General features: G+C 35.5%; 1 long non-coding RNA gene and 1 pseudogene across 1 annotated transcript; both read right to left on the minus strand.

Annotated features, from left to right (window-relative positions):
* Positions 1-28,410: 28,410 nt before the first annotated feature.
* On the minus strand, positions 28,411-160,162 carry LOC120889126 (uncharacterized). The gene is made up of 3 exons (XR_013424590.1): positions 160,120-160,162; positions 30,535-30,641; positions 28,411-28,524 (listed from the first exon to the last, which is right to left on the minus strand). It is a non-coding gene; the product is annotated as an uncharacterized LOC120889126 (long non-coding RNA).
* On the minus strand, positions 138,451-139,656 carry LOC144365860 (U5 small nuclear ribonucleoprotein 40 kDa protein pseudogene; annotated as a pseudogene).
* Positions 160,163-287,594: the final 127,432 nt, after the last annotated feature.

Here is a 287,594-nt window from a genome sequence, read left to right on the forward strand (position 1 = left end):
AGCACAGTAAGAAAAACACCACAGAATTTCACTTACATGTGAATCTGAAAGGTCTAACTCATAGAAGCACAGAGTAGAGTGGTAGAGACCAAGTGTTGAGACTTGAAGGGAGGTATAAGGAGGGAGATGTTGGTCAAAGGATCCAAAATTTCAGGTACACAGGGGGAATAAATTCAAGAGATCTATTGTATAACATATTGACTACGGCTGATAACAATATGTGGCATACTGCAAAATTGCTAAGAGATTAGATGTGAAGAGTTCTCACCACACACATACACACACACAAAAAAAATGATAAATATGTTAGGTAATGCCTATGTTAATTCTAGCCATTTAAGAATGTGTACATATTTCAAAATATCATGTTGTTCACCACAAACATATAATTTTTGTCAATTAAAAATATGTAATAGAAATATATATATATACATATATATAATATTTGTAGTATTTAAGAGGATAAATTTAAATACACCATCCAGATGTATTAATATATCCAACTTAAAAAGTCATGTGAAAAACAAAACAAACATAAACTCTAGGAAAGAAAAATATGAATATTAAAGCAGAAATACATCATGTGACAATCCAAAGATGGTAGACTTAATAAACTCAAGGTAAGAATCTTGAAGGAAAAGTTGGAAAATTTTATAAATCAAATTTTAAAACTATGGAGAAAACAAGTTAGAAATGGGAAAAGAATGAGCAATGAAATATGAGAAATCACTATGAATATGTTTATGTAGATGGATGTGAATATCTCAAAAATATGAAAGATTTTCTACACAAAGATTTACTACACAAAGCATGCATAACCATAGTATAAGTTAAAAGTTCTATAAATTATATAAGGCATAAAAAAGATTTTCTTTAATTCATTTTTATGTTTATGTTACTCAGTCTTCTTTTCTTTTGGCCTATAATGAAACCTGAAATTCCAGGGCTAGTTGTTCAATATTAAAGTGAGTGAGGCTGGTCCTTGCCTGTGGTCATGGACCAAATAGCTGGTTAAGTAGTCTTGGAAGTCTATGAGAACAAAACTGGGCCCAAATAAAACATTATGTAGCTTACAAAAAGTAATAGAGTTGAGAGTTTGGTTGGCAAAACTCATAAGATGGTCAAGGAGAAATCAAGCATGGGTAGGGTGAGAGCTATTCATGGCTCAAACCAATGCACAATGAGAGATCATTCCAAGTTAAAAGGTATTATTATTTATTTTAATTAAAGGAAGACCTTCAAACTAGTGGATAAGAAGTAGATTTGTCCACCAAAGATATTTTAAGGAATAATTAAATATTTATAAAAAATATAGGTTATTTGTTCATCTTGAAAGCAGCACAGTACTTCCAGATGGCTTGAGTGTGTGTGTGTGTGTGTGTGTGTGTGTGTGAAGGAACACATGTGTATGCATATACAAGAATTACAAAAACATTTAAAAGAACATCTGTCAATTTTTAAGCATTAAATTATCCAAAACAATTAAGAAAGCAAAAGATCTATATGCTTACTATATACAGTTTTGTGTCTGAATTCCTATAATCAATAAGGATTTATCAGTTTTTACTGATTGCTAGGCATTAGAAGCACAAAGAAAAACAAAAACAGATTAAGGCTGTGCCTTCCCCGAATTTATAATCTAGTGGGGGTGGGAATTAGGAGAAAGAATAGGATTAGATATAAATTAAAGAATAAAGTTAAAAATATGATCAGTGATTTCCAGGGAGGTAAATAGTGCTACAATAGCATAAAATGCAGAGATTTGACCTAACTTCTGGATTAGGGAAACACTTTTCTGGGCAAGCAGTGACTGAGCTGCTAGCTGAAGGATGAATGAGAAATATGTTGGTGAACAGGGGTGATTTCTAAGAGTGCGCTGAGCCTTTAACCCTTGCTTTCATCATGACCAACTCTCTTTCTCTTTGTGTATTTATTTGTTTGGGTTTTTTTTCTGAAGAATTTATTGGTCATATTTACATCTATTATAATCATGGACTGAGCCTCAGAGCTCATCTTTGTTCCAGAGGGTGAGGATCAGGGGATGCCTAGGTCTTTCTGTCTCCGTGGAGATACCTAGATGCAGAGATTATTCACCTTTTCGCTTAGGATTTTGGGCCTCCCCACCTCATAGATCCCTGACTTATGGGTTGCCTTCTCAGCTTAAGGTGCAAATATTATGGTTGGGTATGGACAGGTAAGGCAAAGGTCATTTCTAGTAGGCAGTAGCTGACTCAGTCCATTTTCTCTCCCCTGGTCCTTCTCTTTCTTCCTCCACAAATCCCATAGTGGACAAGACCTGACTTTGTAGACATTTATACCATAGACCAAAACCTTTAACTTTTATGCCATAGCCAACCCTTTCTTCCCTCAGAGCCTGGATGCCGAGTACCTTCAGTGTATTGCACTGTGGCAGCTTTCCTTCCTGTTTCTATGAACAAGTAGCATTTTTTTTTTTTTTTTTGGTGAGCAAAAGGAAGGGAGAGCATGATAGGTCTGAAGCACTAACATATTAAACCAGGAATTGAATTATTTGAAAAACAGAAGCAATAGGATTCATATATTTATCTGTGATATTTTTTACAAATTAAATGATGGAAACTAGGTAGGAAAAGGGAGTCTATTTAGAGTGTGGAGCTCAAGAGTCAGTGTATGAAACCGTGAATCTGGAGAAGCAGGTAGGATAAGGAATAATTATAACTAATATACTAATATATTAGTTTTACCATAAGAACAATAGGGAAACAGAGGTATGTAAGACTGGGGTAAGGAATGGGAAGAGGAAACAATCAGATTTTTATATTGAAAACAATCATCTGATTCAGTGTACAAAATGAATGATCAGTTAGGAAGGAACTGATCTACACAGAAAATTTGTAGTGTAAATGAAAGTTGCTGTCGTAAATGTAGAGAAAATTGGATAGAAGCCAAAAAAAAAAAAAAAAAAAAAGAATGCCGAAATTGACAATAGATTGGAAAATTGAGACTCATGTTTGATATTAGCCATGTGCATTGTGAAAAGTACTCCATTTGCTGCTGTTGAATAACAAATGCCTCAAAAATTTAAATAACATAAATGATCTTTTTATTTTGCTCATAGATTTTATATGTCGATAATTCAGATAGAGCATGGCAGATATGGCTTTTTATTGCCCTACAATGTCTGGGTCTTCTGCTTGGATGACTTGGAACCTGGAGATATCTCAATAGTTCAGGGGTAGAATCCCTGGGACATGTCTTAACTCAACATATCTGATGCCCAGATGGAACCTCATTTGAGGCTTTCAGCCTGAGAAATTACCTACTAGCCTTATGAAGTGCCTTTGCGCCCTCATAACATGATAGCCTCAAGGAAGCCAGACTTCTTATAAGTTTACATGCAGCTAAAAAGAGAATCTTTTTAGCAAACAAAATGGAAACTTAAACACCTTTACTCTAGAAAATTATTATGTAGACTCATTTCTGCTATATTTCCTTGGTTACAAGTAAATCATGAATCCATCCAAATTAAGGAGAAGGAACATAAATCTATCTCATCATAGTGGGGAGACTGGGAAAATAATATGTCTTCATAAATTATTTACATTCATCCCCATGCAAAATGCTTTCAACAGCTTCCAGGACCTCTGATGAGTATTTTCTTGCTGTGGCAACAGTCTAACTCCTCTAAATCAGGCCTAGTTTCACAAGCGGCGCCTCAAGTGCAGTTCTTTGGGTACAGTTCCTTAGACACAGTTTCTCTCAGTTGAAGATCCATGAAGAAAAGTCACAAGTCATCTATTTCCTGTATTAGCGCTCTCCAGAGAAATAGAACCAATAGGGTATGTGTATGTGTGTGTTAAAAGATGTGTAAAAATTGGCTCATGATTATAGAGGATGACAAGTACCAAGGTCTGCAGTTAGCAAGCTCTAGTTCCATTACCAATGACATAGTTCCAGTTCAAGTCCAAAGGCCACGAGAATCAAGAAAACCATGTAGTTCTAGTCCCATGGCCAGCAAGCCTGAGACTCAGGAAGACCTGATATTTCAGTTCAAGTCTGAGGGTAAGGAAAAAAAAGGTCCCAGCTCAAAGGTAATCAGAGAGAATTCTTTCTCTCTTGTTCTCTGGAAGTCCACCTTTTGTTCAATTGATTGAATGAGGCCCACCCAATCTACTTTACTTTGTCTACCAATTTAAATGTTAACCTTATCCAAAACACCAGCACAGAAACATTCAGCACAATGTTTAACCAAATAACTGAACACCCTGTGGCCCAAACTGACACACAATTAGCCATCATCCCCCAGCACCGAACAATGACGAGATAAGCATAGGATACCTGCAACAAACATTCCTAATCAAAAGAAGTTCGAGGCAGCCACTGGTCCCTAGCACTTGAAATATATCAAGGAACATGCTTACATTCCTTTGATTAGGACTTAGTCCTATTCTCTAGGAATTTTTGTCTTGACTATCTTCTAGGCTCTTAGCTCTGCCCTCTGAGTCATCTCTCCTTCTCCATAAAATGTGACCTATATTTGCATTTGTGTAATATTTTCTACCTTTCTTTTGTCCATAGTAGTTTTAGGAGTTCCAAAGGCCTCTTAATTTTGTATTGTCTCTGTCTCTTTTAGTTCAATCTGATAATAAATTTCTTTAATTTTTTAAAAAATTTGATGGGTTTTATCCTTAAAAATCTATTTTCCCTTCTATTAGATAAAAATATGTTCAACGTGTATCTTCAAGACAGTCTTTCTCTATTTTGGGCTCCCTGAGCTGGAGATGTAAGTTTATGAGACTTCAATGTAATAGAAGTTGTGCATGTGGTTTAAGTCTGGTTAATGTGAAGAAATAAAGTGGATTCAAAGAGTGCTTATGACCAAACTTGTGCTGTTACACACACACACACAACCAAGACAAACAAACAAAATAACTAACAAAATTAAAAAGTGAACACAAATTGGGTTACTTGTATTTATTAATGAATATGATAGACCAACACTCAATAATATTAATAAATAAAATGTTCTTAAAAACAAAAATAGAGAAAATGTCTAATTGTTATAAACTGAATGTATGTGTCCCTCCAAAATTCATATTTTGAAATCCTACTCCTCAATGTGATGGGAATTAGGAGAGACATTTGAGAGGTGATTAGATCATTAGGGTGAAGCCCTTATAAACAGGATTTGTACTTTTTAAAAGGAGCCTCAGAGAGTTCCCTCATGATTTCTTTCTGCCATATGAAAATACAGTGAGAAGTCAAAGGTCTACAACCTGACAACAGTCCTCACCAGAACTCATGTATGCTATGACCCTGATCTTGAACATCCATCCTCTATAGCAGTAAGAAACAGATTCCTATTTTTTATAAGCCATCTGATCTATGGTACTTTGGTACTGTGTTATAGCAGCCTGAACTCTCTTTTATTGTATCCCATAATAAGCTATAATGACATGTCAATTTTAAAAAGGAATTGTCAATTTTTAAAAAGCTAATTGCTATTGAAATGACTTCAACACTTCAAAAGTGAAGTATTGAACTCCAAGCACAAAGAATGAGGCTAATTTGGTACATACCTAGCCTCCTGGGGTTATATTTGAAAGTGCAGGGCAATATTCCGGCAATATATATATGGCAAGCATTTAGAAAGTTATTTACCTAGTAATTCCATTCCTAGAAAATAAATTTAGAAAACCATAAAAGTCACAAACACTTGCTACCTCCAAAAATAGATGTATTGTTAAGTAAATTATGAGACATACATAAAATTGGGAATTTAAAAAGCTAATAAGAGTTATTTGTGCTTTAATGGAATAAAAACAAGATCACAATAATGAAAAGCAAGTAAAACACCATTCTAATTTAGTTATATACAAACTAAAATTCACAAGGAAATATATCAAAATATTAACACCATTTATCTCCATGTGATGCAATTGTGGGTGATTTTTATTATTTTATTTTTTTAGTTTGTTTTTCATTTTCCCACAGTAGGTATGCATTATTTTAATAAACAGAAAACAATAAAAATGAGCTTAAATGATGCCATACTAAAAGACTTTTTCTTTGAGCAACTGCACAAGAAAAGACTAAGTACTTAGTAGTAAAGCCCCTAAGGAGAAAGTGGACATCTCAGCCCAGATGTTAGGATAAAAATGCAATATGGGAAACATGAAAAAACAAAAAAAGACTCAGACTGAATCAAAACAGAGACAATTCCCTGAGGTGGATGGTTTTCTAAAAATCTGGCACAGAAACCATTTATTCATAATAGATCTTGCCCAGAAACATTAAAAGAAAAACAATTGAAGACAAAGAATGGGCTTGGGATGGGAGGATGGGGAAGGACAGGTTGGAGCCTGCTGCCTGACACCCTTTATCCAGACTGTCTACTTCCCCACACACAGGGTCCCTAGGGCAGGTTCTGAGGAGCCATTAGGTCTAAATAACACAGTCTTAAAATCAAGAAAATTATCTAAGACTAAGGTCAGAATCCACACTACAAGCTTCAGCATTTATTACACAGAAAAGTATAAGAAAATGTATACAGTTCTCATAATATAGGTTGATTCATTAATTCTTTTTTTAAATTTTTTATTTTAAGACAGGATCTCAATCAGTTGCTAAGACTGATTTCAAACTTGCAGTTGTCCTGCCTCAGTCTCCCAAGTTGCTGGGATTACAGATATATGCCATCATGCCCAGCTTGGTTCATTAATTCTTCACAAATACATTCATCCTATTAAAACCTTAAAGTGTATCACTGTAGGTATTAATATCTATAGGTGCTTGGCCTGGGAGGATGCTATCTGATCTGTTGAATTACCCAAAGTAAGAAAAACAAAAACAAATTTGAGTCAATCTACAAAGAACTGTAGGATTAAGGTGCAGAATCCGTTTGGGCAAGATCACTCATGGCTGTGCTGAACACAAAAGGGAGAAGAATTCCCCATGTGCTAGGGTCACACTGAACTGGACAGGGATGTACAGTGGTAACTGTAACAAAAAGAGCAGCCTGACCCCAGCAACTCTGAATCAAAGCTGTTAGCAGGGCTCTGCAGAAAACTGAAGCATTTGGAAAAGTCTAACTTACTGAATCTGTTAACACTTGTCAGAGGTTTCACAGTTGGTCTTTTTTCACTAGGGTACCAATGGCTGCAGTAGAGATAAATATGGGCATCTCTTCTGACTGATGGGAAACAATAGCACAAAAGCATATTGTAGAACTCTGTTGCTCAATCTATAACCATCAGTCACATGTGGCTATTAAGCTCTTAAAACTGAAACATACTATTAGTGTAAAGTGCACACCAGATTTCAAAGATTTAGTGAGGAAAAAACATAAAATATCTCATTGACTTTTCATAGTAATTATCAGTATATTTTTAATATTGAAATTAAATATATTACTTAGTTATTTTCAACTATTTGGCATATCTTTTTATATGACTAATAGAAAATTGAAATTACATATGTGGATGCATTTAGGGTTGCCATTAAATGGGCTACTATTTAGGGCTGTTCTACTGGGTAGCACTGTTAATGGAACAAACAAAATTGAGGCAGCTGTAGGTTTTCAGGACTTGTTTGAAATTTTTTGTGGAAATAAGTAAGGATTTCTTGTTTATGAATGAAGAGAATGAAACAGCTCTGACCTTTTGAGTTATTGATGTAGCAATTGGAGTTTAAGTTTCTTTGTGGAAGCAGGAAATGACAGTTAAATTCCATAATAAATGAGAGAGATGTACACCAACCCAAAAATGCACCCAGAATGAGCCTTTGTTGGCTTGTACAATGAGTAGAAACTGTGTTGAGTTCTTTAATCAATCTGATTCTGTTTTGTTGCCAACATGGAAAGGAAAAAAATTATCTAAACAGATTTCAAATAATGAAATTGGGTACTAACTATCAAGATGAGGTTAGAAATGTAAAAAATGAGAGTTGGTCTCAACATGTATCCAAGGATATGTCTTCTTTTATTTGTCTCAATACCAATGCAGAATACTTTTCTCCAAAATTGAAGATTAATCATCTGAAGCCCACTAATTCTAACATGCTGTTAAGTTATATATTTCCCCAAGAGCATACTCATTCATCATTTAAATTATTTTGAGAGTCTGAGTAACATGATAGTAGATTTTAAAATGGAGCTTACACTACACAGTTCTGCACTTTCAAGAACATTAACATTTTCATTCATTTATTTAACAGATATTTATTGAACAATTACTATGCTCCAGGCATTCTACCAAGCATTAAGGGATGTAATGGGAATCAAATTTAGAATAAGCTCTCTACTAGAAATTATAGTCTATTGTAGAAGGCAAGTATTTACCAAATCATCATATGTGAAAGTTCTAAGGAGTAAGGAGCAGGAACATTCAAAGCTCAAGTGGAAGGATTATTTGTAGATAGAAGGACACCCAGCTCCTCTGAAAGTAATAGGAGCAATACCCTGTGTCCAATTAGTTGCAAAACCAATTTGTTTGAGATAAAGTGTGTGAAAAAAGAGTAAATCTAGTTAGAATGTTTAATATGTTATCTTATAACTCATTATCCAGGCATGGCTAGGTACCCAAAGTGAGATTTAAAATTAGATAATGGCTAAGAATTTAGGGATAGACTCCACCATTAGGGCTAAATATTGCAGCTAGTCAGCAACAGGCTCAGCCAATAACAGAAGGAGTTACTTGGCAGCATAGGCAATGCTTGTCGTCACCATTTAGGAAATTCATGATGTACAAAGACTGGGCTTCTGTACTGGCTGAGACCGTTCAGCAGATCTAAATAGCTGGATACCACTGCACAAACTTGAAATATACATCAAGGCAGATTTCTGATGCCCGATGTGCAAAATATTGTGAAATTGGCTGGGTGGGAAGAGAAGACAGATGAGACTTAAGATAGAAACTTAAGTTTAGGAGTGCTGTTATCAGTAAGAAGTGGGGAAAATCTTGACTTGAAGAAGAATGTAGAAGCCCAGTGTCAGTACTGTTCAGAATCTGGGTTAGTTGAGCAAATGCAACCATGTTATGGCACCATGACCAAGGTCATTTTGTTAAAGAACAGTGCTTACCACCAAGAAGTAGAGATAGAAAATACCTAGGTTTTTGTTTGCCTTTTGTGTTTGCTTTTGATTTTTTTAATTTGTTTTGTTTTTGTTTTTGCTTTAAGTCAATATTTTACACAATTGATTTTATATGCTTTGAAAAAAGCCACCTTAGGTTCAAATATTCCCCTGGGTAGATATATTTTATACTATGTGAAGTTGGGTGAGGGACTCATCCAAGAATACATTCTCAGAGGAAACTTCCCAGCGATTTTCACATGCACCCATCCTTATAAAAGTACACTTGCTCTAGAGACTGAATAGGGAGAATGACTAATGATCATTCCTCCTTAGCAACTTGAAAAGGCCCCTGGGCTCAACCCCAGCACTGGAATGAAAACACAAATAAAAGAAACTTGGGAAAGTTGTGGCAGAGGGACTGAGGAGGAAGAAGAGATACAAATGATGATTATGAGCAAGTTCATAAGAAGGAAGTGGTGCGCTAAATAGATTATGAAAAGGAATCCTGATCTATCCAGTAGGAGGTTCCCAAGAATGGTCAATGTCATGTGTAATAATGCATAGTCACTTAAATTAGTTTGATGTTTGTGATATATGATTATCATTTATAATATAAAATGTATGGTGCAGAGTTTATAGTTAATATCTTAATGCTTTAATGTCTGCCTTACTTATGTTCGACACATCTCAGTCTGGACCACTTGATAATATGCCTAAGACATCAAGTTTTGTCCTTCTGCCTTCCTTGTACCATCTCTCTCTAGGACCAGCCTCTTTTCAAATACTAGTTGATCCGTTTAAAGTCTACTTTTCCAACCACCTGCCTTACCAGGCTCTTACATTCCAGGCCACTACACATCTGCCCTAATCACCCCAGTGTAGATGCCAGGCAATGACAGGCAGCCCCTGTATACCATAACCTACTGAAATTAGCCAATTCTAAGTCTGCTTACTCTGTTTATGCCCATTCTTTCTGATAAAAATCTCTTGTCAACAGTTTCTTCTTCTCCTTCTGGTGATGATACATGCTGGTGTCCACCGTTCTCCCCCCCCCCATAGCATGACCTCTCATTCTTCTTTTGAGATCAATGAATATAATAAACTACGTTTTCAGTGGCAGTTATCTCTTCAACTGTTGGTCTTACCATACCTGAATAAAAATAAACCTATTAAAACAAAGTGGAGGCAGGAAGAGAGAACAAGGAAGGTGGGTATTAGCTGAATCTGAGTAAGTGGCAGAGAATCTGCATGTTTTGTCTGTGGTATTCCACCCAAAAAAGACACAATGGCTGTCTCCTTTCAAAATCAGGACACAAGTAGAGCTGGTGTGGAGGCCACTAGTTGAAGTCCAACTAATAAGCAGGACAAATACAAAATGGGGAGGTGGGGAGTCGGATAAAAAATATAAACAAATTACAATTGCCAAGCAGCTTAGCAAACACCATCTTGGAAGAGTTGCAGCATCAATCAGCAATCAATTGAGGGGTTTTCTTGAGGTTTCTCAGTTGAGAGAACTGTCTGCGAGAGGAGGTAGTCATTGTCACTTCTGCAGTATGCAGGCTTCTGTCCCTTCAAAGGAATCCTAGGAAGATCCCCTGCTCATAAACCTTGACAGATTACATAGGTGATGGTCAGCAACTCCCAGGGGAATAAAGCAAAATTTCTCCATTGTAACAAAGTAATCAATACTAGAACCTCAATGTCAAGCCTCCATTGAACAACTATCAACACCTCTTGCTTCTCCCAAATTCTTCATCCATTACTTAAGTGTGCAGGATAATTTCTTCTCAACATGGTTGTATGCATTTTTCTTCTCCCAGCTAAGGATATTGGAACACAAAAGAATTCCCCCAGTTCCTGAACCAAATAATAGGATGTCTTCAGTAGTCCTCCCAGTACTGTTCTCTAGACTTAAACTTAAGAAAAAAAAAATGCTGGAATGATAGTGGTGAGTGATTTCTGAGAAAAACCACATATGCTGCAATTCATTAATTAATTTTAGTGCTTATCACATTAACTGTTATACCATTTCCCAACCAGTAAGAAAATATTTCAATGTTTAATAAATAATGTGTCTACATTGTTGTGTATCCCTTAAGTATACGGACTGGCTAATTCTTTGCAAGAGAAACAGACTCAGCACTATAAAGAGAGCAAACTTGCATAAATCCAAGCAAAGCCTCCACCCATAACTTTTAAATAAGACATATATACATACATACTCAGGGACACAAACATGTATATAGCAAAGTGACTATTTTAAAAGTTTTCAGTGTTTCTGAATATAAAAGCCTTTTTTTTCTTTTCACAGATTTGCAGTTTCTGAATATAAAAATCTTTTTTTCTTTCCACAGATTTGCAGTTTAGCGGTCCCAAGTGCTGGAGGTTCTCCATGCCAACAGGATACTCTCCCTGCAGCATGAAAGGCTCTTTGTTACTGTGTTCTTGTGCTCGTTTTCCATTTAGAATGTTTCAGAATACCACAGTTATTCCATACTCTATTATAAATAAAATAAACACAAATGGGGCTTCAGAAAAGTGGTAGAAGCTAAAAGAGAAGATTTTTTTTTAAAATAAGGACATTATAGTATTATGGATAGAAGACCATGAATACTCTTGTATAATAAGGCATTAAGACTTCACCATAGGGACTGAGAAAGGAAGTTAAGTAGTTTATATAGGAAAGTATTTGATCATATTTACAGATTAGAAAAACCAGAAGTCAGAAGGATCAGGCAAGTGGATCAGGCAAGGCTGACTCCAAGTAGGGTGATCACAAAGTTTTTACCAAACCGGAACACTTTGAAAGCAAAAACACTGAAAAGCAGGCATAAACTGGGAGTGTCCCCAAATTTCTAAGATGTATAATCATCCTTATTTGAGGAGATTTGGGCACACAGAAACCATTTGAGACATTTCTGACATGATCTATGTTGGAGGCCAAGAAATCTGAAAGAAAGTGATATCAGTGGGGATAAAAAGAATGGTTGAATTTGAAAGAAGATGAACCCAGAAAGTTTTGATTAATGGTCACAAAGAATGAAGATAAGTGAGAGGACTTCTACCATCATCCCTGATATGTTAAAACTTTGAAGATATCTCATCTTGGGCTGGGGTTGTGGCTCAGTGGTAGAGCACTTGCCTAGCATGAATGAGGCACTGGGTTCAATCCTTAGCACCTCATAACAACAACAACAAAAAAGTAAATAGATATCCCATCTCTCCGCCCATTAATAGCACTTCAGTCTAGAACCCTGATGGACTTTGGACTGACTGAATTAGGTCACCTGCCCATATCAAAAATTAAAAAAAACAATAGGAAAAGGAAAAATGAATTTAATCCCAGATCAGCCAAAACCAGGAATGCAGCTAATCTGCCTCTGCCTGTTCTATTGAGTCGATAAAATTCATAAGAAGAAAAGCCAGGAAATAGGCATATGTAGATTTAGTCTGGCTGTACTAGCTAGCCAGAGATAGAAGACAATGCCAATTTCATTGGTGCCCACTAAAACCTGGAGTTAGTGGCAGCTTTTCACTTTCCATTCACAGCATAAGGAAGCTGGTACAGAGAAACAGAGATTATCAGGAAATCAGAAAGCAAAAGGCAATTGGGGGCTTTCAATTTCAAAGGGGCACTGTTACACTTATAAGAAACAGGAAAGAAACTGAAAATCAATGACTTATTCTTGAGTCCATCAGAAAACAGGTTATATGGCAAGCCACCACTCGCAAATCTAGCAAGACAGGAAAATCCAGAGTGAAAGGCTAGCTATATTCACATGGAAAAGAAACCTCTGGAACCATGCACTATTAGGGAGACTTAAAATGGTAATCTGGATGAACTGCTGGAAGCTGAATGTAATCTAGCTGGAGAATGATAAACTCCATAGGGAATATTAGAGAATTGCCCACACTTCCAGGGGTTCTACCTCCAGAAATCCCACTAGGCTCTTCTCTGATAAGCCAAGAGAATCTCCCTGTGGCTCTGGCTATGGGGGAGGGAAGAGCCATAGAGTGGTCTCCAAAACATAGGACAAATTCTAGGAGAAAAAAACTTCAACAGAGCCTTATCAATCGTGTGAACAGGGCACTCCCCACAACTCCTGCCTTTTCTAGCCTTCTTGTCTCATATGGAGAGGAAAAAGGTGAAGAAATACTTGTGAAAGTCTTAGTCCTTAACTCAGGGCCAGTAAAAAAGCTGAGATTTATTCAGAAGATTATTGACTACTTACCTTTCTCACATTTTACCACTATACCAAGAAGGCTTTGATAAAATAACAGTGGATTGCAATTTAAGAGCTGCCAGATGCAGAGACTGTCTAAGGAAGAGTTCCTATGGAAACCCAGAGTCAATAAGAGAGACAAAATCAAGGACACTAGAGGAATTTGAAGCCTCTAGCACTTATAACTAGAGCAAATATTAAACATGGCCCAATCCAACTTGCAGCAGATTAACATGACACCTTATACTAAAAGAGAACTTTAAAGCTAATATCCCATATATTCCACAAAAAATTATAAGGCATCCTAAAAGGCAAGTCAAAAAATTTTTGAAAAGAGAAATAAGCATCAGACCCAGATCTGGATATGATAGCAGTTTGGGGATAATCAGACAGGAAATTTAAATTAACTATGGTTACAATGTTAAAAATTTCAATTGAAAAAGTAGAAAGCATACAAAGCAACTTGGTAATGTAATAAATGTGATGGAATCTCTTAAAAAGAGATCAAAAGGAAAATGTAGAAATTAAAATCACTTCAATAGAAATGAAGATGTATGGTGGACTCATCAATACACTAGAGGAAAGAATCAATGAGCTTAAAGATAAGTTAATAGAAACTTCCCAAACTGACATAGAAAGAATAAATGAATTTAAATATATATATATATATATGTGTGTGTGTGTGTGTGTATGTGTGTATACATATATATCTCAAAGAACACAGTGGCAATGTCAAAAGATCTAACCTATACATAATTGAAACACTAGAAGTGAAAAAAAAAGAAAATGAAACAGAAGAAATTTTAGAGATCCATGAAGCTCAGAAAACACCATGAAAGTGAATTTTAAAATGTACACTTAGAAATATCATGTCCAAATCAAAGACAAAAAGAAAAATTTTGAAAGGAGAGCATGAATGGCTAGTGATAACTCTCAGGCATTAGTGTGGATGGCACCTAGGAGATGGGGAAACAGGCTAGAGAAACTTTCACCTTGAATTTGGCCCTGTATTTGTTCTTGTTTCTCTATAACCCTCTCCTTAGCATCTGTCAGCTCTCAGGCACCTCTTCATTCTACCTGGACTCCTACATCAACATTTTAGAAACCACCCTAAATTCATGTTCTCCCTTCCCTTCTGTTATCCAGCTTTAGTACTGCTCTGTACCACTTTTTAAAATAATATTACTTCTAGTCTTAATTTTTTTACAGTGTCACTGATTTTTTTCACTTTCTTGAATACTTAAACACTTTAACATAATAAGATAATGTGTTTTCCTTGTATAAAACTAAGAAAATTGAAAAGAGTATAAGAAAAAGAAAATAAATAAAATAAAAACGGTGTAAGAAAAACAAAATCACTCATAATTCTATAGTCCAGAGTTAACTACCGTTAACAAGTGATATAGCTTCCAGTGTTTTTCTCTCTCTGGACATAGCCACCCCTCTCCTATCTCTTGTTCTAACACTTGCTGTTCTATTTGTCTGGAATTTTCTCTCCCTACTTTAATGTGCTTTCCAGAACAGTGGCTAAGCACGATTATATGAACCCCAAAGAGTTAAAATCTTGGCACAAAATGCAAGGTACCTCAATAGCCCAGTGTGTTTATCTGAGTGTGTATGAGGATTAGCTATGGTGACCCAATACTCTCCATTAAACTGTAAAGGCTCAGTCCTTAGCATTGACATTGTATGTCAGGGAGCAATGGCAGAAGGAATCTAATCAGACAGATAGTTCTCTCTGTGCTTGGTGTTGGATTCAGGACAAATCTACACACTTGTTTTCTCCAGACTAAGTTCCTAGATTCTTGGATGATTCTTCTTCTTCTTCTCCTTCTTCTTCTTCTTCTTCTTCTTCTTCTTCTTCTTCTTCTTCTTCTTCTTCTTCTTCTCCTTCTCCTTCTCCTTCTCCTTCTCCTTCTCCTTCTCCTTCTCCTTCTCCTTCTCCTTCTTCTTCTTCTTTTCTTCTTCTTGTGGGTGGTGGGGGAATGGGAGTCTTAAAGAGAGATACCATTTTGTTTTACTTTCTAGAAAGAAGTGTAGCAGAATAAGTGATTGATTGGGTGAAATAGGGGCAAAGATAATCATATTATAATCATATTTGTGTCCTAAAGTTTGAAACAGTTCATGGAAGTTCCTGTTCTTTACAGACAGGAGCTGTATGTATCTGTAGGAAGCATTTCAAAAAGCCAATGATCATCTCATCAACACGTAAGCCAAATGCAGCATTGTCTTGCTTTACTCTTTTTTTTTTTATTGTTGGTCGTTCAAAACATTACATAGTTCTTAATACATCATATTTCACAGTTTGATTCAAGCGGGTTATGAACTCCCAACTTTACCCCGTATACAGATTGCTGTATCACATCAGTTACCCTTCCATTGATTGACATATTGCCTTTCTAGTGTCTGATGTATTCTGCTGTCTGTCCTATTCTCTACTATCCCCCCTCCCCTCCCCTCCCCTCTTGCTTTACTCTTAATAGCAAAACAAATGTGCTATTACTTCTCAAAGCAAACACCATCTTTTAAACTAAAGAAAATTGAGAAACTCCCTCTCTTTCATCAAATATATGTTAACTTCATTCATTCATCGGGGCTCATTTTTTTTTCCTGGGTTTGTTTTTTTTTTTTTGCATTACAAAAGACAATACATAGGCCTTCGTTAAACAAGCTCACCAAATAACACTTCAATTAAGAACAAAGCCAGTATTATGGAAAGCAAGTTATGATATGTAGTCTTGTCCAATTAACTCCAATCAATGCAATTACAAAAGATCTCTTTCACGATCCTGGTTGACAAATGTTAAAAGGTATTTATTTACCTGCCTTGCAAATGGACAATTTTCTATTCAAAGGCTACCAAAGAATGAATGAATGTTTTTAAAATCTTGTAACTGTCAATGTAGGAAGAAAAAAAAAACATAGGACATTAGAACTCTTCAATGGAACCTATTGATTTTTATTGAATTTTCAGCACTGTATTTATTGCCTTTCTGTAGGTCTTCACAGTAAAACTCATTTCACCCCTGAGGCTATCACAGTAAAAAAGATACTTCTTTCTCATGAACAAGTTCCACACAGTTAAGATTTGCATGGTGTACTCAATCATCGATTTTAAAAAATCATGTTCTTAATTATCTACAATTTTATACAAGAAAAGCAACTACTGTGATTACTCCAGGAACAAAAAAGCCTCTCCATATTCCTTCTAAACAGCAACATTGCATAAGATAAAAAGAAGAAAACATGTATTTTATTTTGAAGTTAGCATCAAAAGAGCTTGCCTGGTGGGATTATAAGAGTCCAACTGGGCTAAGAGTAGCTCAGGTTAGAAGTTCCACACTGTGGGAGGGGCTGGGAAGAACAGCAGCCCTTTCAGGAGCTGCAGAGAGGGCTGTGAGACTGAGAGGCTACTTTCATCCTTTGTCTGGGACAAATGCAGGGCCAGATCCATGCTCTTAAGTGGATGCAGAGTGAATAAAGAACATGCCTGGTATCCAAGAGCTGATTCTCCACTGAGATTCAGGATCACCCTTTTTGATTTTGGGGGTAAAGGAATCTACAAATGTTAGAGAAAGTATGTGTCTTTTTGACGTGAGCTGAATGTAGTTGGATCCTTCTTTGCTCATCTGGTCTCTAATCTCCAGTCTCTCCAATTACAAGGAGAAAAAGTAGATAAAATGAGAGAATGAAAACACCATGTAGCAATTTTCCCATATTTCTTTTTCCAATCTGAGTTGTAATAGAGGTCAAAATTGAGCTTATGTCTCAAAAGTATGGAGAAGTATGCAGAAAAAGGCTGAGCTGAAAGACACAGGGATATATGGGCTTTTGATCTTGTTCCAAGTTACCCAACCAAATACCCTTATTCAAAGTTCTGCCCTCTCTCAAACTCCTACTTCTGCATTAGACATTCCCAGACAATTCAGCCAAAGGGATCTTCTAGAATCAAACCACTTAATGCTGGTAATGCTCATTTGGCACTAAATGCTTATGTCCTCAAATGATCATTCGCACATGTTGGATTTGAAGTAACTTTAAAACATTCTAGTTGAGAATTCCAGCAGAAAATTGAAAGCACGAGTTTGTCACTCACAAGGACCCAGTGTAGAGATAAAGAGATTATAAGGTGGAAATCTTTACAGAATGGGCTGTAATTGGAACCAGAAGAAAGAATGTAAATATATAAAGGAATGTAAAGTGGGAAAAGAATTTGAAAAAAATTCTGAAGAATAACATTACTTAAGCAGTAATAATAGAAAAATTAGTGCAAGGGAATTGTAAGATGTCAGAAAGGCTGGAAAATTGTTGCTTTGGGTGTGTTTTTAGTTTCCCCAAAGAGGGGAGAGGGGGTCATGTTTGTGATTTCTGTATTTTCTAGACAGCCTATCACAATTCAATGTATAATAATAAACCCTAAATATTTATTTATTAAACAAGTTATATAAGAAGAATCATAAATATCGCTCTTATTTTTCTATTTTTATTTCTTTCTTAGCCTTATAACACCTGGACCACTTCTCTCAGAGGACAGGAAGTGGCAGCAGCCGGCCTGCTAATAAAGGACTGTCACCTCCAGGGGGCACTCCAAGAGAGGCATACTGAATAAAGGTCAAGATTAAGGATTTAGCTGGGTCATGGTGGTGAACTAAGTATTTGTTGAATTAGGAAGGGATAAGATCCTGCTTAGCATGGTTGAATCTTTGGTTCTTTGGAAATCAAACCTTTTTAAAATTCCACATGACAGCATGCAGATCCAAGCTTGACTCCCATTTGGAAATATTGTCCTAACCTGCCCCCATATCCCGAAACAAAACAAAACACTATGGTAGAATTCATGGATTTAAAATAATGGCCAGGGGCTGCCCATAGTGATCAGCATGTTTGGCTCAAGATATGGGTGGGGGGCAAGAATTTGAACAACTTTAGACTTTGAAATAGGCATAAATTTATCATTCTGCCATAGCCTCTACTACTTCTTTCATCTGATAGATGGCATCTTTTATAGATTCTTGCTACTTTTTTTTTTTTTGAGTTGGCAGATATTATTTGAATTTGTAAGTACATTTTTATACTTTCCAAATCTTCATGGTGAAGATTTGAGTGTTCAGTACCTCTTAAATTCCTGCATCCCTCATCAGAAAAACAACAGCTCTATTTCCTTTCTCTGAGATCATGTTTTGTTTCACATGGGGTAGCTTAGCAGAAAAGGCTGAGGATTTTGTGCATGTGCCATAGAAATTACCTGTCTTTTCTGACTTTTTTGCCTTTTGGTTCAGTCTCTTCCCTCATTATGCCTACCTCTGTAGAGTTGGAATTGGGGAGTGCACCTCTTAGAGAGAACAAGTCTGAATGCTTCTTTTGGATCGTGTATCTTATCATAAATAATTCAATAGAAAATACAAATAAGACTTGAAAACAAATTATCCAGTACTAGATGTTAATCAAACCTTGATTTTCTTATACTCAGAGAAAATGAAGTGTGCTGAAGTGAAAACCTTCCCCATAGTTCTATGATCGCATCCAAAGCAGGAGACTTCACATTCTGATACAAATGAACATTTCAAAGCAGGAGGGATTGGACAACCTCCATGAAGCAGGCACACTGCCATTGGGCTGGATTTCCCAGGGTACAAAAGGCTCTTCTGCTATCCTAAAAGTACAAACCTGTCAGGTCTCACCATGGGTACCGGGAAAATCAGATAGAAAAGGGTATACCAAACTTTAGACTACCTATTTGTTTCTGTTTTTGTTTTTGCGGGGGAGCTTTGTGCATATTTTGCAAACTCAGGAAACCTGGTGTTTAATTTATCCATCCAACCAAAACAGCATTAAGTGTTTACTGTGTGTTGGGATCTATATACACATAAAGGTACAAGGCAAGGTCCCTGCCTCTAAAACCTGACAGATCAGCACTACAGGCAAAGGTAGATGGATGTCCTATCTCTACTCAGATCCACAGCAATATTTAATCTTGAATCCATAAGGAAAGTACTGTGAACCCACAATATTTATAAGAGCAAGTACCAAATATTAGCGTTCCCAGGTACGAGACATTTCAGATATATTTTTTATGGTGATTTTCAGGGTCCCATGGCAAAGATTTTAAATGAACTTGATCAAAAGTCAAAAGAAGCCCTTTCACATGCTCTTGCTGAAGAACTTGGCATTGAGACTGTACCTAATTGAGAGGCTTTGTTGGCTGAAGTGTGCTGGCTTCAAGCCCAATCACAGGACCCCTTGGAACAATTAGTAAGGCCATTAGTTTGCATGCCTAATCCCAAGTGACCTTGTATGAGTCTCCCTCTTTCTTGGGATTTGCAGGTCCCATGGTTTGGTAGCATGGGAGAGTGACACATTCACTAATCCTGCTCTTTTTTCTCTCTCACCCTTATAGATTGCCACAGGCCACTGACTCCTATAAATGGAGATAGAATCTTTTTTTTTTTTTTTTTAAAAACTTGACAGTGAAGCTTACATCAGAGCATGTAAAAATTACAGGTGATGTTAACTTTGAACATCAATCTGACTATACATGTTTCTTCTTTTGGCCTTAGTAATAATTCCCCCTCCCTTTTTAAAAGAAACTTTAGTAACCAAGTGTAACTGGTTTAAATGCTACCAATTAATTTCATTTCTTTTTTCCTTGATCATTATTATTTCTTAGAATCTTATTGCACACTGGATTTGTACTTTTTTTTTTAGTATTAATAGAGTGACTAACCAATGTAGTAACTAGCTATCTTAAATACATGATGTATTATTTACTTCATTCCTCAGACATTTTCTCTATATTTTTAAAAAATATATTTTAGTTGAGTTCCTCTATATCTTTGTCTTTAAAAAGAGCAAAACAAAGAAAAAAATAAAAGAAAATAAATTCAACAAAACTTTTATAAGCAAAACCAGAAAGTAAAAGTAAAACCTGGGCAAATATAAATTATTTAAGCTCCATTTTCCATGATCATGGCCTGGCTTTGACATTTCATTTTTGCCAAACTGTTTGTTTCTGGTTCTATGGAAAATATTTTGAGAAAATAACTTGGAAGAAGCAGAGGAAACAGTTCTTTAAATAAAATAAATATATATAGTGGTATAAGATCATTAGCAGATGGCTTTTAGCAAAATTATACTTTAAAAATGATGACAGCTGAGGTTCCCAAGGATCTTTCTCTGTTTTTTTTTTTTTCTTTTTCTTTTTATTATTTGGTTTCTTTAGCTGCTCTTCATGAATCTCTATCCTGTTAGGTAGCACAAAATCAAGTCTTAACAAATAACATCTTAATTACTTATGGTTTATAGCTCCTTTCCTGCTGAAATGGTCAAGGTTTTCTAAGTTAAATTCCAAAGAATGTTCTTGAAGAGAAAGCATTCTTTCTCTGAAGCCTGACTGGGGGTTAAGAAGTTTGACATTAGGCACCAATTCCATCTAAGGACTGGTTTCCAGAACATAGAACCAGGCATGCGATAGTGACCACTCCATAGAGGTTCTCCACCATGAACTTCAGATCTTGCTGTGAATACTTCTGAGCTAGACCTATTGAAACCCTATGAAGAAAAGACCCCAAATTAGGATCAAGTGAGAAGCTGGAGTCTGTCTGAAGAGAAAACAAAACAAAAATTACCTTGAAATTGTTTAAGTAAAACTAAAATTAATAGTTTCAATGAACAATTACACATATTTTTTCAAAAATTATTTAAACATCTATTTAACCTGAAACAAATGCAGAAATGGAAAGTATTTTATTTTCCTGTAACAAATACCCAGTTTTACTATGGCCTTCAAAACCTATTAGTTGCACAATAGCTGTTACTTCACTCATGAGCCCTGAACCCTGTTCCCAAATCATAGCCCAAATGGTTCCCACACTCTCTGCCCACCTTCCCCCACCTGTAGAAGGACTAATCTTGACCAAATACGAATTATACAGATCTGTACATCATTAGAGAGACTTTGTATAACTAGACTCAAAATCCTAGTTTTGCTCTATGGCCCATATGAATTGATCTTTTGCTGTTTGTGAAACAAATGCTACATTTTAGTGTTTAAATTTGAAAAGATGTTCAAATTTGGGAGAAAACAATGAATCAAAATCAAGGAGAGAATATTTATCTTCTTTATTGTAATGTACATCGACAAAATTCACTAAATACTTACTGACTGTTTAATAAAAAAAAAAAACAAAAAAAGCTAAATAATAGCATAAGTGTTCTATCTTTTCAGGTAATTGGCTAATGTAATCAGGAAGGGTTAATATAAGACTATATAGAAAAACATGTGCTGATTTTTGTCACATATTATATCATCAGATGCTAACAGATATGGTGGAATTAGGCCATTTCTCAAATAGACAATTGATTAAAATATGTAAAAGGATTTTCTGCTTTTAATGTAATTTTTAAAAATTTTTCTTTTCTACTTATAAATATTTGTATACTACCTTTCTAAGATTTGACATATTTCACCATAAAAATAAAATACATAGACAAAACTCTGGTGCTGTACTTATTTTAAATCTAATCACTCAAAATTTCCATATAAAGATTGTGTCTTGACTTTTTCCCAGAAAGTCTAAAATGTCTATAGTCACAGATGTGTTCTCCCCTACAGACAAAAACCAGGCAGCCTGTTTCTGTGTGCCTTTTATCAGTTCTGACACATCCCAACTCCTGCTTCTTCAGAAGTACCCAGAATGTAAATGAATACTGCCCCGCCTCACTAAAATTAGTGTTCTTATCTAACAAAGGCATTGGGTTCTGTTTCACGTGCCTTCTGAGCTCACACTATATTTATTAGAAGAAAGGGCAGAGTACTGTTCCCAACACTGCTTGGTGATGGCTGCCTCCCTGTACTATTTTAAAGATTTTGACTCATTCACATTTCAAGGTAACAAAAATGGAAACCACTGCTTTGGATTTTGAGTTGTAACAAATGGCAAGTGTTGTTAAATATATCATAGATTATAAGAACCTCTGAAAGGGTAATTTTTTTTTCCCACTGAAACTGTTACAGGAAATTGGGAGAAAAATAGCAAATCCCCTCAGCCTTGAGCAAAACCTGAATAAACTTTTAATAATCATCCTGAAGCAGATATGTTTCCTTTTCTTTTACCACAATAACTCAATTATTTGTTTAGGACTTCCCATTTCTGCATCCAGACTATTATTGCCACTCTTCACTGTGAAATTTCTCTTTTACTCTCACCACCGTTTTCAAGTTCTCTGATTCATCTTGAGTCCCAACAGTGAAAACTCACCTTCCTAAATCTCTCATGCTTGAGCTTTTGGGTAGATGCTGTTCATCCAGTGACAACACAGTGATACCCAAACCTACTCCAAATTCTTCTCTACAGATGTTACGTGCATGCTGTCTAAAACAATAGACACCAGCCACATGTGCCATTTCCCATGTAGACTGTCCCAAAATTATAATGATTTGACTTAACGATAATTGGACTTTACAATTGTGCAAAAGTGATACTCATCCAGTGGAAACCTTATTTCAAATTTTGGCTTTTGATCTTTTCCCAAGTTAGCTATAATATGCTTTTGCAGTGCTGAACAACAGGTCCCAGTCAGTCATGCACAATCATGGGGTAAAATAACCCCTAATCTACAGTGCACTGTGTTGCTGATCTGTGATGTTCAGAGGCAGGTGTATTAGATGCATTTGCAACTGACATCAGTTGGAAAAAAAAAAAAAAAATATATATATATATATATATATATATATATATATATATATATGGCATTTTAACTATTTCTTTTGCCATCACCTTAGTCCAAAGCATCATGTTCGCTTGTCTGGATGACCTCATAACCTACAACCCTTCCATTGAAGTTTCCCTTATAATATTTCCAGAAAAACAATTGATTTGTAAAAATATAGATCAGATTACCTTACTCTCAAAAATATCCAGTGGTTTCTCATTAACTAATGAGAATAAAACTTAGACCCTTGATCATGATCTACAAATCCCTCCATGGTGTGTGCTCCATCTTCTCAACCTCGTCACTTTGGTTCTCCTTCTATTCCTAAAACACAGCAGTTCATCATGGGGTTCCTCTATCTTGGAGGCCTGTATCTTGTCACCTTTCACCCTGTGCCCTCAGCTCTCATCACATTGATGTACAGGCAGATCCCAAAATATACTGGAGTCCCAAGTTTACCTACAATTCCAAATAGAATACCCGGCACCAAAAGGTCATTTCAGTACATGCTATTGAATACAAGAATATAAGTTTACAACAGCTTCCAGAGCTTACAGTGTGGACATGTGAAATAGAAGGCATTGCTTGCCTTCTATCTGAAAAAGCTCTTCCTCCAAATATGTCATCATGGGTCCTTCTTAACTTCAAGTCTAAATCCCAATGTTATCTTTCAAGGAGTTTTTCCCTGGACCTAATGTTGCTACCTCATTCCTAGTTATTGGCCTTTGTCAAAAATAATTGCTATCAGAAAAGTTTCATTCATTTACTGGAAACCAAGGCCAGGCTTATACTCATACAACAATTTATAGAGGCAAAGAAGATAGAATTTCTTTCCATGGTCTATTAACTAATCTCGTTTTACTTGTGACACAGTCTCCAAGCCCACCAGCTAGTAGTAAGGAAAAATAATAGAAATTCTATGTAATATATTTCACTTTAAAATTTAATTTAATCCAAGGGTTTAAATTGCCTCTTCCGGTTTGATTTGGAATAAATATTTCATCTTTTAAATATTTCCTCAACACCTTGCTTTCCTCAAGTTGGAAGAGGAATTCATACAACACTGTAGCAACATGGAAAGGAGATTCCCCATCCTCATGCTGGTTCTGGGGTAACCCAACTATGTTCAATGTTTATTATAATCCTATTATTCTAAATTGGTCACAAGCATTGTTTAATTCAATCATTGTAACAACTCCATGAGGTAAATACTTTTATCAGTCTTATTTTATGAAGAAAATGAGGCAGACAAAGGAAATGTTATTTGTATAAAATTAAACCCCTGTAAATGGCAGGGGCAAGAATTGTGCCCAGTCAGTCTGCCCCATAACCACCACCCTATGCTGCCTGTTTTTATACTGGCTGGGATCCAGTGATCTATGGTTGGCTCGGTCCCACCCTTGGGTTTTCTGGAACTGTTTGCTGCTGACATCTGTATTTGAAGAATTGTGGTTGAGACTACTTGGCTTGGCCAGGGACAGGGCTGTCAACTCAGCATTCATATTGCAGCAGGCCTGAGGAAGCTTCAGGAGAGTAAACAACACACTGGATCAGCCTGTCTATACCAATTCACCAACTTACCTAGTAGGACTCCTCCACTTTTTGTGTGGACACTCTTCAGTGGACTCCTCCTAGAGAGCCAAGGGGGACTGGGGACAAATCCGTTGTTCTCTTTGTTTTCCTTCATGGGCATGTGTTCCATGTCTGACTCTCCTCTGCCACCCAACATGTCTTGGTCTTCTCTATCCTGTTCTGTCCATCAGCCACTGACTCAAGGACGTATTCTGCCTGCCTGCTTTGCAACTCAACTTTCACTACCATATGTCTTTGTTTTTCTGAAGAAACATTTGTCATTATCTAATTTCCAAGGGCTACACCAACAAGATCACTATTATGGAACATGATGTGTAAGTGAGAGAGATTCAAACACATTAGTTTAATACTTGTCAAATATTATTTCTATTTCACTTGATTGTCTCCCCCAGAGGAATATAGGTTTAATGACAGCAAAGATTTTAAATGACCCTGTCAGTACACCAGCTTGCTGACTTCTAAATCTCAGGAGTTTGCTTTCTTAAATCATAGGAAATGACCCTTAATAAGGCCTATGCAATACTTAGAAGAATGAGATGCATTGTAAAACATTTCATCCATCAAATATCTGTCATACTGCCAGGCCAGGTGGGGTGATAATTGTGTTTGCATGTATCAGCAAATAATAATGCTAATAGATGAAATCACTTCAAATAATTAACTTACTCATAGCTTTTTTTTTTTTTTCTTTTAAAAAATTGGCTAGAAAAACTGACGTTGTGAAGAGCCGGAAAGAATTATACGTGTAGAAAAGATTGCCATAGCACCACAAACACACACACACACGTGCACACACACAAATGTACAAATAGTCAATAACCCGAAGAGAACCCTAATTATTGGTTAAAGTAAAGAATGAAGGAGTAACCTTGCTGCGTACACTTAGGTAAAAAGAAGATAATTCAATGTATTTGATACAATTATAATTTGTTTACTGTATTCATTTCCTATGGCTGCTATTAAAAATTACCATGGTGGCATAAAACAACAGAAATGTATTTTTTTTATGGTTCTGGAGACTAGAATTTCAAAATCTAAAGGCAAGCAATACCATGTTCCCTCTAAAAGTTCACCCCTAACTTCTGGTAGCTGCCATCATATATTGGCATGTGTCTATGTCCCTCCAACCTCTGCTTTTATCTTCACATCAGCATCCCTGTGTATCAGATCTCCCTCTGCCTACTTCTTGTAAGGAGATATGTAGTAGCATTTGAATCTCACCCACGTAATCCAAGATAATCTCCAGGCCAGAAAAGGAGAGGACACAAACAAGAAGAAGAATATCTAATTTCCTGGCATGATATCCACCATGGTCAAAAGAATTGGCCTTTAGAAATTTCTGTATTTCCATGACCAGGAAAATCTCTGGCCCTCATTGTTCTAGCTCTCTCATAAGTGTGTTACTACTAAACTTTGCCTAGATTTGTTAAGTGAAGGTCACCTTTTACCATTTTTATGTTCATTTGAAATTAAGCTCTTGATGATCTTGTCCACTATAAACTGATATTTACCAAAATACGCAATGATGTAAGTACTTGCCACCTCAATTCAAATGACACATGATAAATACATAAAGAGGATATAAATAAGTTAACTCATTTTTTTTTCTGTCCTCCAATTTTTCCCACTTCCATCCCATATCCCACCTCAGTCCTCAAGTGAAATGAGCATAGGGAAAGGGGGAGAGATAGCTGTGTATGTGTGACTCTGCCATTGTAGACTCCAGAGGAAGTCTGGAACCACTCTGAAGAAAGTGAAAAGCCCAAAACTCTTCAAATGAACATGATTTAATAACAAAAGTGATTTAATCATGCTGGGTCAGTTGGACACTTTTTCTTCATTTAGATTACCTTGAATATGATATCAGCTTGATGTTTGATGTACAGAGACCACCAAATAAGTCACTTGACACATATGGTAACTCCAAAGCATCAATGACCAAAGACACCATCTACTTTAGTGCTCTCAACTTCATGATGGGTGGTATCTGCTTTGTCAATGGATGCCCCAACACCTACCTTCCCAAAGATGAGAAAGAGAAATGGAGTAGGGAGAAGGCAGCCCCTGAATAGAAAAGTATGGAATTGCATGTGCTGTTTCTGCTCTAGAAGCTGGAACCAAGTTATACAACCCTACGTAGCCACAGCAGAGGCTAGAAAAATGCATGCTATGTCCAATGGTGATTTAAGAGGTAAAATGCTATTATCATGGGTGAGGAGAGCATTATTAGCAATATTAGAGTTAGAGAACTCTCCCTTAGTTCATCCTTTCTTTTACTGTGTTAACTGCTTTTATACACAAAGCACATTAAATCCCCTCTGAGTCCTGCTCAGCATCTGGCAATCTATAAAATGAAAGACAAGTCTGTGTCTTCCTCCATATACACTAAGTTTAAAAGAGTTGAATCAGATGACAGTAAGCATCCTAAAATCTGTTACCATAAAACAGGGAGAAATGGGTATCACTAAACAGTAATCTGTCCATAGTGATTTTCAAGGGCTATTGGGTATGAAATGTAAAGATCCCCTGCCTTAGAGTAAGTTCCTTACATAGTTGGGCGGTCCAGATTCTTCTATATATGAAGAATATAGCCCACCATCCTCTATAGTCCCATGGCTTTGGTCTTTGTGAAGTTCTTTTCAATCTGTTGTTCTCAGCAGTGGCAAGATATATGATGACTGCTCACCTGTTGCAGACTGGTTTACGGAATTATCTGATTTAAAGCTGGAAACATAATAAATCCCTTGTTAACCAGCATTCCTAATAACCATTTTGTGATTGAAGTGTTTAAACCATTTTCTTACACTTAATTTATCTGGATCTGGTCAAATATCAGCTTACGTTAATGTCATTTTAAAGCCAGAAATAAAAGAGAAAACAGAGAACAAGGAGGGAAAGAGAACATTATAAAAATTAAAATGAACGTTTGAACGGAATTTGCAGAATCAAAAATATTCACCTGTGAAGGAAATGCTCTTCCTGAGTAGCTCTCCACAACTGCAAGTGTGGGCAGCAGATTTGGAGCTCATGCCAAGGCTTTTTTGGAACCCAGCCATAAATTTGCTCTTCTTCCTATCCCCTCTTAAAATTACTTAACAAACTGAGATTTTGATGTCTATGAAAAGAAGAAAAACAAATTAAAGGGTTTTAGGAGATTCTATTCACAAGCAGTTTATGAAAATGAACACAAAGACACAACAGAATTTTATTCTTATTAGAAATACCTGCAACTATATCTCACTTGGAAATTTTGGGTAAGCCTACAGCAGGGACCTAGTCTCATAGTTACTGAAAGAAAGCATAGTATCTTTATTTTAAAGTAAAAGATACATTCTTGAATTTAGTGATTTTTTTAATTGTCTTTTCAAAATCCTCCCTTTGAGAAAATATCTCCATGTTATCAATATTTAAATATAGTGCTTAGAAAAATCTGCATAAACATGTCACTTTTCCCTTTTATCAGTCTCTTCACTTTAATCTTTTCTTACTGTAATTATGGATATAATCCTAGGTCAAATGTTAGATCACAACAAAAGAAATCCAATTTCATCATTCTCACATCTTGTCTCCGTTCTCTCTGCCAAGGGATAACTTCTGCTACACAGAAAGGCAGTAAAAGCCCACAACCATGTGCAAAAATAGCCCTGCACATATACAGACACACAGAAAAGGTCCCCCGACACACAAGCACACACACAAACACAAACACCAGACTCCTACAGATGGAAATAAAACTTGAGACAAGTGAATTTCTGTGACGAATTTCCCAAACTGGACCCAAAATAGTCCTTCTACACATAAAACACCAATTTGATGCAAAAAAAAACTTACCATCTGGTTACTGTCAGTTCTGCAAGTGCATAAAAGGAGGCTCTGTTTTTATACTTTGATTTATTTTTCTTTCACCAAATAGGCTGGATTTCTTCCCCACCGTGTGTATTGTGTCTAGAAAACACATATTTAGTCCTCCTAGTGTGGAAAGTCATGACAGAACTATATCAAATCACTATCATTAGTTTCTACCTATTGCCTCGAAAATATAATAAGCAATATTCACTATTTTATGTAAAAGAATCTCAAATTCTAAAAAAGTGCAGCTCCTGAAATCATCTTCCTTATAGTCTCATGAAAATCAAAGACATAGAGACTGTACCCAGCTTCAGCATGCATTTCCACATGGAATTTGATACAGGAAAAACTAAACCAAAAATTCCAGAAGAAGTGAATTCTTGAACAGTGCCCAGGATTCACACTCAATGACCTTATTTGAAGATGTTCATGATATCAATCCTGGTCTACACTGCTAGATTTCCCAACTCCCTGAGCCCTAGCACACAAGCCCAGCACAGCTGCTTTTATTTCCCTAAAATAATGAAAATAGCAGAAACACATCTGTTTGCACGTTCCACTGTTGACAACTTACCAAAAAAATGTTCATCCAATAGTTTTTTATCCAAATAGACAGAGTCAAGTTGGGTCCAAAACACAGAAAGTCTATATGATGTTTTGGTTTTAAGTTTGTGCAAGAAGTTTCAATTTTTGCATTTTCTGTTATGCCCAGAAAGAATCTCACTGACTTCTGACAATATTCTTAGTGAAGTTCAAAGTATTTCCTGGAGTGTCAATACAGTGAGTTAAATGAAGCTCATTCTTACTTTTTATAATGCATATTTTGAGCTAGTTGTTTAATAAAAATGAATTATACAAACTATTTTAGTCTTCAAAGCAGGGTAAAAGGTACGAATGCATGTATAATGCACAGACGATATAACAGAAGATGCATACAAAGTGTTCTCTGCTACATTATTGATGCTTAGCATACTGTATTTGTTTTTTTTAGTTTTAACCCCCTTCAAAATAAACCTCAACTTGAAAAATCTAATTTTTTTAAAAAAATTGGCATAATATGTATGCTTATTTATGAGATAAAGTATTATAATTCAATGCAATATTCAAAGATTAAATCAGGATAATTTGCATTTCCAATTTCTTAAATATTATCAATTCTCTGTGTGGAAAACTTCAAACCCCACCCACCCCTCTCTTAATAACCCATGTCTGAAAAATGTTTAGTTTAATAAATTAATATTTTTCATAATCTCAGGATAACAAAGCATCCACTGTGATTTTTATCACTCATCAAACAGAGTGAGAATAAGCACAAAGCTACACAGCATGTGAAATTTTGTAAACCTCAAAGAAAAGATGTTTTCAAATGTGTCTGATCAGGATTCCCCGGGGGGTAACTACAGGAGGATGTAAGCTGAGAAGCTGTGATCAATTGGGAAGGTTTTGGGAAGAGAACAAATAAATGGAAAATTATTGGCTTCCATTGTATAGTTTGTTTCAACCACATCAAATAGATGTTGAAAATGAATAACCACATGCTGTTAATACTAGCTATCATGCTATTATCATAAACTACTAGAATCAATGTGTTTTAAATACACATCTAACTTTCCTACCTCTGCTATTAAAATTTAGTCTTGGAATTAAATCTGAATGATCTCTTTTTTTTTAAATCATTGACTTGAGTATCTTCCATCTAATAGTAGCAATTAATTTATCACTGAGATGACAAAGGACTATGTTGTTGTTGTTGTTGTTGTTTTGTTTGTTTGTTTGTTTCATATAAGAAAACCAAAGATCTTAAGGAAATTTTGTGATTATTCACAAATGTCCCAAAAATTTATACTGCAGAAGAATCTACATATACCTAAACAGACAACTGAAAAGAGTCAAGTTGATTTTCTATTAAAAGGCATTAGATTACTTTGAAGTAAGACATTGCCATGGTTTAGACTGAGATGTCCCTCAAAAGCCCATGAGTTAAAGACTTGGTCCACAGCCTCTGATGCCATTGGGAGGTGATGGAACCCTTAGGAGGTGGGGCCTAGTAGAAGCATGTTAGGTAATTGGGGAGCATGCCCTCAAAGGAAATTGTGGGACACTTACCATATTCTTTCTCATTTTGCTTCTTGGTTGCCATAAGGTAAATGGCTTCCTCCACCATGTATTCAAGCCATCTCAGGTCCAAAGACAATGGGGCCAAGCCACATGACCTGAAACCACGAGCCAAAATAAACTTTTCCTTTTTACGTGCTGATTTATCTCAGGCATTTTGTAAGAGTAATGGAAAGCTAACTTAACACAAACAACTTTACTGCCAGAAAGGCAAATCAATACAAATCGTTCTAATGCTGGTATAGACGAAGCAATGCAGAATTATTCAGCTGAGTTTCAAGTTAATGTTTTTAAAGAATAATTTCAAGAGAAGTTCTGTTTTTGTTACATACTTTAGTCTACACTCCTTTCTACCAAGTTGGCTACAATATTTGTGCAACTTAATTTCTCCAGCCCATGTGCACCCATTTGAACATGCTGAGATTCAACTTCAGTGGGACACTCATATTCTTTTGATGAGCATTTATTAACTAATAATTACTATGACTTTATAATTGTTTCCTTAAGAGGAAAAAAAAACACTAAATTACCTCTCCAAATGTGAGTATTCATACAACATAATGTGTCCTGTACCAAATGCATGAAGATGTCATTTCTACATTCCAAATGCTTAAGACCTAACTGCTGAAATTAATTAATTAATTAATCAATTCTCAACCTAAAACAGAAAGAATTATGGGGAAAAAGAGGCAGTATAAAGACCAACTTCCTCATTTGTAAAATAAATGTGTGAGACACTAGAAGTTGAATTTTTGTCTCAGTCATAGGAAAGTGGACATTTTCCAGAAAATGGACAGATTAGAAATGAGAGTAGGGAAGAAAGGCTTAAACAACATTCTCCTTTAAGTATCTAGCAAACTTCTTGCTTCCTTCTTCCTCCTCACTTTACCTTTAGACATTTCTTACCACAGAGAATGCTGTGCTCTGCATTACTGCATGTACTCTGGTTCACCCTAAGTAGAGCCCAAGACTACATTCTGCTAAGCATTATTGTCTGTGAGAGCTCATCATTTATGGGGAAGGGAGGGTGCATCAGAGGGACTCTGGGCTAAGAAACAAGGAACCTAAATGCTAATCCTAATTTCTCCATTGTTTAGGAATTCATTCTGACCAAGTCGACTGAACTGTTTAGATGAATTTACTACAAAATATGGTGCATTGAGTAGCACAGAGTTTTTTTTTTGTTGTTGTTGTTTTGTTTTGTTTCTAATTCTTAAAAGTGGGTTCAACTCCAGGACTCATTTTAACTCATTGATAAAATGAGCATAATGTTTGTATTGCCTCACAAAAATGTTCAAAATAGAGACCTTTATGACCATTACATGTGTTCTATATTATTATTGTGAGTAAACCTGCCAAATATTAATTCTAAATTTAAAATTATAAACCACAAGTACATTTTTTATTTATTCAGTCATATGGAACCCTGAAGCACAATTAAAAGGTCTTTAAGTGGCCCTATGAAATAAGAAGTGGTAAAACAAATCAGCTCAGCCAGATACTGAGAGTTCTGAAAACCTCACTCTGCCCCCTGTCCTGCTGGTTGTCTTCCAGTTCCCACTCAGACATTTTTATCTAATCAATGATTTTTCTTACTTAAATGCAGATTTAGTAACAAAGTAATAAGTAGCTATTTTATGGTTCTTGCTTCTTTGTTCAACCACATCTCAGATCATTTCCCACTCCCTGTGCTCCAGCCGTAACAGGTTCCTGTTTATACCAACCTCTCATCTTGGTGTCAGGACTTTTCCCTTTCATGTACTCCCACTGCCCCATATCTTCACAGGACCAGTCCATTCTTATGCTGCAGCAGATCTCTGCTCCAGTATTACCTTCACAAAATGCCTTCCATGAACATTTTCTCCAGGGGGAAAGTAGTATCTTCCCAATACTCTCAACTGCATCATCCTTGTAAGAAGTGGTACTTTCATAATAATTTTATTTGTTAATTGTATGCTCCAATGAAAATAGAATCATCTTTGACCTTTATCTTTTCTTCACCCCTGAACCCAGTCTATCAGTTACTCGTCTCAATCTCCAAAATATACTCATTAAATGTTCAATAATCTCCATTTCCAATATCATTAATGTACAAATGACCCTGCAATAGCCCTTCATTTGGAGAATCTGCTTTCCCATCCATCCCCATGGTTTCAGCATGATTTGTGCCCTCTGAAACTCATGCTGCAGTTTAATCCCCATCAGGATGTACTAAGAGGGTGGAAACTTTATCTACCCAGCATCTGGAGGTGCAGTTTGTGGAGATTGTAAGAATTAGAAAAGTTCATCAGGGTGAAGCCTCCATGGTTAAACAGGAGGTGACTGTATGAGAGGAAGGAGAGAGACCAGAGGACACACACACACACATGTGATTCCTGTCTCTTGTCATGTGATCCCTGAGCTGCCTCAGGGCTTTGCAAGTAAGAGTTCATCACATCACGCAGTCCCTCAATTTTGGTTCTCCAGAAACATGACCCATCCCTGCCAAAAATAAATAAATAAAATAAAATAATCCCTTTTCCTTAAAATTTAATCCATGCTGGCAGCAACAAAATTTTTTTCACCCTAGCCATAACAATCTCTCTTAAAAACTTACGTTAGATTTAGTGTGCCTACTTAAAATCCTCCAAGATTTTCCAGTACTTAGAAAGAGATCCAAACTCATTAGCATGATCTACAAAGTAAGCCACCAACCCAGCCATTTGCCCTCCCTTCTCACTCTGTCCAGCCATACATCCATGGGCCTTCCTCTGGTCCCCATAGGGCTTTCGGGGGTTGCCTGTGCTTGAACATACGTCTCTGTGGCCTTCACATGACTCATTGCTTCTCATCATCCATCTCATCTCAAATGCCACCTGTTTTGCAATGCCCTTCTAGACCTTCCTCTGCCCCCCCACCACTTTCTAACACATTACTTCTGTTATTTTATTTATAGCACTTATCACTATTTAAAATGATCTTGTTATTTTATATTTTCACATTTTCTGTCTTTCCCATGAATGTATTGTATCTTTGAGAGTAGGATATTATTTATTGTGTATCTAGTAGTCAGAGTATTACTCTATCAAAACAGTCGATATTTAATATAAATATTTGCTTAATGGATTAAACAAAGGTTCATGCCTGCCTTCCTCACAAAAGGGTAAGGAAAGGACCTTACCCTATCTTGGTGTCCTCTTGTCACAAACACATTGCTGTCTCTATCACTTATTCCAATACTTGATAAATACCCATTAGTTATTTTTTAATACATTTGTTGAATCCAAGATAAATAAATGACTCAGTCTGAAGAAGAAAATAGATGTTAAATATTAAATATTTCTAGGCTTCAAAACACTACATATTTGGAATTGGTATTGGGGTAGCAGAGATTAAAAACTCTTTTTAGTATCTTTTGGCAACCTAGTGGAAGAGAAGATGGTACAGAATTTACTTTTAAATATGTATCTGGTACAGTAAGTATGGGTTCTCATTCCAGACTAAAGTATTCAATCTCTTAGTTGTTCAGATCCTTGCCTACTGATGATGCTCAGAATCCTTTTCCAAGAAATCTCCATCTGCCCAAAGGAGCTGCCTCGCCCAAGGCAATGCTGCTCACAATCAGTAATTTTTAGGTACGGGGTATAAGGCACAATCTCCTGCTTCAACATGAGATTACTTAAAATCTCATTCTCATATACATGTTCCTCTGGCTTCCCTCTTTCCTTGAAAGGTGTCCTTCTTGCCCTTAAGTCTCTATCAGAGTCTATTCCTCTGAGAGAGCTAATTCCTAAGAATCAGTTTTCAATTCAAATTTTGGAGTTGAATAAAAGCCTAGTGACAATGAGGACCTGATGTTACGTGGAGTTTAGACAGCCACACCCACACATGAGTTCTCAGTGTACAAATGCTACAACTTCCACCAGTGATGACCTGGAGCAAGATACAAGTGGGACAGAATATGCTGATGATGGAACCATCTCAGGTGTCTGAGAGGTTCAGGAAAAGTAGTAATTATAAAGATCATGGAGTCATACATTCATTGCCAGAAGCTACTGAGACATTTGGGAAAGACAATAAAATGTTGAGGGTGATTAATTGCCAATTAAAGTGAAATCTGAAAGCCAGAGGCCTTCTTGGCAACATATAAAAAAGACTCATTCTTGTAGCCAGAGGCACAAAAAGCTGAAAATCAGGCCTAAGCTTTAAATATGCATATTTCAGAGAAGGGTGAGTCCTCAACTATGACCTATGGGGAACTAGTTGGGAAGGAATAGGGCCCTGAAAATTGGCAGAGGAACATTGGGGTCGATTGTACTTGAACATTTTTTGTTATCTCCAGATTTCTTTACGCCTTGTGTGCCTGCAGAAGAAAACTGTTATTCCTGTTCAAAGTGAATGCCTAAAAATGATGAAGTCCCTGCCTTACAACACAGCAAAGAGAAGCTGTTCCAAGGAATGAACTCTTATTTTCAAACTAAAATGGATCTGAGCAAGGCTAGACTGCTGTGAATGCCTTGGGGCACCATCCATGGCCCCATTAAAGTTCAAGGCACTCATTCCCACACCTGCTGATAGTGAAGATTCTGGTGGCTCTCAACTGAGGCCTCTAGGGAATGCCTGCACCCAATAAATGACCAAGGCAGGAGTACAAAGGCCAGCCCTGTCTCCTCAGTTCAGAACTTCTTGGAAGGGCAATCCTACTTTCAGAGACTTCTGTGGGATTGGCTGAAGATTCTCACAACTACTATTTGTATCCAGTCCTGCTTCTCTTACTCATCAAAGTGAATTACAAGGGAATTCATGGATAAGCTGTCTGCAGGGAAATTGTCATCTCTGAATCCATTTCTAAGCAAACCTGGCCCATGCCATTATTAAAGCAATGTTAATTTAAGGAATTTAGTTTTTCTTTGAGTGGTTGTGACTATCCTTTTTTTTTTTTTTTTGTCTGAGAACACCCTCATTAAGTGTTGATCTCATGTAGGAATAAACAAGATGTAGAGTAACCAATACTGAAGAGTTGACTCCCTTTCCCTTTGTGTAAGAGGTGACAGTATGATACAGCTGTGGAACATGGCTAGATAAATAGAAGGGACATAAAATAATAGACAGTCAAATAGATTGCATAGCCACTAAATTTATATCACGTGCAGTCCCACATCATCTAGCACTTCAGAGCAAAGCTGTCCCCAAATGGATAAAAATCTGCATATAAGGAAAATGATCTCTAAGACACAGGGCTGGCAGTGTAGCTCAATGGAGAGTGCTTGCCTGGCCTATGCAAGGCCCTGGACCTGATCCCCAGTAAAGCAAAACAAAACCCCAAGAAGACATAGAACATGTTATGAAATCAAATCTTCAAGTCATAAACTGTATTGAAGGAAAAATTTTCAGGATTCACTCAAAGCTTTTTTCTTTCTAAACTCTAATTCTAAAGCCTTGATTTTTCTGGTTTGGATGAGCTATGTGTTAGAGCTATTAATCAGTTGTGTATGCCTTGATGCAGAGAAGATAAATGAGACAAGAATATTGATGGAGCAGACAATCATAGAAATGGTGGGTAGATCAGTAGGCAGTTACATGGGCTGTGAGGTAGGTAGCAGGTCTGCTTTCAGGTTTAGCTCTTCTACCTCATGCAAATTATTTTACCAGATCTTCTTGTTTTTTTAACAAAACTGAGTAATTTTGCTAGGCAGAATAATGAATCTCAAAGATGTTTATTGTTAAAGATGACATCAGATAAAGCTTGCTAAATCGTTCAATTTCTACTACATACAATGTTAATTATGGAAGTCCAACGTAGTAGTGTAAGGGCATTCAGTAAGCCAACAGTTCACACTGTTCCCTTCATTGGGGCTCCAAGTCACAGAATTTGGGGTTTATAAGCATGATCCCATTTATTGAAAGCAGCTAAAGTTTGTACATTGTTCTTTCAGAAAAAAAATTCAAGTGTGATTTCTTTCTTTAATTTTAAAGAAGTGTTAAAGCTAGATTTTATTTACGTATAAAATGCTTTTAGGAAAAGCATGCCATTTCTGCAAATGCCAGGTAGATTATTTATGTAGCTGTACATAGGGAGCAAATCATGGAGTTCTCCAAGGTCAGACAGAATATTAACCTGAGAGAATCTGGGTCCTTCTTGAAGTCTACTTGATGATCTTCGTGCGCCATGATGATAACCTTCATAAAAAAGGTCTCTCGCCATATATGGCTATTACCTTCTCACACAGACACAGCTACAAAGAAGAAGAATGACTTGTATATCCGTAGCCTCACCTACAGTATATAATTATATACTTATAACAATTCAAGTAAGTAAGTGTCTATGTTGGAAAATGGATTGTAAATAAACAACAACAACAAAGGAAGCCAGTAATATGATTCTAGGATTCTAAGCCACAATGCAACACCTGGGACAGTTGATCTTGGAGACCATTCTCATTGGTGATTCCAAAACACTGCTGGAAGCAAGTGCTCAGCTTGCCTAGAGTTTTTACAACTCTATGGAGAAATGAAATAAACAAGGATAAAACAGTCATTTTTTTTCTTCAATTTAGATTTATTTCATCCAAAAGACTGATATTCTGAGATTATGTTGTTCCCACCTTAAGGTATTCAAATTTTTTCTATAATGATGAGGATAGTAGGTCGATATTTATATTTTAAAAGTGTCCTTATATGACCAAAAAAAAAAAAAAAAAAAACGTTGGAAGCAGTATGCCAAATCCTTTTTTTTTTTCTTCTTTACTGATCCATGAATACAAGTCCAAGAGCCACTACATTACTCTCACTTCTGCAGAGGAAGAAATTAAGGCCCAGAGATCTGAAATACCTTCTTCCAGTATCGTGTCAGAGACAGCACCAACCTAGAACCCAGCCAAGTTCAGTCTTTTATCAGTGGTCTTTAAAAATAACTTTCCTTATAAATAGCCTCATTACCCATCCAAAACTTTGAACTTTTTTATTTCCTAAAAAAATATTATTAAAGAAGTTCCAATGTTTATTTTGGCTTATCAGAACTGTAGTATGCATGTCTAAATTTATTTATGCTGAGCACAGAATGTAACATAAATATATTGCCTTTCTAGTTGCGGTTCACTTTAGTGTGGAGTCATCCTTTTAGAAATACATAATCCATCAGGCCATTCTGCCATAATAAATGATAGAAGCTAATCGACAGCAGGTGACAAATATTCACATCTCAGCAGGGCAAGGGATCAGAGTTTTCAGTTGGATTTCAAATGGTTCGGAAATGTTAGCAGAAGTTACAAACTTTTTAGTATCTTTTTGGCAGCCTATTGGAAGGGCATGTTGCCAAAGATAGGTCAGTGACTATGAGTAATTTTTGTTGGTGGTGGAACTAATGGTAAAGATAAGCACTTTTGTTTGGAGGTTGTGTAAACAACTCTGCCCTGAGATAAGCAATTTGCATATCTGGATAGAAAGCAAAAGACAAGCTTCCCCTGGGGCCTGACACTGTTTTTTTCAGGCCTTCAGAAGTGACAGAGTTGTTTCCTTAGCCTCTGGGAAGAATCATATTAGGTAAATGGATTCTTAAATAAAACTAAGGAATGGACTTGGAATCCCAAGGCATCCCACCCCTATTTTGTTTTATTCTCGTCTGAAAATGGAAATTCTTACAATGGTGTACATAATGTCTTTGCATACACAGCCTCTGCCTAAAGCAGGTGATGTTGATTAAAGTTACACAAAAACTTAACAACAGTGGAGAAACTGTAGCAGGTAAAAAGAGAAAACTGTATATGCTATAGGAATCCTGCAAGCCTCATTTTTTCTTCTTCTCACTCAGATTATGCACCAAAGCCCCTTGCTTGTTTTACTTCCAGAAATGGAAGGGATTTAATGTAAAAGTTGAAAATCTATGACACAAGACCACTTTTCAGATACAGTGCTAAAACTCAAACCTTCTAGCTGATTTTAAAATTAGTATTTCAATTTCTCACCATAAAAAAAATATCAGTGGGTAGTTGATTTCTTTGAATGCTTTTAGAAGCATTTTTATTGTGCTATTCTTGCTTTGGAAATTTATAATTTCTATAATTAATAAAAACTATATGGCTGGTTCTAAATACATACTTACTTTCTTTGGTGGTTTGATGGCTGGTTTTATCTGTCAACAAGGCTAGGTTAGAATACTCAGTTATTCAAACACTAATCTAGGTGTTGCTTTATTTTGTATTTTGTAGATGTGGTTGGCAACTGCAGTCAACTGACTTTAAGTAAAGAAGATTATTTTCCATAATGTGGTGGACCTGTCTTTTTCAGTTGAAAGGTCTTGAAGATAAACAGTGACATTTCCTTGAGAAAAATGCATCAGCTAAGACTGCATCAGCTTCTGTCTGACCAACAGTTTTCAACCTGCATGGCTGCCCTACAGATTGCCAGTCCCCACAACAGCATGAATTGATTCCTTTAAATAAATCTTCTTATAGACATCCTTATATATGCTTTTTACTCATTTTATTTCTTTGAAGAACCCTGACTGGTACAGCTTCCAAATGACAAAATTTTTACATAGAGAAAAAGTCATAATGTTTTCAAGATCATTACCAATGCTTATCATAAAGCAGCAATTGCTATAAACTAAAATCCTTCACCTATTATCCTATTAACAGCAAATGCTTTTTATTTCTATACCTAAAGAGCAAAAACTAAAACAATCTTCTTAACTTTGCTTTCAACAGGAGAGAAATGTTTATACTTAGTAGGGGAGAAAAAGACGAATACATTAAGCACTTAAAACTACTACTTGGGGCTGGTGTTGTGGCTCAGAGATAGAGTGTTTGCCTAGCTTGTTCAAGGCGCTGTGTTCAATCCTCTGCTCCACATAAACATAAATAAATAAAATAAAGGTATTGTGTCCAACTACAACTAAAAAGTATATATCAATAGATAGATACACTACTACTTATTAGAAATTAAAAAAAATACATATATTCAAAGAACCTCCTCCATTCTGTCCTTAGTCATTTGAAAAAAAGGTGGAAGACAAGAGGGACAGAGGCAGAGAGAAAGAAGGAGAAAGGAAGAGAGGAAGGAAAAGGGAGAGATAAGGAGACAGAGAGAGGGAAAGTGAAAGAAACTTTCACAATTTCCTAAAACTGCAACCTAATGCTACCTAATGTGGAAATTTGGGAGAGAGAAAAATGCAGGCATTTTATAAATACCTTGGGGGACAGATGGAAAGGATAAAGGCCTTTACAATAATTAGCTAGTTCGACTCTGAGATTTTGTCATAGGAAAATAAAAAAAGATCAATTATGATGGCAACTTCTCAACTAGTTCAGATTACTAAAATATAAAGATGAACAAACTGCAGTTCTTGTCTTCCGTGTGCTTAGAGAGTAACACTGTGAAACCAAATCATAAGGACAAGTTCACTCTCTTTTCTTTCTTAAAGTACACTGACAAAAAATTCCAAGTATTTGGAAAACTGGAAAAGAAATCTCTGGAATCTCTGAGCATGTTGAAGCTGTTTCCTTTGCCAAAGTCTTGTCTGAATGTCCATTTGACCTCCCAAGACATAATGGTAACCCTCCTGATAATTTTTTCATTGTACTTTGAATAAAATTAAACTACATCAAATAAGGATCGAAATTTCCAAAGGGTGCTGTATTTTCTCTTAGAGACAATTGAAATTGCTATGATTTGGGTCTGAAATATCCCCCAAAGCCCCACATGTTAAAGGCTTACCCCCCAGCTTGGCATTAGGATGGGGAGGGCATCAGAAACATCAAGAAATGGGGTGTCGTGGGAAGTCTTATGATCACTGGGGGAATGCCCTTGAAGGGAATAGTGGGATCCTACCCCTTTTTCCCCCTGCCTCCTTCTGGTTCCTGGCCATAAGGTGAACTGTTCACTGAACACTCCTCAGTTATGGTGCACTGCCTCACCACAGCCCAAAAGTAACAAGGCTAGCTGACCATGGATTGAAACCTCCAAAATTGATTCCAAAGCAACTTTTTTTTCTTATAAGTTGCTGATCTAAGGCATTTTGTTTCAGTAACAGAAAGATGACAAGTATAGACATGTTATCTGAATATTTATATTTTGCATGATACATTAGGAGAGTATGAGGAAAATTAGCAGACATGGCTTCAAGTTCATGCTCTGAGATGACTTATAATGTGACATTATCTCAGTGTTTCACATATCAGTTTCTTCAACTCTTAAGGACTGGTGCTTTGGTTATATTATCTCTAAAATTCCTTCAGTCAGAAAACCTTTGATGTTTCTTCAGATGACTAATTATAAATTTTTCAGAAAAAGAGAATAGCACAAATAAATACAATAGAAACTTTCAAAATCCAAATATAATACTAAGCTATTATTTCCAAGAGAGAAAAAAAATCAAAAATTTAGCTAGTATTGCAAATTTAATTAGTTTGCTTTTAAAGCATTCCACAATTATCATTAACTCTTCTAATTTATACCATTCATCTGGGGACTACAGAAAACAGAATCAAATTAAGGCCAGAATTCCAACAGATGAAATTTGGGCCAAGAGTGTAAAATATAGCTAGAGTGTAGGTACAGGGAAACTAGCCAGTTATCATTAGTTTTTAAAGTACACCTTGCCCATCTCTGCTAATAGATTTCAAACTCTGGGGTGGGTCCTGGACATTTGTACAAAGAAAAAAGAAAATCTCCTGAAAAAGCAGGGTGACCACAACCTTTGTAAAAGGGCACCAAGTACTACTTCTTCCTTATCTGAAAAAAATCTTAGCTATGCTTTCAAGATTGCTTTCTGGTCAGCTTTAAAAGAAAAAGTCTCCTTTCACCCCTCTGCCTACTTTGGAGCCTATGCATGTGATAAGCATCATACATTTGAAATGCAATGACATCTCTGTAAACAAACTTGTCTGGCCTCAGAAATCACTCAATGATTTTTGGAAATTGTCAGGAAAAAAATCGTCAGTTCTTAAATATCCTCCTTTAGGAAAAATAATCGTTCTCCTATATAATTCCTTTGATTTTAGTAATTAAAATTACACTTTTCTTTCACAAATATTTTTATCCTCTTGGAATAGAGCTTAAATTGCTGTTTTATGGAAAACACATGAGGCCTGATTTTTTTCCTTGAATCTGAAGCATTTCTTAAATTATCCCAAATATATTTTATTTCCTTAAAAGGCAGCTTGGGGGACAGATGGAAAAGATAAAGGCCTTTATAATAATTAGAAGTATTGGCTTCCTGTGCAGACTTTTCCTGTTCAGTTCCTATCAACGTTTCTATCAAAGAACTGCACTTTTAGGGATGGTTATATATATATATACAGAGAGAGAGAGAGAGATTTTCCAAATTTGTGTTTTTGATATTATGGTAATAGAAGTTTCATAGAAATGTTTACAGTAAAAACTAAAATGAGAAAATTCTTTTACAAAGAAGGCAATAGAATGACACAATGCACAATGAAATGTTATTATTCAATAGCAGCTCATTAAAGAAATGAAGAAAAGAAGAAGACAGAAGAGAAACAGAGAGAGAGAGAGAGAGAGAGAGAGAGAGAGAGAGAGACCCCTCATCTCAGAATATAAGTTTATTTGGAGATAGGGCTTTAAAGATGTGGCTAAGTGAAAATGAGGCCAGTAGGATGGGCCATAATCCTATCTCACTAGTATCCTTATAAGAGGAAATTTGGGAAGAGTGACACCATAGGGGCAAACAGGCAAAAGGCCATTTGAGGATGCAGCAGGAAGGCAGCCATGTGCAAGTCATAGAGAAGGGGTCTCCACAGAACTTGTGACCTTCCTGCCTCAGCCTCCTGTTTAGCTGAGATTACAGGCATGTGGCAAAATGCCAGGCTTATTTTAACTTTTAGAAACTCCAAGCTGACACAGAGAATGTGGGAGGCAAATGTTTTCCATAAAGATCCATATAGTAAATATTTTAAGTTCTGCAAACCATTGCCAATACTAAATTTTGCTGTTGTAGCAAAATTTATAGTCAAGTGACTATGACTATTTTCTAATAAAGCTTTACATGTGGACATTGTAATTTGAATTTTATAAAATTATCAGATATTTTGAAATGCTTTTCTGACTTAAGAACCTTACTAATAAGTATTAGCCTAAAAAAAAGGATAGAAGATCATGTCTCATGTAACTACTTTAAAAATTGGATAAAACATTTTATTAACACACAAAATACCCTGTCATTTAAGAAAACAAAACTTTTTTTTAAAAAAACTAAATGTTAAATAAGAGATAAATTTATGAAAAAAACAGTTTTAAAGTCAAAATATAGGCAAACGTGTCAGAGATATGAAAATTACAGTTATGGTTTTAATAATAACATTTAAGAGTATGAATTAAAAACAAAAGGTATTAAAGGTCCAAAATATGTCATTTTATGTAAGGTTGATGAAAACAACCTACCACAAATTTAAAACAACTCTGAATGTTTATAAACAAAGAACAGAGTAGCAAAATAAAACAAAAACTGAAGGGATGCAAAGAAATCAATAAGATATAAATGGTGACAGATGACCTTACAGATACCTGTGAGCATAATAAGTAAACCAAAAGATCATTAAGGATCTCAGGTTCTGAAAAAAACAATTATTAAGAGAGCAGAACGTTTCTCAAGGGTGGCTTCGATTAATGCATGCACTAAGATAGAGATGGCAAAGTTGAAATGGGGATCTGGGCATGCTATCCCCAAGCCCCTGGCATCATATGGGACAGGGGACAGAAGCTGGGGCTTACCTCACAGTGCAGGGCCAGGAAGGAGCAGGGTATGTTTTCTGCCTCATAACCTCTCCTGTAATAAACTAGGAGGGTCAGGGAGAGAACACTGGACAAATTTCTTCTGACTACAGAAATAATGAGCTATGTCATTTAAATATATGCAATTCAAAAAAGTAGCTCATGTAGGTTACATAAAATGTTTACATAAATGTTCACATAGAACATCTCCAGTCAAAAGTGCCCACACATCCCACACTTTCTCAGGAAATTCAGAAAAAGTTGTCCATAGACTCTCCTATGTCATTTTCAAAAGGATGTCTTCCACTTTCCACATGCTTCAAGGGTCCTCTTCTATTCTTCTTTCCCTGACTTAAACATACCTCGAGTGTCTTGGGTAATTAGCGCAATTAGCATGGAACAAAGAAAATATGAGGGCTAAAGTCAGACTAATTGAGGTTCGGATTCTGTTGCCCATATTCCAAACTCTCCTGAGCCTTGATATCTATGTCTATAGCAAGTTTAAATTAAATTCTATTCTATGCCTTTTATGCAGAGAAATACTATCATTTTCCAGTATGCCATATGTCAATTTATTCTCATTATATTCAATAAGCATTGTTATTGCCCATTTCCAATTGCAGGAATGAATAAGAAATTCAGTAACTCTTGGAGAATCACAGCTGGTAAGAACTGAGAGTCCAATTTTGTGAAGTTGAGAAGCAGAGCCCCTACCCCTCACTAACATGCATGATGCACACAGGGAGCTACCTGTCAGGGTTCCTTTGGATGAAGTCAGCTAAAAATAAAAGATCAGGAAGAGAAGGGCTATCCTAGAGAATTAAGGAACTTACAACTGATGGAAGGTGCAGCCACTTATTTAAAGACTGGAACAGGAATAGGAGAACTACCTAGAAGCCAAGCCACCTGTCGCTGTTTTCTCTGAAGCTGTTTGTCTAATTCTTTTCACCTTGGTCTAAGCTTGGCTGCTTTCCCAGCTTCTCCTTGCACACTGCCCACTCACACTCACCCACACCAGGGCTTCCATGTAAAGTTTCCTTGGGGACTTTGGAGGCAGTATCCTAATTTCAAATGCCTACAGGAGAAAACTAAGGCTGGAGGAGGAGGAAGGCCAGGGAAAGAGATTGTGAAAGGAAGGTTTAGAGTAGTTGAAATTAATAAATCAGACCAGATAATAAAATAGAAAGTAAGGAAAGGTCTTTAACAGTGGAACATATATATTGTGGGTGAGGGCATTTCTCATTCAAAATCATGGGGGAAAAAAAAAACTATTGAATTTTTTTTTATTTGCTGTTTACTCCCTATAAAAATAGCTTAAATTCTGCTTGAAATTATTGATACAAGAAGATCTTTTTATAATTCCTCTCCTCCTCTTTCTCTTCCTCCTTTTTATCAGTTCTTGCTCAATAGAGTTGGAAAATTACAGCCGAATGTCTCCTCTTTGAAGAATAAATGTTTCCAAGCAAACTTGTAAATTAGGATGTAAAATCTATTCAGCACAGAATTTTATGCTCTATTTTTTTTTATTGGCTTTACCTTTCCAATTCCAAGATTAAAAAGAACAAGCTGGACAACTTATTTCTGCTATAACAAATGGGCTGCATCTGCGTCTGTGTGACATTAATTTAAGAGAGACTTGTGGCCATACAGAACCTTGAAATGTGCTGTGTTATTTTAGTTCTTCTCCGTCTCCAATACCAGAAATCTAGTTTGCTTGTGCTGTTGTCTTGACATTGCTCTTTAAATTTTATTTTTGTTGTTCGTAGCAAAAAAACTTTGTCAAAGAAAAAACAAAACTTTGTTCATGACACACATCTTTTTTTTTGTAACCTAATATTTTGGTGGTTTAAGATCAGTGTTCCATAAGTGCAAATGAAGAAGCAAGTGGTGTAATGAAAATGGGCCTTGAGTCATGTTGTAAGAAACTGGATTTTAAAAAAAAGAAGAAGAAGAAGAAGAAGCTGAACTCAAGCCCTCAATAGCCATGATTTAATTTCCTGTAGAGTAAATCCATTCTCAGGCACCTGTGGATAAGTTTGTTATTAAGCACTTCACTGAGTCTCTTTTTGAACTTTACAAAGAAACAGACCCAGGGTCACAGGGTCCCAGGGCTTTGCCTTGTTCTCAGTGGGAGTGGACCATCCCCTGACATGCAGCTCTAACCCTTTAATACATGGTCATTGCCTTTCACCCTTGATCATTGGCTAGGAGTTAACCATGCGCAGAGAACAGCTTTTGTTAACTTTGGTCATACCGTACATTCCTGGTAAAAACTAAAGAAGGATTACTGGAGAAAGAAAATGGGAGAGAAATTGAATTAGCTATGTTTTGTTGTTAATGTTCTTTTAAATGTATTTTCTGTATTTCTGTGTGGAGTATATATTTCATCTGGCAAATATCACAATTTGTTTTGCTTTCAGAAGTTTGAGCTTGCTTTCTACTATTAACAGCATTTTTTTTGTCTTTTATAAACAGAGATATTCATACTAGTAAAAAATGTTCCTTTAATAATTACAGCTGGAACATAGTAGTAGTCATTCCACCACAAGAAATCTCCTGGTTGCTCTGATTCAATCTTCCTGTCACCTAGATAATGCATCGGAAGAAACCAGGGAGATGGGACTCTCTTCCAGAGCACTACAGTTAATTAATAAGGAAGCTGAGACTTCAAGTCCTGGGACTCGGGGCAAGTGCTCTTCTCATGACAGAATTTTGCCTATGTTTGGAGTAGATGATTGGTTCTTTTCTGTCTGGTACTAACCTGAGGCCTTATATAAAAGTTAACTTTTATAAGAAAGGATAACATTGATGAAGACATGAAGAAGGCTTCATAATCATTGCCTTCCATCTTATATATTCTGAACTGCTCAGGACTGATTCACGGAGTCCTAAAAAGCTTCTCTCAGATTGTCTGGAGCTGTGTGGCAGAGGGTTATCATATGAGGTGCTATAGTTTGGCTCTAAAGTATCTTCCAAAACTCATGTATAAAGGTGCTTGGTCCCTAGCTTAGTACTGTTGAGTGTGGTGGAAACTTTAGGAGATGAGGCCTCATATAATGTCTTCCAATAACTGGGAGTTGCCCTTAAAGGACATGGTAGGACCCCAATACCTCTTTTTCCTCTCTGTCTTTCCATCTTGGCCATGAGGCGAATGTTTTTGCCACATGCTGCTGCCATCATGTGCTATCTTACCACAGGCCCAAAGCAACAAGATAAACCAATCATGAACTGAAACTTCCAAAACTGTGAGCCAAAAAACATTTCCTACTTTTAAGCTGATTTATTTCAGATAGACTAACACATTGACTAAATGTGTTTTACTAAGCCCAGAACTTGTTTTTTTTTTTTTTTTTAATTTTCTCTCTCATGAAAGGGACTGTTACATCATAAATAGTACTCTATTAAAAAAAAAGTTGCTGCAGAATAATAGTAGACAATATGTCACTATGAGATTTTGCTCTGTATAGAATTTTCCATATTACATTTTTATATAGCATTGCAGAATCTAAAATGTTTACACGTTTCCTTCAGACACAGTTAAAAAAAAAATAAAGCATGAAAGAGATATGCCCTCCAATAGGAAGATACTCATTCTACTAACAATTCTAATAATTTACTAAACCTTAAAATTTGCAAACTATTGATAGTTTTTCTGACTTTTTCAAAGTATATAGAAAACTTTCAATCTCAAATTTTATTGTCTATATTTGATTGTGCTCAGAAAATTTTATAAATTTACATGTACTATGATTTTATTTCAGTACTGAGATAAGTCAGCACTGTTTCTCAGACTTTCTGTAAACCCTATAAGAAATTTGTTTTCATTCTTCATACACCCCATGCTTTTCATGACTCAGAGGTATGTACATATTTATGTAACAAAGTTTATCTTTAACATTCTTTAAGAATGCAGCAATGCAGATAAGATGCTCTTGACAGATCACTTGCCTAGCGGTGGCACCTCCCTCTACCAAGGACTAATGCCAACACCTGCCTCAGGTTTCCAAGACCAATAAACTATATTCAAGCAGTTCACATGAATTTCTCCTTTTGTTAATAAAAAATTCTTTTGGGGGCTGGGGATGTAGCTAGTTGGTAGAGTGCTTGCCTTGCATACACAAGGTCCAGGGTTCAATTCCCAGCATCACAAAAAAAAAAAAAATTTTTTTCTTTGGTCCCAACCTCCTTGAATATAATCACAATTTACCATGGCACATTTATACTCATTACAATGCTGTATATTAATCTTGGAGGAATATTTCTTGATATGATACTTAGGTTAACAGAACAAAATTTCAGTCAAGAATAATTTATAATGATCTATTACTCTATGTGGTGACCACAGTTAATAATAATACATATTTCAAAATAGATTTTGAATATTATCATTGCACACAAAAATGATAAATTAATAAAGTGGTGGGTATGTTAATTATCTTGATTGTATATAGATGAAAGTATCACATTGTATTCCATAAAATCACACAATTGTCATCTGAAAATTTAAAAATTTAAAGAACAAAGCAAATGAAAACTTAAAGAAGATTAATCATTGCTATTTTCTGAAAGCATTGGGCTCTGTTAAAGTTCAACACTGTCCTTAACAGTAATTCAATAAACTAAAGTCTACAATAAAATTTTATACTAATTATCTCCTTCAATTTTAAATTTTTCCTTTATAATTTTCATGGGATGCAAATTTTTTTAACCAAGGACAACAACATCCTTAGGAACAAAAAAAAATGATATTATATATTTTAAAATAATTGCTTTTTGCTATGTATATGTCTGCAAACTAAGTTTAGTGTAATAGTTCTCACAAGTTTTAGTCTCAAAACTCTTTTATATTCAAAAATTATTGGGCTGGGGATGTGGCTCAGTGGTAGAGTGCTCACCTAGCATGCATGAGGCACTGGGTTCGATCCTCAGCAACTCATAAAAATAAAAAAAATTGTGTCCACCTGAAACTAAAAAATAAATATCCTCTTTAAAAAAAATTATTAAGGACACTCAAGAGTTTTTATGTATATAGTTTATTTTGGTTAATAGTTGTTGCTTTGGAAATTAAAAGAATTTAAAAATACCTGCTGATTAATACATTAAAATGGCAATAAATTCATCACATGGGTAATCTCATAGTTAATATACTATTTACAGTAATATAAATAAAAATTTTATGAAAAAAATTTTCCAGAGAAAAAAATTAGGGAAAAAATATCATTTACCTTCTTTTACTATGAAACAGTTTATAATGTCTAGCTTAATATAAGATAATGGAATCTCATGTTGATTTCTGCATTCTATTTTATGTTATTTAAGCTAAATGAAGAAAATACAGCTTCACACAGTTAATGTAGTTGGAAAAAAATAAAAGTTGCCTTTTTGAATCACTATAATTATTTTTCATATTATACTCAAATTCAACAAGCTGTCACTCTTAAGAATTTGTTGCAATGGTGGAATCTGAAACCCTGTCAAAGAACTTTTCACACTCTGGAATGTTACAATCTGTTGGTCTTTCTTGCACTTTGAATGGACCCTTTACCTGTGCATGGTATTGCAATACTGTCTGTTAATCATGGAAAAATATTGAGCCATTTAGTAACACAGATCTTATAAATGCTGACGCATCTGGTTATATAATATCAAAAAATAACATTCATTAACCTCACCACTGATCACAGCAGAAACATCTTTTTTATGGAGAAGCTCTTAGATAGAAGATTTTTCAAATTTCTATTTTTATTTAAGAGCCTTAGTATGGACATGGCAGGAAATACTGTCAGTTGCTTTCCTTCCATTAAAGTCTGACTTGCTTTGTTTTTGAGAAAAATTATCCTAAACACCTAAGTGCCAACACCATCCATAATTTGTCTTCTGTCTTAGCTCCAAATAAACATGGGGATTCATGAAGAAAGGAGATGGTTCAGCTGGTGAACCACACACTACTGCTTCTCCTCCAGATAGCATTGTTACTCAGCAAGCAGCACCGGAGGTGCTTTATGCCTACTCCTATTCCTTCATACAGGATATTAAAAGGAGTGTACTTGAGGGTTAAGAAGTTTTAAAATCAAAATGTTTTTATAGTTGCATCAATAATATTCTTAAACTGGCTTCCCCTGCCTCTACTGTGAGCACATGGCAATGAAAACTACAATAATGACCACTGGGAGCCATTACATTGGGAGCCACTGCTTTGATTTATACTAAAGAGTATGTCTGTGTGTGTAAATGTCAACAGAGAAAAAGGCAAATAATGTCTTAGTATTGTTAGGAGAATAGTTTTCACCTTGAAAGGGTGTTGAGAACTCCAGGAGTCATCAGACCACATAATGAGAACTGCTAATCTAGTGTGATGACTATGTAAATCAGGAGCCAAAAAATGGCATTCTTTGGACCAAGCATAGCCTGTGGATCTATTCTGCTTGGCCTCCTCACAATATTTTTATGCTTTTAGACAGGGAATGCATTCCTCAGTTTACTACAGTTCCCACTACTTTCCTTCCCCCTTTGACTCAGCTCCTGCTTTACTTGTTGATGTTAATTTGCCTTGATAGACATTTGAGTCTGTGATGGTTGCCAACTCAATGAGAAAGTAAAATCTGAAGCATAAATCTTGGAAAGTCATTTTTTATAGGAAGTATGATTATTCATCTTGAAAAATCTAAGAAATTCATCTGGCAAATATTAAAAAATCATGAGTTACAGTAAACACGCCCAGTAATGATATCAATGAAAAAATCAATATTTTATATAACACAAATATAAGAAAGTATAAATACCTAAAATTGAATCTAATAAGTAATATTTAAGAACAATATCAATAAAATTACACAAGTTTAATGAAAACAGTATAATTGCTTAGTAATAATAATTACAATAACAAAAAGCATAATTTACCAACATTTTGTAAGTATCAGGTAGACTCTTACAGTCTTTCCTTATATTATCTCACCTCATCCTCATAGTACCTCTTTGATAACAGTGCTATTAGAATCCTATTTTATATATGAGGAAACTAAAGTACAGGGAAATTGAATGATCTGCACAAAATCACATTAAGATTTTCCTAGATGGGAAAACTCAATTTCATAAGTAAATCAGTTCTCCTGAAATTAATTTATAGATCATGGAATGCCAATAAAAATTCTACTTCAAGTTTTTTAATAAAACTTGATAAACTACTTCAATTTACAGGTAGGGAGAAAACTTTAATAGCAAAAGCATTTTTAAAAAGAATGAAAAAGGCCAAGAACCGTGGCACATGCCTGTCATCGCAGCAGCTCAGGAGACTGAGGCAGGAAGATAGTGAGTTCAAAGCCAGCCTCAGCAGTGGCGAGGCACTAAGCAACTCAGTGAGACCCTGTCTCTAAATGAAATACAAAATAGGGCTGGAGATGTGGCTCAGTGGCTGAGTGCCCCTGAGTTCAATCCCCACTACCTCCTCCCCCCCAAAAAAAAAGAATGAAAGAGGACTTTCCTTATAAGATTCAGAAAGACTCTATGAAATTAAAGTAATTAAGACTTTGTTATGCTTGAAGCAAATAAAAAGAAAGAGATGAGTGGAATGAAGGTGGCATAGAAACTAGCCTATAAATGCAAGTACTTAATGTTTAATAGATGTCAGTGCTTCAAATCAAGTCTACACAAAGATGAGGGCTATCCAATGAATAGTTTGTGACAGTAGTTTAGTCATTTAGAAATCTAAGTAAGACGTTTCATATTATATGGTAGACAAACAAAAAAAACTGAACATAAAAATCAAGACATATAATATAAACAAACAAAATATAGGAGAATTTTTTTATAACGAGATATTTAAAACCTTCCTAAACTAGGTTTTAAAAAGCCTAGAAAATATAAGGAATAAATTAACAAATGTGACCCTATGCTAAAAGAATATGTTTAAAAAAAACTTTTAGGCCTAGAATGCAGCTCAGTGGTAGAGTGCTCACTTAGCATGTGCAAGATCCTGGGTTTAATCCCCAGTACCTGCCCCTACAAACAGCAAACACGCACACACACACACACACACACACACACACACACACACACACACATACACACACAAAACTTCTATGAGATAAAACAATGTTAAAATTCAAGTTAAAACTGGGAGAAAATGCATGACTTATTTAACAGAATAATGATAATAATATCAAACTGTATAATAAGTCCTTTAAGGAAATAAATTAACAGCAACTCAAGTTTCAGAAAAATGGGCAAAAATAATATTTAAAAATTCTAAAAAAAATATTAGTGCCTGTGTTACTCAGTTGTTCATCACAGTGACCAAATACCTGAGAAAATCAACTTAAAGGAGAAACTATTTTATTTCATGATTTTAAAGACTTCCATCCATGGTCTGCTGGTTCCATTGTTCTGGGGCCTTAGGTGAGGCAGAACATCATGGCAGAAGAGCATAGCAAAGCAAAGCTGCTCACTTTGTGGAGGACAGGAGGCAGAGATGGAGAGAGGAAGGGAACAGGGATACCTTTCCAGGGTATGCCTCATTAAACTACTTCCTGCAAGCAGGTTCTACCTCCTACAGTTTTCATCACCTCCCAAAAGCCCATTTAATTATGTGCATATGAGTGAATTACTCTGATGATAAGATCCAAGCTTTCATGATGTAATCACTTCCACAAAGTCACAAAGTCTCATCTCTGAACATTAATGCACTGGAGATCAGTTCTTCAACACATGAGCCTGTGGGGGACATTACAGATCCAAACTACACTAACAGCCAAGAGACATTGGAAGTGATATTCATTCTCACAAATCATTTGGAAAATAAAGTGCATAATATTTTCTATTAGAATAACACATATTCAGAGATTGATGATATGAACAATTACTTGGAATTCACTGAAAAGTACATTTTCTCACTGTCAAATATAGTCGAAATTGGTGTAACCTCTTAAGAAGAAAAATCATTCGTATCTACCCATAGTTTCAATATACCCATAGTTTCCTTTCTGAGTTTCTCCTGTATTGGAATTCCATTACTGGAGGTCTATTTTAAAAATATTCTAGCACATGTGCTTTAGCACAAGTAGACAAAAAGATGATCAACGCTTCATTAATTGCACTAGCAAAATCAATAAGTCCTTAATGGATGATTGGTTATTTAACATAGTAAATCCAAATTACAGAATAATATATAATTAGTACCAATAAACACTAGCTTCTGACATGAAAATATCCATATACATACTATTAAGTGAAAAAAGGGGAATATTGTAGCTTCAGTAGGTTTAGAAAATGCTAGTTAGGTAAAAAAGAAAATATACAGATACAAATTTGCAGGTAACTGAAAGATGGTGGGAAAGAAGGAAATCAAAATGTTTGCAGTGGCTGGGGATGGAGAAAGGTAGATTAGTGATGGCACCCATTTTTCTCACTAAAGTTCTGCATAGTTTGAATTTTTTTCCCAGTGAGAATGTATCGAGATGTATGCAACAGATATGTATATGGATTGTATTTGAAATATTTTTATATGTACCTGAAGTTGACCTTTTTTTTTTTTTCACATCTTCCTTGAGTATCTATCTTGTGGCAAGCACAGAGTGAGGCATTGATTTAAAAATATAGTCTTCACCTTCAGGTGTCTCCCACTGTGATGAGGGAGCAAGAGAAGTTAGCACATGGAACTGTGACCTACTATACACAGAGTTTTGGTGGAGATTCATGAAGAGCTATGCTAACACAAAAGGATGGAAGGCAGAGTTGAGGGAAGGACAAATCTGTTAAGGTGAAGAAATTCACCACAGAGAAAGTAACAGTGATATGGCTCTTGAAGAAATGAGAAATTTTTCAGACAGCAAAGATAAGGTGGGCATTTTATCATTTCCTGGCAGAGAAAGCAGCACAGGCAAAGGGGTACAAAGAGGAATTATTAGTAAGAGTAGATGGGGGCGGGGTGAAGTGATCATTTTCTTCTCTGAATTATATCTGTAAGAGTCTGGGTAGTTATTAATAGGTCTGCTAAATGTCAGGCAAAATTAGAATAACAATTGAGAATTTCTATAATATCTTCAACGTCTTCTTTGATAACTTATTTTGGGAAGTCTTATTATTCAAATTTCCTGCTGCTTTTCTACAGACTGTTTCAATGGCCACTTTTCCACATTGTAAAACAACCCTGACTTCCACAATTGAAGCTCTTCTGTTGCCCCCTCTACCCACATATTTGTTCCATCACTGGTTATTCTTTTAAAGTAGCCTGCTTAGTTTTGTATTGGGTCTTGCGAAAGCTCAAATGCCTTGGGGCTTGTATACAAATGTTGAACTTCTTTTCCAAATATATGGTGATCTGACTACTTTCTTAAATAACAGTGGAAGCTGTATATATTTCTTTTTAGGAGCTAGCGAAGTATAAACTTTTTCAATCAAAGAAGCGTTAATACAAGCCCCTATCAGGAGTTGAATAGGGGAGACACCCTGTGCTATGTGGAAGGATGTGTACCTCTCATATTTCTTGCATTCCTGTTCATTCCTTCACCAGCGATATTTATCTGTTTTTCTTGCCAACACATTTTGGGCTTGGGTTTACTCATTGTGCATTTTCTGAGCCACCAGCATATGTAAAAAATGAATCACACAAATGTTCTCTTGAATAATACAATCTTTTAGCCAAAGAAAAGAAGGCCTCTGAGTTGTCATGTGAAGTTTATATGGTGAATGCCTGCAATTGCTCTAGTGACACAGCTGTCAGCCACAAGAACTGCCCGGGCAAACTGGCCTCTTGAACTTAGAGAAAGGCCATGGGTTAGAAAGAATGTATTTTTCGCTGTTTTAGAAGCTGAGAGTTCAAGATCAAGGTGTTGGTTGGGTTGATTCTGTTTTGTTTTGTTTTTTGTTTGTTTGAGGAGTGATTGATTCTTTCAGTGCATCAAGAAATCCAAGTCAGTGTTCGATTTAATAATTCCCCTTCATTGAATCAGAATTGGTGATGAGTTCCAGTGTCATATCAAGGAGGAAAGAAGGGACTTAACATATGCCAGACATTGTGGAGGGGTAGTACATACATTTATATTTACTTGCCCTTCAGAAAGTATTTAGGAATGCACTATGACTATTAGGCTTATTTTACAGGTGAACTGATTTTTACAGACATAAGCTGACTTACCTAAGAGTATATAGTATCTGTAAAGCCATTTCTGGAACCCAGTCCTCTCTGACATCCATCCAAGCTCATATTCTTACTACAGTACTAGGCAATGCAGGGAAGGAGATCACTTAACACTGAGTCTGCCACATGACAAGAACACAAATGTCAGATGTCATCACCACTCAATTAGTCAGAGATCCCCAGAGAAACAGAACCAACAGGATACAAAGAGATATAAAAAAATAAATTTATTTTGAGGCTTCAGCTCATATGATTATGGAGGCTAAGGAGTCCTGGAACTTGTCTTTTGAAAGTTGGAAACCCAGGGTAGCTGGTGGTATATATAGTTCCAGCCCAGCTGGGAATATCTAAGACTCAGGGAATCAATGGAGTAAGTCCCAATCTAAGTTTCAGGTCCTAAAAACTGAGGACTGATGGTGTAAGTCCCAGTTCCAAGGGCTCCAGAATCTGTAGCACTGATGTTGAGGAGCAGGGTAAGGTGGACCTCTGAGATCTAGGAGAAGGAAAATCTTTCCATTCTTCTACCTTTTTGTTCTCATCAGGCTCTCAAAGGATTGACAGAGGATCCTTTGCATTGGGCTTGGTGATCTTATTTAGTCACTGATCCAAATGCTAATCTCTTCTAAAAATACTCTCACAAAACACCCAGAATTAAGCTTTTCCCCAGTCATCTGGGTATGTCTTATCCTAGTCAAGTTAGTTTAATGATATTAACCCTCCCAACCACATCTACCATGTCAACCAATAGCATCATTATCATTACCATCAGCATCATCCTCAATCATCATTATCATCACATTCTACTCCAAAGGCTAAGCATTATTATTCCTACTTTACTAAACAGATAAAGAAACTTAAAGAAGAAAAATATGTGCGTGGATTTTATCAGTTTTTCTAACTATAAATCTGCTTCCACCATATCATGTCTCTCACAGAATTGTTTGCTGAAGTTTGAGGACTTCATTCTTTGGTTTTAACTCATTGTAATTTCTTCACAAATAGGATATGGGAATGTGAACTAATATAATGATTAAAAGCTGGGAACTGTGAGTCAGGGCCTCACTTCTATTCGTGTATATGGATTTCCACAAAGCATATTTTTATACTGTGTCCATTAGTCACTGAAGTTTTTTGCATGAAACTCCTAAGTGGAGGCATTCTCCTTTTCAGTAAAATTTATCCCATTTGGGGATATTTATCTTTTTCAGAAAATGTTCTTATAACCAAATTTGTGAGAAAATATGACACCATTTCTAAACAGTTTTCAAATCCTGAATCATAATTTATCATGAGAAACAGATTTATATATTCTTAACCTCAGAAGGACTATACTTCTTTAATGATCGGGTTTCCACTTGAAGGCATGTGTGTTTTCTAAACTGTGATCAAAGTCACTTATTTGTACATGATCATCTATCAATTGATTCTGAATATCAACTTGTATGGCTGAATAATACACTATGGTCGAGTGAACATAATCAAGTAAATGTTTCAGTTCCATTTAGGTCTCTCATTGCTGTACACAGTCTGGCTTTTAAAAGATGTACATCTACATCCTTCTAAATGAGTCTGACTTGTCATTTCTGACAAGAAACACAGCACATAATTTAGTACCAAAAACTAGAGCTCATTTCAGTGTATGTAGCAAGAAATTTGCATGTCTTTAAGTAACTTTTGTTTCTTTCTAAACTTTAGCAGACATGATATGCTTTTCAAATATAATAATTTTAAAGGAAAATATTAAATTTTTATCACAATGGTGTAATAATATTCACATTTTTTTTTCAGAAGTAGGAAAAGAGGAAAAAATGCATCAGGTCTCTTCCTTTATGCTCACCTCCTGGACAAGCATGCTTTACTCTGTTCATGGTCACAGAGAATGAGAAAGGTAAGCTCCATGACAGCAAGGATATGTTTAACAGTAGCAGGTTGCCACACACACACACACACACACACACACACACACACACACACTGTAATAAATAACTGCTTAAATGAGTGAATATAATTGATCTTGGAATATAAAAGTACCACCACTTTTAATTTAGAATTAAAAGCATTTATAAGAGCAGGAAAACACTAAAGTAGGAAAATGCTGATGTTCCTTTATAGCAGTGGGGAACTGAGAATTTTGATCCTGGTAAAACATGATGTTGTGCATGGATATTTTAGAAGGCTTTTGGGCTTTGGGATTTTTATACAGCTTGTGCAATGTAAATAAAATTTTAAAAATCTTTTCTCTTTCTTCCTGCTTTAGAATACTTTGATTGTTTTACTTATTGTCCTTTTTTTTTTTAAAGAAAAATACATCTACCAGAGAACACATGTCACTACCTATAGACTCCCATCTGCTATGATTGAAGACAGTTGTGATTTCTTTAAATCAGTTGCTGACCTCAGACTGCCTGGGCATGGCAGCTGAGGATTGCGGGCAAGTGCTTACCACCTAGAATGCAGTGAGTCAGCACTCGGGGTTTTCATTCCGAGCAAAGTTATTAACTCATGGAGTGACCTTAAACAGTCCTCTTGTGACTCAGTTTCTCCAAGGAACACAGTTCTCACATCACAAAGGACGTTAATATTATAAGCCTCTGCTGATTTTATGGGAATCTTTAAATCTCAGAAGGCAAAGCAGAACTTACTTTAAAATATTAATTTCTCTTTTTTTCACTACTTGAAGCCTATAATTTTATAATATCAAGAATACTGGTATTTTGAATATAATACAGATATTGAACAATGAAGATGTTATTAATAATTAAATTAAATCTAGCACCTGCTATGGTTTGGATGTGATTAGTCCCTTCCTAAACTTAAGTTTAAGTGTGGTAATGATATGGAAGGGTTGGGGGTGGATCTTTAAAAAGTGAGGCTAAGGGAGGTGAATGGGCCATGACTGCCTTCAGGAAGGGTCTAGTGCTGGTCTCTTAAAGTAGGTTATGACATCCAGGCCTAATGAGTTCCTGTGAGAGTGATCCTGGGTCTCCCCTGTTCTCTTGTTCCTGACCCCTTTTGCATGTGACTGATTCCCTTGGTTTCTCTGCCATATTGTGACAGCCAGACGGTGGTGACATGCGGTTTGGACTTTTCATCCACCAGAATTCTGAGTCAAGTAAGCCTCCTTTCTTTTTACGTTACCCAGCATCAGATCTACTGTTACAGCAGTGAAAAATAAACTAGAATAGTGCTCCATTTATATAAACTGTATATATTTGCAAGGTAAAACCATTCATTTACATCTAACAAGTGAATACTTCCTAAATCTTATGAATAAATTCGTTTTTTAATATAGTAAGTGACCAGAAGATGATCTTATAAAAATTCTCTCACATCTGTCTTTACACATTTTAAATATATCCTTTCAATTTGAATAAAAACAAAATTACACCCAAGTTCTGAAAACAATGAACTTCTGTGCCTACAGTTCATTCATTCATTCATTTACTCCCTTGGTCATCCTAGGATGTTGTCAACACTCACTATGTGCTAGAGCTTCAGATGTAGCAATGAGCAAGGTAGACACAGAATCTTCCCCAATGGAGTTCATCATCTGCGAGTAGAAGACAAATGTTTGTGAAAAGGAAAATACAATAACTGGAAGTTGTTATTAGTGTGAACAAAGAACCAAAGTAGAGGCTTTGATAACAAATAAGGGGACAGGATGTTTTAAAAAAGATGAATACAGATCATACTTGCCCAGGTTTGACTATGGCTTGTCACCTCCAAAACTCATGCTGAAGTTTAATTCCTATTGTGAGAGAATAAGAAGGTAGAAACGTAATCCTACTAAGGTATTCAGAGGTGAGATGATTAGAATTAAATAAGGTCATGGGGTTGAGCCCCCATGATGGTTTGTTTGTAAGAAAAGAGAAACCAGCAGACATACCAATATACACTCTCTATCTCTTACCATGAGAAGCCCTGAGTCACATCAGGACTCTGCCAGCAAAAGGTCATTGACAGACCTTGGATCTTCAGAACCTTGAGTCAAAATAAACTTTTTTTCTTAAAAATGCCCAATCAATGACATTGGGCTATTAGTATCAGAAAGTATAATAAAATATCCCTAAGAAGTGACAGTTCAGCAAGCCCAAAGGAGGAGAAATAGACTTTCACGAAAAGGAAATTGAATAAACAATATTTTGGCGTATGAAATCATGTGATACACCCCAGAGAGAGGCAACCAGGGAAAGGCAGCTACTGGGGGCTTACATTAAATGAAGTAATATATTTTCATGAAAGATAACAATATAATTTTCATGTATTAATATTTTATTGCTTATTTTGAAGTTCTTCAATTTTCATTCTCACTTCATAGCATCAGTCTAGGTAAGGTCCTTCTCCATTTCAGTTTTTACTTTTTCCCTCAATCCTCACTCTTGTTCACCATTGACCTCACGATACAACCACTCCCTCTGATGTACTTGATTTACATACTTAAGTATGTGGCATTATTTTATGTGTTCATGATGCATAAATTGAGTTTAAAATTTTGATTTTATCTTCTCATTCGACGCTCAGCTTTCAGCCCATCCACATTAATCAGTGCTTCCAAAACTGCATAGAATTCTCCATAAGGAGCATTTCACATATCTATTCCTTTAGCTAGCAGTAGACTCATAGGGGATTCTAATTTTATGAAAACACACACACACACACACAAACACACACACACTACTATGATGAACTTCTTCTTACACATCCATTTATGGATAATTATCTGGGAAAAAAATGCACTTCAGGGACAGTATTGCATATTCATAAGGCACATGGACACTTCCCTTCCTGGTCCTGTGAGCTTTCATCATCATTAGTGAATTTGAGCATCTCTATATGTTTGTCAGGCATTTGGACTTTCCCTTGCAGAGATTGTTTGTTCATCATCTTGAGCTTTTTGTTTCCACTGGTTTTGTTCTCTTTAATTATTGATTTGTAGAAATCCACCATATATTCTAAATAATGATCTCTTAATGGTATTTACCAATTCCAAATATCTAGTTTCTCTGTACACTTTCTGTTGTTTTTTATAGAGAAATTTAATATAACTAGCCTATTATTTTTTTCATTTTTGGATTTGAGCTTTTAAAAACTTTGTTAAGAAATATTTTTCCCACTTCTGGGAAATAAAAAGTCCCTTCTAGTTTTTTTTTTTATACTTACCTTTCACATTTAAGCATATAATTCAACTGGAGTCCTTTGTATATAGTAGAAGGTAGGGCCCAACTTTAGTTTTTTAAAAATAATTAAACTTTTTTTTTCCCAAAATCATCTACTTAAAAAAAAATCAATCCATTGTTTTTTTCTTGTTGAAATTATATGTCAGGTCCTATGTAAGTGTTTTTCTCATCTCTGTTTTACTCCATTAGTTTATTTTTCTGTTCCTTCCAATGCAATATATATGTACTTTTAAAAAAGCAATGTAACTCTATACTATTACCTAATACCAGCAAAGTAAAATCACCTCTTGACTCTTCTTCAAGAACATAGGAGAATATTTAAATCTATTAAACATACCCTCCACCAAGGGAGAAGGGAAAAAATAAGAAAACTCAGATAAGCTTCAGTATTTAAACTGACAAATAGAAAGGGGCATCCTCATTGGCTTAACCATTGATTTAGTTACTGGATAAACTTTGTGCTAACTCAAGTATGGCTCATATCTATAAAAAATAGATACATACATATATATATGCACATAAAATCAGGCCTATAAGATGTGAAGGGATTTGAGTTTAAAAATCAAAACTATATCATGGGCTATGATATTGGCTTAGTGGCAGAACACTTGCCTAGCATATGTGAGGCACTGAGTTTGATCCTCAGCACCACATAAAAATCAATCAATAAAATAAAGGTATTGTTCCATCTGCAACTAATAAAAAAATTTCTAAGTATATTATGACCATTTTGTTCATGATACCTGAAATCCAATTATTCACAGATGTATTCTTCTGGGCAAAACTACTTAGGCAAAGCCTCCTGGGAGGAGTTCTACCAATAACAAAAGTGATAGCCAAAAGAATTTATTGTTTCCAGTTGGTTATAGAAAATTCAACTTGAGTGCTAAGAGTATTTTTAGGGGTTCACATAAGAGGTAATTCTGGGAGTAGAGGATAAAGAGGGGCAACCCCTTGTTCCTTCAACTTGCTCTTTCCCAGGCTGTGTCTTTATGTGGCCAGTGTCCTCATGCAGCTGTTGACTGCCTTAATCTCTGACACAAGACTTCTATCCCCATGCATGGTGTTGTATTCCTATAGAAAAAGTGCAGGTTTTGCTATTGCAAAAAAAAGGATTTCTGTGTGTGTGTGTGTTTACGTGTGTGTGTTCAGATTTAAAACATCTAAAACTGATTGCTGTTTGATACTATTTTTTTTTTAGTAAGTTACTTGCCCAATACCTTTGTTAAAAACAAACAAAATATCTAACTCTTGATTTTTCTGCTATGATTGCCCAACAGTCCCACCCCCACATCCCTACTCCCGGCCACTGGGATTCAATTTTAGACATTCTACAATTTCTGTGGAAAACTCTAATTTAATTAAATACTTAACTGTCAACCCTGTGGTCTATATGCAACTACTGCCATTCCTTCTGGGCCACTGTTCGTCTCATCTTGCAATGTCATGGGATTCCATGAAGCAATGACTATTTTCTTTATGTACAAATTACAAGTGGGAAGAATAAGAAAATTGGCACAGGGAGAAGGAGAAGGAAAGAGGAAAATATGCAATGAATATAGGAGAGAACTAGGACACGTTGCTACTTTTATTATTCCTCAGTAAAAAACACCGTCCATAAGGTAACATTCTATTTGATGTCCTTTGTGGAGGAAGATTGGTCGAAGGTAACTTGACCTTTGTGTTTTGTTGTGTCTCCTAATCTCCTAATTTGTAAAACAAAAAGATTCTATTATTTACACATTCATAGGGGGATATGTTGAAAATAAACATAAATAAAAATAATTAGCTAGGAGAAAACCCTATTCCCCATGAGGAATATATAGCTTCTAATTCAGGGTTTCATTCTAATTACTATGTCTACTTTTCATCATTTAGACATTTTTAATAAAGCACAGAGAAACCAAGTGTTAATTCTTTCTACAATTTATCCACCTAGCAGCACCTTTTTTTCTCTCAACTTCAGATTATTGTATCCTGGAGATGTCAGCTAGTGAACATAATGTTTTTTTTTTTTTTTTTTAGATGATTCAACTTTAAGAAATCTTGAATGGTGTGCCAAATTTTCTTCTGTAGACTTTCTTATTTTTCCTAATTATTATAATAGTTTTAATCAATAAGGAAAAGAGAAAATAAAAAACTATTCTGGGCTGTGGAAGTAGCTCAGTGGTAGAGTGTTTTCCTAGCAAGTGTAAGGCCCTGGGTTCAATCCTCAACACTGGAAAAAAAAAATCCATTTTGGAAAAAATTTAGAGTATGTGTCATTATGTAGCTTCCTTTATCTTCTTGGAATCTTGCTTTATGACAAGCCAGCAAGTCAGTAAATGCTCTCTCTGCTTATAAGATTGATGTTTCATACGATCTAAATGACAGTGAGAGGCTTACTCTGTCCACTGTTTTCAAAAGTTTAAAATATTACTACACATAGAGCACTCTTCAGGTATTTTCATTAAGCTTAAAATCTTTCAATGCTTCATCACAGAGGTATAATTTGTTTCCACATTACACACTGGAAAAGATTCCTAGTGCAAAACTGGGGGAAAAAAATGCTGCTTCTACTTTTGAAGATTATGGATTCTTCAGAACTGCTCTTTTCTTCCCTGTGTTCTTTCAGTATTATTCCTAAGAGGACCTAGGTACTAGTATCCCTGAGCAAAGTTAATTATACTCTGGCTTCACTGACCCTGAATTATATTACTGTATCTGATGATTGATGGCAGAAGGTAATGCGAAAACCATTTTTAAAAGTCTACTCAATGTGATAGCATTCCCAGGTAAATTATTCCCATAATTTCCATCGGTTACACAATAAGCTCCCCAGGAATGATAGGTAACAGACAGACTTGAGAGGTGGGAATATGAGGTAAAGGGAATAGTTCTATTATCTGGGTCCCCTGTGCGGCTCCCACATGATACCTTTTAAAAATCACTTTACCTGCATCCCTAGCTGGCTTCAGTCAACAGGAATGTTACATTCCTCAGCAAAGAACCTGTTATCTGTAGTTAAACTGATGACCTGAAATTTCAGTTAAAAACAGTTAAAAAAATAAAACAAAACACAGTACCTAGGGGGGGGGGGAGGAAGGCTTTCGTGACCCTTACACAGACCAGATCCCAGAACTCAGAAACTCAGTGAAATAAGGTTGATTCCCCTTAGCCATAAAAATCTGTAAGAACAGGTTCTAATCAGAACTGGTCATCATGGTTCAGTGAGCTTGAGTTGTCCTGGACTGTCCCAGGCACAGTGGGAACTTAAAATCTGATGTCATCCTACTGCCAGCCAAAAGTCAAGAGATAAATCTGGGCAGGACTCAGTGGAAACTTCCCTGGACCCTAATAAAATTTGAGGGCAGGAGAGACATGGTATCATTTTCTTCTCTGAGAGGACTCAGTCTCTACTACGAGAGTGTCCTCTTTTCTCTCTTCCTATACCTTCTAATAAACTATGTGTGCTATGTTGAGTGCTGTTACTGGAATCCTTCTTGCATATCCACAAGAATTGTTGAGCTATGACTGCTTCAGCTCCATGACAGGCTTTGCCCCATAACACATCTATAGTGTTATTTAGTTTCTCCCCAGTGTGGAGAAGGCAAACTCCATGGGATTGAGAACCAAGAACTTTACTCAGGTAAGATTTTTGGCCTTCTTGATATCCCATACATCACCAATACTCCCCCCAAATAATTGTCAATTGAATGGTTCTTTGAAAAGCTCCTAAAATCGTAATATCAGTAAGAATGGTAACACCTGTGACTTTCTTAAAATCTGCTATGAGTGGACTAGGATTTGTCCCCTCCAACACTAATGTTAGAATTTGATGGCTGTTGTGGCAGTGCTGTCAGGTGGAGCCTTTAAAGGTCTTTAGGTTGTTAAGAAGGATGTATGTCTTTCTTGAGTGCATGGGTTAGTTCCTGTGGGAAGTATTAGTTACTTTGAGAGTAGATTGCTAGTCCTAGTAGAAAGCCTGGCTTTCCCTTGTGTGTTGACCCTTCTGCTCACATTCTCTTGCCCTTATGCTATTCACCATGGTATTTCACAACATGAGGGCTTCTCCGGAAATGGCAGACCAATTTTGGACTTGCAGCCTCCAGAACCATGATCTAAATAACCTACGTATAATCTTATCTGTAATGTTACAATTTAGCAATAGAAACAGACTAAGGTAAATGTCCTACGTTTTCTGCCTAAATTTAGTCTTATCTAAACTTTGTTTTTAGTCTCTTTAACAAGAGAACATACAGGAATTTTTTTACAGCACAATCCCACTGTACTTATCTATCAGTGATTAAACATATTGGTAAAAAAAAAAAACAATAGATGTATTCTTAGTGAACCTATTTTGGATTTAGAAGCATTATTTTCATTTCCAGTGTTCTAATTTATAGTTCATGTGTACAAACCCTAGCACACTTTTCTTTGGGGAAACTATTAAAGTATCTGTCCATATCGCTTCCCTGTCTTCCCATGAATTTTCACAAACTGAGTCATTACCAAGACTGTCATAGAATTCAGTTTGTGCTTTATTTTATGAACTCCAAATTAATTTCTTCTTTTTCTGGTATGCATTTTCTTTTTTATTATTTGTTCTTTTTATTTATACATGACAGTAGCATGTATTTTGACATAACATATATACAAGGAGTACAACTTCTCATTTTTTGTGGTTATGCATGATGTGGAGTTACACTGGTATATAAGCATAAGAAAGTTATGTCCAATTCATTCTATTGTCTTTCCCATTCCCATACGCCCTCCTTTTTCCTCACTCTGCCCTGTCCAACTAGATGAACCTCCCCTTCTCCCTCTTCATCCCTCGCCTATTGTGAGTCAGCGTCCACATTATCAGGGAGAACATTCAGCCTTTGGTGTTTGGGGATTGGCTTATTTTGCTTAGCATGATAGTCTCTAGTTCCATCCATTTCCCGGCAAATGCCATAATTTCATTCTTCTTTATGGTTAAGTAATATTTCATTGTGTATATGTACCATGTTTTCTTTATCCATTAATCTATTAAAAGTCACCTAGATTTGATCCATAGCTTAGCTATTGTGAATTAAGCTGCTATAAACATTGATATGGCTGTATCACTATAGTATGCTCATTTTAAGTCTTTTGGATATATACCAAGAAGTGGAATAACTGGGTCAAATGGTGGTTCTATTCCAAGTTTTCTGGGAATCTCCATATTGATTTCCAGAGTGGTTGCACCAATTTCCAGTTCTAGCAACAAAGTATGAGTATATCTTTTTCCCCACATCCTCACCAACAGTTATTCTTGCTTGTATTCTTGATAATTGCCATTGTGACTGGAATGAGATAAAATCTCAGTATAGTTTTGATTTGCATTTCTCTAATTGTTAGAGATGTTGAAAATGTTTCATATATTTTTTGACTGATCATATTTCTTCTATGAAGCATCAGTTCGGTTACTTTTCCTATTTATTAATTGAGTTATTTGGTTTTTTTAATGTTAATTTTGAGTTCTTTTTATATCCTGGAGATTAATGCTTTATCTGAGATATAAGTAACAAAAATTTTCTCCCATTCTGTAGGCTCTGTCTTCATGTTCTTAATTGTTTCCTTTGCTATAAAGAAGCTTTTTAGTTTGATGCCATCCCGTTTATTGATTCTTGATTTTACTCTTTTGCTTTAGGATTCTTGTTGGGGAATTCAGTTTCTAAACTGACATGATTGAGAGTTGGCCTACTTTTTTCTTCTTGTAGGCTTAGGGGCTCTGGTCTAATGCCTAGGTCCTTGATCCACTTTGAGTCAAGTTTTGTACAGGGTGAGAAATAGGGTCTAATTTCATTTTGTTACATACAGATTTTCGTTTTTTCCAGTACCATTTGTTGAAGAGGCTATCATTTCTCCAATGTATGTTTATAGAGCCTTTGTCTAATATGAGATAACTTTATTTGTGTGGGTTTGTCTCTACGTCTTCTTTTCTGTACCATTGGTCTTTGTGTCTGTTTTGGTGCTGATACCATACTGTTTTGTTATTATAACTCTTTAGTATAATTTTAAAGTATAGTATTGTGATGCCTCTAGCTTTATTTTTGCTAAAAATTGTTTTAGCTATTTTGGGCCTCTTATTTTTCCAAATGAATTTCATGAACACTTTTTCTATTTTTATAAAGAATGTCATCTGAAACTTAATAGGAATTGCATTAAATCTGGATACACTTTTGTCAGTAAGGCCATTTTGACAATATTAATTTTGCCCATCCAAGAACAGAGGGTATCTTTGCATCTTCTCAGTTCTTCTTCAATTTCTTTCTGTTCTGTATTTTTCATTGTAGAGGTCTTTCCCCTCTTTTGTTAGGTTGATTCCCAAATATTTTTTTTTTATTGTAGGCCTCTGTGAATGGGATAGTTTTTCTAATTTCTCTTTCAATTGATTTATCACTGATGTATAGGATACAATTGATTTATGGGTGTTAATTTTATATTTTGCTACTTTGGTGAATTCATTTTTAAGTTGTAGAAGCTTTCTGGTGGAGTTTTCTTGGTCTTCTAAATAAAGAATCATGTTGTGGCAAATAAGGATAGTGTGAGTTCTTCTTTTCCTATTCATATTGTTTAATGTCTTTCTCTTCTCTAATTGCTCAGATCAAGGTTTCCAGTACTATGTTGGATAGAAGTGGTGAAAAAAGACATCCCTGACTTATTCAGTTTTAGAGGGAATGTTTTCAAATTTTTCTCCATTTAGAATGATGTTGGCCTTAAGTTTAACATGTATAGCTTTTACAATGTTAAGGTATATTCCTACTATTCCTAGTTTTTTTTAGTGTTTTGGGCATGAATAGATTCTGTATTTTGTCAAATGCTTTTTCTGCATCTATTGAGTTAATCATATGATTCTTGTATTTAATGTGATTGATGTGATGAATTATGTTTATTGATTTCTGTATGCTAAACCAACGTTGCATCCCTGGGATAAACTCCACTTGATCATAGTGCACTATTTTTTAAATTTGTTTTTGTATGCAATTTCCCAGGATTTTATTAAGAATTTTCTTCCCTTGATGTGTCTTTGTCTGGTTTTGGTATCAGAGTGATACTAGCTTCATAAAATCAGTTTGAAAGGATTTCCTCCTTTTCCATTTCATGGAATAATTTGAGGAGAATTAGTGTTAGTTCTTCTTTAAAGGGATGGTAGAACTTGGTGGAGAGAGAATCTGTCTGCTCCTGGGCTTTTCTTTTTTGATATTTTTGATGATGTCTTCAATTTGGTTGTTTGCAATTGATCTGTTTAAATTTTCGATGTTCTCGTTATTCAATTTAGAAAGGTCATATGTCTCTAGAAATTTGTCAATATTTTCCAAGATTTTCTATTTTTTTAGAGTATAAATTTTCAAAATAGTTTCTGATTATCATCTGTATTTCAGTAGCGTTCATGGTGATATTTTCTTTTTCATTACTAATTTTAGTAATTTGAGTTTTCTCTCTTTCTCTCTGTTAGCTTGGCTAAGGGTTTATCAATTTTATTTTTTCAAAGAACCAACTTTTTTGTTGTCTTTTTGGATTGTTTCTTTTGTTTCAATTTCATAGATTTTAGTTCTGATTTTAATTATTTCCTGTATTCTACTGTTTGGGGTGTTGATTTGTTCTTCTTTTTCAAGAGCTTTAAGATGTAATGTTAGGTTATTTTTTTGTTGTCTTTCTATTCTTTTAATAAATAAACTCAATACAATGAACTCTTCCCTTACCACTGCCTTCATAGTGTTCTAGACATTTTGATATGTTGTATCACCATTCTTTTATTCCCTGATTTCTTCTGCTATCCATTCATCATTTAATAGTGTATTATTTAATCTCCAGGTTTTTGAGTAGCTTCTGTTTTTTGTCTTATCATTGATTTTTAATTTTATTACATTATGATCTGATACAATGCAAGGTACTATCTCTATTTTTTTGTATTTTCTAAGAGATGCTTTGTGGCCTAAGATATGTTCTATTTCAGAGAAGGATCTGTGTGCTGCTGAGAAAAAAGTGTATTTAGTCATTGATGGATAAAATATTTTATATATGTCTTTTAAGCCTAAATTATTTTTGTAATTTTTAGTTCTATAGTTTCTTTATTTAGTTTTTGTTTGGAGGTTCCTATCCAGTGGTGACAGAGATGTTAAAGTCACCCAATATTATTGTGTTGTGGTCTCTTTTATTCTTGAAGTTGAGAAGGATTTGTTTGATATGTGTATGTGCTCCATTGTTTGAGGCATAAATATTTCTGATTGTTATGACTGTTTATGATTATTGTCTTATTCCCTTAAGCAATATGAAATGTCCTTCTTTGTACCTTCCAATTAACTTTGACTTGAAGTTCACTTTATCTGATATGAAGATAGAAACTCCTGCTTGTGTATGAGTTCCATGGTTTTTCCCATCCTTTTGCCTTCAGTCTTTGCTATGAGATGATGTCTTGGAGACAGCATATTTTTAGGTCTTATTTTTTAATCCAATCTGCCATTCTACATCTTTTGATATGTTTAGGCCATTTACATTCAATGTTATTATTGAGATATGATTTTTACTTCATGTCATTTTGATTTATTTCTGATTTTTAATTTGAATTAATTTCTCTTTGACTATTTTTCTAATATAGTCCCTCCTTTTATTGGTTTTCCCTTTTATTTTTCATTTCTTCTTCATGAAATAGTTTATTGAATATGTTTTATACAGCAGGCTTTCTAGTTGTGAATTCTTTTAACTTTTGTTTATCATGAATGTTTTTATATCATTGTTAATTCTGAGCTAAATTTTGCTGGGTCTAGTATTCTTAGCTTGCATCCATTTTCTTTCGGAGGCTGATATATATTATTTTAAGAACTCCTAGCTTTGAGGGTTGGAATTGAGAAATCAGCTGAGAGTCTGGTTTTCTTTCCCTCTTTTTGTTCTTCTCTACCAGCCTTTAAAATTCTATCCTTGTTCTGTATTTGAGGCATTTCATAATAATGTGCCTTGGTATGGTTCTGTTGTAATTTTGTATATTTGGTGTCCTGTAAGCCTCCTGTATCTGATATTCCATTTCATACTTTAGGTTTGGACACTTTTCTGATAATATTTCATTAAAAAGATTATTCATTCCTTTCATTTGTATCTCTGAGCCTTTATCTATCCCAATAAATCTTAAATTAGGTCTTTTGATGTTATCCCATATTTCTTAGAAGTTCTGTTCATAGTCTTTTAACATCTTTTCTCCATGGACTTTTCTCCATGGTCTTTCTCCATGGTCTTTCTCCATGGTCTTTATTTTCAATGTACTCAAACATAATCAATAAAGTATTTCATGAAGAAGAAATGAAAAATAAAAGTGAAAACCAACAAAAGGAGGAACTACTTTAGAATAGTCAATCAAAGAGAAATTAATTCAAATTAAAAATCAGAAATAAATCAAAATGACACAAAGTAAAATTTTGTCTTCATTGCCTGAAACTCTGTCTTCCAAGTGGTGTAGTCTGCTAGTAATGCTTTCCATTGAATTTTTAATTTGATTTATTGATTCCTTCATTTTGAGGAATTCTGCTTGAGTTTTTAAAAATCTCTGTTTATTGAAGTGATCATTCACTTCTTGTATTTTCTCTCTGATAACCTCTTATATCACCCTTTATCTTGCAGATTAATTTCACTATGTACATTCTAAGCTTCTTCCCTAACATTTCTTCCACTGTGGTGGTGATGTGTTAGAGTCTGTAAACAAGTCTGGATGGCACCTGGCAAAATGCCAGAGGGAGTGGTTTGTGAAATAATGCCAGTGAGCCATTAAGTGTGGAGATTCCTTATTGGTTGACTGCTGTTTTGAGTTTATGTTAATTAGATAAGCTATGTGGAATGTATAAATACCTCTGTTGTCCTACAATAAATGGCTCCCATTCCTGCTGTATCAATCTACACAAGTTGTTCGTCACCCTCCAGCTATTTTGCTGCAGCCAGGCTGCGGCAGTGATGAATTCTGCTATTGAAGCATTTTGGTTTGTTTGGAGTAGTTTTTTTCCCTTGCTTTTTTACATTGTATATTTATTGTATACAATGTAAAAATTGTATATTTACCCATTTAACAATATAGATGTGAGACAGTTATAGTGTTCCTAAAGGATTCCACTACCTTACTCTTTTGGGGGAGACAAATAATAACAACCAATGCAAACATTATACATTATTAAATCAAATATTTCCTGCTATGATGTGTACCAAGTTGTCACATTAAACAGAAATGATATGTCCAATTATTGCCAACAATAAAAACAGTAAGTTTGCAAAATATTTTACATTTTCTAATGATGGCTAGGGAAAGAACAGAAGTGTAGAGCATAATGATTATGAGGAGGAGGAGGAGAGAGGATAGACGTTAAAAATTTAAAGGAAGAGTAAAAGAAAAACAGACGTTGGCTATTAGAGGAAAAGAAAGATTCAAGGGAAATAGATAAGTGAGGGAAAATATATATAAAGTAAAAATTTAAGAAATAAAAGAATACAAAACAAAATTAAAATATACTAATCAAATTTCATGATTGTAAAAATACTGATCCATGAAAAATAACTGTTTTCAAAAATGCTAAAAGTGAGAAGAGAAAAAAAAATTCAGAATATGTATAAATGTCCATGAATCATTAAGTTCACAATTAAACAGAGAAAAGAAAGAAAGGGGAAAAAAAGATCTTCCTTCATGACAAGTTAAAGAATTGATCCCATTGGAGTTGAAAAGATTCTCAGCTTCCCTTCTCGGCCACCAGGTGTGGCTGTCTGGAGTATGATGCTTGCTCCACTCTCAGGGAGGGGTTGTTAAAATGAGAGAGGTAATCCCATTCGTGGAACTCTGGAGTGGGGTTTTAGGCTTAGATGGGCTCCAGGCTCTTTGCTGGAGGCCTGGAGATTCCAAATAAGTACACCTCCAGGGCCTGGCAATTGACAGTCCACTCTGGAAGACTGCACACCAGGATCTCCCTTGCATTCCACTCAGATGGTGGAGGAGCCAATTCTTAATCTATCATGTGGTTTGGGGACCTCATGTTTCCTTGTTTGGGGTTTAGTCTCCAAGCTCGGTTTCTCCATTCCCCACTCTTTTGAATTCTGGCTCTCTCCCAGCCAGTCTAGCAAGCAGTCAGATTGGAGGAGGAGGAGGAGAGCTGGGTGCAGCCCGAGACCAGTTGTCTCCTGTGTAAATCCCTCTCCACATTTAATTTTCGCCTGGTCACGTAGGCACATTTTATGTCGTACAGTGTGCATTTTCCAGGCCTGTATTTCAGGCCAGACTGGGATCTGCCAGGACTTGGCTTCCTCAGCTGCCAGAACATGCGTCCTGGTGGTAAAATGATTTCTTCCTCTGTTCTCCATAAGCTGCTGGAAGTTTCTTGCCTGTACAAGGCTATTGTGCAGTGTGTCTTTCAGTTTAGTCTGGTAGTGTCTTTGATCTCTAAACTCTCTGTATCCAGACATACCTCAATCCTCCTAAAAATGCAGTTTTCTTTAATTCCCTTATCTGTTCACTGTGCTTGCAGAGGGATCACTGTGTCTGATGCCTCTGGCCCTGTTAGTGACTCTGATACTGGAGATTTCTTTCTTATTTTGTTATATCCACCCTTCTGAGTACCCAATCTGCTTTAGTGTCCAGTATTAAATTCCAGTAAATCTCCCCACCCCACCCCACCCCGGCTCCACACACACACATATTTTTTTCTGTTCACCCACCTTGCTGAGAAATTCTCTGTTCACTTTCTTGGTTTCACACCATGGAGCAGCCAGGAAAGTGTCCTGCTCTCAAATTAATTTGAACTAGGTTTTATGACCTAGTTTATATAAGGCTGTGACAGCATTTCCTTTCCTTAAATGTAGTAACATAGTGTTTCATTCACTGGACTCTAGAGTGAGGCCGTTTGGGATTAAATGTCCTAGTTGTGTGATCTTGAGACATTTAGCTTCTTTGTGCCTGAGATTTCTCTCTGGAAAACTTAAGGATGAAATGAATATAATACCAATAACATTACAACCTCCAAGTGTTACTATTAGGTGTAAATGTGATAATATATATAAATCTCTTAAAGCACCTCACATTTAATAACTAAGCAAGCATGGCCTGACTAGGGAGGCTCAGATAGACAACATTTATCCCTGAGATCCCCACCAGGTTTCCTGGGCCTTTGTGGGCCTGCATCATAGTTTATCTTCTCACCCATTTATACTTTCTTCTTCCTTTCACAAATGTTGATCCTTGACAAATGGCTTGAAATTCCAACTCCTAGGAACACCTGGAATATCAGATATTTCCAGAGAAATCCTCATGTAACATCAGATCATGAAGAAACATTTAGAACTTTCCTATAAATATGTCTCTTAATAGTCCTCATTGAGATAGTTCATGGTTGAAGTTAAGAGTTTGATTTTCATACTGCTTTTAGGCACTGTGGGTCACAAAGAGCTATAAGATAGTGCCTCCATTTTAAAAGTAAGCTACTGGGAAAGAAAGATGAAAATAACTGACCCAAATATGTGAGAGTAAAATAAGTGCTATTAGAGGTGTAGAGCAAATTGATAAAAGGGAAATCAAGCAAAAATGAAAAGCAACTCTAAATGGAACTTTAGGGAGGAAGATTAAGTCTTGAAGACTATTAAGAGATGAAAGGAGGTTTCCAGAACAGTAGGACAAACATAACAAGAAAAGACATGTGATATACAAGCAGACTTGAAGGATCATGGAAGGACCCACTCAGATACTATAGATTTGTTTAATTTTACAGAACTAAATTATTCCTCAACAGCTGCATGGAATTTGAATTTTTATAACTAAGTCAAATTTAACGTGGGCATTGACTAAATTAAATCACTTAACTTTAAAACTAAGAATCCTTTTTCAGAGTATAAAAAAAATCATGTCTTTTCTTTCTTTTTTAAAAAAATATCTCCTTAGTAATTCTATCTTTTCTTATGTTCTGATTTTAAGTCAATGGAACTTGTTCTTTCATGTCTTTTGCAGTGTTCTTTGTAATTCATGGTACTGCTTCTACTTTGTGTTTTTTTTTTTGGAGATTTTTTTCTTTTTCTTTTGGTTTTGTCACAGTTGGTTATAATTCTCATATTCTCTTTTCTAAATCTGTAAACACTGAATACCAGCAAAATGCATAAAAAAGGAAATATTTCCAAAATGATTTCAAAATCAGATTTATTTTTCTGTAGTTTGATTTATAGGTAATGTTGAAAAAAGAATCAGGAAAGGTTTCAAAATAACTCCTAATTACTAACAGGTGAAAATGTATTGGCTAAGCTGAGGCAAGGGATTCAGACAGCTGATTATTTTGGAAATTTGCATTGCACGCTTAAATCAGTGGTTATACTCCTTCTTTCTAGACTGGCCCACCCAATGCTTTCAGTGTTCACATTTACCTATATCTATTTTTCTATGGACTTTCACAGTTTTGGTTAAAAATATTATGGGACCAATCATGATCTGGCCCAAAACACTTAAGAGTTCTTAGCCTTTAAAACCATGTACTTTAAAAAGTATTGTCAATGCCTTCTTTGACAGGTATAATTTTACTTTGTAAAATCCTTGTCTTTAGTTTTTTCTCTCAGTTTCAAAGATGAAATTTTACTCTGGTCTTAAAAAGTAGAGTCAGAAGGTAGTCCTTGTTTAGAAGATGTCCATCTTTAACTTTGAGTTTCATCACCCCAAATTGACTGTGAATTGTCATAGAACACCCACAATGGAAAATTATAGGGATTACCTGATACCATAAAGGTAAGAGACAGTATGAGTATTTTGGAATAATGATATCAAAGGTATACCTGTGTATGAGCTGGATTTGCTGAAAGAGACTGGACTCTATTGTCTGAGACCAAGTAGTACAGATTTTAATACCTCCAATAGATGAGTTCAGGTTAGAGAGAGAGAGAGAAAAAAAATCAGAGCAATAATGACCACAGGAACATTATTCATGATAGGAGTACGTGAATGGTGTGGGTATATGTTTAATTCATGCAGAGATTCAAGAAGCATAAAACCCAAAGTAATTATGGTAGTCATCTGAAGAATATAAAAGATGCTCATTTTTTTCTGTTTATTATAGTAATAAATTCTGTTACATATAGGGACAGAGTCAGAATTTGGGGAGTCTTAATAATATTTGGGAGACCCTCCTATTATTGAAGAAAAATTATTTTTAAAAATTATTACTATAAAATTACTAGCCCTCTTTTGGGTATAAGAAGATATTCGTGCAAATTTGGAATCCTGACAGTTTCAGTGTCTTCATTGAAAACCCACTTGTGATACTAAACACATACTAAAGGAAACCCAATTATCCTCTTCAGCATATTAGATAGGATGAACAGCTACTAGTCATGATGGCAACATTTTTTTTAAAAAAAAGAAGCAGGGGAGAAAGGAGAGAACTGATGAGAGTTGGAGGGAATAGCTTATGTAATTTATCCACAATAGTCTTCAGAAATAAGCTTATATAGTCTCACAAGAATCAGCTGTTAAACTTTCAGGAATTTTGTGCCTCAGCTGATGCCATGTTTGTATCTTGAAATCAACCATGATGAGAATATTTATAACTTGGAAATTGGTACATGCTATGATTCAGGGCTTCTTTCTCCCAAGAAGCCAGTTGTTAATATAAGCTCACCACTGGGTTTATGGGAACTCAAACTCCATTAACTTAGTAAGTAAAAACTATGACAGAATTTAGGCCAATATAACTCTGACTCTGTTATACCAAGAGGAATCTCATTCCAGGGAAGTTTTTTTTTTTTTTTTTTTTCAGAAACTTTAAAAAAGGCAAGAAGAGAAGCACACCAGTTGTACACTTTCTTCACATCCAGGGCACATCTTCAGTGTGGGTGATTGTCATTTGGATGACATCCATCTGTTTAGTCTCAGTAGACCTTAACCTCCTTCACCAATAACTTGCAATTGTTCTCCACGTTTATGACCACATTTTGGACCTTTTCATCATCTTTAAATGTTTTGTATCTCTGAAATTTATGTTTCAAACTTTCAAGACTCTAAACATAACCTCAATTATTTACTGCTTCAAAAAAATATTTATTTTACATGTATTATATGCTAAGCAGTGATAGATGTTAAGGATAATAAAATGAATAAGAAATATGCTATGAAGCAAAAGAGAAAGACAATAAGCAAACTAACAAGATGATTTCTGGTATTGATAAGTTCCAGAGAAGAATGGGGCACTGGGTGAGGTGACATATAAAAACGTTGGGAGAGGAGTCATTACCTAGATTGGTTTGGGCATATCTCTCTGAAAATTCTTATTAGCTAGGACAAAAGAAGTAGAAAGAACCACATGAAGAATAGAGGGAAAGGCTTTGTAGGGAGGGCAGATAGCTTGTACAGTAGCCACAAATTGGAAAAATATTGACTTGTTTTAATAATATAATAGGGAGGACAGGAGTTGTGGCTCAATGCTAGAGTGCTGACCTAGCATGTACCAGGTACTGGGTTCAATCCTCGGCACCACATAAAAATAAGTAAATAAAATAAAGGCATTTTGTCTATCTACAGCTAAAAAGTTTCATTTTTTTTTTAAAGAGAGAGTGAGAGAAGAGAGAGAGAGAGAGAGAGAGAGAGAGAGAGAGAGAGAGAGAGAGAGAGAGAGAGAGAGAATTTTTAATATATATATATTTTTTTTAGTTCTCGGCGGACACAACATCTTTGTTGGTATGTGGTGCTGAGGATCGAACCCGGGCCGCACACATGCCAGGCGAGCGTGCTACGGCTTGAGCCACATCCCCAGCCCCCTAAAAAGTTTCATTTTTTAAAAAAAGGGAATATAATGGGAAAAACTTAGTGTAGATAACATAAAGAAAAGAATGTAATTTTACAAAAAAAGAACTAAGAAGAAATTAGTATGATATATTAATTGTTTTTTTGGTGGATTTTATTTCAAATACAATGAAAAGTTTTTGAAGATACTAGGCTGAGAACATAATCTGTTTTTTTAATTTTTAAAATAATTACTCTGCTTTATGCAAATTGCACTGAAGAAAGATAAGTACCATCAAGAAATTAATAAAAAGGGCTTTATGAGAGTATTAGGCAGATATAAAGGTATCTGCAACTATGGTACAGGTGGTGAAGATTCAGAGATAGGTGGATGAATTTGAGAGATAGTCTAGAAGTATAACGAAAATTTGCTCTTGGATGACATATTGAATAGGGAAGGGAATATTAGAAAAAAATACCTCTTAAAACTTTTACTTAATAGTTCGGTACATAGAGATTGATTGATTGGTTGATTTACTTTTGCAGTGCTGGAAGTCAAACACAAACAGGGCCTCGTGCCTGCTAGGCAATATTTTACCAGTGAGCTATATTCCTAGTCCAAGATATTTTATCCTGAGATGCAAAAGATTAAAAGCAGTAGTAGAGGGTTGGAGGAAAAATCAAGAGTACCATTTGGGGTATGCTAAATTTGAGTAATTCCTTTCAAATGGAGTAAAGTGTCAAGTAGACAGGTGAGCTGTTTTTGTCTATATATGGAGTTCAGTTAATCAATATTGAACTGGGTGCCAATTACTAAGGAAGGAAGGACTAAGAAAAAGTTGGATTTAAATTTTTTAATTGATATGAAATAATTGTACAACTTATAATGTGATATGGTTTCAGAGCATTAAGGCCATGGCTGCTTGGCTCCATTGCCTTTGGGCCAGTGAGGAGGTAGTACATCATGATGGGAGCATGTACCAGGGGAAGCTGCTCACCTCATGGTGGCTGAAAAGCAGAGAAAGAGAGAGAGTGGAAGGCACTGGGTCCACATATCCCCTTCAGAGGCACATCACCAGTGGCCCATCTTCCTCCCACATGGTAGCACTTTTTAAAAGTTATACGAGCTTCCAATAGCACCTCGGACTGATGACCAGGTCTTTAACACAGCACCTTTGGGGGAAACTAATCCAACCATGATGATTTCCACCTGTGCTATAGAATGTTACAAGTTATTCCTACTATCCAACTGTTCTCCTGTACCCATTAACCATTGGGAAGTGAGATTTTTAATAGGGAATAGATTGGGGTGAGGAAGGAGGCATGATGTTTGAACTATTGTCAAGTAGTAGATAGGTAAACTCATGTCTCTCTAGAAGGCTGACTCCTGAACATTGATGGAACTTTGTAGATAACAGACCCTAGTCAGTGAAGAAATTTTCAATAATTATAACTGTGGAAAGAATTTACATTATTTTAAAATTTGACGTTTAATCACTAGTAGTAAATTCTAGTAGTAAATCCCTTTCCTTAGGCACAAATACAGGAAACTGGGACACAGTCCCTACATTAATAAAAGGCAAATGGAGATCGAAATCTCTTTGCAAACCTCCCCATCTAAGATTCTGAAGTGCTTTTACAAGCAGGAATATGAAGAGAAATTAATGCTTACTCTTCACCAAGTGTGTATTAAGTATTGTTTTAAAAAGTTTTAGTGTTTAGTGTCAAATAATGTTTGTGTCCACTCTCTTGAGGTAGGCGTGATTATTTGTGTCCTACTCATGGCAAGTTTTGATGAAACTCAACTGGCAAATAAATACAGAAAGCAGATAGAAATGACAATGTTAACAGCTTTCATGCTGCTAGTTCTATGTTAGATACTGTGCATTGATTGTGAAACCAAATGTATTTCCCAATATTTCCATCAAGATCTCACTTCCAGATAATCCATCCCAAGGGGACATCTGCAAGCTGACTGCTACCAAGACATCTGTCCTCATCAGGCTCTAGAAGTGAAAGCAGACAGTGACATTCCACATGTTCTAGGGTGCTTCCCACATGGACACAGGAACAGAGCTGAACACACCTCACAAAAAAAGTAAATGCTGTTGAAGGCTCTATCCCCCACTGATCAGATGAAACAGTTCACATTTTATAGGAAAGAGTTGCTCTTTCTAGTAGCTTTCCTGACCATTACCTAGTGGGAACAAGGGAGTGATTAGAGATATTAGGATTTTTAATTTTCTTACTTTCATGTATGTTTTATTTTTGACTATATTAAACTGAACATTCATTTTAACTAAAACATCAATTTTCAGGTATCTCTAGTATTTTGTCATTCAAAACCTTCTTATGTGTTTTCTTTTGCTTAAAATGTCTGTTAATGACTCTATCTTGTTTAACTGCTACAGAGCATCAATATTTATCATTCAAAGCCCAACTGAACTATCATCTCTCCTTTAATTATCCCCTGCCTGACCCCCAAATCATAATAACTGTAGCTGCCATACAGTTTAATTATCTGTTCACTTGGCTTTCCTATTAGAAAGAAGATACTCAGCTTCTCGGGGGTCTTGATTTCTTTCATCTCATATCCTTAAGGCCACAAATAGTGCCAGTACATAGTAGCTGCTCAGTATATTTTCATGGAATCAAGCTTAATTTTTTTTCTAGCTGGAGGACAATGAGTGGGTAGACAAAGAAACCAGCCATATCAGCCATATCAATCCCATAAGGTTTTGGCCCCTGTCATATGATTGACATCTTTTATTCAGATGGCTTTTCTTTAGCTTGAATTTGGAGAATGGCGGGTATCCTAAACTTTTTTGAGAACTGGTGGATTGCCCTTGGCTCAATGAATAGTACTTGCCTCCTGAAGAAATTTTACCACTACTTTCCTTCTTAGTCTTTGTCTTTCAAACAAAACTTCTTTCAGAAACAGAGCTCTGCTCTCTGAAAATTCAGAGTTGATTAGCATTCCCCTTTGTGTGGCTGTATTTTTAACTAGAGCATTGCAGTGTGGTTGTATTTATTTTTATTCCCTAAGCTATTTTTTTTTAATTAAAAAAATCATACACAGGAATGAAGAATCACATTCTCTTCTTAACTAAGAGATGTCCCTCTTTCCTCCCCCAATAAAATTTTATTGGGCCACTTAAAACAACAATAACAAGAAAGCTTATGAAGCCATTGCAGGTCGCTTGCCTTTTCTGGTAAGACATTGTGTTTCTGAAGGGGGACTGTGATTGCCCAGTGATTAGAAGCCCAGGCTCTGAGCCAGATTACTCAGGAGGAAGTCTCACTCCACCAGCTTCTTGTTGCCTGACTGTGAGCAAGCCTTAATTCCTCAGAGCCTCATTTCCTCATGGGTAGGACAAACCCATCTCAAAGCTTTATGGTATAATTAAATATTAGGTCTTAAAAAGAGTGATTAGAAAGAGTAAGTTTACATCAGTGATGAGAAGAAAGCAGACACTATCTAAGCATTGGTTAACATTTTTAGTGCAGTTTAAAGGATAAAAATTAGACTTAAATCCTGCTGGGTAAGTTAGTGCTTTCTTTAATAAGAACCATTCTTAACTATTTGTTTTCTCCTCTGCTTAAAAAGAAAAACAGATTTAATATCGTTTGACAACTGAAACAATGCACTTATACATAACCTGCCTACTCAACAACCCAGCTTCAGTGCATTACAGCAAAGTCAACATTGCATAGCAAAAAGTAACTCAGAATTCTCCTCAAAAACCTACTCTTCTTCCATTTCCTCTTCCTTTGTCAGTCACCATTGCTCAGTTCATCACTCAGGCAAAAACCTGGGAATCATCCTTTAAAAAGTTATTTTTCAGTACTCCTCCAGCCTATGAGCACATCTTCAGAGATTACCTTCAAAATGTTCCTCTAAGATTAGGGCTGTTTCTAACTGCCTCGGGTCACCTCTTATAATCATCATCACCATCACCTCTTATAAAGCCTGGACTAGCACAATAGCCTTCTAAAGTGCTTCCTATGCAGTCTGTTCACTGGACAAGCATCCCCTGTTCACACACTTGAAGGACTTCCAACAACACTTAGGGTAACGTGCAAGCCTCCTGTGGCTGACAGGGTCACACATGAATGTGTTATGCCTTCTGCTCTGATTTTATCTCCTACCACTTGCTCACTTGGTCTATTTGATTCTGTCATACTGTTTTCTTCGCTTTTCTGGAAGCAAGCTATGTTCATGCCTGTCCTTGACTGGCTGTATTTTGTCTGTCTGAAAGGCCCTCCCCCACACTTCCAAGTCTTACTCTTTTTAGGACATTCATAAGTCCTCCCCATAGGCCCTTCCCACTCTCTACCCCCTGGTGATTTTTCTTTCTCTGTAAAAACACTTTTCACTACCTGAAGCCATATACATTTGTTTACTATTTACCATCTTTCAGGTGAGAATTTACTCTTCCTTCACACTGAGACTTTCCTGTCCTTTACATTAGTATAGTTCTTGGTGCCAGGAGAAGTACCTGATTTCACTGTCAGTAATATATACATACATGACAAACTTTACCCAATAAAATAATTGTTTAATTCATTAATATATGATACTTGATTGAATTAGTTTAGATTAAAATCATGAAAAGTGTTTTATTGACATTTATTCTATTTCCACTGAGTGAATATGTTCTCCCTATGATAAGGCTTTCCTTGATAATTTGGTTTGGCTCTGAATTATTCTGAGATAATTAATGCCTATGATGTTACATAAGAGCCTCGGATGCAATAACAAGTGGAACATTAAAATGTGTAATGTTGTATTAATACTACCCTTCATTTTAGCTTAGGACTTATATATCGTTATGTAGATTTTTTTTTTCTTTTTTACTTATCACATCTCATTATGTGTCTGGTTTGTTTAGTTTTTATTTTCTGCTTTGGATACTATCAAGACCTGTGAAGGGTCTTAGATTTTACCTTACTTACAACTTAGCCTACCATAAATTTAGGGATTAGCAGGAGACAAGAGACCTGAGTGTGACAAAAGAAAGTTTTATTGCTCACAGCAGTAGCCATAGCCAAGATATCAGTATTTTGTTGCTCTAACTCCCCAAGTCCCAATTCCCAGAGAGTAACATGACAAAGGCCAACAGAGCAGATGTAAGGAGACAAATTCTGAGTTTAGGAAACCTCTGTCTTTAGAAATGGACTGCAGCAAATCTGACCTGTCTTGCTTCAGGAAATACATTGTCCTTATTAAGCTGCACAAAAAACAAATCTGCCCTTTTGTCCAGAGAAAGATGTTACTTGTTTTCCAAAGCTGTTTGCTTTGTAACATCTTTGAAAGGACAATCAAGGGGAAAAAGAAAAAGAAAAAAAAAAAGAAAGAAAGTGCATCCGTTCTTCTTTTCATGAAAGCATGCAGAACTGTAAGAGACTCATAAAAAACTGTCTTTTCCTTTGGACTAAAAGTGTCACCCAAAAATTCATGTTAAAGTGCTAATCCTCAGTGTGATGATATTTGGAGATGAAGCCTTTGGTAAGTAACAAGGGTTAGAGTTGGTTATGAAGCTAGGGCTCTCAGGACGCAGTTAGTGCCACTCTCACCCCAGTCAAACAAAAAAGAGAGGTCATATGAGCATACAAGATGGCAGCCACCTACCAGCCCTGAAGGAAGATCTCAGAATGAAACCTACATAGCTGGCACCTTGACCTTAGATTTCCCAGTCCCTTGAAGTGTGAGAAACAAATTTCTGTAGTTTAAGTCACTTTGTAGTATTTCTTTTTTTTTTACAACAGCCCAAGTTGACAAAACATTTCACAGCATATTGTCTCTTCCTCCTTCTCATCCTCCTTTAAATAGAGAATTTTTCTTAACATAGCTAATGAAAGTATTTTGGCAGATAACTATGAGTAGAGAAAAAAGACAATACTTCAGAAATATTACATCAAGTGAAGTCAGATCTCTGTTTTAAATAATTATCCATTACTTTCTACTTGACTTAGTCATTTTTTTAAACAAATGGGTTTTCATTATAGAACAAGAAATCTAATAATAGTATAGCTTGATATAGTGACTCATGGATGCATCAGAGGTAAGAGACCCAGTCCTGTTATTCTTCTGTTCTTCCCATCTTAGTGTGTCAGTAAGACAGGGTACAGAGCAAGGACCCAAATGTACATAGCATAAGAAATGCAGCCAGATCATAGTTCAGATGTTGGCGCCATCATTTAGTGTCAAAGAATATGGGATGACTAATTACAACTTCAGAGATTAATGATTTGTCAGCGGGCACCTTTGAGATATTTCTTGTTAATGACTCTTTTGATCAGGTGGTAAGTCAATTCTTATTAAGAGAAGGTTATAGAGACCATGTTCATATATTGTAGGAAAGTTATCCTTTGTAATTTAATTGTACCCATTGCTGCAGAGAGTTTTTATTTTCATTTTTTTCTATGAACAAATACTCTTATTAGAAAATATGACCTGCTGATAGATGGAAAAGTTAAAACTCCCCATTCTTTGGTAAACATTCCTGGAGATCATTGTAATTTGAAAACTAATGCAAAATTCTAAGTTAAATATTTAGTTTGATCCAATCCCTCTTGTAGGAAATAAGTAAGATTTAATGAAGTTTCCATGGTTTTTCCAAATTCACAAGAATAGGTTTAAGTATTGTCCAGTGTACCCTCTTTATTTTATGGAGACAGAAGCCCTGTTCAGTGACACAAAGTCTAAGATCACACAGCCACTCATCAGGCTGATTCTGGAATATAGATCCCCAGTTTCTCAGGTACTCTCAAGTTTGCAGTTATCAAATGAAAATGTCAGTTGTTGATGCTACATGTGTTTATTTTAACATCTCATCATTTAGTATTAAACATTTTCTTTTACTGCTTCAGACAAAATATTTTAGACACTAAATGTGAAGTTTAAAATTTCAAAACAGGTAGAAAACTTAAAAATTAGAGATCAAGGGCTGGAATATAGTTCAGAGGTAGACAACTTGCCCAGCATGTATGAGGTCTTGGGTTCAATCCCTTTTTAAAAAATAAAAAATGGAGATAACACTAAATGATGGATTTTACTATTTGAAATCTTACCTTATTTGTCTTCAAAGCAGAAAAAAATTGAAAAATACATATATTTTTTAACTGGGCTGATTTAGGTTGTAGTCTAATGCTTGGGAATACTTAAGTTTTATTTTAAGCAATAACACTACTCTCTTACTACTGCAACCTTGATTTCATACCAGGAACCTACATCATTTTATTTTAAATAGTCACCAATGATCATCTTCCAATTGGTCTGGCATTGACCCATGGTGTGGCCACAAGTCTGTCATCCCCTAATGATATCCCAGGCTGTGCACATTCCACATGGGGACCTAACGTGGAAGGTAAAACGTGCTCCATGACACCGTGACATTGTCTGCACAAGGATGTTCATTCTTTGTGAACATTCCCACGGAGAACCTGACCTCTGTTCATCACAAACAGGAACTTTCTTTTCATTTTTTTTTTTTTTTTTTAAACCGGAAGGTAGAGTGAGAGAGGAAACAATGTTGATTTCTGGGAGAAGTGGTGTTGGAAGTCCAGTTTGCTGGCTCTCGGAACAATTATGGGAAGCCCCACAGAGCATGTCCTTTTTACTCAGAATAATGGAAAGCACTTCCACTCCTCTGCGGAAACAGCAGTTCAAAGACAGGACACAGAGTCCCTAAGCTCTGGCAGCTTTTAAATAGTGTTTCTCCCCACACACTGGTAAACTGAAACAGGACTCTCCATGTAGGTCAATTGTGTGATGTGGGTCTCATTTATATCCCACCACGCAAATGCCTTTGAAATTAAACAGACTAGAATATCTGGCCCCATATATTTATTCAATAACTATGCATTAATCACTTTCTCTGCATTGAGCTAGACACTGTAGAAATAAAGAGTAAAATTCTCTCCTCGCCTTCAAGGAATATATAGGCCACCAAAATACATGAATTGAAAACATACCATTCTGGAGAGTAATTAGGCAATATATAATCAAATTATTATAAATGAGCAATCTTTCTCTCAGTATCCAAGCCAGAGAAATTCTCACCTAACTTCTTTATGGCCCATACACTGAGATTTTTAATTCAATCCTTTACATGTGAGCAAGGATTTGGGTGCAATATAGGTTCTGTCCTCCTGGAAGTTTGGGTATGAGATGCTTTTCTACAGTTAGAAACAAAGAACTAGACATAACAAAATAGCATAAATATATTTTAAAAATAATACAATACAAATTGAAATGGAAAGGGCAGAGAATAATCTATGATACTATCATATGTGTAAGTTATAATACTTGCACACTCAGTCGTTGTGCCTGTTGACCATACAAATAAAAGCATACCTATAAATGCATTTACAAAGACAGTCTGTGGTCTACAAAGGAGCAAAGGAAACTTCTGGTAAAAAGGATTGAATAAATAAGTAAGATGAGAGTGGAATTTCTGTAGAATACTGGTACAAATTCGAGAGTGTGAATAACTCAGTCCTCAAAAAAATTCCAAAGATGGATAAGGAAAAAAAAATACAATCATAGTACAAAACACTAAAAGTGTCCTTAGAAGAAGTTTAATAAAATTAGCAGCAGGAGATCAAGGAAAATGTCCTGGAGGTGACACTAGACTGAGTCTTAGACATCGATTCTCAGTTTTTCCCACTTTTACTAGCTCATCCTTGCCTTTGAATATGAATTCAATTTTATACTAGTAAGTTAGTCCCTAGTAATTTAAACACTTCTCCCCAGTAATATTGATGATATCGTTCATTCCAAAGTAAGTGGAAGGGTTCAATTCAATTAAAAAGCAGAAATGCAAAGAGTAACTGTGCTTAGCTTTTCACCTGAATTTGCAATGTAGAAAGCACAGCACACCAGAAGCTCAATCTTCTTACCATGCTGCTTCTGTCTCATTCAGAGGCTCTGAAGTATAAATCCATGCTGGTCGTCTCATTATGATTTTGTGCCCTGGGGTCAAGGGTCAATACGTAGTTTCTTGCACTGTTTTTTATTTACTTATTTTTCATGTAAGACACAATCTTGTATTTCACTTCTAATAGTTAGGACCCTGGTTTACTCTACCATGGTCTAGCCAGTGAGCCCCACCACTTGATTCATTTGTCTCTGAAATTTTGTGCTACCAGGTTCTGCCCAGAGTCCTAAGAACTAGAATCCTGCTACGTGCCTAACATTCTATCATAGAGAGACTGAGTATTCTGTCTTGCTCCTCTGCCTCACTTACCCTATGCCTCTCCCTGTCCCCCTTGTCTTTTGACATGGTCAGTGGAGACTTTCTTTCACTTTAATGCCCTATGGCTGCTCTTTTCTGCCCCTCTGGCCTTTTCTTACTATTGTGATGCTAGGGATTGCCCCCTGCCCCAGTCTATCTAAAATTTGCTAGTGGGAGCTAGTTTTAGTGGGAAAGGCATAGTGTGATTATACCAGTGGCCCTAAAGCAGGGTCCCTAGGCTCAAAATTTAGATATCCAGGTAACTCTGCAGAGGCATAAGCAGGTTTTTAAACTTCAACGCATAGGGGATGAGGAGAGAAATATTATAAATTAGAGTTTAAGGCTTTTACAAGCATTAAAAAACCTGTTACGGCAAAGTCCTTATAGCAATATCTGACATGAGACAAGTGCTCTGGAAATGTTATCAGTGCTGCTATTATCTCCAGGTTTTACCCTCCTGGGATGCCTATCTCATTCTAACAGTCTCAGTGCTGGGCCTTGGAACCACCAGGGAGGAAAAAAATCAATGACATCTTTCTTTCCTTTAACTAGAGAAAATTGTTTTGGGGGGAAGAAATGTAGTATAATGGGAACAGTTCAGAACCTGATTCCAGATGACCCAGGTCAAAGTCACAGCTGTCTCTTCCTCACTGTGTGGTGCCAGGGAAGTTTATCTGTCTTGGCCCATTTCCCTGTTTATGGAATGGAAACAATAATGACCTCTACCACCCAGGAGAGTTGTGAGGATTCATCCAGGTGAAGCTTGTGAAAGTCCTTTTGCCAATGGTATTATGCTAATGTTTGTCATTGTTATCTATCATTTGTTTCGTGCTGCTAGAAACTATGTCTGAATACTTGCTTCAGAATCAATGAGTAGTAACCCCAGTCCAATATTTTAGAAAGAAAATTACTCTATTAAGATGGCTAATGCTCATAGTTTGAGTTTACTGGTCCAATTCATTGTGAACCTAGAGAAAAAGTAATCAGTATGTGAAGCTAAGTCCACTATTAGCATATTAACTTTTGAATGTAAAACACAAGCACCACATGTCCCACCACCAGGCATAAATTTAGAATTTTCTTCTTATTTCTCACTTAAAACTTACTTAGCTGAATCAAGAGGACAGAGTGTTAGTCAGCTTTCTCAAGCTACTACATAGAAGAGCCTGATTTTGAATCCAGGTGGTCAGCTCTAGGTCCTTGTTAAGTTGGTTCATTTGTTTTAAGAATGTGGAAACCATGACTTGACATTTATTAATATTTATTAATATTCAGGTTAAATGCTAATTAGACTTCAACCCTTTAGTTATTTGAAAACTATGCATGCAGGGTGAAATAATATATTGAGTAAAACTTTCAACACCAATGTGTTGGGTGAATATTCACTAAACTGGTGAAATAAGGTCTATTCATTTAATCTGTAATGGTTATGGGTCTAACTCTAGGTACTTCAGATTCCAGAATTATAAACTGAGGATAATAGTATCTACTTAATGGATTATTATGTAAAATTAATAATGATTTGTAAAATATTTAGAATAATTCTTAAGACATAGTAAATTGAATAAGTCCTAAATAATTTTGTCTATACATAAAAATAAACCTGAATTATATATTTATGAATATATATTTCATATATTTTCACATAAGCATTACACATGTGTGAATAAAAGGCCATGATATCACATTTCTCAAAATATCTCCCTGAAGTTCAAACATTCATAAACTTCTACATTTATTAATGCTTGCTCTCTACTGAAATTTGGTCTTTGTGGTTAGACACTAAGCTTAAATTGAATTCTCTACTACTAAAATTGTAGAAAGGAATTTAGATATTATCCTTAAGAAAACTTGAATTGGACAAAACTTACCAAGAAGATAAACTTAATAAAACTAATGATAAAACTATTTAGTGAAGTAACCATTCTCGACATGGGGTAATGTACTGAGCACTGGAATAGATTCCTATGGACTTCATATCCTTTTTATGGCACTTGGTAATCCAATAAAATGCCAACATCAAGTTCTCCCTCACCTTCTCAGTGGATTTAGTCAGCAACACTTGTCTCTTCATCTAGAATATGTGAATCAATCTTTTTTCTTCTAGTTCTTCTCCCCTAGTTCAGATGCTGAACATTTCTCACATGGATTCACTAACTACTTCATTAACATTTTCCCCCTAATCTATGCTCCATGTGTTCACAATTTATCTTGCTGATAAGCACCGATTTATTTTATTATATTTTATTATGGTAGTAGAGATTAAACTCAAGGGTGCCTAACCACTGAGCTACATCCCAACCCTTACTATGTTTTCATTTTGAGACAGGGTCTCACTAAGTTGCCAGGGCTGGCTTTGAACTTGCCATTTTCCTGCCTCAGCCTCCTGAGTTTGGGGGATTACAGGTGTGTGCCACCACACCTAACTTGATTTAATCTTTTACATGACTTTTTCACTTTAACAATTCCAGTGTTTCCCCATTGTCCCTAAATTATGGTTTAAAATTGCAGCACAGTAAAAAAGGTCAACAAGAAACCCTCTTAACTTACCATTTCCTCCTTGTCTAATGCCACTCTCCTCCTTTCATGCCCTCTTTAACCTCATACTAGATGATACCAGCAACCATCCCTTGAACAAGCTATGCAATTTTAACCCCTCCACATCTCTCACTCACATCTTTGCTTCTGCTTCTGATGTCCTATTTCTTACTCTCAGTTTAAAAGAGTCTCAGATGAAATTAAAAACTCAGTTTAAGATAACTTTCTCTCTAGTTTTCCTCTAGACCACTTTGCACATGTATTTATCATAATAATTCATACAATAATTGATTGTCTATATATTTTGTCTTCTCTGATCCTTATAATTTCTCAGAGCCAGGCATGTCATAAACATTTTGTAATCCCAAAGCTTATTCTGGCTTGGGTCACCGAAGTTTAATGTGTGTGTGCCTGTGTGTCTCTGTGAGTTTTAATATAGAAAGTGCCACTTTCAGCTCTGAAACCAATTGAATCTCTTTAGATAAGCCTCCTACTTTCCTCTTAGTTCTTCAAAAATGAGGAGATTGTGGTAAAAGGTCCTTCGTGGCTCTAAAATGTGATGATTTTATAAAAGTAAAATAAAATTACAAGCATACTGAGTACAAAAATACTCTATCAGTTAATAAATGTTCTATCTGGTTAATAAACACAAATGTTCTTAAGTAAACCAATTTTAGTATTGCAGGTCATTACCTAACCAAGTTAATGCTGAATTGTGATCTCTCCTTCATTCTTCATTATACTCTTAAAAATTTGAAACTCTACAATGAAATTTATTAACATTTGATTAAAAAAAAGAAGTGAGGAAGGCAAGGAGGGATTAAATGTGGAGAGAATGAGAGTGTAGAGGTCAATTCAAATGCTATTTTCAATATTCATTTGTAGGATGATTACAGTATTATTAGGGTGAAAGTTGCACCTAGCAGAGGGGTCCTAGTGACACTGGATTTCCACATTGTGCCAGAAGCAAATATTAATTAAATAGGTTATGAGAGAAAAGGATCCTTAAAATCCCTTGGCTTGGCAGCTATGTCCTTTCTCAAGAGACTACGGGTACAAAAGAAAGAATACATAACTTTTTTGTTTGTCTTGAACTGAAAGATAGAAAATAAATTGTGAGGAGTTATAAATAATCTCTGATAAGACTCAGTGAATTTTCCGTTGAATTTTCCAATTAAGATAGGTAAGGTTCACAACATTTATTTTCCCTTTTCTGCCAAACCACAATGAAATTTTAGAGGCATAAATTTTAAAAAAAATTTTATTTTATGATCAGATCCAAAAATTTATAAATGATAGTTCAATTTGATAACACTATTGTTTGTTATTATTGTTACCCTTAAACCAAAGATAACCTAATCTCGAGAAACAAAGCTGAATTCAGAGGTGCTTCTTTATATCCTTCTCATATTTTCAAAGTATTACACAAATTACATTGAAGAATGCTAAAGAATTGAAGATAAGGTCTTTGACCCCAAGGAAAACAAGAATAACACAGAGACAACAAGCAGATAACACGAACAAGGCCAAAATAACATATCTACAAACTTTCGCCAGAGCCAAGGATTACAAAACTGGGGACTGATCTTGTGGAGGAAAATTGGTCTGGGAGGTGCCTCTAGCAAGGTCTTGGAGGAAGTAAAGCTCAGGTCATGCAGCTGAGGAATGAGAGCCTTCCAGGCAGAACAATAGCCTTAGCAAAATACACCCAGGTGGTGCTGGACCATTTGTGTACAAAGTTGAGAATAGCATGATGAAAGTAAAGTGACTCTGTGATGTGACTTGGAAAGAGAGAGGAATGGTGAGGTTCATTTGGAAACATCCTTGGATGATATCAATATTTAGTTCAAGCAGTGAGGGAGAGCCAGAGTTAATGTAATAAACTTTTCATCCTGCACACCCATAATCAGGAATGCATTATGAGTTCCCCAGTGGATATTATTACAAATTTCAACTCCCCAGTTTAGACTTAAAAGTTCTCCAGGGATCTAAATTTCTATTCTGGCATTCAAGAACCTTCACAATAGGATTCCAACATACTGTTCTGCTCTGATGACCTACTTCTGTAATTTACCTACACAGTCATATTGAAATGGGGTAAAACTGAAGATTTTTTTTTTGTTTTTTATTTATTTATTTTGCACCAAAAAAAGTTTGCTTTTTAGCATTTCTGCTATTGCTCTGTATTTTCACTTTTACCTGAAATATCTTCCTTGCTCTTATCTCTCTTGGACTTCTCCATCATTCACAATCTAGATGCATCCACCATGGAGACTTCTCAATGTCTACAGCCCACAGTGGTTTCTGCTCTATACACTTTACTATTGTGCTTGTTTTTTGTAACACCTACATAGCATTGTCTTCTCCACAGTCCGTTCACACCAAGGCAGTAGGGTGGGTTCCAGACAGGCCCCCCAAATTGCCCCAAAACAGCATGGGAAACAGAATGGGATGGTTTACAATCTATCAGTTACTGCTCCAGAAAGAGTACAGCAACAGTCAGATAGCACCTCCATCTCTCAGTTGCTTGCTAAGTAGTGCTTACTCTCCTTCATGGTGTTTGGTCCGATGGTAACTGGCTGGTCAAGTAGCATATATCCTTTCTGTAGTGCTCTGAGTTCTGCACCCATCCTGACTCAGATAGGGGTTTCATATGTCAGGCTGCACAAGCAGTGACATCTTCAGCAATAGCTTGCTTAGTATGCTTTTCTGACCAGCATCTCAAGGAGCAATTCTACCAGCATCCATGTAAAAAAAAAGTAACTTCCTGCAGATAACACTAACTTGTCCTAGTCCCCAGGGTGCATAAGATAAAGCCAGTGCATGTCAAGACTGCCTGCCTAGGTTTGCTCTAATTGTTCCCTTCATGTCCTTAGAGTTTAGGAAACAGAAAGGAGGCATTCAGGTACATAGTGTTTTACGGTCCCCTTTTACTTTAGAGATGATACAAGCACTGAATGAAACACTCACTTATTACACTGATATTTATGTATACTATTTATGTGTATCATTGTATGTATCCTTGTAAGTAACTAATAAGAAACTGAAGGGTAGAGATTTCACTTGTAGTTTTCATTTTACAATGAAACTTTGTGCACATTAAATATTCAGAGAAAATATCTTGACTACTTAGGATATGAGAAAGCAGGACTGGTTCTATCTTTTAGTGTTGTATCCACATCTTTCTAAATTCCTAGTAACTTATAGTTTTATCCCCTCATAAACAAGTTGAATGAATAAATGATAATACAGTGAAAAGGAAGAAGTACAGGTTCTGCAATCAATCAGATCTAGATTCAAATTGAGCATTTTCTCCTACAGGTTTGGAGACAAACTTGGCATATTCTCAACCTCCCTAACCTATATTTTCCTCCACTAACAATGAGGTAATAAATACCTAATTTGCAAATTGCAACAAGATAGCACATATTCCACCAAAGTTAAAATAAAGTTTTCCATCTGAATTGTGTCCTTAATCATTGCATCTTCATCCTTCAGTGGAGAAATTCACCTCTGACTCTAGCACAACCTTTGATCATTTTCATCATTTATAATTTTTCTACATCTCTTGGAATAAATACCTTAGTCTTTCTCTATCAAACTAAGTGATCTCTTTCTTCCTTCAAGGCATGCCTATCTTCAATGAAGCAAACTATGCTATATGCATATAACTTAATGTATTAATAAAACCATTTTTGAAATCCATATTCTCTTAAGATTTTACTGCTCACAATCCACCAGGATGCTGTCACCCTCTTATTATGTCCAGGCCATTTTCTCTTCTTTTCTAAAACCCGAGCTCCCAACTCACTTTATTATTCCCCACCACCGTTGCCATCATACATTTTGGTAAACCTAGCACCCTTACAGAAACAGTCCTGACCTTCACATATCTCAGTTCTCTGACTTCCTTCCATCCTTGTTTTCCTTCACCCCGACTCAGTCACTGACTCCTTCCTTATATGTTAGACCTTGGCAAAAATTATTTTTGAGACACTAACACCAAAAAAACTCACTCTGATCAAACTTAATTTCCATTTGAATTATTTTTGGCCTCCCACAGCAACAATTATTTAATTCCACTGGTACTAAAATCTGTTGTCTACAACAGCCCTTCATGCCCTCCTCACTGCCCCCTTAACCCAAAGCATGTTTAATAATTCACCCCGAGCTTACTTCTTTGAATATGCCTTCAATTCTTTTGCTTTCTAGCCTTCTATTGTAACTCCTAACAAAACCCCAATTCAAGTTACATCATCTTATCACCTACTAGTGAGATTGAAATATGCCTAGAGAAGAATGTACAAACATGCGAAAGTGTCACTTTAATTAGTATCTCAAATCTCTTGGATACATTAAATACTTCCTAGAAATTGTACCACACTTATCTGGCCAATTGCTTTTCTACCATCCAAAATGTTTCACATAAACTCTCTAGTCAATCATCTATTACCTCTTCACTTTGCTTTTTATGTAACTACCAAAATAAAAGTAACTTAAACATCCATCTTATGTCAAATTTAAAACCCTACTGGGGCTGGGGATGTGGCTCAAGTGGCAGAGCGCTCGCCTGGCATGCGTGCGGCCCGGGTTCGATCCTCAGCACCACATACCAACAAAGATGTTGTGTCCACCGAGAACTAAAAAATAAATATTAAAATTCTCTCTCTCTCTCTCTCTCTCCTCTCTCACTCTCTCTTAAAAAAAAAAAAAAAAAAAAAAAAAAAACCCTACTGCGTCTGGGTCCATAAACATCATTTCTCCTATTATGTTATTAGACCAGTCAAACTCCTGTTATTGTACACTGTATTTCCTTCCTCTTATTTTATCAAGGATCTAATTTCAATAATAATCTCCTTTATGCTCTGAACTTTCAATTTTTAACTAATATCCCATACATTTGTCATGCCTAAATGTATTTGTACAAGTAAGTAGTTAAGCATATCCTTAAATTTCTCGCAGCTTCTGTCCCATTCCTTTGCTCTCTACTGCAAAGAAACGTTGCTCAAAGCCATTATATATGCATTCTCTTTAACTCTGTCTTCCTATTCTCTTTGATTAACTTTTTAAATCTTCAATCCTTATCAAATTAAACAATTTTTTTTCTTTTAATTTTTTTAGTTGTAGATCTACTCAATACCCTTATTTTATTCACTTATTTTTATGTGGTGCCGAGGATCGAACCCAGTGTCTCATACATGCTAGATAAGCACTCTACCACTGAGCTACAACCTCAGCCACATCACCCATGTTTTAGTTAGCCTTTGCATCACTGTGACTGATACTGCTGACAAGAACAATATAAAAGGGGAAAAAATGTATTTGGGGTGCACAGTTTCACAGGTCTCAGCCAGTTCTATTGCTTTCAGCCTAAGGTGAGGCAGAATATCATGGGGCAAGGGCCTCACAGAAGACAGTTGCTCAATTAATGTCAGAATCAAGAGGGAGAGAGAGAGAGCACACACACAGGAGTATGGAACTACAGGAAAGATACACACTTCTTCAGTGACCCACCTCCTCTAGCCTTGACCCATCTTCGTATAGTTATCACTCAGTCGGTTCACTCAAACTAGGATGGACTGATTAGGTGAAAGCTCTTATAATCAAATTATTTCACCTCTGGACATTCCCAAGGAAACACAGGAGCTCTGGGGGGACACCTCATATCTAAGCCATAACATTCTTCCTCTGGCTACTAAAAGTTCATGTCGATCTCACAATGCAAATCCATTTAGTCTAAGATTCCCATAGCCTTAACAGTTTCAACATTACCCCAAAAATCCAAGTCCAAAGTCTCAAGTGAGACTTAAGCCCTTGTAAAAATCAAAAGCAAGTTATATATATATACATACATACATACACAATATACAGTGATACAGGGTAAACATTTCTACTGCAAAAGGGAGGAGTGGAAACATAGAAAGAGATGAAGCCAAAACAAGACCAAACCCAGTCAGGCAAACTGGTCTTATAATTTTGTATACAGCATCCAGGACACATGGTGGCATGACATTATTTCCAAAGCACAAAGCAACCCTACCCCTTTGGCCTTGCCTGTTGCAGCACATGTGGGCTCTTTTATTCTGGCACTCTGTACAGCCAGAAACTTTTTTTCCTAGCAGACAATCCACACTACCGGCATCTCAATTCCCCAGGTCTCTGTGCATTCTCACTTTGATTTCACTTTCACAACTTTATGTATCACCTTCCCAGGGGCAACCCCAAGGGACTCCAATCATGGTACACTTTGCCTGACCACCCCAAAACCTTTGAAGTCTTGGTGGAAGCCTCTGTGACCCCTTAACTTCTGCATTCCTGCAGAACCAGCTCCTTGTGGATGGTGCAAAGGTCTTCTGACAGTTCATGCAGCAACTGGGCCCCCTGGTATCATGGCTATAGAGGCCTCTGAGTGCCTGCAGGGCTTATTTAACATGATGAAGCAACCTCCTAGGGCCCTCTGTCAGTAGAACACCCCCATGGTCCCTCCTAAAGGAATTGTATTCTGTACCCTATTGGCTATGGTGAGTAGAGTCTTGCAAATTCCTGAGATGTTTTCAAGACATCTTAACTATTGTCTTTGTGAAGTACTTGGCCTCTGTTTAGGGGCTGTAATCTCTTCAACAAACACACTCTTTTTGGCACCAGCTTTATAAGCATTTTTCTGACCAAACTGCAAGTTTTAAAAATCTTTGAGCTCTCTTTTCTGCTCCCAATTCTCACAATAAACCTGGCTAAAAACTGCTAGCAATATCTATGCCACTGACTGAATGCTGTGCTGCCTTGATATTTTATCTGCCAGAATTAATAGTCCATCACTTTTAAATTCAGCCTCACATAAAGTCTCAGGACATGGGCAAAATATAGTCAAGTTCTTTGCCAGAATATAACATGAGGGGCCTGTAATCCAATTCCCAATAAAGTCTTCATTTCCTAAACCTCATAAGTATAGTCTGCATTTCCATTGCTGTTCTGGTCTTCTGAGTCCCCAACAGAATTTTAATTAAACTCCACTTACAGCATTCAAAAGCTTTTCCCACTTGCATCTTTGAACTTTTCAAAATTCCTCCAGTTACCTAGTTCTAAAGGTTGCTGAACCACATGTTCAAATTTGTCTCTCTGATGATACCATTTCTTGGTACCAATTTCTGTATTATTCAGTTTTGTGTCACTGTGATCAAGATGCACAACAAGAAAAATTTTGGCTCATGGTTTTAGAGGTCTCAGTCGATAGAGAGCCAATTCCATTGTTTTGGGCTAAAGATGAGAAGGTAAGGTAGCACATCATGGCAGAAGGGCCCAGCAGAGAAAAGATGCTCAGTTCATGAGTTCATGGCATGGCAGCAGGGTCAGGAATTAGAGAGAGAGAGAGAGAGAGAGAGAGAGAGAGAGAGAGAGAGAGAGAAGGTGGAAGTGACCAGAGGGAAGGTTACCCTTTCATGGAGTTTCCCCAGTGACCCATCCCCTCCAGCCATGACCTTCCTGCCTATAGTTACCATCCAGTCAGTCCATTCGAAGTAGGATGGACTGATTAGATTAAAGCTCTCATAATACAATAATTTCACTACTGAACATTCTTCAATGAACAGGAGTTTTGGGGTAAAATATTATATCTAAATCATAACAACCAATGATGTCCACCTTGCTAAATCTAATGATCAATATTCTGTTTTCAGAACACAATAGCTCCTTACAGATTTTGATATAGTTGACTTTCCTTTTTCTTAGGCTTTTTCTTTCACTTAACTTCTGAAACACTACCTTCTTTTGGTCTGATGCTACCTCTCTTTAGTCTCTCTGCTGCTCACTTCTCCTGATCCCTTGCTGTTGCAGTGCCTCAGGAACAGTCAATCTTCCATCTACAGAAAATTCATTCAGATATCAACTATCTCAAAGTTGGCATTGACTTTTTAATCTTCAAATTCAGCCTTTGATTTATCCAACTTAGTCAATAATATCAATATTCAACCAGTTTCTTAAACTTAATAGTCATTCTATTTTTTTTTAGTTAGTTATGGACACACATTTTTATTTATTCTTTATATGATGCTGAAGATCGAACCCAGTGCCTCACAAGTTCGAGGTAAGCACTTTGCCACTGAGCTACAACCCCAGCCCTTTAATAGTCATTCTTGATTCTTCTTTTCCACCCACTCTGCCTTCAGTCCACCTGAAAGTTTTGGTAGTGTTCTATTGGAAAAAAAAAAAAAAACTGGTTTCTTTGCTTTTGCTTTTGATCTCCCATATTTTATTTTTTATACAAGTCACAATGATATGCTTAAAACATAAATGAGTTTATTCCCTGTTTTAAAGCTTTTTTTGCTGTTAGATAAAACAAAAAAGAAGAAAATCAAATTATTATTTATACTTATTGTTAACAATATCTGTAATTCTCTTCCCCAGATTTTTGAATACGTTAGTGTTTTAATCCTAGGTCTCTACTTAAATGTCACCTTCTCCTTAAATTTTCTCCAAAAATTGTCAAAAATACCCCCATCCCCTGTTTAGAATTTTTCACCTTTTTACCTGTTTTGTTTTCTTCATATCATATACCACTATTTAAAATTATATATATACCTTTAAAATTTATGCTACCAAATTAAAATATTTTTATTAGAATCCATGATTTAAATTTTTGTAAAATACAACTACTTGGAGTTATATGATAGGAACATTAAAATTATCTTCTAACTTGATAGCTTAAATTTTGAATACTATAACTATGTATCACATGATCAAAAGGGCAAACTCTGGTGTCAAATTCCTAGGTTTAAAATGCCAATTTAGGGCTTGGTAGGTAGCTTAGTGGTAGATTGTTTGCCTAACATGCACAAGGCCCTGAGTTTGATACCCTGTATTACAAAGAAACAAAAACAAATAAATGAAAGAAAGAAAAAAGAAAAATAATTCAAATGCTAATTCCTCTGCTTCCTGGCTTTGCAACTTTGGGTAGAACAGTTAACATATTTTTTGCGTACCTCCCTCATATTTAATACGGAGAGGATAATTAGTAACTATGTCATAGGCTGTTAAGAGTATTAACACCAATGAAGACATGTAAAGCTCTTACAACCATGGCTGGCACATGGAAATCACTCCATGTATGTGAGCTAAGAGTCATCTCCCAACTTCTATACTCAAGTATTTCTGCCTCCTACAAAGCTGCCTAGAGGAAAAATCATCACCACTTGACATTTTGATTGGGATAATGGAATTCACATTAAGGGGACAGACAAAAATTTCCTGCCACACATAGACCATAGACTCCTTCCTATATAAATTTGCATGCAGGCTCTTGCTTTATACTCTATAACTAGAGGTCAGTGGTATTACTTATAGTACTGATATTATAAGGATAAGCACAAATGATTAGCCAGCTGCTGACCCACACATTAAAGCAGACAATTTCAAAACCACACAGCAAATTCACAGTAGTCACACTTCATGTTAAACTACTTAAAGTCAAAATTATTCCCTTGATAATATTCAATTTTAAGCAAACAATAAGGGTTTTTTATGTGAGCATTTTTAAATGGAGATTTAGAGACTTGACACAAAATTCATCTTATTCCCTAGGGAGCAAATTAATGGATTAAATTTTTAAAGATAAAAAGCAATTAACACAAAAAGACAAGTTGTTGGAATGAGATCATACCAATCTGTCAAGCTTTTAAATAATTTGAGAAACTTGTCAAGATTTCCATGGCAAGGAATCTTGAGTTTTTTCATCAGAAAATTGTATATCCCCAGCCTTTAAAAAAAAAATATCCAACCATTAATGAAAGAGAAGTTCTAATTTTTGTTTCTTATAGCAATCAATGAATGAAACTTGCATGATTAGACGCTTTACAATAATTGCTCCCAGTTTAGATTTTCAGATTGCCTTTTTTTAACTTATTCTAATTTGTTATACATGATGGCAGAATGCAATTCATTTCATGATACACATATAGAGCACAATTTTTCAAGTCACTGATTTTACACAAAGTATTTTCACACCATTTGTGTCCTCTACAAGTACTTAGAGTAATGATGGCTAACTCATTTCACCATCATTACTACCCACTTGCCCCCTCCTTTCCCCTTCCTCCCCTTTGCCCTATCTAAAGTTCCTCCATTTCTCCTATGCCCCCCAACATTGCCTTTATGAGTCAGCCTCCTCATATGAAAGAAAACATTTGACCTTTGGTTTTTGGGAATTGGCTTGCTTCACTTAGCATTGTATTCTCCAACTTCATCTATTTACCTGCAAATGCTATGATTTTATTCTCTTTTAATGCTGAGTAATGTTCTATTGTGTATATACCAAAGTTTCTCTATCCATTCATCTACTGAAGGGCATCTAGGTTGGTTCCATAATTTAGCTATTGTGAATTGTGCTGCTATAAACATTGATATAGCTGTGTCCCTGTAGCATGCTGTTTTTAAGTCCTTTGGGTATAAACTGAGGAATGGGATAGCTGGGTCAAATGGTGGTATGAAATGAATATCAACAATCCATACAGGTATGTTCTCTTCTCAGAGCTGTTGTTTGGAAAACTCAAGAAATTCACTTTGTTTTGCCTTTTGATTAGCCAGAGTAGCCCTAAAATATTAGTTTTCATTTATGTGTCTTAGCCAGCAAGAAAGGAGAACATTTCAATTGCCTACACTGAGGTTACACAGCCTCTAAGTAAGGGGCATGGTTAGAATGACCTCAAACCAAACAGAGCTATAACCAGGTTTTAAGAGAAAAGAGAAGTGGAATATGTTGTGACCATTTCAGTCTAGAGACAAAAATAAGGAAGTGGAAATGCTCAGCAAAGAAATACCCAACACTTCTGGCAACGTAATACCTTCTCATTGCTCAATTATGTGATGAGTTTTCCCCTCGTCTCCACTGGCTCTTTTCTCCTGTCTTAAAGGGAAAAATTAAGGTGAAATAAAATGTTGAACTTTACAGATTTAACCAAAACTATGTTGGTTCGAAAATTTCATGAAATTCTAATAATGAATATGCTAACTGAAAATGTCTTGAGATGTAAAACCAAGATTTGAAACTGATAGTCAAGAATCAGAAGTGCTTTATCGTAGAAATGTTTTATAATATTATTTTACTTAGAACTGAGGGCTTGACTCACTGAAAAGAAGTGAAATTGTTGTCTCTCTGTCTATCTTTTCTTCCCTCCCCTCCCAAGTCAATGTAAATGCCAACTTTTTCCTCAGATAAAAATTCAAACCACAGTCCTAAGGGAATCTCCACACTGACCTATGATTCAGAGTACTGGTTTAGGCTACAGCACTTTATGGTCTAAGGGAGAACTTAAAGCAGCTTGATGAATACACTCAGCATCTAGAGCCTATGCTAACCCTCAAAACATAAAAGCACATTTATGACACATCCATTTTCTTTTATAACAATTAAGTAAACCACACCACTCTACAGTTGCCAAATAATTGATCTATTCTGAGGTGTTACTATCAGCTTTTTGTTCGTCTACAAATACTTATCATTGCTGAAATTTTACATTTATATATGAGATCTATAATCTTGAAGACTTCGTAGCCACTGTGCTGGTAGAGAAAAAAATGTGTACAAAGGAAATAACACACCAGGTGCAGTGATTCAGACCTGTAATCCCAGTGGTTTGTGAGAATAATGCAGGAGGATCGCAAGTTCAAAACTAACCTCAGCAATTCAGCAAGGCCCTAGGCAATTTAGTGAGAACCTGTCTCAAATTAAAAATAAAAAGAGCTGGGGATGTGGCTTAGTGTCTCAATACCTGGTGAGAGAGAGAGAGAGAGAGAGAGAGAGAGAGAGAGAGAGAGATAAAGGATGCCTACTCTTTACTAGGTAGCAGGGCTTGGAGCGAGCATCAGTAGCTGTGTTTTAATATATACATGTAATATGTTCATGTACCTATTGTGTATGTGAGTATGAAATTCAATATATATATATTGTATGTAGACATATTATACTATATATATATATATATATATATGATATTTTTTTGTCAATTTCTATTAGCAAGCTTTTACTAAGTGGTAAGCTGAATGCTGTAGGTACATTAGAGGCACCAAAGAAAGGCATGATGGGCATTTGCCCCCAGGTTAATCTCTACCAATCTCTTTGAGATTGACTGTAAAAGAAACACCAAATATAAACTGTGTGTTGTGTTGTGTTTTCATAGCCTGAATATAAGTGTATTTTCAGTAAGTGTTAGAGCTAAGCTCCTTGTTAAGAAATTCTGTAGCTATTCCGGGGCCTAAGGTACATGAAGGTAAAGATATTAATTCCTTCAAGGAATTTGATTCAAATGTGCCTTTCAATGAATACATGGAAATTTTATTTATTGATTATAAGAAAACACCATTTCAGGGAATGGCTTCTAAGACATGCATACAAACTCAGCACAATAGGTTTCCAACATATGCTTACTATCTCATGATTTCAGTTGCACATAAACTGTGAAGCTGTTAAGCCTCACTTTCATCATGTCTTGGTTCTCAGAACCAAAGTGACCTTATTTCAGGTCACTGTATATTCATCTAGCATAATTACACTTTAGATGAGAATATCTCATCTTCTAGCTTCCAGTGGGTAATAAAATTGTCTGAATCACCCAGTCTTTGGCATTAAACTTCCTTATATGAATCCACACCGCAAAATGCTGTTTGCCTGTTTTACATTATCAATCTCTGGAGACCAGCAAATACTAATACTAACAAGATCAGTCTTGTGGACTTCACTATATGAGTGTGTCCTATTCTTACTAAACATGGTCTCAAAAATAGCTCTGCTTTTCTATCAAGAGGCAACTCAAAAAGATCTCTGTGCATTCATTCTGATGCTCTCAGACCAGGCCACACAGATCTGCCTCTCATTACCTCTCTTTACTCCACCCCTAGAAAAACTGCTTAATTTGCATATTTAAGATAAATATTTGCAGTGTAAGACAACCCAGATGGATGCTGTTATTGGGCTTCAAAGGAAGATTATTATATTTTTATTAATTCACCTGCTTAGCCTTCTGCTTTAAACTGCTTTTGAAGACAAATGGGCTTAGTTTTTCCCTTAGATCTAACTAAAGGCAGCACAAATTGCAGTTCCCGTTGAGGAGGATTTAAATAGAGATGGCCCTTTACTCAGTTTTTCTTTGTGGAGTATACCACAGAAATCTTCTCAGGCAAATTTAAAACATATCTGTTTCAAACTTTGCCAAGTTGGATATTATTTTGCAATTTTAGTGCTTTTTAAAATTTCTATATAAAAGTATTTTTCTGTCTTCACTCTGTTCCTCAAAGTCTTTTTACTTTTGTCTGTCTCTTGTACCTATTTTTGGCAAAGACAGTGAAAAATGATAAGAAATTTGCAATGAATCTGCTTTTGCTTGAAAAACATGTGGCTCTTTCTATAAAAATGAATTTTTAAAAAAACCTGTTATGGGCAGAGTATATATTGTTTATAAAATATTGGAAACATCCTGAAAAGAGAATCAAATAATAGTGTCTATGTGGTGAATTTAATAACTTTGCCCACTATCCCAGCATTACCCCAAATCTGTCTCTAAAGACAACATAACACTCCATTGAAGTTATATCATTTCTTCTCCTCAAAGGATTAATGATGTCAGAGTTTTTGCTTCACTTAGTTTATTGGATCCTTTTTCTTAGATTAGTAAACGTAAATTACTCTTAAATATAGGAAACTTTTTCAACAGTCTGGTATGGTGAATATCAAAATTGGAGTCAAGGGATTTATGCTGTTGAACATCCTTACCATTGACAAAGTATGTCAATATGCCAGAGTCTAAAAAATCCAAACTCTGACAGCACAGTGAAACTTATTTTATATCAACCTCGGGAATTCTCAGTCCTGGTCCAAGAAAGTTTGCCCAGCTAAAGTCTATCAGACAGCACCTTGCTCAAGGTGGCAACAGGTGATGGCCCCTTTTGGAAGAAAGGGCCACCCAATAGCCATGTTTATTAATTCTACCTTAGAAACTCAATCAAACTATAAGAGCTCATGGAGTTTCATGTAAAATTTTCGGGAGAACATCATTCCCCATCATTGTTTAAATTAAAAACTATAAAATCAGTTGTAGTATTTTTGTGACAGTGACTTCATATTGAATGTTTCCAATACTGTGCTGAGAATTTTATGCAAACCATTTCATTTAACCAGCTCCTTAGCACTGGGAGGTTAGTGTTTGGTCCCTATCTCACTAGTTTTATAACTCTGAGAGAAAAACTCAGTAACTTGCTTTTTCACATGTTCCATCATGTTTAAGAGAGTACATAAACTCTTTCCCATATTTTCCTCACCTATACAATGGGGACAGTGATACCTCATGAAATTTAAAATCTTGTGTTTGTTAATTAGGAAACAAAAATTCAAAGATTGGAATAGGAAAGATGAAAAGAAAAGGCCAAGAGAAATTGTTGAGTTTCCCCCCCAAAAAATTATTTCAATACACCAGCCTTCAAATTAAAATGTGGGTGTAAAAAATAATATTGTCCAAAGTATTCCTTAAGAACAAGCCTTAAAATCACCTTCTAGGTTACCACCTTATAATAATATTTAATATGCATCAGCAATGGAGTTGTATTCAGCCATAAAGAAAAATGAGAATATGTTATTTCCAGGGAAATGCATGGAACTAGAGACTATTATGTTAAGCAAAGTAAAAGCAAATTCAGATGGTTAAGGGTCATTTTTTTCTCTCTCTCATATGTGGAAGCTAGAGAGGAAAAAGGGTGGGGGAGGGGAATCTCATGAAAATCAAAGGGAGATCCTTAGAGGAAAGGGAAGAGAGGATGGGAAGTAGGAGGGAGGGGGAAGGACTTGGCCAAATTATATTGCTAGATTGTGTGCATGTATGAATATGTAACAATAAATCCCATCATTGTATACAAATATAATGCACCACTAAAAAATGTGGAAATAATTTTTTTTAAATAAACATCAAGAGTCCTATTTAAAATATGCCATGTCTGTTTGGTTCAAACTTTCATAGCACTTTTCAAAACCACTATGCTACAAAAGCACATATAGGAGCAATCGAAATATGACAGGCAGAACAAAATTCTGCAAGAAGTTATTGACAGAAAAGAATGGAATATCATGAGCATTGGACTCAGCATGGCCTATTTGGTAACAGAAACTACTCAACCCATATGAGTCTCAGTTCTATGAGAAACTATTTGATGTAAGCATGCTACTCAGTGTATTTTCAAATTCTCTGAGGAATTTTCAGGTGGGATTGAAAAGAGACAATAGCCAGGCCATAATGACAGGCAGCAATAAGTATCAAAGATGAAATTTTTCAGCCTAGAAGTACAGCACATGTACTAGAAGGCAAGTCCACATGGGCTAAAATACTTGGCATGACACCTTTTAAGTGTTGGGGAGGAATGTATTTCAGTCTCTTTAGTTCTATTCATGCACATAAGTAGTAACATCTTTAATAATAATACTTCAAAATTCTTAAGAAGGATAATGAAAGTACTCTGCGTGATTTCAAACACAATATTCAAAGAAAAAAATGTACATTGTTTTCAGATTTTTAAAAATCAATGTTTAATAGTATCTTTGGCAAAGGGAAAATTGTGAACAACATGGTATGCAGCTGTGTATGGAAAAACTGAAAATGGAACTGTAATTGGATCTTAAATTAGAAGCACATCTGAGTTTTGTTAACAATTTGGGAGTGATATTAATTTGTTGGTGTTTTTTTTCTCTTTTTTTAATTCTTAATTGTGTGTTTTTGTGTTTGTGAGGAGAAGCAAGGGAGAGAAGAAGAAAGGGGAAAAAAAAGGAGGAGGGGAAATCAGGAAAGGGAGGCAGAAAATACATGACACTAAACACAGATACCACAGTTGATATGTGCACTTCATTCTGTTCACAGCTAAGCTCTTTCCTAGAAAGAGAAAAATCAATGAAGTTCTTTTAAATTCAACTAAAATGAAGCATGTTAAGGGGCTGGGGTTATGGCTCAGTGGTGGAGCGCTTGCCTAGCACAAGTGAGGCACTGGGTTCGATCCCCAGCACCACATAAAAAATAAATAAATAAAAGGTATTGTGTCCATCTACAACTAAAAAAATAAATAAATAAAAATAATAAAAAAGAAGCATGTTAAGAGAAACCCATGACTTCTGAGCTACATGAATAATCTAATGGTGTTCCTGTCCACCACTGCTGCCATAACAAGCACACAAATACAGAGCCAGTGAAAAGCACTAGAAAGTCCCCTGAGCTGAATAACCTGAAAAGTTCACTTGACTAAACTGTTCAATATGAGTACATAGAGCGAATTTATTTTTACTACTTGAATTCATAAATGCTTCTCATTTAGACTATATACAAATGCAAATATCCCAGCTTTCCATGCAAATTCACAGGCATCATAATCTGTAGCTCAAACACAAGTTAATTCCATGGCACTAACATATTCTTTGGGACAAGTTTATTTCATGCTAAATATGTGTTAGTATTCACGTGTGCCCTTTAGTCACACAAGTCAAAAAGAAAGAAATTAATAAATGCACTGACCTTTGTCGCAATTTCAGATATACTCAAATTGGTACTTAAATGTCTTCCCAAGGGCTGATGATATCCCAAGGTGATTCCTTTATGTTCTGTTTCTAAATTGGAGGATTGTGCCACAGGAAATTTCAAACATTAATCCGTACAACAACATTAATCCAGGAGATTGTCAACAAAGACAGTTCCTACCCAAGTGATTCCAAGGCAGGGTAGAGAATACAGAAGTACTCTAGGAACTGGAGTCTAGGCAACTTGATGAACTACATCTTTAGAAACACTGGCTGCTTCATGTCCAAGTTTCCTTCAGGCTATAAAATGTTTAGAACTTAAAGAACAGAAAATGGCAAAGAAAATATAGAGTATAAGTGGGCTAAGATATTTGAGCACAGGCGTATACAAAATAAGTAAGACACTCATTCTTTCATCAATACCTATGGCCAGTATAATCAATACCACACACATAACTGGGGATAAAAATAAATGAAGGAAGGTAAAAGTTTTGGAGGTAAAAGTTTATAAACAAAGAAAAGTAATATAAATTCAATCATGGAGATGTGTCCTCATACAGGAGAGAACTGAAATGTGATAAGCTCTGCCAAAGAAAGCACCCTGGATTAGAAAAGGATGAGGATAGAAAGAGACCTAGATTAAGAAAGAGAGGAAAGGGAGTAAAGATTAAAGTAGTCACTGTCAGAGAAAGAAGAAAGGAAAACAGTAAGACAACCCAGAGCAGATAGGTCCCAGAAAAACTGACTAGTTCTGAATTTTGCTCTAAGCTTATCGATTCGATATATCTAGAACATCTTCAATTTTTTTTATCTTTTTCTCTCATTGTTTTCTTTTAAAATCTCAACCACTGTCTAACTGAAATTTTATAATAAATCTATACTTCATGTTTGCTAAAGAAGCTCTATTGATAGTATGTCTAAGGGATTAAGTCATAATGTTAGCATCATTCCTATCTATAATTACTGGCTTCCAAATATTTAGATTAATTGATTAGTCTGAATTATTTGGAATCTGCTATTTTCACTTGTTTTCTCTTTGAATGCTGTAAACAGAACTCTTGGAACAGTTTTTAAACAATTGACAATCATCTCAATATACTTCATTCTTTTGTGCAAACAAACTTAAAGCAAACCTGGGCCCTGTTACACTGTGTGTGTGTGTGTGTGTGTGTGTGTGTGTGTGTGTGTGTGTGTAAAGGAAAATTGTCACATCCATGCACAGAAACCGTTTCTAATAGCCTAAAGTCCTTAATAATTTAGGAACAAAAATATTGTTTAGTTATTAAAGTTTTGGCTTCTGCTGCTATTGCAGTTTTTATCTTTTTATCCCCCAAAAGAAAAATAGCATGTAAGCTGTCTTAACCACTTTGGAAAAAGCATTTTATAAGAAAAATGAGAGGGATAAATCTTCTGATTTTCCTCTTTGTAACATGTTTAATCACTTTATAGATAATTCTTATTTATGTATATATAGTTCATATATTTTACATACTAGAACAAATATGATCATGTACATTCTGATTTTCAAATTAATACATATTTTTATTTTTCTTTATGGTTTTATTATTATTATTAAACTAATGCATTCCATCATCTCACCCATAGCGAAGCCTAGTATCATTGACCACCTGTTCTCCACAGTCATATAATCTTACCTTGACATATTGCCACATTTATACAGATACAAATATATATATATTTGATTTTTTTCATTATTGTCATATTATGGCCAACAGATTCTAATGTGTCCCATAAAGCTCCTACTTCCTGAAATTCTCATCCTCATGTATTTTTCTTACCTTGAGTGGGAGTAAGGTATGTAATTTCTTATAAATTGAGAAAGGATCTTCAGGGACTCTTGAGTATATATATGACATTGTTACCAAAGATTGTGGTATGTGTCTTACTGAAAGACTTTCTCTTGCCTGCTCTTTTTGGGAAGCAAGTGGACCATGCTGCCATAGTCCACATGGCAAGGAACTGAAGGCAGACTCCAACCAAAACTTACATCCTCAGTCCAGCAATCTGTGAGGAACTATGTGCTGCCAGCAACCAGTTGAATTCAGAAGTGGATTCTCCCCAGTCAAGTCCCAGCAGACACCAGGATTGCAGTCTTATGAGGTACTGAGGAGAGGACCCAGGTAAGCCATGTTCCAATTCCTGACTCACAGAAAAAAGAGAGTGGCATGGAGCTGTTATCACAGATTCTGCCCAAGAAGGCTCTCTGAAAGTGGTGAAAAGGCCTCAGCAGAGGGACACTGAAGTGGACCAGCAGATGTTCAGGGAATCAAGCAGATACTGCAAACCACCAGTCAAGAGAGTTGCATCAGCCCGAGGCAAGTGAACTGCAGGACAACATGTCGAGTAGTGGAAAATTATCTAAAGAACCCACAAACCATCCATTAGAAGTAAAGTCAGCTTTAAACATTTGCCAAGCCTGGAGAGTGCCAGCTCAGGGCAACTTAGTCATACAGAATCTTTTCTGATCCTTTACCTATCTGTCTTTTGTTCCATCAGTATTCCTTTGATGCTTGAAGAGTCCGAAACCATAGTCAGCCAATCATGGGAAAAGGCTGGGAACAGATAGACTTCCCTTCAGCTTCAGACCACAGCTGTGGAGAGGAGAAGCTTTGACTTTGAGTGAAGTCTTTAATTATTACGCTGACTGTTCATATTAATCACTGAACTTGGACTTTCTTAAGCCAAATGATTGAAAGGTGTTTTATTATTTAATAGTGAAGCAGAAATTATGACTTTGCCCTAGATTTTATTCAACAACAGAGTTCTAGAACTCTCCTGAATAACTTGGTAGTAGTTGAGGACAGGAAATGCTATGCATTGCGTCCTAAAAAATCATGTACTTTCAAAGTTTTTTTTTTTTTTAATTGTTGATGGACTTTATTGTCTTTATTTTTATGTGGTACTGAGAATCGAACCCAATGCCTCATGCATGCTAGGCAAGCACACTACCACTGAGCCACAACCCCAGCCCCCTTTCAAAGTTTTTATGTACTTTTATCACTTCATGGAAGTTCTCACAAGTCATTTTGTGTAACTCTCATTCATTCATAATGGTTGAGGCATCACAAAGTATTTGACGTGTTGATGGGCGCCCTATTTTCCTCCATCAGGAACAGTATTTTTTATATTAAACATGTAGAAATGAATATGTATGTACATATTTTTAAATACTGATGCTTTGTAATTATATAAAATATGCCCAGAAGTAAAATTTCTTGAGTGGTATATATACACATGGAAATAGCCACAAAGTCTGAGACACCACACTTCTTCAAATAATGAGTGTGAATGCTCACCATGCTCTACTGTGCTTTTTTCAATTTTCACCAGTCCAGGGGATACAAAATTGATAATCACTATTACCTTTTTAGAAATAGTTTTCATAAAAGTTGCTGCTTTAGTTCCTGACATTTAAGTGCAAATATACACACATAAATAAATATGTTCTATGATTTCCAAATGATTCTTTATGGATATTTTCTCTTTATAGATAAAAAGGATAAAAGACTGTTATTTCACCTCTATCAAGGCTAGTCAAGACTTTCTTGTTCTTATCTTTTTATTCTATCATTTTCTAGTGTATTAGAAGGAACTAATAGCAGTGAGTGACCAATTTCCTAGCACCCAGCACATTTAAACATCTGCACAGGTCCTATATTTATAGAATTAGGCTTTGAAAGAAAATGTTGCCCTTTTTTAAAACAATGTTTTGTATTTTTTAATTGACAAATAATATTATATTTGTTGTGTATACTATGATGTATACTTTTGAAGTATGTTTACATTGGGAGAATGATTAAATATAACTAATTAACAAATGCATTGTTTTACATGGTTATTATTTTTGTAGTAAGAACACTTAACATGTACTTCTACATTTTTCAAAACTAAAATAAAAGATGTTCTCATTAACTGTACAATAGATCTCTTGAATTTATTCCATTTAACTATAATTATGTCATTTGACCAACACCTCCTCATCTTCTTTCCCCTAACCACACCAACTTTCTGTAACTACCATTCTACTCTCTACTTTTCTAAGATCAATATTTTTAGATTCACATATGTTAGTCAGTTTTCCATTGCTGTAAAAAAATACCTAAGAAAAACAACTTAAAGGAAGAAAGATTTATGTTTTTTTAGGTTTCAGTTCATAGTCACTGGGTCCCCATCTCTTTGGGCTTATGTTAAGCCTGAACATCTAACTGAAGGGTATGGCACAGAAAAGTTGCTCACCTCACGGCCAAGAAGCAGAAAAAGTGGGAGAGAGAAAGGTCAAGGGAAAAAATAAACTTCAAAGACACTCCCCCAACCACCTACTTCCTCCAACTGAGCTCCACCTCTAGTAGCCCATTCAGGTGTGAATTCATCAATAAATTAAACCCTCGTAATAGAATCACTTCCAAAAAGCCCTACCTCCGAACATTGCTGCATTGGGCCCTAGGATTTTAAAACATGAGTCTTTGGGGGACATTTCATATCCAAACCATAATATCACAAGTGAGTGGAATCATGTGGTATTTATCTTCCCATGCCTGGATTATTTTTCTTAATGTCTTCCAGGTTCATCCATGTTGTTCCAAAAGACAGAATTCACTGTTTTATATGGCTGAATAGTATCCTATTATATATAAATATTATATTTTTATTCATTTATTCACTGATAGGCAGGTTGGTATTTTACATATATATGAGAGAAAGACTATTATGAATAGTGCTTCAATAAGCATGGTAACACAGCTATCTGTCTCTTCAACATAGTGAATGAATTTTTTTTAGATATATGCCAAGTCATGGCATTGTTTGATCACATGGTGGTTTTATTCTGAACCTTTGGAGGAGCCGCCATGCTGTTTTCCATAATGACTTGTACTAATTACATGCCCACCAACAAGTGTGCCCTTGCTGCCCATTCCTGTGAACACAGAATATCTTTTTCCTTTTGATAACAGCTATGAGTTAAGTGATATCTCATTGTGGTTTTGATTGTGTTTCCTTAATGATTAGTGATGTTGAACATTTGTTCATATACTTTTCACTATTTATATGCCTTCTTTTGAGAAATATCTAGTCCCATCTTTTGCTCATTTTTAATCAGGTTATTTTGTTTTCTTATAATTGAATCATTTGTATTTCTTATATAATTTGGATATTAATTCCTTATCCAGCATTTAGTCTACAAATATCTTCTCCCATTCTTCTGGTTGACTCTTTACCTCATTGACTGCTTCTTTTGCTGCTCAAAAGCCTTTTAGTTTAGTAAAATTGCATTTTTTTGTTTTTGCAAGTGTTGCCTTTGCTTTTGCGTTCATATCTAAAATAATAGTCATTGCCCAGATTAATGTCTTGGAGCATTTCTCCTGTTTTCTTTTAGTAGTGTCATAGTTTAAGGCCTTACATATATGTCTTTAATCTATTTTTAATTGATTTTTTTTTTTTTGCATGTGGAGAGAGTTAAGGATCTATCATCATTCTCCTACATGTGGATATCCAGGTTCCCCAGTACCATTTACTGAAGAGACTATCCTTTCTCCAATGTGTGTTCTTGGAAGATTCAGCAAAAGTCAGTTAGCTTATAAATGTGTTGATTTATTTCTGGGATTTCTATTCCATTTCATTGGTCTACATGTCTATTTTTGTACTTTACCATGCTGTTTTGGTTACTATAGCTTTTTGTATACTTTGAAGTGAGGTATTATAATCCTTCCAACTATTTTTTTTTTATCAAAACTGCTTTGGTTCTTTCATTTATTGTGAATTTCTTTTTCAGATACTTTGCTATTTGTACATCAAAATGCTACTAATTTTTATGTTGATTTTGTATTGTACAATGTTACTAAATTCATTTATTAGAGATAATGTTTTTGGCGGAGTCTTTTGGGTTTTCTATATATAAGTTTAGGTTACAAGCAAACAGAAGTAATTTAATTTCTTTATTTCCAACTAGTATAAGGCTAGACATCAGTAACAGAAGACATTTTAGGAACTTAAACAACATGTTCATGAATAATCAATGGTCCAATGAAGAAATAGAACGGGAAATTTTAAACTGTTAATCAATAGAAGAAATACATGTGTTTCTGTATTATTTACTTGTATTAATACTATTTAAACACCTATCCATATAGGCTTATTTTAAGTGTAGTATAACACCTGGAATTCAACTATTATAGTTCATTTGGTTCCACAGTTCACTCATTGTGTGATTTTGAGCATTTTTTTGACCTGAGCCTAATTTTCTAATGTGCCAAATTAAAATAATAAAATGGATGTCTCATAGGATTGTAATAAATCTTGAAATGGCATGGTTGTTAGTGTATAATTGGTATTCAACACATGTCAGTTCTGAGTAAAGTGGGAAGTTTTGTTTTCTTATTATTGTTTTGTTTTTTAACATAGACCCTTAAATTCAGAACATTATAGAAATCAAGAAACCCTTAACTAATCCAATGATCAATAGAAAATTTAGGGCAAAAACAGGTGAATCATTTAGCTTTTTAAGGACCAACTGTCTTGCGTGGAATGATTTTTTTAAATAGATAAAGTTTTCCCTAGCGTCAATTCAGATGTCACAATTATTTGAGTTTTTCATTGGAGCAGGGTACTTGGGGAGTCCTACAGCCCCAGTCATGAGCTACAGCATCCATCTGATAGTTAGCACCAGTGTAAAAGTTTTATGACGGATTCTTTTTTAAACACCCATTTCTTTTGAGCAACCACTCTCCACCTTAACAATGTAAAAAGGCACACTAAATAAGAATTATATATATATACATAAAAATAAGGTAGTATTCATTAATGAACATAAAATACTGAATTACTGGAAGAGAGACAAGTAACCCTCTGATGAACAATGTAATGTTATTCATTTGAGACATATTTGCTATGCAATGCTTACATCATAGTGACCTAGGAAAAAGTAACTGCCAAACATTTTCCCAAACACTTAAATTAAAAAAAAAAATGTAGAAAACTCTGAGGAAGGGAAATGCTGTCTTAAACCTATTGTCTTTTCCCTTCAGATCTACCCATAAATCATATTATCACCATCTTTAACTTTATAATTATTTAAAACTCTTAATATTTAATGTAAAAAAAGGGATTATAATTTCTTACAATTCTATAGTCTGTAGAAGACTTTTTCCTCACTAAATGCATTTGAGTATTGTGTGCCAAATAAATCTCATCTCCTCACAGATAATAACAGATAATACCCCTGTTATCTGGATTTTATTTCAGCTGCTTTGCTCAGCTTAATTGCAACAAATTCCAGCATCCTTTCCAATTTGATTGTCTCTATCAAATATTTTTGAATCCTAACCCAAGCCTTGGAGGGAAACCTAGCTGATTGGCCTCAATCTAATTATCAGCAGCCATCCATGAAGCACAGCATGTGTTATACAAATATTTTGACTCATCATCTACTGTGCCCTGAACTTTAAAAATGGTCCTGCTTCATGCTTGATTTGTCCTCTAAAAATATCGACCAACATAATAACTTGACAAGAGAGGAAAAGAAAAAAGTAATAATTAGATGTGTTTGGGTGGAAAGGAGTGGTACTCAGTGTTTAGAAGGTAATTTGGGGTCATTGCTATTTATAAGAAAATAGGAAGGGTCTGGAGATGTCATAATTCAACATCCAAAAAAATAAAGAAACAGGGATAAATATGGGCAAAAGCCCTAAAATGATTTCTCTCCTCTGGATGTTTTTTGTTTTCCTTTCTTAAAGCTCACTGATAGCAAAAGAAGTAATTTCAATGAGAATCAAAGATATGAAGCATATTTCTTTAACCTTACTATTGTCTATTCATGAAAAGATACAAAGTAGGCGTGAGACCTTGAGGGAACAACTTTACTTCTTTTGCTGTAGTTTTCTCAGCTGCAGAATGAGTGTTTTGACTAGGCAGTTGCCACTGTCTGTGCCTGCTGTAATTTGTAGGATGTGTATATGCGTGGCTGATTTGGCTGTCAGGAGATTTTAGGCATCCAAACAACAGATTGAATTAGTTGCAGCAATTTCTAATTCAGTGAAACCATATATATATATATATATATATATATATATATATATATAGAGAGAGAGAGAGAGAGAGAGAGAGAGAGAGAGAGTTGAGTTGACCTTTAGTTGAAAAGAAGAAGTAGAAAATGGTACAGCCTTAGAGACATGAATTAAAACAAATTCCCAAGAAAATTGAATACAGTTACATGATAATGGAGTGATGTTCAGTGTTAGAAATAAAATTTTTAAAGACCTCAGTGTTCACACAAAAGAGAGTCTATCAAAAGCAAGAGAAGATATACAATCACAAAAATCAACTTTTTGTTTTTAATGAAACAAATTTCAAGTAGAGCCAAATAGCTAGCAATATATCTCTAAGAATGGGAAGGCGGAAACTAAAGGAATTATGTAGAAAATTAGAACATAGCATGAGCTCAAAAAATCTTTGTCAAATGAGTAAATACTGGGTTTTCTATTATTTTAATGACATGGGGTTTTTGTTTTTGGCAGTGGTGTAACCAGGGTTGGGTTGCTTCTTCATTCTTAACTCCTCCCCACTCTCATGGTCCATCAATAATCAATAAATCACTTAACTAAATATACGTTTTGCATCCCTGCCACTGTACTCACCACTGCTAATTTACTGTCTGCAAGCCTAGGCTGTTTAGATGAAGGTCCATATTTTTTGCTTCATGAGGAAATATTTATGCATTTTCAGTTCCCAAAAAAAATCTCCTGACTCCGCCATGCTGTTTTCCATAATGACTTGTATTAATTACATGCCCACCAACAGTTAGACAAGTGGAAGAAGTTGGCTTAAAAAGAGGTCACTTTCACGGATTGTTTATAATTTAACAATACAATAGGGTTGTGGATGAGACAAATATTGGAATTTGATTTGGTTCAATTGAACTGTGGTTTCTCAATCAATACAAAAGACAACAATTCCTGATCAAAGAGCCCACAATCTACAATATTTTTAAATTATTTTTTAAATTTATATATGACAGCGGAATGCATTACAATTCTTACTACACCTATAGAGCACAATTTTTCATATCTCTGGTTGTATACAAAGTATATTCACACCAATTTGTGTCTTCATACTTGTACTTTGGATGATAATGTTCTTCATATTCCACAATCATTTCTAACCCCATGACCCCTCCCTTCCCTTTCCACCCCTCTGCCCTATCTAGAGTTTGTCTATTCCTCCCATGCTCTATTATTTGTGTAGAAAAACTATGAACATATAAAAAACTGAGAAAAATCGTAAATCAATTTAAGCATAATAAATGAATAACTGGCCAATAACTTTATACACACACACACACACAGAGAGAGAGAGAGAGAGAGAGAGAGAGAGAGAGAGAGAGAGACTCCTAATTGTTCTGAGTTGAGAGAAGAATAATATCTCTATGGACATAAGAAATTGCTAATATTTCTTTGAGGAGTACGGTCTTGAATTAAACCTTAATGAGTTAGTAGAATATCAGGAGGAAATGTATTTATATAAATAAATCAACACAATTAAGTATTTTAAAGTAGAATACTAAGCATAAGATCTGGACTACTTTAAATGTCGGCACATTGCAGAGGAGATAGATAAAGGATCATTGTGAAACACAAATCAGAGTTAAAATCAGATATTTGATTCTACCCCTGATTTGACAGAGAAGAACTATTTACATTAACAACTTATTCAATGGATGTAAGTCATTGGATCATTTCAGTAACTGTTAATATTTAAGTGTATATAAGGTATAACAAACCCATAGCCAATTGAGAAATTTAGCAAAAGATGAAAAGAGCTGGACATTAAGAAAAGCCCTGTGAATCAATAAAAGGAGACTTGGATGCAGTTTTCACTTTGTTACCAACTGATAATGTTGGTTTCTCGATGACCATTTTTCAACTCTTGGAATTATGTCTCATTTGTGAAAGATTGATATTAGAATAACTAACTGTTGCTTCTGTTCTAAAATCCTGACTCTTAGTAAAATCAGGTCATTATGTTTTCTGGGAAAGACTACATTAGCATTCAATACTTCAATTTGTGAAGCAAATTGGAGTATCATGTAGGGTATTGAAGCACATATTTCCTAAGACACTCCAGACTCTGATAAAAGTCACACTACTTAAAAATTTACTTATTCCTTCTCCACTGTGAGGACACCATTGAACACCATTGCCAACTAGTGAAGAGAATATGTATATTTTTAAATCAGAAAAGCATTCTATTGCTATAAAATAACAAAATACATTAGATTAAACCGTATGTGAAATTGCTAAAATTTTACTGGATTTGACCTACAAAATATCCTTTTGATATGGTTCAATGTGTTATTTAAAAAGAATGTTCAGTCAGTTGTAGTGGTGCACACATGTAATCCCAGGGGCCAAGAGGCTAAGGCAGGAGGATGTCAAATTTGAGGCTAGCCTCAGCAACTTAGCAAGCCCCTAAACAACTTAGCAAAACTCTATCTCAAAATAAAAAAATAAAACAGCTAAGGATGTGGCTCAGTGTTTAAGTACCCTTGGATTCAATCCCTGATACAAAAATTAAAAAAAAAATGCTTATCATGTAGACCAAATGCTACAAAAAGGAAGTAATTGAAGATTAAAATATTTGGAAGTACAATCAGACTTTTTAAAAAGAAAAGCTGACTAATTAAAGGAAAAGTTCATTGAAATTTCAAAGGAAAAAAAAAAAAAAAGCTATGATGTGGTGAGTGTTGCCAGATTTGTCCTCCCACCAAAAACAACTAAAAAGTGGACAAAATATATAAGTAAACAATTTTCCGTCACTGAACAACAGGAAGTTCAGTACTCTGATCCCTGGAGGAAGAAAACATTAGGGCAAGTTTCATGATCCTTTGGTTTTCTGCCTGGCTTTCCTGGTGCATTGCAAAGAGTGAGTAGGAAAACTGAACAATGATTCTGCTAAGCTAAGGAGGCAGAGATTAAAGTTCTCAGCTGCTGAAGCAAATGAAAATGTCAGAGCAATGTACCAGACACAGAGTCACTCTGCTAGTGCTCAGAACGATGACTTATCAAATAAGAGAAGACAAAGAAATGGATAACATCAAGAGTGCTGAAAGGAAAACACCTGCGTTGTCAACCTAAATGCTTATGTCCAGCTAAAATTATATTTAAAAGTGAGGGTGAAATGAAAACACGTTATATAAGTGAAACCTGCGAGGACTCAAAAACAAAAACAACCTGCCTACCCAAAAATGCTTACACAAAGTTTTCTTTTTTTTTTTTTTTGAACCTAAAAATAGTATTTTTTAATTGATTTTACTATTTTTTTAAATACATGACAACAGTGGGATGCATTACAATCCTTATTACACACAGAGAGCACAATTTTTTGAATCTTTGTATATAAAGTAAGTTCATGCCAATTTATGTCATTATATATGTACTTTTTTGCATTGCAATTCTTAATACACATTTATACCATAGCTTTTCATATCTCTGTATATAAGGTATATGGACACCCAATTCAGGTCTTCATACATGTACTTTGTATAATGATGACCATCATATTCCACCATCCTTGCTAATCCCCTTCCCCATCCCTTAACCTCCCACCCCTCTTCCCTATCTAGAATTAATCTAATCCTCCCATGATCTCCCTCCCTACCCCCCCTTATATCAAAGAAAACATTCGGCATTTGTTTTTTGGGGATTGGCTGACTTCACTTAGCATTATCTTTTCCAATGCCATCCATTTACCTGCAAATGCCATGATTTTGTTCTTTTTTAATGCTGAGTAATATTTCATTGTGTATAAATGCCACATTTTTTTATCCATTCATCCACTGAAGAACATCTAGGTTGACTCTATAGTTTAGCTATTGTGAATTGTGCTGCTATAAACATTGATGTGGTTGTGTCCCTGTAGTATGTTGTTTTTAAGTCCTTTGGGTATAGTCTGAGAAGAGGAATAGCTGGATCAAACGGTGGTTCTATTCCCAGATTTCCAAGAAATCTCCATACTGCTTTCCAAATTGGCTGCACCACCAGTGCAGTTTCATGAGCAATGTGTGAGTGTACCTTTTTCCCCACATCCTCACCAACACTTGTTGTTTGTCTTCATAATAGCTGCCATTCTAACTGGAGTGAGATTATATCTTAGAGTAGTTTTGATTTGCATTTCTCTGATTGCTAGAGATGATGAGAATTTTTTTATATATTTGTTGATTGATTGTATATCCTATTCTGAGAAGTGTCTGTTCAGGTCCTTGGCCTATTTATTGATTGTTTTTTTTTTTAATTTTTTTTTTATTCTTAGCTTCTTGAGTTCTTTATATACTCTAGAGATTAGTGCTCTATCTGATATGTGAGGGGTAAAAAATTGCTCCCAGGATGTAGGCTCTCTCTTCACCTCACAGATTGTTTATTTTGCTGAGAAAAAACTTTTTAGCTTGAATCCATCCCATTTTTTGATTCTTGATTAAACAAAGTTTTCAACTTGAAGTCAAATAACAAACAAAGTTTTCAACTTGAAGTCAAATAACATGAAAATTGTTTATAGTAATGAAAGAAGAATAATAGAAATTGCAAATATACAGATAACTCTATATTATTATCCTCTTTTTGATCTTATCATTTCTTTGTAAATGAAATTAATTATTGAAAGGAAAAATAATAACATTTATTGTAGAATTTAATATGCTTACAGATGTTAAATATTTGACAACGGAATGGAGAATGAGGGTGATGATTAGAATTTTACTTGAATACATACAGAATAAACTTTAAGCAGATGGATAAATGAAGGATACATATTATAGTTTTAAATCAACTACTAAATAATAATGCAAAAAAGAATAGCTAAAAATCCAACAGAGATATTAAAATAAAATACTAAACACTAACAGAGGAAATCAAAAGAAAGCAGACGGGAGAGAAAAAAGAACAGTTGGGACTAGAAAAACAAACAACAAGATGGTAGGTTTATTTCAACCATATCAATAACAAGGTTAAATATTAACAAACTAAACACTGAGATGATCAAAGCAGATTAAAAAAAAAAAGTCCAATTCTTGTTGTAAAAAGAAACACACTTTAACATAATGGCACAATCATATTAAGAGGATAATAATTTTTTAAAAAATTGTACTTTGCAACTATTTAAGCATAAAATGCTGACATAGCAATACTAATCATAGATAAAATAGATTTCAAAATAGGATTATTAATAGAGATAAAAAGACATTTGTATATAATATAAAAAAATAAAAAATTCTTCAAGAATACCTAGCAGTTTTAAAGTGAGCATGTATTTAATCTCATAGACTTAAAATAATTAAAAACTGGCAGAACTACAGGAGAAAACAGATCTAAAGATGTAGTTGGAGATTTTAACTTCCTCTCTTAGTAAATGATTAAACAAAATAGACAAAAATTATCAGTTATGATAGATGAGACTTCAATAACACAAATAAATCTAACATTTATCGGATATAAAACTAAACAATTACAAAATATACATTATTTTTGTTGTTTGTTTGTTTGTTTGCTTTGTGGTACTGGGGATTGAACCCAAGGCCTTGTGCATGTGAGGCAAGCACTCTGCTAACCAAGCTATATTTCCAGCCCCAAAATATACATTCTTTTCCAATTTACATAAACTATTTAACAGGGCAGACTATTACTAGATTTTAATATATGTCTGGATAGGTTTATGAAGACTGAAATTATAAAAATATATTATTGATCAAAATGGAATCACTAGCCAGACAGGATGTCATAAACCTGTAATCCCAAGTACTCAGGAGGCTGAGGCCAGAGGACCTCAAATTCAAGGCCAGCCTAGGCAACCTAACAAGATTCTGTCTCAAAAAAAGGGGCTGGGGATGTAGTTCAGTGATAGAACTCTCCTGGGTTCAACACTTGGCACTTAAAAAAATATATATTACTAGAAATCAATAACAAAGAATTATTACAATTTCTTCACATATTAAAACTTAAATAAAATATTTCTAAATAAATATTTCTACATAAATAACTGGTAAATTAAATAACTGTTAACGAAAATATAGTATACCATATTTGTTGAGTTTAAATAATGCAGTGCTAAGAGGAAAATATATAGTTTTAAATAATTATATAAAAGAGAAATATTAAAAGTTGAAAATTTAAGTTTCCACCTTTAGGAACTAAAAAAAGAGCAAATGAAACCATAACAAAAATTAAAGAAGGAATAAAGTTAACAGATGAATTAAATGAAATAAAAAACAAGCAGAGAAAATTAATGTAGCCAAAGTCATTGTTAGGAAAGCTTAACAAAATTGATAATGAAAAAGGAATTATTCAATTTCCTGATATTTTGTGAAAGAGGAAATGTCTCAAATTATAAAAACATTAAAATGATAAGAATCAATTTACAAATTACTTTATGCCAATAAATCTGACAACTTAGATAACATGGACAAATCTTGAAATATGCATTTACCAAAACTGGAAGAAATAAAATAAAATCTGAATAACTTTATGTCTATTGCAGAAATTGAATTTATAATTAAAGTCCCACAAGAAAACTCAAGGCAACATTAATTCACTGGTGAATTCTACCAAACATTGAAAAAAAATTGATACTAAATAAAGAAGAAATGGACCTTCCCACCTTGTCTTAAGACACCACCATAACCTTGATACTAAAACCTATTATTATAAAAATATAACACAGAAAAGATATTATATCAAACAGAATTAAGTATTAAAATGCATCATTCATATAGTTTCAAAAGTGATATAAAATGCTAGTAGATTAAATTCAGCAATACATATAAAGAAAAGTTCACATGAAACTGAATCAGGGAGGACATACAAAATTTAAACAGATCATTTTCAAGCAAGGATATAGAAGACTCTATCAAAAGCTTACCAACATAATGGCATATTAGTGACTGTTGTATTCTGCTACCTTTCCTATCCCCTACTATCCACCCTCCCCTCCCCTCCCCAATATGCCATTATGTAAAAATGTGAGTATGTAACAGAAGTGAGTCTGCATTATATATTTGGGGAGTTCAAAACCCAATTGAGTCAAATGTATGAAAGATGATATATCATGAGCTCTGTAATGTTTTGAACAATCAATAAAAAAATGGAAAAAAAAAAAAAGCTTACCAACAAAGAAAAGCCTGGGACCAGACAGATTCTCAGCAGAGTTCTAAAAGACCTTCAGAGAAGAATTAACCCAATACTCCTCAAATTATTCCATAAAATAAAAAAGGAGGAAAACCTTCCAAACTCATTCTACTAAGCTAGTATCATCCTAATACCAAAGCTAGACAAAGACTCATCAAGGAAAGAAAACTTTGGACCAATATCCCTGGTGAACATAGACACAAAAATTCTCAATAAAATTCTGGCAAAACACATACAAAGACATATTAAAAAGAGAATGCATCATGACCAGAGTGCATCCCAGGGATACAAGTTTGGTTCAACATACGGAAATCAATAAATGTAATTCATCACATTAATAGACTTAAAGATAAGAATCATGATCATCTCAATAGATGCAGGAAAAACATTTCACAAAATATAGTACCCCTTCATGTTCAAAACACTAGAAAAACTAGGGATAACAGGAACATTTCTTAACATTGTAAAAGCTGTCTATCAAGGCCAATATCATTCTAAATGGAGAAAAAATGGAAGAATTCTCTCTAAAAACTGAAACAAGACAGGAATGCCCTCTTTCATCACTTCTATTTAACATAGTCTTCGAAACTCTAGCAGGAGCAATTAGACTGAAGAAGGAAATTAAAGGGATACAAATAGAAAAAGAAGGCCTCAAACTATCACTGTTTGCCAAAGACATGATTCTGTACTTAGAGGACTGAGAAATTCCAACTGAAAAATTCTAGAAATTATAAATAAATTCAGCAAAGTAGCAGGATATAAAATCAATACTCATAAATTAAATGCATTTCTATACATCACTGATGAATTCTCTGAAAAAGAAATTAGAAAAGCCACCCCATTCACAATAGCCTCTAAAAACATAAAATACTTGGGAATCAATTTAACAAAAGAGGCCAAAGATCTCTACAGGGAAAACTATAAAACACTAGAGAAAGAAACTGAAGAAGACTTTAGAAGATGGAAAGATCTCCCATGCTCTTGGATAGGCAGAATTAATGTTGTCAAAATGGCCATTCTACCAAAAGCGCTACATAAATTCAATGCAATACAAATTAAAATCCCAACATCATACCTCATAAAAATACAAAATGCAATCATGAAATTCATTTGGAAAAATAAGAGACCCAGAATAGCCAAAGCAATCCTTAGCAAGAAGAGTGAAGCAGATTGCATCACAATACCAGAACTCAAACTATACTACAGAGCCATAGTAACAAAAGCAACATGGTATTGGCACCAAAATAGACATGTAGACCAATGGTACAGAATAGAAGTCACAGAGACAAACACATATAAATACAGTTATCTCATACTAGACAAAGGCTCCCAAAACACACATTGGAGAAAAGATAACTTTTTCAACAAATGGTGCTGGGAAAACTGGAAATCCGTTTGTAGCAAAATTAAATTAAACCCCTATCTCTCTCTATGCACGAAACTCAACTCAAAGTGGATCAAGGACCTAGTAATTAGACCAGAGACCCCACACCTAATAGAAGAAAAAGTAGGCCCAAATCTTCAAATGTCAGATTAGGCCCTGAATACCTTAACAAGACTTCTAAACACAAGAAATAAAATCAAGAATCAATAACTTGGATGAATTCAAACTAAAAAGCTTCTTCTTATCAAAAGAAACAGTAAATGAGGTGAATAGAGAGCCTACAGTATGATAGCAAACTTTTGCTATACACACACATCAGATAGAGCACTAATCTCCAGGATATATAAAGAACTCAAAAAAAAAAATAAAAAATAAAAAACCCAATAAATAAATGGACTAAGGAGCTGAGCAGACACTTCCTACAATCAGAATGGCAGTTATCAAGAATACAAACAACAAGTGTTGGTGAGGATGTGGGGAAAAAGGTGCACTCATATGTTGCTGGTGGGACTGTAAATTAGTGCAACCAATCTGGAAAGTTGCATGGAAATTCCTTTAAAAACTTGGAATGGAACCACCATTTAACCCAGCTATCCCACTCCTTGGTTTATGCTGAGGGCCATTACCAAGTAGGAATGACGCATCGAAATTTCCTTGTCAAGCGTACCCCATGCTGCTTAGAGGACATTCGATGGGACATTGCATGCATGCTTTAATAAGGTGACCTTGCTCAAGGACCAAGGCGGATCCGGGTTTAGAGCTGATCAGGTTTGAGGAAGTAACTGGCTCCTTGAGTTTAAGGCGTTGCCAGTTTAAGATAATGGGTTTTAGGGAAGTTAGAGGTTGAAGATTATTGCTGGGATTAGGGTGTTCCTGCTGCTTGTTCCTGTTGAGATCTCGTGAGATTAAAATGGGATTTGGAGATAGCCTCGTGGAGTAGGTGAATTGTGCGGGAGATGGCAGAACGCGATTGCCCCTGGACCTGTGTGGAGGCGGTGTGAGCGGGAATAAAGAATTGCTGTTTGAACCTACGAAGCTGTGTGGTGGCTCGTGATTCTGGTGCCAAGTCGAGACCTTGGCATTTTATACCCGAAGGACTTAAAAATATCAACTATAGTGACACAGCCACATCAATGTTTATAGTAGCACAATTCATAATAGCCAAACTATAGAACCAATCTATATGCCCTTCAATAGATGAATGGATGAAGAAACTGTGGTATATATACACAATGGAATATTAATCAGCAATAAAAGAGAATAAAATTATGGCATTTCAGGTAAATGGATGGAATTAGAAAATATCATGCTAAGTGAAGATAGCCATTCCCTCAAAACCAAAAGCTAAATGTTTTCTCTGATAAATGAATGCTAATCCATAATGGGGGATGGAGCATGGAATGAGTAGAGGAAATATGGATTGGCCACACTTGAGGGAGGAGAGGAGAGGGGGCTTGGGGATAGGAAAGATGGTGGAATGAGATGGACATCATTACCCTAGGTACATGTATGATTTTGTGAATGATGTGACCCTACTTTGTGTACAACCAGAGAAGTGAAAAATTGTGCTCTATTTGTGTACAATGATTTGAAGAGTATTCTGCTGTCATGTATAACTGATTAGAACAAATAAATTTAAAAATTAAAGAAAAAGAAAAGTATACATGATCAGTTTGGATCTATCACAGTAGTGCAAGGTTACTTAACATTAAACAGTTACTTGTCTTAGTAATTTACCACATGAATTGAACACTATCAGCTGACAGAATGGGAAACAACATTTGACAAAATTCAACCACAATTTATGGTAAATATCCCCCAAAAAAGTAGGAAGAAAAAGTAACTCTCTTGGTCTGAAAAGGGTAGTCCTTTTCAAATATATCATAAAAAAGTCATAGTTTTATCATACTTAACAGTGGTTTATTCAATTATTTTGTTTTACATTTTGGAAGAGAGTAAGATTATCCATTCTAACCACCTCAGTGAAACTCTGGTTTGAAGACACCAGCCAACGCCTTCAGAAGCGGCAAGTGGGGAGTGTTAGATTAGAAGATTTAAAATGGGTTTTATTCACAGAACATTAAAAAAAAAAAAAAGAAAAGAAAAGAAAAGAAAATACAAGGTGTAAGGGACCGGCGAAACGTCAGAGGAAGAGACCACAAGAGACTGGCTTCATGCACTAAGCAGACGGGGATTTTTATTGAGGGTCCAATTCAGCGCGCTGAGGCTCTAGGCTCACTCGGGAAGGGAAAACAGCCCAGAGCCCAGAGCAGGGGTTGAACAATGCTTAAGTACACTTTTTTGGGGGAGGAGGACAGGGGCTTTGCATACATCACAGTCTCCTTTAACAAATCACCTTACACCAAGGGAAAATCAAAAAATAATTCTTAGACTTGATTAGTACATTCATTGGCGGGAACAGGGCTGGCTGGAGTGATAGGTCTTTCCTAAGGAGGGGGTTACATTTAAACTGATGGGTTAGGACCCTGAATGTCTACGTGATAAGCTGCACAGGGTCTTGATTGCTTACATGAGGAGTTACACAGGACCCCAGCCCATAAATCAACTAAATGGCCAGTAGGGCCTTGTCCTAACTGCCTCAGGAATTTAACCCATGCTTTGCAGTTTAGAAGCAGGTTTACAATGCCTGGTCCTTTACATTTTAACTCAGGCTTTGCAGCTTAGAAACTTTACCCTTTCAAAGGAAATCTAAAAAACATCTCAAAGTTATTAATTTAGGAAGGTGGTTAAAAACATATGAAAGAGAATACAAAAAGAAAAAGAAATGGAGGTAGACCTCAATGGATCAATGAAGGTTTATTAACATCACTGCATTAATAAAGCAAATGTGTAACAGAGGGGCACATTTTCAAAGGGAAAATGGCGACTGGGCTATAACAAGGGTCTTGGTTTTACAAGGTTTAGCAGGGCCTGGTCATAAGAGGAATTTTGGTGGTGGGCTCGTTAAGGGCGGGGCAGGAGGCCTGATAGGGGGACAGTTGTGGTTAAAGGAAGTTTCCTGGGGCCTATTGTAGGGGGGACAGCCAGTTCAGCAACAAGTGGGGGCCAGGTGTAGTTCCTTCTGTGCTCTTCCCATTTTCCCTTCCTGCCTTCCCTCCAGCTGCAGCATGAGCTTTTAAATGACAAAAGATTCAATTTACCACAAACATTTCCTCACACTGGGCAGGAGGGCAGTTAGGGGAACTTTGGAAGATAAGGGAAATTGTGAAAGTGGGAAGTCCAGTTTCCTTACCCCCCACCCAGAAATTGTAAGTTTCCACCTCCTTCAGTGGCAAAATAAAAGATCAATATACAAAAATAAATAAATTGAAAAACCAGCCTCTACCTCAGAGCAAAGCCTGTCCAAGGAAAGGACATCACCATTGTCTTTGGAAAGACCCACAGAGCATCCCTAGGCACATTCCCACCCTGCTAAGTTATTTATCTACAAATAACAGGAGAGATCTGCTGTGCCAGGTGTCCCTGACTCAGTCAGGCTAGGTGGGGATCCACAGCAACCCCCTAGCAGCCACCAATCAGCAAGAGACAGGGAAATACCTGGGATGCCAGATGACCCTCCCAGTAGTTTATGGTGGTTGATAACGTGTTGGGAAACCATGTAGTTCAGCATGAACACCCCTCTTGGCTTAAACCAATCAGTTCAAATGAATACCTCTTTTGTACTGACCGATCACCCCTACCCAACTTGTTCCCAGCAGTGAATGTGCTAATCAGCGAGTGAATGTGCTAATCATGTTTTAGAGTTGTTATTTGATTTTCCCGCTGTGTGTGATGATTTGCTAAGAGATGCTATGATGTATGTGAAGTCCCTGCCTTCTCCAAAGAATGTATAAAACTGCTGCAAACCCTGGGCTCGGGGCCTCTCAGCATCACTAGTTGCTGTGTGTGCGCGCGGAGGACCGAGCTAGCTCGCAATAAACACCTCTTTGCTGCTTACAACGATCTTGGGTGTCTGGTAGTCTTTTGGGGGTCTCAAATTCGAGCATAACAAAATCAATATACAAAAATAAAGATCAATATACAGTATTTGCAGTATATGAATATACTATAGCAAACAATTGGAAAATTAAAAAATAATTGCAATACAATATAGACAAAATTATAGTGTAAGAGGGGTCCAGCAGAGCGTCAGAAGGAGAGACCACACAAGAGACTTACTCCATGCAATTGGCAAAAGGGGATTTATTGGGGATCCATTCCAGCGCGCTGGGACTCTGTGCTCACTCAAGAAGGGAGAGCAGCCCAGAGCCCCGAGCTGAGGTCAAGCAGAGCTTAAGTACACTTTCTGGAGAGGGCGGTGGGCTTTGCATACATCAGAACAAATCATCATGAGACGCGGGAAAATTGAACAACAACTCTGAGACATGACTGGCACATTCATTGGCGGGAACAGGTTGGGCGGGGGTGATTGGTCATTCCTAAGCGGGTTACAAATTCAAACTGATTGGTTCGGGCCCTGTGAGGAACTGCACAGGGCCCTAGGCTAAATGGCCAGTAGGGCGTTGTTTTAACTATCTCAGGAATTTCAGGTTCTAGGTGTAACAGAGGAACTTAATAATACCTAATCTTTTACATTCAAGCTTTCCAGCTTAGAAACTTTACCCTTTCAATAGCTTGTCCTTAAGTTAATGGAAGATGAGCAAAAACTTTATTTAATACTAAACATGCTTCAAAAAGCTTTTTTTAAAAAAAAAAACTAGATGAATGAAGATGTGCCATGTTAATAGATTAGGAGACTTAATATTGTTAAAATTTCCATTGTCCTAAAATCGATTTGTAGATTCAATAAAATCTGCGTATAATCCCAGTGGGATTTCTTTTTTATGTAGAAAATGACAAGTAAGTTTTAAAGGAAATGCTAAAGAGCTAAAAATGCCAAAACAATCTTGAAAAAGAGCAAAGTTGGAGAGTTCACTCTGTCTGATTTCAAGTCTGATTATAAAGACTCAGTCATCAAGACAGCCTAGTATTAGGGTAAGGATAGAAAAATAGAACAGAATGCAGAAAGAGACCCCCACTTATGTGGTCAGCTGATCTTTGATACAAAGGTATCATTGTAATACATTGGTGAAAGGAAGGTCATTTAAATAAATGATATGCAACAATTAGATAAATATTTGGGAGGGGTCTGTGAATGAGCCCTGAATTGCCCTATTGGGTTATAAACAATGGTCTGAGATGCTCTTGGCTTCAAGGAACATTAGTTGAATGTCTCAGTTCACTGTTGCCTCCCTGCTATCCACTTGTGTTACTATAATGCCAGATTCATGGGATTTCTTACACTCACAGGAGATTAAAAGTCACTAGCAAAAAAAAATTTTTTTTCAACAAATCTCTGCTATATGTTACAGAATAAATACTGTGCTATATGAATGTAGCAAAAAAAAAATGAGATCTTTTTTAAGCCTAATAGAAAAGGGACTGATCACATTAAGTGTATGGAAAAAGAGAATACAAACATCATATTAGAGTACATTTTGTAGAAGAAACTTCCGGTTACTAGGATTTAATTGTTAAAAATTTAACAATTTTTAAAGCAGTTTATAGGCTACAATCAAGGGCCTAACCTTACCACCATGTAAGCAAAATTCCTAGATCATTAGGAGAAAAAGTTTGAGATGTTTGCTATTGAATATGGCTACTGAACATGTTTGCTTTTTAATTTCTTAAATTTAAGAACTCGGGATAAATATATTATCAAAATTGATGTAATCATATACAGACCCATTTTTAAAGCTAAAGAATTATACTAGGAATGTTCTCTTCACATTTAATACCTGCAGTTCTTATCATTAGAAACCTAATAATTGTAAAGAATAATGACAATCAAACTTAAGAGGCAGCAGAGAACCTACATTGGAGTTTGGCCAAATAGGCACTCAATAAATATGGAATGACAAATAAATGTTTAAGTAAATGGATTTAATAAACAAACACTAAGAGACAGACGATTTTGTTTTGCTGAACATCACAGCATCTTTGGAGGTTTTGTTTCTTCACTTATAAAACAGAAATGACAATACTTGCCTATCCCACAAGACTGCTATGAAAATAAGAAGAAATATTTGATGGGAAAACAATTTAGAACAGAGATGGAAATATAAACTATTCCTTTTAAGGCTAATAGAAAGAAGCCATATTTTTGACTACTTACAAAGGGCCATCAGTAAATTCATTTCATTGAAACACAAAGTCTAGAGGAAATTGCTGCTTATAAAAAGTGACCACTCTGTGGAGCTTACTGAACACACCTCTAGAATGTAAGCTTCACACAGACCTTTGTTATCAACTGCACAAAGAGGTGACAATAGTTCCTTTATTTCTTAGATTTATTGCTCTAACTTCAAGAGGGTTGTTTTCAACATCTGGAGAAGGCAGGGATTCAGCAAGAAATATGCTTTAACCAAATGGTGAAATGATCCTTGGTGTTTTTATCCAAATAAACAAAAAACCCAAAGCAATTGTGAAAGGAAACCAAAGAAAATAGCTCCTCTATTATCTTTATTTTAGGTCAAGCTATTTGGAAGCAAGTCACCACATTTTGGCTCAGGACTAATAGTATTACCCACAGAACTTACCAGAGTGGGAAATGCTAAGGTTTGCACTCTAAATATCCACAATTGCTTTTTCTTTATGTGACCAATGTTCCCTGATTTACACCATAATTTGATGGTAAAAGGGATAGAAATGATCCTGGTTAATAAAATAGGTTGATATCAGGGTAGGGACTAATACAAGCATGTATTTTTTTTTTTAACTTGTCCCAATGTTGCAGATTCTTAAAGAAAAAGTTTTTCACTATGTGTTACCTTAAATTTATTAAATTCTTCTGGAACAAACAAAATGGTAGTGTTATCAAGCTATCTAGAGAGCAGCCCTAAGTATAAGGGACTCAGGTATTTTCCATAGAAAATATTTTCATATCTCTATTTAGCAACACACAAAAAGGTGTAACCTCACCAATTCCCATCTTAACCAGGATTACTATAAAATATCTTTTCCTCTAAGTTCCCCACATATTCAGCACTGAGAATACTAAAGTCATGCTTTAGCTCCCAATTATACTGCATGTAATTAGAAATAGCACCTGATAGGTAGGTAGGTGCCTGTTAGGGATTCAGTAATTATTTATTAAATGAATGTGTGAAATGAGTAAAACAAAAACTTTGAAATCCTAAAATGTATAATCTAAAGTCTTTTTTTTAGTTGTAGGTGGTTATAACATTTTTAATTTATGTTTTTGTGGTATTAAGTATTGAACCTAGTGCTTCACACATGCTAGGCAAATGCTCTACCACTGAGCTACTACCCCTGCCCCTAGTTTAAAGTCTTTTTTTTTTTTTTCAGGTTGTATTTACACTGGAGTAAATCTAAATTTTCTCATGGTTGATTCTGTAGTTTATCTGTCTCTACATTACTTATCTTCATTTTGGGTTTGGGAACACATCTAACATGGAGCTTCTTTGCCATTTTGTTTCTGTTTTTGTCTTGTCTCCCTTTACATTCATCAATGATTTTTGAATTATCCTCCAAAAGCTGAAAAAAAAGCTATATTGTGTTTGTTTTTTAGATTGTTTTCTTCTTTTCTAATTTGCTACTGCTGATAAAAATGAAACGTCCTGATTTTCACACCTTGATATTTTATCCAGTCACCACATTGAAATAATTTAAAGAGTTTATCAATAAAATAGGGTTATCTATGTAAACCATCATCTACCAATAGTCTTGTTCCTTCTTTTCTAAATTTTATTCTTTATATTCTTTTTCCTTTTGGTTCTGTGGATTGAATCCAGAGGTACATTTGCAGTGAGCTACATCTCCAGTTTTCTAAATTTTTATTCTGAGTTAGGGTCTAAATTACTGAGGGTCTTGCTAAAATGACTGTAATCATTCATAAACGTGGGATTCATTATGCTATATTCTTACATGTACATAACATGCTTGTATCAGTCTACTTCCCCAGTACCTTCTCCTTCCCTCTCCAAATCCCTCCCCTTCCTTTGATCCACTTGCTCTATGCTACTGATTTAACTTTTATTATTATTAATATTTCAACTAGTGCATTAAAATTTTACATATAAGCAGGATTCACTGTGGTATATTCATATAAAGCCAAGCATATTTTGGTAGATTCATTTTTGGTAGATTCAATTTCATTCCCCAGTATTTCCTCATGTTCTCCTCTCCTCCCTCCCTCTTTCTTTGGTACCAGGAATTGAATCTGGGGTGCTTAACCTTGGAGCCACATCCCCAGCCCTTTTTATTTTTTTATTTTAAGGTGGGGACTTGCTGAGTTGCTTAGGGCCTCCCTAAACTTCTGAGATGGTCCTGAATTTTTAATCCTCCTGTCTTAGCCTCCCAAGCTGCTGGGACTACAGGTATGTACCCCCACCCCATGTACCCCTTCTTGAGCCCCTTTCTCTATTCTATTGGTTTCCCTTCTGCAGAGACCTGCAGGGCCTTTAATGCAGAAACCAAGGAGGGGCAATGATGCAGGATTAGAAAAGATAAACAGACACACATAGAAAGAAAGCTGAGACCAAGTGGGACCAGGTGGGAAATTATTCACTGATAGAGAATGAATGACACAGAGCTGGCTCAGCATATTTCTTATATAGGTTTTAACATCAAAAAGATTTTCTATGAGAAAGTTTCTTCAGTGCAATCAGGCTAAAGGATGAAGTTCTGGATAGCCAATTATATAATGTAATTATCTTTTTTGCACCCATCCCTACCCCAACAACCCGCCCCCCCCACACACACACACACATGCCAAGCTGATATCTGAATTCAGGATCAAGACTGACAGTGTCTGCCATGCACAGAAACACCTTTGAGCAGGGTGTCACCATAACAACTGGGCAGTGTTAACCTACAGTCTTTGTATAGGAAGTTCCCAGCCCAGGAGCTCTTGCCACAGGACAGTCAGAGAGGGTGATTCAAACCACCGTTCCCAACCTCTTCTATGAAAATAACTTCTTTAGGCTTTTGCATCTATATTCATAAGTCACTGTATATAATTTAATTTTATGGATTCACTCTGATCAATTTTGGTATTAAAGTTAAACTAGTTTTAGTAAGTAAGTTAGAGGGATTTTCCTTTCTATTATTTTTCTTACTCTCTGAGACAGTATGCATAAGATTTTAATTATTAAAAACAATAAAATTTGCCAGGCATAACGGTGTATGCCTATAATCCCAGCTACTCAGGGGCCTGAGACAGAAGGATTGCATGTTTAAGAACAATGTAGAAAGAAGCTGTCTCAAAACAAAATAATAAAAGGGCTAGGGATATATCTCAGTGTTTGTCTAGCATGTGAGAAACCCTGGGTTTAATCCCTAGTACTGCAAACAAATAAGTAAAATAGCAAAATTTACCAAGTATTTGTTTGTGTCACACATTATTCTCATGTTAACTCATTTAATTACCATAAAGGTACATGAGGAAAAAATACTATTATTCTCATCTTACATATAAAAAATTCAGACTACTACCTGGAATCAAATTAGAAATCACTAAAGATAATAGGAAATTTTTCAAATAATTAGGAATTAACCAACATACTTCTAAATAATCACTGTATCCAAAGGAAATCTTAGGGAAAATCAGATTCGCTTAACTGAATACAGAGAAAAACACACGTCAAAATGCATGAGACACAAGAGCTAAGATGCTGAGAAAAATTATGTCACAAAATGATTACATTAGAAAAGAAAACCAATAAGCTATCTCTGAGAAAAAACAAACTCAATAAAATTGACAAAGATCTAGTGAGACTGGCAAAAGAAAGAGGAGAGAAGATATTATTACTAATATCAAGAATGAAATGAGGATATAACTGCACACTCCATAAACATCAAAAGGATAATAAGAGAATACAATGAGTAACTGTGCATAAATTTGACAACTTAAATGGACTAACTACTAAAAAAAAAAATTGAATTTGCAATTCAAAAACTTTCAAAAAAGAAGTGCTCATTTGAAGATGCTTTTAACTGGGGATTCTACCAAACACTGAAAGAAAAATTAGTATCATTTCTACCCAACTTCTTCCAAAAAATAAGAGGGAAAAACTCCCAATTCATTTTATTAAACTAGCATTACCTTATAACAAATAATACAATAAACAGTACCAAAACATAAAACAAAAACAAAACACTATAGATCGATGAACTTCATGAATATAGATACAAAACCCTTAGGGAAATATTAGCAAATATAATTCATTAGTATATAAAAAGTCTTAAAAACATAGCATCTAAGTGAGGTTTATTTCAGGAATGGAAAGCTGGGTCAATATTTGAAAAACATTTAATATAATTAACCAGATGAGTAGGCTAACTAGGGAAAAAATCTCATAATGAAGTCAAGTGATGTGGAAACAGTATTTGACCAAATTTGACTAAATTATGCAGGATGGTAACAGACTGAATATTACCTTCTCCTACCCCTAACTGGGAAAGAGACAAAGATTTCTGTTCTCATTACCCTTAAATCAAAACAGTTTGGAAAGTACTAGTCAATACAGTAATGCAAAAAGTAATAAAAATAACACAGATTGGAAAGAAAGAGACAAAACTGTCTTTATTTGCAAATAACATAATTGTGCAGAAAATCCAAGGAATCTATTTAAAAAATTCCTTTAATAAGTAAGCTCAGCAAAGTCACATACAAGATACTAGATAAGTGTAAAAAAAAAATCAATTGCCTTTCTATATATGAATGACCATGTAGCCACCAAAATTTAAAATGTAATGTCATTCACAACAAAATAGTAGGTATAAATCAATAAAACATGTATGTGTATGCTGAAAACTACAAAGCATTAATGAAAGAAATACAAACAAATGGGAAAAAATACAAACAAATGGGAAAACAGTGTGATTGTAAATTAAAAAACTAAATAATAAAGATATCAATTATCCTAACATTGGCATACAATTCCTATGAAAAGGGGATTGAACCTAGGACCTCATGAATTCATAGCAAACACTCTACCAACTGAACTATATCCCCAGCCCACTGTAGCAAATTTTTGTAGCCATAAATAAGGTTATCCTAATAGTTATATGAAAAGGCTAAGGAACAAGAGTTGTTACTGGACAAATTTCCAGAGTTATTCTTAGAAAATAGAAGCCAATTCCAATTGACAATGACATATATTATTCCTCTGATATCACTCTTTGAAATGACAACATTACAGATAGGGAGAACATAATATTGATTGACAGGAGTTAAGAAGATGGCGGTAGAGGGAAGTGATGGGGCTGTAAACGGACAGCATAAAGAATACTGTGATAATGGAAATGGCTGTGTCTTGGCTATATTAAGGTCAATACACTGGTGGTGACATTGTCCTACAGTTTTGCAAGCTGTTAACCTGGGAGGATACTGCACAAATGGTACAGTATTGTTTCTAACTACAACTGTACATGAATCTACAATGATCTCAAAATTAAGCATTTAATTTAATTTTTAAAAGTCTATTCAAAAGAAGGAGGAGTAGGAGGAAGAGTGGATAAGTAGAGATTATGTTATCCAAGAGTCCTGCTTACCTTCCAAGTTCAAAATAATTCTTATTTACAGATTATCTAAATTTTTCATAGAGTTTAAGTGATATTTTCCCATCATTTGAAGATACTATAATCTCAGTATCAATGTCTGAAAGAAATTAAAAGAACATTATCACTTCTGAATAATACCAACATAAAATACCAGGATACCAAATACCAAAATAAAATACCAGGAAGTAATTATTTTAATTGCTTCCAAGAATGGTAAAATGATTTAACATTAAGAAATTAATTAATGTAATTCATGTTACTAATAGATCAAAGAATAATGGTAATCTTGATTTACCAAAAAAGGCATTTCCAAATGAAAACTCATAGTAAAATATGAATAAATATTCTTCATTATTAGATTAAATAATATCTTCCTGAAACAAACTGCCAGCAGAACACTATAGAATGAAATGCTAGAATACTAACATTAAAAGTTCTATTAACATTAAAAACAGCAAGATAGCCACTGTAATCACTCTTGTAGTTCTTCTGAACCTTCATAATGTCAATAAGAAAAAAAAATCAAAACACCTGACATACATTTGAAGATAACTAAAACCTACTATGAAATAACAAAAGACATCATACACAAATAGAGAGTCAAATTTTTATATTCCTTGAAGACAAAGTTTAATGTAAGGAATATGCATTTCATCAGCAAACTTATCTAAATATAAAAAATAATTACAATATAGACCTTAATAATACTTATTAAAAATGGATAAAATATTTCCAAATAGATATTTTTGTACTTGTTATTAGAAATCATTCCTATGTTCATTTACTCATTCATTACTTATTGTAACTCTGTAATAGGCTAAGCAATAAGCAAGGCAAAGAAATTGCTGAAGAAAAGTATAAAGCTGTGTATATTTGGTTCTCACTTTTATAAAACATACTTTTATATACAAATAGAAGGAGATACATGTAATTTTGAGGACAAATTGTGTCAAGGAACTAGGAATTTTGGTGACAGTTTTCTAGATTTTGCTTACCTTTATTTTCATAGTGAGGAAATCACCTATGTAATTTTTGCTAAAGAAAATAGTAGCTTAAAAAAGTGAAGAGATCCTCACTAGTATATAATTGCATTAAATTATTTCTGGAATACCAGAGATGAGAAAGATGTAAAAAACAAATTGCATCTACACATTTGCATAGTCCATCAGGTTTTAGTCAAAATACTTTTATCTTTGCTACAAAAATGTTCTTAAACATGAGAACACAGGTGTGCATGCCTCATAAACATAATAAAAAGTAGAGCTCCCATCTCTGGAACCTCTACTACCTGTTCTTTTTCAGTAAATGTTTTAGTAATTTTTTTCTGATGTGTCCATCAATATATTAAAGACTCAATTACTATCAATTTGTGTGTACACATGTGTATAAGAATTATACATATATTATAATGAATCAAACACAGATTTCTTTCTTTCCCAGATTTGTACATATAAGTTAATTTGCTTTTTTGTTTTGTTTTGTTTTAAGATGTAACTGAGTCAGTTACATTTTGTTTGTTTTAAAATGTAGCTAAGTCCCTACTATAATAATACTTTTGGCTGCCTTAGCTGTTCTTTCTGTTTTTGCAGGGGCTGGAGGTGGTAGAGTGAGTACTAGGAATTGAACTCAGGGGCACTTGACCCCTGAGACACATCCCCAGCCCTATTTTGCATTTTATTTAGAGACAAGTTCTCACTGTGTGGTTTAGCACCTTGCTTTTGCTAAGCCTGGCTTTGAACTCATAATCCTCCTGCTTGACTTAGCTGCTCTTTATGATACTTAGTTTCCTTTTACCAGAGAATAAGTAAAAGCTCAGAAAATTCATACAACTTTCCCAAGATCACAAAACCAGTAAGTGTCAGAGATGCAATTTGAACCCAAGCATTCCAATTCCAGAATCCATTTGCCTAACCTCTACCTATTGTTTTAAGTCTCTTATTAACATAATACATACATATTCTGTGAACTGCTAACCAGTTGTTTGTCACATTATACAAAAGGGAAAATTATTTCCCACATGGTGTACAGTCATTCAGGATGATCCAAAGACACAAAATAAATATTTTAAGTAATTCAAGTTAGAAAAAAAGGGAAGGAAGACAGGCATTAAATGAGGAGGTCAATCAGATTTATACTGGAAAGGTTATTCAATAAAGAGGAAAGAACATAATTTGGAGAAACAATGAATGACTCATGATGCCCATGATCTAGAAGGGAAATTGACCAGGAAATAAATCACATTTTGGAAATGTGAATCCTTCAGTTTTTTAAAAAGTTTTCTAAAAATACTTCTATTAATAAGTTAAAGCTGTTCATATCTCAGGTTAAAACCATTTTTTGAAAATGAAAAATAATTGGTTGTCCAGTATTAAAAGTGAACATAAGGGTGGACTCTAAAACATTCAAGGATACTTTCCACTTCTCTTTCCTATTTTGATTCAACTGTTCTCATTAAGTTTCTGCGGTTCTTGTTATTTTGCTTAACATAATAAGTTCCTTCTTAATTCTATGTCACACGTCATACATTTTTTCCTTATTAATTTTTGAATCACTTAGTTGGCCAAGTATTAAATCCAACTTCATTTGAATTTAATTAAATATTATCTGGGATATTTTTGATAATTGGTTAGATGCTTAATTTATTATTTAGATAGTTTATGTGAATCAAATACATATTAATTTTATTGTGAAATAAATTGAAATATATTTTAGTGGTTCATTAAGGAATTATAACATGGTTAGAATTCCAAGAGAGCAATAATAAATAAAACATGTTTGGGGCATAAAATTAAAAGCATTTTACAAAAATAATGTTTCTACATGTTGCTATTAATATTTTCCTTCATATGAGTTGCAGATTACATTTTCTATAATCAGTAAGTAGTCAAGAAATTTATTATTAGGTAATAATCGAAAAAGTAACTATGGTTGTTTATGCACACCTTAGAATTAACTCTCGAGACAACAAAGTTCATATGCAATAGAAACGTTTCAAGCTAAGCTTTCACAATATATTTTGATTTTAATATTCCTTCCCTGCTTTCAAACAGGACTATTCTATGATTTTTTTTTGGGGGGGGAGCTGCTTAGTTTATTACTATTTTTGTATAATATTTTTAATTCTTAACTTTTAAATGCATCAAAGTTCCAATTTTAGTTGATTGCACACACTTTCTTCTTTTTTGTAAGTCAGAAATTCCTTTTTTCTTGTATATGTGTGTGTGAGTGGGAGCCTGTCCCCTTAATGATCAATGCATACTTGCATATTTTTGTTCTATTTTATCTTAACTCAATGGAAGATTTATTTTATTTTTTATAAAGCCAGAAGTGGTCAGGTAAAAAAATTCATATTCTACTTATTGCTCATTCAGATTACTTTAAATATAATGCAAGGAAATGCTTTTCTCCTTAGAAATCAAAATTTTATTTTATGAATATTAACTCAGTTCACTGTCCATGTCTAAAAATCTTACAAATATCAACTATTGATCCTGATAATTTGAAAGGTTTTTTTTTTCCTTTTTTTCTAAGTAGGCAAGCAATCAAAAAGGTGGAATGCCTAGTCACAAAAATACTTAAGAAAAAATATTTTTGAGAAATAGTTTCCTGATTATGAGTCAACATTAGAGTCTGATAACACTCTGTTTTCCTTGTGAATGCTTACTTGTTTTTTCCCATGGATGCTCTTAAAAGAAACTGCATTATATTGGGTCATATTTATGAAACAAGGATAATGTTGCCAAGTCTTCAAAATACCTTTCCATTGCATATGAGGGCAGGATATGGTTTCTTATTCTCTTGAGGAATGATAAAAAAAATGTTTGGCTTTCAGTGGGAGGTGAACTATCTCTGGCTCTTATCAGTGACGGAATTAAGTAAGAAGTATAGTCTACCTGTGCCATCCCTAGCAGACATAAAGTTTGTAGAAGAGTGACAACTTGCCCTAGAAAACACTTAGTCATTGTCTCACATTATGTGTTTCCAGGTGCCAAACAACTTTTGGCTTGTCTTATTATTGGTTTACTCCCTGCCAGTTTATTGTGTTTTAAACAATAGGTGATGCAGACCCTGGGAACCTCCGTTAACATGTATTCCCTGACAGCACCCGGATGTCAGACATATATTTCTGGTGGGAAAACAAGGTACATAAAGCAGTGTCGTTGACCAGACAGATAATATTTAAAAGCACTGAGTTTGTATGAGGAAGTTTATGCTAAGTTGGGAGCTTGTTTGATTAGGGTAGGAAAAATTCTATATGTGAACATGCAAAGAAAAAACAATTTCTTCTGTTGGGAAATTTTATAAACAGAATGCTCAGGCTTGCCAAGTGTCTGTCTGAGTTAATTGTTTTCCATTAGATTTCCATCCTTCCATTCCAATGTTGCACATTTATTTTGCTTCATCCTCATGGATGACTATAAGCATTTTTCCAAATGCCCAGGTCCTTTTTGTGTTAAAAGAGATGGTAGCAAACATAATTGCAATGCCCTCCCCATCAGGAAATTTTTCTAAGAAACAGCAAAGTAAATTTTATTTCAATCTTACCAAATCATACAAAAAAATGATTTAGAAAGGGAGAATATAATTTATAATATACCAAGAATAAATGCATATAATTCTTTGGATGCATATAATTCTTTGATTTCTTATTTATTGTTACAGGAAAAACAATGATCAGGCATGTTGGACCAATATAATGTAAGGAATTAAGAGCTCACTTAGATTTGAGAAGAGGTAAATGATTTCATATCAAATTAAATTAGGATTTCTGCATAAAAAGTGGTTAAATAATTTTTTTCTGAATTCATTCATTCAAGTAGAACTTTTATAACATTTAGCTTTAAGCACATCTAGTGTCATCTTGCTTTTATTTTTTAGTATACATATAGTAGATTTATTTTTACATATTATTATATGCACACAACAAAATTTGGTCAATTTAATTCACCAGTATTTCCTCTTTTCCTCCTCTCAACCCTCTCCCTGGTCTCCTTACTCTATTCAACTTGTCTCCCTTGTATTTTCATAAGATTCTTTGCTCCCCCTCTCTGACACCAGCCCGGCTTTCCTTTTTTTCTAATTTCCACATGAGAGAAGACATTTGAAACTTGACTTTCTGAGTTTTGTTTACTTCACATAATATAATATTCTCAAGTTTCATCCATTTTTTTCTACAAATGACATAATTTCATTCTTCTTTATGACTGTATATACCACATTTTCTTTATCCATTTATCCATTGACAGACACCTAGGCTGGTTCCATAATTTGACTATTGTGAATTGTGCTACTATAAATATGGGCCTGCCTGTATCTCTAGCACTACTTTAATAACCTCTTTTTAGTTTTTATATTGCCTGTTGCCTCAAATTTTTATGTAAAATGAAATCATATCCACTAGACATAAAAAAAAAAGTGGGGGGTGGGGAGTAATAAAGGGCATCTCATGAAAATAGAAAGGAGACCAGTAGAAAAGAGGAAGGGACTCATGGGAAGGAGCAAGGGAGAGAAAAGAGAGGTACTGTGAACAAAATCCACCAAGTTATGTTGTTCTATTATGTGCTTGTGCAAATATGTATCAACAAATCCCACTATTACGTATAATTTTAATGCACCAATAAAAAAATGTTGGAGAAAGAACAAATGAACACATGAAATATATAAATAATGCACTTAACAAATCTAAAATTAAATTATGTCTGTGTACTAAAAATAAATGCATGCCATCTAAACTTATTCACAGTCACTTCACTGAACATCATGAAAACAGCAATCTAATCCAACATGTTTTATTTCATAAAGTGAAAGTGGCCACCTTCCTAGTCTGACTGAATCTGCCATACCATAATCAATTCCATTAGGTATTGTGAAATGAGTCACACTTATCTTGAGCTTGGCATGTGTTAGAGATTGTAGGTTATATTTGAGCAAAATTTTTCATGCAACCCAAGTTTTACTTTCAGGTATATCTAACTAAAGTGATTACATTTAGTTGTGTATCAAATTAAAGAAATAGTCCTACATTTAAAAATCACTGTGTCTTACCTGAAACAAAGCTTTACAATTCCAAAATCTATATTTTGAATGTTAGAATGTTAGGATATATGCATGTGTGTAAATGTATATACTTTTCACTGAATGTTTACAAAAATACAATTTTTATGATGAGTCCCATTTTTTCACCAATAGTTTGACCAGTTTTCATTTCTTGATTGTATGGGAAAGAAGGATAACAAAAAAACGTTAAGTTAAAGATATTGTGGCTTCTTTTTTAAAAAATAGATTTTTGTTAACTTTTCAGGACTCCAGATTTAAATTTGCCTATGATAAATACAACATGCCCTTTAAGGAGGAAATCCCTGCTTTTTTTTTTTTTCCTCTTGTAAAAAGGCATCTATTTGGCTTTTAATACAAAATGACTCAGAAACATAGAAAGAAAATATCATACAAGCCAGTTACTGAATTAAAAACAAAACAACCAAGCCCATCCAACAAATTTCAGTTGATATTCCCTGCTTTCTGCCCAGATTAGAAAACAGGTAACTGCAAACCAAATGTCTGTCCCTTTGAAGAAATCTTATTTAAAAAAAAAAAAAAAAAAGGCAGGGAAGGAGAAACCAGTTCCTGAAATCTGGCAGGTGGTGTTAGAGGCTATTGGGAGCTTGCCTCAATCATCCTGGCACATGGAGTACAAGTGGTGGCTGGAATATGGACACCACCTCCTCTCTGTCTTGCTAGTAATGGTCATCTGAAGGGAGATCAGCCTGGGCACCATTTGACGCCAATTATGCAGTCTGAGGTCTCAAGGTCAAGCAGTCCTGGAGTCATCCATTCCATAGCTTCCCTGAATCTCTCCCATGTACAGTCTCTTGTCACTGGATGCTGAAAGAATCATCAGGATGGAAAGCCACTTCATTGATGGAGCCAGCATGGCCAGGCAGCTTATACAGAATTCTGCTTGTGGTATCCCACACATACACAAACCTGTCGGCTGAGCCAGCTGCTATTTTGCTTCCATCAGGTGACCAAGAACATCTCAGGAGATTCTTTTCAAAGTTATGCACATTTCCTTGAAATATCTTCACACACCTCTCTTTGGGGGCAAATGGTCGGACATCTCAGACTCACACTGTATTGTCCATTGCATTGGACAAGAGGTAAGAGCCTTCAGAGCTGAAACTCAGTCCAGTCACGGAATCTGCAGGGCCTCTCATGGTGTAGGTTAGCTTGTTTTGGCATAGGTCCCAGACCTTGATATCGTTGCCTATTCCACCAGAGATAATCTGATCACTTGTGTCATTGAAGGTTACAGCTAACACCTGGTAAGTGTGCTGAAATGTCTGGATGGCTGCTTTCTTCCGGATGTGCCAGAGCTTTACAGTACCATCATCACTGCCAGTGCAGACAAGCTGGGGTCCCCTCCTGGCTGGATAACAGGAATTCACAAAGGAAGTATGTCCCTTCAGCCTTTTAACCCTCTCTCCTGTTTCACTGTCCCACACCGCCACAGTTTTATCTGTGGATGCTGAGAAGAGCATACTGCCATCTGTATTATAATGCAGTTCCATCACTGCTCCACGGTGTCCTTTCAATGTAGCATAGTTATCACAGTCACCGTAGACATTCCACAACAATATCGGTCGGTCAAATCCTGCAGATGCTAAGGTGGATCCATTTGGGTGAAACTTGCAGCAGTACACTACTCCTTCATGTCCTGAGAGCAGCATGATTGGGCTTGAAGGGAGGAAATCTTGGAGGTCCCGTTTGCTTGCAGTAAAGCTCCCGGAGTCCCCTGTTGCTGCCCGGCTCCGGGACCCGACCCTCGCTGTTCCCAATAGTAACTCTTGCCGCTGCCGCTTGACGGGAACCAGAGGCAACTCTGGGCCCTTTCGCATCTGCTGTTCTATCATGGCGGTACCCGCTGAAATCCCTGCTTTTATCTAATACTCAACTTTAATTTGTAAGATGACCAAGGGAGAGGTAAGGTGAAATATTGGAAAGTCCCTAGTATGTACCAGAGAATATATGAATTCAATTTTATTGGATCTGCACATTTCAAAGTGCATGGACTTCTATTCTTTTCCTCCCTACCCTCCCTTGTTGAAAGAACATTCAGCCTTTGGTTGGGGGACTGGTTTATTTTACTTGGCAAGATATTCTCCTGTTCCGTCCCTTTACCGGCAAAAGCTACAACTTCTTTCTTCAATTTTGCATTTGTGTGTGTGTGTGTGTGTGTGTGTGTGTGTGTGTGTGTGTATTTTCTTTATCCATTCATCTGTTGAAGGACATAGAGAGGAGTAGGAAATCTGGAGCATTTTTGACGTCAGTTATACTGTGTGTGTGATAATTGAGACAATACATGATACTTGTTACACCAAAAATATCAATGAGAATGTATGTTAAAAGTTTGAATAATCTTGCCATGAGCAGGAGGCTGGAGGGAGGAAGATGTCAAGTTCCAGTCAGCCTTAGTAAGTTAGAAGACCCTCAGCAACTTAGCATGACCCTGTCTTAAAACATAAAGGGGACTAAGGATGTAGCTCAGTGGAAATGTACTCCTGAATTCAATCCTCAGTACCAATTAAGAAAAAAAAATAAAGAAAGAAAGAAAAAATAAATGAATAATTCCGAGTTACTCTGAGCCCCACAAATCAATGGTTAGAAAAAACAGATATCCTTCTAAGGCTAGTTCTAATACCTAAAAGAGAAATGCTGCCATCTGTTTCTGTCAATCAAATAACTGTGTACATTTAATTAAATTAGTAAAACATTGAGCAGTGATAATCATACCCATTTACATAACGGTAGTAAATGCCTCTCAATATACTTACTACATTCCTTACATTTTACCAGAACTTTTTGAGTGAAGATGAAAAATGGTTTTTGTTTGTTTTTGTGAGAAGTGCATACAAATTAAATATGTCTTTAAAAAGTTTTCCTACATTGATTGGTTCACTTAGCTACAGACAGTTCATATGCCAAAAGAATGAGAGAATGAAGGAGAAGCAAAGTTGCTGAAACCTGGGTGGGTATACCTAGTTAAGAAGCTATAAACTCATGATCAACCATAAAATATAAGCAATAGTATGAAAAGAATTTATCACTGTGATTTAGCAAGACACAAGATTCTTTATATTTTAGAATACCTAGTTTTGCCTTAAATTTCTACTGTTTGGCAAACATAATTAATTTTATCCTAGGGCTCAAGGATACCAAGAGTTATGGAAAGTGATTGAAATATCTTTAATTAGAAGACAGGAGACTGTTCTGAACCTACTCTTCATTATTAGTCATATGACTATGTAAATTCATTTATTTTTAGCAATCTCAGTTCCCTCCTTTATAATATTGAAATAATGCTGCCTGCATTGACTTCCTAACTGGGTTTTTGCAAAATTGTAATTTGAAACTGTGGTGATAATACTTTGCATACTGAAAAGGATTTATACAGATATAAACTCTGGCTAATGTGACAATGTACTATACATGAAGTTAGTTACCTCTGCAGCACTGACCACCCATTATAAAATTTTATGAAGATTGCTTCTTCAAGTGCATATTTGACCTCATTATTAATTTAGACAACATTCTTTACTGTATATATAATAAGATGGAGGAATAAATCAAAATATCTATATTCTTAGAAGTTAATAAAATATAGAGCCTCCATCTGTGTAGGACTATGCTGTGTGAATGAAACTGTTTTGTATTATAAGAAGGAAAAATTAATAAGAAGGGAAATGAACTGCCGACTTTCTATTTTTTTAACATCAAATTAATGAAAAGGCATCATGACAGAATTTATGATCTTCTGAGCAAGGTAGACTATCAATAATTTGATAAAATCAGGGAATGCAATGTGTAATAAATCTGAGAGGGGCAATCATGTGGAGCCATGTAAAGTTGCAAGGATCTCACTTGGTAGAAGTGATTTTAATTTTTAACAAAGAAAAATGGTCCATCAGAGATAATATTATCAATAGCAGCTATTGTGTACAGATCATTTAATCAATATTACTTCTTGACATGTACTGTTCTGTTTATACTTAACATCAGTATAAATTATTCTTCTTTTACAAACAGGAAAATAGACTCATAGAGGTTATATATTCTGACCAATGCCACACAACTTTTTAATGGTCAATGTTATCCTCAAAATTATCTCTATCTATACAAAGAGGCAAGGGGAAAATATCCATTTTGTATTTTCGTTGTGGATTCAGTTTGGTGTTACATAGCATTATATTACACATAGTTCAATGAGAAGAAAATTCTTACATTTGGATAAGTTTAATTACAAAGAAAAGTAGAAGTTTTAAAGTGATAAAAGCTACTTCATACCCTCGTTGAATTAACACAGGATTATCCATCAATTCAAAGTTTTATTTAACGCACCTACTCAGTATCTTAAAGGGACATTAGAGCAAACAGAAAAATAAACATAAATTACCAGTTCTTTAGGAATCTATGGCTTTCTTGGAAAGAAAGCATCAACACAAATATTAACATATGTAACTCAATGTTAGTAAAAGTCAAAAACAGCAAAGACACTTCTGGTGAGAGGCAAATGGGGAGAGAAGGGAGAAGGCCCAGCAGCTGCACAACTTTAAGGCTGACCTCTCAGTCATAGAGAAGGAGGAAGATCTTTCCAAGTATTGAAGAATTCACATATTTTGAGGAGGTAATGAATGATAAACATTCTTATCAGGAAGAGGAGTAGCAAGCAATACAACTGAAGTAGAACAGATTCTTAAAGGCTATAGTAGGCAGCTTTCATTGAATTAATGTAAGATGATAGATTTTGAATGAGAATCTCAAAAGAAAGAAGCCAAGCTTTCAAGGTGTTCATGAAAAGGAGAGACGAATTATAGGATTGCAGAAGAAATTATTGCGAGGGATCAAGCAAATGTTGAATGTTTGGGATTTAACTCTCAGCATAATAATTGGAGCTGGTGGGCATAAACTTAGAAGTTATACACAGAAATTTTGGGGGTCTTGAAAGTGGACTGTGAGTACAATAAAATGAAATAGAGTAACAAAGAAGGAACCCAGAACTATTTGAAATTCTTGAATTTGAATTGTGAGAAGAAAAGCAGAACAGTTTTGAAAATATTTTTATAAAAAAGCTAGGATTTTGAATTCTAATGGTTAATACAAAGGATTGAATTGAGAAATAAAGACAAATATTTTAGTGTAAAGTATAATAGATATGCCATAATAAATAAGATTAGTGACTGGATTTCATGTTCATGAATTATAACCTTTGAGGGAATATTTCTAGTGGAGCATCAGAATCATCTTTATACTTTCAGATATTAAAGAGTCAGAAGAGAGAAGTATTTTATAAAGGGGAACCAACTCAGGTAATTTAATCTACTAATTGGAAATACTTGCCACTCCTGAAACATTGGGCCCGAGTTCAACTTTGATAATATCAAATGAATGATTTCCAATATTATTTTTCCTTTTAAAAAAATGCAGCCTAAGACTTCAAGCCTGAGTCAGATAATCAGATTTGACATAATAAAAATGCTTATTTGAAAAATGAGATGCAGACTTTAGTCTTTCAAAATAGAAACAAAAGAAAATACAAAGCAAAAATTTCCTAAAACTGACCATTTCAATGGTTCATTGTAGGGAAGAAACAAAACAATATGAGAGCCCATCTTCCAAACTAGAAATAAGGGTGAAAAAGAACTTGATGGCAGGGGTGGGTTGTTGAAGGAAATTCAATGTAAGTATGATAGGAATTATGGGGAAAAGATTCAGATTATAACGGTGTTTATTATAGAAACGAAGTGTAACTATTTTTTTGGCAAGCATTTTTAAGGAATTGATCTTTGTTCATTTGCAGTGCAAAGACCAGAGAAATTATAGCAAATTGCGGAAATTGCAAGCAGCTGCCATCTGTGGTCTTTAGCAGACGTTGGTGACCCTCTATTAAGGAAGAACCAAAGTGAACAACAAGAAGCAGCAGGTCAGTGATTCTTGTCCTTTGAAGGGTGTGATGTATGATTTCCAGTGAGGTTTCATATAGTGGCTCAAACTATAGGACCAAAGATTCTTTCTTTCCATGTCTCTGCTCTGCCTTCCATAGTAATAACTTTATCCATAATCTTCAAAACTGCCCCCTCCCAGTTTGCTTCTGCAATTCTGCCTTCATCTCTTCATATCACGCGTCTCGGGAAGAAAACAACACTGATTTTCCACCCACAGCCTCCCAGAATGTCATCTCACATCTCATACACTCTGACTGGATTATGTATCAATCACTGTGGGCAAAGGTTAGGATATGCCAATGGCTAAACTGACACACTGACACACGGGAATAAAAAGGAAGTAGGTAGTGGCCAATCCTACCACCTGCACTTATTGAGATAACAGGAAAGAATGACTCCCTAAAGAATCACTGTGGTGCAATTTTATTCTTCTCTCCTCCAAACAGAAAAAATAAATAAGTAAAGGAGGGGCCATAAAATAATGGTTAGTGACAAAAACACCAGGTGTTCACTTCCCTCTTTCTGGGGTTCATTAGTTCAGGGAAGGTCTAAGTAAGATATTTTAAACCTGACCAGAGACAAGCTTGATCATAAACAAACCAGAGCTCACAGAAAACCTCAGGCTCACTTAATATAACAATCAACTTTAAATATTGAACCAGAAGGAAAGAAGACAGTGTGGAAAACATAGTTTTGTTTGTTTTTCTGGTACTAGGGATTGAACCCAGAGACATTTCACCACCTCCAGCCTTTTGAAATTTTGTCACAGGTCCTCATTAAATTGCTTTGGGACTTCCTAAATTGCTGAGACTGGCCTTGAACCTGCAACTCTCCTGTCTTAGCCTCCCAACTCACTGAGATTACAGACAGGAGCCACTGTGCACAGCTAGAGTACTGTTTTGATAGCATTTGCCCAAGGAGAACGTTCCAGCCAGTCAATTAGGGTTCTAGTGGGTTTCTCTCTTTCTTGATTCTAGATACTATTCAGTACATCCCCATCAGTTTATTTAGTTTACCCATATACATTGCAGATTCATTTGAAACAGTCAATTCTAAGGTTGATGTTCCTGTGTTAGTCAACTTTTTGTTACTGTAGCCAAACTATCCGACATAAATAACTTGAAGGAAGACAGGATTATTTTGTATCATAATTTCAAAGGTCTCAGTCCATGGTTGGCTGGCTTTATTGTTTTTTGCCTAAGGGGAGGCAGAACATCAGGACATGGGAGAGGAAAGTTGCTCAATTCATGGCAGTCAGGAAAGAGAGAGAGAGAGACAGAGAGAGAGAGAGAGAGAGAGAGAGAGAGAGAGAGACAGAGACAGAGAGAGAGAGAGAGAGAGAGAGACAGAGAGAGAGACAGAGAGAGAGACAGAGAGGAAGGGGCCAGGGACATGATCTAGTCCCCAAGGGCACAACCCTAATGAAGTGCTTCCTCTACCCATGCCCTACCTGCCTATAGTTTCCACATCTTCCCAGTTGTCCAAATTATTAATCCATCAAGTGGAATATTCCACTGATGACCTTAGAGCCCTCATGATCCAATCACTTCCCCCAAAGCCCCACTCCTGCACGTCACTGCCTTAAGGATGAAGTCTTCAAAATATGAATTTTAGAGGGACATTCTAGATCTAAACCCCAACAGTCCCTAGTAGAGAACATATTTTATTTCAGTGCATGTTATTAAATCAACTGTTAAAAGTAAGATTTTAACAGTTCTAGAAAGCCTACAAGTTTTCACAATGCCTAATCAACACTTGGTAATCACAAGTTATTATTATATTTCTGATATGGCTCAAGCAGCCCATCTGATTTTCAGATCTATATTGCTGAGAGGCTGGACCATGTAAAACGGAGGTATAAGAAAAATATGAGGCCTTTTGAGACTGTTAATCTGCATGCAGAACTACATGAAGAAATTTTCCACCTCTACAACAAGAAATATTCTGGAAATTTCAGTAAACAGAAGGGCTGACATTTCTTACCTAAGTTTTCTCTTTTATTTATGAATTCAGGTAATATTTGTGTGGAGGAAGAAAGGATATATGGTAAGTATTTCAAAGTAAAGTAAATTAAATATTAATCTCAATTTTAAATATTTCTATTATATTAATTTTAATTTTAAATATTTCTATGAAGAAATTAGAGAGGGCAACAAATAATTCTACCATTATGATAATTGGAGCAGAATACTCATTTTGAGAATTGGTCACAAAAAAAATCATCTTAAAACAAAACATGCATTCTAGATTCCTGGAGGGTTATGGAGGTACTTTACATCTTCATTGGTTGAAAAAAAATTGGGGGTGGGGTGTGAGGTGGAGTAGTAGGGATTGAACCCAGGGGTGCTTAACCACTAAGCAACATCCCCAGCCCTTTTTATTTCTTATTAATTTTAATTTTTTTAGCTTTAATTTATACATGACAGTAGAATCTAATTTGATATATTTATACACACATGGAATAGGTCTTATTCTAATTAGGATCCCGGATATTCACAGTGGTGCATTCATACACACATACACACACATAGGAAAATTATATCATATTCACTTCCTGTTTTGAGAGAGAGTCTTGCTAAGTTGCTCAAGGCCTTGCTAAGTTGCTGAGGCTGGCTTTGAACTTATGATCCTCCTGCCTCAGCCTCCTGAGCCACACTACCATGCCTGGTTGAAAAAAAAAATTACTTCTGATTCTAATATCTATTACTTTCTTTTGATAATAATAAAGTAATAGAAATTACTTTCTGATAGAAATAGGCATTTTTATATGTTTATATATTTCTTAAATGAGTAATATTTAATGGTAAAAATAGAGCCACAGTGACATTTCAAGGTCATTATTTTAAGACTTAAAAAAAAATTTTGTAATTTTAGAACTTTTTTCAGCTTAGATGGTTTTTAGTTTGATACTGAAGAAAGGTGAGAGAGGCTTGGATATAATTTAGGCTTTTGCAGAAAACACCTTGAAAAAACACTTTTCCTTTATGACAAACAAGAAATATCTTTATATAAGTGTCAAGATCTCTATGTTTTAATAATAGTAAATTTATTTTTTTCTTGGTGACAGTTTTTAACTATAATTATAGGCCTTTGTTTATAACTGTTTGTACCATTTGATATGTTCCACTGTAAATTCAATTTTGCATCATATTCAAGTTATGTGTTTTTTTATGTTACAAGTAATATCATATAGAATCACATCCACACTCCATTTTTCTTTGGTCTAAGAAACAAATGACAATCAACATTATTTAAATTTTAAAAATTTCTTAAAGGTAAATGTTTTCATCACCACATTATTTTTTGTTTCTTCTACAATAAAAATTTCATTCCAGTTAAATATGGTGAGTTCTTTTTAATAAAACTTAGAGAATTAAATTTGTATTATAATAGAATTTACATACGTATATCTATTTCCATACATGTATGTATGTACATGAGTATACATGTATGTATGAATATATGTATAAGTATATACAGTGAGTGAGGTTTTACATTCATAATTACAATGTTCATTGGGTGTTTACAGTATAGATGAATTTAGATACAAAAAATAACCATTCCTGTTAGGTTCTGAAAGGCTGAATGTTCTGTCACCAGATCTTTCCAGATTTCTCCAAGTCGAAAAAGATTTGTATTTTCTTAATGAGTAATGATGTTGAACATCCTTTCATCTGCCTATCTTTTTTGGGAGAAATATCAATTAAAATCCTTTGCCAGCCAGACATGTTGGCCCACACTAGTAATCACAGGGCTCAGGAGGCTGAGGCAGGGGGATGGGATCGAGAGTTCAAAGCCAACCTCAGCAACACTGAAATACTAAGCAACTCAGTGAAACCCTGTCTCTAAATAAAAGAAAAAGTAGGGGTGGGGATGTGGCTCAGTAATTGAGTGGCCCTAGGTTCAATCTCCAGTAGCCCCCCAAAAAAATCTTTTGCAAACTGTTAATTAGATCATCTTTTCATTATTGCATGAGTTCCTTGTATATTTGAGATACCTGTCTTTTTCAGCTATATAATTCACAAATATTCTCCTGTGTATTGTCTTTTCATTTTATGGATGGTATCATTTGCAGCAAAAAAAAAATGTCTTGGTTTTGATGTGATCCAATTTATCTATTATTTCTTTTCAATTGTGCTTTTGTCATTATATATAAGAAACCATTGCCTAATATAAGTGACAATATACTCCTGTTTTCTTCTAAATGTTTTAGTTGTACCTCTTAAATTTTGATCCATGATTGGTTACGGTTAATTTTTGTATATTACATAAGGAAAGGATTCAATTGTCTCAGCATCGTTTTTTGTAAAGACTGTTCTTCCTCCAGTCGAAAATTAATTGGTAAAAATGTAAGGGATTATTTCTGGACTCTTGTTTTTCATTGACCTTATAGGTCTATTTTGATGCTAATATAACACTGCCTTGATTACTGAAGCTGTCTAGTAAGTTTTGAAATAAGAAATGTGAGTTTGCCAACTTTGTTCTTATTTTCAAGGTTGTTATGACTATTCTGGATCCATATGAATTTTAGAATCATCTTTTCAATTTCTATAACAGCATTTGTCTGGAGTTTTGGTACAGATGTGTTGTGTCTGTAGATCAGTCTGAGAAAATTCCCATCATAAAAATATTATGTCTTCCAATCCATAAACATGGGATATCAGGATGTCTTTCCTTTTATTGAGACTTTCTATAATTTCTTTCAACAATATTGTAGTTTTCAGTGTGCAAGTTTTATACTTCAGATGTTATTAAAATTTTTATGGTTTTGATACTAATGTGAGTTAAATTGCATTCTTAATTTTATTTGCAGATTATCACTCATATAGAAAAATATGATTGATTTTTAAATATATCCTATAACCTTGATTAATGCATTAATTAATTCTAACAGGTTTTTATAGAATTTCTTAGGATTCTATGAATACAGATAGTTTGATATTTTCCCCTTTCCTTTCCAGTCTGGATTCTTTTTGTTTCTTTTGCTTGCCTGATTGTCCTGAATGGTCCAAAGCTGAATAACAGCAGACATTTTTACCTTGTTCTATGTCTTAAGAGGAAAGTATTCAATCTTTCACTCTCCTCTAATGTTGGCCATGGTTTCTTTGTGGATGTACTTTATTATATTGAAGAAGTTTGCATCTATTTCTATTTTGTTAAGCACGTTTTATTATGAAAAGATGACAGGTTCATTAAATGTCTTTTCTGTATCTATTAAGGTGCCTGTTCTAAAAATCTAAGTTGTTGCCACACTTTTGTTAATATTGCCTTTAACCTTTGTTATTTCTGTAAAGCCCTTGATATTCTCTCCTTTGTTCCTTATTTTGTTAATTTGTGGTTTCATGTCTTTGTTGATCTTTTCAAAGAATCTACTTTTGGCTTCATTACTTTTTAAAATTTTTTTTTGGTACTGGAGTATATTCCCAGCCCATTTCATTTTTTTATTTTGAGACAGGGTCTTACTAAATTACAGAAAGCCTCACTAAATTGCAGAGACTAGTCACAAATTTGTAATCCTGACTCAGCTTCCCAAACTGCTGGGATTATAGGCACATCCCTCTGCTCCCAGCTTGGCTTCATTGATTGTATTACTCCATTTGCTTTTTGCTTATTTCTAATCTAATCTTTATTGTTTGCTTTGTGTTTGGCCCAGATTTAGTTTTAGTGTTCTTTTGACGTAGAAATATAAGTTACTGATTTGTGATCTTTTTAAATATTTTGTCATTAATTACTATAAATTTCCGTCTGGTTCCTGGCTTTAGGTGTATACATTTTGATATTTGGTTTTGGTTTAGTTTGGTTTGATTTTTTGCTTTCATTCATCTCAAGGAATTTACAAATTTCTCTTAAATTTATTCATTGATTTATTTTTCATTTAGTAACATGTTCAATTTCCATGTATTGTGATTTTCCTAAATTTAATTTTGTTGATTTCTAATTTGATCCACTGGGTTTATATAAGATAATTTGTGTGGTTTTATTCTCTTTAAATTATTAAGGCTTGCTTTGTAGCATAGTACATGGTCATTCTTAGGGAATATTCCATATGCACTTGAAAAAATTCTCCTTCAGTTGGGTATGATGTCCTATGTCTGTTAGGTCTAGGTGGTTTACAGGATTATTCAAATCCTTTATGCCCTTGTTGATCTTCTATTTATTGTAAATGAACCATTGAAGTCCCCGATGATTATTTTCAAAATATTTATTCGTTTCTTTAATATTATCAGTTTGTCTTTATGTACTTTGAGGTGCTATTATTAGGTACATGTATATTTACAACATTATTTCTTCCTAATGAATCTGACTCTTTAATATCATGAAATAACTTTTGTTGTATCTAGTCACATTTTTTGTTTTAAAGTTCATTTTGTCTTGTATTAGTATAGCCACTCCAGTATCTATGGCTGTTGCTTCTATGATATATCCTTTTCCATTGTTTTACTTTTAACTTATTTGTGTCTATGAATCTAAAGTATGTTTCCTGTAGACAGCCCACATTTGGATCTTGCTTTTTTTTTTTTCATTTAGTATCTCATCCTTTCCTTTGTATTAGACATTTAATCCTCTCACCTTTAGTATTCTTATTGCTATGTTTCAATTTACATCTACCATTTTGCATTTTGCTTTCTGTGTGTCTCATATCTTTCTTTTTCCTGTTCCTCTTTACTGCCTTCTTTTGGAAGTGGATATTTTCTAGTGTAACATATGTATTCCCTTAAGATACTTTACTTATATATATATATTTTTTTTCATTTTAATTTGTTTTTTTTTTATTGGTTGTTCAAAACATTACAAAGCTCATGACATATCATCTTCCATACATTTGATAAATACAACAGTCATTAATATGGTATTATGTAAAAAATGTGGATGTGTAACCGATGTGATTCTGCAACTTGTATTTGGGGTAAAAAATGGGAGTTCATAACCACTTTACTTATATATTAGTAAATTATTTTCTTTGTATTTGATCTAGGGCTTTCAACATGTGTTAACGTGTAAAACACACTTCAGATTTATATTAATTCTAGTGATATAAAAAAAGTTTCTCTTATATTGCTTCAATCTCTATGCCTTTCATTGGGCTTTTATTATTATACATTTGAGGTCTATATATGTTACAACCTCAAGAATGCATTGTTATGCAATAATTATTACTTAAGAAAATTTTACATCTTAAAGAAACTGTGAGAAGAAAAGAGAACAAGTAAGTATTTATAGAGTTTCCAGGACTAACCTTTTTATTTCTTCTGACTCCTTTTTTCCTGAGGATTTGAATTACCATTTGATGCCATTTTCATACTATAACACCTACACTTGCCTCTTCTGTGCTTTTATTGACAAATATGTTTCATTTCTATAATTCTAAAAGATTATATTTTTAATGAAATTTCTGTTTTAAAAAGCAAAAAGAAAAATATGGAATTATATGTTTGTTTGCAATTTCCTACATAACTGACCTTACTGGCATTCTTTCTTAGGTATGTGAATTAGAATTAATGGTTGCCATTACTTGCTTTCAGGCTAAAAACCCTCCTTGATATTTCTTGTAAGGCAGATCTGCTAGCAATGAATTTTCTCAATCTTTGTTATCTTGGAACATCTTTATTTAATCTTTACTTTTGAAAAATAGTTTTGCTGTATATATAAATTTTTTAATTCCAGTTATTTATTATATCATTTCCAAAGGTCATTCCACTGTCTTCTCTTGTGTATTGTTCTGATAAGAATCAATTATTATTCTTATTGGAGTTTTAGTCTATTTAATGAGCTTTTTATTTTCCTTTGTGCTGCTTTCAAGATTTCTTTGTCTTGTATTTTCAACATTGTGTATATGATATTTATGGGTATGGGTATATTTACATTTATTTTAAGTTCTTGAATGTATAGGCTAATATTTTTCATCAAATTTGAATTCTAATAATTTTTCTTTGAAAATTTTATGTCCCTTTTTCTCTTCTTCCATTTTTTAACTCCTATTATGCCAATATTGAAATGCTTAAGGGTTTCCAATGTTTCTCTGGTGGTCTATTCAATTTTCTTTGTTTTTTTCTCTCCTTTCTTCAAGTTCCATATTTCTAATTTTAGACATAAGAAATTAACTCCTTGAATCAGAGAGTAATGCTTTCCTGTACTTCCTTCTTTTGCCAGACAAAAATCTATGGTTGAGACTCGCTTGTGAATTTTTATTAGGTCATTTTTCTTTTAAATTTCAGAATTTCCACATGCATTTTAAAAAAATATAATTTCTATCTCTTTATTGATAGTCAGTATGTGAGGAAACATTGTCATCATGCCTTCCTTTGATTATGTATTCATAGTTTCATTTTATTCTTTGCATTTATTTCTAATGGCCACTTTGAGGTCTTTGTCTACTAAGTGGCACATCTGACTCCTCAGCAACAGTTTCAATTACCTGTCTTTTTCTTTTTCTTTTCTTGTGTATGGGTGATCCTTACCTATTTGTTTGTATGTCTCACAATTTTTAACTGAAAGTATAAAAGGTACATTGCAGCAACTTATAGATAATAATAACCTCTCCCTCCCATGACTTGATATTGCTGTTCTTCTATTAGTGTTTTATTCATTTGTTTAGTGAGTGGGCTGAACTGACTCTGTTTTCCCTCATTGTTCAGTCTCTGGTATCTCTGTAAAATATTCTTTCTTATTCTTAACTTTTAACCTGGTTATCTAGGGACTGCCTTTGGAGTAGCCTAAGCCACTTATTGTTAAAGGTGATGTTTAAATACTTTTAGCCAGTTAGATTTTAGTACTTTACCATTGCATGCATGTGTGGCTTGGGGACAGTTACCACACTTGACGAACTGGATGATTTTGTCCAATGTTCAGCTAGGGATTAGAAGCTTTGATTATATCCCTTTGATAATTCCCAAAGGCAGAGCTTGTAGCATACACACTGAAAGGTCCACACTGCAGAGAATACATGTGATTTTATTTTTAAGCCTGGCTTCCTAGATTGTGCTTAAGCCCCTTGCCTGTGAGGCTTTCGCCCTAAGTTGATGGACTGTATGATGTTTGGGGCACATTTTCAGACCTGCCCCTCCTCCCTGCTCTGATTGATCATGACTAAGTGATGCCAGAGCTTGCACACAGCACTCCCTCCCAACAGGCTTGATTCTGATCCTAGGAGAGCTTTGTGGGTGTCTCATTTCCTGGTTTTCTGTATTAAACTGATGAGTGCCCAGTCATTTGCTTGTCTCTACTTGTATTGTGGACCTATGAGAACCCTTTTAATTATACCAAAATCACCATTCTGTTTTACAACACCTTTTGGCATGCAATTCTGGACACTCTGCTCCTCATGAAGTCATTTTTCTTATGCAGAGGAATGAAACTTTTTGTCCTTAAAGGTTACCTTCCTGGGTATAATCTCTGTGTCAGTACACAGGAGCTGGAGGCAGGGACAGTGGCCTGTTCCTATAGAATGACTCTCCTGCTACAAAAATGAGCATGGGGACAGGGGCACGTGTTGGGACATGACATGATTGTCCCTAGTCTTCTTGGTTTGGTCCCTCATAAGTGAGTTGGGACAGGAGCTATTGAGGACTTGTGTTGTGATGGGCATGTGAAGCCTGCTCAGGGCTTCTACCCTATGCATGGAGCTTGAGTTGCAAGAAAGACACCTGGTCCTCTCAGTTATGGTAGGCTGGAGTAAAGCTTCTGCATGGTGGTACTAAGGAAGGGAATGAGAAAAGTCAAAAGAAAAAGTCAAAAGAAAATGAAGGCTCCCTCTTTTACCAGAATTAGATCTGGGGTAAACCTTATAAGAGGGAGCTCAGGAGTGGAGGAAAATCAAGGGGTGGGTTGTGGCTCAAATGATACAGACTTTACTGTTGGTACTAAGATTTCGTAGATTTTGTTGAATGTTTCTGAATTTTCTGTATGTCCTTAGAACAATATTCAAATTCTTCAAATGATTATTTTTTAAAATATTTCCACCAATTAAATTGTTGTTTGTTGGGGAAAGAGTATGCCTTGCTACTCATCTCTCCAGTTCACACTGGCTCACAAAATACTTCCAACATTAAAAGGCAAGAACATAAGTAATCTATTAAAAATGTTTAAGAAGAAAATTGGTGAGCTACTTTGAAATAATGATTTATCACAGGTTATAAACTACAGTTTTCTCTAGATCTTTGGGGAGAACAATGACCTATTTAGAGGAGTGTGTAAAATCCCTCTAAATTATGCTGTTAGTCACTGTAAGTCAGAGGAAAGGAGAAATGGGTAGAATTCATTCTTTCTAATATGACTGCTGTGTTCAGCACATGAATGAAAGCAAGGGAGCAATCTTACACTCCATTTCATCCTTAATAAAGGATTTCATCTAGACTTGATAAAACCAAGCACAGACTGCACGGAGAAGGAACTCCTGCATGAGAAATCGCTCAGGCATCCTGAAAGAACTCGGTCCGTGCTCAGCACATCTATTCCAATAACTGGTGACCAGATGGCATCCAATCATCTGAAAAATTGGCTTCAATTTCAGATACCAGGAATCAAACTATTGAGATGATGATCTTGAGCTAAGGACTGATTAGAAAGAACAGTGTCACATACATTCAGTGATTCAAGGGTAGATAGGACTTCTGTGAAACAAGAATAGTATGCCGTGAGTTCTGACAAACTTGAGGCCCCCTTGATTCTTAGGACCCATCTTATTCCTTTGTAACAAGTCGGGCTTGAGATGACATCTCACAGACTCATAAGACATAACAGAAAACTTCTTTAAATGATGTGGTACACAGAATTTTAGCCCCTAAAAGATGTCCACACCTTAATTCCCAGGACCTAGGAATTGCTTTGTTACATGGCAAAGTGGAATTAAGGTTGCAGATGAAATTAATGTGCTGATCATGTGACCTTAAAATAAATGATATTATCTGTATTGCCCTGGTGCCCAATCAAAACAGCCTTTAAATGGCTAAAAAGGAGTCAAAAAAGGGAACAAATGTTAAATGATGAGAGATGAAAAATATTTGAGCAAGAACAGAAATTTCCAATTAGACAAAGGGAATAAGTTCAAGACATCTATTGTACACCATGGTGACTATTGTTAATAATAATACATTCTACACTTAGAAAATGTTTAGATTTTAATTTTTCTCACAAGAAAAAAAAAGTAGATAAGGTAAAACTTAGGTAATTAGCTTGATTTAGCCATTCTAGCATGTATACATATTTCAAAACATGGCATACACCATAAATATATAGAATTTTATCAATTTAAAAATAAACTGCAATTTTTTTAAAAAAGAAAAGAAAACAAAGAGATCTGTCTGATCATTACTGGCTTCGAAGACAAGAAGGAAGCCTTGAGCCAAGGAATGTGGATGGCCACTGTAGGCTGAAAAAGGCAAGAAAAGCAATTCACTCCCAAGGCATGAAGCCTGCTAAAACTTATTTTGGGCTTGACTTCAGCCCACCAAGACTCATTTTGGACTCCTGACTTTGAGAACTATGAGATAATGAATTTTTTTGTTTTAAGCAACTAAATTTTTGGTAATTTGTTATAGTAGCAATGGAAAATAAAAATAATGTTATTAAGCTCTGCACTTTCATTTTATCAGAATATTGAGACTGAGAAGTGAGATGCTCCCACAGGTAAAATCCCCACAGGTAGTAGGAGCAGAGCTCACCCATTTCTACCCTCTATCTACCTCGGATACTAGGCACATTCATCTGTGACTATGGTAAAATGGGAATGATAACATATGGCTTCCAGAGTAAACTGTGGGTTAAATGAAGGGCAAAGACTTTGTTATCATCATATGTTTACCTGTGTCTCCACTGTTCACAGAGCTCTATTTTTTTCTGCCACTTAAAACATTTCCTTTCATCAAAGAAAATTTGTCTCCCATAGTTCATCTCCATGTTTTTCATTCTATTCTTTGTATCATGAAGATCACCTCTATGACTGCAATTTGATTATACTGTTAACAGTCCTCCTGAATTTCCCTTTCTAGAACAAGCATCCTGCATCTTCTTCATCTGGCATGGAGCTGAACACTCGCCATCTTCCTCCTATTCCACAGAATGAACACCACTTTGCTCAAAGGCATCATTCTAAAGTGACCTCTAAATCAGATGCAACATCCACATGCATTTATCTGCCAAAGGGAACAGAGCTGAGCTAGACAATATTCTATGCAGTTCTGTTAATGGTTCCTAGATCTCACACTGGGCTACACCTGTCGCCATTAGATAACTGTGTAGTTGGTTTGGGGTCCTTGATTCTTCAATAAATTACATAGCACTTGTTCATATTGAAATTTATCCTATGAAATGTGGCTTCTCTTCCCAAACTGTTAAGTTTTTTGTAGTTTCTTCTCCTTTATCCATGCAATATGAATCTTCATACACCTATCAGCCTGTTAGTCTCTTAAAACTATTACAATCTCAGACAAAAAATGTGAATGAAATAAGAGAGATGTGAGTATTGGGTACTCGGGAGAATTCTCAATATAGTAGTTTCCAGGTATTTCAAATTCTTGGATTAAAAAAAAAAATTAAATAAAATTTGGAAGAATTGACTAGAGTTAATGTATTTTTATTTTGATAAAAGAAATATTGAATAAAATAGAAAAACATTACCATGTACTGTCACCATATCTCAATTTAATATTTAAAAAATAGAAAAAACATAAATCTGAAAAGAAAATCAGTACCTTAAAAAAGAAAAGTTCAGCAGACATCCATACACATATACACACCCAAGCACAAATAAATCTATGTCCTCCACATGCTATAATATATATATATTTTCATTTCTTTTCAAACCAATGAAAATTCCTTCAAGGGCTGGAGCATATGCTTGGAACTTTTTAGTAACCACTCTTTCAACTTATCTAACTATATTCTGTACCCTAGGTATATTTCTTTAATTAATTAATTCATTCATTCATTCAAATATTTATTAAGCAGACTGATGACATCCTTGTACTCTGGGATATGATGTATGAAATAAGAGAATTTGAGGTCCTCTAAGATAATTTTTTCTGTAAATTTCTTACCTATATTTTACTTCAATTTCCCTTTTGCAGTATCTATTTTTTCTTATTTAATCCAAAAATCTCTGACATCAACAGGAAAAGTATAAACAAAATAGTAACATGTAGTCACATTTTTATAAATCACATACTTGTCTGTAAAATACATAGGCCCTAGCTCACACTAATTTACTGAATGATTATGAAAGGGAGAAGGGCATACTTATCCAATAGATAAGGGCACTACTTGAGACTAAAAGGTAAAACACATAGTTTCTATTTTTGAATAACTTCCAGGCTGCATTAGTACATAGTAATACTTAAAAAATTAAATAATTTCACACTACACAGCTTCTCTTAAGAATGTGAAGGATGTTATCAATAGGACCCATATCCTGTGTGGCAATACATACCTATCACTCAGTGATTGCCTCACCTTCACACTGGATAGACTCTCCAGTTTGCACCTGTCCCTATCATTTCTGAGGGTCAGCTAGACAATGAGGAGAAGTATGAGTTGTGTCACTCAGACACTGCACACAGGGACTTCCAGAAATGTTGAAAGATACTACTGAGTGACTTTTTTTCTTAATCCTGGCCTCAGTTCACTCGTTTATGTTACTAGTCTAGTGGGTAAACAGACAAGCCAACAAAAGATTGCAATACCAGGACAATATGTGCCACAATCAAGATAACCATCATACTACATACTAGGTGAGGTGTACCAACTGAACCCAGCCCCATCTTTATAATCTAGAAAGAATAGTTGAATTTAGTCCAAGCAAAGCTGTGAATTTCAAGTGCCTGGTAGGCTGCTTTCCGGTCATGGCTGCAGTGCCAGCTAAACTCTACCCTGTTCCTGGCAAAACTTCAATGAGACAAGGGTTTGTTTTGCCCCACCCAGGGACTGAATATTTTAACGGTCATGGATTTGCTTTTCACAGGTGCTAGTTTCAGTCCTGTTCGTGTATGTCATATTCTGGCACCAGGCACTGGGTGAAAGTTGTCAGCTGAAAATAAAGCCTAGAAAAACATGAAAACAATGTGCTGTTGTAGATTTTTTATTCTTAAAAAAATTCTAACATTTCTACCATGATCCCAGCAGGAAAGAATTTTTTTTTCTTCTTTCTATTTAGTGACATGGAATGTCAAGCATTCAGGAGAACTAATTGCATCAGTCTGCCAATTTCAGAACCGTGATAATTTATAGTTTCCTTGGTTGGTAAAGTGATATTGACTTGGATGGCAAAAGAGAAAATAGATCCCTTTGGAGTCTTCAGTGTTTCAATGAGCTTTAAGAAAGCACAGGTGCCAAGCCTTGGGACCAGAAAAACAATAAAATTTATACACACGTAAAGCCAAGTTGACCTTCTTATGAAGTAAGGTTATCTTATCTAAAAATATGAATTTATATGTTGATAGTATAAAATGAAACCTTGTATATTTTCTGAGTCATAGCTAACAGTCAAAAGTTATTTCTCAGTCCTAACACTTCCCTGTAGTCTCTGCAGATGACTAAAACATAAGCCACCTGGGGTATGGTTAATAAATAGATGGACCCCAAGTTAGATGGAGAGGGAATCTCCCCTTGGCAGTCCTTGTCTGGAAGTTCAGATCTTATATTCAACTGCAAGAGACACTATGATAAGATTAAACCTAGCATATGGAAAGATCGGATTTGATCCTAAACACTATCCCTGAATTTCTACTTCAGCATAGTGTACTCTGTTTCTTTACAGGTTCTAGTTCTTAAGTGGTCACACATCAGTTCTGATCAACTCATCTGAATGTAAGAATGAGCAAGGGAGTCCTAACCTTTGTTTGTGGTCATCCTTACTTGTCAGAGATTGCAGGTATCCAAGGAGATCATCATGCTTTCATCATAATGTCTGTCACACTTACTGTTTCCTTAGGACCTGGGTGCATCCGACCAGCACAGTCTCTAACCTCCATACCTCACACCCAACCTCTAACCATGGTATCTCAAGTCAGAGCAATATACCCTGCAGTCTCCAATTTTTGATTGGTTCTTTTTTTTCTTTCCTTTCTTCATTTATTAATTCCTTCCTTCCTTTCTGTTCTTTCTTTTTTCTCTATCAAACAGGTTGCAAGTTTAAAATCTTCTTTAATACTTAGTAATTTCCATCCACACCCATTAACTCATACTTCTTGAAGAGCAAGTTTAGCAAAACAAATAATTTATTTGCTGCAAATTTACTAGCTCTACATTGGCTGACTCCTAGCATAGGAGAATTACATAAAATCATACCAAAGGTTAATCTCTTCTTACTAATTTTCTGAACAGTGATATTATATCACTTTGTTATGTACCTTCCAACCAAGCTGTTAATAATTTTAAATCACCCAAGATTTACATATGACCAAGGACCTGGGGGAAAAAAAATGAGACCATGGGACTCAATTTTGGACTCCAGCATTGGTTATCATAAGCTTGTGAGATAATATAATCATGTATATTATTTTCAATTATATACATGAATATTTTATTTGAATATTCTACCTGAAAGAAGGTATTTATAGACATAGCAGATAAAAGTTTTATCATTAACTTTGCACAATGAGTATCCCAATAATTTACAAAGAGTAGTCCCTCCTTATGCATAGTTTCGCTTTCCATGGTTTCAGCTCAATCACAGTCCAAAAATATTAAATGGAAAATTCTAGAAACAAACAATTTGTAAGTTTTAAATTGTGTGCTGTTTCAAGTAGCATGATTAAATTTTGTGCATCCAGCTTCTTCTCACCAGAAATGTTAATCATCCTTTCATCCAGCATATCCAACTGGGCATACTACTCACCCATTATTCACTTAACTGCTCAAATAGCAGATCATTTTTGCAATATCTCAGTGTTTGTATTGGTTACTTGAATACAAGAACTGAAAGCAGTGATTCTCTCAATTCAGGTATACCAAAAAGAAGCTATAAGGTACTGTTAAGTGAAAAGATGAAAGTTCTGGACTTAAGAAGGAAAGGGAAAAAATCATATGCTGAGTTTTTTCAGATCTATATATGGTAAGAATGAATTTCCTCTCCATGAAATTGTGAAGAAGGAAAAAGAAATTCATGCTAATTTTACTATATTGCACCTACAACTGCAAAGTTACAGCCAGGGTACATAGTAATTTCTTAGTTAAGATGGAAAAGGCATTAGATTCCTGGTGAAAGTCAAGGATAGAAAACGTGATCCTTCTAACAGCAACACTGTGAGTCAGAATGCACTGAGTCTGGATGAAGACTTCAGCACACTTCTTCTGAAACAAAGGCAGCCAAGGCAGCCATTACAAATAAGGGATGATTACACAAATTCAGGAGCAGGTTTGGATAAAAAATATAACACTCACCAGATGGCTGCATAGATCAATAAAGGACCTCTTGCCACACTTCTGTGAAAGATAAATAAATTGATTAAGGAATGAGGATTTCATACAAAGTTGTACTGAAACAAGGCTTTTTGGAAGAAAATGCCTAAAACAACTGACATTGATATAAGTGCAAACAAAGCACAAGGGCATAAAACAGGGAAGGACAGGGGAACTCTGTCACTGTGCAGCAGTACTACAGATTGTGTGATAAAGCCAAACATAGTAGACAAATTAACCAAAACAAACAAACAACTAAAATTGTATTTTGAGAGAAACATTCACATAACTTTATTACAATATATTATAATTGTTCTATTTTATTAATATTTTTAGTCTCTTATCTGCCTAATTTAAACTTTACCATAGGTATGTATTATAGAAATAACAGTATCTAAAAGGCTAAGCACTATTCATGGTTTCAGGTTTTCACTGGGGTCCCTAGAATGTATGCCCATGGATAAGGGGAGATATAACCTGTTCATTGACAGGTTGCAGAGAAACAAAAAAGTTCCTGCCACAGAAAGCACTGGAAGAGAATGCAGAATGACAACGAGCATGAAGATAAATGTGTCTTGTATTTTCTTTGTGCAAAATACTGTCTTAGCTTTATGACCTTTACTCTAAAGGTAAAGAACTCAAGAGAAAATCTGTGTCAAATGATACTGGAAAGAATAGAGTTTACTGTTCTTTGTGCTTTGAAAAACTCAAGTAAATATTTATGGACATGAAACAAAAGCTATTCTTTAATTGGGATAATGTGTAGCTAGAGTAAGCCATCTCTTCTACTCCTTCTTGCCTACTCCCACCCCACCCACAGCATCACTTATCAAATGATGCGCAGAATACATATTTGGAGTTCTCTGCCTCAAAACATTATGCAATCTCAGGTTTGGGGCACTAAAAATACCAAAAGTTGTTTTCTCTTTCCTTCTTCAAGGATTCCATTTGATCTTTGCAGTTTATCTTAAGAATCCTAAGACCTTGGTAAACTTGAGAGAATGATAGTTGCCTAGGACATGTCCATGAGCCAGCTAGGTATCTCATTTCAGCTAATTTGATAACAGAGGGAACAGTACAGAATGCAGATATACGATTTGATGTTTTCATTCTCTTGCCTTTGTGATAATGGCAGTTTATATACTAGGAGAAGCACCATTTTTTTTCTTTTTTCTTCTAACAAAGGCAGTGAGATACTAAAGTTATTCTGAAAATGTATAATTTATGTGATTTTTGAAGTTCTCTAGATACATGAGCAAGTTTTGAGCATTATCTGGAATCAAATATAATACTATATCATATTTGTGGGCATTTTAAAGCAAGTACAGTGACAGAACTATTTACTTTGCCTTCAATAGATCACTGTAACATTCAGAATGAAATGTTTGGAAAATGTATTAACTTTCCTATGCGGGGTCATTCACATTCAAGTTATTAACCTTCAATGGTAGGGCTGCAAATGTAACTCTCATGCTACAAAACGTAATAGCTGCTTGTTTACTGCTTTGCATATTCTAATCTAAATGTGAGATTCCTGGACAATATTTCCACAGCTGTTAGTCCACAAAAAGGCATAAATACCAAGTCTAAAGCCCCTTAGCGATGATGCTGTTATCTCTGAAGCTGTGTTTTTTATGCCCATTCTTTACTTTTTGATCATAGCTCACATGCCCAGGCATCTGGTCCAGTTATTTGCACTTAAATGAGAATAGTCTATGGAATGGGAAAACATATGAAACCCAAATCTATAACTTCTCCATTTCAATCTATCAAGAACTGAACCATTAATTTGACCTCGAGCTTATGATTATTTTTTTATCTTCAAGAGATACACCAGAATCACAGTCGTCATGCAGTTGATTCTCTCTTGTTTACCTGTCTCCGTTCTGGCATCAAAACTCTACTCAGATGGCCCCTAATACCCTCTAAAAACACTAGGTGTGAAAGTGTCCTTTCTGGTACCAGTTTCCTTGGGGAAGCTACTGAGGGACACTAAAGCCATTTTCTATCTGCAAGTTCATGGGTTCCATCAATTGTTACAAAATAATGGTGAAATCTGAGTCATGATTGTTTATGTTTTCATATAAGACATTTAAACAACCCTAGATTAACATGTAGATAAACAAGTAGAATATCTTTTCTTACTTTGTTCCTCCCACAGAAGGTTTATAATTAACAATCATAGTAAACTGACACCTTCCACTTTAAGGGTTCAGAGAACAACAGCCAATATATAAATCATGGCCACCACATCAACAAAACTCAAGGTCTGGTTAGATAAATAAAGTGTAGTTAGATTTTTATGTCTATGCTATTCAAGTTTTTCATAGATTAGCAATATGTCAAAGGATTGGGATTAAAATATAGGCCGTAAGAATTGGAGAAGGAAGGAGAAAAGGAAAAGATGAGAGCTGAAATGGAGAAAGTAGAACTCGGGGTTGGCTATGACAAATGGGTTGGGCTTAGAAATGTCTAGCAGGAGACAAAGCATTATGGGTGTATATTTAATAGTGAAAGTTAAATGAGCCCATGAAAAAGTTAACTGATATTTTTAGTTTGTTTTCCAGTTTGATATGTACAGGGTGATAAGTGTTGACAAACATATAAAATGGTATAATAAGGACAGATTGTACCAAAAATTGTACTAAGTGCAGAGAGAGGAAAAAATACAAAAGTTTTCTATGTAAAGCCCTTACAATTTACGCACACGTGCAGTCATCTGCATAAAAATATTTGGGCAACTCAATAGCATTATTCTGGATAAAAACAAAACAAAACTTTAAAAAAATTATATTGGTTTATACTGGGAAACTTTAACTCTTTTGTCGTCAGAGAAAATTTTAAAAAGAAAGAGAGCAAAAGGAAAGAAACTATCTTTTTCCTGTTCTCCATTTTAGCCAGGGTGTGTATATAAAAAGGGGAGAAGGAAAATGGGAAAAAGGAAAGTAATGAGAGAGGCCAGGAAAACAGGACTGAAGGACTCTGAAGGCTGTGGCGAAGGGAATGGGGGCAATATCAGGAGGTCTCCCACCAAGCTCCAAACTAGGCTGGTCCCGCCAATATCTGAAGTTTCCTTTATATATTACACTCAATTTTGCTTGATTTCCAATAAACTTTTAGATAATTACATTCCAGTTTTTATCAAAATCATCTGAAACACATTCAGCAGAAAAAATATATGTAATTATAAATATCCAGGTTCAGAAGCTTTTAAGCAACATGTCCAAAAAGAGACTAAATAGGCATATCAGGAAATGTATTTCTTAGACATTAATAAAATATCATGAGATTTGCAATAAGCAGTTATTTTTGCCAGATTTTAGGTGGAAAAAAAATAAGCATTTCCAGAAGAAAAATGAAATGAGTAGGAATGTATCCAATGTTCAAATCAATAACTAAAATATAGGGATAAATGATGCAAATCTTAGATCAATTTAAGTTTGAAGTCCTGTACAGATTTTTTCTAAAAGCGTAAACTATTTCATCTTTCCCAATACGTTGCAACCTTATTAAAGTTCGTTGGCCCAATTAAAATGCAAAACAAAACCAAGGAAAAAAGTGCAAACATGCTTTGAAATAGAAGCATCAAAGAGGAAAGGCAAAGGAAAAAAGCCTTCCCTTCCTGTTCTCTCTCCCCCACACATTTTCATCTGTCATATTGAAATAAATAAGGGAGCAAGAGTTTCTTTCTCCCACAGTGCTGTTTGTGGTTAAGGAAACAATAAAGGATATTGTTACAAATAGGTAGGCCATATAATGAGAAAAAGAAGTGGCCTGTGGTCATAGCTGCAGCTGTGTAGGCAAGACATAAAGTTTTCAAGGGTGTAAGAAAGGAGCTGGAAATGCCCATTAAAGAATAAAGAGGTTTTTGACTGCTGTGTACAATAAGATTATTTGGAACATATTAGCTACCTCTAAGCTGAAGTTCTGGCCCTAGTCTTTAAAGTTTATTAGTGATTTTTTTTAATGTACCTTTTTCTGGAGAGCTTTTACTTTAGTATCTTTTTCTTCTCTACATGTTTTTTTTAATTCTTCCCCCAATTGAGGTATTTTATATAAACAGCTTGGTAGAAACAGCACAAAAGTGCAATCTTTGTGCAGATTTGACTTGCACAGAAGGTCATGGGGTTTGTGCCATTAAAGGGAGCTAGGACAATGGTTTTCCTCATAACCCCCAAATAACTGCAGAATTCAACATCTCAGTCAAGGATTAAGGAATTAAAGTCATTATTATGAGAACTGATTTAAATGTCCCAATTTAGAACTTGTTGATTGTGCGACATTCTGAAGTCAGGAAACTAAATGTCCATCTATACTTCTTAGACAACAACATTGCAGCAAAAAAATAAAAAATAAAAAAAAATTCATTAACAATATAACCAGAGGCTCAGAAGACAGAATCTCCCAAGTTGTTATATCCACTGTATCACTTAAATTATTAAGTATTAAGGTATTGTTTTAAAAGACAGGCAAATGAATACACATTTTTTATTTTTTATTTTATTTATTCTTAGTAGTTATATATGACAGCCGAATGAAATTCAATTCAAATTATACAAATAGAGCACAATTTTTTATGTCTCTGGTGGAACATAAAGTAGAGTCATGCCATTCTTGTTTTCATGTATGTACTTAGGGTAATGATTTCCATCTTATTCCACCATCTTTCCTACCTCCATCCCTCCACTTTCCCTCCCTCTCTTTGCCCTATCTAAAGTTCATCTATTCCTCCCATGCTGCCCGCCCCATCCCCATTATGAATTAGCAACCTTATATCAGAGAAGACATTCAGCATTTGGTTTTTTGGTATTGGCTTATTTTATTTAGCATTATATTCTCCAACTCCATCCATTTACTTGCCATGATTTTATTCTCTTTTAATGCTGAGTAATATTCCATTGTATATATATATATATATACCACATTTTCTTTATTCATTCATCTACTGAAGGGTATCTAGGTTGGAGCCACAATTTAGCTATTGTGAATTGTACTACTATAAACATTGATGTGGCTGTATCCCTGTAGTATGCTGTTTTTAGGTCCTTTGGGTATAAACCGAAGTGTGGGATAACTGGGTCAGATGGTGGTTTCATTACCAGTTTTCCAAGGAATCTCCATACTGCTTTCTATATTGGTGACACCAATTTGCAGTCCCACCAGCAATGTATGAGTGTGCCTTTTTCCCCACATCCTTGCCAACACTTATTGTTTATATTCTTGATAGCTGCCATTTTGACTGTAGTGAGATGAAATCTTAGAGTAGTTTTGATTTGCATTTCTCTAATTGTTAGAGATTTTGGATATTTTTTTTCATATATTTGTTGATTGACTGTATATCACATTCTGAGAAGTGTCTGTTCAGTTTCTTGGCCCATTTATTGATTGGGTTGTTTGTTTTTTTGGTGTGATGATTTTTGAGTTCTTTATGTATCCTAGAGATTAGTGTTCTATCTGATGTGCATGTAATTTCCCATTCTGTAGGCTCTCTATTCACTTCACTGATTGTTTCTTTGGCTGAGAAGAATCTTTTGAGTTTAAATTCATCCTATTTATTGCTAATACACATTTTTAAAGAAACTTTTCATTTTGTAATAATCCTAGTTATATAGAAAAGTTGCAGAGATAGTCCAGAAAGTTCCTATTTACCCTTCAGCCAATTTTCCCTGATATTACTCTCTTTTATTATCATGGTACATTTGACAATACTGAGAAGCCAACATTACAATGAACAAAACTTCAGATCTTATTCAGATTTTGCCAGTTTTTCCACTAAGGTCCTTTTTATATACCAGAATTCAATCCAAGATACCACACTACACTTACAAAAATGCTTATTTTCTTTAAAACATTTAGAACAGGATCTGGCATGTAATAATCATCTGCTAAATGTTATTTAATCTTCTAAGGCCATTTTCATACAGGCGAGATGGAATGTTTCTATGACTGTTATATTATAACAAGAATATACTCTCAAGTATATTCTTACATTAATTCTGTTGTCAAAAAAATCAACTAATACAAAATAAGGGATAGCTTACATTTGTAATACAACCAACTATAGGTTGTTTCAAAAAAGGATTTCCATCTCTAAGACTTTTTTTTTTTTGGTGCTAGAAATTGAACCCAGGATCAGTTACCACTAAGCTACATTTCCAGTCCTATTTATGTTTTTATTTTGAGATAGGTTGCTGAGGATGGCCTTGAACTTGGGATACTCCTGGCTCAGCCTCCAGAGTCACTGGGAGACCACCACACCAGGCTCTAGGATATATTTTAATGGTGGAAAAAAATGCCTCATTTAACTCCATTAACTGATTCATTTGCTCAACAAAAATTTTTCAAGTGCCTACAATATATGATACAGTGTACAACAGGCTGAGGTACAGTGATGCACAAGTCAGACTTAGTCTCTTTCTTACATGAAAAAAAAAGTTTACATAATCTTAACTGAGCAGTTGATACAGAATCTGATTCACCAGAAAGGCCCTGAATCCCCTATCTACACTCAATCAAAATATTCACCCATATGTGGTGACTGATATGTAAAAGAGGGAAACAAGCAGTTTGCTTTAGCTCCTATTTCATAGATCTTCAGAATCAAGGTGGACTTAGATGGAAATAAGGTGCAAGGCAAGGCTGTGTGTGACTCCAAATATGTGCCCCGCAGCCACCCCAGTGTTGCTACCTAAAAGAGAGGTGGCTACTATGTTAAATGCTATTGAGTGCTTGTGCTATGGCAAACACTGTTCTAGGTATTCTGCATGTATTATTTCAAGTAAATCTCACAACCTCTGTATGAAGCAGACAATATTATCCTCCAATTGAGATGAGAAAATGAAGCAAAGTAGTCCAATGCAAGAAAAATATGAAAATATGAAGGAAGACACCCCGCCCCCTTGAATAATCCTTTTTACTCATAACTTTCTGAATTTAGAGGCAGAAATTATTCCTGGGCATAAATAATGACATCAGCTTTATTTTCATTTTATTGAAAGAACAATTAAAAAATTGAAATGAATCATCTTGACTTCTTGACTTCTAGATTCTGAGAATCAATAGGAATAAAATCTTGGAATATTTTTCAAGTTATCTGAAATAACTATGAGCAAATTGATAATTAAACATAAATGTGGTAAATGCTACTGGTGCCTTCATTTCACAGCTCAGTAAAAGCAGGAGTAGTTAAGCATCTACCACTGCTGCACCTCTGTTTCCTGCTCTATCAAAGACAAACCTGTGAATCAGCCCCTTCCCTCCGAGGCCTCTTATACTATAATAGGTGCATTTCATTTTATTTCACATATAACTTTAAACTGTGTTGAATTGAAGTCAACATTTCCCCAAATAACTAAAGTGCAAAGTGGAGCAAAGTAGATACCACTAGAAACCTACAGAAACAGTGCTATATAAAAATAAAACAGAAGGAGTTGCATCCAGCTAGGAAATGAAGGAAAGCTTCATGCAGAGGTACAACATGAAGACTAAGTGGTATCTTAACAAATTGAGACAGATGGTAGGTAAGGAATTCATGAAAGAAACAGCACTTGATAAAGGCAAAAAGTTAGGAAATCACTATCTGTCCTAGAAAAATCATTGGCCATAGTTTGGCCATAGATGACTGAGAGGGTGGAAGGTAGTTGAGGCCCATATCTGGGTGCACCACGATGATGAAGATATTGTACTTTGTATAGCCCCGTCCCCCACCCCCTCCCACCAAAGGTAAGTATTTAAGAATTTTTTCCAAGGGGAAAATCATGACTTCCTGGAATCAGGGTGGGAAAGAAGAAAGAGAAGAGAGGATGTATATGCCAAAGCAGTGATTGACCTGGAACTAGGAGACAATAAAGGGACATCTGAACTGTTTGAGGAGACAAAATGACTAAGGAGATAGTTCTGTTATTCACAGAATCTGGAAAATCACAGAGTCAGGATGTTTTTGAAAGAAATGTGATTTTTTTTTTTTTTTTTTTTTTAGGATATATCAGGTCTATGGTGCTTGAAGAAGAGTTAAATGAAAAATTTCTGGCTTGGAAATCATTCTAATGAAGGTGACAACCAAAGCTGTTGGAGTGAAGAAAAAGAGATTGAAAACAATGAGAACACAGAAACCTTAGGGGAATACTTACAAATAGAAATTAGAAAGGGATGAGAAGAGAGAGAGAGAGAGAGAGAGAGAGAGAGAGAGAGAGAGAGAGAGAGAGAGAGAGAGAGAGAGAGAGGGAGGGAGAGAGAGAGAGAGAGAAACATCAGAGAGGTGGCAGGAAAACAAGGATGTGCTATATTATAAAAAATCAAGCCAGAATTTTAAGGAAACAGGATTAGTGCCTAGCACTAGAATCTTTAAAACATGAAAGTCAATTTCTGAATTTAAAATATCCACTTCTCTGTTCTACTAAGTTTGTGGAATACTAGTTCTTTTAAACAATGCCCCCCCAAAAAAAAATTGAAGGAAAAAGTCACTTTTGAAAATATGGAAGTAAATCCATTAAGACTTTCAGCCAATCTGTAAATCTTTGTTAAGCAGTAATCAGATAAAGACACATATGCCACACATTTATTTGAAAGCTTCTGCTTATGATAAAACATTTTGCTGGAAAAATCACTGAGCCTCTTAGGACTTTGGAGAAAATATGTTTGCAATTATTCCATTACATTGCCTAACTGCAATTTGTCTTCATCCTGGGGGCTGGAAAGAATACTTTTTGAATTAGAATTTTTTCAATTTCAGTATGGTTCTTTGTTTGGTAGTTTTCTATGTATTTCCTCCATTTTAAACTTTTCAAATGCAAGTGGTTGCCAAACTAAACCTTCCTGCCACCAGAAATTCAATAGTCAGAAAAAAAAAAGGTGAAATTACTCTGACAGATGAAGTTCCTTCAGATGTTGTACAATTAACATTTCTTTGAATACCTCACAATATAAGCAAAACCAAGATAAACTTCAAAAATGAACCAGGTGAATGGATGGTGGATAGATGGTAAGAGATTGAGACTGGGATGCCTACCAATTTAAAATTTCCTATATTGTGGTATAGTCTGCTTCCAAATGCCAATCCATTCCAATTTAGAATAAATAAGTAGAAACCATTTAGCAACTTATTTTTTTTTGTTATGCAAGTAGGAAGATGTTACCCAGACACACCGAAATTTCTTCATCTTTGGTATTGACCCACATCTTGAACTGTTGATAGAAACAGGAGAAAGAAAAAACAAGATGCATCACTACATGCATCTAGCTAGAATGAGAAATGCATATTTTATGAAACAATGTAGATCAAACAGCAGTATTAATATTCCTTTTCATGGGCACACATTAGTCTAAATAAGATTTGATGTACTAATTAATATTCAACAGTCAAACTGGTGTTATAAAATTTTATCTATGAAAAATACATCCTGAATTAAAAGGATAGAAATACAAGGAACTTTCAAAATATAGTATATTCCTTAATTAAATACTACAAACTGAATATCTAGAAATCTACAGGTGTGTGTGTATATGTACACACACATACACTCATACACATATATGAAAAAATGACAATTGTACATTAGAAAATAGCATTTTAAATATCTTTACTTATAGCATTTTTGAAATGAGTGTTTATTAAAGAAATTCATTTTATTAAGCTGGCCTAGTATTACAGATTTCCTGCAGACATATATGGTATTAAAAACTACAGAAAAACTAAAGAGTTTATATTTCAGAACAGTCTAAATTTTGGAAAACAATGCATTGGTTATAGAAACCAAGGTAAATCTGGTAAATGTCCTTTTGTTTTATGGTCATTGAAATCAAAGAACAGAGGAAAGATTTAGTTTTATTTTGTATATGCAGTAGTTTTAAAAAGATAAAAAGAAACTTTCTCACCGCCTAACTTCTGCTATATTCTGAAACTTACACATCAGTGGCCTCCAATTCTATCTGCCCTACTTTCCTCATTTTGGAGTTCTGTTCCTTCTTTCACTAAGACACTCCTTAGAATACACATTGCACTGGTGAGTTTCCCAACTGAAAGAGGAAAAAGAGAGAAAAGCTAGGTTTTTCCGGCACACTTTCTTGACACTATCCTTCTCTGTGAAGTGGAACATTTCCTCATAGAACAAAAGACAGCACTTATTTAAGCAGCTTTTACTAATGCTATGGTCACAGAGAAGGTGTGTTCTAGAACAATTCTTCCCACAAAACCCCTCTTGGGTAACCAACAGAGATTTAAGAATAAAGTGAGAGCCTTATTTTAGTGGTTTCCTGTTATTATTTACTATGCTGGTATATAAGAGTAAAGTGGTATTGATCATAGAGCAGTAATTCAATACTTTAAGCATGCATCTGCCACAATCACAGCATTTCCTTGATAGGGGGGAATTTATCCAAAATGATTTTCCCATATTACAAAAATCATACTTCCTCAAACCACGTGCCCCTGGGTGGGCATGTGTTTGCATGGGCTCATACACACACACACACACACACACACACACACACACACACACAATTTTGCTAACAGGGTTCTGTTTAAAATGAACCACAATTTAAAGCTGCATTATGTAATCCCAACATTTTTTTCACATGTTTAAACCATACCCTCTGGTCTGTGATCCAAAGCAGAAGGGTGGTTGATGACTATGGAATCTGCTAGCCTTTTTGATTTCATGTGCTTACATTGTGTATTAGCTATGGTTCTAACTTCTAGTTTTAATGGAAACCACTGGATGGTGTGTATGTGTGTGTGTATGTGGTGTTTCAGAGAAACTTTCACCACTTCTTATTTAAATTTGTTAAAAAACAATGAGACTTTTCCATTTTCTCATTGTCCCTTGTGTTTCCCTGTATGTATCTCATTTCCTTACTGCGTTACTGTGAGACGCTTCCTTCCCTATGGTCTTTTACCACCATGCCCCAAAATGCAGCCACACTGGGAAATCCAAGAAAGTTCCTGCTTTTTCACACAGTCCCTCCTATAACTTGGATGAAAAGTAAAAGGAGACCAATTTAGGACATTTAATCTATACTATAGGATGACTTTGCTTTTTATCACAGACTAATTTTGATAGAAGAAAGGAGATCCATAACCAATAACCATCAAGCAGAGTTCCAAGACTCACCTTTATTTCCCTGGATAAACATGTGTTCCCTAACTAAGAGGAGGACACGTGGCCCATGGTGCATCTTTTCATCGGCACTGATCCAAAAAGAGTTCTAATGTTGATTCAAGGGACTCTGAAGGAGAAGAGTGTGGTGTATTTACAAGCAATGTGTTGTCATTAGTCGTGTATTCCTTCAAGTCCTTATCTTCACAGTGATTTGTAGGAGGACATAACAGTGCACATTTCAGAGCAGACTTTTCCTGAGATGATGTTCTGATCACCAATGATTTTAAGTTCCATTTTACAGTAGGCAGTTTGTCACCTTTTGCAGTTAATCTATAGTAAGTCCAACAAATCTCCTGTTCTGAAACTTCTCTGTGCTCCCTTCCCTGAATTAAACATATCCATCTTCATTTAAAAAAAAATAATCCAGCAATATCTTCTCAACACCCATTGGTTCTTCCAGATGTGTAAGTTCCTCTATCATGTGTGCATTCCATGCTCAGTATCATCTCCCTCACAGAAATAGTCCATTCCATCACAGCCAAATGTGTAGATCAGATTAGGCATGACAGTAACTGGTAAACTATTTGTGTTCTTCCTTTAATAGGAAGAGTAAACTATGGGGAAATGCTAACAAATCATCAGAAATTAGATTTAAAAACTGAATCCAGCCTAATTTCATGCATTAGCCACAAAATCTATAAAGCAGAGTCAGAGTTTCTGTTATTTACTTATTGAAAAAACAAACTATCACAGGTATGGCATGTAGGGTGTAGGATGCTGAGGAGAAACTATTTCTGGAGAAAATATTATAACTATTAAAAGTATTCTAAAACTGAAATGCAAATATGAGAAATCAATGAAGTAAATTGGGAAAATGACACTATGGCTTTATTTTATGCACAAATTTGTGTAAACTTCACAAATTTTTCAAATGGGTGTTCCAACATTTTAAACTCTGTACTCTTCTCTCACAATAAAGTATTACACCAAGCAGCATACAAAATAGAAGCTGCTTTAACAATACCTGAATGCTCCCACCTATATTGGACCTCAGAGATTTCTTCAGTCCCCTAAATTTTCCTAGGAACCTGTTATCAATTCTTTCTAGATCCGAAATATAATCCAAGCAAGGCTTAGCTCTAGAATATTGCTTCAGCAAAGTATGACATATCAATTGCATCATTTGGGGAAAAACCTACAAGGTCACATCTGATGAGAGCCATACTCTCTGCCCCAAATGAACTTCCACGACTAACTTCGTGCCAATATTTTAGCCACACCAACATTATGTGAATAAACATTCAGGAACGCCAGGGGTCATCTAATTTGCATAATATCAATTCAATATTTTAAAAATATTTATTTAACATTCATTCACAGGAGAAGCTACATGCCACTTGGGGCAGGGTGGGGAGTTAAAGCGAGCCATGAGGCCTGGGCTCAATTCTATGCAACCCACTTAACAAATTAAAGCTCCCCTTTTAAATTGGACCCACCCTCAGTGGGAGGCAGCTTAATGACCATCTGTTTTTACTCAAAATACTGCTCAGGGGAAGGAGGCATCTCACCTAACAGTTTATCAAAGTGTTTCCTTCCAATCTCAGACAAGAGAAGAGGTTCTGGCAAATATTTTATTTTTTCATCTTGTTAAATGTTGTGGGATGGTTCAGCAACATAAAACTATTTTATCAATCCTCATGGACTCTTCCCTCTAGTCCTGGCTTTGATTAAGATCCAGGAGAAAGCCTGCTGTCTTTTAGGACACCCTGCTTTATGTTTCTGCAGAGTCTAAAATTTTTTTATTCCAAATTTGCTATTCTTAAAAATAGGAATCATTAACCCTTTGTATAGATGAGGAAACTGGGTCTCAGAAGTCAAGACAATAAAAAGTTCAGGTTGTATGATTCGTAAATTACAAAGTCTAGATTCAAAAAACATGGTTTCGTGAATCGCCAATTGTCCATGGCCTTGCCTCAGTATTTGCTACACCTGATGGTGCTAGTCCTCTATTTAAATCCTAAGAAACAAAGCCATTTTGTTTTTTGGGAGAGGCTACCTTTACTTAGCATTATCTTCTCTAATTCCATCCATTTACCTGCAAATTCCATGATTTTATTCTCATTTATTGATGAGTAATATTCCATTGTGTATATATGCCATTTTTTTTATTCATTCATCTATTGAAGAGCATCTAGATTGGTCCCACAGTTTAGCTATTGTGAATTTTGTGGCTATAAACGTCGAATGTTTTCTCTGATATAAGGAGACTGATTCATAGTGGGGTAGGGAGGGGGAACATGGGAGGAATAGACAAACTTCAGATAGGGAAGAGGGGTAGGAGTGGATGGGAGAAGGCATGGGGTTAGAAATGATAGTGGAATGTGATGAACATTATTATCCAAAGTACATGTATAAAGATACAAATTTGAATGAATATACTTTGTATACAACCAGAGATATGAATAATTGTGCTCTATCTGCATCATAAGAAAATAATGCATTCCACTGTCATGTATATATGTTTGTAAAATGAATCAAAGAATGACCAAAAAGTAAATACATTAAAGTGACACAAAGAAAGAAAGAAAGAAAGAAAGAAAGAAAGAAAGAAAGGAAGAAAGGAAGAAAGGAGAAAAGAAAGAAAATAAAAGAAACAAAGCTATTTAAAGGGCACAAGGCAAGCAGCTTGACTTGTATGGACAGAAGGGCCTATGTCCGCTTTACCTTGGTTTTGTTTTTTCTAATGAAATCAAGGTTTATGTTGTGAAAAGAATCAAGGAAGAGTGAAGCTAAGCAGAAAGAGGTTAAAATAAGAAGATTTAGTTTGCATTTTGGAAAACTGAAATAGTAAACACATTTTGTTACCATTGTTATCTAAGATGTATTAAGTATTTACTACACAACCTATGGGCTAGTACTATTTTAATCACCATTTTTAAATTTCTGGTACCAAATGGCCACTGGAACTTCCTATCACATGTCTCTTACCCAGATCCTTAGGTGAGGGAGGAGGAGCTTCCGGAAGTCCATAACATAGAAATTGTAGGAATAGCTTGACCTGTAAATGCATTTCTCTGGGAAAAGTCTCAATAGTTTTGTTGGATCATTAAGAGAATTTATGAGCTAAAAATTATTAAGAAAATTCCTACAGCTTCATATTGTACTCGTAAAAGAATTTTGTCCTTTCTAATTATCCTACACACTGCCTAGCCTCCAGCCTGTTCTGTCTTCAGGACTTTAGATGGAAATATTTAATCAGCTGTTGAGCATCACCCTTGTCAAGGACCTCCTACATCTCAGACCCAGCATGCCTACAAGTGTGCATGTGCCCATACACACGTCCTCCTCCTGCTCTGCACGTCTCCTGTGACAGCACTGCCTCTCATCCATCCTGGAAAGCTTGTAGTCATCCTATTAGTGTTCTTCTGCTTCTTTTAATCAAGCACCAAACACAGCTCATTATACCTCATAAGGAACTGCTGAACACATCCCGTCTCTGACAGCCTTACCTTGATTTTTTCAACAATCTCCTCGTTAGTGTCTCTTTAAACCACCCACTCCATGTTACTCTAAGTGGCTCATCAAAGAGGCTAAGACCACATAGCACACAAGGTCAGCAAGGACTTTGTTTCCAATTTTCCATCTTTCTCATTATTTTGCCTTCACACTTTATATTCCATTTCCAGAACTACATCTTTTAGAAAACAAATGTCCTCCATATTTTGTTTTTCTTAAACTGTTGGCACTTTGCAGCACATCCGTTCCAATTTCCCTCCCACCCACTGCCCCCCTTCTAACAAATTTCTATACAAATTAATGACTCTTTTTCTTGAAGCCTTCCTGAATGCCCAAGGGGAAATTAAATGCTTCTCCTCTGTGCTTCAGTCCAGATCAGTGGTTCTCAAACTGTAGTATGCAGCAGACACACCTGGAAGACTTGCTCAAGCTTAGATTGCTGACTCAGGTTTTGATTCATCAGATCTTGGGGTGAGGCCTGAGGGTTGACCGGGTCAGACAGTCACCATGTAGGATTTAGCTTCTTGCTTACTGGACCAGCACGACTGGGTAGCCATCTATGCCTGAGGTTCACATAGCATTAGCCACTCTTTCCACAAAGGGTGCTGGAACTGGCAGGCAGGTGAGGTCAGCACTGCCTGTTAGGCACATCTGCCCCAAAGGTATTGATCTGTTTTGCTCCTAATCAGAAGTAACAGCATTTTAACCTCCTTCAACAGAAATCACTAGTGGTATAGTTTTAGAAATTTCATCTCCAAAGTTTTCAGAAGGCTGTAGGAGAAAATTATCAAAGCTCTTTAAATTGTAACATCTGAAAATTACAGTAATCTTGAAACTTTTATCTCCTGAAGAATCAAACAGAACAATTATTTAATCCTGAAAATAATTTTAAGAGTGAGAGCCAAGAAAAACATTAGTTGCACAGGTATTTAGAAAACTAATGTCATATTTGCAAAAATAAAACAGTCCTTTCAAACTGCTGAGAAATATGACAGTATAAAAAGAAATATTCAAGATTTTTTTTTCATCCTGGAATAAATGTATACAAAAACAGGCAATTTATCTACTTGAAAAGCAAATATGTAAGCAGGTTTCTTGACAAGGACCTCTCCCATGGTGCAGTCTTTCTGAGGGTCATTATGGAAATTGTATTACACAGATGGATGCAGCAGCAGTAGAATCAACTTTATCTTAATTAACATGATTTTTTGCTTTGAGACTCTTTGAAGGTTATTTCCTTAGTTTAAGACATCATGGAAAAAAGTTAATTTGTGTCCCTTTAAAAGATAACTTCTGGGCTGGGATTGTGGTTCAGCAGTAGACTGTCACCTAGCACCTGCGAGGCCCTGGATTCGATCCTTAGCACCACATTAAAAAAATAAATTAAATAAAGATATTATGTCCAACTAAAACATATATATATATATATATATATATATATATATATATATATAAAATAACTTCTGTGATCCTAGAGAAACACAGGAGCACAAAGAAAAATCTATCTCCTTCCTCCACCCATCCCCTATTTGAAAATAGTCCTTTTTGTTAGCATTTACTAAATCAAACTTGCTTCAACATGTTTCAAATTATGTAGCATATTTAAGACATTACCTGCTTTGTTCACATGAATAAATACTCATCTCTTGCATGATCTGCTCAGTATCTGGTGCCTAATGAATGTTAAACATCCTGGACTCTGCTTCTCTCCTTTGAGTTGAAAGAGGTGCTTGTTATTTGCCCTCTCAAACATGAATTAGAAAAGAACTTCAACAGCCCCTTTCCCAGCAGTTATTTCTGCCAGATTTCTTTTGATCTGAACCAGATTCCCAACTGGCACTCTCTCTGGATGACTATAAGTTCTTATAATTTTACAGGGAATGGTAACTTATTTCCTCAGTCCCCTCACACATTAGACAACTTGAATAGGCAGGTTTTTGTAGATTTATTGGATTTATTAATGCCTTTAATAAAAATCACCTAGAATTATACCCTGGTAGCAGGACATTTCTATGTTGTTGGTGCACCCATGCTTACCAGCGATCAGAATCAACTTACTAGTTTGCATTTTTTCAAGTTATATCAATGAAGAAATAGGTAGTTTTAATGTTTTTTTTTAAACCTATTAAGAGATTGACCCAAGGTTCCCAATAGCTTGTGTTTTTAAATGAATTTTTCTTCCCTTTCTCCCAAACTTCTCTACATGACAGATGAACTCAGAATCCCATTGCAAGAGTCAAGGAAATGAGGGATATCAGAAGATAAAGTCATTTTCAAGGTAGGATAATGCCTCCTTTCAACCCAGCTGAGATTCTTACCATCAGAAGACTGTTGCAAGAATGTTGTCATTTACCTGACAGAAAAGAAATACTTCTCTCTCCTTTCTATACTGTCCAAGGTATTTCTTGCCAACAAACACTCATCTTATTTCTATTTGTCACGGTTTAAAATGATCATATTCAGTCTTAAATTTTCTTCATAAATAAAATATCCTTATTTTCTTTTTTTGTGTTAATTTGTCTCTACTCATACTGTCTCCTCAAAATTCTTTGTCTATTTTAAATTGTAAGGATACCTAAATTAAGAGCAGGATATAGGATGTCACCCAAAGAAGTAAAGAAAGGTACTTGAAAGAAAGTTATCAAAGACATTCAGTTATTTGATTTTGATCACCACAGAGAGAAAATATTAAATGTTTCCTTGGAATTAAATTCTTGATAATCTACTGAGAAGGAAGGTAAGCTAACAAGATGTTAGGTTATTATTCTCATATTCCAACACATATGAGCATGCAAATATGTATGCTTAATATTTTTACAATTATTATTTCATCAATAACCCCAATATAGGGGATGTGTCAAGTGGTACATGCTTTTCCCCCTCTCTACATTAAAAATATTTTATATAAACTAAAAAAAAATAACCCAATAACTGTAAGAGGTATTATTACTTGCAAGTTTTAGACAAGAAACTAATGCTCAGAGATGTTAAGTGATTAACCAAGCTTTCTCATAAAAAGAAGTGACAAGCACATAGGAATCTATTCCAGAATAGCAGTGATATCAATAATATTATATATATTCAAAAATAATATATATATATAAATATGCATATTTATATATATACAACAAATATATAGATCTATATGTTTAAATAGATAGGTATAAATAAATAATGCTAAGGCATGTTGAATCTAAAGATATATTATTTATAGTTAATAAATTTATTAATGTCTTCTTATTCCTGACTTCAGTAAATTTAAGATCATCCTCTAAGCACTTATATACTGAAGTCAAAAGTTTGACTCTAACTACCACAAAGGAATCAATTTTTCTAAGCATGAATTTCCCATTGATATGTGGGATAAGAAAAGAACATTGTTAGCATTTAAGGGCTATTTTAGAAAAGAAGAAAAAAGAAAGATTTTTCTTCACAAACCAAAGCAGACACAGTGTTTGTGGCTGTCATAAATTACTTCCTAGCAAGGAAGCACTTGTCCCTTGTCCCTTGTCCCTTGTTCTTCCTGGGCTGCTCCCCACCCTACCCCATCCCCCCTTTAAGGAAAAAAAAATAATAAAGTTGAGGTCTGCTGAGTCATTTTCATAGTGTTCTTTCATATGCTGGTATTGGTCACCTTACAAGTAATAATTTCTCCCAGTTGCCCTTGTGGATTATTTTCTATGTGCCTGTTGTTATTAAGATACTCCACTCCTCTCAAAACCCCATGAGGTAGCTACTATTACATTCTCTCCCCAGCAATAACTAATGAGTCTAATGAAACATAGCTACCTCATTAAGAAACAAGGGAGAATGCTGAGATTCCAGTGCATGATTTCCTGTCTGCCATGGAAAATTCCAAGCAACATCCTGTGACTTGCCAGATTATAAGACTTTAATGTCACTATTTCACATGCTGAGAGTTTAAAAGAAAGGAAAGTACTAGCAAATTGAATGGATGGTCAATGAGTTAGACATTACTGCCATTACTTGGAAATCCTTCCACAAGCAGAAAGTGGCTGGAAATGACACAGTGCTCCTGACACCAACCCAGATTCCATGCACCCACCCTTATCACCACACTTTTTCTTTCCTCCTATTTCTGGTTCCTTGTTAGTTTATATTTTTCTGTATCACTTACTCATTTTCCTGTAAGTATTGATTATCTTTTTTCTCCTATTGCAATGTAAACTTCTATATCTGTACGATTTATATTCTTGTGTACACATAAATGGGTTAATGTAAGTATATATTTTGTTTGAAAGGATCTGACAAAAGTTTTTTTTTGTGTTGTTTGTTTCAAAAAAACAAATTTCAAGTGTTAGTTACATCTACTATTCTGGATCCTGGAGAGATCCCCCCCCCTTATGTAGCGGAGGGGAATATGAGTAGGGATTGAGTGATGAAGAGGGAGAAAAACTGAGCAGTAGGTAGCAGTGACCTCAAGAGCTCAAAGTGGAAAAAGATAAAAGTGGAATCAGATATTTTGTGAGCAACCGTCCACATAGGATATCACCATTCATTTTCAATATTACTTGACTCATTTTTAAAATCCCCTTCAATTCTTGTTTCTTCCATTTTGTAAGAGAGTTTTCCAACCTATGGTCTATATTTATACACACACTTTCTAGTGGGAAATCTTGATGTTGACGTTAGACATTCCTTATAATACCATCAATCTTACGTTTAAGAAATCTACCTTGATACCTATGATAATAGTAGAGTGGTACTTTCTTCCCCAACAGAGATGGTACTTTATGAGATCGTCACTTATACTTTCAGAACACTTTTTATTGAAAGAATATCTTTTAAATTCAATTGAAATGGAAAAATGGAATTACAATAATATCTAATATCATGAAATAAAGGTAAGCCTATAAATCTTGTGGTAAATGCTCTGGAATGACTATGTGGAATAGTGAGAAGAGCGTGGACTTGGATCAGCCAAATGACCCTTCTGATTTTATCTTGTTTAGCTACAAAATGACGATAACAATTCCCAGGTAAGTTGTTAGGATTCAGATGAATTGCCAGGAATTCTGCCAAGCACAGAGCAGGGACTTAATAAAGCAAAACTATTATTATTAATTTATTTGACCCACAGAGCAGCACTGTAACAAAAAGAAAAGAAACAAATTTTAGTTTTTAATTTTTTCCCAGGAGGAAGCTGACCCTCCTTAATCATCCTCACCTCACTCTTTCTCTGTATCTTGCATTGAAAAGTTTTGCTTACATCCCTGCCTCCCTAATAGTGTAGGCCCTATTCTGACAAGGAGCTTTTCAGAATAGGGCCTACACTATTAGCATGGCATTGCCAATGGCTAATGCTGTGCCAGGACATATAGTTTGATAGTTAATTTGATTTGTCCACTTGACTGAGCCATGGGACATCCCAACATTGGGCCAGACATTATTCTTGGTGTCTGTGAGGGTGTTTGGGGATGAGATTGATATTTGAATTCACAGATTGAGTAGATTGCACTCCCTAATGTGTGTAGGCCTTACCTAATCAAGAACTGAATGGAGCAACAAAGACTGAGCAAGAGGGAACCCTTCCTGCCTGACTGGCTAATCTATAACATTGGTCTCCCCACCTTGGGTCTCAAACCTCTCAGCCTGGCGTATGGAATTGACAACATTGGCTTTCAAGTTCTATAGCTCTTGGACTTGGACTGGAACTCCCTCAGCTCTTCTGGAGCTTCAGTTTGCTGTACAGACCTTGGATTTCTCAACCTCCATAATGATATAAACCAATTCTTTGTAATAAATTTCTCTCTTTCATTTATGTGTGAATGTATGTGTGTGTGTGTGTGTGTGTGTGTGTATGTGTGTATACACACACACAAAATTCATCTCAAACCCAATTATGGAACTGATTTAAGTGAGTGAAACCTTCCCTAAGTCATGAGTTCTCTAGGAGGGACAACCCCTGATGGATTTTAAACACTCATCTTAGAAGAATCAGTTTAGAGTTTCAAATTGAACTTTAGGCTTTGATCCTCAAATCAATTTCTGATGGAGAAATGCAGCTCTGGTTTTGACTGAAGAAAGCTACAATACTGAAATGAGTTTTTGGACATTGAACAGCTATTTTTAAAAATTCCATGATTCCATTTTAAGTGAGTAAGACACATGTGGATTAAATTTTCTCAAAATATACAAGTTTGAAACACTAAGGGAACCTGGTTTGGGTTTGATTGGCTGAAAAGCATTTGCAATCCAATGCCTATCTCTTTCCTCCACAACTCTTGCTGAAAGTTTTCTTCTTGCAAACTGCTTTTCACTCACAAACTCCGCATATGGAAGAGTGATGTCAGGAATGAGAACAATATTGAAAATCAGTCCTGGAAGAAGTTGTTCCTGAAATTTAATAAACTGTGAACCAACTCTATGTGCAACTCCTATAAGTCTCTTTGATAACCTGGTACCACCAGAAAGTATCAGGCTGTTTTCAAATCACTTTAAAAATCACGTTTTGAAACAATATATCATTGAAGCTTGGATCTTCATTATTTCTCGATTTATGAACTGTTCTCTTTTATTTTGGGAGGTAGTTATTTCACTCTGTTAGAAAGAACCTCTAGAATTCCTTTTTAAACATAAGATACTTTCTAGGGGACAAAAAAATTGTCTTTGTAAATCCCAGTAAAGTAGTAAATTTAGATGGCTTTTTTCTGAAATGGTTTTAGTACTACAAAAACTATGAACTCCAGTTTTGAAAAAGACCGTTCACCTGGTCTTGAGTACAGCAGCAAGATTCACACTACAAACATCGGATGGATACTTTTTCTGTTAGTTACATTTTTAATTTGGGGATTTATCTTAAGAAAACTGTAATGGTTAAATACAAGGAGTATTTCAGAGATGTAATTTCTATTGCATTTCTTTTAAGTCAGCAATGAACTGGTGGAAGGTCATATAGGGTAACTGGAAGATGCAGAGGGTCGCAGGGTATACAAGACCAAGCAAGCTTACCACTAGACCAATGTGGTCTGCTCTGTGTACAGACATCCTGTGGTTAGCTGAGTCAATAACTGAAGCTCCCAAAGCTACTTTTCCCAACAAAAATAATGGGCTTTAATAAACTTGTCCTGAATGTTGTGTGAGGAGTGAAACAGGGAAAGGATCACCAGAAAGGGACTGTATTGTGATACTTACCACTCACTCCCATCAACAACAATTATTGAACACCTCCTTTGTGAAGAGTAATGCACTAACCAGGCCTGTTGGATACAAAGTATAAGATGTAACCCATACCTCTACAAAACTCTTGATTGAGTTTAGGAATATGAACTATGCAACCTCATTCATTTCCCCCTCCCTCTGTCATTCTCTACATATTTATGGAAACACAAATATGCACCTGTAAGCATGTGTACATATAAAAAAATACACACATGTAAAAACTCAGTAAGTGAAGGCAGCATATAAGAAATTACCCTGAAGCTATTACAAACAGTAACCATTCCAGTATTTTCAAGAAGGGCTTATGTCAGGGTTTGTTGTTGTTGTTGTTGTTGTTGGTTTTTTTTGTTGTTGTTGTTGTTTGTTTGTTTTTATGGGGAGATAAAAGAAAACCAAAAGATACAAGGAAGAAGAGAAAAACAGAAGGAAGAATTTCTCTGGCATCACATGTTTTTGCTAATGTCCACGTTATAAGTGATTAGGATTTGAAGCAAGGTGGTGATTATGAGGACAAGTACAGAAAGGCATGACTTTTGGAGACACTTGGGAAATAGGAGGCTATAATTCTCATGCTTTTATTGTCCCTACCCTGGAGAACTGTCTGTGACCACCGATCTACAGAAATGCTTCTCAAGTGGCAAAGGACTAGATTTGCTTTTTCCCAATCCGTCATGGACTAATAGTTTTATAAAATGCAATAAAAATAAATTAGTAGAAAAATGAAATAAAAAATAACCACTCTTAAAATAAAGTCCTATTTTTTTATTATGAAATTTAAACATAAGGTTACATTTTAGTAAATATAATGAGAACAAATCTAATGTGGGTAAAAAACAAACAAAATCTGTAAATGTTGTTCATTAATAATGTGCATGTAGGCAATTGCTACTACACTCATAACTTTTTTTTTGACTTACCATTATGACTAAACTAAAATTATTAGTAAAATAGTCACTCCCAACAACAAAAGCCTATTCCCACATTTAAAAAAAATAAAGTATATTGATACTTGAGTTTTTAAATTTTTTTTTTAGTTGTCAATGGATCTTTTAATTAATTAATTAATTGTATGTAATGCTGAGGATCAAGACCAAGGACTCACACATGCCAGGCAAGCACTCTACCACTGAGCCACAATTCCAGCCCTGATACTTGGTTTTTAACATGACAAATGAGCTAGCTTTTCACTTATTAAATTATTTAATCTAGGTTGAATTGATGGCAACTCTACTTTCAGGGAATAATATATTTTCAAACTCTATATTTTGTTTTAATTACATTTTATAGTAAGGATAACACCTTGGATGTGTATTGATGGAAATGGAAAGAGCCACTCGGCATGTGCAGAAGTGTTCATTTTTAACTGATCCAAAATGAAACAAGGGCCACTGTAATTTTAAAATCTACATTTATTCCTTTATTGATAACCAGTTCCAATTCTTTTTCCTGAAAAATTACAGTGAAATTATCTTTCAGTGAAAGAAAGAGATTCTGGATTTTATACTCATTTGGCTTCTAATTGACAAACCAACCTTAAAATATCACAAATCATAAAGTGGTTCTGTGAGCACAAAACTTGTTCCCAGCCAACAGCTCTAGTGAGGTGATATGGTGGTCTGTACTCTGTTTAACTAATTCTCTAACACTATGGGACTGTTGAGCCATGTCAAATTGCTATAAAAGTTTCTAAACACCTAATCTCATCTGAATGCTTCTTGTTGCAGAAAGGAAATAAACAATATGCAGAGAGCCCCAGTGCACAGATGACAGTTCAAATGGCCCTTTTGTAGAGTTTGGCTTCATCGTCACTGCCTCTTCTTGGTTTCAGCTTCCAGTATATTCTCTTCGTAATCCTTATCATATTTATGATACAATAATTATTTGTTTGTTAATGTTTTATATCAGTTTTCTACACTAAAATGTGTTTCCATTAGAGCATGGACAAGGTCTACCTTGTCACAACTGTGTTTCCAGCACTTTGCATAGGTGTGTTTTGAGCACATAAAGGTCCAAATGAATATTTGTTGAGTGAATGAATTAGGATTTATTTTAAAAGCAAAGGCACAGTCAATGAAGATTGCCAGTGGTTTGGATAAAGAGTGTTGGAGGGGGGAGATTAATATTTATGCAGTCTTTATTACCTGCCAAGCCTTATGCAGGCATTTTCTCTCATTTCATCCTCAACTAGGCCCGTGTGAAGTAGATATCATTATTCCTGTTTTACAGTTTAGGGAACTGAGGTTTAGAGGGGTTAAGAAACATGCACAATGTCATATGGCTTGTAAATGATAAAGTTAGGAATTGAAGTGTTTTGACGCCAACACTGACAGGATTTGCTGACTGATTCTATGTGTATAGGATGCTAGGAAAATGGATAACTGGTCAAACATTTAAAAAAACAGAATAAGAAATATCAAGGAGTAAAATTGGGGTTTGGGGAAGAAAACAGAAATTCAGTTTTAGCAGGTTGAGTTTTGGGGGGAATCATTTGCATATGAGTCTGGAATTGGATTAAAAGTTTCTGAGATGAAGATAATGATTTGAAATTGGAATTACTATTATATCTATAGTTGACTTTAAAACACTTCCACATATACAGTGTGATATTTTATGGAGAATACTTAGATTACAATTTTAGCCAGGTGCTATATGTATCTAATCAAAGCATGCACAGTGTAGGAGGAATAGCTGACTGTCTGCTCAAACCCCTGTATTCCACAGGTGGCTCCCATCAGCACAGCACTTTTGTCATCTGTATCTCCGTTGAAACTGATGCTTTGCTAATTTACATAGTAAATGTCTGAAATGCATTTTTATTAGTGAGATGAGTGACTTTTAACTGTTTCCATGAAATGTGCTTTCAGCGAAAGTAAAGCTATTAATAGTGTTAGAAATTCTCCCTTCTATCCCTCTGAGTGCATTAAAAGAAAAAAAAAAGAGTAGAAAACTAGCAAGGTCAGTGTCCAGTACTCCAGGGATAATGCCACAGATAAGTACCAGCCATGAACTTGGGAGGATTCTGACTGCCAGATGCTGAGGACAGAGATGACAGAACCAGCACCTCTGGAATTTCCTCAGGACTACAGGACAGGTTACACATATTGCTTATTTTGTGATCACACTATAATAAATATTTAGACAATAAATACTTTAGATGTGTAGCAGAATTTCATTATACTTGCTTTCCTTATTACTTATTGGTAGTAATGGAATTTACCTAACTGCTAATGCTCCCTAAACTTCTGTATGTACCATAATCTACTAAAAGGAACTTGAGAGTTGCATTTGGATCACCTCACAGCAAGAGTTGTCTAATTGAGACATCCAGAGAGGGTAAGAAGAATGAGAAGAACACAGGACACTTGAGAATGGTCAGTATTTGGAAATCTTGGAGAAAAGGGAGTCTATAAAGAGATTAAAAATGATCAGTAGGAAAGGATCCAAAGAGCCAAAAATAATTAACTCATCACCAAAACTAAAGCACTTCAGAGTTTCTAAGGAAGGGATGATGAGCCATTTCAAATGCTTTAGAACAGTCAGGGAACACCCAGTTTTTATTAGAAGTGCCAGTTTTAATGATGAGTGTTTGACTGATGACCCCTGTGTCATCTGAACCAAGGCGAAGGGCAGATGGAAGGATAGGTGCTGGTTTTCACTACATTGGAGAGTGAATGAACAGAGACAACATAGAAACAAAGAGTAACTGCTGGAGTCTGGCCATTAGAAGAGGAAGAAGTAAGGTTAAAAGGAGCATATAGAAGTAGTTGGTACTTGTGTTTTTTTATCTTTCTTTTTAAGGACAGAGTATTTCTATTAATTAATAAATTTATTTATTTATTTATCAGTACTGGGAATTGAACCCAAGGATGCTTTGCCACTGAGTTACATCCCCAGTTCTTTTTCTTTTTCTTTTTTTTTTTATTTTGAGTCTCATTAAGTTGCTTAGGGCCTCACTAAGTTGCTAAGGCTGGCCTCAAACTTGCTATCCTCCTGACTCAGCCTGCCTCCTGAGTCAATGGGATTACACGTGTATGGCACCACACATATAAATTGAAGAGGCAATTAAAAAAAAAAAAAAAAAGCTAATACTTGAAGCAAGAACTTCAAGCAGGAACTTCAAGTAGAGAAAATGGATCAAGAGGACATGTGGGAAAAACACCAAGAATGTGAATGAAGATGTGGCTAAGACTGGGCTGCAGAAACTTGTGGGCTTACACTGACTGCTTTTGGTTTCACCTCAAGGGAGAGGCATGTGTAAGGTGGCAGTGCTACCTGTATTAAAGTGTAGAGACAGGAAAGAAACCTAAGAGAAATTATGATCTGAGGAACTGGAGATCACGAAGCATTTCTTTGGACTGCTAGACTGCTGCCTACCTTCACTATGGATTAGGACCTCATAAAGACAACCCATAACTGAATGTATGTACTTTCTCAAAGAGGTCTCCCTTCGTATTTCCCAGGCATCCAACTCACACTAAAAGCAATTATTAACGTGTTGCTTAGTGTTTATTTTTCCATAAGATAGAAAACTCAACACTTATAAATGCAATGGTTATAGCAATATGAATGCTGCTAAATCATAAACACTTTGCCATAATGATGCAGCTTTATTTCCTTAAAATTAATTTTCAGAAAAACTTTGCATTTAAATTAACCAAGAAGTAATTTTTATGTACTTCATAGAAGTATAAATTCTTTTTTATCTTTGAGCTGAAGGGAACTCAGAAATAACCAGATAAAATTTCTCTTTTTTTGTTTAATTTTAGTTTATCATCATAAAATAAAGCTGGTCTTTAAATTAAAAAAAAACTAATATATGTATTGTACTTGGAATATTTGAAGGCTGTTTTAGCATTTCATTAAAGTCTATTGCCTAAAACAGGATTTTTTACTTTGGGGCATTAATAGAATATACAAAAGATATTTGTAAAATAATTTGAATATCTACTTTTTAAAATTTGTTACTCCTGCAGAACATTGCCTTTCATACCTTCAAACCTTTTCTGTCTCCAAGGACAGGCACTGTGTCCTTGTCCGTTACCAGCATCCTGTTTATAGCCAACATCCTTATAAACCTGGAGGTATTGTATTCCCCACCCCATAGCAGCAGGCACGTGTGCATGGACTAACATCCTGTGTGGAAAAGCATTTGAGTTTCTAACATCACAACACTGTGTTCTATGAGTGCGTGGGAGAATTTTCTCAGAGGCGTTTAAACAATTGGCCATCACACCTTTTTGAAGTTCATAAAAATCATTTTAGCTTTCAAAGATTTTCCAATAAAGGAACAAAACAATAGAGACTAGAAGTTTTACACAGTCTTCTGAACCTGGTTAGATGTCAGCAAACACAATAGAGATTTGTCACAAATTAATATTTGTACTATTTAATAGCCTTTAGTGGAGTTTTGAAGTGAATGAAAAAAAAATGGAGACGTCAAGATCTAATTTTATTATTCTTCATTTTCTTCAAGCCAAGCAAAGATGTTCATTTAGGACAAGAACAAGAAAAAAGGAACATAAATATAAATGTTTTTGAAAATATCTTTCTAACATAAATTTCAAATATATCTCCCAAATCTACTCTACTATGTGCATAAATATCCTCAGATTCCCCACACTGACTCCAGTTCAAGCATGAGCTGTTCCAAAACCATACTTTTGGCATACAAAAACATCGTTGACTCCTACAGTAAATTATAAATTATTTACAAAAGAGTTTGGGCTACTTAAACCAAGAAACTAAGTGAGAGTATGACTCTGATGGAAAAAAAAAAAATGCTCCTTTACTTACACATTTTTCCCAGTCTGTACAAAGTCCAGTTGCAACTTCTTGCCTCTCAACACTGGGTCCTAGAAATAAGAAACCACAGACCTGTGATGAGAGGAAATAAGTCATCATTACTCTAAAATTAAAGTACCTATTCCTGCTTTACAGTTTATCAGATGTTTGGTCCGGATGCTGATTGTTTTAAAACTCTGTCTAAACATAGTGTATTTCCTAAAGGAATGTTAGCAAACACTTGCTTCTAGTGACAACATCCTAAATTTTATTAGCATAGCAAAGACAAATGAGTGAATGGCACAGTACGAGGCAGGACTGGGTATTTCCCAGGAAAGCTAAACCTGTGGAAGAACATGATTTGTACTTTTAACTGTAAATTATTAATTACCAGCCACTACAGATTTATCTTAGTGCTAAGTTCTTAGATGTGAAATACAACCCTCTTCCAATCATGAACCTCTTTACTCATTTTTTTCTAGTTTTTACTAAGTCTATGTATCAGGGAACAAAAACTTACAAAATCCATCAAATAAACTTTAGAATTAGTTCACCCTTTCTTTCAGAACCCCGTCCCTATCACATCTTACAAACACTTGTGGTTTGGTTTTCTTAGAGAAGAACAACTTTTAGTGATGGAAACTTGTCTGGGCCACAATGTTTATTTTCTCAAGGTTGTTTTTTTATGTTGTAAGTTGGAAAAGAATCCACTTGTCTGGATTGAAGTTTTTGCCTGTGGGGGATTACAACAGCTTTCCTCTATATTTTCCCCCCTTCATTTTGAAGGTCCCCCTACTTTCAGTCTCTTCCAGAACGAAGAATCATTATTTGACTGAAGTTTATTTTCAGCACACGACCAAAACTTCTTTTGAAGAAGCTCGAAATAACACAGGAAATACTGCCGGGCTAATGGCTCAGATTCCTACAGTTCTTGAAACTTACAGAAAGAAATGAAGTGGATCAGTGTGTGGGTTAAGGGCTCTTAGGATTTTTTTTTTTTAATAAAATAGAAATTAGTAGATCCAGCAGGTACACAGCAGTGTGGAATTCATTTTGGTAAATAGTAAGATTTAATAAGGTAGATCAGCGAAGCCCCATTTAGCACTTTGGAATTGTCTTGAGGAAATGGTCTTTCACAGGATTGATTGTGCAATGGCAGCTGAGTCACATAGGAAGTTATGAGCCTGAGTCCTGTTAAGATGCCATTGGGCCCAATAAATATTATGCTTTTCGTCTTCCATCTCTTTCAACACATCTGCATCGTCTTCTTGGTTTGAAGGTCACCCAGCTGCTTTATGAGTAACCACTGCTAATCTTTCCTGCTATTGATTTTAGTTTTCCTCTTTTTTACTTAATTAATAATCCATGTCGAATTTTGGCCTTTTGTTCACTCTGGTTTCCTATACGATCTGATGAGGCAGAGGTCAGACAATTTACAATGTAAGAGTACTGCCTTTCACTTAATTAGCCTGGCTGCTAAAATAGGCTGCAGGTAACTGGAAGTCATTGTAATCAGAAGACTATCTACCTACAGGGGTACTCTGTGGTTTATAGTATGATTTTTAAGTGTTGTTAGTAGTTGATAAGAGCCATATAATGGTATCATATACAAAAGCCAAGTGTTTTTTAATGCTTTTACATGTTTTTAATGTTTTTCTCACATGACCTAGTGTGACCAAAGAATCTAAAGTATCAAGCAAAAAAAGAGTGTCGCATACCCATGGAAAAGCTAACATATGGTCCTCACATGGAAAATTATCTGTGACCTTAAAAAGTAGTTTGTGTGTGAAAACTCTTTTTTTAATGAACTAGATTTTAGATTGCATTCTAATACTGAATAAAGCAACTCAAGGGACTGGTATTTACTGTTCCTTGTTATTTTTTATTTTGTTGTTGTTGTTGTTTTGATTTGTTAATAATAGTAGTGCCATTTGATAGGAGGCTCTAAATCCTTTTGATAGGAGTCCTCTAAGTTCTAGGACAGCTTCGCCTGAACTCTGGATGTTGCTAATAGGCATAAAGTTGGCTCTTATATATGTGGTCAGGCCTTTAACTCACCAAGTAATTACTAGATACCTGAGGTACCTGCTGTAGTAAGGCCTTGACGATGGGTACAGAGGAAATAAAAGCTGTTGTCCTGTGTGTTAGAAACTTCTGACTCTGTGGCGTAAGAAAATGAGTGGCTTTATTATCCCCTCTTCCTCTAACCAGCTCTTAACTCACTTACTGCTCTTTTGCTCAGTATATTGTGTTAGCATCTGTAACGTTTCCCATCAAAAACAGATCCAGGGCTCCAACTACCATGTGTGAGCTGAAGAGTCCAAATTTTCTATTTTTGGTCCCAAACCCTTGCTGAAGCTTCAGGACCATTTTCCTTTGTTTTCTGGACAGATCCATGTGTAAGTCCCCCAAATCCTTCGAATACTGCACGTTGATATATATTCTCTAACCCCCTCCCATCTGTATCTTTTACCTTCCACAAGCCTGTGAGAGGCACACAAAATTGGGAAGTTTGGAATTTTCAGTCTCACATCACATTAGGAAGACCTGTCCAGTCTCCCTCTGAACACCTCTCCGTTGCCAGTTTCAGGCCCTAGATTAGAGGTCCCCAAGTTTCACTTAACTTCTAGAGTAGCCTCACTCACTGGTCTCTCTGCTTTTAGTGTCTCCCCTCTCCCATCTGCCTAAATTTTTTTCTCTCAGTCACTTTTCTCAAATTCAGATATGATCGCTCTTGTACTCCCATGGTTAAGCCTCTGATGGTTCTCTGTCCTTCCAGAATGAACTTCATCAACCTTGATCTTCTTGCGGTCTCTTTTCTACCTGTCTTCTCTCCAGCCTCTTTGCCCATTCTCTTCTATCCCAAAGGCTGTCCTTGCTTTCATGCTAAGAATCTCAACTTTTGGAGAACATAGAATTAGGTGGAGCTTAATAAAATGCAAACTCCAGGTCCCTTATACCAGAACCTTCTTATTAGAGCTTTTGAATCACCCATTCTCACTATGGGCCTGACCTAGAATGCTCTCTCTGGGCTCAGCCTCCATCCTTCTTGTCTTTTTAGAAAATCTCCTCTTAGTTTTCAAGGCCTCGCTGAAAGAGTCCCTTCTGAAGGGTTTTCTACATGCTGCACAAAGTAGAAATCACTCCTTAGTCAATGTGTGCTTTAGGCACTTTAAAATTTTTGAATACATAGATTTATAAATTATTTTTGTTCAGATTATACCAATTATTTGCCTTCCTATTTTATGATTCTCTATAATATTTATCACCACTTGATATATTATATTTACTTATTTATTTCTTTGTTTCTCCAACTAGAATGGTATACTCCAGTGGATTAAGATTTTTTCCAACTCTTTATTAAATAAAAAAAAATGTCAAACACACAAGAAACAAGATTTCTGGGTATGGTGGCACATTCCTGTAATCCCAACTACTCAGGAGACTGAGACAGGAGGATTGCAAGTTTGAGACCAGCCTCAGCAACTTAATGAGGCCCTAAGCAACTTGTAAGACCCTGTCTCAAAATTATAAATTAAAAAAAAGGACAGGGTATGTAGCTCAGTGAAAAAAAAAAGAAAAGCTTAAAGAATTGTACAAGAAACATCTTACCAACCCTTTCTACCCAGAGTCAATGATTGTTAACATACTGCCAGTGTTGGTACCTGTTGCTTTGTCTATTTCTCTAGAAACAAATATAGCTACGTACTTTCTTTTTTTCTTTTAAGCAAATCAAAGAATTTTATTTTATCTATTTTGCCAGTTGCCAATTTTACCTGGCAGGGACTGCTATCATCAGAGACCGAGTAGTTGTTTGTGACCAAAGTATTTAAGGAAGAAAATCATACCCTGGGGGCTTTCCTATGGAATTTTGCAAATTTCAAGCAAGATGAATATAGGGGCTGAAAATGCCATTAGCAGAGCAAAAACAGAAAACCATATCCTCATTTTTGGGGGTCTATATCCTCATTTGTATAGGTCTACCCCAAAATAATTTAAAAATAACACCTCGAGAACAGCCTGTGTAACAAGTTTCTCACAGAAACCAAGAAGATGGAGTCCCTATGGCTATACTAACTTATGTTTGTTTACAATTATTTGTTATAATTAACTATTGTTCTAGTAACCTATAACTGTCTCTATGTTTATCTGTAACTATCTATAACTATATTAGACCTCTGATCTTACATTTATCACCTTACCTTATCTATATCTTATTGTTATATAATAAATATAGCGAATAGCAGTTAGAGAAATGCAAATCAAAACTAAGATTTCATCGCACTCCAGTCATAATGGCAATTATCAAGAATACAGGAAACAATAAATGTTGGAAAGGATGTGGGGAAAAAGGTACACTCATACATTGCTGGTGAGACTGAAATTTAGTGCAACCATTATGGAAAGCAGTATGGAGATTCTTCAGAAAACTTGGAATGGAACTACCATTTGACCAGCTATCCCACTTCTCAGTTTATATCCAAAGAACTTAAAATCAGTATACTACAGTGATGTAGCCACATCCATGTTTATAGCAGCTTGATTCACAATAGTCAAACCATGGAACCAACCTAGATGTCCTTCAACAGATTAGTGAATAAAGCAAATGTGGTATATACACATGTCAGAATATTATTCAGCCTTAAAAAGAATTATCGTACTTGCAGGTAAATGGATGGAGCTAGAGAATATCATGCTAAACAAAATAAACCAATCCCCCCTAAAAAACAATGGCTAAATATTTTCTCTGATATGTAGATGTTATTCACAATAAGGTTGGGGGGGAGCTAGGGAAGAATGGAGATACTTTGGACTAGACAGAGGGGAGTGAAGGGAGGAAAGCGGGTATGGGGGTATGAAGGACAGTAGAATGAATCAGATGTTCTGACCCTATGTGCATATATGACTACATGACAGGTGTGACTACATCATGTACAACCAGAAGAATGAGAAGTTATACTCCATTATGTCTGATGTGTCAAAATGCATTCTACTGTCATGTATAACTAATTAGAACAAATAAAAAGAAGTTTAAAAAGTCTTCTAATTATGTGCAATTATATAAAACATATATAAGCACTTGATCACAAAGGAGAACTCATAAATGACTTTAAAGTTAATTTGAATGTATTTCTCCTATTGAAGACTATATAAAGCCTCCCCCCAACCCCGTAATCATTTGGTAGAAAGTTTTATACAGCTCCTGATTTCTCCTTCTACAGTGGGAGCTTCATTAAGTGCTTATATAATTTAAATGGCAGGAAGGACACTATTTTAATTACAATAAAATTATAAGTCCAAGAGTTTAATTTTATATATATATATATATATATATATATATATATATATATATATAGAGAGAGAGAGAGAGAGAGAGAGAGAGAAGGTATGTATATATATAGTAGGTATGTGTGTGTGCATATACATGCACACACACATATCAATAATATATAATCAAGGCACGATCTGGGAGGAAATAATTCAGGAAAAGAAAAGAAAGCTGATGTATTTGAAGAGGAATCTGCTTTCGAGTCTTAAGGGAAATGGTATCACTCAACACAATAGAGAGGAAATCTCTGTTTCAGATACAATAATCTTTTCTGACCTTAGGCAGTTATCACACAAATAAAAGATCTTGGTCACAAAGGAGAACCTGTGACCAATAAGAAAGCTTAGTTTCTGTCACCAGTGTTGAGGATAATTACTCAAGACCATTCCAGAAGATGAAGAAGTAATTAACATTATCTTAGAAAAGAGATAGCAACATTTACAAAAATATTTTGTGCCATACCATAGATTGTATCCTGAAATTAAAATAAACTATCAATTTTGGTTTTCCTATCTTTAATTGACTTTCTCCTAATATTCCGGAAACGTGTTTGCTTTCTACTGATGTTGTGGACCCTGCTCTGAATGAGGAGGCCAAATAGTGAGGATCTGCATTCAGTCATGCCTGCAGAGTGCTGGGTAACCTTTCATCACCACTGCCCTGAGTTTGGTTTCTTCTTCTTTTAAAGAAGCTGAATTAGAATCAGTAGTTTACATACTGTTGGCAATAGAATCCTTTACATGCTGCATTTTTTTTCTGGCTCATATTTCAAAATTCAAAACATACAGAAAGGTATAAGTGAAAAAGCCTGACCCTCCTCCTGACCCTTAACAGTCCAGTTTCCACACTGAATGGTCTAAGATCCCAGTTTCTCATTTATCTTTTCAGTGATATTCTAAGCATAAATATGAAATGTATTTATAAAATATATTTGCATATAAATGGTTAGTGATATTATTCACACAATTCTGTGCCTGGCTCTTTATCTTAAAGAATATATATTGGAAATTCTATCAGAGTGTTTATTACTCATTGTTTTTTATAGCTACATGATAGTGCATTAGTTGGATATGCTGTGATTTATTTAACCAGCCCCCCATTAGTAAAGACTTTGATTATTTCAATCTTTTGTAATTACAAACAACATTTCAGTGAATAAATTTGTATATATGTCATTTTCCACCAGTATATACAATAGAATAGAGCCACAGAGGTGAAATTACCCAGTCAAAGAATATGTCGATTTGTAATTTTTGAAAATCTTCCCAAATAGAAGCTTTGCTAATTTACATTCTCAGCAGGGATGTATAAAAAGGTACAATGTTTCCCTACACATGCCAACATAGTACATCATGAAAAATCTTTATTATTTGTAATTTGGTAAATAAAACAAAACATCAGTGCTGTTTTAATGTTCATTTCATTGATAATAAGTGATTGGACTCTATATGTATATACATTCCTATTCAATTCCCATTTTTATTTAAATAATATTAAATACATGAATTATACAATAATGAGAAGTAACATATTTGATATTGTTTTAGTCAGCTTTTTCTCTGCTTGACTTTCAATATCTTCTTGGTATTATATCATACTTTGTTGCTACTTTTATTTAGTACTCATTTATTTATTTAGGTGCCAGGGATTGAACCCAGGGATAATTACCTCTGATTTACATCCTTATCCCTTCTAAGTTTCAGAGACTGACCTCAAACTTGCCATTCTCCTGCCTCAGCCTTCTAAGTCTCTGGGATGATAGGCATGCATCCAGTGTACCTGGCTTGTATCATACTTAGAAAGACCTTTCCTAGTCCAAGAATAATTTTAAAACCCCTTCGTGATTTTCTATATAATAAAGTCCTATAATAATTCACACAAAAATGTTATCTTCAATATATTCTTATGACTACAGGTTCTCTTCCTCAATTGCATTTTCAAATAGGGATGAATTAAATTCCTTATTTCAAGTTAGATGTCAGTTGAGGCACAAAGAGAAGAGCCAATCTGGGGAAAGGAATAGCAGGCAACTCCCCCTGAAAGTATTCTCTGCTCCTGTTCTCTCCAGAGAGAGCTCAAAATGGATTCCACCTCTTCTTCAGAGTCCTGAGTTGCTGCTGCCAAACCTGAACCAATAATCTTCCTTGATTATATATTTAACTTGACATGATGAACTGTCATAAGGGGGCATGAACCAAGGCTAAGACTGGGTATGGGCAGCAATGCCCTCATCACAGAATGTTCAGCCTTCTAGGTCCACAGGCTCCTTTCTATTTTAGTTACTGCATTAACGTCACTGCTATGCACAGTTAAAAACAATTGAATTTATACAATTGGTTTTAGGTACCCTATTTGGTTCTTTTTTTTCTTTTTTTTTTTAAGCATTACAATTCTTATTACACATATAGAGCACAATTTTTTATATCTCTGTATATAAAGTATGTTCATGCCAATTTATGCCTTTATACGTGTACTTTGTAATTTTTATTTTTTTGCATGACAATTCTTAATACGAATATAGACCACAATTTTTGTATCTCTGTTTGTATATAAAGTATGTTGACACCCAATTCACTCCTATTTGTTGTATTGGTAAGATTTTACTCTGTTATAATTTTTTTTAACATTTAAAACAATGAAACACCAAAAATTCATTTTGATGGCCGGGCACAAAGGCGCACACCTGTATTTCTAGTGGCTCAGAAGCTGAGGCAGGAGGATTGTGAGTTCAAAGCCAGCCTCATCAAGGGCAAGGTGCAAAGCACCTCAGTGAGACCCTGTCTCTAAATAAAATACAAAATAGGGCTAGGGATGTGGCTCGGCGGCCACCTGTCCCTGAGTTCAATCCAGGTACCACCTCCCGCTGCTGTTAAAAAAGAAAATTCATTTTGATATGAAGTATGAAATCTGTGTGGATTTGGCCTCTCCAGATGATAGATACCAAAAATTAACCAAGGTTATTTATACCTAGGAAATAATATTTTTCATTAGCACAAAAATGCCACCTTTGCCTACTGTATACGGTGTGATATTTGTTTCTCAAAGTACTAAACAGTGATATATATATATATATATATATATATATATATATATATATATATATATATATATCCCTGAACTTCTTATTTTGTCCATTGATATGTCCAGGTAAGTGATTGTTACATAGTTTTAGCCATTGTTGAGGTTTTTTGTTTGTTTGTTTGGTTGGTTGGTTTATTTGGTTTTAGATACTGAGAATTGAACCCAGGGGAACTTTATCACTGAACTACATCCCCAGCCTTCTTTTTTTTTTTTTTTTTTTTTTTTAATTTTACAACAGGATCTGGCTAATCTGCTCAGGCCGGCCTCAAACCTATAATCTTCCTGCTTCATCCTATCTTTCCTTATTAATTTATGGCTGTTCATATATTTTTTTTTTTCAGTAAGGTTGAGGATTATCTTGTCTAGTTTGAATTCCTGGGGGTTTTTTATTTGAATTATAGATAATTCATGGATTCTATTTCAGTGAAAATTTACATAATTGATGTTCAATTTTATTATCTAAGTATACATTGTTTTGTGTGTTTTTTTTTCTTGTTAATGTTTTTTTAAGTGCTCCTCAAATGGAGCTGGGGTTGTGGCTCAGCTGTAGAGTGCTCTCCTAGCACAGGAGAGATGCTGGGTTCGATCCTCAGCACCACATAAAAATAAATAAGTAATATAAAGGTATTGTGTCCAACTACAACTAAAAAAACTTTTTTTAAAGAGCTCCTCGGTTATTTAAAGGTTTTTTTAAATCAATCTTATACATAGTGCACAAAATACATTCCTAGGTACTTAATTGTTTGATGCTATTGAAATTTTAAAAATCCTCTAAAATATGTTTTCTAACTGATTATTATCTGAATAACAACTATCAATTTTTTCTTGAGAAACTTACAAGAATTCCTTATTGCTTTTAAAGATTTTGATTTTTATCAAATCAATTGAGCTTTCCAGATGGATAATCAAATGATTTGTAAATATCGGTATTTTCATCTCCTCCTTTTCCATATGTATAACTCCAGTTCCTTCCTTTTTCCTAAGAGCTGGGCTAGGATATCTAGTTCAATGTTAAATAATGACAATAACAGCAGATATTCCTGATTCTAATGCAACTTTTCCTAGTGTTTTACCATTAAATATATCTTGGCTTTGGTGTTGAAGAAAATATTTATTATGTCATAAAAGCAGCCACCTATTTCTATTTTCAATATTTTTATCAAAAAATGCACTTTGTTATATCTTTTGATTGTCTTTAAAAATAATTACAAATGCTTTCTAACTCTTGTAGATATAGGTGAATTGTATTTTTCCAAAAATTCTCCTGTTAATCTAGATTTTCAAATTCATTTGAATTGAACTGAGCATGGGACAAAATAATCTTATAAGATTTCTTCCACTTCCATTTATTTGTGATTATTTCCCATGTGTTCTGTATTCGGAGCACATGTGCTTTTCCCCACTTCTCCATTAAATTAAATATGAAATATATTTATTTTGTTTCTCAAAGTATTAAACAGTCTGTTTATCAGTTCCATGACTTTTATGATTTCTCATCACAAATCTATCCTACCCTCTTTCATACGAACCTCTTCCTTATGCTTTCTGTAAAATTAATTTGCTACTTTCCTGGGGCTATAATGCCCTCCTTCCTTTGTACTGGATGAAATTCTGTCTTGTTCCTGCAGTTTAGCTAATCAGCACCTTCTCTGACCTCTCATCAGAGGTCCACGGTGGCCTACCTTCACATCCATTCATCAGTGCACATTTAACTTGCTTCATCTTGTATACGTTTGAAGGCATGGGCTATCTCTTACTGCTCTAACACAGTGCTTACAATGCAATAGAATTCAAGAAATGTTCAATAATGAATTGATAATGATTTCAGTGGACACACACACAGTGCTTACTTTTCTTATCCATCATTTTAAAGGTGCATCTGGAATCTTTACATAGGTTAAAATTCAGTGAAATGGATTGGAGTCAATAGGGAGTGATGATAATTGTTCACAGAAAATAAATTCTTCAAGGTATGGATCAATTACTTCCCAGTATATCTTCTTATATGTTCTTTTTCAAAGATAGAACTGAATTTATTGTATTTTATAGAAAAGATGCCAAACTGCTTTCTCCTCTATGCCTCTCCTTTTCTTCCTCTTCGGGCAGCCCCCCAATAAATCTCTTGGTTGAAAAGATGCCAAACTGTGGACCTGCTTATTCAAAATGGGCCGAATTTTTTCAGGCTATATATGAATAGATAAAGTATTTATAATTATGTACTCTGTTTGGGCCAACATTCTTTAAAGTTATTTTTTATATTTAAAACCATTCTTTGCAATAAGTGAAGCAGTCCCTTCCATTTACAAACGTCATGTGATTTTAGACATCTCATAAAAACATCACTGTTCCAGCATACCTTTTTATTGAGCTTACTGAAGCCCATAAATGCGGTTTGACTAAAGATTACTTTTATCTTTCAAAATGAAAAGCCTTTGGAAAAGAACAGACATTATCACATAATCAAAAAATGAGTAGATCATCTACTTTATACCAATGCTTTGAAGACTGAATCTATTGGACTTTTCCCCTGGAGCCTGTAGCTAGGTAAGTCTTAAGAAAAGAAAACCTAAGCAGCCTATTGAGCGAAAAAGCATGGAAAAGGAAGAGGAGGAGTGCAGGTTTCTCACCCTACAGATTTGCTCATAGCTGTCATCATTTTTTAGCTTGATGGGCCAAGCACTGTATTAATGTGAAGCCCAAAACCAATACTATGTCAATTTATCCACATGACCCGGTATTAGTAAGTGCTCACTGTGTGCTAGGTACCAGTGGTTCTAAGTGCTTGAGATAAATCAATGAACCAAACAGATTAAAAAATTAAATCAATTATATAATTTGTTTTGTTTTTTTTTTTTTGGAGGATAATAAACATCATGGGAATGAGGGCAATTTAAAGTAGAGATCAAGCATGTCAGAATCAGGACAAGTAGCATTTTTATTTTTTCCTGTGCTGGAGATTGAACACAGGGGCACATGCATGCCATAGGTTGCAATTTTAAGTAATATGATGAGGGTAAGCTTTGCGGAGCAGGCACATTTGTGCAAAGATTTAAGTGTTAGTGAAATTAGAGAAACTAGTGTTCTTGGTAGAATAAACAACCAGTCAAAGGCACTAAGACAGGCACATGCTTGGCAAGTTCAAGCAGCACAGTGAGGTCATCATTTCCTTTCTTTCTTTTTTTTTTTTTTTGGTACCAGTGATTGAACTATTGAACTAAGAGGCACTGAACCACTGAGCTACATCCCCAGCTCCATTTTGTATTTCATTTAGAGACAGGGTCTCACTGAGTTGCTGAGGCTGGCTTTGAACTAGTGATCCTCCTGTCTCAGTCTCCCCAGACTCTGGGATTATGACACTGTGACCAGCCCATTCTTCTTATTTCTTACGAATAAATCATCATGAGTTAAGGATAGCATCAGAGAAACCAGTTGGTGAACTGTGCGCTAATCTAGGTGAACACAATGGTCTTCAGTCAGGGGTAGAACTACAAGAAGTAGTAAGAAGTGATCAGGTGTTTCTTGAAGGTAGAGCCAATGGGATATTTTGGAGGTAGACGGCAACCAGTAGCATGAGAGGAAAACCAGAAGAATGTGGTAACCTTGAAGATAACAGATTATATCTACAACAGGGAGTCTTTAACTGTACAGCATGCCGAATAAAGAACTGAACAAGGCATTTATCAGCATGCTATTGGTGACTCTACAATAGTGAATAGACTAGTGGGGACAAAAATCAATGGGAGAAGGTTTCGTAGGTAGAGACCCTGAGCATAGACAGCTCTTTCAGAGACACAGATACAATTATAATGTCTGTTTTCCAAGGCCTGAGGAGGTTTTGATCCTGCACAAGGTCATACAATACTAACTAAAAGATTTGGGACCTGAAGCCAGGTTGTTTGAATCTAGAGACTTCTCTCTTCCCTACTACCCTCTACTTCTTGGAATCTATCCTCCTCACAGATATAGTAATTCACTGAAGGAAGCAGCATGGAGGAGAGGTAGTCATTTATTACACGTCTTCTGTATTTTCCCACCAGGAATCCACATCACTATTTCTACAACATCCCACAGCATATGTTCTCTTCTCACTTCTTTGTGCCATTTCTTAGCAACTTTCTTGTCACCTCACTGTGCAACTGTTTCTTCATCCATGGGTCTCCTTCCTATGTAAATCAGCTTTCCTCTGCTTCAGCCAAAATATCTGACAAGAACCACTTAGAGGAGAAAGGTTTATTTGGGCTCAAAGTTGCAGAGGTTCAGTCCATGTTTGGCAGACTTCATGGCTCTGGCCCAAAGTAAGGCCGAACATCATGATAGAAGAATTTGGTAGAGGGAAGCTATTCATCTAATGGTAGCCAGGAAGCAGAGACTGAATGGGGAACTAGGGACAAAATATTATCCCCAAGGGCACATCCCCAGTGATGGTCTTTGTCCAGTTATGCCCCACCTGCCTATAGTTTCACTCAGTTGTCTATTCAAATTATTAATCTCCAAATGGGTTAATCCACTGATTAGTTTGCAATTCACTTAATCTCATCATTTCACCTCTGAACATTCCTGCCTTGTCCAACACATGAACTTTTGGGGGGACACCTCATATCCAACCCATAATACTCTAAATATCTCTTCCTTACCTCCATGTCCATAGTCACTATTTCCATTGCACTGAGTCTATATTTTGGTTTCCTAGAAATCAATGCCCTTCAGTCCATTTCCCCCACCAGTAGACTTTTGTCCACTGAGACTTGTAATAAATTCACCTCTGATCCTGGCTGAGAGGTAACACACCTCAGGTATGTAGAAGGTAAAGTGAAAAGTCTTTGTGTGCCTGTAAAGGTTAGAGGCTAGAGCAATGGTAGGAAAGCAGCAAACCAAGATGGAAATTAAACCCCAGCAAGATTGAGACTTCCAGTAACATCCCTCGCAAGGCTGGTAGAAAATGGAGCTAAAGATGGAAGTGAGCAACATGGTGGATAGTATGACAAAGAGAAGATCTGGAGAAAGTTTTGCAAGATACAGGGAGTGAGTCTGATGACCATGGTCATGGGTCAATTACATGGCGAGGAACAGAGTGTGAACAAGCCCATGAGCACAGATGACGTGGCATGAGGAGTCCTGCTTTTGCTTTTCTCCTCCTGGCATGTCTCCTAGTAACTATGGTTTATTTGTTCCATAAAGCACTCAAAAAACTTTCCCTCAGACTGGAAATTTATAGTCATAGTGACAAACTCAATATAAACAGAACTCCTATTTTACAAAGCACTCTGAATGGCTTGAAACACTCGTTTCCTCACAGGTACTGCTATCCTTTATGGACAGTACAAGTCTCATTTTTGCAATCTAATAATCTGTCTAGAACTTTTCAACCCTTTTGTGCATAGACTGAGTTCTTCCACGTGTGTCACCAGCCCAGTCTTAATGAAAGGGCATGACTCATGATCTCTCTATCTGAGTCATGAACTGAAGTTATGTGAATTAGTCTTAATTTGGTGCTTTCCAGTTATCAGTATAAGCCCTGCCTTCTGAGAGCTTTGTTTGGTTTTCCTTCCTGGCCCTTGGAACTCCCTTAATTGGTAGTTGATAACTTCCACAGGGAAAGTTGGCCTAATAGCAAGCAAAAGGAACAAAACAAATTGGCACTGAATAGAAACTGTAAGAGAGACTAATACTGTGCAAAGCTGAGATTTTATAAATAAAATGTTTCTTATTTACTACTTTATAAAGCAATTAACTTTACCTTCTAATTATAGATTCCAAATGAGTATTACAGCCCTAAAGAACTTGAGAAAAAAAGGAGGGGAAATGGGAGGATTTATTTTCTTTTTTTCAAAGTAATGGGAGAAGCCAGGCTCACACCTGTAGTCCCAGGGACTTGGGAGGCTGAGGCAGGAGAATCACAAGTTTGAGGCCAGCCTTGGCAATTTAGGGACACCCTGTCACAACATAAAAAATAAAAAGAGCTGGGGTTGTAGCTCAGTGGTAAAGCACCCCTGAGTTTATTCCCTGTACTACCAAAAAAAAAAAAAATCCCAAGTGACAGATAAAGTTCTGTACATTCATAACTAGAGGTGTCTCTGAGATAAATTATTATGCCAGGATTAAATCTGATGCCAAATTAGATTAAATAAAAAAGATAATATGCAAACACCAAGTGCTTCTACCATATCTTGGTATCTTAGATAAAAAATAATCTAACCTTGTAAATCATTTTATGTCCTGATGAAGTATGATATTTGAAAGGTCTTATTACCTAATAGCAGTTGAGGACCTACGAAATATGCCCAGAATCAAAATATATGGCAAAGGAAACATGCACATATGTTCTAATAATTCACTTACACATTACAACAGGAGGAAAACATATTTGTCAAAAAGTTTAAAAGAAGGACTTTGAATGTGTGCCTGTCATTTCCTTTTTTTCTTTATTGTTTCATTTCTATTTAACTTTCACTTGTTTTCTGTAGTTGTTTTTCATTTTTTGTTTGTTTGTTTTCAGGAAGGATTATTTAATTTTTGCTGAATATTTCACAGAGATTTTTCAGATCTTTAAGTAAGGAATGCTTGAAATCCTGGTAATCTTACAACCTGTTGGTCATTACTAATAACTTACTATAGAGTTAGCACTTAGTTACTCATTCCCAGTAAATAATATAGAATTAGATTTTATTTGATGTTGTAATATGTTTCTTTCCCCCCCAAAATTCATGTGCTTTTGGTCTATTTCAAGATATTAATAAAATGAGAAAGTCAAATGTTATTTAGCATCAAGGATAAAGCCAGTCTGTGGCTCCATGATTTTTATAGATTACAAATGTGGCTGTAATTCAGAAGTAGATTATTCTTGAATAGATATATATTACATTATCCTTTAATGAAAACAGATCTAATTCTCTCTTGGTTGTTCCTTGTTTCCTTTGAAAATATTCATGGTGCTGTTCTAGATGTCATAGATAAAGCCATAAACAAGAAAGATGTACCTATACCCTTCTCTCAAGAATCCTCACATCTGCCAGTTATTGAAGAAATCTTCATACTATTCCAATTGTCACTGTCCTGAGAAAAAAAATATATAAGTAGATATACATTGATCTGAAAGTCCAGTCTTCCCTGAGGAAATGGCATGGCTGGGATCTGAATTATAAGAAAAATAAACCCAGATGTAGAGGGGAATCTGGGGGTATAAATATTCTAAACTGAAGTTTAGTACCATGGTCAGGATCACAAGTAAGTAAGGATAGCTTGGTTTTCCCCACTGAACCCAAACCTGAAGATGCCACAGCCTTAAAATGGCATTTGGTGGATCATGGAACCTAAATTAAAGACTGGAAAAGACCATGGAGAACTGGAAGGTGGATCAGGCCCTACAGAACCTGGGCATACTCTAATTAGGAACTTCTCACTCTTCACATTTTACAGGCGGTGGGTGCTTACTCTGGTACACCTGGTAGAAAACAAGCTTCAGTCCAGTCAGTTCATCAGGACACCCTGGACTCTGGGTGGGTAAGAAGCATGGGATTGCTTGTGAGAAGGACTAACACCATCACGAAGCCCTTACCAGGCAGCTACCCCAGGAGGAAGCAGCCCTGGGAAGAGCCATGCCTGGGATAGGTCTGATGTCTCCTAAAGGCAACACCACCAGAGGCTGTTCTCCCTACAGTACCCACCAGCCACCACACAAGCACCCTTCACAGACCAAGAGGAGGTCAACTAGGATCTAAACTGTCATCCCTCCCTCCAGAACATATCACAAGTGTAAGAAGGGGACAGTTTCACAAATATGAACACACAGCAATAAAAACACAATAAAAATACATCTGAAAAGCCTAAATGTAAGCTCTATGAAAAAAATCAATTTATCCATGAGAAAGAAAAATTAATAACTAGAATGAATAAAAAAAATTCAATTAAAAGACTCATAATAACATTCCTACCAAGGATAAAATATTGTTAAACATAAATCAGCTGAGAAGATCTAATTAGAGATAACAGACTTGAAAAATGTGATATTGAAATAAAGGACTTAATTTATAAGGGAGGTTAAGAAAAGATAGTATCAAAAATGATTCCACGAAGTTCATAAGTGACTCCACTGATTAATATTGAGATTCCAATACAGATTTTTTTCCTATTTGGTTATTGAATATAGTTTAGGCAGTTCCTCAGACTTTTCTTTATGACTTCTTCTTAAGCAAAAAGAAAATGATCAGGTAATTATCTTTAAAATTATCTTTAGTAAACAACACAAAGGGTATATACTCATGGCATACACTTCAACATGAAATATGTAAAGAAAAGGTGGCTCAACATTTAGTTTGTTTTCCTGTTTTTTTAACATAACTAAGACAACACCATGGTATTCTATAACTTTCTTTTTTCATATAAAATACATATTTAAATATATATCTAATACATATTTTTCCATGCCAGTATGTATATCTCACTTCTTTTTAAAAAATAATTTTTTCTTGTATCTTTCTGCTTTGCAATTTTAAAATATTCATGATTACATGCTCATTCGTTTAAAATCAACACAAAAGTTTATACACAGCAAAGTCAGAATCCCTTTCCATCAGTCTGTCTCTTTTTCCTGTTATCCATTTATACTTATTCATACAAGTGTGTATATGTAAGTAGGTAGGTAGGTATTTACAGTGCTGTGAACTGAAAGATAGGAAAAAGAGTTTCCACTGAAACACTCTGGTGGTGGGCATGGTGATGCACAACTGTAAGGAGGCTGAAGCAGGAGGATCACATGTTCAAGGTCAGCCTCAGCAACTAATGCAGGCCCTAAGCAATTTAGCAAGAGCCTATCTCAAAAGAAAAATTATAAAAAATTTAAAAGGGCTGAGAATGAGGCTCAGTGGTTAAGCACCCTTGGGTTCAGTGTCTTATACCAAAAGAGAGAGAGAGAGAGAGAGAGAGAGAGAGAGAGAGAGAGAGAGAGAGAGAGAGAGAGGCGCAGAAAAGAAAAACAAGGATTCCATTTTACAGAAAATGGATAACAGGAAAAAGAGACAGAATGAAGGAAGGGATTCTGACTTTGCTGTGTATAAACTTTTGTGTTGATTTTAAACTAATGAGCATGTAATTATGAATGTTTTAAAATTGTAAACACTTAGAGTTTGAATATAAATGATATCAGATTATATAATCTATGATCCCATAGTTTGCTTTTTGACTAAATAATATTTTTTGGCAGTCATCGCAGGTTAGCACATGGAACTACCAGTGTGGATGAATGAGAATTTTTGGTTTTACCTTTCCAGTACAGATAGCATCTAGGTATTTCTCCAAAGCTATTTGGAAATCTATTAGGTTGAACTTTATTCTAATGATAAACCAGTTGTTTGCCTTAAGGGTTCTCCTTTATAAACAGCAATAATACACAAATGTCTGTCTGGAACAAACAGTGGCAAACTATAAACAGTATTTGTGTATTCCTTTTCTTGGAGTTTATGGACTTGATTAACCTTGCATTCCTTCCTCCAGGCAGCTCTTGGCCTTTGCAAATATTGTAGCTGAAAAATCAGAATTGAATTAATTTGAAATATCAAGTAATTATTAGTCTAAAGATTTTTCTACAAAAACATTAAAAGACATACTGGGGGGTCATAAATACAAAGGGAACACAGAGTTATGATAACCACTTAATTTTAAGAATCACTGCATTTCAGAAAAGCCTCCTTTCTTCTCATGTTTTCATTAAAATAGCTTGGCTTCTCTTTTGTGGTTATATCTCTGGTTTAGTTCAACTATATTAAAAATAACCTATTAGTTTATAGTAAAAAAAATACTATTTTTACTATTATATCCACAAGGTTTTATATAATCACTGGAAAAGGCATTTCAGTTTGGTCCTTCAAATACAGATCTTTCTTCTTTTAACTGCTTAGCATTGATGAGGTAACATTTTTGTTAGCCTTATTAAATCTTAATTTATCCCCCCAAATTAAAAAATGTTACAGAGAAACCTTTAATTGATGTTTTCTTCAATTATTTTATAGCTGAAAACATGAGAACACAGGGGGAAAGGAGAAATAAAACATGAAATATAAAAACAGAGCAGTAGAGAATTTCCTATGTAGTTCAGTCTAAAAGATATCCAGTTAAAGACAGGAAATAGTGCTACTAGCCATACAAAAATTAAATAAACAGTGCTTAAATTAATAAGATGTTTATGTTACCCCCAAATTATTTTTCTTCCTCTTTTTCCTCTAGTTGAAAGTAATTTTATGCCCAGCATCTCAAGAGGCTGAGGCAGGAGAATCACAAGTTCAAAGCCAGCCTTAGCAACTTAGCAAGACTCTGTCTCAAAATAAAAAATTAAAAAGGACTGGGAATGTGAGTCAATGGTTAAGCAACTTAGATTCAATCCCAGGTACCCCCACCCAAGGAAGGAAGGAAGGAAGAAAGGAAGAAAGAAAGAAGAAATAATCAAATAAATAAATAACTCACATTATGGTTATTTGGATCCTTATGGAAAGAGTGAATTTCTTTCTCCTTTTTTTGTCCCCATGGTTGGACACACAGAGCACTTTGTCCAGGCCAACATATTACGTGTTGAGTTAATAAAGTAACAAATTCAATAATTATGGCATTTGCAAGTAAATGAATGGAGTTGGAGAATACTATGCTAAGCAAAGTAAGCCAGTCCCCAAAAACTAAAAGTTAAATGTTTTCTCTGATTCGTGGATGCTGATCTATGATGGGGGCAGGGGCATGGGAAGAATGGAGGAACTTTGGATTGGGCAAAGTGGAGGCTGGGGAGGGGTTACCAGGGTAGGAAAGATTGTGGAATGAAATGGACATCATTACCCTAGGTACATGTATCATTGCATGAAACGTGCATCTCTATACCGTGTACAACCAGAGAATTGACATGTTGCACTCCATTTGTGTATGATGAATTAAAATGCATCCTGTTGTCATGTACAACTAAGTAGAGCAAAATAAATAAATAAATAAAATTGTAAACTCAGTTTATCTAAGCACCATCTTTAAACCAGGGAAAGAAAAGGAACATGATTTTATTTTATTTTATTTTATTGTGCAACATTTCTCCCCAAGATAATAAAAGAATTTGTGGTTCCTCTAATGCTTTGTGCATATTGTGTCTCAGTGGACATAAATTCATTCTCATGCTTCCCTTGGAGGTACCAATGTCTTTGTTTAGGATCCCGGGGAGGCGAGGGGGGGGGGAACACAAAGTTTAACTCTGACTTCTTTATGTCAAGCTTGTCTTTGGGAAATTGTATAATTTGAGTAATAATATACAAAGACATTATTTTAGGCTTGAGACTCTATGACTTGTAAAGTATTTCACACATGTTATTTTATTTCATCTTCATGACTCTATGATATAGATAAATCAGGGATGATTATCTCTGCTTTGAATTAGTTTGAGCCTAGGAATATCTTTACAAAATAAGCCTATATTTACACCTTGTATTATGTAAAGAAACAATGTCTTTAAAAAACCTAAAGCTAAGTGGCCCAGATCAGGCCAGAGATTTGTTTAAAATCTCACAGATGAATTTTGTATAGCAGATTCTGGACCAAAAAATCCCAGATCTTTAATGGACAGTCTATTATTCATTTCCCTAAATCCTAGACAACCAATATGGAGTCCACTTGTAGATTTGTAGATTTCTCCTTTAGTCTCCCATCTTTCTTCTTCTAACTCCCTTTATAGAACATGCATATTCTGGAGAAATTAATTTAAAAGTTCCCTGTAATTTCTCTATAGGGGTTTCTTCCACCCTCTTAGACTAAATCTAATCTCCCCCAGAAAGAAAATGAAGTTTCTGTGCTAAAAGCAGATCCAGGTTTATGTGTGAACACGGCAGCAGACCTGAGGAACTAAGCACAGTTATGTGTGCTTTAACAAATTAACTCACTTAATTCTCACCACCACCTAAGAAGACTGGCACTATTATTAGCCCAATTTATAGTAGAGAACACTGCACAACCAGAAAGTTTGAAGAAATTATCCAAATCAACAATAATTGACAGAGCCCAAATGTATACCCTGATGTTTAGATTCCTAAGAATATCCTTTTAGCCATGTAAAGCGTCTTTATACTTACAGAACCTGATTATACCAATTCTACACACTTGCACTATGTGAATTCAACATCTTACAAGAACTGCAGCAATTAATTACACTTCATAAGGACCACCTTCATGCCATGCCATTACCAGTGACCAGGTTCCTCAGCACAACTCACTCATAATGTCCTTGTGTTCACAAAAATTATGAAAAACTTGGAAATGGTAGAAGGATGGATACATGAGCTTTTGATATCTCACTGGAGCGTTGTTTTTTAAGCTCAATAAAGAATTATTGGCATGAAATTTTTTTCACATAATGTTTATTACTGATTAGAGCCTAAACTCTTAAGATGCTACCTGTTACTTTATACGTTTTGTCTCGTAGAGATTCAAATAATGTACATCTGGTTGGAATTAAAACCCTAAAAGATATGACTTTATTGTACGTTAGGATATTAATCACATTCATGTCTAACCTAGATATTCAACATTTTTTATTCAATACATATCAGTTCCTCAAATGCTCACTGAGCCAGTTTATCATCCTGTTCCCTTAATTTGTGAGTTAAGTTAAATCTCTGACATATACAGTATTTGCATAATATTCACGTATTTTAATGTTCTTTAAAATTATTCCTGGAAGTCACCATGCTTATTGTCACTTAGCTTTCATGTACTGATCATGAAGGAGAAAGCACAGAAGAGTGGTTATATACAAAAATGAAATACAGGCCCGTAATGATTACTTCAATCACTATGCCCTAATTATTAAGTCCTGGGTGACAGTTACTCATAGATCACAAAATTCTGTAAAAACTAAAAATGAACTATCCAGCATTTCATTGCTGTGGGGGAAAAATCATAAATAGTACCAGATTTCACTAACAGGACAGTGGGTGGGGGTGAACAGGGAGACAACAATGCCAACCACACACAGTCATTTTTGAATATTTCCTCCACAAGTTTAAAATGGAACACAACACAGGGGCACTTGAAGGCAAAGAGAAATGGGAACCCATTGGAGAAAGACACCAACAGTTTCTTGAGCCATCAAATTCAGAGCAATACCCAATTCAGGTAAGAACAAGGTCACTTTATTGTGTTTCTAGCTGTTATTTTTTACATTTACTAGAAAAGGTTTCTAGAGGTTGGTTTATTTTATTTTATTTTTTTAGCAAATTTCTTGGCTCTGTTCCTTCATTGTAGAATGATTCAAAGCCGCATATGGAGGAAAAAAACGCTCATAATCCATTTCCTCTAAAGGTAGGAGGTTCCATGTTTTTATTAACCAGTAAAACCTATGAGCTACAGCAGAACAAAGATAACAGCTGGAATTCTTTTAAATAAATGGTTTGATAAACAAACAACAAAGACCTTTCCTCTAGTTTTGTGAATTGTTTATATGATTATTAAATTTTGATGCATCAATTTTTTGTCATAGAATGCTATCATAAAGAAATATTTATTAATAAAGTCAGAAACATTAGAGTTTTACTTTATCTGCATAAAATTCTGATTTCTTTGGTCCCAGGTAATTTTGATAGAAATAGACTATTACTAAATAGGGCTATGGAATATCAAAAGATTTTCCACTTATTATAATAGGTACTAAATAATAACTAAAAACAAGCAAACAAAGAGAGAATAATAAAAATATTATAATAGAATTCTATGACAAAGTATTTGATTTTCATAAAAAGTAACTGTTCTCCTGTTGGAGTCAATGTTAGAGTATTAGAATCAGTGCTTTGTGTGCATAAAATTTTATAGTTCTTAAATTTCACTTAAGATGATTTCATATAATACAGAGCTTATAGCCTTTCTGGAGAGATGGTTTATGTACATAGCCAAAGGATTATGTTAAGTGTCAAAGTATTCCCTTAAAGAATAAATAATTAAATTTAAGTTCTATAATTTTGATTTCATCCATTTTAATTAGGATCCTGTGATTTAGTGTACAAAAAATGCAAATAAATAAATGGTTTGAGCAAACTTGACATGTTTAAAGAAGTTAACTTATATGAATCAAGTGTTTATATGAAAACTATCGACTTCTGGGTGTATTATGTACCAGGTAATTCATTACTTCCCACTCCCTAAATATTTCACTGTGTTCCACAACATTATACCTGATAAGTCTCTCTTTGTCAAAACCTGCCCTAACCTTCAAGGACCATAAATTCCAACCCTAGAAACCCTTCAGCAGATTTCATTTCTATCTCTTTGGGCTGACTTGGATCTTATGCTCACACCTAAAACAATATCTGTGAGAGATTTGCTTCTATCAATTGGCAGAGTTTACCATCTGAGGCTGGAGTTTAAAGCTACCAATCCTCAGAGACAGGTTTACACAGAGGAAAGCAGATGCCTGAACAATAGTAGGGTTTGACTTGAAAGAAAAAACAGGAGAGTGACCTTTAAGAAGAATCCAATGGCATTGACTAAAAGATACCCCTTCGCTCTTGTTTGATTTTGTTTCTCTGGCCATAGCTGAGTTTCTCAGGACTTAGATTATATTAGCAATTCTCTAGGATCTTTGAGCTCAGAACCACAAAATATAATTGGTATTGAAGATAGTGACCACTGGGGGTGGCAGGTAGGGGTTCACCAGGAAACGGGTGGAGGGGGAGTCCTGGCAACCACCTGTTGACAGCCACAGCAGTCCCTGTGATTCTCGTATAACTCTTCCCTTCCTGTGCTTCAATAATGTGATCCAATAAACATTTCTTTGCTAAAGGTAATCTTCATGAGTCTTATGCTCTTTGGACCAATCAAGTCTTTAGTAGTAAATTGGCGTTTCTGTTAATCTCCTCTGTACCTTTGTGGTAACTACTACCCATTCATCTCTCTTCTCATAAAACAGCATCCTGTGAATGAGGCTGATTTCTTCACTTCACCCTCAGCTCTGGAGCCTGGCTTTGATTCTTCTTAGCTGATCAACACATCTCATTCCCTGGCCAGAGTAATTGTTTCAGAGATAAGCCATAATGATTGGTTCAGATGGTTTACACTGAGTCAATGTGACTCACACACACAGGACTTCTTAAGTTTGGGGAGCAGGAAGATTTCTGGTGACCTAAAGTAACCTCTGACCAGGACAGCATAAATCCAGCTTTACTTTCTGGGCTTGAATCCTTATTCCACTTTCCTGTGCTTCAGTTTCTTCATCTCTAACATGGAGATAATTATACTACTGTCATCAGATTTTTTTGTAAGTTGAAAATGAATTAATCCATGTGAAACTGTTAGAATAGTGCCTGACACATAGTGCTCAATAGATGCTACTTATTACTATTAGAGATTACTATTACTATCTTATTACTATCTCTAGATTACTAGTTATTGAATATTTAAATACCTCTTTTTACTTAAACCAATTTATACTAGAATTTTGTCTCATGTAACAATAACAACAAAATGCTAAAATAGAACACATGGAGCAGATATGGAATTATGCTTCTTGCTCCCATCTAGAGCTGCATATATTTATGTTCTACATGTCATGCTACCCAAAGGAAGGAAGAGCATGACCAAGTTAGCAAGAGGCAAACATGGTCAGGTGTAATAAATCTCCATGTTCTTCTGCATGGAGCACTGCCCTTTTCACATTTAACTGTTCCCGAACTATGTGCAGCTTGTTGGTCAGTGGCTCTTGGATTTACCTGGAGGCCATGTTAAAATACAAGTTATCAGGTCTCACCCCACCTGGCTTTTTATCAAATAAGTATGATGGTTAATTTTACATGTCAACTCGAGTGGGCCATGGGCAACCTAGATTAAATATTGTTTCCGGTTACCCATGAGGGTGTTTCTGGATAAGATTAGATTTGAATCCATGGGTCAGTAAGGTAGATGTTCCTTTGCAAAGTCTCTGGGTATCATCAAATCTACTGAGGCCCTTAATAGAACAAACATCAAATTAAGGAAGAACTGCCCCTTTATTCCTATCTTGCTACTTGACCTGGGACATCCCATCTCACCAACTTCTGTCTTTGGACTTGGATTTATACCATTAGCTCCGCTGGTTCTCAGATCTTCAGTCTCACACTGATTGACACCACTGCCTTTCCTGGGTTTCCAGTGCACAGATGGCAGTCTAAGAGATTTCTCAGCTTTTGTAATCACATGAGCCAATTCCTCATAACAAAGAGGGGAAGGGGGAAAAGAAAGGAATTCCGTTAGTTCTGTCTCAGGAGAAACCTGACTAACATAGAAAGTCTGGGGTGGTACTCACAGATCTGCACTTCTAACAAGTTCCCAGGAGATGCTGATGCTGCTGGTCCCTAGACCCCACTTTAAAAGTCACTATTGTAAAACATGAAATCCTAGCTACAGAGTACATAGGGGTACAAAGATGCCTGGCTCCTCTGGTATTCTTTGTAAACTATAGAGTAGCTTGCTAAGGATGAAAGAATTGACTGATAACCAACAGGTTAAAATGTATCAGATGAAAGTTTTTTAAAAAATATATTTGGTTATATCATCTTTTATGGTTCTTTCTACTCATTAATTTTACCCCAAAGAAAACATTTTTTATAAATCAGTTACAAAAAAAAAAAGTTTTTTATAAATCAGTTACAAAAGCATCTATTATTATAGTGCATTGAGTCATTAAATGTCATAAAAACTACCAAGATAGAGTAGGAAAATGTTAGCTAGAATAAAATATATATTTGGAAGCAAATACCCAGTAACAAAGGGAAAAACACTCAATATATTCTTTAAATATAAGAAAACTAGTAATTATATTGAATTGAGGTTTATTCTTTTACTTTTGTGAGTAATAACTATTTTCTCACCAATTACTGTTATTTTCAAAAGTTATACAAGTTATTGGGACATTTTAAGGTAGTACTAGTGAGAGAAAGTTTATAAAAAAAAGTCATGAAAGTGAGTATAGCCAATAAATCAGATAAATACATGTAGAGTGTTTCAAATACATTAATTTGAGTTATTTTGTTACTTGAATATCCACATATTTTTAATATCCTCTTTAAGACATGTAAATTAGAAAGCTATTGACCCATTGCAAAATTTTCAAAATAGCCAAAGTTGTCAGTTTGAATAGATCATATTGAATTAATAAATATCTTCTAAGAATCTTCTCCCAAAATATTATGGTAGAAATTATTTGTTTTTACATATTCATTGCATAATTACTAGAATACAAAGAACCACTAAAACCAAACCAATATCTTTTATCATCTTCTTTGTTTATTTGTTTTGGTAATCTAAAGACTCAAAGACTCAGAAAAATTCTTTTTAGCTCAGTTTTTCTTTGAAAAAGAAAAGGAAAAAAAAAGAAAGAAAAAAATATTTCCATGCTAAAACCTCATGGGCCATGTTTTATCCCCACAGAAAATGTTAATGGCTTAGTAAAACTACCCTAAATTTATGGGTTCATTTAAATACAGAATAAGGCTAACTGTAGTGGTACTAAAAGCACCACTATGACAAATAATAGAAAATTTATCTTGATATTCTGCCCAATACATATTCACTTGGGTTTAGAAAGGCATAAAAAGCAAAAGCAAACCGGAGGGAAAGAGCTGAATGAAAGGGGCCCTAGGAAATGAAGTGTCAGCGGTCCCCATAATTCTGATTGCTGTGCATTGGTTTCTCTGCCTCTACACAGGCAGTAAGAATGTAGAAGCTTTTAGAGTTTTTTTTTTTCCTTGCTAAAATCACAATAAGAGTTCAAGCTATATGACAAAGGAATTCAAGGTTTAGGGGAAGTCTGTCTGTTTTAAAGTATTCATTCCATGTATATATTACAAAAACAAATTTAAGCTAAATAATGTTCTGGAATAATTACCTAGTTATACATTGTACTGGTGTAAAACCAGTAGCTTTATTATATATCCCAGAAAAGAAAGCTATTTGAAAATGTAAGTGAAATAAAACTAGCTCTATTTACAATCCCTTTAAAACAATGTACCACACAAGAAAGGAAAGTGTGAGTTGGAGGGATTGGCAGGGTCTGGAACATAATAGACTTATCTTCAGATTCTTGGACATCATACAAGTGCTTAAAAAGGGCAGGGACATGGTCATACTAAATAGAATGAGGCTGGCCTCAAACTTGCAATCCTCCAGCTTCAGCCTCCTGAGTTGCTGGGATTATAGGCATATGCCACGGTACCTCTGTCTTTTAGACTGACTTTGGCTGCTGTTTAGAGAATGGTTTGTGAGAGCAATAAGGGTTCAAAAGTCAACAGTCTAGCTGAGTGGAAATAGAGAACTGGATTGGGGTATGTTGTAAAGTACTTAGCACAGGTTCTTGTGGGAAGTAAACACTAATTGAAATTACTATCACTAATTAAAACTATTAATCAAAATACTCTCAAATTTGTTTTATAATTTTCTTCTGAATCATGTCAAATCCAGACAAAATAGGATATTTAAAGCCTTCTATTTTTCAAGTTCATTATTATTGTTATTATTTTTATTCCACCTCACCAAAACCTTTCTAATCCAAGACTTTTCTATTGAGTAGAGGGGGAAAAAAAAAGGCTTCAGGTCTCAGGGCATGAAATCTTTACCTTCCAAATGTCAAATCTTCAACTTTTCCCTAAATCCACACTAATTATTTTCTTATGAGACATGACTAAGAGGTATTTCTCCTGCTCAAGGCTAGTCATTACCTTAACTCTGGATTCCAGCCCTTCCAGTTCTCCTAAATCCACTTACGTCTCTGCTTGGTTATCATTTCTCTCTCTCCCTCTCTGTGCTATCCTGACCCACTTGTTTTCTTCCTCCCCACACTAATGAGAATTAAACCCAGGCCTTGTGAATGCTACGCAAGTACTCACTACTGAGCTACAACCCCAGCCCTTTTTTCATTTTATTTTTATTTTACAACAGAGTCTCATTAATACCCAACTGACCTGGAATTTGCAATATGCCCACCTGCCTCAGACTCCCAAGTAGGTGGGATTATAGGCCTGCTCCACTGTACCCCACCGCAAAACCACGTGTTTTTTTGTTTTGTTTTTTGTTGTTGTTTTTGGTACAGGGAATTGAACCCATTGGCCCTCTGTGACTGAACTACACCCCCAGACCCTTTATTTTTAATTTTAGGCAGGGTCTTGCTAAGTTGACTAGGTTAACCTGGAATTTACAATCTTCCTTCCTGGGCCTCTTGAGTTACAGGAATTGCAGGCCACCACACCTGACTTATCCACTTTTTAATCTACACACTCTTTCCCACATTTAAATGTCTTCTGCTTTTCCCACTTCTAAAAAATCCCAACTCTCCACTCTACTTCACTTCAAAATTTTCTCAAGTTTCCAGGGTTCTGATATTCCTGTTCTTCACTTGTGTTCTCCATTTCCTTTATTCCCCTCATTCCTTCAACCTCACACAAGAGAGGGAGGAAGGGGCCTGAGACAATGTATAACCTTATGGGGGCCTGACCCAGTGACCGACTTTCTTCAACTAGTCCCTACCCCCTACAACTTGCACCTTCACCCAAATGTCCATTCAATTACAAACCCATCAGTGGATCAACCCACTGATATGATCAGAGCCTTCTTCTTGATCACTCACTTTCCAAAAGCCCCACCTCTGAATATTGCTGCATTGGTGACCAAACCTTCAAGACATGAGCCTGGGGGTCATTTTAGACCCAGCCCATAACATTCTTCATTGTTGGCCATTGGTCTCATAGCCCAGCTATTCCCAAGAAATCATCTTCAAGCATTATTTTTCTCAATATGCATGAGAAGTTTAGGATTCATGAACTGGTTTTGATATATTTTTTTTAATTTTTGCATTTTTGTGGCATCTTACCATTTTAAGGATTTAGCTAAAACTACCTTTTAATTTATTATTTTTTTTTTTTGGTGGCACTAGGGATTGAACCCATGGCCTCCAACATGCTACAAAAGCATTTTCCCACAAGTTACACTCCCAGGCTTATAACTTCCATTTTTAATTCCTTTTCCAGAATTATATGTGACATGGAGCCTGAGATAGTCTATAAGAATAGGAACAATATTTCTGAGAAAAAGAAGAGGGTAATCTCTTGGAAATAAAGGAAAAAAGCATTTCAAAAGAATAGAAGATGGCTCAACAATGTTGAAGGCTTATTAGAAGGCAAAGAAGAGAAAGACTGAGAATTATCCATTTTCTTTGGAAGCAACAAGGTTGTTGGTGACCTTGAAAAGAACGGCTCCCTTGGAGCAATGGATGCAGAGATTAAATTGTGTGGAGTTGAAGGAATAAGGGGAAGAAAGAGGCATCATTACACCACATATTGCTAGCCAAGCAAACAACTGAACTTCACAAATTTGAACTAGTTTCTACTGAATGTGTCACTTTAACACTATGGTAAAGTTTAAAAAAAAAAAAGGATAAGTTAAGCCATTGTTAAATCAGGAGACCATTTGTATCATTCTTTAATCATTCTTTTTCTATAGTATTTTTTGAACACATCATGTCGAATATCTTAACTTTTCCTCCCACTATTGTTCCCATCTGTGATATCTCTGCCTCCTCGATTCACTCAGGTAGACAATATAAATTCTACTAGGCTTTAAGGCCTGTCTTCAATCCTTCTTGCTCTGGGTATTCTCTCTCCTGTCTCTGCCCCACTGACCCCTGCCTTCTCTGAGCTTCTCTCTACTCTGACTTCAGCACATTCCACACTTCACGTATTGGCTTATCTTCTCAACAATATTATTAGATCTTTTTGAATTTCTGCCAAGTATCATGTTATTTTTCATGGTCTATTTCAGATAAAAACCTAATTCCCTTCCTCAAGAAATATTATTTTAGAGCCTATTTTAGGTCAGATTCTATGGGTGGAGTGATAAACGCTTATGGATTTAGACCTAGTGTAGCCTGCCTGACATGTTTAATATAGGTGGAATCAGTCAATGGGGCTTCAGATGTGCATTTTACTTTATGAGGCACATTTTACTTTGTTCTGAAGGGAGAAAAGGCCAGTCAAGTTGTGCTGCCTTTAAATTCTGCAGGTTTCATTGCCCAGTAGTTTCACAGCGTTAGGACTATGGACTCATTGCTCATCTTACAGATTTTCATTAGAAAATAATGTTCAGGGTTCAGAAAATATCTGAAAAAAAATGTTTTCTCTTCTCTTCCCTGAGCCATGGCTTCATGATCTCTTCTTCTATTTTTCTTCTTTATGTTGTTTCTTTTTCATAGTTAAAATATTGTTATTTATAACCAAAAACAGATGTTTAAAATAAATAATATAAATAATAAATTATAGAAAAACATCACTTAAAGAAAATGTGCCAAAATATTGACAGTGTTTGGGCTTTTTAAAAATTTGATTTTAATAAATGTTTACTAATAAACATGCAGCATGTGTATGATAAAAACAATATCTGGGGGTTAATTTTGTGAAATGTGTTTTGTCTCTTTCTTTTACAGGACTTTAAACTTAAATGAATCCCAGATGTTTTTGCATCCCCACCTTGATTGGGGTAGAGCTTTAGTGGAAGAGTATAAATGGTTTGGGACTTGGCAAGTATTATCCTTAATCCTGAAGCCCCTGAAATAAAAATGTGCTGTGTTTATTTGTATAAGCATTTCATTCATACATACGTGTGTGTGTGTGTGTGTGTGAGTATGTGTGTGTGTATGACTAATTTAGGAATTTGAGGAATGGAGAGAAATCTCCCAGGCACCTCTGACCTGTCTGAGGCCTTTGTCAGGTCTAGATTTCCTCCAATTTAGTTTTCCAAATCTGTGTATAAATGAGTCAGCTTCTCATTACGATAGCAAAATTCCTAAGGCAAGAAAACTTTATGAAGAAAAGAGGTTTATTTAGCTCACAGTCGGGATGATCTAGGGTATGGGACTGCCATCTGCTCAGTTCTGGTGAAGGCCTCTTAACTGTCAGAGTCCTGGGGTGGCACAGGGCATCATGCGGCAAGACACACAGAGCACATGCACTTAAGTCTACTTAGACTTCATTTCACTCTTTGCCATCACATATGCACATATAATATGCCAAAGGAGAACTGGGCAAACATTATTTTATGGAAGGGCTACGGATAACTGTATTCATGGTATTTTAAAAATTTACTCATGAAAATGTTCAATAATGCTTTATCCTTAAATGAACAAAACACTAAGCTAAGTCAAACCTTTTTTTTTTTTTGTCTAGAATATTCAAGAGACAACCTCTCTGTGGTGCTGATAACATCAGAGATGAATATTCCAGTTGCTTAAATGAACGCATTTAATAATCTTTTTGGACATCTCCAAAGGCATTTCCATTAGTGAAAATCCGAAACTATTTTATCTGGGTCATCTTTATAGTTATTTATTTTGACTGTGATGCCTTCTATTGTATTTTCATTTTAATTTAAAAGTTCAAGTAAGTATTAAATCACAAAGCATTAAGACAATATGAATGATTGATTGCCTGGTACTACTTTCCAATGTATTATAAACTATTTGAAATGAATTTTTTTTCCCCCACCTAAATCTCAAGTCTTCTTTAAAGAGGCCAAGATAAAGACTGCTCAAAAGAAGAAGAAGAAGGGAGAAAAAAAGACATAAAGAGATCATTTAGGCACAGAAAAAAGTAGGCAGAGAAGAAGAAGAAAACTGGAAGACCACATTTTTAAGGAACTAAGAATAATGAGATCGATTCCCTAATGGTGGCAATAATAATTAAGTTGTCTAAACCCAAGACCTCCCTCTTCTTTGGTGTAAAATTTTAGATCCATCCACTCTCATAATTTACTGACCACAAACCAAAGAAAAGGATTCTCTTCCATCCCTAACTAGCCACTCACTCCACGAGGAGAAGAAAAAAGAAACAGAACCAAATTCTAAAGTAGAAATAAGATCTAATGCAATAGTTTCTCCAGCTGACTCAAAGTAAAGTCCACAGCTCACCTATAATTGAAAATACAGCCCTTCCTTTTCTATCTCAAGGTTTACCCCCTATCTCCCTAAAGAAACAAGGATCATTTTCAACATTTTGTATTGGTCACCTAAATCCACAGATCCACCTGACTATAACCCAACCTCAGGGAATCCTCAATTTTTCCTTCTCCCCATGCCTCATATTCTTCTACTTCAATTCTCAGAGCTCCCAGAGCCTGTACCTAACACTCTGCCCAGATCCCCACCACCACCATCTCCGACAGCACCCCATCTCTTGAATTGACTTCCAGAGTTCTTCTAACAAAACTTATGAAGGCTAATACCACATGTTTGGTCATGTCTCCTACCTCTGAGCTCCCTCCCCTTCCTCTCTCAGTTACCTTTTGTTTTCTTGTTTTGTTTTGTGTGCTACATTTCTATTCCTTTGAAGCTACTATATACTTTTAAAGTTTAGACTGAGAAAGCATTTTGTTTTGAAAATCAAGTACTAATCGGGAAGAGATAATCATAATTATATGTGATAATGCAATTCTTCATTCTAGCATAAGTATGTCATGCATATTAATCTTACTCTTCAGTTATTTTTATCCCACTCTAAAAGAATATATTGTAATACCTGTCTTTCTTTTGTCATGAAGTTCTGCCCAAGTATGTAATATCTGGAAATCATAAAAATGCCCTACGGTTAATAGTGAAAAAGGATGACATATAAGTTTAAAACAACTTAGGATAAAATAACTATAATAAAAAATAGTAAAAGTGTCAATGGAATTATTCAGGTATTCTTTGAAACATTCACAAAGTTTCATTTTTATTCATTACAACAAAAGATAATTAGTGCTGGGATATGATCTATGAAAAACTGAGTTTTCATCATTTCCTATAATCACCTAAATGATAACAATAGTTTAATATACTAAAATGTTTCACTCTTCTACATTAATGAAAATTATGCTTTTTGATATTCATTAACTCAATATTTCACTGTCTTGGGGCTGGGATTATGGCTCAGTGGTAGAGCACTTGCCTAGCATGTATGAGGCACTGGGTTCGATCCTCACACCACATAAAAATAAATAAATAAAATAAAGGTATGTGTCCATCTACAACTAAAAAAGTAAAAATTAAAAAAATATTTCACTGTCTCTCTTTTGTACTGAGGATTGAACCCAGGGCTGCTCTACACTAAGCTATATCCCAAGCCCTTTTTGTTTTTTATTTTGAGCCAGGGTCTCACTAAGTTATTCAGGCTGGTCTCAAACTTTTGATCCATCTGCCTCAGTCTCCCCAGTAACTGGGATTATGGATTTACACCACTACACCAAGCTTTTAACAAATATTTCTCTGGTGTCTATCATATTTGGGGTTACTGAGCTAAGCACTGGGGATAGAGCCTCGAACAAGAAGCAATCTCTTACTTAGAGTGAAATTTCAGGAATACAAATAAACCAGCAACTTGAATATAATGTGGTAAATGTTTTCATGGTATTAAGACTATGAGTGAGAATAGAATCTATCCAGTTAGAATCTTAAAGGTTTGGGAGTGTTCAAAAGAAGGTAGCAGGATGAACTCGTACATTGCTGGTGGGACTGCAAATTGGTGCAACCACTCAGGAAAGCGGTATGAGGATTGTTTTGACCATTTGACCTGGTTATACCACTCCCCAATATATATCCAAAGAACTTAAAATCCACCTACTACAGTGACATAGCCAACATCAACGTTTCTAGCAGCTCAATTGGCAATAACTAAGCTATGGAACCAATCTAGGTGCCCTTCAACAGATGAATGGATAAAGAAAATGTGTTATATACACACAATGGAATATTATGTCTCCATGAAAAGGATAAGTTTCTGACATTTGCCAGTAAATGTATGGATCTGGAGACTACCATGCTAAATGAAATAACCCAATCCCCAAAAACAAAAGGTTGAATGTTCTCTCTGAGATGTGGATGTTAACACACAACCAGGGAGTGGGGAGAATAGAAGGTCACAGGATTAGACAAAGAGGAATGAAGGGAAGGGCAGAGGAATAGGAATAGAAAACACAGTGGAACGAATCTGACATACTTTCCTATGTAAAATATATACATAGACCATAGTGAATCTTAACATCATGTACAACCACAAGACTGGGATCCTAATTAGAGTAAGATAAACTCCATATTTGTGTAAATAGGTCAAATATGCTCTATTGTCATGTGTAACTAAAAGGAACAATTTTTTTTTTCAAAAAAGAAGGTAGCAGATTGATACCAGTAGCCCATAATCTTAGGCTGAGATAATATTTATTTAGTGACAAGAATTGGAAATAATTTTAAATAATACAATGTTTAAAATAAGAAAAAAAGACAAAAAAGAGGAAAAAAAGAGTAAATGTTTTATTTCTTATCTTAAGAAACACCCTCCAAAATCAAAGAACAAGAAATAAAAGAATTAATTGATCTGCAATAAACTAAGCTATTTTTAACCCTGTCTATAACCAAATATAAATTTAGAAAAGCAATTTTTTTTGTTTTGTTTTGTTGGGTTTTTTTATTTTAATGGAATATGACCTCGCAGAGGACAGTGTTTAAATCCATGTGCTTAGGAAAAAAAATTCTGATGCAAAATAACCTTGTCTGTGGTTCTGCTACTCTCAAATTTCAGTAATGGAGACATCAGGTATCTCTGAAGGTAGATATGACACGGGTTTGAAGGTAGCAGGAATCTTTGCAATGGTTAAAGGAGCACCAATACTCTCGGTTTGCTCCAGCTATACTATTAATGTATTCCTCCTCTCCACCTCCTGCCAAGAGAATTGAACCTGATTTGTTTCAGAGTTGGAAAACAAGACACAAAACAATTCTACAGTAAAATGTTAGACAATTTCTGGATGGTGATGGTGAGAAAGTGAGAGAATTTAGTAAAACCACACATACTAAAAACTGTGAGCTAGCTCCTGGACCTCCCAGTCTCAAAATGCCAGTTGTCAGACTTACAACTTCAAAGCAAGAGTCTGAGGTTCACCTCTGGGAACACTAAAAAGCCATATGGATCCTCCATTCCAGTGGCCAGAGTGTCCCAAGAGCTTCAAAGTTGTTTCTTTATTGGTGTTGCCTCTTTGAATATGTTACCGATCATCAGAGAGCATTGAGGGACAGGCTGAAACACAAAGATAATGACAAAAACAAACTATAAAATGTTCTTCAGAAAGAGCTAAGCTGATTGGGGGAAAAAGAAATAGTGAAGGAACTTTGATTCACATACTTGAAATAAGATAATTTTATTTTTGTGAAACAAGATTAAGATTAAATAAGAATAATCAAACCAGGAGCTGTGGCACACACCTATCATCTTAGAAGCTTGGCATGCTGAAGTAGGAGGATCGAAAGTTCAAGGTCAAGTACATGAAAAAATGCTCACCATCTCTAGCAGTCAGAGAAATGCAAATCAAAACCACCCTAAGATACCATCTCACTCCAGTAAGATTGGCAGCCATTATGAAGTCAAACAACAACAAGTGCTGGCGAGGATGTGGGGAAAAGGGTACACTTGTACATTGTTGGTGGGACTGCAAATTGGTGCAGCCAATTTGGAAAGCAGTATGGAGATTTCTTGGAAAGCTGGGAATGGAACCACCATTTGACCCAGCTATTCCCCTTCTGGGTCTATTCCCTAAAGACCTAAAAAGAGCATGCTACAGGGACACTGCTACATCGATGTTCATAACAGCACAATTCACAATAGCAAGACTGTGGAACCAACCTAGATGCCCTTCAATAGGCGAATGGATTAAAAAAATGTGGCATTTATACACAATGGAGTATTACTCTGCATTAAAAAATGACAAAATCATAGAATTTGGAGGGAAATGGATGGCATTAGAGCAGATTATGCTAAGTGAAGCTAGCCAATCCCTAAAAAACAAATGCCACATGTCTTCTTTGATATAAGGAGAGTAACTAAGAACAGACTAGGGAAGAAGAGCATGAGAAGAAGACTAACATTAAGCAGGGATGAGAGGTGGGAGGGAAAGGGAGAGAGAAGGGAAATTGCATGGAAATGGAAGGAGACCCTCAAGGTTATACAAAATTACATACAAGAGGAAGTGAGGGGAAAGGAAAAATAATACAAGGGGGAGAAATGAATTACAGTAGAGGGGGTAGAGAGAGAAGAGGGAAGGGGAGGGGAGGGGAAGGGTGACAGTAGAGGTTAGGAAAGGCAGCAGAATACAATAGACACGAGTACGGCAATATATAAATCAATGGAAGTGTAACTGATGTGATTCTGCAATCTGTATACGGGGTAAAAATGGGAGTTCATAACCCACTTGATCAAACTGTGAAATATGATATATCAAGAACTATGTAAAGTTTTGAACAACCAACAATAAAAAAAAAAAAGAAAAAAAAAAGAAAGTTCAAGGTCAACTGGGGCAACTTAGCAGAGACCCTGTCTCAAAAATAAAAGATAAGAAAAAAGGCTGGGGACATGGCTTAGTGGTAGAGTGTCCCTGGGTTCAATCCACAGTATTAATTAATTAATTAGTTAGTTAATTAAAGGAATCCAGACAATGCTTTACTAAATAATTTTATGTAGCTTCCAGAGTATAATTCTAAAAATTAAGCAGGGTAGTAGCTGGTGCACTCATACAATCCCAATGACTCAGGAGACTGAGGACCACAAGTTCCATGTTACCCTGGGCAATTTAGTGAGACCCTCTCTCAAAATAAATGAAAAAGAACTGAGTTTAAACCTCTGAGTTTAATTCCCAGGTTCCTAGTAGGAAAGAAAGAAAGAAAGAGAGAGGGGGGGGAGGGAGGGAGGAAGGAAGAAAGGGTTACATTGATTAAAATTTAAATTTCTAAATATAATAAAACATTTTAAGGGTATTTAATATAGTTTGACCATATAGATACACACAAAAAGTAGTAAAAAAAAAAAAAAAAAAAACAGTTAAAACTCTTACTGTATCAGTTTCCTGGTTGGGCTGGCCTTTCAACCAGTACATCCTCTGTTAGTGAATCACCAGTGATTGTGTAAACACGTTCCTCTTCAAGTTTCCAACCCCAGCACAAATTGTTTAGAAAGTTCTATCTGGTAAATGTTGACAGAAATCTTAGAATATTTCCATAAGAAATTTATAAGTAACATGAGGAAACAAAAAATGTATCTTTCTTCTGAGATTATTACTCAACCTGTCTTTCTGAGTTTATCGGCTAACGATGTGCCTTGGGAATGATGGCTTCTCTGTTTAAAGGCATTCCTTCTCTGCCAAAAGAGCCCCCGCTCTACCTGCAAAAAACACTCCATATACTTTCTATTGATTTCCAACTAGTTCATGTCACATTTAAAAGCCAGTATGTGCCATAAATCCCAGTAAATCAGTTATAAATATTGCTTCCTTTCATCTCTGTAATCTTGTGAGATAAATATCATATTGAAAGCTAGGCTCAGAGAGTTTACTTGACCATCCATGGGCACACCATGGCCTTGGAACTAACGCATCCTGGAACATCTCTACCTCTTGCTCAAAAGAAAGTAGATCCCCCCCACCCCCCAAACCCGGCAATCAGTATTTAATGCTATATAGTTTCCAAATATTTGTTGAGTAATCTAGATCTTTACTGTCAACAGAGATTAAGTGTTCTGTTTACTTTGAATTATTAAACCTAATTTGATACATTTAGTCTGTTTATGTCTCTCTACACCAACACAAGCAAATCTAAAGATGCAGAAACATGTCTAAAGGAATTTCCAACTTCTAAAAGATTCAAAACTAAAGCTTCTACATGCAGAAGTATCTGAAGGAATGTACACTGGTGTCTGTAATTTACTCTGAAATACATCAAAAATTAAGATGGGTTGGTGGATGAACAGAATAATAAATGGCTAGCACATAATAAAGCATTGTAGAATATATAGGTGTTCACTGTAAAATAATTTCAATTCTTCTACTTGTTTAAAAACATAATAAAATACTGGGGGAAAATTAAGGAATCTAGACTACATTGACTAGTAAAAATATAATGAGAACCACAAATTCAAACTACATATATAATTTTAAAAGTTTTGATAGTCACATTTAAAAAGAAAAAATGGTAAAAATTATAATATATTTAAGCAAACATAATAAAATGTCATTTTCTATATGGAATCAGTGAAAGAAAAAACATATTTTTTTCAGCCAGTCTTCAAAAGGTAGTGTGTGTTTTCTACTTACACACATCTCAATTTGGACTATCCACATTTCATGTACTAAATAGCTAACATGTGACCATCGACTGTTTTACTAGCACTGTATGTCTCCATAAAAATATACTGGCTATCATGTGCATAAATTTATTTTAAGCAGCTGCATAAAGCAAACACAGTAAAAGAAAGAAAAATAATTTTATGAGAGAATCATAATGTAATAGGTTGCCACAATTTTCCGATAAACCTCCCAAACCAAAAAACAAAAAAATCACATAAAAGTTTTATATATTTAAAGTATGTATTCTATTAAGGTTCTTCTTATTTTTGGAAGGAGGAAATAAATCACTTGACAGGTGAATATGGAACAAGGACTTACAAACCACATTTTTAAAAAGCTACTAACTCTTGCTCCCCCTACTCTTCTTTATTTTTCCATAGTTACAGACAAAATAGAGCATACATTTATGGGGAAAAAAAGAACTAGTTTCTAAGCATAAGATATATTTCACTAGGTTTGTAGCATTTTTCCATCATTTTCCTCATTTCTCTCTCTTCATTACTTGCTGTGATAACACATTTCTAATTAAGATTATGTGGTACACCCTGTAAATAAATATAGAAAGACAACATCAAATGTAGATGACACAACATCTCTTTTGGAATTTCTGAGATTAGAAAACACTGGCTGGGTACATGCTGAGGGCCATTACCAAGTAGGAATGACGCATCGAAATTTCCTTGCCAAGCGTACCCCATGCTGCTTAGAGGACATTTGATGGAACATTGCATGCATGCTTTAATAAGGTGACCTTGCTCAAGGACCAAGGCGGATTCGGGTTTAGAGCTGATCAGGTTTGAGGAAGTAACCGGCTCCTTGAGTTTAAGGCGTTGCCAGTTTAAGATAATGGGTTTTAGGGAAGTTGGAAGTTGAAGATTATTGCCGGGATTAGGGTGTTCCTGCTGCTTGTTCCCATTGAGTTCTCGTGAGATTAAAATGGGATTTGGAGAGAGCCTCGTGGAGTAGGTGGTTTGTGCGGGAGACAGCAGAACGTGTTTGCCCCTGGACCTGTGTGGAGGCGGTGTGAGAGCGGGAATAAAGAATTGCTGTTTGAACCTACAAAGCTGTGAGTGCCTCGTGATTCTGGTGCCAAGCCGAGACATTGGCTTTGGCAGGTACAGGGGGCATGCCTATAACTCCAGTGGCTCTGGAGGGTGAGGCAGGAGGATCATGAGTTCAAAGCCAACCTCAGCAATTTATCTAGGCCCTAAGCAACTCAGCAAGATGCTGTCTCTAAATAAAATATAAAAAAGGGCTAGGGATGTCGCTCAGTGGTAAAGGGCCCCTAGATTCAGTCCCTGGTACAAAAAGTAAATAATAAAAAAGAAATCACTGGCTTATCTTTCCAAGAGGAGGAAACTATTATCTAAAAGATTAAAAGTTTTCATAAAAATTCTCTTCTAAAGCACATGTAATGGTTTAATGTTAGTTTTAGGGATTTCGCCTATAATTTCTTAGTGAATAAAGCAAATATAATGAGTTCCCAAATTTTTCACCAAAAGAAAAGATGAAAATCAAATAGATTAGATTAATCTGATATATTAAGTTTAATGTAGTATCCTGTTCAGGAATAAAGTGCAGTCCTATTAAACCTGAAACTATGGGCAGCCTGTAGCCAATGGATGCTAGAGGACACAGGCCCTGCCCCTTTTGTGTTAATTCAGGACAACTCTGAAGGGCCACCTCAGCTCCACAGCTGCCCAAATCATCACCTCTAGCTTTTGTTGCAACTGGCACAGGGTTCAACCTCTCCCTCTTTTTAAAACTTGCTTCCTTCACTCTCTTACAGGTATTTTTTGTGAGTATTTTCCAGTGAACTTACTAAATATAAATAAATCTTCATCTCCCAGTTTATGTCCGGGGAACCTTCCCCAAGAAAACCATAGCAGACTTTTTTATCTTCCTGAGTACATGGAAGATTAGTCCAACAGCTCTAACTCTAGCGCCCTTAGAGTCAGAGCTGTTGGACTAACCTGGGCTATGATCTCGAGTGATGTATATCATTCCCAGTCCTAGACATTGAATTGTGGATGTAAATTCTTCACTCATTTTGCCCTTTTTCAGGTACCTGAGATCTCACCTATGGCAGACATAGCTATGTCTATTGATTTGAATAAGCTTCAGTACTTATGTCTAGAATCTAAGACCAATGGGATAATATTCAATGTGATTAAATCACCAAGGTTCTGCCTTCCTGAGGTTGGTGAGCTCTTAACAAGGGGCTCAAGGGAAGTAGATAGGCTGTTGCTGTTATTGTCCTTCCCCTGGCCCCACCCCCGGCTTTTTGTAGTTGTAAATGAACAGAATGCCTTTAATTTTATTTGTTTATTTCTATGTGGTACTAAGGATCAAATCCAGTGCCTCACACATGCCAGGCAAGTGCTCTACCACTGAGCACAGCCCCAGCCCTGTCCTTCCCCTTTTATTTCATGTGAAGATGCAGTAAGAAGGCTCTCACCAAACACCAATGCCTAAACTTGATCTTGGCTGCCCATCCTCCAGAATTGTAAGAAATAAATCATTATTCATTATAAATTATCCAGTCTTGTGTATTTAATTAGCAACACAAATGGACTAAAGTAGAGTGTGAGGTCTTATGGATAGGGATGCCTAGTCCCTGAATGACCACATAGAGCAGAGCCTCCCTATCCCTGCCTCCTATTGACCTAGACTGGATCTGCAGTAGGGAAAGACAAACAAACCTTTAGGTTAAACCACTAATAAACTGCTCCTTCTTTTTGTCTTTTTCCCTGTCTTTCGTGGTGCTAGGGATTAAACCCAGGACTTTTAATACTAGGTAAGCCCCTTACCACTGAGCTAAATCCCTATCCCTGAGATTAACTAGTTATTGCTATTAGCCTCTCCTAGCTAATACCATGCCTATCAGCATACTCATCTCTTTGAATAATATATTTTCTTGATAATGGATGAAAAGCAATGCTTTTGGGAGTTGCATTATACCATATTAATCGAACCCAGAAATTTCGTGATATTTATTTTGATGACTAAATAAACAAAATTTCCCTCCTTTTATTTCCCCTCTTACTTTTGGATTCCCAAAATGTTATTGTGGAAAAAGTTTAGAGATTTGACTTTGACAATTCCAGATTTTATATCCATTAGTTAAAAAAAAATGTGAATATAATACAGCGTTAGAAAGTTATTATGAGAATGAAATGGGATAATATTTTTGGAACCCCCTGGCATATTACAGATAGTCAATGTTAGTTTTCTTTCCACCTTTCTATCTTAAAACAAGAATTTCAGATAAATATAGCATCACTTTAGTTTTAAACCATTTGATTGTGTGTTTCCACATGGACAATCTCAAGAGAGAGATCCTTTGAAATTCAAAGTAAATAAAGCAATTAGACCTGGGCATCAAGAGCATGGTTTATATCACAAGTGAATCAACAATGTCTACAAGGTTCAGCTACTTATAAATAGGAATTCAGACTGAGGTTTGTGGGGAAAAAAATCATTCGCAATTTTAAATTATTTTCTTCTTTTCTTTCCCCTATTATAGAGTAATAACTCAGGTCATTTATCTCTTCCCGTGTTGCAAACTATGTCTTCATTAGAACAATATATTGATGATTTACAAGAAATACAGACCATTTAAGATGATTTACAAGAAATACAGCCATAGAGGAGTATGCTAAATTTTACCATGTCAGGTTTTTATTTTCTCTAATGAATACTATATGTCAGCTCTTTAATCCTTTATTGTTATGTGCTAAAATAGCTACAGATAAAATAATAGAATGTCAAGGGTTTCTTTTAAAATAATGTATTGGAAAGAAGTGGGTATGGTATAAATGAAACAAGATTATAATCAAGCAATGATAGTAAAACTAAAATAAGGAAGTAGAATCCACTTAACTGTTATATCTACTTTATAACATATATTTACATATGTATATTTTTGAAATTGCTTATGATAAAATACCTTTAAAAATTAAAAAATGATTTCAGAAATAAAACCACATAATGGATTTATTTAATAAATATCTCAGTTCTGTCTTAGTCTAAAGCAGGTAAAAGAAAATGAATGAAATTAGAAAAAACATATCTGTGTCACATCTAGTTGGTTGAGCATGGTTGGGGCTGAAGGATAGGGATTATTGGACAGGAAAATACATGCCCATTGCAAGAGGCAGAAGTAACTCAGCACAATGGTGTGGAGATTCTGTATGACAACGTGGTTGGTAATTCTGCATCCTTTAATATTATCAGAGAAGATAAATCCAGGTAAGTAAACAAAATAACTCATGAAAAATGTTGATAATTAAAGCATATGTATTTTAAATGACTCTTTGGGTAAATTCTATATAGACCAAACCAAACATGACACCTGGCCACCTCTGGTTTACAATGAACCATCTTGGCACCTTAACAATTGTCACCACCTACAGGGAAGTAACAGATGGTGAAACACTCCAGCATCTAAGTCTCACAGGACAACTGCAGCAGCCCTTGATTTTGTTTACTTGCCTTACTCCTCTGCCTTATGTCCACTTTTGCTTTCTGAGCCCAGTCTCTCTGCTTAACCCTTTGGCTGGAATGACTGCTTGGGCTTTCACCTACATTTTCTCTAATGAATACTATATGTCAGCTCTTTAAAGACCCAGGGTCCTGTCCAGCCCCATTCTCAGCAAAAATCTCCACAAACTCCCAAGTTTTGGAGATTTCAAAAATGCTGTTCAGTTTTGCAAGTACCCTGCTTTTCTATAAGGCCTATTTGATAAGAAGTTTGTGTGTAGCTATGTTAAATATTAATTTATATGACTTTACTAAATATAAAACACAAGCCAGAGTTGGATATGGTGGCACACACCTGAAATCGCAGCAACTCAGGAGGCTGAGGCAGGTGGATTGCAAATTAGAGGCCATCCTCAGCAATTTCGCAAAGCCTTAAGATATTTGGAGAGAGACTTTTCTCAAAAAAAAAAAAAAGGGGGGGGGAGGGAGATAGAGAGAAAGGGCTGGAGATATAGCTCAGTGGTAAATACCCCTGGGTTAAATCCCCAGTAACAAACACAAGCCAGATGTGGTGCCTATAATCCCAGCTATTCAAGAGGCTGAGACAGGAGAATCATCAGTTTAAGCAACCTTGAAAAGCCCTGTGTTCCCAAAAGAAAAAAAAAAAAAAAATATATATATATATATATATATATATATATATATATATATATATATATAATTTGTTCATGACAAATGCCAAGTTGGAAAATCCCTATCTTGATGAGTATAAACATGTGTAACAATTGACCATCAAACTGACCTAGCCATTTCCTCTATGCCTTCATGCATGTATAATATATAGTAAACTTTCACATGTCATTTTAAAGGTAACTCCAAGTTGCTTGTTGTTCTTGAGACTGGACATAGTCATATAAATGTTGATTTTAGTTAGGTTTAATTTGTATGAATGTTACTCTTTGTAAAAAGAACTTAGCATACAGATGTTAAATGCTTAAAATATTAGAGACAGCCAGGTGTGGTGGCACACACCTGTAATTCCAGTGTTTCTGGAGTTTGAGGCAGATGGATTCCAAGTTCAAGGTCAACCTCAGCAATTTAGCAAGACCCTGTGTCAACATAAAAAAAAAAAATTAAAAGACCTGGGATGTGGTTCAGTGGCAAAGTGCACCTGGGTTCAATTATCAGTACTAAACAGAATAAAATAAAAATCACTGTGTGAGTCTATTTCCTTTAACTTTTACATCCTCTTTTCTCCAAACAAATATACCAAAATTGCCTACTTCTATAAAATATTTGCTACAATGAACATCATTCCTGGTTCTTCTGCATGTGCATCTCTCCTGCAATGTGCCCTTGGCAGGGTTAATGTCAATGAGTTTGTACAACAAGCTTACTCTGACATTCAAAACTTGCTCCCAGAGCCAGGTATAGTGGGTCACATCCATAATCCCAGTGACTTGAAAGGCTAAGGCAGGAGGCCACAAATTTGAGGCTACCTGGGCAACTTAGACCCTGTTTCAAAGTAAAAAAATAAAAGGGGCTAGGAATGTAGCTTAGTAGTAAAGCACACTGGGGTTCAACCCCCAGTACCATGAAAAAACAACAACAACATGAAAATCTCCCCAAAAGTCTTTCCTAGTCGACATCAGTCTTTGTTCTTAGCTTGCAATCTTTAATCTGTTGATTAGCAAGTATCTCAGAGAAAAGATAACACATTATAGAGAAATTCGAGTCTTGACAAGTTGCAAATTTTCATGTATGTTCTAAGCCAAAAAAAAATAAGATTTCAATATCAAGAGTTTGTCAAAATGTATCATCTACACTAAAGAAAGACAGAGGAGGGAAAAGAATTAGAGAAGCCATAAGCAAAGGCTTCTAAAATTTCATAGATGTCATAAACCCTCCCCAAAGTAATATAATGATACTCATACACTAAGAGTAAATACAAGATGAAGTTTCTGCAAAAATGTCGAGTGCTGAAACTTAAGAGGAAACTCAGAGAAAATTAGAGTGTATTTGGCATCTCGGTGACATAAATGTGTGTTGGCCTGGACTGCAGGAGAGCTGTCTGGAAAACTTGATAGCATGGGCCTGAGGATTTCAGAAGAATGCCCAGTGGCAGAGAAGAGCACTGTGAAATACAAGATTCAGCAGGGGCATTAGAGGTCTGTATATGAAATTTTCTACAAACGAGAGGCAGCGCTTGCTCAAAGAGTGTGTGGAGATGGTGCCATTAAACAATTTAATCTCCAGTTCAGAAACCTAATTTTCCATTCAGAACTGCCAGGAAGACAGGGATTAAAAGAAAAACAGGAAGTCAAGATAATTTCTAAATACTCAAGTTGGGGAACAAGGAGACTCAGGTAAGAACCTGGTGGACCAGGGTATCACCAGGTTTCCACTTAGAAACAAGTAAGGGCCTACTGGGGTCCTTGGGTGGTGATAATAACATAAATCTTCACTTTATCATTTACTGGATATTAGAGATTTTCTTGATTCTGGGTATGGGGCTGGGCTTTGACAGATTTAGGGGTTCTATTAACTCTTCAGACTATTTATAAGAAGGACACATGGGAAGCATGAGATTGGAGTAATGTAGTTAACATTGGCTAATGCAAAAGAACCGAATGTCTAATCAAGGAGGTTTCAATCTTCAGTTCCAGAAATAATCCCTGAACATACCCACTTCTGACTGAGACCTCTGTTGCTGAGACAAGACAGAAAAGAACCATCACCTTTAATTTACACAAGCTTAAATATAAATAAGTATCTGAGTCTTTAGTTTCTCCCTGTAAATATAATAACAGAAGGAGGAGTTTTATTCAAATTTAAAGCAGATTTATAGTGCTAACCTTGTCTTTCATTAATTGTTTTCTTCCCTTTAGGTTCATCGCCTTAGTCTCAGATAAATTATTTCATTTTGCTTGGCAAATTTTAAGAAAGAAAATAAAATAAATAGTGAATTCTTAAGCCTGGGGTAAGTTTTCTCAACATCAGCACTACTGACATTTTGAGCAGATAATTCTAGGGTAAGGGAATAAATGTCCTGTTCACCAAGCTTGGCAGCAATTCTGACTTCTGTTCACTAGGTACCAGCAGCACTGCCCCTTCCCCATTTGTTACAATTGAAAATGTCTCTAACATTGTCAAATATTCCCTAAGGGAACAAAATCCGCCCCCCGCAGCACCCCCCACCTCTCCACTCCTTGCAGAAAACTCTGATCTAGAGTATAGCCTGGCCCTTAAATGCATTTAATTAATACCAGGCAGATTCTGACTAATGTTTACATCTTTTTTTTTTTTAATAGCAAAAGTTGAACCACTTAGGAATATATGCTGTGGTGTTTTCTAGAGGAGCAGCTTCAGGACGATGGGAGCAAGATTGCCCTGAATATTTCTTGTCTCTTCCCCTGGGGGAGATCACCATATGCATAGTTAACCACAGCATGAGTGTTAACCCTAACACATTAAGGAAATAAAGTCAAGAACCATTTCCTCTTTCCCTTATACTTCTGCCCAGGCCTGTTGAATAAGAATCAAGGAAAAATGATTGATTTATCTCATTGGAGAAATCCAGACCAAGAAGCTCTGTTCCACTGGCCATGGTGGCACATGCCTGTTATCCCAGAAGCTCAGGAGGCTGACAGAGGAGGATCACGAGTTCAAAGCCAGCCTCAGCAACTTAGCAAGACTCTGTCTTAAAATAAAAAGTAAAAAAGGGCTGAGGATGTGGCTCAGTAGTTAAGTGCCCCTGGGTTAAATCCCTGGTACCAAAAAAAAAAAAAAAAAAAAAGAAGAAGAAGAAGAAGAAGAAAAAGAAGTAGCAGCAGCAGCTGCCCTCCATCTCTATTATCTGATTACAAGTCTAAAAACTGATGGGTGGGTGGGATCCATCTCATTAAGGAGTTTGGATATGTGACCTCCAGCCTTGGGATTGGTTATTTGAATGTCTTAGTTGCCAAGGCAAAAATCCTCTTAATGAGGAAGGTAATCATGTCTTGTTTAACTAGAAGCAGAGACGATACTAACTCTACCACCAAACTAAGAGGCAGAAATCAGTTAGAGAGATTGATTCCTATAACCCTGGACTTTAGGGTGATAATTCTCCTACTCTTTCCCTAATTTGAAGAAAAGTGCTTGACTCTCCATAACGATAGCTTTTGACTCTACTATGGCTGCCGTAATTCTATCTCATCCCCCCACCATTTCAATTTCAGCTTCCCACAACTTCTATTCCCTTCCTCTGCTCTAAAGAGTAAAGGGTAAAGCTGTGTAATGCACTGCAAGAACCTAATACTTACGTGGCTGTTATATCTATTTGCCCTGTGATCTCTCTAACCTCTTTCACCAACTTCCCCTAAAATTTACTCCATTCCACCTATATAGACCTCCTTAGTGTCCTAGAATACAAAGAAAGCACAGTCTTCAAGGCAGTAGTACTCGTTCTTACCTCTACCTGAAATTCTTGTCCCTGATGATGGGATTTGCATCCATATAATCCAGTTGAGAAGGAGGCATTAAGAAGGCAGAACAAATGAAGAAAAGATTCTGCACATGATGATAATTATGGAGTCTGAGGGTGAGTATATATGGGTTCAATGTTTAATGTTCTCTAATATGTTTGGAATTTTCCACAATGAGAAGTTTAAAAGAAAAATCAGTAGCTCAAGACCCAGGGAATGTGCATTTTCAGCAGACCCGTGATGTGATTTTTGTGTACTAGCTTGTTTGGAAACCCTTCTTCCAGAGTCTGTGAATCTCCTTGTTGTTTGGAAGAGCATGAGGTTTCCACATAGCTTTGGTTGGGCAGTGTTTGCTCATTTCTCCTTATAATCTTCTACATAACAACGTCTCATCACAAGTCCCTGCCACATTCCTAGAATCTTTTCCTTTCTGATTTTCCCTTTGGGTTTTTTGCTGCTTGTTTGTTTGGTGCTGAGGATTGAACCCATTCCCTCTTGGCTTTGGCTGCATGCGATGTGGGAGCTCTTTACGCTCTTTAACAAGCCTAATAGTTTTTCTCAAACCCCTTTTCGGGGGTGCATCTTCAAGGAGATGGGCTGACATTCTGCTCTCATAATTTCAGAGTGCTGTGGGCAACAAGATAAACATGGAACATACTCTTCAGGTTACTGGGAACAGTTCCCTCTGTGTTTGTATACAGTTCTGAACTTACAGACAATCTATGGCTTTTGAGCCTCTTCCTGGAAGTTATCCTATTAAATTGTCACAACACAAAACCCATTTGCCCTGAAAATTTTCTCTTGAACTCGCTGACATTCAAGAAATTAGAGACCTCTGGGAAGCAAGAGGACTGCTATTGGCCTGTTGCTCATAGCAAACAGCTGCTGGTCTACTAAGGTGTTGATAGTGAAAAACAATTTGTATCAGCTAAGTGTCGCCAGGCCGCCTCAGCAAACACCATAAACACACAGACGCTCGGGAGCCAAATATTCCAAACACTGGCACCTCTCCTTGCCTGCTGTTCCCACGTGGGCTCCTTTTTTAATTTTTTCTTGTTTTTTTTTTTTAAGTAATGGCACAATGTGCAGTGACATTAAAAGTAGTAGGCTGGGAATGGAAGGCAGCTCTACTAATACTCATCTGGAAAATGTTGATAAATTACTTTTAAAGCTCAATTCCTCCATCTATAATATTGGGGGCGGGGGGCTGCATATCAGCCTTGCCACTCCCAGTGTGTCCCACCATCCAGCAGCCTGGCATCCCTCCTGAGCCAGTGAGACCTGCAGAATCAAGCCCTGAACCAGAATCAGCATTTTAAAGAGATCTCCAGGTGATTCGTATGCACAACAATTTTCTATTACTGCTGTGCAAATCGCCACAAATTTAGGGACTGAAAGCAACATTTTTTTATTGTGCCACATTTCTATAGGCCTGCAGGCCCACTGAGTTCTCACTGGGTTAAAGAGGAGGGAGGGAACAAGGCTGAATTTCTATATGGGCACTCCTGGGGAGATTCTGCTTCCTTGTGTTCTCTGACTTCTAAAAGCTTCCCTTGGGTCATGGTTCCCTTCCTTCATCTTCAAAACCAGCCATGCCTCCCATCTCTGATCATTCTTCCATAATCACATCTTCTTCTGACCTTGAACTCAGCCAGGAAAGGTTCTCTGCTTTTGAGGATCAAAGTGGTTAGGCCAGGCCCACTCAGATTATTTAGGAGAATCTTACCAGTTCAAAAATCCTTGTCTAATTCTGAGAGTCTTTTTTTCCAATGGAAGTAACATATACACAGGTTCTGGGGATTCGGATGTGGACATCTTTGGGGTCCATCACTCTGCCTGCCTCAGGCAATGAAGATGGAGAGGTCCCAGTCCCACAGCATTCTTTTATCTGTTGTCAGCTTGCATTCTTCCTGTTATGAGTTCAACTATGTGCCCTGGCAAAATTAGTGTCAAAGTCTTAACCCCTAGTACTTCAGAATGTGACTATATTGCGAGATAGGGCCTTTAAAGAGGTAATTAAGATAAAATGAGGCCATGTGGATGGGCCCTAATTCAATATAACTTTTGTTCTTCTAAGAAGAAGAGATTAGGACACAGACATGCACAGAGCTCAGACCCCCTGACAGTTATCTCTAAGCCAAGGAGAAAAGCTTCACAAGGAACCAGGTTTGCTAATGCCTGGATCTTGTACTTGCGGCTTCCAGAAGTGTGAGAAAATAAACTTAGATTGTTTTCGTCCCCTAGTCTGTGGTGCTGTGTGATGTTTGCCTGAGACACCAACATATTCCCCAAGGCGATTTCAACATATGTGGGACAACCGTGACCACACTCCCATCATTACTGCTTCATTATCTAGCTACGGCTGGCCTCCTGACCCAATTTTAGTCACTTTCATCCCTCTCCTTCTAATCTCCACTTCAGTGCAAAGGAGCCATAACCCATCCTGCCTGTTTTTCTCTGGTGACTCAGCCTTTTTAGCAACTCTGAGAGTCAGGTCTTCATGCAATCCCTGTAGCTTCCTCAAGATTACGCACCTCGATTGACTTCCTCTTTTCTAGCATCCTCACTGTCTTTGCCAGTGAACCTTTCTTCTCTAACTACAAAAACCTTCACAGAACCACCAGCCTGTATTTCTCTGAAAGCACTGAACTTCTGCTGGGCACTGTGGTACACGCCTGTGATCCCAGCTACTTCAGAGGCTGAGGCAGGAGGATTACAATTTTGAGGCCAGCCCCAGCAAATGAGCAAGACACTGTCTCAAAACAAAATAAAAATTTTTAAGAAGGGCTGGGGACGTGTATCAGCTCTACAGTAGAGCATTTGTCTAGCATATGCCAGGCCCTGGGTTCAATCTCCAGTACCACAAAATAAGTAAGGAAAGAAGGAAGGAAGCAAGGAAGGGAGGGAGGGAGGGAGGGAGGGAGGGAGGGAGGAAGGAAGGAAGGAAGGAAGGAAGGAAGGAAGGAAGGAAGGAAGGAAGGAAGGAAGGAAGGAAGGAAGGCAAACACTAAACTTCTGGAAAAAGTAATCTGTATCCTCATCACCAATTCACCCCTCATACTTCCTGATCTGACTTCTATCCCAAATTTGGCCACCTGTGATGTCACTGGTGACCTTTTTGAATGATTGCCAATCTAGCAGTTTTCTCCTGCTTCTCATTCTCTTTGATGTCTGCAATTTTTGTTGTGTAGACAACACTCTCCTTCATACTGTGCTGTTTTGTTCCCTTCCTCTCAAATTCCTCCTTCTTTGCCCCTTGCAATGATTTTACATCTGAAAATATGATTTGATCCCCTACCATACTTCAGAAAAAAAACTGGTTCCTATTTGTTATGAATTTGCTCTATCTCTTCCCTAACTAAAGAAGTAGACTGTGTTTAAGTGAATTGTTTTCCAGACCAGTCTTTTATATTCTTCTCTGTTCTCTCTCCTCTCCTCTCTTCTCCTCTCCCATTCCTTCCCCTCCCCTGCCTTTTCCTCTCTTCTCTTTTTCTCTCCCTCTCTCTTATTTATTTATTTATTGTTGTTGCTGTTGGTTTTGGTCTTTCTTAAAGCACTAGATTTACAACTACAACTGAATGCTTACAAGTAGAATTTCAATTCAAGTAAAACCCTAAACTTTATTTCTTTCTGCGTTAGTCATCATTTCATTGCTATGACCAAAATACCTGACCAGAACAACCTAAAGGAGGAGAAGTTTATTTTGGCTTTTGGTTTCACGGGTTCAATCCATGGTCAACTGCTTCTGTTGCTCTGGGCTGGAGGTGAGGTAGAACATCATGACAGAAGAGCATGGTAGAAGAAAACATCTTAGCTCATGGTAGCCAGGAAGGAGAGAAATAGAGGGAGGAGCTGGGGTTCAGCCCTAGTGACCCACCTTCATCAGTCACACTCCACCTGCCTACAGTTACCACCCAGTACAGTAGTCTTTTTTATTATTGACCTACCAAATAGATTAATCGAACAATTAGTTTGTAGCTCTCATAATCTAATCATTTACCTCGGTACATTCTGCATTAACAAGGAAGCTTTTGGGGGACAGCTCATATCCAAAACATAACACTCTTTTATCAGTATTACTAAATGTTTTCTGCCTGCATGTCACTCCAATATTTCATATTCAACATGTTTAAAACTGGGACTGGAAATGTAGCTACAGTGGTAAAGCACTTGCACAGCATGCATGAGGCCCTGGCTTTGATCCTGAATACCTCAAACAAACAAAACAATAACAAAGAGTCTTAAACTAAACTTTCTATAAACTAACGGAGCATACTTACCCAATTGTGCAATCATAAAAACAAAGCTTACAATTTTAAATAATTTGACAGTCTTGATCATTAGGTAGAAACTAATAATGTGATATTTAATGTGGGTAAGTGCTAAGTCCTATCACCAACTATGGCACAGAGGCAAATATGAGAGACCAGTTCTTAAAAAGGAATCTATAAAAAGGGATATAAGTCTACATTTAAAGCTAGTAAGTCTGAGAGCACATGAAGACAGCACAGTCTCTCGAACAAAAGAGAAGGTATATCATTGTTCTCTGGGTAGATGATACTAAAATCAAACTTTTGAAATAGTTGCTGAAGTTTACCACTAGACAGCTAGCCAGGAAATATCAGGAAAAACAATCACAAGGGAAGGAGTCTGGAAATTGTTTTCTATGACAAAACTTTTTTTTGTATAAAAGAGGAACTACTTTGGGTCAAATGGCTAGCTTCAAGTGTTTGAAGAGCTGACATGTGAAAATACAGCCATGAAGTGTAAAACACATGGTAAGAACAAACTCAGAGCATGGGGAAGGGGCAGGGCTCAGCGGTAGAGCTCAAGCCTAGTATGTGTGTTACCCTGGGTTCAATCCCAGAACCATAAACAAAGACTTTTCTAACAAATATGGAAAAAAAAAAATATGAGGTGAGGTAGATCATCATGACAGAAGGGCATGGTAGAAGATAAATAGGCAGATCGATATAAAGAGAGATAATATATAATGACCTGTGTATTTCCAAAAATATCCAAGCATTTAGGAGATGCCTTAAAGAAAACCTGTGTAACCTAATAGAAAGACAATGGGCTTCAGATTCAATAGAATTGATTTACAATACTGGCTTAGGTTACCTTCCAGGAAGTTATTTACTTTTTTTTTTTTTTTAATACTGGGGATTAACCCAGAGCACTCTACATCCCCTACAGCCTTTATTTATTTTTTTATTTTAAGAATGGGTCTTGGAGGGGCTGGGGATGTGGCTCAAGCGGTGGCGCGCTCGCCTGGCATGCGTGCGGCCTGGGTTCGATCCTCAGCACCACATACCAACAAAGATGTTGTGTCCGCCGATAACTGAAAAATAAATGTTAAAAATTCTCTTTAAAAAAAAAAAAGAATGGGTCTTGGAGCTGGGGATGTGGCTCAAGCGGTAGCGCGCTCGCCTGGCATGCGTGTGGCCCGGGTTTGATCCTCAGCACCACATACAAACAACGATGTTGTGTCCGCCGATAACTAAAAAATAAATATTAAAAATTCTCTCTCTCTCTCCATCGCTCTCTCTTAAAAAAAGAAAAAAAAAATGGGTCTTGCCAATTTTCCCAAGCTGGGCTTGAACTTGTGGTCCTCCTGCCTCTGCCTCCTAAGTAGCAGAAATTATAGGCATACATCACCATGCCCAAGTTTTTGACATCTTTGAACTTCCTCTCCTTGAATGTAAAATTGGATATTATCATAGGTTGTTGTGAAGATTATACATAACACATGCGAATCATTTGGCCCTTATAAGAATTCTTAGCAATATGTAAGTGGAAATTTTATTAAAATTAGTTCTAAGTTCCTCTGTAATTCCAAGATCCTATGATCCCTGATTTCTGGACAGCTTAGTTAAAATATAGCATTGCTTAAAGGTAAAGGTTTTTCTACATCACAAAAGAGTTCTTTCATCCCTGCAATAGTCAGGGTTTTCCAGAGAAACAGACCCATATGTGGAGTGGCAGGTATGGAAAGAAAATTTTAAAGAATTGTTTTATGCAGTTATGGAGGCTAACAAATCTGAAATCTCCAGGGAAAGCCAACAGGCTGCAAATCCAGAAGGGAGTGGATGTAGCCTCAAATCCAAACTGGCTTTGGAGTCAGAATCTCTCTTTCTTAGTTCTTACTCTTTCTTTTGATAGGCTTCAACCGATTAGATGAGGCCCTTTACATTATGGGAGTTGATCTGCTTTTCTCAAAGTATACTGACTTAGAACCTGGTAGAGTGACACTTACCTATAATCCCAGCAACTCAGGAGGCTTAGGCAGGAGGATCATGAGTTCCAAGGCAACCTCAGGAATTTAGAGTGGCCCTAAACAATTTAGCAAGACCTTTTCTCAAATAAAAAATAAAAAAAAATAAAAGGGCTGGGGATATAACTCAGTGGTAGAGACCCAGGGTTCAATCCCCACTACCAAAAAACAAAAGAAAAAAAAGAGTTTAATATTAATTACATCTAAAGAATATCTTAACAGCAACATATAGACTGATGTCTGATCAAACATCTCAGTACCATAGCCCTACCAAGTTGACACATAAAATTAACCATTAATATTGTCATAGTACCCTTAAGTGAGTAACACTGGTACCACATGATGCTATCTGCCCATTGGTATTATATAACATTCTCACCTGAATGGTACAACCTCAACTCAAAGATTTCCTCTCTAGGAATTCCAACACACTCTTTGGTCGAATAGGTCTGCAAGGTCTCTAACTATACAAATTTATTCCATATTCCTAAGATAATAATTCTGAATTTGTAATGTATTTTTGAATGTGTAAAAGCTGTAGTAGAGCTTGCTGACAAAGATGACTTCCTTTTTCATTCACCACCATCTTCTGAGTGTCACTTTCCAGAGGTGTGTACCACCATGCACCTCTTCAAAAAAGTGTGACTGATCCATATGTTAATCTCAGGAAAGGCAATTTATACACAAATTCTATCTCCTTAACTCCTGCACATCTGCATTCATACACCTGAAGGCTTATAAAGGACCAAAAAGGAAACAACGGTTTTACTGGAGTGACCTGGTTTGTGTCTCTGTGTAACTGAACTGAGCTTCTGGAGAGAGCGGAGAGGACTGGCTTATTTCAGGCTCATGTTTTTCTCTAAGTTATAGGCATACTTCCTCCATGCCAAATGAAATATCTGAAGCACAGACAGTTTAAATATTTCCACTTGAACTATTTTCAAATTTTTCAGTGTGATAATGGCTATTTTTTTGGAGAGTCTTCATATTTTGGAGATGCATATTGAAATGTTTACTGAGAAAATAGAAAAATGTCCAGGATAATGAGGAAATTAGGTGATGAGTACACAAGAATATTGTATCTGATCCTTTACTCTTTTTTTTTTTTAATGGTACTGGGGATTGGATTAAGGAGTGTTTTATCACTAAGTGACATTCTCAGTCCTTTTAATTTTGTAATTTTGAGACAGTCTCACTAAGTTGATGAAGATCTGACTTAAATTGCTGAGGTTGGTCTGGAACTTACCATCCTCTCACCTCAGCCTCCAGAGTCACTGTGATGACAGACATGCATCATTGTACCTGGTTCCTGTCCTTTTACTCATATGGGTTTAATATTTTTGTAATGAAAAGATCTAATGCTGGACTTGGTGGCACATATCTGTAATCACAGCAGCTCAGAATGCTGAGGCAGGAAGGTTGTAAGTTCAAAGCCAGCCTCAGCAACTTAGCAAAACCCTGTCCCAAAATAAAAATAAGTAAATAAAAAGGGCTGGGGATGTCGTTTGGTGATTAATCATTCCTGAATTCAATCTCCCATATCAAAAGAAAAAGTCACATGTAACCTTGCAGAGATAAATACGAAAAAATGTTCTAAGAAAGACTTGTCTACATAGGAGATGCTTTAACAAGCTGCTTTCTCAGAACTTAAACAAAGGTTTTATTGGTTCAGATCATTCCTATTGCATTATTCTATCTAATGTAAGTGATGAATAATAAACCCGCTGGATCACTGTAGAAAAATCCACTTCTTGCAGTTATACTTCAAAATAACACTTTTTCACAAACAGTTTTCTTAAGTAAAGTAGATTTTTAATGTCATCTGTTGTGTGCATGCAATTTCAAATCATCTCTCCTAAATATATAGCTCCTAATGAACTAATAGTTTTCTATTTTCATCTTACTATTTTTAATTCACTGGTTTTTTAGCAAATTATTTTGGGTTTAATCCACAAAACTCAAATTAACCTCTGAATGTTGAAGAGTTAATGTTTTAATAGTCATTCTTCAGTCATAAAAATATCTTCTGTGCACACATTTATTTTAAAATTATGTACAGATAAATCAGAATTTTGGTTCCTTTTTTGCACTTCAAAACACTCTGGTCATATTGTCAAAGAAGTATGTGTTACCTTTTATAAAAATTATTCTAGCCTCATTTTTTTAATGAGCTTAAAAAGGGAAATTTGGAAATTTATTACATTTCTTTTTCCCCCTTTACTATGTTGTCAACACTGGCTGCACATTCTTTTGAATTGTCATAAAGAATTTGGCTGTCTAGACACAACAAAATAAGAACACAGTGCCTACTTCAAGTAAATCACTAACTTGTGTTAGCCGGCAATGAACTGAAAAATTTTTTCTAACACTTTTGCTCTGTTTTATTGAAGGATTTAAGAACCATATTAATAATCTTATATTTTCTCTTCTATCTTTTCTATTCCATGAATAAAATTCTTTTAAAAGAGAAACTACTAAAAATTGCAGAAATTGGCCTGAATTTTTCTTATGTCAAATGTGTTCTTGTTGGATAAATTTGTGTATAATACACAATACAAACTTTGCTGAACATATCTAGAAGCAAAAGATGTTGTCCCCTGTTTTCCTAATCTACATTTGGAAAGCCTCAGTCCAGTTTTATGATAACAGTAGCATAACCTATTTAAGGTAGAAGGACTTAGAGATAGTGCATGGTTCCTTATTTAATAAATGCAGAAATCAAGGACCTAAGTAGAAGGAAGAATTTCTAGGTATTCAGTGTTCTCTGGACTCTAATGGCCTCTCGCAGAGTTCTTCCTTAAAAGAAAAAGAAAAAGAAAAGACCCCACCTAAATTTAAAATACTTCTGTCCCAGAATTGAAAGGGCAGTTAAATTCATGATTAGTTTCTCATGGAAGAAAATTATTATTTTTCATATATGGATACCTAAATCATTTTCATACTGAGGTCTCTTTAAAAAAGCAAGGCCCTAAATCCAAGTCTCCATCTGTTCCCTTTGATAAAAATTATGAGACACATGCAACCTTTGTTGTGGCTAACCATGACAGAAAGCACAGAAGCATGCCTTATAATTAATTTCTCTAAAGGGATTTTTAAATCCTCATGGAAATTCCTTAAACTGGATTATTATCACTAATTTTGTGATATTCTATTGGTTTTACTTGTTTGCTAATACATTAACATTTAAATCCTATTGTCTTGAATCTATACACACCAGGATAGATTCTAGCTCTGTGCTCCACAGATGACTCCCACATTCGACTAGAGGCACGGAAGGCAGTGAGAATTTGGCTTCCTCGTGGCTTCTGGGAAGGACACTTTAAGCAATTTTATCTATCTTTATTAAAACTTATGTCTTGAAATTAGGAAAGCCCAGAGTTCAGAAATAAACTGAGATGTTTAGTACTAGTTCTACAGTACTAAAATCTGAAGAGGATTCATGATTTTCTTAATGTTTTTGTTGTTGTTGATGGTGGTGTTTAGCATTAAAACTCAAAAATCCCTTCTATAAAATTATTACAGAAAAGTTTTTCTCCAACACACATATACCCACATACATCACATGTTTATCCTGCCTCAGACTTTATATCTGAAGGTCAGTATCTCAAAGCAGAAGAATGAAAGGATATGAGTATTTAGCAGACTGTTTTATCCCACCGTGAAATCACTTTGAAGTTCCATGACTTGAAATGCCATATTTTGAAAATTACTTCAAATTTTGCCTTTGACTACATAATATATCCCTGCTTTAATATAAATATTATGTCTCAAAGAACTAAAAATTGACCCAAACTAGTATTCCCAGAAGATATGTCTCATGGCTTCACTTAAGCAAAAACACAGGTCACGGGCATCTAGTGTGAGAGTCTGAAAGAACAGAATATACGAGATAGCAAAGTGGAACTAAGAATCTGCCGAATAGTCATTCCCTGTTTTACCAGACATCTGTATAATTTAGACTAAATATATCTGGGGCCTGGAGATGAGATGGTCAAGCAGTCTCAGGTCTTCCAAGAGGAAGGCAGTAGGTAGAGTTCAGAGCAGGCAGACTAGTGAATTTTAGAAGAGTCATTTACTTGTCCACTCACTTCCAAATCCATGCAGTAAAGTAAGTAACTATCTAGAAATACAAAAATGAATAAAACCAGTCTCTAACCAAAGAAGCTCACAAACTGATAGAAGAAAATAGACAGTTAAATTGGAAATTATAAATCAAAATGAAAAATAAAAAGAGAGAGTGAGACATACTAAGAGTTCTGGAATTGAGAAGAACCAGTAACTCAGGCGGCAGCAGTGGCAAAGAAAGAAATCCTGTCAATTTTGCCTCTTCTATTGTATGAGGAAATTTAAAGCTTGATTTACATTTCTTCAGGCTCAGAAAGAAATGCAATTTCATGACTTTCTCCAATCTCACACTTAGATGTGAGGAGGTAACTTCTGGCTAAAGATTCATTCTAAAGCCATTCTCTTGAATAAATGATTTATCCTAACAGGGGAATAACAGTGTTGTTGCTTTTAAATACTCATTCCATTTTAACCAAGTTGTTTCTCCTTGAAGCTAGTGTCAGGTCATATAGGTCTTTCTCTCAAGAGTGTGGTCACTGTAACCACATTGAATGAAAGGACAAGACATGAGCGATCAAGGTAGATTCTCCACACAGTCTCAAATTGACAAGATGGAGTGTGGAGATAAGTATAAGTATAGATGTCCCTAAATGCTGGGGAAGTTTGTTCCAGGACTCCCTAGATACCAAACTCTAGGATGCTCAAGGGTGATTAAAAAAAAAATGACATAATATTTGCATAAACCTATGTATAACTTCCTGTATAATTTAACTCATCTCTAGAATACTTGTAATACCCAATACAATACAAATGTTTTGTAAATGCTTTATACTATATTGTTTAGGTAATAATGACAAAGAATTTTTTTCCAAATATATTTAATCTCCAGTTGGTTGAATTCCTGGATGCAAAACCCATGGATCTGAAGGACTAACTACAGTCTAGAAAAATCCCAATTTCAGTGACTTGAACAAGTCAGTGTATAATGAAATAGAAAACAAAAGGCAAGGAATACAATTTTTGTGTGACTGGGATGAGAAATGATAAATTCAGGTTTGAACAGATTGAATTTGAAAAGCCAGCAAAATGGAAGGAAGTATTAGTCATTCTATTAGGTTCATAGACCTAGAGGTCAGGATTGAGATTTGAACTGGAGATACTTATTTAAGGTTTTACAGAATGTAAATAATGATAGAATCTCTGAGAGAGGACAAAGATTACTAGCAGAATATAGTGGCACACATCTATAATCCCAAATACTGGGGAAGCTGAGGCAGGATCACAAATTCAAGGCCAGCCTGAGCAACTTAGCAAGACCCTGACTCAAAATAAATTAGGGCTGAGGGTGGAACATTTGCTGACCATGTGGGAAGACTTGATTCAACCTATTCCATCAGGGAAAAAAATTTTTTTGATAAGTTTAAAGATTATTTCCAATTTAATCAAGTTGCTTCTTTTTTAATTAGAGTTTTATAGTTATATGTAATAGTTGGGTTCATCCTGACAAACTGTTACATGCATAAAAATCAGTTAACTTGCTTCTTCTTGAAGACAGGGTCAAATGATCTCAGTTACCAAGCAGGTGAAGGGACAAGCCCTGAACAACCAAGACATACCCTGTGCCCCCTGATTATAGGGGAACCAAGAGACAATAGTGTACAAACCGAATTCCACACCACTTGCTGGAGAATAAAGGGAACAGTTCTTAGCACTAGTTCAGACACAAGAAGAACATTTTCTCTGTTGGACAAAGTCAGAGAACAAAAAGCTAGGCTAACCTGATATCACATTAGTGGCCAAGTTTTTCTAAATTCCTATTACTTAAGGCATAGACTGGTCTGAGAGGTAGAGTTGAATTTACAGATAGATAGGAATTAAATGGCTTCCAGAGTGGACTGAAAGTTTGCAGAGTCAGGCAAATTAAAAAAAAAAAAAAAGGCTTTGTAATCTTAGAACTCCTTCCACCCGCTATTCCCTAATCACATACTTGGAGTCTTTGTGTGGTATCACCAAAATGATGGGTGCTATAACTAATATATGGGAATTAAAAGGAACTGCTGTGATCATGAGGGAGCATATCATAATGAAATGAAAGGAAGAATGACAATAAAACCAAAGCAAAAGAGAGGTCACAAGTTCAAGAAATTTTCTGAGGAAAGTTTTGTGTGTGCATAAAAACAGAGTAAAAGGGCACAAGGATATAGAAACTCTAATAGTTCTTCCTTTCTCTTAAATCTGACATATCATATGAAATGATTAATATAATATAAATTGGTATTTCAAAAGATTCTCCTCTCACCAAATCTTTCATCTGGCTTCTGAGTTCTTCCTGACATGACTGGTCTTGGGCTTCCTTCTCCATCCTTGTAGATGCCTGTTAGAATAAGAGTCCTGGGAAGTCCCTGGGGATGGTGGCACAGACCTGTAGCTGTGGCTACTCAGAGGCTGGTTAGTAATAATCAGTTTAGTGAAAACTCCCAACCCTCAGTATCTGACTATCCTCAGTAACTCATCACCTGACCTGCTCTTATCAACAATAACCCTGTCAAGTCAGTGTAGACAGAAACCACTTATCCTCAATGTTTTCCTTTAATTATTTCCCCACCACTGATTCCCACCCTGATCATTGAGTATAAATCCCTGCATGTCCTTGTTGGAGTTACAGTTGGGTTCAGTCTCTTTCTGCTACCTTGTGGCAGGGGCCCCTACACCTCATTGCCATGGTCCCCTTTGAATAAAGTCTGCTTACCATCTTTGACAAGTGTCATAAGTCTTTTTTTTTTTAATTTAATGGTGTGTACAGTGTACTATAGGACTGTGGGGGAAAGGTACCTCTGGTGAATAGGATGAAAAGAAGAGAACAATGTGGTCAACATAAAATTCCACAGGGAGCAGACATAGTACCTAGAAAAGATGCCCTGAGGTGGAGCAACTGCAGCACTTGGGAAACCAGCACCTGAGAAACTATACCTCTATACTAGAAGTACAGGTGTGCAACAAGGAGTATTATGTGCTTTTAAATGCATTACTGGTACACTAACTATTTTTCTATCTCGTTTATTTAGAGTTTAAGAAATCTGAAACCTTGAAGATACTTGCGTCACATACATTTATGTGACTTTTGAACTTTGAATGAAAACAGGAATATGATTTCACCCCTTACACTGTCTTAGCTTTGGAAAAGGTACTGCTTGGGCAATCTAGAAACTTGAGTTTGTTTTTTATTTGTATTACTGGAGATTGAACTTCTGGGTGCTTTTCAAGTAAACTACATTTGCAGAACTTTTTACTTTTTATTTTGAAATAGGGCTTCCGAAGATGCCCAGGCAGACCCCCAACTTGCAATCTACCTGCCTCAGCCTCCCAGAAGCTACAAGAATGTGCCACAATGCTCAGGACTGACCCAATCCAAAGACTCATTTGCTGTCTCTTAGGCTGACTCCTGGATTAGAGTGTGAATTTATGAATTAATTAGATTTTTTTATATAAATACTATAGTTTATATAATCCAGGTTCATTAGTAAACACAAAACTTGTAGAACACAGTTCAGTCTGCTACTATATCATTGAGGTATTTATGTAGTAGTTGATTGAAATGCAAACCTCATGAGGGCGATGACTTTGCATTGTTCACCATTGTGCTTCTCACATCTAGAAAAGTCTCTAGCACATAGTAGGTACTGTGCATATGTAGTTAATAAATACAGGAGTAAATAAAATTTTGTAAATCAGCTATTTCTTCACTTACTAAAATTCTAAACTCCTAATTTTCCTAATAAAATCTCTCGAAGTTGTTATGTTTTTCTACCTATATATCTAAATAAACATCCTGTCCAAATATATCTGCCATATAGCATAGGCAAAAGATTCAATCATTGAATTACTAATTTTATTGTCCCACAAAATTGACATTTCTTTCTCTTTGCATTTCTTCTTTATTACTTGTTTGAAATGTGCCCACCCCCAAAGAATACAGTTTAAGGGAGGGTAGTTCAGTGGTAGAGCACTTGCTAGCATGCACGAAGCCCTGGGTTCTGTCCCTATCACCACAATAACTAATTAAATAAAAATAATACTGCTTCCTTCTCTTTATATTCCTATTATAAGAATACTTATTACTTTTGAAGCCACATAGATGGTTCTGCTTATTAAAGAGCAGTTCAAAATCAAAAGGGAAATATTAATATATTCACATGCATAAGAATCTTTAAGATAGAGTAAACCTCTGGCCACCAGTAAGCTGACCCTCCATCCAATGAGGAATAGCCACACTGTTGGTCCCACTGGTTTTGTCTTAGAGCTCCAAGCTGATGCCCAACTCAACTCCATCTCCTTGTTTGCAGGATTATGACACAGAGCAGGCTGTGAACACAGCCATTTTTCAGGCCTTTACAGTCAAAGGGAAAAGTGTTGTTCAGCAAAGTTTCAGAAGACACACAAATGTCTATCTTCTATTTGATTACCCAGGGAGTAGGTAGATTGGACATAGGACCTACACCCATTAGTTGCACAAACACTGGCTTTTATTTGCCCCTGTCTGTGTCCACCAAGGGTACTAAATGTGCTGAGTCTACTGCACACGCCAGCTCTGCACAAGCACAGTCCTCCTCCATGCCTCCCCCAACACATACCCCTACAAGGGCAAACCCAACCACTCTGTTCCTTCCTGAGTCCTGAGGTGGGGCACAGAGAGCTAGCTTCAGTTTCTTACTCTATTTTCTTTATAGTCTTGGAAATAACATACATGGTGCTTGGTGCTTTACTCCCCTCCCAGGTCTTTGTTTCTCCCACCCCCACCCCCACCCCAGGGCCTCTAGCATATTAGGCAAGAGCTTGACCACTGAGCTACACCCCAAGCCCAGGGTCTTTTCTGGTTACTCAGGAATTTGCTTAAAAGTAAAGCAAAACATAAACTTTGAATATTAATTTTCTTTTTCTTTGCATTCCTGCTTTAGTACTTTCCCTGTCTCTGAATAAAACAAAACTGTTTCCTTCTTTCATTCTTACTATAACAATACACATTCCTTTCTCTCTTTTTTTTTTTGCAATGCACATTCTTTAAAAACTAAAATAAAATTTGAATTAAAAAAATTACCACAAATTCTTCTTGAGGATACAAGGGTGATTCTGCTATCAAAGAAATGGTAAAAAGAAAAAGAACAATTTGAATATAATAATCAAAACCAGATCCTTTCCATGGCCTGAAAGGCCCTCCAGATCTGTTTTTGTTATCTATCTGACCTCATCTCCTATTACTCTACCTTGTACAACACCTCTGCCTTCTTCATTTTTCTCAAAATTGCAAAGCTTATGCTCCCCTCAGGACCTCTGTACTTGCTGTGACCTCTGCTTAGGATTCCTTTCCCACAGACACATGCTAGTTCTTTCATTTCTTCACATCTTTACTCAAAAGTTATTTCCTCAGCAAAAGCTTGTCTTGATACTTTATTCAAAATTACAGACTTTTCTAGAAATACTACATATTCTTTTACTGCCATTTTTTTCCTCCCTGGGTAACATACCCATTATCATATTTATTTATTTTATTTTATCTATCGTTAGTGTCCTCTGTTAGAATGTAGTTCCCATGAGAGCCAAGTTTTCTGTTTTGCTATTGCATTCTTAGTGCCCAGAACAGTCCCTAGCATGTTGAAGACACTCCTTACATACTTATTGAATGACGACATGGGTGCTTGATTTATTGTAAAGGAATGGATGAACATTAAGCTCAGTATCACTATTTACTAAAAGCAAGAAAGAGACAAGGGTTTAAAGCCCGATCTATGATGACATTTAGTGTGCTCCCTCAAACAAATTAAACACCTTCTGTTTGTAGGTAATTTCATAGTGGCAAGTGTATGGTGTTGCAGCTACAGTGGGTCATGAAAATACACGGCATTGCTTTGTGTTATAGCCACAAAAATCCCGATGATTTCCTAGCACAATAGGAGCACAGGATAAATGAATTTGTACCATATGTGACAGGCATTATCTTGTACTCCAGAATGAAACTAATAAGACTGAATACATGGTGAGATGCAACAATTCACTAAACAAGAATTCTTCCACACAATTCTAAGATGTTGTGACTCATCTCAGGAACTCAGGAAATAATTTAATAAAGAGATATGGTAGAGAGCTCCCGTTGTGCATGATTTTCACTATTCCCAATGCATGAGGTCTTACTAATCACCTGACAAATCTGTTAGGCTTTTGACACAGATATTTGGAATGTAGATGAATGTTTTGTAACAACAACTTCTCAAGGGACATGGACTGAAATATCCTTGGGCTTTGCTATGATCAAATAAGACCTCGAGTTATCAAGGTCATGTCTTGCTACATCACAGCTCCAAGGACTTGAGATTAGCCTTTGGAAACAGTTGTGCAGCATACACTATGATTGTTGGATTTTAGTTATCTCTGTCCTTCTGGTGGAACTGAAACTAACACAAGTGTCCTTCACAACATAAATGCATTGAGCTTCTTAAGTGCGGTAGCAAAATAAGTAACAAATTCTTTTTTTCTCCCTGAACCAGGGCCTTGCACATGCTAGGCAAGACTCTACCACTGAGCCCTTTTAAAATTTTATTTTGAGTCATGGTCTTGCTGAGTTGCTCAGGTTGGCCATGAACTTGCTATCTTCCTGCCTTGGCCTAGCCAGTTGCTGAGATTATAGTCATGTGCCACCATAATTGGCATAAGTAAATTCTTTTGGGGAAATGAAACAGAATCAGTGCACTAATCCTTGGAGACCGGCCAAACAGAGCCATTCAAGTGCCGTATTATCATTTGTATATTGATCAACTGAATTAACACACATAACCACTTCCTTATTGCAATCACAGATTGATATAGACACTCTCCTTTATTACCTTCCTGCTATGCACAAGGTTTCAGGTGCATACAACTTTCAAAAGTAATGACATTCTAAAATAACTCATATGTGCATAGTGAACAAAGCAAGTTGACCAAGATTGGTTATAGTGCTTTATATGGGGTCCAGATGAGATGCCTATGTTACATGAAATCATATTGTAACAATTGAATCTGTGTTTTCACCAGTGTTTTACCTTCTACAAAAATCTTGATTTTTCTTTTATTTCTTTATTTATCTATTTTTGTACTGGGGATTGAACCAAGGACACTTGACCACTGAGTCACATCCCCAGCTGTGGGTTGTTTTGTTTGTTTGTTTGTTTTGTTTTGTTTTGTTTTGAGACAAAATCTCAATAAAATGCTTGGGATCTTGCTGAATTGCTGAGGCTGGCTTTGAACTTGTGATTCTCCTGCCTCAGCCTCCCAGGTGGTGGGATTATAGGTATGTACCACCAAACCTAGCAGATTTTGGTTATTCTTGAAAAAGAATTTAATCTCCTTTAGGGAATTATTTTAACTTCAGTCCTATACTAATTAAAACTAATGTGTCAAATATAAAATCCCCTATGCACCCCTGTACATCTACCATAGTCCTGGAATTTGGATGCTATAAAGAAAGTTACACAGAAATAAAAGACACAGGCTTTGTTCTATATTGAGAACTGCTGAAGTAGAATTTTGAGAGTCTATAAAAATGTGATTATTGGTAAATACTAAATTAATAAATATGGGTAGAGTTAAAAAACTGAAACAATAGAGACTCAAAGGAAGCCTTATATGTGATAATATTATTATTTATAATATTAAGTATTCAAAGTGATATAACAATGAAAAAATTTACCTAAAATAACATTTGGGGGAGGTACTAGGAATTGAAGCCAGGGACTCTGGGATTACAGGAGTGAGCGGTTCAGCCCATAAAATAATATTATTATGGCTCTCATTTTTTTTAAGTAAGGCATGTCATATATATCATCTCCACTGAGCTACATCCCCAGTTCTTTTTCTTTTTATTTTTTATTTTGAGACAGAGTCTCACTAAGTTGTTAAGTCTATCCTCAAGCTTGTGATTGTGCTTCCTCAGCTTCCTGAGTAGCTGGGGTGATAGGCACATACCATTTTGCCCAGCAAATCCTTTTAACGATTCAGGAAAATATGATTCTTATCACCCTGCTCAAATAAATAAATTTAAATTCAGTGATAGCAAGCACAATCTCCAAGGCCACATAGCTAATAAGTGGTGGAGGCAGATTTATTCCAAGTCTACTTGGCTGTGCTACTCAGGAGGAACCTGGGCTACACACTATGAAATGTCTCTGGCTTATGAAAGAATATATTTATTGAAAGATTAAGGAGATATACTTACTATTTGACAGAATGATTTTAAAATTTATCTTTAAGAAATAATAGCTATTGGTATAGTTTTGGAAATCTAGACTGGCTATTCAGATCTTTATTGATAAGGAAAACAGAGACCCAGGTACCCCCGTGGCTTCTAAGGATGGACTGAAGAGAGGGTGTGTACCTTCAAGTCAAAGACTTAAATGAGCCATCACAGCTCTCAACACAGCATGTTAGGTGAGTCTGGGGATGTAGCTCAGTTGGTAGAGTGCTTGTCTCACATGAACAAAGCCCTGAGTTCAGTTCCCAGCATTACAAAAACAACAACAGCAAAAAATGTCACTTAGGGGATAAAGCTATCCTGGTTAGAACTACTTGTTTAGCCAGAAGAGGACACATTTAAATGCCCAAAGGTAAATACAGAAAACTTTGAATATTTACATAAAAGTAAAAAAATTATTTCATCTAATTTTTTAAGAGAGAATCACAATATAATTGGCTAGGTATGGAAGGATAAGTTTTTATCAAGACCCAATACCTTCTTTATAAAGAATAGAAGGGACAGAAATCGCTTTACCACAAGAAAGAAAAAGAAATACTATAACAGAAATGGAAAGTTTTATTAGTTTAACATACACCTAAATATCCAGGGCCACTATTTCAGTGGGGGTTTAGTACCCAGGAATTTTAATTTTTCTTACTTCTGAGCATCCATTAAATCTATGATAAACCAGGTGCGGTGGCACATTCCTGTGATCCCAGAGGCAGAGAGGGTGCCTGAGGATCGCAACTTTGAAGCCAGCTTCCACAATTTATGTAAATTTAAAAAAAAAAAAAGAGTAGAACTGGAGATGTTGTCAGTGGTTGAGTACTCTTGGGTTTGATCCCCAGTACTACAAAAAATAAATAATAAAACCACGATAACAGTATTTTATTAACTTATAACCACAAAATAGTAGAGGTAAATAAATTTTTTTGGAAGTTAGAAAGCAGATGGAAGAGTAGTAACTGATATAACAGACCCGAGAAGGTAAAATCCAAGCCAGTAAGAGAAAATAACCGAGACATAGCACCAATTGCATCGGAATCTTCCAGTACTCAGGAATTAGAAGAATGACTCTCTCTCAGGAGATGGAGGACGAGAGCAGAGCTACAAGGCAAAGTGTGTGAAAGCAGTTAAATCTCTAGAACACTTTCTTTAGGCCCTGTCCCTGGGGTGACTGGCCTCCCTTTCTCTAAAAAAAGACTGAAGGTTTATTCTGAAAAGGCGACAGAACAGAGAACCCACAGGTACATTCAAACAAAAGTGGGATAAGTGTTTACGTACACTCTAAGGGAGGAATGTGTACAATGTTCCAGAAGATTTTAAAAGAAAAAAAAGATTCAGACAAATTACCCAAATAAGTGATCCTGTTTGTCAAGGTCTAAGTTGACCTGCCTCTGTACTCAGAGCTCCTGGGACCCCTTTCTCCATCCACAGGGGTCCACCAGGACTTCCTGAGAGGCACAGAGACCAAGCAAGGGAACACCTGGGAAGGAGACAAATTAGGAGAAAGGTTGTTTCAAGAATTGTCTAAAGACAAAAATATGACAGATTTAGTTTTTAAAACCCAATTGGCTCTACTTGCTCTTCTAGAACAGCCCACATTCATTCCATGGACTAAAGTAAGCGTTCCGAAGAGCTGAACAGAAGAGGTCAGTTTTAGGGGGGAAAATGGGGAGGGGTTGCTGAAGAAAGCAGTCACAGAACAAAAAGCAGATTGGTCATTTCAGAGTTACTTTTCTTATAGGACAGAGACAGGGAGAGAGAATAGAAAAATAATTGATTAGTTAACATCAGCTGACTTCAAGTTACCTTTCTTTCATAAGAATTAAAGCAGAAAGAACTTCCTCATAATTCAGATTGACATTGGTCTATTGGACAATTTGGCTGATTTCTAGGAAGGTCAGGTAAAACTTACTTTTAGTTTGGTGACTGGGAAATTTAGTATGAATGACTCCATTTGTTTTTTTTAGTCTGGTCTCCTGGGGCCTAGTGCAAGAGCTTAATTCAAGCAATGGCCTCCCATAATTTTTTTGTGGCGAGGGAGCAGAGAGGGTTTGAACCCAGAGGCACTCTGTTACTGAGCTTCATCCCCAGTCCTTTTTTTTTTGAGACAGAGGCTCTCTAAGTTGTTCAGGCCGGTCTCAAACTTGCAATACTCCTGCCTCAGCCTCACAATTTGCTGGGATTACAGGAATGTGCCAGCACATTGGGAACAGAATATTATGAAAAAGAAGATTTCAGAGGTCAACAATGAGCAAAGTAGAAAGTAAAATAAAATAAAAAGGTTAAAAGTTAAAGTTCATGAAATCTGTACAGTGGAGTAAAAAGAAAGAGTTATTAGAAGAAGGACAGGAAAACTGCAAGGCAGTCTATAAATTCTAGTGAATGAATGACAGAAATTCTCTAGAGAAAATAAAGTATAAGAGGAAAAGAATCAATGAATAATTCAAAAAAATTCCCAGAATTTAAATTCATGAATTCCCATATTCAAAGAAACATTTAAGTGCTTGTTTGATGAATAAGTATACTGATAACATGACATATTTTGTGAATTTTCTGAATACTAGCGTCAAACAGAAGATTCTAAATTTTAAGAAAAACAGTTATTTTATATATGGTACTGGGGATTGAATCAGGAGTGTTCTACCATTGAGCTACATCCTCAGTACTATTTTTCATTTTTTTAAAAGACCTAATATAACTAAATTACCCTAGATGGCCTTGAACTTGTGATCTTCCTGTCTCAGCCTACTGAGAGCTGCAATTTACAATTATTCACCACCACATCCAGTTTATACATAACATTTGAAGAGTAAGCTTTACACTGAATTTCTTAGCAGTTAATACCAGAAGGTATAAGAGAGTGTAGCAATGTCCTCAATATTGTAGAAAGAAATTACTTCCAATTTACAGATATATACCCAGGCAACCTATTAATGGGGTATAATAAAGGAAGATTATCAAAACACAGGAAATCCAATCAAATATTTACTCTTCTGTGCATCATGACTGAAAAAGTCAGCAGAAGATCAGAGCCACTTAATCTGAAAGTAAATAAGAAAGACTGCCTGCATGCCGGAACTAAGAGATCTGATTTAGAAGAAAGAATAGGGTTTCTGAAGTAATAGTAATGGGATATCCCAGATCTATATCTGTGTACCAAGTATATAGGGTTCCAGGTTAAAGGTCACTGAGAATAATGAACCCCTAATGAATCTGAACACATAGATAATATGCTCTTGGTTTAAATTATTAATAAAGACAGGAAAAAAAATAATAAGGCAATTATTAATCCTGGAAAGGAAGCTATGAACAGTATTTAAATTGCCATAATAATGTAGACAACGATCTACCAAACATATTCATTCCAACAAAAGTATCATATAATTAAATAGGGAGGGTGAGGAAACAGGATGAACACAAGTAAGAGAGTGGGGATAAAGAAGTCCACAGAGTGATAAAAATCAGCTAAAACTTTGTCTGAAGGTCAGGAGAAAATGCGCAAACTGGTAGGGTTAGGGAAGAACAATATTAGAATTTAGAGACGTGGAAGCCGATAGATAAAATAGCTGCTAAAAAGATTAAAAATCATTTTTTTCTGGAATGACGAAAATGAGAATGAGGATAGTATGATGTTTAAACAGTTTTATAAAACTAAGATTTTTCAAAAACTTTAAGTGTCAAATAAGAAAATGTATTTCGAAAATATATTTTTGTGTATATTTAAGACAAAGAGCACGATATTATTGGATACATGCACAGAGTACAAGAGCTACTATAGTGAAGCAAATTGACACGTCCTTCATCTCACAGTTACCCTTTGGTAGTTTGTTTTTGTTGCAAGTGCAGCTAAAATTTACTCATTTAAAACAAGAATCGAAAATGCAGCACATGTTTAGTTCCCACAGTCTTCATGTTGTGCATTACACCTCACCCTACAAATCTGGCATTTTGTACCCCCTGAACTGCAGCTCCTATTTCTTATTCATCACACTCCCAGCAATGGTAACCACTGTTTTATTATCAATCTCTATACTTGATTCTTCTTTATTTTTTTCTTTCAGATTCTCCATGTGAGTAGGAACATGCAATATTTTTATTTCTGTGTGGCTTATTTCACTTAGCATAATGTGTTATGGATTCATACATGTGGTGGTGAATGTTAGATCTCCTTTTTTAATTTTATTTTCTGTTTTTTTATTTATATATGACAGCGGAATGCATTACAATTCTTATTACACATATAGAGCACAATTTTTCCTATCTCTGGTTGTACACATAGTTTATTCTCACCAATTCGTGTCTTCATACCTGTACTTTGGATGATGATCATCACATTCCACCCTCATTAATAACCCCATGCCCCCTCCCTTCCCCTCCCATCCCTCTGCCCTATTTAGAGTTCATCTATTCTTCCCATGCTCCCACTCCTTATCCCACTATGAATCAGCCTCCTTATATCAAAGAAAACATTCAGCATTTGTTTTTTTGGGATTGGCTAACTTCACATAGCATTATTTTCTCTAACTCCATCCCTTCTTTTTTTTAAGGCTGAATTAATATTCTATTTATATGCTATGTTTTCTTTATCCATTTACCAGTGACAGACACTTAAATTGTTTCCATATCTTTGGTGTTGTAGATGATGTTGCGATGAACACAGGAGAGCAGATAACTTCATGCAGTGTTGATTTCATTTCCTTTGGGTATATGCCCAGCAGAGGTATTGCTGAGTCACACAGTACTTCTATTTTTAATTTCTTCAGAAACCTCCAAATTGTTTTCCATAATGGCTACAACAATCTATATTCTTACTGATGATTCACAATTGTTCCTTTTATACACACCTTTTCTAATTCTTATTGTTGTTTGACTAGTATGAGTTGGTATTTCATAGTGGTTTTGATTTGCATCTTTTAGATGATTAGTGATGTTGAGCACCTTTTAATATACCTGTTGCCAGCCCGGCTCAGTAATGCAAACCTGTAATCCCAGCAGCTCAGGAGACTGAGGCAGGAGGATCACAAGTTCAAGGCCAACCTCAGCAACTTAGTGAGACCCTGTCTCAAAATTTAAAAATATTAAAAGGGATGCTGGGAATTTGGCTTAGTGGTTAAGCACACATGGGTTCAATCCCTGTTGCCCCCCAAAATATACATATATTTCATATACTTGTTGACCATCTTTATGTCTCCTTTGGAGAAATATGTATTTAGGTGAAAAACATATTTTTAAAAAATAAGTAAAAGGGAAAGTAAAAACATTCCTGTTAAATTCAACAATAGGGATTATGTGAGCCATTTAAAAACACCAAACCCAACTTTTAGGTGTATTGCAATTTTCATATTTATAAAGGTTATTTTTTTGTTTGTTTGTTTGTTTTTGCAGTACTGGGAATTGAACTCAGGGATGCTCTATCACTGACCACTAAATTGCCAAGGCTGGCCTTGGGCTTGTGATCATCTTGCCTCAACCTACTTAGTTGTTGGGATTACAGACGTGTGCAACTGTGCCCACTTTAAACTATTCTTAATTAGATGAACGTTATGGAAAAAAAATTTAAAAACACACTGACTTCAATTTAGGAAAGTATTTGGTGCAGGGAATGTTACTATTTAAAAATTAAACAATATTTGAAAATATACATTCATTATAAGGAAAATGCCAAAATACAAACCAACATTGCTTACAGTTAAATTTAGACATAAAAAATTCTTGGAAGTTGATGGTGATGGGTGATGACATAGTTTAAATGTTCCTGGATCTCCTCTTACAGAAATAGATGGGACAATTATACAGCAAAACCAAAAACCCACAAACAACATTTGATAGAAAACCATATGACAAGGTATCCCCACAAAGTCCAGAATAAGAGTGTGGGGGAAAAAATCCAATGGCCACAAGACCTGCCTGCCATTGGCAACGGTGAGGGAAAAAGAAAATAGCCAACAGAAAGCACCAGCAATAGCTGGAGTGCACAGGAGTCCACAGTGTGGCCTAAAGAGGCCAAAGGAGGCCAACTCCAGGAACCCTCAAAATCTAGCCACCAGGTCTCCATTTTAGGACAGGGACCAACAAAACTGAACAGAATACGATGGAAAGGGAAGATTAAAATTGAAGTAGGCCCACAGAGTCATAAAATCACAGAAATCAGGTCACCATATTTTTTAACAACATTTTGATTTTAGATTTCTGGTCTCCTAAACTGTGAGATATTAAATATCGATTTTACAAGTTATCAAATTAGAGATAATTTCTCATGGTAGCTGTAGGAACCTATTGCCTATTGATTGACTATTGTTCTTTTTTGTGTAAAATTCACTTTTCTTGAAATTTAGAATTAGGTCATTTTCCTAACCTCACTGAGCTCGTTTCGGTTGTTATATATGTACTTGTTTGTATACGTTTCACCTTATCATTACATGGCCACATGACTAGGAGCCACTAACATTGCAACAAAATGTTGTACATTTCACTGGCTCAAGAAAAGATCAAAACTCAAAATTCATCCAAGCTTTCTAGTGAACCCTTACTATTTTCTCAGCACTCTAAAGTCAAGAAATCATAAGTTAGGGATATTCTATAATTACAACCTAATTTACATCTGCAAAGACACCATTTCTAAATAAGATCTCATTCTAAGTTTCTAGGTGAAAATAAATTGAGATGTGGATGGGGAGGGGGACCATTTAATCCACAAAGTGATCAAAGTAAAGTTCCAAAAAAAGAGAGAGAGAGAGAAGAAGGTACAGAATAATGTGTATAGAAAATCCAAGGACCCAAGGAAGACATCCCACAAAATATAGCAAAACCATAACTTTCTATTTTAAAACAACCTAAAGGCATTAAAAAAATTCTGACTTATATTAGAAAAATCAGAAATAATGTGTCAGAATTTAGGAAAGAATACTTTTTTTGAACAAACACAGCATAAAACAAGTAACAAAAATAATACATAGTATCTTAAACAAAATACAAATCTTAAAAGGAGCAAAATATTCAATATTAAAATAAAGGAAGGAAAATAGATAGAAGGGCAAGTGATAAATACTGAGAATATCTGACATGTGGATTGATAAGAGCCTCTAGCTAAGAAAACCAAAGCAAGAGGGAAAATAAATAAATAAAGCCTTTTAAGTAAAAATATGTTTCACAGGAAAGAATGAAATTGAGTTTAAGAGCATATTTCATAACTTAAAGCATGTATCTAAAGTAATCAACACTGAGACATATTCTGGTAAAATTACTAGACTTGAAAAAGCTTTGGTAAATGGCAAAAGGAACAAGTAGTACGTAAGAGAAAGAAAATTAGGTTTTCAATAGACTGTTCAGGAAACTCTAATGATGGAAGGAAATAGAATATTTGAAATATTCATGAGAAGCAAATGAGTCAAGTCAAGGATTTTACACCCTACAAAACTGACTTCCTAGTATAAAAAAGTCAAATAATACTCAAATAATTCTGAGTATTATCAAGAACTCAGATAATAGTGTTCCCACTGGCATTTCTTGATGAATCTGTTAAAGAATGAGATGCAGGAAACCAAATGATTAGATGGTATCAATGGTCTAAGACTAAATAGGGGATAAAAAGAACAGAATACAGTTAGTCATGGCTTATATGAACTGACAAAGTAATACAACTGACAACTAACAAACACTATACTTTTGTTATTTATTATTTGTTTGTTTATTTAATGGTACTGGAGATTGAACCTAGAGGCACTCTACTGCTGAGCTACAGCCCCAGTCATATCCCCCCCTTTTTTTATATATTGAGACAGAAAATCTCAAAAATCACCAAGGTTGGTCTCAAACTTGCAATCTTCCTGCCTCAGCCACCAGAGCTGGGATTCCAGGTATGTGCCAGCATATCTGGGATATTTACTATATTTTTTAAATTTTTTCTTTTTCTTATTTTTCTCTTTTAATTTTGCCCTGCCCCTCCTTTGGGGTTTATTTTTATATTTTTATGTTTTCTTAAGGGACTTTATATAAGGAAACGAATTTCAACATTCAGATTTTTTTTCTTAAGTTTTTACCTTATTGAAGATGAGAAAATCCATTTCCCAGTTATAAAAATATACTGTACTAACTTTCTTTTCCATAGTGGAAGCATTTATTGATAGTCATCAAAAATAATGCATAAAAATGTATTTAAAACCTGAAAGAAAAAAAGAAACAAACAAAAAACATGATGGAAATAGGAAAATTAGGAAGAAAATGCAAAAAGAATAATTTTTTTAAATAATCATTGAGGTAATAGGGTATCTAACAAATCTTTGGTTTGGATTTTCCCTGACTGCCATCTATATAGGATGCCAAAAATATAGGAAGATGTTTAAGTGTTCATGGAAATAAACAGAATTAGAGATTATTAGACATATGACATGCCACTATTCCTCGATACATGAAATTTCCAAAAAGATATCAGATCTGGTTCCTGGACAAGCTAACATAAAAAGAGGTCTGCATTAAAAAATCATGGGATCATTGATTTTTGCATGAGGTTATTGAAAAGAATGTTTTTCATTAAAATACTGGCTTCTAGCATAGTTTAAATTAAGTTTTAATAAGCATCAAAGATTGTTTTATGTCAAAATAGAATCCAATAAAATTTCTGAAGAACTTTTTCATAAAACAGCATTTTGATTCTGTTTGCAATATTGACAAACGAGGAGCTGCTTAAGTTGTTGGCATACTGGCCATTTATTTCTTTGTTTTATGATGCCTGTTAATTCTGTTACTAATACATTATAATAGTCCCTAGTGTACGCAAAAACAAATGAGTTAGAATCCACCCAACCCTGCTGCACAAGCTTCTGAGTCAGCAGTGTGGAAGCAAGCTGGGCTTTAGGCAGTGCATGCATCCAGGCACATTCACAAATGGGCTAAAGTTACTCAAAGAAAATGAATCACACAATATTTAAATCTTTGGCTCTTTAAATCTGGTCGAGCTTGTTTTTTGTGGAGTCCAAATTTCCCCTCCCACATAGACATTCAATACGCAAGAGGTAGAGCTTTTGTCCAGAGCATTTGATCGAAATTCAGAGCCAAGTATGTGAGTTGTTTTCACTTCCAACAGCTCCACATTTCTTGACATCCCAATTTAAAGTTTGTCTTAGCTAGTTTAAATGACCTCAAAAGAAAAGCATGTACTTCCCCAATTCTCATCCCATTTTAGAGGATCTCTATACACCATGTGAGGGGAGGTCCCCCTGTAAGGAATTTACTCCTCACCTGGCTGCTTTTTGTGCTAAGGGTTTGAAAAGTATTATGTGCAAGAATGTCAGTTCACCGTCTGAGGATAACCTCTGAAGGGTCTTTATGGGGTGTGAAAAGTTTTATTCATTAAAGATAGAATTTGTGGGTGTATATAAGACTATTGGAAATCCTCCTTGACAATGTACAAGTATTTATGCTACAAAGAAGAACCTACCCTAATTGGTCAGCGAATAAAAAGAGGAGGTAACTATCACAGGCTAGAACTGATAAGCAAATTTCTCATCACAACCTTATATGATCAAAATATAAGAAATGAAAAAGCATATTAAAAGAAACTTGGTAAAAAAATGAACTATTTATAAAAAAATAAAAATAATGTAAAGACTCCCACTTATGAAGACCAAGAACTGAAACAGATGATGCATCTTGAAGTTATAGGAAATATTTTTCCTGCATTTGTAAAAAAAAAAAGAAAGAAAGAAAGAAAAAGAAAAATTTATTGCCAAGTCATGCAAAGAGTAAGAAAAATAGCACTATCCTTTTAATTCATTTAAAAATCTATAAAAATAGATCCTTTAGGGTAAATATAACATTTTTGTAGAGGCAAAGTAAGATTTTAGCTAACATAGCAATTTAACTCACTCTTCTCTCCTCAAATGTTATAATTTTCAGCAGTTATAGGCCAAAAAAGCATTTCTATTTTTAGTGTTAGTGCTATTCCATATAAAAATATTTTCTGTGCTTTGGAAAAGAATTTGGACTTGATATTGCAGTCACCTGAAAATTCAAAGTATTGAGAAATAAGGGGAAATATTTCTCTGATTTAAAGGAAAAGAGATCTTTACGAGTCCCTATAATATATAATGCTAGGATTCATATTAATTTCTGTAAGTAAAAGTATGACATGAGTGATGGAGTTCTTAGTATTTACTACAAATGCTTCATCTAATTCAGGAGATCATTTCAGTAAATTTTGCAATATGCCATCCCTTTTCTGATTTTAGAAACTGTTACAAAAGCAGACTTTATTTGAACATATCTTAAGCATTTTGGCATTTTATGTGGGCCAGACTTTAAGGGAAACAGTGAGGTTATTATCTCCTCTGTGACACATTTGACTGGCCACTCCCAAGTAATTCCAGCTTTCACAAACTGTCGAATCGCTAGCCACTGACAGCAAATGGATTTCATTCACTGGTGTTATTCACAGCATTAAATATAGCAAACATGGTCATACTTTGCCAGGATTTTTTTTAAAAAAGGATTGCATAATTCTTTCAAACTGCACATTAGTGAAGAAAATCAGTATGTACCATTTAAAGAATCTCTCCTGATGGTCTTACGGTAGCTTCTCTAAGATTCACAAAAGTTGAATTTGCTGGTTTAATTTATTTATTCTTATTTTTTCAGACAGTTTATTTACTTATTTTCCTTTGTGATACTGCAAAATAAACCCAGGTGTGCTCTACCACCAATCCCTTTTTATTTTTATTTTGAAATTATCTCATTAAACTGCTGAGGCTGGCCTCAAATTTGAAATCCTCCTGCAACAGCCTCCCAAACCACTGGGTTTATAGGCATACGTCACTAGATCCTAGCCAGTTCATTTATTTTTATGACAAATAAAAAAGGTCTATATTCAGATTGCAAGTTTAAAGCCAGCCTGGGCAACTTAGCAAGACCCCGTCTCAAAAAACAAAAGCAAAAATGGAAAAAAAAGGATATATTTCTTTGTATAAAAAGTGTTATTTTTAAAATATGAATATTTATAGATACACGCTGTGGAATGGCTAAATCAAAATAATTAACATATGCAATACTTTACATGCTTACCTTTTTATAATGAAAATATGTAAAATCTATTCTTTCTATAATTTTAAAAAATGTAATACATTGTTATAAACTACAGTGGGCTGATTTCATTTAAATGGGAAAAAATAGAAATTAAATTAGCCTTCATAAAAGTATAAAACAAGAACATCAGAAAATTAATTCCTTCTTTTCTTTCTTTTCTTCCTTCCTTCTTTTCTTTTTTTCATTCTTTGATACTGGAGATTGAACCCTGAGACAACTTGCCACTGAACGATGTCGCCAGTTCTTTTCATTTTTTACTTTAAGACAGGTTCTTGCTAAATTGCTGAGGTCGACTTTGAACTTGAGATCTTCCTGCCTCAGCCTCCTGAGCTGCTGAGATTACAGGCGCAAGACACTATGCCTGGATAAAAGCCCAGACATTTTAACTTGACACTCTGTATTAGATGTCCCAGTTCATCCTTCATGTACCTTTTGCCAAATTGCACAACTTCACCATGTTGAACCATTTGGAGTTCCTTTATAGTTTCACAGCCCTCTGCCTTGTTTATGGTGTCCCTCCCTGTCCAAAATTCTTTTACTGGTATTTTTCCAGTACGAGGGACTAACCCCAGGGACACTGTACCACTGAACTACATCCCTACCCTTTTTATTTTGTATTCTGAAATATGGCTTCACTAAGTTGCCTGATTTGGCCTTGAATTTGCAATACCCTATCTCTGCCTCCCAAATTGATAGGGTTATAGTCATGTGCTACCCTGTAGGTCTCATGAAATACTCTTTTAGCTATTTTTGTTCAGATTTTAAAGTCTCACACCAGTTTTACTTCCTTTGCACTTCATATAGATGTTCCTATATATCTTTGCTCTCAAACTTAACAATGGCTTTGCCATGGAGTTCACAGAGGTATCCCCCCTCTTATCTGTATTGTGGAGATCTCCTGAGGGAAGATAGAGTTTTTTGTTTATTTAGTCTTGTTTGTTTTGTTGTTGTTTTATTCAGACCACCAACACTTAGTATAGTGCCTGAAATATGGTATTATTCAATCATGACTAAGAACACAGACAAATGTGTAGGTTTGTGTGTGTAGTAGAGTCTTCTACAGTACTAGTTTCATCATGTAAAAATAAAAGAGAACTAAACCAATTTTCTAAATGTTCAACATTTAAACATTGATTTTCTAATTATCAGATAATTTAGATTTGGTGATACAAATTCCATCTGAAATGGATAGTTGCCGCAGCCCGGCTGGCTGGGCAAAATAGCCGAGGGTGACGAACAACTTGTGTAGATTGATACAGCAGGAGTGGGAGCCATTTATTGTAGGACAGGAGCGGTATTTATACATTCCACACAGCTTATCTTAATTAGCATAAACTAGATACATCAGTCAACCAATAAGGAATCTCCACACTTAATGGCTCACTGGTGTTACTTCATAAACCACTCCCTCTGGCATTTTGCTAGGTGCCATCCTGACTTGTTTACAGACTCTAACAGATAGTACAATTAGTTCCTCCCTGAGTTCTAGCATGATTAAAAATAAATTCATGTTCAAACATGAATTTAAATTTCTTTTTTTTTAAGGGAGAGAGAGAGAATTTTTAATATTTATTTTTCAGTTTTCGGCGGACAAAACATCTTTGTTTGTATGTGGTGCTGAGGATTGAACCCAGGCCACACGCATGCCAGGCGAGAGTGCTACCGCTTGAGCCACATCCCCAGCCCAAATTTAAATTTCTTAATTGCTAAAATTATCATAAGTACCAACAAAAAACAAGTTTAAATTAAAGAGAAAAATATTGCCAATATAACTTTGATCCATAACACAAAACATTCATGGCTTAGTTGATTTCTTCAAACACATTTTTGGTTTTAAAAGGATTAAAGTGGCATGCTATGATCTGAGTGAAGAAATTGTAGTTACCCTTTTTAAAAGTTTCTTGGAAAAAGAAAACTTTCTAAAATGAGGTTATTCTGTATATCCAGAAGTACTGCATTTCTTCAAATGAGAAGTTACATCATCTGTAGACTCCCACCCCAAGGTACCTCTGAGGATAACGTAATAACATGCCAGCGTAATGAGAATATTTTACTAATGAGAATAGTCACAAGTATGAAAACTTGGACTGATAAAAATAACTAGAGCCGTCATGACTTAACCATAAATTTTGTTTTTGTTTTTCCCCTTTTGGACATTAATTAATCATTATTTAATAGACCACAGATGTACCAAATAACTATTTTCTAAAAACCAGCTTTCTTTTTTAAATTGACAAAGTCAGTTGAAAGTGCCTATATATAAAAAGAAAACCCCAGCTGAAATGATTTAACTTTCTGTACCTAGATTCTGCATAGAATTTGATTTAGGATCTTATTATCTTGTTCTTTTAAAGAGAATTTTTACAAGGTTATTTTAGTAGATAAAGCACTATAACAGTCCTTGCAAAATATGCTATCTCTGGTCTAACATGAAAGTCAAAGAATAAGACATGAACTAGACTGGTTGCCAAAACAGAAAGCTGTCCATGTTTCCTGGAATCTCTTTTTTTTCTTTAAGTTACTAAAGTCAGTTGACTTGAATTGCATAGAAAATGGTTTTAGAAAGGTAGAGAACCATTGCAATGCTATCCTTGTTAAAGCTGACAGGCTACACACTAGTGAGAACAGGGACAAAGAAAGAAACAAGATGGAAAGTTCAGCCAAGGTGTGAGGAAACTCAGGATGTGGCATAACACAGGAGTGGAAAGCTGTTGGCAAAGATGAATTTTCCAGTAGAGAAGAGATATATCATGCTAAAAGTGGGAACTATGGAGTGTGGGGGGGTGCTGCCTCACACTCATGTATGTAAGTCTACAAATGTAAAAAATCATAGCATATGTCCGTTTTTTTTCTTTCCATGTCAATCAGTCCGTTCAACAGAATCTATGAATGACTTTCTTGCTCTTAGATATTATTCTTGTTATAGTGAACATGATTTGTTTGTTGAAGATGATCACAGAAAAAAATAACCAGAGAGCCTACCAAAACGTTCAATGCCACCAACATCTGAGGACAAATTTGGTAAATTTTATTGCATAATTTGATGCCTCTAAATTTCATGTAAGCAAAAGAAATTAGGATGTTTTTAAATGACCAGGAAATACTTAAGATAAATAAAATGAATAGGTTGAATTTTCATCTGAATGTGCATTCCCACTTGCTGATTCTTTGACTCAAACTCACTTAAAAAATCATCAATATACAACTAGCATTGTTGTTTTGTATCTTCAGCCACCATGAACATCACTATCCATTGTCAATTTATGACGTTATAGACACTGCTTACTGTGGCTATGATAATATAAAATGATACCCTTCTCAAGTGCACACATGCACAGATAAGTTCACACATTTAACTGGACGGTGATAACAATATTGCTAAGAAATATTTCCTTCCAAAGTGTGTTAATGTTTACATAAAGCATTCTTCAGAGTAAGAACCTTCAGAAAACTAAGCAAATTATTTTCGAGCTACAAATCCTTCCTCATTTAAATGCCTTTCCTAAAGATGTGATGAAGAGAAGACATCTGATATTCAGAGTATGAGAGTCATTTTTCTAGGTCTCCTTTTTTTTTCCCTATGAATTAATCTTGCATGCAAACCCTTGCCATATGGCAGAGTTAGACTCTATGCCAGAATCTAAAGACATGGGGTTTTATTCCTGGTTTTGACACTTAAAACTAGAAGTTTCTTCCTAAGTAAATAAAAGCATTGGAATGAATGATTGACAGGATATCTTTTCATTCTAAATTTCTGAGCTGCATTTATTGTTGTAAGTGTGTTCTTTTCTTATTTAAATTCCAGGTATCAAAGGAATTCAGTTTATCTGGCACCTAATATCACAGTGAATCCATAAATAAGTAACAGCCACAATTTAAAATTTTTAATTTCTGTTCTGAATTTGTAAAATTAAAATCAGGTTCTAATGGTATTTAGTAACCATATTCTAAAAGTCCACAATACCGATATTTAAAAAATTTTAATTAATAAATATGCATATAGTATAATCCTCAAAAAGAACAAAAAGTTATATAAAGAAAAGTGTATCTTTTCTCTCACATTACCTCTGAACACTGAACTCCCTTTTCAAAATACAGTAATTTTAACTGGGCATGGTGGTGCTTGCACATAATCCCAGCAATTTGGGGAGGCTGAGTCTGGAGGATCACAAGTTTGTGGCCAACATCAGCAACTTAGAGAGGCTTTGTCTCAAAAAAAAAAAAGAAAAAGAAAAGAAAAGAAAAAAAAAGAATTGGAGATATAGTTCAGTGATAATGTGCCCCCAGGTTCAATCCCCAGTGGCAAAAAAAAAATAAAAATAAATAAACAAAATACAGTCATTTTTACCAGCTTTTTTGTTAAGATTATTTTATGGATTATTTTGTTTTGAGCCAGGATCTTGCTCTGTTGCCCAGGTTAGCCTTGAACTCACAGTCTCCTTGCCTCATCTATATATTTAAAAGTAGAGCTACACCAAACAATATGGAGCTGTATAATTAGAAAAGGAGAAAGTGTGACCCTGCAAATTAACATTCTCTTTCCCAAAGAAGCAAAACAAAATACACATACACAAATGTGAGAGAAATCATAGGTAAAGGTGATATGGGGACTGGGGATATACCTCAGTGGTAGAGCACTTGCCTGATGCTTTTGAAAACATGGGTTCAGATTTCATCACAGAAGAAGGAGGAGGAAGAGGAGGAGGAGGAGAGAAGAGGAGGAGGAGGAGGAGAAAAGAAGAGGAGGAGGAGGAGGAAAGAGTGATACGAAAAATTTGATAATAATACAGTTGTAACAGACAATAAAATTATAACAACTGAGATGGTAACACTAAGCAATATTACCATCTTGATTTTTATTGAAAAATTGATATAATTTTTCTGGGAGAAAATTGGTTTGCCTTTGCAATGTGATATAGTAGAAATAATGTTGACTTTTTATAGTTAGGTAGATCTGAATTTAAATTCAGGTTTTTTCATATTAACTATATGTCCTTTTGTAAAATAATTAGTTCTCTGGGCCCATTTCCAACTTCTAAAGTGCAATGATAAATTACAGCTATAAATGTAATTCTGAGGATTGAATGTGATATTACTGAAAAGAAATGTCACATGTAGAATTCTGTTTTTCAGTTTGAAGATCATAGACTTCTCTTCCTTGTCCCTTCTTAAAAAGATTAAGGAGTAACACAGAAACAACAACAAAATCCTAGTTACTCAGGAGCCTGAGACAGGAAGATTGCAAGTTTTGGATCAGTCTCAGCAATTTAGGAAGACCCTGTGTCAAAATTAAAAGACCTAGAGAGGTATTTCCATGTATAGCACCCCCAGGTTCAATCCCCAGTATCATTAAATAATAATAATAATAAAATTGATAAAACAAAACTGCAAAATGGCATTACCCACAGTAACTTGAGAATCCTATGGGAATGCAATTGGGAAGCATCTCTGAGGCCAATGGAACTCCCAGTCAGCAAAGGTCTAACACTGTCATTTCATTTCCTTGCAATATAACCTGAGTTTTCCCTTTCCTAATTTATATTATTTAAATCTCACTTATAGCCATATTATGGGTTTTTCCTACCTAAGAACAATAAATTTTTCTCCTATGAATAGAATAATAATCCTATATCATCAATAAAAAATTAAATTCCTTCAATATACTTTATTTTCCAAAACACATGCAATTAAATATGTTAGAACTATGACCTTTTGAAATAAAAAAATTTCTGATAACTAACTTGGAAATAAAGTAATACAATATTCCAATTTTTCAGCTGACCATAGCTTTATTGTATGTGTAAAGAAGCCCAACTGGAAAACTGGACTATTAGTGGACATGTGTATATAACTTACTCAGTGTGTATATATATATATTATATATATATATAAATTATATATTTAGATGTTAATGAATATCTTTATTTTATTCATTTATTTATGTGGTGCTGAGAATCAAACCCAGTGCTTCACAAATGCTGAGCAAGCACTCTACCACTGAGCCACAACCCCAGCCCTTACTTAGTTTTTTGACCTAGAGGCCCTTGGGCTTCCTTACCAGCCACACCCTCATTTGTAATCCACCACAATAATCTTATCTTACTGAAATATATTGCTTCATTCCCTTGTGACTAATTTTTCATAGCTATTTAATTCTCTCTTTATAAAGAATAAATAAAAGAGCATGAACAAAAAACACAATAAATGCAGAATATCTTAAACATCATCAGTAGTAAGAATTTATTAAGGTTTTTTTCCCCTCATTTGTCCTGTCAGAAGATACGAAGGAAGGGAAATCACAGGCAAGCATATGCCTTGGATGAAAATGTACAAAGACACCCTTGAACTCAGAATAAATGCAAGCAACTCTGGCTTAGGCCCTTTGAACACATCAGTTAGGTAATAATTTTTCAGAAATTCTCCAGATCTGTAGCCACGTCTATATGAATGTAGATAGGAGGGCAAAGGAAGTTACCATTTTTTACAAAACTCTTCATGAAAAGTGTGTACAAAGAAGGTTATGATAAGCTGTGCTTGAGGAAAATTATACCTACACCTGTTTCAGGGTCAAGAAGCATTGTATAAGCATTCTGCAAAATACTGTCATTTTTAAAAATTTGTTCCTAGAAATACACCACTGAACAACAGTACATATCCACTTAGAAATTAGAAGGAAACTTGATTGAAGGAAATACTATAGAGGGAAGATCTTTAAAGCACATTTAAGATGTTGAATAACTTTTACCTTTTAAAAACAGGATAGCTTTTCAAAAGAATATATATAAATGAGTCTCTGATGTTTAATAATTTTCAGAATAATTTATATGAGCAGAGACCTCTGATAAGGATTAATAACAAGGGTAGCATTAATAAGAGTAGTCATCAAAGACATATATAAAAATTAATAAAATTATTTAGATCTAGGTTTCTTCCCAACCCCACCTCATTTTACTCCCCTTTAAATCTTTCTTTAGCTCCAAAAATATAATTTGAGCACCTTTTCAAGCTTAAAAAAACAGTTAAATTTCCACAGATTTCAAACATGTCAGTTACTTATAACAATTAACAATTAGACTTTCTCCATTTTTTTTTTTATTAGTACCAGGAAATCGAACCCAGGACCTTGGGTGTGCTAGGAAAGCACTCTACCACTAAGCTGTATTGCCAGCCTGATTTTTAAAAAATTCTATTTATACTCTCCTCTGCCTTAAAGTAATGATTAATCATATGTTGCTTATTGATAAAATGAGGAAGATCACTTCAAAATGAAATTCTAGATCGTCTAAACCATATACAATTAAACATTTTAACAAAACTTAAATCAAACAAAAATAAACAAAAGAAACCAGACAGACTCAAAAACAAAACAAAAATTGTCTTTAAATATTCTAGATAGTCTAATAAAAAATTATTTCAAATAGGAGAATGATACACTGGAATAAAAATTATTATCTTGTAATTAATTCTCTGTATTAAATTCTCTTCATGTGAAAAAGTTATGATTATTGACATTAATTATGATTATGACTTACAATATTGCTGGTAATTTCTATAAGATTTTTCTTTGAATTAAAGAACTTAGAGTTTACAATCTTTTTTATGCTTTATTTATTTATTTATATCCAACTTCATGTACAATTTTTTAGTTGTTCTTTTGGGATATACATGTCAGTAGAGTGTGTTTTGACATATTGCAGTTGTACATAATATGGAGTTTCACTGGTTGTATATTCATGTATGAACATAGGAAAGTTATGTCTGATTCATTTTACTGTCTTTCCTATTCCCATCCTCTCTCCCTGACCTTCATTTCCCTTTGTCTAATCCAATAAAGTTCTATTCCCCCTGCCCTACCATTGTTATGTTAGTATCCACCTATCAGAGAGAACATTTGGCCTTTGTTTTGGGAGGGATTGGCTTATTTCACTTAGCATGATAGTCTCCAGTTCCATCCATTTACTGGCAAATGCCATAATTTTAATTTTCTTTATGGCTCAGTGATATTCCATTGTAAACATATACCATCTTGAATACATTTTCTTTATCCATTCATCTGTTGAAGGGCACCTAGGTTTGTTCCATAACTTAGCTATTGTGAACTGAGCTTCTGTAAACATTTATGTGGCTGCATCACTATAGAAAGTTGATTATAAGTCTTTTGGGTATATATCAAGGAGTGGAATAGTTGGATCAAGTGTTGGTTCCATTCCAAGTTTTCTGAGGACTCTCTATACTGCTTTCCAGAGTGATTGCACCAATTTGTAGTCCCACCAGCAATGCATGAGTGAACATTTTTTCCCATATCCTCAACAACATTTATTGTTACTTGTATTCTTGATAATTGCCATTCTGATTGGCATGAGATAGAATCTCAGTATAATTTTGATTTGTATTTCTCTAATTGCTAAAGATGTTGAACATTTTTTCATATATTATTGAATATTTACATTTCCACTTCTGTGAAGTACTTGTACAGTTCTTTTGCCCATTTATTGATTGGTTATTTGGTGTTTTTTTTCTTTTTGTATTAAGTTTTTGAGTTCTTCATATGGGAAAAATTGAAGAACTTTGATGGGGCAAAAGGGAGGGGGACATGGAAGAGAGGAAATGGGGGCAGGAAAGATGGTGGAATGAGATGGACATCATTACCCTAGGTATATGTATGACTGCACATATCATGTGACACTACATCGTGTACAACTAGAGAAATGAAAAGTTGTGCTGCAATTGTGTACAAAGAATCAAAATGCATTCTGATGTCATGTACACCTAATTAAAATTAATTAATTAATAAAAAATTTTTAAAAAGAAGAAATCCTCATTTGAACTTTCTACTCATCAAAGATATTTTCATTGTTTTAGGAATTCAAGGGAATTTCTTGCTCTGTGAGGTTTTTTGATGTGCCTGCTTCTGGAATCAAAGCCATTCTGATGTGATAAATTTGACTTGTATCAACTTGGTGTAAGTGAAATTACATTTTCCAAAATTTCCTTCCCTGCCTATTCTTAGTTGGCATGGTCCAAGGAAAGCATATTGTACAGAAAGCCAGAAGTGAAAGACTGACTGTATATGTTTATATGTAGGAGATGTGCATAAGATGCATCAGGCCTGCATTATCTGAGGCAATTTGCTGGCCTACTGATTGACAGGAACAGCAACTGGGTCAATAGCACCTCCAGCTTCTATTGGAATTGCTGTTACTCCTTACTAAATCCTAGGCCTGAGGCACGTTGAAGGGCTCCAGGATGTTCCATTAATAGAAGCTGGAAACTATGAGGTAGTGGCAGGATCAGCAATACATCTTCACTTTTCTTACTCACGGCACTACCTTCCCACTTATAGAATGTCCCTTGATCACTTACCATTTCACTCAAGTCCTTACATTTGATGATTATCATACTAATTCAATCTAGTGAGCAGGAAGCACCTTTGACACCAGACAAAAGGGAGAGAGAGTTGTATATCAGCAGGTGAAAAATAAGTCCCACAAAAATTCAGAGATTTCTAAAGGTTCAGTTGTCTATTGCATATCCCTTCCAAAATTAATTATGAGTTGTTGTCTGGCCATGGGCTTCCCCTCACTTAGGCTGATATGGCTACCACTGCTGAATGCCCAATTTGATGGGAATAGAGAACAACATTAATCACTGAAACATCACCACTCATGAGGTTGAGGCAGGAGGGATCTGCTGGCTACCTGGTAGAAGATAGAACCATTTCTATCATGAAAAGGGCAGTATGTAGTTCTTTTTTTTTTTTTTTTTTAAGAGAGAGTGAGAGAGAGAGAATTTTTTAATATTTATTTATTTATTTATTTTAGTTCTCGGCGGACACAACATCTTTGTTTGTATGTGGTGCTGAGGATCCAACTTGGCTGCACGCATGCCAAGTGAGCGTGCTACCGCTTGATCCACATCTCCAGCCCCAGTATGTAGTTCTCATTGGAATAAATGTTTACACTGGAAATAAATTTGCTTTCCTTCCATATAATAGTTCTACCAAAGCTATCATCCCGTAGGTACATAAAACACCTATTCTTAGCATTAGTTCTGAGAAATTCATGTTACAGCTTATAAAGGTGCCCATAGATTTATGTTCTGGCCACACTCCCTGTCACCCTGAGGCAGTTGGCTGCACAAAAAGTGAAATGGACTTTTGAAGACCCAGTTTGGCACTAGCTAGGTAGCAACATCTTAGAGGAATATAACGGCCTTTGAAGTGGAGTACATACTCTCAATCAGAGATAAATATGTGATTCTGTTTCTCCCCTACCAGGATTCAGAGGTCTGGGAATTAAGAGGTATGTGTTGTAGTGGCTTGCTTCTCTACCTACTACTTATGATCCAACAATGAAATTTTAGCTCCCTGTCCTTGCACTTTGATCTGTGTTGGTCTAGAGATCTTAGTTACTGAGAAAGGAAAGCTGCTCCCAGTAGGACACCACAATGATTCCCTTATACTGGAAAATGAATTTTCATCTGACATATTTGTTGTTGTTGTTGTTGTTGTTGTTGTTGTTACCAGACATCTTTGAGGTGATGAATTAAATGTACTAGTTGTACATGAATCAATGAATTAGCATGTACTGATTGAGACAACTGATCCTAATATCAAGGGGAAATTGAGTTACTACTCCACAATGTTGCGGGAAGATCCCTGGAGTTCCCCTTAGAAGTTTCCAAGGTCATAAAAACAGTCCACAAAACCAGGAACGCTTAGGGTCCAGAACATTTGGGAATGAAAAGCAGTTGGCATTATAACACAATACTTAAATTATTTAATATCAAGGGGGAAATGTGATTCAGTTAGAAAATAATGAAAATCACCAAAGGATCAAGGGTTTTTTGTTTGTTTGTTTTTATCTATTGATTGGGGCAAGTATGAGTACATTTCCAACTGATAGTTGTAGTATATTAGGTGAAGGCATAATTTTCTTATTTCTTTATTTGGAAGTTAACTATTATTAAAAGATGTGTATTTGGAAACGAAGTTAACGAAAAAATTAGACTGTCATGCATCCATAGTATGTGTGCTTACCTAGGTTGGAACCTTCATTTCTGTACCTTCCTTCCCTGAATAGTTCAGAGTTAACATGGGTCACAGGAATGTTTTGCAAAAGACTTGGAAGATGGAAATAAAAGAGCAAACATAATCCTCAGAAAGCCTGTCCAGGGCACAAGGGATAGCTATACCTCACAGACATGTTGCTTATCTGGTGACTAATGTGGTTGGGGTGGGGCCATATCTGGCCTTTAGCACTTCAGCTCCTGCTAGATCTTATAAATTAGTTTCTCTGGTTTCCAGACCAAGTGCATGTTCAGTTCCTTGATAAAGGGCTCAGTTTCTTTTAAAAAAGTCCCTATCCTACAAGTTAGAGGATTAGAGGCACAGAAAGATAGGAGTTCCAAGTCTTTCATGCATTTTATAGCTTAGCTTCACAGGTTCCTGCTTTCCCTAGCTTCATCCATTTCACGTTCATCTATACCTCCCGACTGCCTCCTATGATCTTCAGATTCTGGCAACAGACTCAGAAACAACATGTCCACAAAGCCTGTGTAAACAGCTCCCACATTTACCAATTTCCTACAATAAATCCTTTATTGCATATGTTTATATTTTCTAGTGGTCCTGCTTCTCCGATGCTCCAGAATGAGAAATGCCTGGTTGCCAGATAATCAGGCTGTTTTCTTATAATACATACAGTACTCTGAAAGGCTTTAAGAAAGATGGGGGATAACATGATACGGGTCCTTGCATTCAAATGTCTGACAAATTAATTTAAATCTCTCTTCCCTTAATGATTCTTGATTTCAAATTATATCATCTTGCCAATTGTCAATATTCCCTTGTAGTTAACTTGAACACAGTTCTCTTAGCTGAAGTAGGTAGGTTGGTCTGTATGTGACCCCAGAATATTAAAAATTACATTTTCAAGTTTATTCACCACCTAAAATTGTTTTATTATTTTATGGTTTTTGTTCTTTAAAAATTCAGTGTAGAAAAATAAAGTCAGGTAGTTTTAGGAAGCTAGTAATTTGACTTAGAAGAATTGAAAGCCTCCATGCTGTGATATACCTTTAAACCTATTCTAGAAATGCAATACTTAAAAGTAATCAGAGATTGGCTGTAAATTAAACCTCAAGTTATGTTCAGGCCAATAAAGACAACTTGGCAAGAATAAGGCAATAGTTCCACAGGAAAGAGAATATTTCTCCAGTAAAAAATAATTCTCCCTGTCTGCAATGCCAGCGCAGATTTTCATATACAATTAGATGATATTTTACAGGCTTTTTTAGCACACACTACTAGTTATCATGGTGGTTATATACCATCCAGAGAAAACAGCTTCAAATCCATCTGTCTTATTTGATAGTTCTGTGTATTGTTTACCAAATTGCCTTTTTTTTTTTTTTTGGAATGAATCTAAGGTGCTCTGAGCTACATTTTCAGTTTTCTGTGGTTTTTTTGTTTGTTTTTTGTTTTTTTTTATTTCTTATTTTGAGACAATGTCTCACTTAGTTGCCCAGGCTGGACATGAACTCTGAAATCCTCCTGTCTCTGCCTCCAGAGTCACTGGGATCAAGGTGTGTGCTACTGCTTAGGCGCAATTTGACATTTTTAATTCTTAGAAGTAAAACCTGCTGAATTCTGTTTATAATTCATCATCCAGTGTATATATCTGGAAAACTTGAATTATTTAATACATATTTTGTATTTAGTTTAATATAATTTCAATCTGCATTAATAAATTAAAACAAATATTTATCCCCATTCAAAATATTCATCAGAAGTAAAAACATATTTGTTTTAGATGATTATAAAATGTAAAATTATAATGCAAAATATCATAAGTTTTAGTTCTTAAAGATAAAAGTAAAATTAACATTTATCCCCCATATTTTCATTTTTTTCTCTCCAAGAATAAAAATTTATACTCTGCAAATCATGTATTTCTGGTATGACAACCAGTTCTCTGCTTTCATGGTTTATTTGAATAACTGCAAATTATCCGAAGATGCTGTTTCCATGTGTGCTCAGTCAACAGTCATGAATACTGATACTTTCTTCCAAAGGGATGTATATGCCAGGACTATGGTCTGTCTGACAGTTCATGGTGATATATGAACTACATGAGATTCTTGGGGCCATTCTCGTAGGAAACATGCATTACCATCAGACAAATTAACAAGCAGATTAAAAGAAGAAAGAGAAGGAGAAGGAGAGGAGGAGTACATTTAGAGTCACATGGTGACTAAGGCCCAGGAAAAAAAAGCAAAGTATCATGGGAAAAATCGCTGCTCACCTCTTATTTTGCCCAACTCAAGGTCATGATGACATCACAGACCAGCTTCCCAGTATCAGAGCACTAGGTACACAAGCACTACATGTGTCTATTCCTAAAAAATACCCAGAGGAAAACACTCTTCAGAATCCACATCAGTGATTACCTTCTGACTGATTGCTACTCAGAAGCCCTTTCCAAATTAGGAGTTCTCAATGTTCCCAAGAAGACTTCTCTCAACTCAATAGGTCCTTAAAAAGATATAGATACCCTAACTAAAACCCTAAATAAGGTGTTTCTGCCTGTGTTCAGTCTGGATTGTTATTATAAGTGTGTAGCAGTATCCAATTTATAAATTACTTGGATAAGCAGTACCTTCTTTGTATTTCCAATAACCCTTTAAGATAGTCACATTAGATTTATACTTTTTTTTATTTCTGGATACAACAACAAACTAGTTATAGCTGTCATTATAATTAAAACTTAGCCATATCTTCTTATTTTGATTTCAGGGTTCTTTGGGACACCATGTTGTTCTCAACAGGAATACACTCCTGAACCATCCTTAATAAATGACAATCAAACTAGAGTTTCCATGGGCAAAACCCAGACAATGAGCACAATGGATTCTTTAGCACTCAGAAACTTTGTGCATCCTGTTTGAACTTAGAACTTCTAAGCATTTTATAAACAGTGATTTTAGGAGGATTCTACAAGATAGAAATTTTACCTAATTTATGTTTCATGGGAAAAAAAAGTGAAAGTATAAATAGTGTAGTAAGTTCCAGGAAATCTCCAGGTATACTGGTGCATGCCTGCAATTCCAGCAACTCAAGAGGCTGAGGCAGAAGGATCACAAATTCTAGGCCAGCCTCAGTAACATAGGATCAACTTAGCAAGGCCTTGTCTCAAAGTAGAAAATAAAAAAGACTGAGGATGTTTCTTAGTGGTAAAGCACCCTGGGTTTGGTTGCCACAAAAAATAAAAAAGTTCTAGAAAATCAAACAACAAAGAAATAAGTTCAAAGTCAGGAGTGTGGTACATGCCTTGTAATCCTAGCAATTGAAGGAAGAAGATCACAAACAAGTTCAAGAACTGTCTAGGCAACTTAGTGAGAACCTGTCTCAAAATGATAAACAGAAAGAACTGGGGATGCTGCTCAATGGTAGAATACCCCTGGGTTCAATCTGCAGGACTAAAAAAGAGATAAAGAAAGGAAAAAAGAAAAGAAAAGGAAAGAAGTCCAATAATTCTTCTTCAACCAGGACTATAACTAGATCAGTGTTAAAGTACTTTCTGTGTACTACCTGTACCAGAATCTCCTGAGATATATATGTATGAAAATACCCAGTTTATGGATCCTGACATTGATCTACTGAATCAGTATTAAGGCCCTGGAGTATGCATTTTGACTAAACTCCTCAGGCTAATGTTGTGCACACTACTGTTTGAGAACACTGGCCAAGTTTCATTCCCAGGAGAGACCAGGAAAAAAAAAGTGCTGGGATATCATCAATATAAGAAATCCAGGTATCTGTCACAAAAATACATAAATTATTAGGATACAATGCAAACTACCAAAAATGAGATCACCTAGAAACAAAGATTATTATGCCATAGAATCAGTTGGGTTCACATGATACTATTTGACTTAGTAGTGTGTTTTCTTCATCTATAAAATGCAAATAATGCTTGAGTGTTCTTGAAATGTGAGAATAACCCAGAGACAATAATAAATGTGTTGATATATTCAACTAGAGGGTAATAAAAGAAGAAATTATAGGGGAAAGCTCATGTATATCATTTCCCATCCCTGAGAATGTTGTTACCTATGTTTCAATTAAGAGCAGTTATTCAAACAGAGAAATAATAGCACTGACTCTCACAATTGGCAGTAGGTTAGAGTAAGTCAGCATATTTAATGATAAATAGGTCACACGGTCTACAAAACTCTTACTTTGACTGGGAACCCCACAATAGGAGCTGCCTGGACCTGCCTGGTTCCAGTAAGTCTTTGTCCTAATGATTAGATAATTAGCAAGAACACTGCAACTATGTGAGAAGGACAGTTTCACCCGCTGATCTTAGCAGAGGAAAACATATGTTATTAACTCTCTTTTAATAGTAGTTGTGATTAACCATAATAAAATATATGACTAGTAATTTCAACAGCACATGAATCCTTGAAGTTATTTCTTGCTAGGATTAAAAGAGTTTTAGATTAAGAGCTCTTAATTTAAGCTTGTAATTTAGGTTAAAACTATTCATTATAAAAATCAAATCAAAGATGAGAGAAATTATCCAAGGTCTAGGGAAAACAGATCCCTCTTTCATGACGTACATTTTTTCTTTCCCTCAAGTAAAAAACCACTTGAATGCCTTTGTCTTTTTACTTCTCAGGTCTATGAAAACAAAAACCTCTGTCTAGCCCCTAATAATAGGTGTGTGTGTGTGTGTGTGTGTGTGTGTGTGTGTGTGTGTGTGTGAGAGAGAGAGAGAGAGAGAGAGAGAGAGACATATTCATCTTTTTGAAGTTGGAAAGTTTCTTTCAAAATAAGCAAAGTGATATTCCTTTTGTTCCCCCCTTACATTACATTGTAAGGAGTCAAGTTACAGGCACAGAGTGTTTTCATGTTGTCTAAAATCTATCTAGGTTTCTTTTTACCCAACACTCAGGACCTAAGCTAAGTCCATTCTGTAAAGAACCAGTTTCTCTGCCTCACAGTCACTTCCAGAAGCCCAGCTGCATGACACTGGAGTTCAGCTTTTCTTCTTGAGTTCTACTGAAGGGCTAGGTCTGCTTGATACACAACAAATATTCATCTATTATTCTAGGAGTTTTCATGAGGAGAAACTGGCCCATGCTATTAGAACCTTCAGCTACTAAAGTGTTGTTGCTCTGGAACAAGTCATTTGAGGTATCCATCCTCCTTTGAAAAATGAGAAACTCTCTTGGGATAACAATAACTCTCTTTGGAAAAGATGAGACTTTAGATCATATAATCTATTCTTCATTGTTGCCTTATAGAATATACCATAGTAAATGAGTTTAGTGTCCGTCAGTCTTCTCTTATTATATCTTATAGAAACAACATAAACATTTCTAGAGAAAAAGTTGCAATGAATACAAATGAAACCTGGCATGAATTCTGGGTTTCACAGAATCGTATGACCTACCTTGATGATTGGAAGAATTAAGAAATATCCAGTCTGTTAGGGATTTCAAACAAGACTAACAAAACAAGCTCTGATACGCTGCTGCTTTTTGACAACAGCCGTGAATCACAGAAAAGCATGAGAACCAGTTATCTGACTTAATTATATACAATTACCCAAGATAATGGCAACATTTTAAGTATAAATTAAACCTTTTGTGGTGGAGACTTGCATCATTTTGGAATGTTAGTCAATCCAATGATTTTAAAAGTTCATAGACAAAACACTAGGGGTTTATTGTTCATTTCAGAGGAGTTGCAATGTTTCTTTGTATTCACTTTTCAAGATTTTAGGAGGAAGAAAGAATACTTTCTTTGAAGGCTGAAAAGAAGCTTCTTTCTAAGGTGGGAGGTAAAATTCATATTAAAGAGAATAAAACAAATGGCCAGAGATGGCTCAGAACCATGCAATCAAAGCCTGGAAAGAAAGCCCAGGAACCATATGATACAACCTCCTGACTGCAGACAGGATTTTATCCAGGAATTTTTCTAAAGTAGGACCAACTTACTCCCTGGAGTCAAAGTCCCAGGTGTTCACTCTCACCACAGACTTTCTGCTCTGAGCATGTTGCAGATGTGGAGGAAAATCAGCTCCACTCCAGGAAAACTGGTAGCAAACTTCTCTTGCCTTACATTCGCCAACAAAGTTCAACGTGTGAGAACAAAACAACCAGATGTTAATGACTTATAAAGATCTGGAAAAGTTTAGAAGAGCCATTGATTGTGGAAATGAATGTGGCAGCAAAATCATCTGAGGGGCTACGTATTCCTAATAAACAGAAAATCTGCTTAACCAGAAATCAGTCACAAACTGGGACCCTCACAAACCTGGCTCAGTGCCAGCAAATATTGTTACATGTTTTTATTTTAATTTGAATTTGTTCAAAAAGTCAGATTTCACCAGGGCTCAGTGGTACATGTCTATAATCCCAGCAGCAAGACCCTGTCTCAAAATAAAAAATAAAAAGGGCTGTAGATGTAGCTCTGTAGTAAAGCACCCCTAAATTATATATATTTCCAGAACCAAAAACTAGATTTTATATGTATGTATATATATATATAGATAGATAGATAGATAGAGAGAGAGAGAGAGAGAGAGAGAGAGAGGGAGAGAAAGTCAGATTTCAAATAAAATTATGATTTTCAGGTTTCAGCTTTCAATGACCAGGCAATCCTGCGTGGGCATCACATCCATTCATCCCTATGAATTGAGGCAAAAACTCCCTAGACAATGTCATATACCCAGATCTACTTAGAGCATGGATATCATTCAGCAAACTCCACTAATTTGCAAGAACTTGAAAATAGGAGGACTCATTTAAACCATCTTAAGTAATCCTTTTTTAAATTTTAATCATTAGTATTTCTCAGAAAATTGATTTTGCAATGTCTCCTATAAACTCATTCCCATTTTCTCATAGTCCTCAGACATACAAGGTTTTCACTTATGGCTAACACTTTCTTCTGAAGATTTGGTACCAGAATATTTTTGTTGTTGTGTTAGTCAATTTTTGTTAACTTTCATTGAGTGAAACTTAAGTGAGGAGTTGTTGAGGAAACAGTTCAGTGAGAAATAAAAAGCACTTAGCAATATTGGGAACAACCTACTCTCCTGATCAGTCACAGCCAGACCACCCCATCATGCTCCACCCTCCCAGGTCTGATATAAACAAAGAAACTACATGCATAGAACCCTAACTTCCTGATTTGAATCAATTTGAATCTCTCACTAAAGCTCAGATAAAACTGTTCTCCCATCTTTCTGTCATTAAGGAAAATATAGACTTTGGAATCCTTAAGTCATTTTGTCTAAATGGGATATTTCTGGATTCTGAATAAAGTTGTTTCATTATCATATGTAATGTTGTATTTGGCAGGGAGATGGAGTAAAGAGAACAGATGAGTTAGTTGTCCTCTGGTCTCCTCAGCCATGTGAAACAAAGTTTAGCTTTCTCTCCACCGCTGAAGCAGCATTGCGATTTCAACCCTTTCTCTCAGGACTGTTTCTCAACTTTAATTATTTTCCTGCAGCTTCTCACAATTATTTTCTGCTGCTTTTCACTCTCATAGCATTTTTTCTCATGACTAGCATAAACTCCTGTGTCCACCAAATCTTTCTAGGTTCTTCTTTTCTCTGTTCCAGTTTTATTAAGGAAAGGAAATTTTTATTTTAAAACTATTAATGCATGCTTTTATGTATTGTTTAATTTCAGGTATCCATCCTACTGGACTTTTTCCAATATAAACAATGGCAATTTCTATAAGCATTCCTGACCAAAAAAAAAAAAAAAAAGGCTGAGGCAAGAGAATCACAAGTTCAAAGCCAGCCTCAGCAAAAAAGCAAGGCACTAAGCAACTCAGTGAGACCCTGCCTCTAAATAAAATACAAAATAGGGCTGCGGATGTGGCTCAGTGGTCGAGTGTTCCTGAATTCAATCCCTGGTACCCGCCCCCCCCCAAAAAAAATTATCCTCCTTTGCTAAAATAATCTTATAAAACAAATCATGCTTTGGTCATTATTTGTTTGTTTGGGTGACACTTGGGGATTGAAACAGACAGGTGATTTCCTTTCTTTTTTTCTTTTCTTTTCTTTTTTTTTTTGCTACCAGGGATTGAACCCAGAGGTTCTTAACCACTAAGCCACATCTCCAGCCCTTTTTATTTTTTATTTTGAGACAGTGTTTCACTAAGTTGCTCAGGGTCTTGCTAAATTGCTGAGGCTGACTTTGAACTTGAGATCCTCCTGCCACAACCTCCCAAACTGCTGGGATTACAGGTGTGTGCCACCGGGCCTGGCTTAGAAAGGTGATTCTTTACAAAAGGATTGACCACATTATTTTTACAAATGGAAGATTCTGGAAATACTGAAATTGTTATTTTCTTTATAAAAGGAAAATTTATTCACTGTTTTCAGGAACACACATACATAGTAAGGTGGATATTTTATCTCTTTATTTTACTCCAAACTAAAGAACTTTTCACTTTCTAATAAATTATGAAGGAAACACTAACCTTTATTGTATGACAAGCTTGTAGAGAGCACCATAAAATCAATTCTAAAACTTACTATAATTTTAGAATCAAAACTGATTCTAAAACTTGTAGCATATTATAGTAAGTAATGTAAAAGAAAATATTCATTTTTCTAAATTGGAACTAAGAAGCAACCCCAAATTACTCATTTTTTCAAGCTATTTAATCAGGGGGGGACAAATAAGAATTATGTTGAAGTGCAAAATATACTAGGTGGCATTGGAAATAAACCATAGAAATCGTCTGCTCGTAAAATGGTTCTTATACACCTAGGAACATTAAATAAGCTTTAGAACAATTACACATAAAGTGATTGCTCTTTTATGTTGAGGTTCTGTTTTATTAATTTCCAGATTTATATAGCAACTGTTCGGTGTAAATGTCCAAGAAGCTAACAATAAAATAATGTTTGAATAAAGAACTAATACTTAGTAGACACTTGGCACCCCACTACATCTCCCCAAACATACCTTTATGACATCTCCCATTCATAAGCATCCGGGTGTTGACTATAAACCGTTAAAAACGGTATTATGGGATTCAGATTGGACAGTGAAGAGAGGCTTTTTCCAAAGATTAGGTTCAGCTTCAATTCTGAGGCTTTAGAAATACTTGTCAAAATTAGATAAACTTAAATTCTTTGGGCTGACTAGGTGCAACTAGATGCATTTTTATTTTTTAACTTAAGATTACATTGCAATAATGTACAATGTGATTCACAATGTAATTTCTAAATTAATCCTTTGCAATTTCTAAAGAGTTTGTTTCTCATCTAATTTTGGTGAATATGACCAATAGCGGGGGCGGGGGGGGGGGAAGACATTAAGTTACCTTAGAATGAAAAATAATTATAAAGATACCTTAGATATTCTGCAGAAATTTCATTTCAGGCCTTGCTCATTGTGAACCTTACTTTATGAAATATTCCTTCATATTTGCCAAACCTTAGAATAACCCTTGTAAAAACCATAAATATGGTGCAGATAAACAGTGGCAGGCTTACATAATGAGGCATCCTTGCCAAATAGGAGTAAAAGAAGACAGGAAGCCTGCCTCCCACTAAGCAACATGTTCCAGGCCTAGCGTGCCTAAAACACCATCATTCATGGAGTGGTCTGGCTCCTGGCAGAAGTTACGTCCCTGTGGGGCTACCGAAGGGGAGCCTGCAGAGCCCTTCAGGGCAAGGGGCACCAACTTAGCTTGCTTCCTCCTGCTCATATCAATTCACATGTGCGAGCAATATGGGCAAATATTCTGCTTTCATTACCAAGGGTAGCACATTGCATCCCATCTAATAGGTGCTTGATAAATGATAGTTAAAATGAACTACTATTTTAATCTCCAAGTGAGATTTTTAAGGAGTTATTTTTTCCCTGAATAAAATGGATACGGCATAGTGAAAGTTACACAGAAAGAGCACTTTCTCCTAGGCAGCATCAGTTTTACTCTGTTAATATATATCAAAAAAAGGGCAAGGAATAAGGTCATTGGAACAAAAATTAAGTACTAATAGCAACTGTATTTTTGCATGACAGGATGGGCTAAGTGTTTGAATGGAGAAAAGGCACTCTAGTCATGTGTGATGGATTAGAGAAACCATTGTCTTCTGATAAGCACTTTAAGTTCTTAAAGAAGCAGTAGTTTCACAGGACAAAACAGTTACTCTGGCAGCTAATGACCTCTCACTTCCCAGCACCACCCCTTACTATACATATAATCTTCCATAAATTATCTAATTTCTCTATGCCTCTATTTCTTCTAAAATTAATATCTATAATAACCCTACAAGATTGGTGATAGGTATTAAATGAGTCAGTTTGTAGAGTGCTTACAACAGTGCCTAGGCCAGGTGCAGTGGAGCATGCCCATAATCCCAGAGACCCGGGAGGCTGAGACAGAAGGATCAAAAGTTTGAGTCAAGACTTAGCAACTAAGCAAAGCCCTAAGCAAAAATTTTAAAAAGAGAGGCTGGGAGTGTAGCTCAGAGGTAAAGTACCCCTGGGTTAATTCCATAGTATCCCTTCCCCCAAATAAAAAGAATAGTGTCTAGCACTCATATGAAAAACTATGTTAGTATTAAATAACTTAATAAAATCATCCCAGATCCTAGGAGTAAAATAGTAATGTATGGTACCAGGAAAGGGTGGAGAACAGTCAGACCCACAAAAACAAAAGATATCCTCTCCAATCTTTTATTTGTTTCTTTATTGATTTATTGATTGCAATACTAGGGATTGAATACCAAGGTACTAAGATACTTCTCTAGCCCTTTTTATTTGGACACAGGGTCTGGTTAAATTGCTGAGGGTGACCTTGAATTTATTATCCTCCTACCTCATCCTCCCCAGTAGCTGCAATTAGGGGTATTGCCACTGCGCCCACCTCTAATCTTTTATAGTTATTTTCTGTTCCTTAAAAGCTTCAGCTGTTTTGCATTTGCAATCACATGATTTAATTACTATTTGACTAGTCATGGCCAATGTGTTGAATTTTATATTATCCCTTTTTATTTAAAAGTAAGAATTATTGAAGAAGGCAATAAGGGTTTTCAGAAAAATAAAATACAAGTTTTCAAGATGCCATATAAGAAAAAATTAGGGAAATACATTTGTCCGTTGATGTTCTTCCTTTCAACCATCTTTTCTTCCTAGTGAATTTGGCTTAAATTTGCTGGCAGCTCTTTGGGCCCTTGTGTTAAATATGATTATGGTTGATGGCCTCTCAGAAGAGCCAAAGATAACTATCACTTTTATTCTTTTCCATTTTACTGCTACCTGAACAGAACATCAATTACCAAAGAGAAGTCTCAGGATGCTTCAAATTTATACAATGGGAGATGGGAGATATTTAAAGGCATAAAGGTAAATCCCAACTCCTTACCTTTTATATATATCACTAAGAACTTCAGGATCCTGTTTCTGATATATATTTGACCCTTCTTTAAACTTATGAACATGTAATGAAATCACATAAAATAATCTAAATTAAGAATTGGTGAAGAATGCTATAAAACTCCAATGCCTTTAGATGCTGTCTTAATTTGGGTAATAAAAAACAATATATGAATTCATTTTGAAAACTGTTTATTAAATGTTCATTTGGTTAGAAATAAAAACATAGATAGGAGTATGGTTAAGTCATTCATGCTCAAAAACTTATTATTTGGTAGAAGAAGGCAACATCCAAACATTTAACTAAAAAAAAAAAAAAAAAAAGAAAGAAAGAAAGAACAAGCAAAGCCAGGCATGGTGGTACACACCTGCAGTCTCAGCTACTCAGAAGGCTGAGACAAGAAAAACAAGTTCCAGGCCAACTTGGGCAACTTAGCAAGACCTTGTCTCAAAATAAAATAAAAAGGGCTGGGCAGGTAGCTCAGTGGGAGAGAACTTGCCTACAAGGATGAGGTCCTATATTCAATCCACAGTGCTGCAAAAATTGCAAAAAAAAAAAAAAAAAAAAAAAAAATGAGTGCTATAACAAAGCACTCAGCAGGAAGGCAGTGACTCAATCAAAGTGGGAAGATTGGGAAGAATAAAGGGAAAAGTGTCACTGGCTCTGATCTGGAAGTATAAGATTCATCTTTTATTTGATACTAATTTTATTATACATGAAATGAAAGTTGTATTTTATTTCATATTCTAATCACATAGACCCAGGAAATGGTCTAGTTTTAGAGCAGATCAGCACATTCTGTCTTACTAGCAGTTACCATTAAGAGCAATCTAAGCCAGGCATGGTGGCTCATGCAATAATCCCACAGCTATGGAGACTGAGGCAGGAGGATCACATGTTTAAAACCAGATTTGGCAACTTAATGAGGCCCTAAGCAACTGAGCCAGATCCTGTCTCAAAATAAAAAATAAAAAAGGGCTGGGGATATGGCTCAGTGATTGAGCCTCCCTGGGTTCAATCCCTGGTATCAACGAAAAAAAAAAAAAAGAAAGAGAGAGAGAGAACAATCTGAATAGATAAGTCATGTTTGGTATTTAGATCTATCATGTTGATCATCTTTTCTGTGGGACTGGGGATTGAACCCAGGGTCTTGTCCATGCTAGGCAAGCACTCTACCACTGAGCTACATTCCCACTCCTACTTTTTGTGAGACAGCATCCACTAAATTGTTGAGGCTGGCCTGGAGCTTGCTAT

This window comes from Ictidomys tridecemlineatus, chromosome 8 (genome assembly GCF_052094955.1).
Source record: "Ictidomys tridecemlineatus isolate mIctTri1 chromosome 8, mIctTri1.hap1, whole genome shotgun sequence".
NCBI lineage: Eukaryota > Metazoa > Chordata > Mammalia > Rodentia > Sciuridae > Ictidomys > Ictidomys tridecemlineatus.